This window comes from Vidua macroura, chromosome 1 (assembly GCF_024509145.1).
Source record: "Vidua macroura isolate BioBank_ID:100142 chromosome 1, ASM2450914v1, whole genome shotgun sequence".
Lineage (NCBI taxonomy): Eukaryota > Metazoa > Chordata > Aves > Passeriformes > Viduidae > Vidua > Vidua macroura.
Genome location: NC_071571.1, coordinates 112794188 through 113082545, shown reverse-complemented (window position 1 = coordinate 113082545; position 288358 = coordinate 112794188). Strand labels below are relative to the sequence as shown.

At 38.6% G+C, this 288358-nt stretch overlaps 2 protein-coding genes across 3 annotated transcripts; one reads left to right on the top strand and one right to left on the bottom strand.

Moving 5' to 3' along the window:
* Positions 1–74432: 74432 nt before the first annotated feature.
* Positions 74433–78233, bottom strand: PPDPFL (pancreatic progenitor cell differentiation and proliferation factor like). Its single transcript, XM_053981151.1, has 5 exons — positions 78151–78233; positions 77968–78064; positions 76933–77013; positions 76748–76847; positions 74433–75994 (listed from the first exon to the last, which is right to left on the bottom strand). Exons 2-5 carry the CDS (start codon positions 78020–78022, stop codon positions 75982–75984), a joined length of 249 nt encoding a protein of 82 aa, XP_053837126.1. The 5' UTR covers positions 78023–78064; positions 78151–78233; the 3' UTR covers positions 74433–75981.
* Positions 78234–140589: 62356 nt separating this feature from the next.
* On the top strand, positions 140590–287311 carry SNAI2 (snail family transcriptional repressor 2). Of its 2 annotated transcripts, XR_008440274.1 has the most exons (4): positions 140590–140798; positions 141357–141902; positions 142853–144128; positions 287298–287311. XR_008440274.1 is itself a non-coding variant. In XM_053996546.1 (3 exons), the coding sequence occupies exons 1-3, from the start codon at positions 140720–140722 to the stop codon at positions 143032–143034; spliced, it is 807 nt and encodes a 268-aa protein (XP_053852521.1). In that variant the 5' UTR covers positions 140590–140719; the 3' UTR covers positions 143035–144134. The 2 variants fall into 2 exon arrangements, 1 of the variants encoding a protein (XP_053852521.1); XM_053996546.1 differs by lacking the exon at positions 287298–287311 and having other exon boundaries at positions 142853–144134.
* Positions 287312–288358: the final 1047 nt, after the last annotated feature.

The window sequence follows — 288358 nt, the reverse complement described above, 5'->3', positions numbered from 1 at the left end:
TCATCACAACAGATGAAAACCTTGTTCAAGACTTGTTTGTATAAGTCAATCTATCATATAACAACTACACTTCAAGTCAGCAAAAATATTTATTGCCCAAAAGATGTAAAGACAAAAATATGTTTGTCTTCTGCAGATGAAGATAATCCCACAATCCTTCTCCACTATCCTGTAAATTAAATCTTTCCCATGAAACATATGAGACGCCTTGTGTGTCCTATTCCTCTCCCTTCTTTCAACTACAAATTTCTGATTCAGCCTCTGCAAAAATATGCCTGAGTGGTTTCTCCAATGGTCCATCCATCAATCAGTACCCTAAGACTTCTGGTCTTTACAATTGTCTCCATTATCAACTTTTGTTCAGGGTTGCTGTGTCTTTGACTATAATGTATTAATTTTCCTGCCTCTTAACCTGTCTTTTTTCATTCTGACTAGCCATAAATCAGATATTCTGACAAAAATCCTTACATTCTTCTTATCTTTGGACTAATTTAAAAAAAAATGTACACCATTCCATGAGGATTGACATTTTTTGTCAGTTGGTTGGAACACTATCATTATTTGTTGGCAAAACAGAAACAGTCAAAAAGATGTAATTAACATTTTTACTTTAGTCTTTAACCTCCAATTCATATGACTGATGTTTGTAAGATATCAAAGATTTTTTTTTGTACCCAATGAGTCTATTTACAGAAAGCAGTCATATTTTCCTACAAAATATGTAACTAAGTGGCAGTGGTCAATTGGGGTAGATTTTGAGTAGCTCCTAGCATGTCATTGCCAGATTGGATGTGAGTGACAACACTTCAGTTTCTAATGTGACAGACATCTACAGCTGGATCCACAGTGATTTTAGCAGATCAGTTTTAGCTTATTGTCCTGGTTTTGGCATGGTATTCCCCAGTTTAGTGCTCTCACTGCCTCCAGATGAAAGCACAAAAGGCAGAGATCACGGGTTGAAATAAGACCACTTTACTGGAAACAGCAATGGGTAAGAAAATAACAGCGGCAATACTAATATCTAAAGTGTACAAAGAGAGTGTGTTTTACATGAAAAACACTGACCAGACCTGGGACAATGAAACAATGACAGACAGACCCTCCACCACCACACTTTTCCAGCTCTGGAAAGGAATGCCCTTTCTTCCAAGAAGCAAGAGAGAGATTCCCCCACCCCTGGCAATGACCTAAGATGGTATGGAATAACGTTAGGTTGCTGGCCATGCCACAGGGTTACAGGCTCTGCTTTCTCATTGCTGCTGTGAAAAATTAACCATGCCCGTGGCTGAAAACAAGACACCTGTATGCAAGTACACTCTTTTATTCCTTCTTATTTATACTGCCTACCTGCTGGTTCACTCAAACTGGATTATAGAGACAGAAACCAGTTCACACAGGCAGGATTTACCATCCAAGTTCCTACAAGGTACTCCATGTCATGTCAATACTTCTTGAGGGTTATGTTGAATGCCTAAACAATTACTTGGACTTTTCCTGAAAATCTTTTGGGACGCTTGGTAGAGTGAACATACAAGGAAACCTGAAGCTTTTTTGCTTCAGCTTTTTTTAATGGTTATTCAGCTAGGAAAGACTACATATTGAAAACATTGAATTTTCATTATTGTTGGCATTATCAAGTCTGAACATGAACCTCAGTGTTCCTGAAGGAATAAGCATACTTGCCTTACTGAAACTGCCACATGCATTCTTCTGAGTAAAGCTAACTTCTCTTGAGTTAAGCTTTCCCAAGATTAACTGGGAAAGGATACCCAGAAACACATCTACAGCAGGACTGAAACAAAGAGTGCATAACTATACAGAAAATCTGAGAGTGGTCATCAGCTTCTCTGTGAAAGGAAAAATTGTTCACATAAACCAGTAGATTTCTATAAAACAAGTCAAATTTTGGTATTCTTAAAATCACATAACTGAAGTGCTACCTTGAAGATGTAAAGGAAGAGGAAGAACAGATGTATTCTATAAGGACACTTGGGGAATAACAGTTTGTTCTATTACACAGATACACGGCAAAATAGAGTGAATATTGTGTTCAGTTTTTGGCCTCTTACCACAAGATATTGAGGTGCTGGAGTGTGCCCAGAGAAGGGCAAATGTGGTAAAGGGTCTGGAGGACAAGTCTGATGAGAAGTGGCTAAGGGAGCTGGGCCTAGGACCCTATCATTCTCTACAACTACTTGAAAGGATGTTGTAAAAAGAGCTGAAGGTAGGTCTCCTCTCTCAGGTAACAAGTGATTGGATGAGAGGATATGGCCTCAAGCTATGCCAGAGGAGGTTTAGGTTGATCATTAGGAAAAATTTCTTCACCAAAAACGGTGTCAAGCACTGGAAAAGGCTACCCAGGGAAGTGAATGAGTCATCATCCCTGAAGGTGTGTAAAAACATGTGGATGTGGCACTTAGAGAAAAGATTTAGTATTGGACTAGGCAGTGCTGAATTTACAGTTGGACTTGATGATCTTAAAGGTCTTCTCCAGCTTAAAGGATTCTTTGCGATAAAGTACATGTGTAATGCTCAGTTCATAGTTGCCCATCCATTGATGAAATTATAGAGCCACTGTGAAGCTCGGAAAAAAATTGATGTTTTGCTTATTCAGTCACTTAATCTCAAGTAGCAAGGCATTTTTTGTCAGATATATCTTATCTGAAGAGAGGATGGGTACATGCACTAGAATTATAGTCTGGAGTGGAAATGCACTTTCACAGCACATCTCCACAGCCATTTAGCCATTAGCACATCAAGGTTCCACTGCACCTTGATGTGCACTGTGGTACAGGTGCAGTGGAACCCTTGAAAAGAAGAAACATTCTTGGTACCTGTTTGTGCTATAAATCTCTTCAACTAATTGTGCTGCACTGTTAACTAACACAGACTCTTCAGTAGCCAGCCTTGAGCAGAGACATATAATAACAGAACGTAATCATCACTGCTTACACAGTCAGGTGGCTTCTAGGGATCAATAAAGATTCCTGTCTGCAGATATGAACAGAAAGCTAGCTTAACCTAGGTCAAATCCCCTCAAACTCACAAAGATACGGAAGTCTTACAGGCAGCTGAAATATATTAAATTACAGCAGCTGAAATATATTAAATTACAGCAGCTGAATGGCAGTCCTGTTTCTAAGTTATTTGTAGAGTCGACACCTCAAAAGTACTACAGATGGTATTCATGTTCCAGTATACAACCCCTACATATTTGGAAGGAAAATACTGAACTAAGCTCTCAGTAACACCTGCAGTGCTTGCCACTCTAAGACAGCAGGCTCCTGGTGGCACTGCACACCTGTATTATGACAGCTGACAACGTCAGTCAATCAGCTTGCTTCCACGCACAAGAGTTTTGGGTAGAGGTTGAGGAAGACAAACTTGCAGCTGTGATTTACTGGATGGAGAGACAGTGAGGGCTGCACAGTGATGCTGCAGCTCTGGCACTGAGCATCAACTCTTTCAAGGAGCTCTTTTCTTCCAAGTTCTATGTATGGAACGGCTTGTTCCTAGTCCTAGCCTTTGGGTTTCTGATCTTCAGCATAAAACAGTTTACTTTGCAAATTATTTGAGAAGATGTGGTATGCCCAAATTTAATTTTGTGTGAATGCAGTATGGTCACAGCTGGCTTGAAACATTTGTCTCTGACAGCTGAGCCAAATTCAGCTTATCAATTTAAATTCAAATAATCAAAGAACAAGATAATTGCTCCCTTAGCTGTCCTTAGGTATCTTAACAGGGTACCAAAGTTCTATGTATTACAGAAAATGTAGAAGCCTTTAGACAGTTCAGAAACTGATCTAAAGTAATCTTTAGGAAACACCAGAAGGGGAAGAGCACTTTGTTCCCACTTGTGTATGCAAGGGGGGTCTCCTACTGTGCAAGCATTTGATTGCACAGGTAAAAGCTAGTTTGCTGAAACTAGCTTTATGAGCAATTTGAAAAGGAAGTGATCTACACTTTAAGGACAGAGAAAGGCCCTATATATCTGCCCTAAAACTGCTTACATGTACAGAAACTTGTAGGCTGCATTTTGTTTGCAGATGTTACTATGAATACGACATCAAGCAGCCCCTCTAGGTACATTGAGATGCTAAACCACCAAAGAAACTCACAGGAATGTACAGGGGTGGGATAACCTGCAGGGCATGGTGTAAAAAGAAAACTTCACTGCAAAATTAATGAAGAGACTTTCATTAAAATGTATAAGTATGCAGTCAAAGTAATAGCTCACATATACTGAAAATGGTCTCTAAAACAAGAGTGAAATAAATATGCTTTATCCCAAAAGGAAGAACAACATATAGAAAAGAGCCTGTTATTCTTTCCTTCTCCTCCCATCTTGGTCAGTTTTTAGTAATTGAGAAGCAATTGTATAAAACCTACAAACAAATCCCAGCCAGCACACTTTCTTTAAAGCCACATGCATATTCTGGTATTTGAAATAATTTCCTGGGATCCTGAGCTGAATAATATCAGGTAAAGGGAAAAAAAATTCTGATCTTCCACATTGTACAAGAAAACAAAAAACAAAAAAAAAACAAACAAACAAAAAAAAAACCCAACAGAAAACAAAAAAAAACAAAACCAAAAACAAAAACAAGAAAAAAAAAACACAAAAAAAAAAAAAAAAAAAAAAAAAAAAAAAAAAAAAACAAAACACAAAAATAAAACCACCAAAAAAAAAAAAAAGAACAAACCCCCAGAAATTCTGGAAAAAAATTTAGCATAATCCTTTTGAAAGACATGTCATAGGCACTTTTTTCTAAGCGTCTTTTTGGTGCATAAATCCTCAGCAGTGGCTCCACAGCATCAAAGGCAGCTGAGTGCAGTCTAGGCTGAAAATACCCTCTCCTCAGTATTCCCATAGGGCTGGCAGCTTCCTGCTCAGCATTCTCACTTCAGTAGGTTAGCTCCCGAGATTTCAGGAGCACTTACAGTGCTCTTCAGTTTCCCTACATATGAAATTCAGGTACTAGACTTTGCTGCTAGAAGTCAGCTATGAAGCACTTGCTGTTAAGCCTATTTCACACTTCCACTGCCCTAGCACAGCCAGTAGAGATGGGAAAGCAAAGCACTCTCCCTTGTTTGTCATCTGAGAGCATTTACATTGCAGAGCAGGTCAAGAAAAGATGTTACACCTTCCCTGACAGCATCAAGTACCATTGAATAGTCTCACTCAGCAGACCTCTGCAAGTTCTTTCCTTACAGCCTAGCAAACCCAAAGCCATCCACTTGATCCAGCAATGCAGCAGTTTGTCCCTGCTCCAGCTTTTGAGCAGGTTTTAACCCTCCAGCCTTCTGGCTGGATTTCAGCCAGCTCTTCAAAGTGAAGGACACCAAAATCCACAGTAAAACCATAAGGAGTGAGGTAACTACCTGAAACAAGCAGAGAAAGAAGCATCAAGATGGACATCCCAGGACTGGGATGGCAGAAAGATAAGGCTAGAGAATAGGAGGAAGTGTTGTAGGTAGACAAGGGAGTGTCTGATGGAATTTATAGGAACAAGCTGATTGCTTTCTCCCCTAATTCCATAATCAAAGAAGGCTGACTGGCTCATGTTAGGTTACTAAACAGAAACAGAATACTCCTGTACTCTATTAAAAAAGTCTCAATATTATAATCATCCTCTTTTTATATTTGCCCTTAAATTTCACCTTACTGCTCAGGTTTTATAAGTAAGATTTTTTATTATTATTATCATTGAAGGTTTCCTCTAACAGAGAGAAAAATATGTTGTATACTTCACAATATATAGCAGTACATTTCCTCCTATCTTATGTACTGCTCTCATAATGTATTTTTTTTCTCTCCAGTTGTTCTATGGGTTTTACAATTATATTCACTTCTTCTGTCTCAAGCAGTGGAACCTCAGTGACTGATGAAATAATCAAATTAGTAGCAGTAAGTCACAGTAGGTTTCAACTGTGTAGTTGTCAGGGAAAGAATTTGCTAGATGATTGCCCCTCGATGTTGAAAATAGTTATACCTGTAGTTGTGTGGAACCAGGACTGATTATAGAACATAAATTCTAATTCCTTCTGATGTATGAGTTTTTGAAATGCGTTTAGTTTTTTGGTTTTTGATCATAAATAATGTGTGTTTTGGTATTTTTTTCTTAATAGCTATATAATATATATTGAGATGGTGTGTTGCCCTTCAATTTAATTTTATTCAAATTTTAGACAGAAATTTCTGATTCTGGAGAAAAATAGGAAATACATTCAGGTCAGGAGTCTTTGTTACAGAGACTGAACCCCTGAACACTATTTTTATTCCCATAATAACTTCTAAAATAGACTGGGGAAAACCACAGTAACTTTAATGATTTATTGTATTTTCATAATAAAAATTATAATAGTACATCACAGCTTATTGTGTTATTTCTAACAGTAGAAACTATATGTTCTTTGAGAAAAGAAAAAAGTATTTCCTTTGGAAACAGCTGAGATGAAGAATCTTTTCTTTGAAAAAATGCCAAAGTAGCTCTGCTACAGCAGCAAGAGCATTTACTGACAGTAACTAGAGGCTCAGATCTGCAACATGTCCCCCAAATGTCAGCCTGTTTTCCCTTAGGAGAAGAATTAAAAGTAATTTTGGGAACAGCATGGGGAAAAAACAATCAAGATTTTTTTACAAAGTTCTACGCTAGTATCCTACAACACAGTATTTTAGAGCTTTGTAACAGAAAGTAGTTACAATCTGTTACTAACATTAACTCTTAAGGGTGGAAAGACTCAGAAAAAATGTGTTATTAAAACCAAGTATTTTGCTTTTACTTCTCATGATATAGAGCAGACTGCAGTCTTTAATTTTAAGTCTAATTAAGACTAATTAAATGTCTAATTTTAATTGTACATGAATTTCAGGCCAATGAGATTTGCTTTGTCAGCTTTAGGTGCTGAATTCAGTACAGTCACAAAGACGGCAGAGTAGCAACAGCAAGGCTGTGATAATTCCTTCTGATGCTGAAGAAATTGCAGCAAAATGAACTTTTCAGTTCAATCGATCCCCATCTCACATGCTTAGATGCTGCTAAGAGGACAAGGACTGACTGCCAATAATTTGACTGAAACTATCAACAGTAGTTAGAAGCAAATGGGAAATTCCCCAGCGATCCAAGATACAACAGCATTTGTAAGAAAAAAGCTGAAAAGCTCTGTTTCCCTCTAACTAACATAGCCACCACATAGGGGTCACTGCAACACCAACACAGAAGCAGAAAAACACTGTAAGATTCATTTTGAAAATGTGGGAACACGGCACCCTGACTCAAGTGTGTATATCTGAGTTCTGCAAATTTGTATACTTTTTTAAAAGTACTGATGATCAGTTTGATGAAGTCAAATTTTTTAACACATTATAGTGAAATATCATGCCTTTCACAAGACTTTGGCTATTCACCTATTCACCAGTCTTGCAGAAAATATATTGGTCACAATTCCTCAGATTTAACTTAACCTAAAAAAACCCTAAGAAAATGTTTAATAATTTGAAGTTTTATCTGCCTTTAAGCCAGCTGGTACATACATTCAAACTAAATATTAGTAATTGTCATGAATTTTCACCCAATTTTGTGATCATTATTTGGATGAAAAAAATAGGAACGCTAAGAGAGTTGACAATTATAGTGTGTTGCAAGCCACCTGAACCTATCAGATGAACAGTGTAGCCTCACTGGAGATCATGAATTACAATGGAGTGGTCCAGCAGAGCAAAGCACTTCCTACCAAGAACTTCCTGCAATCAATGAGTTTATTCTGGGTCTGCCAGTAGTCTAGTCCCTTAGATTAGAATGACAGAATGACAGAATGACAGACTCACAGAATAAGATGAGTTGGAAGAGACCCATCAGGTTCATTAAGTCCTGCTCTTGGCCCTGCACAGGATACTCCCCAAGAGTCACACCATATGTCCAAGAGCATTTTCCAAATGCTTCTTTAACTCTGTCAGTCTTGCTGCTGTGATCACTTCTCAGGGGAGCCTGTTCCAGTGCCCAGCCACTCCCTGGGTAAAGAACCTTTTTCTAATATCCAACCTAAACTTCCCCTGGCACAACTTGAGGTCATTCCCTCAGCTCCTGTCACTGGCCACCAGAGAGATCAGTGTCTGCCCCTCTTCTTCCCTTTACGAGGAAGTTGCAGTCTATGACAAGGTCTCCCCTCAGTCTCCTCCAGGCTGAACACACCAAGTGACCTCAGCCACTCCTCATGCAGCTTCCTCTCAAGGCCCTTCAACATCTTTCTTTCCCTCTTTTGGACACTCTCTAATAGTTTCATATCTTTCTTATATTGTGGTGCCCAAAGCACAGTATTCAAGGTGGGGCCACATCAGTTCAGAGCAGAGTGGGAGAAGGTGAATTCATGGAGACTATCTTCAGATGTGCTTTAAGAACCTGCTAAAAACTCTAGCAAACATGAGCCCTCCAAACACCTGTTTCTGTTACAAGCAGCACACTGCTGAGAGACACAGCTTTAATCTGCACCATAATGACCCTAACTTTCCTAAGCAACCATGCTTGCTTGTCGGTAATCCATGGGCAGTCATCTTAGGTTCCATCCCTCAAGTGTACTTTAATCACCCTACCATTATCCTCAAATGATGCGGATATAATAAACAATTCCTTTTTTTTTCCCATAGCAACTCTTCACCAAGATGAGCAATAGTATCTTCCACAAAGCATAGCCATTATGTCTTACATTAACATCATCATATGTTCTGAATTACCCCATCATATGCCACTGAGCATTTGATTTCTAATCCATATGTATTGTGATACCGTTATTAAAATATTTAGAGAGATGCCTCTGCCCGAATTAAGGTATAAAAAGGACCATATGCTGAATATACATAGCAAACTTTGTGTAAGCCAAAGCAACCTTTGCTTCACACCCTGCAGCAGGATTTATTTACAGCATAGAGCTTCTTAGGATCAATAGGACTTTGAACGATAATACGACATGTACATTGATAAAAGATACCAGTTAGACAAAAAATAGAGTATTAACTGAAACTAATGGTAATGGTGGATTAATTTTAAGGGTTTTACTTACATGCTGAGAATTCTTTAGAAGAGTTCTATTAGCACTAATGTCTTCACAATCACCTAAGAAAGTGTTTTCTTTCAAATAATAATAAAAAAAATGCTGAGGAATTGAATTTCATTTATTTAAACTTACTCTATTGAAAAGAGCAAAAAGTCTCACCTTTTAAACTCACAGAATAAAAGTAGATTCAAATAATCTCCTTAATAAATGTCATGAATATTGCAATATTTTCAACTGGGACATTGTAATTTAATGACCTTTCAGTCATGAATAACCAGAACACTTAGTACCTTACAATAGCTGCAGAGAAATTGAAAACATTCAAACATTAAAAAAAAAAAAAAGATTGTAGGGAATTCAGAAGTTCTTGTGACATCTTATTGGAAGTTCTATAGAATGATCTCATCTTGTACAAGAAAAATGAGTGAGACACATGCACAGTGGTTTAGAAATATATTTGGGCGTATGTATAGACAGCAATAAATAAAGGTTTCTACTATTTATGTCTTTTGCTATGATATTCCTCCTTGTTCCTCTTCTACTGTCTATTTACAGATTATTAATTTATGTAACTATAAGTTCAGTTTATATTTTCATTAACAAACACATCTATCTCCGTATATCACTATGCATCATTTCCTTTGATATGAAATACAGAATGCAATGTGATATAGTGCACCACAGTAAACAAGTAAAAGTTGCAAGTAATGACAATATATTTTGGACTCTTACCTCTGAGAGAAATGCAAACATGGAAGAAGCAGGTACAATGTTTGACGCCAAGGAAATTATTTTCATATTTAAAGATATTTTTATTCAAGGCACCCTATATTTTTCATTTTGGTTTCCACGAGGACTGAGTTACTGAACAGTTATTTGCAGGTGCTACTTAAACGATTTATAATTCATCAACCCCGATGACAGCAATATATAGGGCCAAATGTAAGAGAAAATGTAAAAAAAAAAAAAAAAAGGTATTGCTTTGAATAAGGCAGTGTCTGTCTGGGTATTTTCTCCAGAAATATATACTTAAATATGGTATTTAAATAAAAATCTTAAGCATTCAAACAAGGCATGCAGTGAAATCACATGAAATATTTTCCATGCCCAGCTGCCATTTGGAATAAATGACTATAGAGTCTAAAAATCTGAAAAATTCATAAGGCACATAATTTCTGCCCTTCAGCACTCTCTCTGTTTGTAACTGTGTCACAACTAGAGATGATATGAGAGTCCCTTTCAAATGGTGTGTAGGCTTTGGTGTAGAGGTTCATAGGAGTAAAGATCATTGTGGGCCCCTTACAAACCAATAATTCTAGCCAAGTCTAGTCTAGTCTACTTTTATCCTATGTATAATCTAAAGGATAAGTTCTTAGAACATTGTCAATAAAATAACTTTCCTAAATAATCATAAATATGTTGAGTCAGAGATAATAAATTTCATACAGTTACAACTGAAAAATTCCTAAAAAACCAAATACTTACCTTGTTATGATCAACTCCAAAATTTCCTGCAGATTAATAAAAGCGAGACAATAAAAAACATATGTTTGGAAAATGAGTTTATACAAAATGATTAAACATTACAATTATTTAGAATTTGGTAACCCTGCATGTGTTATAGTTGTGCCTCCTATTTACATTTTGTAAAGTAAAATGCATCTGCAGTTTCTAGAACTGAATGGTGAAAACTGCTTTCTTGAGAAGTTCAGTAATGACTCACATTGTTGCTTTTTCTTTTACCTTTTCCATCCATCTGTGACTGCTTATTTCTGTATCACAAAGGGGAAATCACTGTTGACCTCACTAAACAAACCTAATATCTTTACACACTTGATTCAGCTAAACTTCTACTATTATTGTTTGAAGAACAAAAGAAACAAAACCAAGCCAAACCACAAAGCTATTTCTTACTTTTTTAAAATATTCAGGTAAAAGACCTTAGGCAAAATCAATTCAGATATGAATATATGCATCAGTCTTCAAGAATTCCAACAGGATTCAATTTGTTTCCTGGTAAAAGCTGTAAAATCAAAGTTACAATTGGAATATAAGCATAAAATTCAAGTCCATCCAATAATTCCAACTGTGGCCTAGCTGGGTATCAGTGCTTTGGCTGCATGCAGAACCCAGAACCCTCTGTCAATGAATTCCTGGGTGGTGCAAGAGCTTCCCAAATCCTCTCAGCATTGAGGAGACAGCACATAAGACAAAGTCAACGACTAAGCCTTTAACCAACTTCACAACAAAAATTCTGTTACAGGAACTGACCAGGTGTGAATTATAGATGGCCCTGGAATTTTCCTAAGTAGGCCCTGCTGTGCCTAGACTGTTTGCTAGCCACCATCTGTATGCTTCAATACATCTGCAATTCGTGCATAATGTATTAATATGCATTTATTTAAAATGCAGCTACCTTGGATAAAGAATCTGGCAGGCTCATTGACTCCTTCAGGCAGTTCCTGATGCAAGACTGACCAAAATATACAGATAGTTGCAAATAGCCAGCAGAAAGGGTTTTTGTGCATTTGACAGAAATGGTCATATATTACAGACTTTTATACATAATTAATGTTACGTGTGATAAGAACGGGCAGGAGATCGTGCTCTTTTAAAATGCTTTTATTAAAAAGTGACCAGCTCGGGTAGGGGCCCAACGGGTCGCGCGCACGCCGCCGCTGCTTCCCGGAGTGTCACGGAGGAGAAGGAGTGTAGCTTTGTCCACTTTGCATGCAGGTAGAGCCAGGGATTCAGTCCTCATGGGAGCGGCAGGATCCCAAAGTCTGAGCTGTAGCTTGGGATCCTCATTCCAGCTGACAATTTTGAAGTTTAGAGTGAGAGATTAAAAAGGTTCCTGCGGACACTAGAACTAGTTGCTTACCCTTGGCAGTTGTTTAGGTCTTTCAATTTCATTGTGGCTGTTTTAGGGTTTTTTTGGTGCTGGATTTGGTGTGTTTCTTCATTTGCATACTGCCTCCAATGTCACTTCCTCCTCACAGTCCCAGGTGCCATTTTCTAGGAAGTAGCAGGGGTGAAACCTGACCCAACAGAGAGGGATTTCTAGCAGGGGATGAACAACAGGTAATTAACAGGGGATGAACAACAGGTAATTGATCCACAACAAGCCAACAATAGGCCTTTAAGAAATAAGCAATTTCTTATTCATAACAATGTGTATAATTTAAAACACTCAATATAAACATATCTATGACATGCTGGAGTCATCAAGGAGGACTGAAGGCCAGCTGAATTATAGGAAATAAGTGAAATAGGCTCACAAGTAATCTTAAACTGAAGCAGGTGAACACGCTGCTGCAGGGATACTTGCAGTGTAGGTTCATGCAACTAAACAGAAAACAACCATCTCATTCAAGAGACTGGTTTTCTGTCGGGAGTGCTATGCTCTGCCAAGGTGCCATTTCTTTTTTTAGAAAAAAAAAATATGGCTGTGAGAATTTCTACAAGTTTCCAGCACTTAAAAGACGATACCAAAAAAAAAAAATTAATATTAACAACAAATATGTCATCCTCTTTCAAAATACATTGCTAATAAGGAATAGTAAATTTTCTTTTCAGTGTGAGAGACCACAGTTCCACTACTGTGCAGAAGGATTGTTACTACTTTCAAAACCATGCTACAACAAAAACCTAATGACAGAAAATTAGGTTACTAAATTTGAACCCTTATATATATATATATATATGTATATACTACCAAAAAAAAAGGTGTATGCCTGGATTTTCCTCTACTTCAGGTATTAGATGGAAATATTAGTCATGTACGTGACTAATTTTTGACTAGTTTCTTTGACATGATTAAAAAGAAAAGAAAGGAAAACCCCACATGACTAACACTGATTAACACAATACCTTCCACCTCATATGATGAATCAGGAATGTCATATCAAAGGAAGAGAATTGCAATTAGATCTGAGTAGCTAGGCTCTGCTTAAAGGCCAAACACTTCTATAGAACTTGTTCACTCCTTTTGGTAAGAAGACTGGATATACATGACAACAGTACAAAAAGACAGGCACCATTAATACACCTAATTTTGCATCTGCAGCTGGAACGCTAAAACTGTTGCATGACCCTAGATAAATCATTCCTTCTCTAAAATTCAGGAAAAACAACATCTCTAAGGGCACTGATGCTTGAACGAGACAGTGCCACAAGGTGACTAGCTAATTTCCAATAACAAAGTTGAATTATCCTCTGCATTTTTACACAACTGTCTAAAAGTACTTAATACGTGACACATTAGGACTTTACATAACCATTATACTCCATAGACTCCAATACAACAGAAAAAAAATTTCATAACATTAATAACTTGAGCTATAAAAAGTCTCATTAAATTCAAAAGGATGAGTCATAATTACAAAATTACAATGCTGTATAAAAAAAAATTGTATCTTATGTTTATTTTAAAAGACACGAAAAACAAAACTGGCTATGCGGTGGCTCTAAAATATTAAACAAAAAAAAGTTCTCAGAAACTGACTTATTGAAATTCCTATTGTATTTCATATGAGCCTGATCTTGCAAAGACTTTTAATTAATTTACCTTAATACATATGAACAACTCCATCTGAGAAAAACAGACTACACAAAACTACTGAGCAAGCACATTGTGCATCATTTGCAGAATTACACTTTAAAGCTAATGAATACTGAAAACATACAAAGCAGTTAAAATATCACCATCTTCTTGTATTAATTCAGGCATAGACATCCACCTGTGCCTTGGTACAAATCAGAAAACCATCCACACTTCCATCTGACATTCTCTTTCCTTTTCTACTAGACAATTTTGCTCATATAAGAGCTCCCAGCTGAATCTGTGAAATAGTTACTCAAGAACAAGTCCCTGAATATTCACCAATCCAGCATTTGCAGTAAAATATGCTCCTATGATTAGGACAAAATATACAAAATATTCAATGTGTTTTTACATCTAAGTCTGTGTAAAAAATAACCCCTTTCTAAACTAAGCAAATATTTCAAAAATATTTGCATTGTTTTTCTTGAACTGCAACTGAACTGATGAGAAAAAAAAATAATAATTGACTGTGGATAATATTTTATGGAAAAAGCTTAACTAAATTGTGAATGGGTTCAATTGAATTGTAGCTTAGGGTAGTGATACAGAGTACTGTTTTAAGAATGGAAGCTATAGATTATAGAATCATAGAATGGCTTGAGTTGTAGGGATCCTAGCAGACAAAAGGTTCTAAGATTTGCTGACGAAGAAACTCTAAGGAGACAAATTTTATATTGCATTTTAGGACAGTCACCTCACAGTATTATGGAACGTTTTTCCATATAGGATATTGAATTGTTTTGTTTAAATACTGCATTAGGTTTAAGTACTTCCAACTGGGCAATATTTTCTTTATGTTGTTATCAGCTAGGTAGAAAATCAGCTCTTACATGAACAGATTTACCAAAAAAAAGATCTGCCTCCTTTACTACAAGGATCAGAAGTTTGTGTGAATGAATTCAAGCAGAAAATTCTGAAGCTGCTAGATATTTTCCAACTTATTTAGTTGTTTTTCTGTGTTTAATGTTTTGATTCTGTTTTCCATATTATATCAAAAAGAATAAGATATGTAGTGTCCATCTGGTTAAGAAGCATAAGCATTAATCATGCCGGAAAAAAAAAAAAAAAGCTTTGAAACACAAACACTTTTTCTTGTTAATATTAAAAGGATATACGCATATACATGTTATTAATCTTGCTTTTCAGTAATACACGGGGAAAAATATCACTATGTGTTAAGATTAGGGCCTGTATTACTTGTTTTGAAATGGCTAACAGAAGTTTCCTGTTTCTTTTTAGCCTGACCTATTCTGTGCATTCTTGCAGAATACTTTTTCTCTTAAACTATTCATCCTAGCCATGTTTCACTACAGTGACCCTGACTGTCTTTTGGTATTTGTTTATGCCTTCCAGTTGACTAGTGTAAATAGCAGAAAGGACTACAGCACTTACAGCTCCTCCTTCAGTTTTGCAGGTTCACAGAGGTTCCAGTTCTTAAAACAACATTTGTTTAAGCATTTATCTGCACTCACATTTTTGTGCAGAAATAAACAGACAGAAATCAAGATAAAATCCAAAGAAAGCATCTGAGATGGAATTGCCTGTATCAGAGAAGACTGTTATGTTCTAAAGTCTTCTGTTTATCATAAAGTATTTTTTTTTCTTATTAGAAGACTGAGTTCATAAGGCTGAGTTCCAACTCATAAGACTGAGTTCAAGCAATTATCGCTGCTTTAGGTTATATACTTGATTAACTGTCAGAAATAAAGGACTTTATTCAACAGGTAACAGCAAAAATATCTTTATATAATCAAGTTAGACTACTGGGCAATCAAATCAAGTTATTCAAAATGCAATTTCTGGAATTACTGAAAAAGTTTAGAGATAATAAGTTTCTTAAAAATTCTGAATTAATTTAAACATCCTACCTGCACTATATTATCTCTGAATTGTATCATACCTCTAGGAAAACACCTGATGGCATTGTTCCTTTAAGAGCCATTGTCATTAAAACCTTTCTGAGTTATCTTTGACTATTCTTTATTGTTTTATCCAAAGCAATAAATCATTTTTCCTCCTATATGATGTAACCAATGCTGTTTCTTTATTTCATTTAGTTCTGTAGATGAAAGAAACAACCAATGCCAGGCCTGTCAAATAATGCAAGACCTGCTGTCTATACATGTGTTTAAGAGAGAGGGACAGAGGGTAAGAGGGACCAAAATGAGTAAGATGATGAAGAAGTATTTCTGCAAACAGATGACAAGAAAAGTTTAAGAGCATACTTTTGAGACTAGGAAGAGGACATCTCATGCTGCATTCATTTTCTTATGTGTCACTTCTTGGATCTGAATTCAGTATCATGAATTCTAAAAATTTGTAAGGAATCAGTAAAACCAAAAAAGTTTCTTATTGCATCAAATAATAAAATATTGTTTACTGGAATCCTATTTTTCTATCTGCACAGCTCTGTAGTCTCATCTAAAACTTCTATTCACAAAGGCTTGACCTTTAAGGGCACTCTTACTATTTTCTTCATCAGTCATTGATTTTATGCCTCAATACTTGAAGTCTGCTCCTTTCACTGTACAGAGGGCCTTACTCACTCAGTTGTCCTGGTTGGACAGTCTACAGCAGACCCTCACTGTAATGTCACCTGTCCCTGCCCTGCCTTTAATCCTGACCCAAAAATTCTCAGTTGGCTTCTCACCCATTTCAATGTAGAGCTGATCCTTGACACAGAGGGAAACACCCCCCGTCATCTCCCCTGCCTGCCTTTCCTAGAGTCTGTATCATTCCATTCCCACACTCCAGTCACAGGAGCCATTTCATCGTCTCTCTCTTATGCCAATAACATTCTAGCCCTGCAGGCATTTGCACATCTCTATCTAATTTATCTTGTTTATCCTCCATGGAATATATCTTGTATAGACACATTTAACTTGGGTCCCCAGTGAAGCAAACTTACTGTCTGGAGTGGCTGAAATTCCTTTGTGCCACACTTCAGGTACGCTCTTGCTGACCTGTGATCCCTCTTCAGGCTGAGGGTATCTACTGCAGGTAGGTTATTTATGATCCCTGGTTTTGCTTCTTCTCTGATGTAACTGGGGTGAAAAATATAAATTGAAGTAATAAAAAAAAAAAAAAACCCTAATCAATCATACAACCATATAAACAAAAAGAAAAATGCTTTGCTAACAGATCATTATTTTCATATTTTTGAAACCAAAGTATTATGTTTTCAGACATCCACAATATGTGTGTTTAAAAAGCTGTGTTTTGCAGGTGCTGAGTAAAGTTAATTTAGAATTTGTATACAACATTGTCTTCTTGATTAAGTCTTCCTTTGCTGTGCAAGTTGGGAATATTTTTAATTGGGCCCACCTCTTACTCATTAGAAGCAGGCCATTAGAACCCATATTAAAGGCCAGAAAGAAGTTAAAAATACTGGTAATAAAGGGAGATGTTTTCTGTGCACAGATAATTGAAAAAATAGTGTGATAGCCTTTGGCGATTAGGCTGGATGTATACCAGAAGGCAGGAGAGCCCTGTGGTTCTCATTTACTTCATGTACAAGACAGAACACCAGCTTCTTTTTCTGAAAAATAGCTCTTCAGTGTAAACAGGAATAATCATTAAAAAAGCAGTGGTTCCTTCTTTTTCAGTTGGGGAAGGGAGAAGCTGGGTTTTTATTTGGGTTTTTTTTTGTTGTTGTTGTTTGTTTGGTTGGTTGGTTTTTTTGAGTGTGTGATTGTGGCGTCAGCCCATAACATTTTGAATATCCAAAGGCTTTCATTCTCTTGAGCAAGGTGCTAGTTTTAAATATAAGTATTATTCAGAACAGAAGTATATTCCAAGCACTTTGCCCAAGATCATGCGGGAATGCTAGGACAGAACAGATCATAAATCAGATTTCCCAGTTCTGTGCTTTGATCAAAGAATGTCTTTCCTCTCTTCAAATGTATCCCAAAAGTATATCTTGAAAACAGTGTAGGGACCAGTCAAAGAGATTCACAATTACAGCCCTTGCAAGAAAGACTTTGAAAGAATACCATGAAGATGTTTGCTCAACTACATATTTGACCTAGAAGTTAAGGAGTGCACATGCATTTGAAATTTAGTCCATGAAATTGTTCTAAATCACAGAACTGGTGAGTATTGTGGAAATCAGTTGGGGAGGGGGAAGTTCATGCCCTGTGGAAAACCCTGTGAAGCTCCAAGCATCACAAAGGGCAGTGCTTTCAGCCTCAGACTACTGCCACGCCTGGTGTGATTTATCTCACTAACAAAGATATCTAGAAGTCAAACATGCAAACCTGAGCTATGGTTCACAGCATGCACAGTTATGGAAGGAAACTCTATTTCATTTACCTTGTGTAAACCGACTTACAAGTCCAGAAAATAGTATAATGTACAAGTAATCTGCCCCAGACAGAAAGAGGATGGCTTCTTTTTTGTTCCCTACACAAGGGGGTATACATAAAGTCCAATTATTAAGCACTTATTTCCTAGAGTCCATGTACATGAAATAATGTGACAGCTCCTCTGCATCACTTCCACATTATGTACTTCTAAGAAACATTTCCCTCTACTCTGACCATGCCCTGTACAGGCATACAAAGTTCAAGTCCATGAAGTACTTGTTACTCATTCTCAAACTTACTGTCAGTACTGCTACTTTTCTTTTACTTTTTAGTTTTCTTCACATGCTGAAGATATTTTTGCCTGTGGAGGAGGAGAAATGGTAGCAGCATGGGTAGTTACCATTTATTTTTATCTTGGCTTTATTATCTCATGGGCTCGCAAAACATTCACAAGCAGCAAGACAATTATTCAAGTGGAAGGAAGGTGGATAGTGCATCATTACAGTATTTCCCAAGTTCCATTAAGCAAGTACAGACCAAACTGACTCTAGAAGTGCTTGTAAGTAATACCCTGCAAGTAAGAGCAGGAAGGAAGTCTAGTGTTTCAAACACTATCATGATTTCATGCTAGTCTACATTTAGACAGGTAGAAGGAGAGCCTTTAGCACAATCAATTCTTTTCTTGGTGCTGAAGCAAATATTAAAAGGTGTCAAAAGTCACAAAATGTTGGTTACTGCTTGGGTTAGTTTTTGCTAAATAGAAATTAATATATTGCTATTATATTGGACACTATTTTGTTTCAAGGCAAAATACATATCTAAGACTCTTTTAAGGAACAATGCTTCAAGAAGCCCTCTCAACCTACTATGGCTGTGCTGATCTGGATTTCTAGTTTTTTGCCTCCTCTTCTTTGGAAAAGTAAAAACATCTGCAGTGTTTGTTTTGCATTGATCAATCTCCTTTGCTGTTCTTCAGATTCTCCATTCTCTACTCAAATCCAGCAGAAAATGTCTCTTTTCTGTACCCTATTAAGCTTAAATATTACACATTGCAAAAAGAAGCATGTTTTTCATGTAATATTTTTTAAAAGTCTTCCATTTATTAGGTTGTGCCTCTGTGTACAGAATTCATAAGAGAATTGTAAAAGAATACAGACTGTTGAGCAAACCAAAATTGTTACTACACACTAAATAAAAGGAAAATTCAGTATCTAAAACTATCCCTTGAAAACTCTGCCCTATACACCTAAGAATCAATCATCAAAGCTTGAGTAACTCACCCCAGTCTTTTACAGTCATACTTTTCCTTTTTTGGTTTAGACTCATAACCAAGGATAAACCTGTCTTAAGTGATTCATGTACTTACTCATCTCTATTGACTATGAGGAATACCTTGGATAACTAGTGTAGTCTTACAGGTGTCACAGTTGGACCTCTGGCAGTGCACTTCAAAATGTGGGGACCTGCTTCAATAAAATTATAGATAACTTTGGAGAGAGGCCCAGAGCCCTTGGGCATTTACGGAAGGTTCACTGCACTCCAGTTACACATGAAAGTCTTGACATTCAGATGGCCTCAGCAGCTTGGCTCCACCAACACTGACATGGCTATACTTGCAGTCTGTACCCATTCCCCATGCCTCCCCGAGTTCACTCTGAGTTCTCTTTCTACCAATGCCTTCTAATTATAAAGAAAAAACAAGTATTGGCTTCCCAAGAAAGTTTTACGAAATTATTGTTTCACTGGAAAAAAAGCAGGACAAATCCATGTCAATTGGTACACATATCAAGCTGTCCATGATTTGGATAAGAACCTTATCACAGGCAGAAAAAAAGCTGATCAAGATACACAACTACACATCTCAGAACCACCTGATTGCCCATTCTACAGAGGTAGAAGCACTCACACTATATTTTAGAAATAGACAGCATTACAAAATCATATTCTTACTCATTAGTTTTTTATGAGCAAATGATCATGTCTTCTGAAAAGGATGCTTGGATAACCAGTAATTTTTCTCTTAATAAGCACAAGAAGTGAATTAAATAACATGAAGATTTAAATAATCAGATTTCAATACAGATGAATCATTTGCATAAATTTTATTTTGCCTCAAAAACACAGTTTGTCCCTAGAGGACAAAGAGCTACAGATAAATTGCTTTCAGCACGAGAAATTAAGCAGGATGATCAGCTTGCAGTGGCTAAAGAAAGTTTGCAAGCAGGCTGGTAAAACATTCAGGGTTGAGAAGTTTACGAACATAACTAACTTTGCATTCCTCATCATCCTTCATTAGCGAGATAATAAAATCAATAGCAATTTAAATCAAGGGTATACTTTACACAAAGTCTCCTTTTAGGATTAGTAGAAATAGAACACTGTGTAGCTAAAAATTCAGTTACCAGCTTTTTCCATATCTAAATCAGCATCCAGTGCATCTCATTCAAGGCTCCAACAGTTCATTCAAAGCTTAAAGGAAAAATGTGCTCGTCACTCATTTCTACTGGAGATGTCTAAGACTTCTGTTATAACAGGACTGTACATTATTTTCAGTCCCGTTAGTTTGTTCATGAAAGTAAATATAGGAATAATCCTCTAAGAGTCACTCTGAAATGGTCCAAGTCCTAGGCGAAGTCCCAGCTCCAGGCATAAGCAAGTAGGAAGATTGATATCCAGAGCAGTGGAGGGTGGAGAGCTCATGGGAATGCAGCTTTTTCCTCAGCTGCAGCAACAGATCAACAAGATCAGTCTGCTATCACACTGATGGGAGTGATCCTCCTGACTGCACTATGAAAACACCTGAATTCCACATTTATCTGCTGTGTGCTAGGGCACATTCCAGCATACCACAACTAATTGTGATGTCTCTTCACAAAGTTGTCACTTCATAGATTTAAACGGTAGTTAAGTATACCCCAATATTCATACTTTACACATCTCCAGCAATTTTTCATGAAGGTTTCTAAGCCAGTTTGGGAAGTTGAACATCCATTAATAATTCCAGCTGCACTAAGTGCAGTCCTGAAGCACATCTGACAACTGCCTGAAAATAAATCTAATTTGTGTGCTCTGAGACTGCCCCAGTCTCATGTAAAAAGTAAAGAGGAAAAAGTAGTAAAAATGACTAAAAGATCCCTTGCATCTGTGCACACCTTGTCTTGGCTAATAGTCTGATGTAGAGGCACCATAAGAAGTAGTCACTCAAGCATAATTCTGAAGATAAAGATCATTACTGTATTCTAACAAAATCCATCCATTATATTTGAAGGCACATAGAAACAATATTTTTTAATACCTGGTAATTTTTTCTTAGCAAAAGAATATTCTTTATAATTCATTCAGCTGGCAGAGAAATAGAGCCAGTTGACAGGGTAATTTTATAGCCCTTTCAATTAGAGATTGTCTTCTCAAATTTCTGAAAGCCTGGAACATGCCTAGAATTGATTTCTTCTACATAATTACTGGAAACAGTACTAAACACAAATTCGACTTTGGCTACCTCTCTTAAGCAGTACTGACTTGTAGCTTTCTTGGTAATGAGAGCTTGTTTGCTGCAGCAATAATCCACCCTGGATAGGCGTAGGTGCCTTTGAAATATGTAAGTCTCTGACTGAGCAGACATAGACAAGACTAGTACCTTGTTTGTCAAAGAACAACCTCATTTATATGAGGTAATAGGGGCTCCTCATACCAAACTGGCAGCTCATGCCTTGATACTGAGATAGATAGAAAGATAGAAAGATAGAAAGATAGATAGATAGATAGATAGATAGATAGATAGATAGATAGATACATACATACATACATAGATAAAAAAATATTTAAAAAAACAAACATCAGCATGGTTCATTAGGCTGCAGACTAAATACAGTTTATTTAAGGATGGGTTTAAGGACATCCATCACAAGAATAAATGACACTAATAACAGAAAGCTTCTGGAGTTACCATGTTAGCAGTCCCTTCAGGTAGCCTCATTGCCCTTACAACTCTCTGATCCTCTTCAACGCATTTTATCCTCAAAAAATCTCCATCTTGATGCTCTCTCTGATTTTTAGCTACCCTGTTTCCAATACTTTGTCCTCTCAAGTGCCACTTAAATCCTCTGACATTGAAGAGAAGCAAGATTATCAAGGCATCCAACAGAAAGAGCCTAAATAGAAGGCTACCTAAAAGGCTGCATTTACTATGCCTTTAATCAATTGGTTCAATTTAATCTCTCCTCTGAGTTCAGTTTATTAACAGAAAAGTAATTAAAAAGTCAACTCCTTTTTATAAGTAGATAGAACACTATTCTGTAATTATTTATCAAGAGTTAGTGTGGTCAACACAAAATTAAAAAGGAGGAAAATATCCATGGTTTCAATAAGATTCAAAGTTGCATTTTGCTTTGGTTTTATTACAGTGAAAATTGTGCTTATTTCCAAATATAGGGTATTCTGAATAGTTCTGTAATCACCAAAAAGTAAAGAAGTTTGATACACATACTTTTAGGAAACCACTCTTTAGACGCTTTCAAAAACTCTCTATAGACAAAATATATAAAAACCATTTAGTTTCCACCTATTAATATTACATGTGGTCCTCAGCAACAGGTATATCCAGCCTGGTAAACTTTTAAACTTTTTTTTTAAAGTTACTTAAACATATACAAACATATGACTGTTGTTTTCTTGAAAGTAAATAAAGACAAAATCACTAGATGAACATAAAAGCTACATCTATGTGCTTTCTCTCTATAGAAATAGCTTTTCACCCACATAACACTAACACCCACATAACCTGAAAACAGAGTTCATTGTCTTTCTATAGAAATTGACTCTGGCCCTACCACAAGCCAATAACTATGGGAATTTTGGAATTTCTTTTCATAACAAGGAATATTTTTAAATTTCCTGCCTCTTTTCCCATGACATATACTTTGACATAATTTATGGGGAACACTTAAGCTGTAAGATTATATCTTTACTATAGACCATGAAACCTAATACTTCAGTGTTTGATGACAAAAACATCATCAAAAAAGTTTCTGTTGATAAAACAGCAATTATACTTTTTCTTACTTTCATATTTCACTGTTTCTCTTTCTTGCCTATCTTGAATTTAAAAATACTTTTTTACACATTTTAATTCTTGCTGTGTTTCATAGTGTTTTTCACATGGTACCACTGTTTAGGCAGATTGCAGCCCAGGGAGACATAAGATCTAAAACTAGTTTTTCACTTCACAATTTACATGCTACACAAAATCCATCAGGTCCTCAAACTTTATTTTACCTCAGTATTTCTCTAGCGAATGAGACCAGTGTTACTCATATACCCCTGGAAAATGCTGACTGAATCACTTATTTGACATTTTCATAGTCCACTTATTTTATATCCCCTCTGCTCCCATAGTTTAATTGTTTTCCTATCTCATTTCTCTCCTCGGTTTTCCTTTTCTCTTAATCCTTCCTATTTTTCCTTACCTCAAAGAGATCACCCATTCATCTTTTCATGTATTTTCCCTCTGGTATAATAAGATATAAAACATTTTTTTATAATTTCCAATTTCTGTGCAGATTCCATAGCTGAAGGTCAACTTCAGTGTACAAATAATAGACTAACCAAAATTCTGTATTCTTTTTCCAATGCTCTCTTCTAGGTGTCTCTTAGCTTATGTGCAATTTGACTAAACAAAGCTCTTAACTCCTTTCCTCTTACCCCAGTCCAGCCCTCATATTTACCAGTGGAACAGTGTAAGTATATAGATCCTATTAACTGTTGTATTGCCTGTCAGGCATGTAAATCCAGGCATCTTTTGTTGATCCTGATAAATACTCATTTGCAGGATATGACTAAATCCTGCTGAGGTCTTTTTTGCATAAGACTACTAAGTACAACATTTTCTGCATTCCTATTCAGCCAGAATAGGTGCCTAAATCTTCATTGTATTTTATTCTGTTTCTTGAATCATCATTTCCTTTCGGCAGATAATCGTGTCCTACCATAGCTTTTTAAAATGCTTCTAAGGACTAACCTCTTCTTCATGCGTTGATTTGGCTATGTTGCCCTGATTCCCTTTGCAGGTAGCTCATTGTGCAGGAATTCCATAGTGCTCAATGTAACTTTCACCTCTAATATTTGCCATCAAATTTTAATCTTTTGCTTCTAACAATTCCTGTGCATTGAAATTCCTTGTTCACCTGTCAGATTACCCAATAAATATCTTTATTCTTCTTTCCCAGTTTCTCTTCAGATGTGGGTGTACAGATTCACGTGCATTCATGTAAACATACATGTGTGTGCAGAAATGTGTATGTGTGTGTATAGATATGCAGGTAGGTAAGCAAATATGTGCATGAACACATAAGTACGCATTTGGGCACATGTGTGCAAAATCCCACACACATATGCAAACATCAATACATGAAGGTAGATGTGGGTGGGTAAATAAATGTGGTTTATTCCTTAGTGGTGTCTTTTCCAACCTCCATTAACTCAGCTGTGCACATTTCCAAAAGCAATATTTCAGGCTACGCTTCAGTAACTACAACTGTCTAAGTGTGGCTGCAAATGACAGGTAAGTGAGTTCACTTGACACCCTTCACAGGCCACAAGGAAAGGAAAATAAAACTCAGCATAAAATGTTGGATGAATTTCTTAGATGATCAACTTAAAATCTGAAACTAATTATTTCTTTTTATTATTTAAGACTGAATGACTTCCAGAAATCCATTTTGAACAATATACTAAATCCATAAAGTTGAATGGAGCTTTCCAAGTTACTGTACTGGATAATGCAGTTACTGAATTGTCTCCTGAATTTGAAAATGACTGATTAAACTTTATAGGGAAATAATATGGAAACAAAATTTACTTTTCTGGGCATTTATAGTATTTCTTACACCAATATACCTAAGTTTTAATGTTTCGTTCCACATTCCTGAATTAACAAGTGCTTGTTCCAAATCATAAACTGCTGTTCACAGGAAAATTGAAGTCCTCTGTTGTTTCTTTGCTTCCTCTGCATTAAAATGGAAAATAGATTAGATTTGTAAACTTTTTCAAAATTAAAGTTTGGCATGTTTGTTTGGTTTTTCTAAGACAACACCAAATTTCTTTTTAAAATGGACATCACATTAAAAAGGGCAGGAGAAGAAAATCAGCTAGAAACAGGCAATCCTAATCCCAAAATTCTTTAGTTTTCATGTGTGAAACAGAACTCTTGTAGTATGCAATATTTCTCCATTATCAGCAGGAATAGGTTTGAATATACTGGCAAAAAACTTCTGAAAACACTCAATGTATTCTTTTTCTTTTACAGAAACAAGCAGAGCAAATGTGTTATTTACAAGTGAGGTATGTTATTTGCAGCTGTGAGAACAAAAAAGTTAAAATCACAAAGAGATATCCAAACTAGTAGGTTTTGGGATTCATCATGTCAAATCAGCCTTCCTCCTGGAAAGATATTTGCAACTAAATTCATCAGTGTCTCTGTTAGGTTCCCAGAAATGCTTCCCAGCTCTCACTTACAGCACACAGGTTCTCAAATCAAATTCTTTCTTAAGACTTATCCCAAGATTCAGAGTTTGGATTCAAGCCATCTATGTACAAAGAGAGAAGTTTTCAGACTATTCAGACTTCACATCATGGTTTATAAGAAAATACTAGGGATTTCCATAATTTTTTTAAATTCTATATCCAGATTTTTTCCCACTTGAACTCTCTAAACTTTTTATATCACCAGGCTAAAATCCTAAGTACAGATTTTCATAAAATTTGCAACATTTTCTGACTCCAAGTTACAAGAGAAGATATTTTTTATATGAGTTTTTCAAAATTACTTCAATATTTGAACATTTTACTTTTAATTTGAGAAGACTCACCACACTACTAAATTGTACCTACAGTCTGTAAGGGTGTGATTCTTACCACATATTTAAATAACCATTTTTATTCATTACCTTTTTAAACAACCACATATATAAAGGGGAGAAATTAATTTAATTTGCCTTATTTTGCATTCTATTATATGGCATCCTTAGTACACAAATTCAAATATAATTCATGAGATGCCACCCTCCTGACTAGAAAACTCTAGTGCCTACTAGTAACTAGCAATGAATTCACAATTCTTTGTCAGCCTTTCAATAAGCTTTGCACATCTCTTGTTTTTTAAGCAGAACAATATCTGCAGTCTAGTTCAAAACACTCTCAGAGCAGAAATAGATAAAGAAATACATATATATATTAGGATCACAGTCTCTGGGGTTCTTTCTCCACCTAAAGGGCACTTTGTTGTATTATATATTTCAGCACAAGGCAAACTTCAAAATTGCCCTTTCTTCTACCTGAAAAACACCAGCACTGTGGAAAGGCATACACTATCCAAGAGAAAGAAACAAGCCCTGGAGATTCAGCAAAAAATTATGGCTTCAGAAGCACTACTTTTATCTTTTACTGTTTCTATAGTCTTCAAAAAAAGTATAAAGACTTCATAAATGTCAAATTTCTGCCTTAAACCATTCTAGAGGCTGTGAAATTGAAGCTAAACAGCAATAGACCTTATTCTTGGTTCTGGGGCTTAAACTCATAGTAGTGAGAAGACAGTTTTATTTGTGTAGATTTACTTTTCATCAATTTGGACAAAGTCCAGTGCTATTTCCAAAGCCAGCTGGAGAGCAGCAAGAGGGCAGGCACCTTAGAACAACACCTTAATCCCACAGAATCATTGTGGTCAATCAGGTCAGTCATTCATGAAAAATGGGGGAGGTGAAGACTGGTTTGTGGTTTGAAGACAGCTTCTCCTGAAGATGGTGTATGTAACAAGAGCCACATTTCTGGTTCAGCTCTTAGACAGTCATTTATATTAAACATAAAAATGATCCTGCCCATATGGTTCAAAATATCTTTTTTGCTTCAAGCTTTAAAATCAGCACCCTGCAGTTCCAATAAATGGAAGAAGGTAAAGTACAATGTCATCTTTATTGTGTGCATTTCATAGTGCTGTGCTAGTCTACCAAGCATGGTGGAGGCACCTTCACAAATAAAAAGAGGCATTAAATTTATAGCACTGGAATTGCTATAGAAGTAAAGTAGTGGGCTTTTAATAAAAGCTTGAGAATTCTTGTACTATTTTAAAACTCAGCAAGCCTGGCATATATCCAAAAGCTGTAGAAGATCAATCTCAGTCAGATGCTTATGCAGTTACCAGCAGTATTCTCACCAACATGTCACTTAGGTACTTGTTATACATCATACCAGTTTTAATTAAATACCATTTAAATAAAACAATTGTCTAGGTTTTTTTTTACTAATTCCACAAAATAACCTATTAAAAAATAGAGGACACAATGCTATTATAATCACAAAATAAATTAACACACCTCAGCTTTTAGGAAGGACTAATGAGAAGTCAGTGAGGCAAACAGCAAATTAAAAGTGTATAAAACATTTACATCACAGCATTTTCAAGAACTATTCATGGGTATTATCTTCAAAGAGCTGTTTTAAGCAGCTGTCTCTACCCAGTCCTTTCTCTATGCCATGTACTATAGCACGCAGAATTCATGAGGAACACTTATTTGTTCCTCTTGCAAAGATGAGCATCTTCACATTGTCTAGGAGAAGACAATTGCACTCATAAGGAATTTTATCGCTTCCAGCATGGAGAAGAGATAAACATTTAGGGAAACTGTAGTCATTTGAGAGCTGACAAGTACACTGACATTGTAGCAAAAGGTCTAGATTCACACAGAGAAGAGCATTATACTGAAGATGGTATTTAAACAAGAGCTTAGCTGAATCCTCTGTCTGTAATTGAAGGCCAAAGTCCTTCAGGCTGTCTTGTAAGAAACTTCACCCTTCTGCTGCTATCCCCCTTGTAAAAGTAGTAAATTTGCCTCAGGTTCACATTTGAAAATCTGAATAAATTGCCATTGTCTTTATGTATCTACTTATCTGTTTACTTTCTAGCTTGCAAAAAAAAAGGAGTTATGCATATTATATTTAAAGCAGGAATCACTACATATGAAACAAAATTATTATTATTCTAGTTTCAGGAAAAATGTGTTTAGGATGCCGAACCCTCCTCCATTTTACTGTTCAGTTATAGGAAAAATGGTTGAGATCCTGGAATTTTGTAAACCAATTAACTGACTTTTTACAATACTGAGATTGCCAGTGATAGTTTCTAAAATTTTAAAAGCAAAATGTAGCTCATCCTTTATAAGGTTTGTGTGAAACAGTTTACACTGCTTGGAGGAACACATAATGGTTTATTAGAAGGTAGTACACTTAAAACACTAAAGGAACTTTACAAAAATTGAAGAAAGGTATAAGTAGATTAAAAGAAAATACAGGCCTAGGAAGAATTCATATCTGGATAAATTAATCTTGGGTAGAGAAGAGAAGCTGCTACTTCTGGCCACCTCCAGTTAAGATTCTATCACCAGCATTCAGAAATAAAGCTGGTAAGTCAGGTATGACAGGCAGTGGCTTCTCTGTTGCTCCCTTGGAAAGAATTTATCAGAATAACTTTCTTTGCAAATAAATAGGCTTCTGAACAATTCAACTGAATTTATTATCAGGGTCTAATTAGCTCTGCTCTGCTTATTAAGCCAAAGAAAAAGCCACCAATTTTTTTTAGTAGAAGTTTTATGCAGATGGCAGTTTAGCTGTTTCTAAAATGGAAAAGGAAAGAGGAACAATAGAAGTACAAGGTAATTAAAAACCCTTTTTACAATGGCCATCAATAAAGAGCAGCAAAATTGATTTGTTTAGAAAATTGAATAAATTCAACTTCTCAGGTCATCCAGCAGTAACAGGCAAAGGAATTATTTATAAAATATTTTGGCAATTGGACAAGAATAACACATATGTTCTACATTATTAGACTTATTCATGTGCTCTTTGTTCCAGCTGTCCACACAATAGCAGTCCAACGTAGGAGCACAATTAAGTTGAATCCACCCACATGTTAATAAATTACACCTCTGGAGTCTGAAGAGTCATTTTGAAGTCTGACTCAAAGGAGGCTTTTAGTTTTATTTGATAAAACTATAGTTATTGTAAATGGCTTCAAACTAAAAAAGGGTAGATTTAGATTGGATATTAGGAATACATTATTTACTATGAGGGTGGTGAGACCTTGGAACAGGCTGCCCAGAGAAGCTGTGAATTCTCTGTCCCTGGGAGTGTTCAAGGCCAGGTTGGATGCGGTTTAAGCAGCCTGGTCAAGTGGAAGGTGTCCCTGCCCATGGCAGGAAGTTGGAAGCAGATGATCTTTAAGGTCTACTCCAACTCAAACCATTCCATGATTCTATGATTTCTTCCTAAGAACAACCTGAATAAATCAATTCATAGAAATATTTCAAACAGTGTTGGCTTTTCTGATTCCCCCCCACTGCCAGAAAGAATTGTACATTTCCAGGATTAGCAACAAAAATTATTATATGCTTCCCATAATTGTAACAATGAAACAAAGCAGGATGTTTCACCTGAGAAGAGACAGAAGTGGGGGAAATATTATAGAGTAACTTTCTATGATATAGAGAAGTTCAGTGATGAATAGTTGTTTTCCATCTTTCATAACACAGGCATTAAAAACAATTAAAAATAGTATTGACACAGTTTAAAACAAAGGAAGGACTTTTCCTTACTGTACACAGTTAATCTGCATAGAGACTTTAACTTCATTAGCACTTCTCTGCAATACAATTGAGACAATCAAATATATTCTCTATCAGATCTCAGACAATGCACATGGTCACATATTATGTGAATGAAGAGCAGAATTTATCACTTTAAATGTGAAGTATTAAACTTCTGTGTCTACCAAAGCAGTTGAAATGCTACAGAAATTAAGAAATATTTTAATTTGAGAAAATAAGTCTGACAATAAAAATTACTTTCTTGAAGTGCATATTTAGATAATTTTGTTTCATTGCCAAATCACTTATTTGCTTTGTAAAACTATTAGCTTAAAACAAATTTAGGATTAATTTTTTCACTAATTTGTTATGCTTGAGAAATATCATTTGCCAAATTATAGTCATGCATTTTTTTACCTGAGCTTTCATTTGAAACATATTTTAAAAAATTAATTGCTTGCTATTTTGAGAAACAAAACCAAAGAAAATACTGAAAAACTTCACTGAATTTTTTGCTGTTTTTTCTTACTTTGCTCAGAAGACAACAACATGTCTTGATAAGCAAGAGCTTCCCAAGTATTTTGTCCGTCCACCCAGTTTACAGAAGATCATTTTCTCTTAGATTTGTTTTCCTGGCTTAAACTCAAACCTACATCCAAGGAAATGTGCAATCCATTCACAACTGAGTAGTTGCTTGTAACTGAGGAGGACATAGGTGTTGGCATCATTAGCTACCACAGCTAGCACAGAGCAAATCAGGAATGGCAAGCATGTTGACCATCAGTTTCAGAATTATTAACAACTATCTGCTGCAGACAGAAGTTTGTTTCATGATCTTGGCTGCTCTGTGACAGGAATAACGTATAACTAAATATTAAAAGAGATACTTATAAAAACTATCTTTATCTTGTGAAGGGATGTGTGGGCTGCAGTCTGCAGACAAGGACCAACATCCTCCTGGACACCTCTAAGAGTCTGAACTCCAGATGCTTTTGCTTAGACTTTAAAAAGCAGCTTTTCCACTGTGACTAGAAATCCAGAAAGAACTGTATTCTTTAATCAAAATTAGAATTTTTAACGACAGCCCTCCATTTTTTCCATGAAAAACGGACACAAATGCAACAAATTTCTCCTGCAAAGTACCAAGATTTTCTTATGCAAAGAAATTACGTACCTATGCCTCTTTCTAGACCACTGTCTCCTACATAGCATATCCATGAATGTTTCCCAAATCCAATTCCCAACATTCTCTAGGAAAACTAGTACGAAAAGCTAAGCTATGCCTCAGTTCTTCTGAACATGTACTTTTGATCTGATAGAATTTATTCTGTCACATAAAAAATGTTCCTAGCTCCAGTACCTTCCCTGAACATCTACCCCAGGGAACCTGCAAGGATTGGTTTAGAAGAAACCAAATAAAAACAACAAAACATCCACAAATTTTTTTTTGTTGAAGTTTTTGTTGAAGGTTTCAGAGACTACGCACAGATATCGTCAGTGATTATAGCAATATCTGAACCACTACTGCTATGTAAATATCTGCATTGCTAAGACACTTGCATTAAGTTACTAAAATTAATTTTAAAATAAGAATCAAAAGTCAGTAAGATTAAACATATTACATAGGAATATTTTTGTAAGAATAAAATAGCAGAAATATGCTACAGGTAGAAAGAGACAGCTCTTTAGTCTTTGGATCCCAGATTTATTATGCATAAATAATGTATTTTAAAATACTGAAAATGCTTTCTCATGGGGTAAAAACTATTCTCTCAAAATCTCATAACCAATCTATGAATATGGCTGGGAAAGAGACATACTTAAGTATTTAATAAAGGCCTAGCAATCAGCAAATACTTCTAGGCTGAGAATAAGCAACTTGCTAGATGAGGAAGTTTCATGTTCACATTAAATTTGTTTTCTATTTGCAAAATAAATTTTGTTATGCAACTGCAGCAAGAAAACGTTTTACCTTCCAAGTATTTCCTTTCTTTTTGTTATGACTAAGCAATCTGAAGCTTGTAAGAGAGAATAGCAGTCCTTTAAACACATTTACCACTTATTGTGAGAAAGTGCAAAAGTGACACCAGAGGTGGTTTCATGTTGAACTGATTGCCCATATTTTCTGTCTGCAGGTTTGTATGGGCAGGGGGAAGAGGAAGAAAGAGTCTACCAAGTATGGCAAGTTCTGTTTTCTTCTTTATATATAATTGTGCTTTGCCATTTTGCAGGGGATAAAAACTTGTCTGTTAGTGTAGAAACATTAACTGCATAAATTTTGTGGATTTTTTTTCATCAGCAGAGAAAAGACAGCAAAAGTCAGTATTTCACTACTATATTGAAACCTAGAAATGTGACACAGTGTATTCTTTACCAACAAAAGAGAAGAGGGTGCAATTAATACATGAAGACAAAAATGACAGCGATTCAAGTAGATAAAAATAACAGGAAAACTGTCTGAAGCATAAAAAAGCCTAGGTTTCCCTGAGAAATTGCAGAAGTTTCCACAGAAAGGTCTACCAAGCCATGAAATGGGAAGAAGAAAAAGGAGCAGTGTTAGGAGAGATATTTCTGGCTGCTTCAGGTGTCCTTCAGTGCTTACAAGCAAATTTAGAAGAGTAAATTTTATCAAGAACAATTTGTAGTGATCTCTGCATCACCAAAAACATTGTTTATAAAATTTGTTTTAAATTAAAACTAGTTTGGAATTCACTATCAGTTCTTGTGATTAAAATTTTCTAAAATTTATTTATTTTGCAATGTGAAAGAACGTAACTTTGGGCCAGGATGCAACTGTTATGAAAAAATTTTCTCAAAGATCCTATGATGTGTAATTACTACCGTTTAAGAACTACGTCATAAAAATCTAGGACAGAATGACTATACTCATCAGTATCCCATTACAGAAGTGGTATGAACATATTTGAAACTGCATGGAATAAGATTAAAAATCTTGAGGCAGCAAGCTTGACAAATTGTTTAAGCATAAAAAAAGTCAAAGTCTTAAAATTAAATTTGATACAGAAACATTGTAGGAATGTCTTGCATAAAACAGAGATTTCAGTTCTCCTTGGCATTCCTGCTGACCTGTTAATAGAGGCCCAGAGACCAAAAGAATTCTGCTGGAAAAGGAATATTCTTACTTGCTGTATCACTACTATCCCTATTCCTGTGAATGCAAAAGCATGCTGAGAGAAAGCTTTAAATTGCCTACTCCAAGCACAAAATAAAGATTTTATTTTGTTCTTCCAAACTGTAATTCATCTAACATCTAAAAAAGATGTTAGAGTTGAATGATACCTGTACAGCATATGAAACTTGGAATATCAAACAACTTAGAAAACCACAATGCTATCAGCCCTTGCCTTACAAATTGCACTTTCTGTAGGATAGAAAAACTCAACAAGTCCCCACTGTCTCTTTCACTGAAGGTATAAGCAGTTTTGCACAAGATTCATTTTGCTGAGGTCCAGGTCTAACCTGTTTTCAAACTACAGAGCCCTTTCTCTCACTGGACACCTGAGTTTTTGGGGCAGGACCCTGAAAACCCTGCAGTTTTGGAGTGGCTGTAGCTAGAATTATTTCTCCATAATTTGTGATGTCTCCAAAAAGGTTCTTAAAGAGTAAGAAAAAAAAAAAAGGAAAAAAAAGAAAAATAAAAAAAGAAAAAAGCAAGCCTAATAGTGTTGAACAAAGCCTGGAAATTCTCAAAGAAAACTGGCTCAGAAAAAAACAAGTTAAGACTTGTACACAGCTGTTTTCCTCATTGTGTGTTCAAAGGTGAGTTACTGCTTCCAGGCATCTCAGCAATTTTTTGAGTCACAGTGAACTGCAGTGTCCTCTGGCCCCTGGGCAGGTCTGAGTCACTGCTGAAAGCTCTCTCTCTGCTCCTGACTGCACTATTTGTTTAAGCATGCGCTGCAGACTCCCAGGTCAGTACAGTGATTCTTGCCTCTCTTATCTTTCCGTCTCAGCCATCTTCTCCTCACAGGTACTGATGCCTAAAAAAACACATAACACATATTTAGAAAAGCAGGTAAAAGAGATGCAAATTCTATCATAAATCTTGATGAAAACATCCAGTATGGTCCTCCATGTATACAGGTGTCAAGAACAATACTGAGCTACAATGCAAATTCCTGTCCAGAAGAAAGATTTTTCTTGCAAAACCATGATCTTGTCCAAATTCCTTCCTAGAGCTCTTCTCTTAGGTCATGTTCAGACCTACAAACTGTTCCAAATTGTCCAACAGAAGGAAACAGGGCAGCCTCAGGGGTGCCCAGCTCCATTGACCACAATTCTACTGAAAGGACTGGCAATGTCTCAGGCTTCTGGTAAGCAGTTGGACTGAAATAAGACGAGCAGCTTTCTAGCTTCAGGCCACTTAGAAAAGCTATAGGAAAAGAAGAAGCGAATTTTTTAGAAAGCAATTTGTAGACCGGCTGTTTACTGCTCTTCTCTGCCTGGATGGAAAATCCTTTTTTGGAGTAACTTAGAACAAAAGATCAGTACAAGTGTAAAACTTCTTGTCAGAGTTATTGCAGCAAATTATAACCTCCCCATTTTATTCCTCACTTTTCACTTGAGGCTTTATTGACTTTTTTTCTTCCGTGTCGAAAATTTCATCAGCTACTAGTATCTCCTTAGCCAGCCTTCAGTCTCAAAGTACCTGAGTTAATTTTTGAGATACTGAACTCTTTTCCAGATATGACATAAATTGTTCTCCAGCACCCAAATTCATAACCTGAGTAACTTTATTAATGTCAGTGGCATTATTCAAACGAAGTCTTGTCATATGCATTTTTCTTCTATTTCCATTTAAAGGGAAGTACAGTATTCATCTGTTTGTGCCATCTGTCCTTGGGACTCAATGAATCTAATTTTTTTAATGTCATACTCTGTGATGCAACTATTTGATGTATATGACAGTTCCTTGATCATCTTGATTTCAGCATTTTCTGTTCTACAATCTGCTCCATACCATTCCAAATGTTTAATTTGCCAAATAAGCTATTTGTCTAAGAGTCTTTTTTTCCTCTCTGTCATCTAGTCTTCCTTTTTTTTCCTTTGTTGTTTTCATTCTCTTTTCTTCCTTTCAAAAGGAGGCAACTAAAAATAAATTTAACTAGGTACCTTTTCTTATTTGACAACAAACACTTGTAGTCAAGAGACAGTCAGTTATAATTGTCTTTTGTTATGCATTAAATTTATTCAAGACTTTCTTTTATCAACCTGCTCTACAATTACTATACTTAAAATATCTGTGAATTCTTTATAATACTCTTTATAAATACATGTTCACATGTATACTCTTTATAATACTCTTTATAAAACAAGGGCTTAATACTGGAGCATTGGACCACAGTGTCACTGAAGGTAGAGGGTGATTTATGACTAGTTTTTAAAACTACCCCAAGAGACCAAGAAGAGTTAATTGCTTAGGAATTAGGGCATAATTTAAACAAGTCACAGAGATAAACAAGATGCAGGGAAAAGTCTCTAGATAATGGTCAGCAATTACAAGTATACATTCACTTTATTTTTTATTTTTAACCTGATCCTTCCTGAAAAGACAATGTTCTGCTAGATTTGCTAGATTGGACAAGAGGTAATGGTTTTATACAGAAAGAGTGTGGATTAAGATTCAATACTAGCAAAAGATGCTTTATTGACAGAGTGATGAGGCACTGGAATAGGTTGTCCTGTGGAGTTGTGGATGCCATGTACCTGGAAGTGTTCAAGGTCAGGCTGGATGGGGCTTTGAGCAACTTGGTCCAGTGGAAGGTGTCCCTGCCCATGGCAGGAAGCTGGAACTAGATGATCTTTAGGGGCCTTTCCAATCCAAACCATTCTATGATTCTGTAATACACTTCACTTTTTTTTTCCTTATAGCATCAAACATTAGAACATAACTGCAAAACCCAAACAAATATCCATTTAAAATTGTAGTGACCTTGTTCAGGAATGTTGTACTGCTGTGCACTAAGGAGCCATAATGTCAAAGTCTGCCTTGTGCTTCACACACTAGCCAGTTTTGTGATCTGAATCTACAAATGGTTTTCAGTACAAGTATTTGAAGATAGGTAGAGGTATATAATGAATTATTTCTATCTACTGTGCACCATGTGAGAGACATGCTATCCTCAATAAAAAACTACATTTGTAGTAATGACTGATCGAATGACATTTAAATCTTTTCAGTATTTTGACAGAGTGGCTGCTGTTTGTTTGTTTCTTTTGTGGCTGCTGTTGTGAAGGAACACAAAGGAAGCCTGTAGGAAACTGAGCTGGAGCAGTCTTTAGCCACAAGTCAGGAGGAAGTTGACCTATAAAGCTATTTAGTCTTTTTTGGCACCCTACCTATTGGGTTGTTCAAATCATAATATCTATATGGTGTTTAAAACTGCTTGGCAAGAAATTAGTCGTCTCAGATGACAGTACTTTATGATTTAATCTAAATACTTCCACAGAAGAATCAACAAGGATAAAGATGAAAAAGTAACTGTACAAATAACACTTTACTGAAAAGTTGGTAATTTATCCACTGATTAGCAATCATCCACTGTAACTCTGAGACCTTAAGAAAGCACCAGACCTATTTGGAAAGATTTTTCCAGTTCTTTCCTTCCTGCAGTAGCTTCTGGCAGTTTTTAGCTACTGCCTTTGCAACTTTCCTGAGTATACTGTTTGAAAAATAGGAAACTAAAGATGCTGCATTGTGGAAATTAAAAGTGAATGAGTTTTTATGCTTCTCAAACCACCAAAATTTTGAATGTCTACTACTTAAATAGCAGTAGACTCAAAAGTTTATACTGGTATTTTGCATCAAGGGAGCATCATGAGGTATAAAACCACAACCTGCAAAGGAAAATGCAACAATTATATGTCTTGATTTTTTTTTCAAATTATTTGTATTTCATTGCAGATAGTGATGTTCATGTTGATGAATATATCAAACTCACAAATATGAACACATATGCCCCTTTTGTAGCTGAATATAATTATTACCATTCTTTAGTATTTTCATGCAATTCTGTACTGCTAAAGTTGCATTAATGGTATTATATACATATATTGTTGCATACAGAATAGTGTACTAAGCAGATGACCTTGTAAAATCAGGATAATCCCCTAGAACACACAGAATTGCTATTTTCAATTGGGATGCCTTTCTTTCAAATTTATATGTTTAAATTCACTTAAATTTATCAGAATAGTCATCAATGTCATACTGCATTAAATGCTCAAAGATGTTCCCCTTAGTAAGAAAGGCATCTGGAATTTAGATGGCCATTTATGCCTGTTCCTTTTTCTTTGCCATCCATGCAGCCTCCATTTCTATTGACATATAGGGAAACTGTGTAAAGTAGCACCCTCTGCTTTCATTTCACACAGAAATTTTAGTCTGTTAATTTGGTTAGCACTAGTAATACTGCTAAACTTATGAGAATGTCCTTCTATGCATTAGTTTGGATCATTTGGTTGCAGAAACAGTGTAAAATATGTAAGAACTTTGCTGAAACATGGAAATATTTTCTTCAGGTCTATGGAACCAGATTTACTTTGTCTTTTTAAAAGAGTGATTCTATGCAGTATTTCATCATTAAAGGTAATCTGTTTCTGAGAATCTCTTGAAATTCTGAAGTATTATTGATATGGAAAGGAGGATTCAGAGTTCAAAACAGAAGAAAGACTAGAAAGAAAGTCTCACTGCTGAGGAATTTTTGCTTCCTGAGTATTCAGTAAAAAGTCCCAGTAGAGACTGCTTGGAACATGACTGGCAATTGCCTTTGATTTATGAACTGTTTCAAGGACAGATCAAGGTGCTGATGTTGGTGCTGGGTACCTCCATTGCATTTCAAGCACACATTGCTATAGTAGTGCCTTTATAAATAGGAGGAACTATCTGGCAGCTTAGAAAAGACAGAGAAAATTTTGATGCAGTAGGTAACCATTTAACTTGAAAATACTCTCCAGCCTCCAGTCTTGGAAATAAGCACCAGATGAATCCTGATTAAATTTTGGGATGAGACCCAGGAGGGTATTATCCTTCCTCTGAAGTCCATTCACCTTTCTCCTGTTTTTCCATTGTCCTGTTTTCTTTTGGATGAAGACACAAGCATCCAGCAGCATGTGTTCTCTGATAGGTCTCCTATCCTGAACAAGGGCATGAAACCAGAAGTCCAGGGAACAACCCAAAACTATCCTCTCCAACAGTTTGGATGCAGCACTTCTGTCAGCTACCAGTTTAGGAGTGGGACTGATCTTTAGCTTTATAAGTTTATCCAAAGCCCTTCTGCAACACAGATATAGTTGTGAAATTTTACAAGTGGTGATTAATAGAAGATTATTGAATAACTCTGGTTCGAATCAGAAAAAACCCTTATGTGGAGTACTTTCAGACATCTGCTTATCACCTGTATATCACTATCACAATTCCTCGATTGTGGCTGAAGGTTTGGCTAATGTTTTGTAAATGTGAGAAAACGGATAAGAGCAGAAAGAATCCATTTCAGGAGGTTTGGGGTGATTTTTGCACACCCATGCATTGCTGATTCCTTCTGTACTATCAGAATAGGAATTATATTATTTTTTTGTTGTTGCCTCCTTGCAGTTTCTGTTTACTTCTGCAAATATCTCTACCTACAAACAGTTGTGTTTTAGCAAGAACTTTCTAATAAATTAATCCAATGTTCAGAGCAACTGCAGAAGTTTCCTCAAAAAAAATTTGAAAAACATCTCTAGAAAACATACAGCACAACATTAGACATACTCAGGCAGAATTACAGCAATGGAAATGAAATGGTTTTGGTTTCAAACGTAGTCATGTGGCTGTTCTCCAGTTCCAAGACCAATCCAATGTGTCCCCTTAGAGTGGAGTGGAATCATCTGGGAATTACTCAGATAGTGAAACAGAGAGTATCGAGGAACAAAGTGTTCCTGTGTTTGTTTTACACTTCAGAAATGCCTATCACTGACAACAGCAGTGCCCAGGGAGTAGGAAAGATAGTGAAATATAGCTCTCTGTAGGCATTAGAAAAGCATAATTTTTTTTATGCTGACAAGCTATAGGTTTTGTGCCATTTCAATTAAAAATATGGAATAATGTTCCCTTAATGGTTCATAGCAAGACTGTAATTCCATTAAAGTTCCATGTATAAACTGAAATATTTGAGTAAAACTTGTATAATATTACTCTGATTCCAAAAGTAACATCTTCAACACACATTTTCATTGCACACCACTTTTTTTGGCTCAGATGGATCCAGCAAATGCAGAAATATTAAACACCCTCCTGAAATTAATATGATTTTATGTAAATGTTCCTTTATTGAAGGTAATTCAGCAAACACATTATTTTCTGCCAGAAACATTACTCATCTCATAGGAGGTATTTTCCTCCTGTCATGAACACTTGATATTCTGCTGCTGCTTCTCATTGAGACTTCATAAATAGGATTGATTTCTATTATGTCCTTGGGAAAACTTAACTGAAAGAAAGCCAGACTTCTTATTTTACCGGGCTAGGCTTTCTTTTTCATTATTTTTGATTAATTTATTTACAGCCATTGACTAAGAGTAGCATTTTGGAGCTTGGAAAATCTAATAGGTTTTTGTTAATAGAAATGTCCGCCTTTATTTCCTCTTGCACAAAGGTGAGCCATTGGCGAATTTGACACGTTACTCATTTAAAAAGAAATTACAGCTATTCACACTAGTTAGGTCAGACCCTCTAAAAAGAGCTCTCCCTTGATTATAACACATAAATTATGCAAATGTTCAACAAATAGAATTTTTAAAATAATGTAATTTCAGTTGACTATTCAGTTTTATCTTGGAATCACGTAAATACTTACGAACTTTTAAGAAAATGTAGTTACAATGAATCTGAATAAAATACATGTTATGAAAATTTTGAAATAAGGATTTTATTTGTTCTCAGATTGAATTGGTATTCCTATACCTAATGTCCAGATAATAGCAGAACAGGTCTAAACTGAAATGATAATCAATCTGGAGGGAACTTTTTGTAATGACCATTTTCAGAAATGTCTGAAAATGCCTACAGTTCTGCCACAGTCACAAAAACTGTGCTATTTTTTCCTTTCAGAGGGAGTGATGGGATTCTTACAGCTACTGAGCATGGCCTTGTGCAGTTTTCAATGCATGAACAATAGTAGTTTCTCTAAAGCCATCCTGATTTTTGCAGTGTATCTTAGTCCAGCTGTAGTGGATTGACCCTGGCTATGCACCAGGTGCCCACCAAAGCACCCCCCTTCTCAGCTGGACAGGGAAGAGAAAATAGAATGAAAGGTTCATGGGTCGAGATAAGGGCAAGGAGAGAACACTCACTAATTACCATCATGGATAAAGCAGACGTGACTCACAGAAATTAGTTTGATTTTTTGCCAATCAAATTAGAGTAGGGTAATGAGAAATAAAACCAAATCTTTTTGATTTTGTGAAAACACATTCTCCCACTCCTACCTTCTTCCCGGGCTTAACTTCACCACTGATCTTCTTTACCTCCTCTCTTCTAGGGTGCAGGGGGATGGGAAATGGAGGCTGAGGTCAATTAGTCACACAGTTAATTTCTGCTGCTTTTTATTTCCTTGGGGAAGGACTGCTCACACTCTTCCCTTGCTCCAGGATGGGATCCCTCACACAGAAGACAATTCTCATAACCTTCTCTAATGTGAGTCCTTCCCATGAGCTGTGTTTCCTCATTAACTAGCCCAAGGTGGGTCCTTTCCACGAGATGCAGTCCTTCAGGAACAAACTGCTCCAATGTGGGTCCCTGGGGTCACAAGTCCTGCCATCAATCCTGTCCAGCATGGGCTCTGTCCATGGGTCCACAGCTACTGCCAGAACTCTGTTCTGATGTAGGCTTCCCATGGAGTCACAGCTTCCTTCAGGCATTCACCTGTTCCAGTGTGGGGTCCTCCATGGACTGCCAGTGGATCTCTGCTACCCCATGGACTTCCATGAGCTGCTAGGGGACAGCTGCCCTCATAATGTTCTTCACCATGGGCTGCAGGGGAAGCTCAGCTCCGGAGTCTGGAAGGCCTCCTCCCACTTCTCCTTGGTGTGTGTAGGGCTGTTTCTCTTACATCTCTCACTCCTCTCCTGCTGTGGGTTTGGAGGCTTTCCCTTGTCCTTTTATCTACTATCCCAGAGGCACTACAACTGTTGCTTCTGGGTTTGTCCTCGGCCGGTGGTAAGTCTGTCTTGCAGCCAGCTGGCATTGACTCTGTTGGACATGGGGAAGTTTCTGGCATCCCCCCACTAGCAAAATCTGTCCAGGGAAATCCAATACATAGTGCAATGTTGCACTCAACTCTGAATCCTGTAAAATAATCTCAATCTCATCAGAATAAAACCAGGCTACTGACTTCACTGCCACTAGTCTTACCCAACAAAAAAGCGTGACTCTAAATCTTTACCATTAATGTCCCCTCTCCAGATATTTCCTGTCCACACGAATACAAAATATGATTAGCTTCATTGCATTTTTTTCTCAAGCATTCCCCCTTCTCTATTAGAACTTCAGGCAGATATACTATGCTAATCAACTCACGTGTAATTGTTTTCTTAGCCTAGAATCACCAAAGCACAGGACATGAAGAGAATACAAAGATAATTCTTGGTAGACAGAGTTACACTCTGTCTTATGCATGAACAAAATGCTAAGTATCTGCTGAGCACCCAGAACAATCACTGAACTGAGGCATATCTCAAAGAGGCAGGTTTCTTGTGTATTTTTTTACCTTTTGTGTTATACTGCCTTTTATTTTTCTCTTATACAAGTTTTTGCTCATTTTGGTATTTCACATTTTTTTGCAAATTCATGAGCAAGTTTATATTTTGCTGTTAGAATATTCTTCTTTTCTAGTTAGTTTTCCTTTGTCAGTTGGCATTGTTACAGACATACAGACTTTTAAAATTTTTGTTTCATTATAAACATAAAGCCTCCAATGCCAGCTTCTTTTCGAATTTCTATTTTATTCCACTAGTGTCTACTCTCATATGAAATACTTTTCTCCTGGCTCATCCTCTGTAATTCTGAGGAATATGAGAAATTCTATATATATAATAATTTAATTTGTTTGTGTATTCCTTTCTTTCAGCCTGTTCTAGTGCCAACTCATACTGTAAATTCTCATGACACATTTCTTTTTCTGTGATTTAGGATTTACTTGTCAGATTGTAATGAAGCACCATTTAACAAGTTTTTCCTTATCATCTTAGTATGTCATATACACACAGTAGTTGCCTAAAAGAAAGCAAAATCTTTTTTTCCTTACATCAGAATTTTCTATTGCCCTCTGTAGAAACTATGAAAATTGTGGTAGCCATGAAATCATGTAGGACTCCATCATGACCTGATTTTCATTCAGTCTAACAGGAATTTGTGTTTTCTGACTTCAGTTATCTGCAGTGTAGTCATCCTTATCTGAGCTAGTCATCGGAACGTCTAAAGTTCATTGAGAAAATTGCCAAACCTAAGTTCATCTCTGCATGTCATCTGCAATAACATGATATGAACATCAGGTTTGAAGTATCCTTGTTGTGACTGCACAGAGGATCCCCTAGCCTACATTGTGGACGTCTACATTATGTCTACAGAATTTCTTCTTATTTCTCATGTCTGAGATATTCCACTGCTGCTCTTTTCATCTAGTTGAGCCTTGCAGCAGACTGCAGAATCTCACTTTTTGTTTCCTCTCACAGTATTGAAATTTCTATTTGTGACACATGGCACCATTTCAGTGGCATCTGCCCCTCTGAAAGTGAGATAGTTCTAGTCTTCTCCGAACTGCTTCCTCCTGCAGAGACCACACTGACCCTGTCACTCTCAAGGGACAATGCATGGAAGCAACACAGGTAAGGTTTTTTACATCTCCACTCTGTTCTATCCTCTCACTGCCTCTGCCTATTCTGGGAAGTAATCGAGTCCACAATAAGAGTGGTAGCCTACTGAGGGATATGTAAAACAAGCCATTATACTTTTCTCATTTAAAACTAAGTGGACTTGCTAAAGTAATTTCCATCTTGACTTCATTTCAGACAGAAAAGCAAGTATGGGTGAAATGTTCCAGTTATCAGGCCCACTATGGATGCTGCAGTACCAGGTAACAGATGCACCTTCAGCTGATCAATATGCTGCTCTGTAGTTTTCTTTACATGAGCATCCCAGCCTTCAACTCCAGTATAGACATCTTGAATGAACAGTTCAAATGATTCTCCAGGGACTCTTTTCAGAGGCACAATAGAATAGACAACAGCACAAAACACTGGTCTTTTTCAGATATTATACTCTCTCTTTACATAATACATTCTGTGAGATCCAATCGTTATCTGTCAGGACCATCTATCTAGGAATATATTCCATAGCATTGATCTTTGGAGGATATATAGCTGGTGGGTTAATTACACAGTTAGATCATGTACTAATTAAAGTGACTCTGAAGCATTGACCTACTACTGGAAAACAAACAAACAAAAAAATATAGAAGGCAGAGATTTAATATCAGACCTGCTGGAAGCTTCAGACGTAATGAAGATCATAAAGAATGACTTCACTTGATGTTTTATGATATACTATGGTGGGAGAAGTAAATAGTCAAATAGTCTAGGAAGCCTCTCAGGCTGCAATAAAGGGAAAAATTATTAGCATTTTTATACTTAAGTAGAGGGGAAAACTGAAATCAATTGATAGATGGTTTGGCTTTGAAAGCTAAGCCTAATGAAATACATTTTGAAGAGGAACTGGTATACAAGTATAGAAGTAAGAGACAAAAAAAATGCCTACAGTGTGCAGGAAGATTGAGAATTCTTTGAAGCTTACAATGGATCTTTTATGAAGGAGGAATAAAGCTAACAACAGACTTCTATCTTCTAAATTTAACCCAAATAGCATAGGGATCCAAAATGAAAAGGAACATATCAGAGTCTTCCCCTACAGAAAGTGTTTACATTTTCAGTAGATCATTCTAGAGCAGGGATCACACTCATCTGTAGAGATAGGTGACTGAGCTTGTGTTGTTTTTTTTGGATGCAGAAGTTGTGGGTAGTATTTATATTAAAACATTATTTTGTTGGTATTTGAACCAGTCATAGACCTTTACAGCTTGTGTTGACAGTTATTTTCATGTACAAGTACACACTAAATAATCTGTAATTAGTAATTAACCTTTTCTTTCAAATTATAGTACTGCTCTGGAAAAAATCATATCTAGAGGGTACAAATAACATTTCAGCCATCAACTCTGTGTGCCGCATGCTGGACAGCTTTCCACAGCAACACTGACTTTCAGATGCAAAACGAAAACATTTGGTGGAGGAGAGCATGAGCAGTGTGGCACCTTCTGAGAAAGTGGTAGCAGGGGGTATAGCTTGATAGGTCACATTTAAGAACCAGTTTAATAACCAGGAACCACAAGATTTTTAATATTATCTAAACCAGACAAAGCTGCCTCCAGCACAGTCCTGGAATAAACATGAGCTTAGTTTTTGATATGTTGCAATACTTTTTTTTCCTTCCAGACATTCTTGTTGCAAGCTGGTAAATCTGACCTGCAAAGAAACAGCATTTTTGATCCTGAACGTGTGCACAGTGCATGCAGAATTTTTTGCATATTACCCACAAAAGCAACAACTCTTTTAAAGTTCAGCATTAGATCTCCCGTTTTGTGTGGGCTGCTTTACAATTCATGCTTTATTCATTTTGTGAAATCATTAAGGCTTTCATTAGTTAGAGAGCAGTTAATGAAAAGCAGTAGTTATACTGATGGTAAAATAAGAGAAAAAATCTTTTATCAAAACGTCTATTGCAAGCTCCAGCATGTTTTAGTTGTTGGTGAAACCTGATTTAAACCAACACATCACAGATGAGGACTTTAAGGAACTACCATCTTATATATTTCCTTCTATCACAAGTAACTAGCTGCTCAAAACAAAACAAAATTTTCAATTCCTTCAAGTTTTAGAGTGCCCATTTTCTCATCTGGGAATATATGACTAATATAAGGACTAATTTGAGACCTATTGCTTTATAAAATATTTTTATAAGAGTAGAAGATAAAGCAGAATCTTTTTAGAAGTGCATGGGAATAGGACAATTGACATAAGTTAGAATGTGGGAAATTCTAATCAAATATTAGGAGGTTTGCTTTGTACTATAAGTGTGGGATTGTCTTGATATAAGGAGACCCGTTTTGAGCAGGGAATTCAACTGGATGAACTCTGGAGTACTAATCTAAATTATGTTTCTGTAGTTCTAGCTCTGGTTCGGGAAAAAATTAACCCTATACTTTCATCTGTCTCATAAGATAAAGATCTTTATCTTGAGATAAATATTAGCTGTTAATAAGGTGGACTGAAATTAGTGGGAAGATGGGCATATATTTTAGTATTCTGAACAGGGATAGCTTCCTCCATCAAGTCTCAGATACACAGGAAATTAAACTACATTGTGATAAATTTTGTTTATGAAGAATGAGGAGTCAGCACACGTTATGTTTGTCTCTCTCTCCTTTTTCACACTTGTACAAAAAAAACATAAATAAAATTTCTTTATGTGGATCCTCATGAAGTCTTACAGTTGGAACAGTCCTACAGAAGGACACTTAAGTATATTCCCATATGGCTGCATTTCTTTTTTTTTTTTACTTATTTTTATTCTTAACTTGTTGCTACTATTCAGATGTAATACCAAAATGCCTAATTAACCTTTTGCATAATTAATAATTTTCAATTATGTTAAAACATCCTGATGTCTTTCAGGCTTCCTTTATTTTTTCCCTTTAAATTATTAAAACTGTTGTTCAGTTTCTTTATTCCTCTGCATTCCATCTCTCTTCTGATGGAGCCAACCCAACAGAAAAATGTTTAATTTCATAAATATGAAAATTTCTACATTCTAACAGAATAACAGGATTTGTTTTAGAAAAAAACACACTTTTTTCACAACGAAGCACATATTACCTTCGTTGACATTTTGAACTATATTTTTCCAGTTTCTCTCTGTGTGTGTAGAGTGAGATAAACAGTGGTGGAAAGAAAGATAGAAAATCTGGTATAAGATAATTCATGCCTTCTTTTTTTGTAACTACCATGTTTCCTCTGTAATATTTCTGCTACAGATGGCAAATGAACCCAAATATGGAAATGTCATTTATGGCACTAAAAATCTGCTTGTGGACCTATTCTAATTTCCATGTGTTCAAATTACTTCAAAATTACTAAGGAAAAACAAGCATGAGCTTATACTCAAAGAGAATCAGTACCAATCTTTCTGTTTACTGTTACCCTGAAATGGGGAGTGTGAGTGACCAGAGAGGGGATGGCAACATATCCCAGGAGGGGAAGGTTTTCACCCCCCACGACCAGAAACCCTGAGGCAGAATCAGATATGAAGGTCTAACATCATCGAGGGGACAGCAGGATTGCAAAGGAACTATGAAATCACATCATCTGCTTCCTAAATCTGGCCAGACTCGGCATCAAAGTCACAGCAGCACCAAGGCAAAGGGGTCATGCACAGATTCCTCTGATTTCCCTCGTAAAGTGAGTAGCTAAAGCAGCCATGCATGTGGGCTAGTGGGGGAGGCAGGGGATGGCAGTGGGGGGGACTCCACCTAGCTAATGTTAAACAACACTGAGGACAGTACTGTAGAATAATATACTTGTATTTGAAAGGAGTTTGCTCCTGCACTGATTTCCTACGTTTGCTACTGAGTCATGAGTAAATTTTCAAATGTTTTTAAACATGAAAATTACTCAGCAAGTTTGCTAATGATTCCAAACTGAGACATACAGTTGACACAACAGAAGAAAAGGAAGATATCTAGGCATTTTCTCTGGAAAATATAAGTGCCATTTACAGTTGTTTAATATTTTACACAATTTTGTATGCTTGTAGTTATTCAACAGAACAGAGTAATAGCAAATTATATTTTCTCAATGGCAGAATGAAAACATTCAAATAGTGCTATGTTGGGCCAAAACACTGTTATGTTTTAGTGCATCTTTACTTCAGCCAGAATACTGCCAACTCTTTCTCCGATTATTAAAAACACTGATTATTAACAGGCTAATATTTTTGTGTATTTTCTATACCTTTGCACACAGAATTCAATTTTAAATCCAAAACACATAGCCACCAGGCTCACCTGTTTTCTCCCTGTAATTATATTGCAGGAATGTCTAGACTGTGATGTCTGCCTACCTAGATACCAGAGATTAGATCCTGGCCCAGAGATTCCAGAATCCATGGAGATACTGATAAAATGTCTTATTATTTCTGGAGGTAGTGAGCAGAGTAGTGAATGGCAGGAGATTAGTCTAATTAGTACCAAGGATCATGGAACATGCTGGCAGCACAAATCTCAACTTTTAAGCCAGTCCAAGCAAGAGGTCAGCTGTGTCAGGGAAAACACACACATGTGCACACACATGTGCACCACCAGCCAGGGACTTCTGCATCCAGCTGTCGTTGCCAGGCACCAGTGAGGGGAGCCCCTAGAGATACAGACATGTATCTTCCCAGCAGTTTCTGTTATCACTCCCCTGTCCACTGCCAGTACCAATGTCCTGGCTCACCAGTGTCAGAGAGCTGGCCAGAGAGCCGTACCCAGCACCAGCCAAAGTGAGACCACATACTGTTGTATCACATGTCTCCTGTGTCACAAAGATCTGAGAAACCGGGATTTTCACTTTCTGCCCCTGGTGCTTTTTCTCTAATCCAGCCACACAAACCTTCCAAGATTTATGATATGAGGCTAAGACTGCTCTCTCAATCCATAATTCTTCCAGTCCTCTGCAGGTACCAAAGCCCCACAAGATTGTGTTGAATTAAGGCCTAATTTCCAGTCCATTTTAGAAATCATTAATGTTATTTACAGTGTTTCTTCTTCTCCGAAAGTACAGCATGCTCTGTTTTATTCGTTTTTAGTCTGTCTTCAATCTACGTTGTATTATTTCCATCTTTTAAAATATTTCTATTGTCTTTTTTCAAACACAAGCCCTCCATTCATAAAGAGTAATTTAAAAACTTTTGCCTGTAGTTTTTCTCCCTGTAGCTTCTCTATTTTCCTTAATAGAAATTGGTTATTGTGATTATCTGAGCTCTGATGAGCACACAGTGCCATTAAAATCAGCCTCCAAGTAATCTGTAGGGTTTTTTTGTAAGATCAATAAATAATTTCTAGAGATAAGTTAAATAAATTGTACCTGCCTAGCAAGATAAAAAATCAGAGTATGTGAGTAGGTGTTTGTATGTTTTATTTAAAGCAGTTTGTATCAGTTCCTAAATTTCAGCTTTAATATTCCGTTTGATGCTGTAGAACTCTTAACTAGTGTATTTATGTATTTGAAGCTTGTATTACGATCCAAATTCATCAAAATGTCAATCATTCGTTGTAACAGTCTGCTCCTTTTTCTTATCAGTTTCTGTATTATTAGGGTGTAGATGCAATCACATTTAATGCTGCTGGAGGTGTGTATGTGATCTGCCTTCCTTCCCCACAGATCTGACAGTTTCATGGTCACTGATAGAAAGCAGATGTAAGATTTAACTCTGATCTGTTGGCAAATCTGCACCGGCAAGCACTGACAGCCCAGGCAGTGTCTGACATTCTCATGCAGGAAAAAATAGCAGCTGCTTATCAATGATGTATTAGAGATGGGCACAAACCAACTGGTGTTCACAGTCACATGAAAAGGAGAAAACATTCATTGGCAAAGGGATCACTTTCCTCCTACTATGTATCTGGTCTACATCTCTACCTTCTGTGGTAACTGCTTCTTTTCAGCCTCAAGGTCATAGAGGTGACTGCCCAGAGTCAGCTACAACCATACTGTCAGTAGGGACACAACTTGAACATGAGCTGGTTTTCCTAACCTGGAGAGTCAGCTGGCTCCCTCAAAGCTGGAACTGAGCTGCCAGCCAGCAGTTTGGTGGTGTGAGGGATCAGCTGGCCTCAGCTAAAGTGGTGGTATCATCTGCCTGGTTTTGTTAGCTCTGTTCTCTTTGGTATATCTTACTGATTTCTAGGTTCTGTAAACATAACAGCTGGATTCCTTACCAGATGTCATTCCTGTTTATGCCATGGTAGCTTGGAGGATGAGAAATAAAATGTCCCCCCATGGAGCTAAAGCTTCCATAAACAAATACTACCAAATACATGCCAAAATGCTGTCGTAGCAAGGGGAGGGTTGAAATTCAAGACTGTGTCTGCTAAGTGCTTGTCAATTCAACAGTGAGTTAAAAACCTCTTAAAAATTAAAACTGGCCAGATGCATGAAATCTATAAATTTCTTAATTCCCACTTTTCAGATTTGAAGAAATGTTAATTTATTTGGGGTAAATATAGTCAGAGTAGCTCCATTTTTCTTAGAGAACAGGTGACAAGCTAACATCTTTGTCTCATCCTTCCCTTATCAACACCAAGATATAGAAATCCAGACTATTTATTACTGTGGTTAGGTTACTGTAGGCAAACATATGTGAAGAAAATAAAGATGTACCAAGTTTTGAGGGGATGTCTGCATAGAGGGGCACCAGAGGACCTGGCAAGGCATGAGGCTTTGGGGGAATGAACATTGCACAGGGCTCTGCAGGGTGTACACACATACATGTCAGATATCTTCAGGCAGGGTGCCCCAGACTGCCTCCAGTGATGCAGGGAAGGTGAAGGTCAAAGATCAGGTCTTCCGTTGGTTTTGCAGCTAGATCACAGAGATGCATCTGAACATCAGCCCTATCTTAAAAGACCTGAAATATTTTGCTACTCTTTTCCTAAACTGAATATTTAGTGTTATTTTCCATGTATAAACTATAAAAAGATTGAGAGACTCCATACAATAAGTAATGGAATGCTTCAAGTAAAGTACCACATAAATTAAATGTCTTATAAATATCAGTGCTACACTCATCAGTTTCATTGGCCCTCAATCTTCATTGGCCCTGCAAACTTGAAGAGAATAAATTATTTTATGTAGAAATGTAGGTCACAATGCGGTTAGCTGGAAGGCTTTATTTGTTGCGGGGAGCTGCAATGGAGAACCGCAGCTCACTCCCTAGCGCCGTATGGACAAAATGGCCCTGGGATTGGGGCATGGGATTTTATAGGGGGCAGGCCAAGGGGGGGCAGAAGCCTCCCTCGCCCAATGGGGGCAGGCTACGGGGAAGTGACATGGACCGGGGTAACCAACGGGGACACGACAGGGGCGGGCACGGGGCTCCGGGGTAAACGGGGTTGCGGGGATGGGGTAACAGACACAGAACTCTCTGGAGTGGACAGGGGGGTGGTTACAGGAGTGGCATGGGTAAGCTCCAATGTTAAGTAACCCGGAGCGGACCACCACAGGGGGAGGGGACAGGGGTGTACAAAGGGGTACACAGAACCGGCTAACTAACAAATATGAGAACCCCTAATCTGAACCCAAACCCGGGATGCAACAACAATGTAGCACAGTTAATTATTCCTCTGACCATCTTCCTCAGATGAAATTGGAGAAGCTTCTATTTGTAAGATTTTGGGATTCATCTCAGCATTTCTGTGATTCTTGTAATGTAATGGTAATCCAGTAGCACTCTAGACATTTTCCAAGCAGAAGTCCATACTCCAGGGACATTTTAGTCATAATATATTTTTCAAACAAATGGGCAGTTACCCAGACTATTAGGCTCTTGAATGTTTGTTTCTTGAGTGTGTGTTTCTTGAATGTTCATATTTGCTCAATATTTGAGGCACTGCCATAGAGCATAAGTGAAATGCTCAGCACCACTGTCAGTGTAGAGGTGTGTATCTCTCCAAAACAGATAGAGGACATCATCCTGAAGAGCTCTCCTGAAAGAGTCCTAACTTAGCAGAGACACCAAGGTGGCAAAAGTGCTGAGAGCTCTCTAGGGGATAAAGATTTCCAGTATTTACCTGTGAATTCCAAGTTAGAAAATAGTTTTCAAATTTGCAGAAGCTTGTTCATATTTGTTAGTGACTTTGTATGTGTGTTTGTGTGTTGGGGTGTGTGTGAAAGAGAATGTGAGAATGTGTGTGAGAGCCCACAAGCATTGAAGCAGTGAAAGGAACCATTTGTGATTAGGAAAAAAGAGAAATGCTATGGTCTGCTCTGCTGTACATTTCAGATATGCCAGAGATTCAAAATGTCATTGCCAAGAACAGTTTCCTCTGTTACAGACACGCAGTAAATGTGTGAAGTGGCCCCAAGGGCAAAGCTGATAAGTCTTAGTACAAACATGTTTGATCTGCAGGGTTTTCTTTTTTTTTTTTTTTCCTTTTTTTCCTTTTTTTTTTTTTTTTTGTTTTTGTTCAGTCCTGTAAAAAAGCTGTTAATCACAGCCATTTGCAGGCAAAATTGTGTTTTTAATGCAGAAGATATGACATCTTAAAAACGGGGATAAGACCAATGGAGGAAAGTTGTTTAAGGAAATGTACCTGTCAGCTGACACAGGAAAAAATCATGCAATAAGAGTTAAAGCTGAGCATTTCTGCTTTCTCGGGAAAAGGCAAGGGCCAAGTTTTGAACATCTCTAGGCAAAGCTTTATCCTTAATCTTTCTGTTAGGTGTTAGCAAGATCACAGAAAATATTAGCAGCATTAATAAACAGGACATACAACATAAAAGTGCTACAGTTTGATCACCAGTTTAAACTTCCTTTAACCCCAGGTTCACTGCACATTTCTTTGTTTGTTTGTCTTGCTAGTTCACACAGAGAAACAATGTTTCTGTCGTTCAGAGCACCAAATCTGTATTTCAAACATGAAAAGCTGCACTTTTAAGGAAAAACATAGCAAGACTTTCTAGCTGAATGAGATATAGATGTTGTGACATGCTATGTCATATCCCTGGACCATCCGAAAGATTGATCCTCATTACAGTTTTGCCCTCAGTAGGCACATTTAAATTCTTCTGTTTAATTTTTTGAGATTTTGCTTTGTTTTGTTTTTAATCATTAATACTTCTCCAATGTCCTGAGATTGCCAGGTGGTCCTTTCATCTTTTCCCAGGGATTTTTTTGATACTTTTTTCCAGGTAATCCAGTTACAGCTACCTAGGCAAAAAAACTGACCTTACTAAAAGTCACAATGTTTCATCTGCCCCCCTTCCAGCCATACTTTCAGCAAATAAAGTATGAGTTTTTCCTGGTTTGTCTTTTGGATTATTCCCATTCAAGAAACTTAATGCATCATGCTATACCTCAAAATCATTAGAGAAGGTCAAATGATCTGGTAGGCAGGAAGGTGATACTGGCTCATTAAATGCCATTTTTCTACCACTGGGTTAATTTCTCCTGACCAGCTGTCTGACTGATTCTATCTAGTTTCTGACTAGCTCTTCTGTGCCTTCCAAAGCTTGCTCTAGAAACTGTCCAATTAGTGAGCTACTACATAGTTTCTTTCTTCCTGGGCTGTGCAATTAATGTAACATTATTCTGGTTGATAACAGTTCCATCACCTTAGTAGAACTGTCTGAAATTTATTGCAGATGATGAGTTACACAGCAGACCTTCTTGGTTATCACCTTTTCAAGCATCAGCAGTTTCACTTTATCACAGAAGCACCACTTTTACTGGAATAAATATGCTTGCACAGCTATTCTGACCAGTAAATGCTGGGGATATGCATCAGCATCAGCAGTTTCACTTTATCACACAAGCACCACTTTTACTGGGATAAATACGCTTGCACAGCTACTCTGACCAGTAAATGCTGGGGATATGGGTAAAGCTCCTGGGAGTCACATACCTAAACCCAAATTTGACTAAAACAGCTCACAGACATGAAGGAAACTTTTATTTCTTATCTGAGTAACCTTCTAGTCCTCGGGTTCTGAAATTTACAGCTTCTTAAAATGTGTTCTGCATGTCTCCTATGTTAGTTTTTAGAGAGTAAACTGTTGTGGTTACTTAAACCAGAGCTAGGTTAAGACCCCAAAGGAAAATTGCATGTAGGAGTGCAGTCCTTGTCAATGGAATTAATGTGTACATATCTCTGCATGCAACACTTAACAAGTTAGAAAAGTATTTTAACAAACAATTCTCACACATTAGATTATAGTCAATCATGTATTCAAAGGCAAGTGTAATTCTGCCATGATGATTTTGAACAATGAATGCTTTTAAGCACTCAAATGTTAATAGCATTTTGCTTTTATTCATTTTACATCTGCTTATGGGATATATGCTTTCATACTTCACAGAAGCTGTTGTATCAATGTACATTTAATGAATATTTACTGCTGCACACAGCGGCTTGGAATTTTAGTTCCCATTATTTCTGGTAAGTGAAATAATTTTATACTATTGGGGAAGGCCTTGATCTGCAGACCTGCCCTTGAGAGGAAACATGGAGAAACCTCAGGTGATGATACAAACCTACTAGAGTGAATCAAATCTTAGATTGTTTTTTTCTAAAGGACTTTTAAAAGTAGCTTACAACCAGGCATTGTCAGGCAGTGTCTAGTTTTAAAAATGTCTAGGAAAGAATATTGCATAATCTCCTAAGAAGGAGTAGCCTATAGATTAGATACAGAACTGTCTTCTAGACACAGCACTTGAAATTTTAGTTCCTTACAATCTAGAATATACTCCACCTAGAGCAGAGCTTTGCTTTCTTATACATTTGCATCTGAAAGGTAAGACTTTGCTTAAAGGTATTAAACAAAAATATCCAATTTCCACTAAAAACTGAATTACAAGTTGTAATAGAGAAGGCACATGTGAATCGACAGGTGTTGAAGGATAAATAGTAAAATATCTTCCTATGAACTGCTACTCACCCACACTTGACAAAAATCGGACTTAATATGGGGGAAAAATAGAGAAAGACTTATGTGTACTTTTAATGTACTTTTCCATATCCAGATACCATGTGGGGTCAGGAGTTATGAATTATGAGGTATATGCCCAAGCCTGCTCTCAGCATAATAAAACAAGATGGGAGAGGATATGAGTAGGAGAGAAGGGAAAGGAACAGGAAGCCTTCACAGATGGCACTAGGCAGAGGCAGAGTTAATATCAGCAATTTCTAGTGAATTACAGCAACTTCAACATGGAGTTCTTTGTGTAAAGGAAGTTGCAGTACAGGTGGTGCCCCTATGTCTGTATTACTATTTGGTGGAGCAAATAGTAACACAGACACAGGGGAAGAGACGTGCATATTTATTGATGATCTGCATTCTTAGCCAATGGTCTCACACTTTGATTTTCAGTGTAGGTGAGTTTTATTATTCTGAGGAAAGTTTAGAAATAAGAAATTGTTTATGAGATTTATTTTAACACATTTTGTTACTCTAATGTGGTTTGACATTGCTACTAGAAAGCAGCACCCTTGGCCTGGTGGTTTATGATCTCAGTATTTTGAAAGAGTCATTAAGCTCATATAATTATCTTTTTCAAGCAAGCTAAGGTGAAAAGTAAGTATCTGCAGCTGAAAGCAGTCACTTTTTATTTCAATCAAACCTTTTACTGTGTGCTTACTTAACTTAAGCATTTGCAATCCTTTCACAGTCCTCTTAGAGCCTGATTGATTGTGATGTGGCTCCTGGATCAATACCTCTGTAGCATACCAAAGAGTTGCCAGAGCAAGCTGTGCAACTGCTTTATGGAAAGCAATCTGTCACTTCTCTCTGTCATGCAGATATGCTAATTCAGCTGTTTATCTGGATGCAAAGCATTTTCTCCAAGAGTGATATCTGTGTGTATACAAAGTGCTTTCATTGACATATTTTTTCTGAATACCTGAGTATTTACTGGACAAAGTGCATTCAACACCAAAATGGAAACCAGAAGTAGTGTATTTTAATATAGACTCCAGCTGATATAAAAAAGTTCTCCAGATTCAGGATACTATATTGTATCTTAGCTTGCACCTCAGATGCAGAATATCTATTTCAGCTATTAACCATATTAACCTAAGTTAATAACCATTGCTTGAAGGAGGAGCCTTGAAGAGACACTCCTTGTGGTTTCCTGCTTCGTGTAAGAGAGGGTTTTGTCTTGTTACCTCATGATAAAACATGTTTTTAGGAGTTTCAGTAAATAATAGTACCTTGTTCTCAAAAAAAGGAAAGAGAGAGCTGAACTTTTCTTATTACCTGTGGTAATCCATTAGTCCCTTAGAAGCTTTACAAGGCATTGTAAGAAGAGCTAATGAGCAGAGAAAAAGTCTGAAGTCATCTTCTTCACAGAGTACCTTACTAAGAAATGTTCTATTTCTCTTAAGGCTTGATCTTTCATATCCACCTGAACTGTCTCATAATCAAACCCAAGAAGGAGCAAATTAATGCAACTGTTAGAGATTTGATCTGCATTGTGCGGGATGGAATGTACCTCCTGCTAACCCTAAAGAAAACAGAATGATTTCTTAAAGGTCAACACCACATGCAAGTTAAATAATGTTTACTGTGGACTATCTTAGCAATGACTTCACAACAGAAGTTAAAGCTGAACAGGGCAGATGTATTGCAACAGCAGCCATGCCTACCAATTTTGTCTCAGTTTTTAACTACAATGAAATGCAAGGTTGTTATGTTACTGGCATTTTTAAAGGTTTTCTCTTTTGGGCCACTGTGTACACTGAAATGGATATCTGAAACATATTTTTAAATAAATGTATGGCATATAGCTATGGCAAATATTTTAGTACCCATTTCTTTGCTGTGGTAAAGCAAAAAATTAAAAGTACTAGTTTCGAATTCTGATGGACTAAAAGGTCTCTTTTGCAATGATGCCTACGTATTATAATTATGTGTATTCAAGAAAAATATCATTATTTTGCTCATCAGAATTATAAAAAACCCAGTAATCACCTGTTTTGCTTGCAGGACACAGTTTCAGAGAAAAGCTTCTAGTTGCCTAATGGCTAACAAGTGTTTAAATTAGATATTAAAACTTCCTACACAAAACTGGAACATAAAATTTCTTTATGAATGTAATACTGTTAGCGTAAATCAAATATAAGTTTAGACACACAGGAATAAAGACATGTTTAGAGCACCCACATACAATATTTATGTTAACATATTAAAATGTGTTTGGTTACAGCAACAGTAAATTTAAATCATTCCTGTAGCAGCATCAGCAACAGCAGCAGCAGATGCTTTCGACCAGAGGAAAAGCAAATATTCTCAACTGATGTTCAAATAGTGAATACAAGATCAAGGTAATTCTCAGGAATATACAAACCTGTTTGAACACCTGCACAAACATGTGTAAGGTTCAATTCAATTATAGTTTCTTTCAGAATTGGGGACAAGATTTTATGCTTGTATTGCTAACTGCACTTAATAGTCATGCAAAATAAGCTGAAAATTAGATTACTTAGAAAAACTCCATTCCAGTAACTGCTTAAAAAAGATGCTGTATAAAATGAACACATGCAAAAACATCAATTCATAGGGTTTTAATTTAATAAGAGTTATAAGAGCACTTGTATCTTATTGTACCTATATCATTAGTTCAGCAGTTCAAACAGAAGCCAAAGGTAGAGCTTAAAATTAGCATATAAAGCTTGGTAATAAACAAAGCTTGGTTCAGTATGTTTATTTCTTTAAACACTTACCCCTCAAAGAGTACAGCAGTTTTTCACCAGTCCAGATCAGCACTGGCAAAGCTAAATTTAGACTCTTAGAGTTTGATCATGAAATTATTGTTTAGAGCTACCTTGTTACTGAATCCTTCCTTTTTTTTTATCCTTAGTAAATGTTTCATTTTGAGAACACTTCTTTTTTGACAGTATTTATCTTTCTAGCTCTCATAAGGGGAAAAAAAACAAAGTATCTTCCCTGCTTTGGGTGATGCTAGATTCAAGAAGATTGCTGCTGCCAAGGATAGTTCTGGAATAAAAACCAAAAAAATTAATAATTAGGATTGGGTTAATTGTAAATAAACACTACAAGGGAACATGAGCATGTGAAAATATGTATAAAGCAAGAAACCACTTTAACTAACTGTATCCTACATCACATCAACCCAACTGAAAACATGTCAGGTGCCTATGTCTATGCTTGCTCTTAAAGATTTCATTTTGAAGTACTCAGGACTTACTAACAGCACAAGAAAGTTCTGACTAAACTTAATTTTCTTGATATTACGCAGCCTGAGGACAATTTTGCCTGTGGGGTGTGCAACTCCTAATGAGGCCAGCCAAAAACCTGTAGTCTCCCTACAGATCAAGACCGATTGTTAAAGTGTCTAGTGGTGAATGGTGTCTTTTTCTCCATGGGTAAAAAAAACAGAAAAGCACAGGAGCTCTTCCTAGGAAACACCTATCCAGAACATCTGAGCGCAGTCTTTATAACAAAAAGCCAAAGTATTTCAAATTCTGACCATTTGACAGTATACTCCTTTGAAGGGTAGGGGGTAACCACAGATCCCTCTGACAGTCCAGCTTCCTGGACTGTTACAGTTTCCTTTAACTCTGGCAATTGCTGAGAGGGGATGTAGAAGTCATCACCCTGAGTTGGACAGCAGTGCCTATCATCTTGCAGCTGAATGAAAGATGAGAGATTTGAACCCTTCCTGTGTCTTAGGTTGGAAGATGTAGCTGGAGGTGTGTATTCTACTACCATCTGTTAGAGGTGGGGCAGTTATCTTCTGTTAATTGGGAACGTTATCTCTTCCTAAACCAATCTTCCATCCAGGGAGATATCTGCTGTTAATGGGCTATAGAGTGTCACTGCATGACTGATAAAATTACATCATCCCATTGTGAGAAGCTCTGCGTAGAGGGAGGAGCCAAGCATTCCTACCTGGAGACAATCTGAGATTTTGGGACACCACAGTCTGACTTCTCCCACTGGATTCCCAGAGGAAGACCAGGCCCATCTACATCACCACTGGACCTTCAGAGGAAAACGATCCCTTCTACAGGATCATTGCTTCAACAGAACCACACCTGACACTCCAGGAGGACTGCAGCCACTGTTCAATCAGACTGCTACCAACACCCTGACCCACAGGGGTCATATTCTGACTCCGTCAGTGGGGGGTTTTTGTACTATTGCATTTGTATTTTTAATTTTCCTATTAAATAACTGTTATTCCTACTCTGATATCTTTGCCTGAGAGCCTCTTAATTTAAAAATTATAATAATTTAGAGGGAGAAGGTTTACATTCTCTATTTCAAGGGAGGCTTCTGCCTTCCTTAGCAGGCACCTATCTTTTCAAACCAAGACATCCTGCTCTATGCCCTGGTGCTCATGAGTCTCATAACAGTCCTGTCTGCCTGTGAAAAGAGAAACATAGGCAGATAATGAGAAAAATAAGTGTCCATTTTCCACCTTAAGGGGTAGGGGTTTTAGCTTTCATGACACAAAACTACGTGGATGGGATAAGACAAATTTAAGGTAAATTCAGTTCCTAATAGCTGATACGCCAGTGCTCCCAAAGCTCATTTAAGGAGCTAAGCATTTCTTTCCTACAGTTCATTACAATGCGTGAGTACTCTGCAGAAACAATTCCACCTTAATTTATAGAATGAGATGTTATTTGCATTACTTTTATTTAATCTTCAACAGTACTTTAATTGTTCTTTTCAGTTGCAAAGGTAGACTGCAAGAAAGAAGGAACAGAACACTAGTAAATCTTCAGGAGACCTCTAATTTGGCAAATCAATGACCAGCATGTATTTTTAGATCTGTGATTTTAAGTATTCAGGACCGAAAATGTAGACCTATGATTTATGGCTCTCTCAGTAGAGGTCTATCTGAAATTAGGGTAAATAATATTCTGGAAAAAAGTTAAATATGTTGTGGCAGGACCTAAATTCAGCCAAAGCCTTGAGATGAACGTGCCTGCTATTTTTCTTAAGGAGAATATGTCAAAAGGAACACAAGATAGAAAAGCTTTCTGAGCACAGCAAGTTTCTGATCAATTGGCAGATCAAAATGAAATGTTTTGGGAACACATACATCCCTCACAGCCAGTGTGACCTTGCAGGTTGCTCCAAACTTAATCTCTGTCCAGCAAATTCCAGTGGCATTTGGTGTTGCAGGAGGAAATAACATTCCCACAGGGTCCATAGGAAGCATCTGTCTTTTCTAATCCTTGGAATCGTGACTCTGAGTGTTCTCCACTCCATCTACAGTTTCCCTTCCATGTCCTCTCTTGCTTCTTCCTGCCCATCAACTTAGATGTTCACACATACACACTCTGGCATGCACTTTGCCATGGCTAATTCATTCACCTGTGGAGGAATTATGCTGTATATAAACCCAGTAATAGTGATTGCTTCTTCTGGAGAGAAGATTCCTAATAAAGGCTCCTGATCATTACACACATGATTGACTAGATGAATAAAGACATGCATAGTCATCATTGTATATTTAAATTTCCTTTAATTCAGTAATTTCATAGCTCAGTAATGATTCCACTGAGTTAAAATAAGCCAACAGTTCTGTTTTATTTAATCCTCTAAAGGTTTTACTTGCATATGGCAGTGAGATGTTTCTTTTCAGAAAGCCTGAAGAATATTGTGCAGTGATTGTGTACATACAGGGTGTGATAGAGCAAGATTATACCTTAATTAAGTGACGATTATTGTCTCAGAAGTTTCTGAAGGCAAAAAATAGTATGCACAGTTGATAACAAATAGTTTAAATACTTGCTGTTGCTTTAATTTAAGAGTTCACTGAGGGGAAGAGGGGTTTTAAAGCTGCTACTACGAAACAGCCCCAAATCCTAAATGCTTTGAAGGAGATGGTCTTCAAAACTTGCAAGAGTTACTTCTTTACATATTTCTAATATATATGTCTGTAATTTTAGGTTCTGCATGAATTACAAAGCTTCAGCTGAATCTGAGAATGTGATTTTCTGTTCTTTTTTTTTTTTTAATTCCTATGCAGTGGTCTACTAGTAATTTTATTTTTATAATCTAATAAATGTTGTGATATTAAAGCCTGTGGAAAATCAACTTCTTTCATTTCTTTTATGTATAATAATTACTCTTAGCGTCAGCTGATTGTAGCAGCCTCTGACAAAGAATAGGTGGTGGAGACATTCAGATTTAGAGATTTTGTGCAGGGCTGCATAGAACACTGAAGCCTGGAGTCTGGGTTAGTAGTCTGAAGCAAAATTTAAATGATTGTCAGATTTGTTTTTACAATATGCTTCGTTATCTCTAATGTGGGTACCCACAGCTTCTTACCTGAGATGGCAAATTGTGGTGAAAAAAAAAAAAGCAGTCATTTAATTAAAAACTTAGTTTGAAACTAGCTTAAAATAAATCAGTTTTTCTTTTTCTATCAATAAAGACTCTAATTCCAATTAACTTTAGAAAGAAAACCCAACACAATAGCAACTTATGAATAAATCATAAGGTCTGATCCTGCACATCTTGTTCTGGTGAAATTATCAGGAGTAGTTGTGTAAGTCCTAATAATTTGTGGGACAGGGCTTCCTTATATATGGGAGAAAAATATCAAAACCTATTTCTGGGAGCAGAAGTGCATCATACCTTTTTTTAGAAAAAATCCCACATTTTATCAATCTTCAGATTTTCAAATTTCCATAAAATAATGAGCTATTTATGGCTTCACATCATGAACACAAGAAAGCCACTGATCAAGGATGGACCCATTTGGTTTCTTCTTAAATCAGATTTTTGTCTAAGTAGTAAAAGAAAGAGGTGCTTTAGAAAGGCATCTGTTTCTCATTAGGAACAACACAAAACTTTTGGAAGTTTCCAACAACAGAAAATGAATGAAAGGGAAAGAAGGAAGGCTGAAACAAAGTTAGCTTCTCTTAGTGAAGTGATTATATCTTTTAAATTATTTCAGTAGTCAATTGAAAGGGAAATTGGAGAAAGGATGAAAGAGAAGTCATGTTTGACTAGTCTAAAGTATCATTTTTTTTGTCAGAATGCATTAAGTAATGATAGAAAGAGTTAATATTAGAGCTGAGAATCCTAACCAGTGAAAACTTGAGGAGAATGAATTTCCACAAAAAGGAAAAAAAATTGTTTCATCCAAAATTTTACTAAAATAAATGTTTTAGCATCTTTTGGACATATAGGGATAGCATGAATTCCATGTCACTTCATGTAGTTTTTTATATGAGAGCTTTCATACAATCTTCAAGTAGTCCTAAAAAATCTAGCTTAAAAAAATATCTCTACTATCAATTATAGAAAATATAATTTTTATCATAACCTGGGCTTAATCAGAATTATTAGCATCTGCAGACAGTTTAAAAATACACTGATCCCAAGTATTTGGCATCAGGTCTAAAGCATGTTTAATCCTCTTCAGTCTCTTCACAGATGAGAGCAAAGGCTGAGAATGTTACTTTCCATAGAAACAGCACGGGTCTACACAGCTCCACTCTCTTTTTTAGAGGCAAAAGTAGCTTCAGATCTAAAACAAGTTACCATGGACTAGTATCACTCAAATTCATAATCACTGGAAGTTTAGTCAAATCAAAACAGAATTTTTAAGGTAAATGATAATTTTGAGATAGTCAACAATTTAATCTCAGGATGTATGATAGAACTACACATTCTGAAAATTACAGTATTCTAATAAAACACTACCATAATCAAAACAACTATAAACATGTCAAATAAAACACTACAACTTTTTACTGCCTAGAGAAATGGAACCAGGAGGCAACAACAGTAGTCTAGCCTATATAAACAAGTTAATGTGATTTGTACTTTGGATCTGGTATAGACACACTCCATACTGACAATAACATCAAGACACATCCTGGAAGTCAGCTGTTCTGCCACTTTTGTAACTCTTTAATTCTTGAGTAAATGGTGATGTAGCCCTGAGGAGCTGCTTCACAGTTTAAGAGCAGTTGATATGCTTTCATATTCACTGAGTTTAAACAGTTTTTGTTTTGTCATCTTAAAAAGAAAACTATGCAAATAGCAATCATTATTGTTACTGTCCACAGTTAATCCATTTTTTCCTGGAGGCAGCTGGTTTGTGTAAAGCAGAAATGTGGAAGTTAGTTGTCTCCTCAGTCTCCTCCCTGTCAGGGCTGCTTCCCCTACTTTATTCCCAATGCCACCTCTAATTATTTTATAGGCAAGCAAGCCATTAATTTCCAGCAGCAATCTGTGAATTAGTAAAAAGATTTGTATTTCTTTTGTCTCATTAAATAAATTATTTCCTTTTGTTGCCCATTTTAATTGAACTAACTTCTCTTCCTTGTCTTGAAATCTTCCAAATACATCAATATTGCTGTCTTTTTTTTACTAATTTACCATTTATTGAAATAAGAACTATTATCTTATATTTATTTGTCTTTTTCAATTAACAACCTTTCTACCTACCAAGACTTTCAAGAGATGCTGTCCTTTTAGCTCTCTTTTCTTACTCAAACTTGTAGAATATCTAAAAAAAAAAAAAAGAAAGAAAGAAAAATTTTACTGCAAGGGTATGCAGAATATTTATCATTAATTTTGAAAATATGACCTCTCTGAATACTCAGACTATGCCCATGGGATTTTAGTTGAAAGTGAGTTCAAAGTATAAAAATTAAAATTTCCTCTTATTTTAGAATTGTGGTGTAGGTGGGCTCTGGTGCTGTGCCCATGTAAATGCCCACTGCACACTTAACTCCTTGAGGGCTTCGGGACATCTCCAGTCAGTCACATGCATAAGTGAGACAATAAATCATCTTGAGGCAGTGACCAACCTGAAAACTGACTGACCCATCATAATTAAACATTTGATTGATGTTTACAGCAGCCCTATGCTTGGTAGTTCTGAATGGTTACATCTATTGCCCCCACAGCACCTTCCCCTGTGCCTGGCCCTATTTGTTCTCCTAGATGTGCTGATTAACATCCATGGTGGGAGTGTCCCAAAGTGTCACATCCATGGTGTGTCCCATCCATGGAGCGTCCCAAAGTGTCATTACTGCCAAAGTGTGGGACTGTGCATGGATGAGACATTTGTAAAAGTCAGCAGAAACTGCTCCAGCAGAAATGGTCACAGCCCTTAAGAGGTGCTTTGTGTGTAGTTACTGTGTACTCACTGTTGGTTCCACTCATGCACTGGGATGGTCACATAGCATCATGGTTAGCTGACTTGTAAGAACAGAACAAAATTTTAATTTGAGGAGTTTCTCCAGATTCAGCTGAATGCTGCCCTGTGAGGATCCCCTTGACTGAACCACCTATCACCACTGGCCAGACATCAGTCATTCTGATTTAGAGATCTGGTTCTCCATGCAAGTGTTACCCTATTCCAAGATTCCAATAAATTATTATTTTTTCCTTTTAAAAAATACTTTGTTCAAATGTCTCTGCAACAGGGCCAGATTTGGAAGACAATATATTATATAAATAAATAAAATTGCATTTCCTACTTTTGCCATGTGTTTTGTCAGTTCTATTGCCTCCTAATGGCAGATTTCTCAGCCAGGAGGCAGGTTTGTCCCTTTTTACAGTGAATCTTTTTAATTCCTCTTGCAGGTGAGGTTTCATAGAAGATAATATTTTCAGGCTGCAGCAGAACATGCATGGGGTATGGAAATAGTTCTGCAGCAATTACAGTTAATTGCAGTTAATTCTTAACTGTGTTATGATGGATTTACCCTTCAGAAGGTTTTATCATTGGACTCCTAAGAGTGGAGACAATTGATTTTTATGAAAGAGCATGAGCTGATCCTCATGAGCAGTAGCAACATGGAGTGAACTCCTGGTTTCAGTGTGTCGAGACAGTGCAGAATTGCTTCAAATGCAGTTGCTCTACACCTTTCTCCTGTAAAAGAGCAAGATCTTCCCTCATAACATTAAGTAAGATATGGACCTCATAAACAGGCATGGATTTGTGGCACCGATTAGCTTTCTCCCTTGGACAGGTGAAGTGTTTGCTCCCATGTCATGTCTTTGTGTCCCCAGAGCACAATTCCCCTTTCTCTCTTGATGTCAGGCTGGACCACCACCTCTTTATAAAGTTAATATGAACACTGCTCTTTACTTACTGTTTTCAACCCTTCTCTGATGCTTCCAGGATACTCTGTGGCTCTCGTTTCACAAATCTCAACATCAGCAACACTGAGTTAGTACTTCTTAAATTTAAGTGCTGGGGCATATGGTGACCTGCCTCTTTCAGGCCTCCTTAGATAAGCTGCTTCACCAGTTTTCCTTTATTCAGTGACTAGCAAGACTAATATTTTTCTCTAGGGAAAAAAGGTACATGGAAAGAAATCTACTTACTCCTCTTTCAGCTGCTAATTGGAAAGGGGGAAATGCTTCTAGGGAAAATGAAGGTATCAATGCTTAGTGTTATCCTTATCCTTGGGAAAAAGTCTCAAATGATTTCTCAGAGGATTTGCTTCACTGTTGCTCCAAGTTCTCTTGATGATATGTCCCATTTTTAACAAAAAGATGGGCATTTTCTCTCCAAACATTTTCCCTTTTATATTTCTTGTTTAATGAGGCCTCACAGGTATGTAGTATATTTTCAGGATTACACTTCTCGTTTTTGGGTAGCTGTGAAGTCCATATCTACTTCAAAGGGTTTTCTGAAAAAGCTGCTTATGATTTTCTAATTTTTTATGACAACTGCTTCTTGCAAATATCAAATGAATAGAGATTGTTTAATCCTTCTCCATTTGTTTTGTTATACTGCCATGGCATTTTACTTTACTTGAAGCTGTTCTGCTAACTTCTTCATTTCTTGTGCTGTCATCTGGTATCCACTCACAACCACTGATGCAAGTCTGGTAAAAGGCATTTCCCTAAAAATGCTTTATCTTAAAAAATATTAATTTCCAAATTATTCTTGCTTTATGTTCACCATCAGTTCTGTCCACTAAACCTTGCAGGAGAGACCTGTGTCTCACTCAGCACATCTTTGGGCAAAACATAGTGGAACCAACAGTTAGGGTATCACATTCCTTCTGCTTATGTATAAACACAATGGAAGTAAGAAGGCAGGGCATCTAAACTTATTCAAGTCAATGTTTGGCAAAAGGTAATTCTTTGAACAAAGTTCTTCAGTCTAAGTTTTAAAGTGTCTTTTCCTATGCGGATTACTATTTAATAAAGTGATAGAGAAATTATGGTACAAACAAAACATCCCTCTGTGTTGAAAGTGGTTTCCATCCTGTTGCACCTGATTCAGAATTGCTAAAAATGAAGAAATATAGGAGTCACTTTGTGATTGTGTGTGATCTGAACTGACTTTTAAGAAAAGGGAGAACATTTAGCTTTTCTTGTACTAATAAATGACTAGTTTTCTCCTTCAGATGTGCATTGACTAATCTAATGTTTTATTCTTCACATTTTTCAGAAATATGATTTTTTATTGTTGTTCGGCTTTCATTTTATATCTTAAAAAGTGACTTTTACAAAATTGACTATTGAGTTCTTAAAGGCAACCCAGACATTGCATGTTAATTTTATGGAACTATGTGTGGTTAGTATGCTAAAAAAACTCAAGGGTAAAATTATCTCCCATCAAAGCAGAGTATTTCGCTGTCTCAAAAGTAATTTGATTTGCATAAAGAGTTCTCACCTAAACTCTGAGGAAAACTCAGAATTAGTTTTCACCTAAACTATGTTCATGGGCTCTTGGTTGAGATTTCAGTGAGAGAAGATTTCACTCCCATGTCTTCAAAAAGCTTAAGAAAGTGGTAGATGCAAAAATTAACTGCCATAAATCCTGATATAAAGCTGGCATAAAAATCCCAGAAAAAAAAAAAAAACACAGAAGTTCTAGAAAAATAGTGAAATGATGCCTCAAACCAGAACCATGGACATCAGGTACATTGCTTATTTAGCCATGATTCCTATGCCATGGACCATAGTTGAGTTCAATGTTCTTTCAGCCTGGAATTCAGAAATTTGACATGCAAATCACGCTCATTTAAAAAAATGAGTCCATAAATAATTAAGAAATATGGACTAAGTTAGACATTTGTGTGCATATTTTCATCTGTTAAAGGGCAATTAGAAATATAATTGATTTATATTATCACTGATAAATTATTTGTAAACCATATACTGAGTGGAAACTTGAGTAAATTGGACAACTATCATCTCATCTGGGAAAATTTAGATGGCTGTCTGAAAATCACATTATTCAGCTCATCAAGACAAATGAGGGCATGACATTACTAGAAGCAACATCTTCTGCAAAGGTTATAAAACCTTTTTTGTGTTTAAATAGCTATGTGGCATTTTCCACTGAAACAATACACAAATAAGCAATTAAAAGAAAATCATTCCAATTATTTTTTTTCCTCTAGACATATCACAAACATACTTCCTCCTTACTACCTATGCTGTCTGACTCCTGGCCTTAAGGAGTAGGCAGCAATTGCATTTTGCATAGCTCTGAGCACATTACTGATACCTAGTGTATAGCAGAAAATGTGAATGAGTGACCATAATCCGCTGTTGACAGAACACTTCTTGTCTGTCTATTTACTAAAAATCATGTCTGGGTACCAATATCCCACATATCTACTTTTGTCCCCTCTGGTCTATGCTGAATAAGTAATTTGTAATTCAGCTGCATAGAAAAATAGCAAACATCCTTTTTGCTAGGGCAAAATGTGCTCTGGAATCCTCTTAGGGTGGGAGATGGTTTGGCAATGGGAAGTTATTTAAATTGCTTGCTGTTCTTACTTCCATTTATAACACCTACAGTATTTGAAATTGGCATGTTGGCTCCTCAGTGATGTATTTTCATAAAAACTGGTCATGCCTGCAGCTTTTGTTAGCATACACACTCAGAAATCTATGTATGGAATTACAAGGGCTCAATAAACAAAATGGCTACTTCCAAATATACTACATACCTGCATTAATTCTAAAAGGAAAAGGAGAAGGCCTATATATAAAAAGAGTAGTGATATATTATGTCATTAATAATAAATGCACATGAGTATACTATGTCAAATAGTAAATCCCAGGGACTGCTATTCTACGTATTCATTTCACCTGTTGATTCTTTTTCCTATATGAAACACCATTTAAACCCAGCAGAAGAAACTCTTGGCTCCTAGACCCATCAATAAAAGCAACTCCCATTATCAAAGACTTCCAGCAAAATTCACCACCTTTGCAACTTGATTGATTTTTATTTTTGTTGAATTGTCCTAATTATGAGAACTGGACAAGAAGGAAGGGCATACCTGTCTCTGGTAAGCGTAAGGGCAAATATATGCTCAAGAATAAACATACCTTTAAGAACAAAAATGTAAAGTTCAAGACCTACTTTAAATGCATAATTACTGATATTAAGTTTTAAATCCAACTTTTAGACCCCATATGTTAGAAATCACTGATGTCAACTATTTCCATTCCTGCCCAGACAGAGTCTTAACTGGCAAGAATATAACAGCTATAACGTGGGAAACAATCACTTGAGTGATAACAGTCACTTGAGTTTGCAGAGAACTGTAAAAAGAAGAAACCTGAAGGCAGAGTGTTTTTATCCCACCTTCTCTGTTCCTGTTTCTCCCTTCTCAAACATTTCTGACCTTCCATATCTTTAAATACTGACTGTAAGTCTGGCATTCTGTTGAATTTTTAATGTACAATTCATGAAACAGCCCCTCACTGCCCCACAAATTGAGAACTCTTTGTGTCCTCATTTAATGTTTTGTAAGAAAGCAGGAATAATTAGACAATAATAAAGGAAATCTTGGCAAGTCTCAAAAGAAAATTCTCAAAAGAGAGATTTTGCTTATGTTTTTACTGCTCAAATTGTGCCTACTCTTTGAGATGACCCAAAAACTGTGGTTCAATAAACACTGAAAGTACAAAGAATTCTTTCTCTCCTTCACTCCCATGTGCCTTTACACACATTAATGTAGGAGGCTTATAAAACTGAAGCACCAGGGATGAGGGCTTTTATTTTGCTGAGGCATAATAATTTAATACAAGTGTAATGCACATAATGTGTTGACTTGCAAATGGGATAATCTAGGATCTTCAAATGCACACTTTCAATAAAGCAGTAATTTAAGAACACTTTTTTAAGCTAATGCATTCAGACAATGTATGCCTTCTCTATTATCTATTTATGAAGTTGCTTCTCCCTCATACTCTTGAAATAAATGTTGAATTGACTTTCTAACTAATTATAGAACAGTGTTAAACAAGTCACAGCACAGTAACTTCATCTGTAGTGTCCTGGGTGACTTATGTAAGACTAGAGGCACTTGGATTTCTTGGAAATAAGGATCTATTACTAAGACAAACTCCTCATCCTGTATTTGTAGTACACTCTTTCAGCAGACAAACATAAGCAGTGCTCTTTTTAGGTCACTCCTCCACATCAAGGTAATGTGAGTGAGTTTTATTAACTGAAATTTATTTTCAGCTGCACAGTCTTTTCAATCCTGAAAAGACACCATAAAATTGTCCTTTATCTCTTCACACTGAAAGTGCATCCTTCTCATCAACTAAATGGATACTAAAATAGCTGAAACCTCACTAAAAATATGTCCTTACCTACATTTTTCCATACATTGCATATTCATTCTTCAGATTGCAAATTATATAAATAAAAATTAACTTCAGTTAATAAATTTGATTATTACTAACTAAAGCATATAAAAATAATAATAATATTATATATAGCTGTGTGTCAGATATAAATTCTCAGGAGCTAAAAGCTAACAACATCTATTTCGCAGCATCCATTTGCCCAAGAATTTTCAGCTCATTAGAGGTTCCAGTTCCTACAGCTAAAATGTTCATCAGACTTAATAAATAAATGAATAAATAAATACTCCTGACTGTTTTACAGTAAAATAATGAACAACCTCCACTGGATCTGTGCCAAGATATTTGTCATGTTCCATGAGGACCTGCAGATTTTTTTTCTGATAATTTGCTGCAGCCAGTCAGGGTTTGGTTTATTCATCCTACTTTCCTGCTTTCAGCCTGCTTATTTGATAGCTCTGGTCTATTTAGAGACATCACTGTTAGCACTCTTTAGTGGAAGGAAGAGACAATTTAGCCCCCATATACAATTTACTGCAGCATTCAGTGTTGCTTTCTCAGAGATTAGTAAAATTCTTGCTGTCTCTGATTTGCAGGTAAATGTTAAATCTGGGTTATTCCTCACTCTACATTTTATAGAAGTCATTGTTATGAGCAGTCAAAATATTTTGACATATATTTTCTGTTCTTTCACTGAAATACTGCATATTTTTTTAAAAAATATGTTTTCCCTGAAATTCACAACAATTTGAATTAAATGCACACGTGGGATATGTCTCTAGGAGCTTTTGCTTGGCTGCAGCCTATCACCATGTGCCCCATAAAGACTTCATCCACTTCAATGTAACATGTGCATAAACCAGGGGGGACAGGGGAGAGGGACAACATTGCAACAAGGGAAGCAATTTCTGAGAAGATTAGCCCATAAAAGAGGTCTTGAACAAAACTCCCGTTAGCCACTGCAGGAACATATCCTGTCAACACATTTCAGGGATGCTATTTTTCAGCCTAAAAGTCAAGGTTTTATTGAGGTAAAATACTGTGCTGCAGTCCTGCTCCCTATTTTACAGCCACATTGTGGTTTCTTTCAATCCATTTTCCTTCCTTAGAGTTGGCTCAGTATAAATGATATGAGGGCCTGCTCCTTCTGAGCTTCTAATATGGCCTAGATTATTTCTTGGCCAGAGCAAAACACTTTTGCATTGGCAGGGGTAGGGGGGAGGTGGGCAGGCGTGTGTTGGCTTTTTTTTTTTTTCTTTAACCAGAGACAGAAAGATGTATGTCCTAAAGATAGGCTGATCCATTCTAGGCTTAAAAGGACTGCTGACTGCCCTGGCTGTCCCTTCTCTCTCATTTTCCTACTTCTGTGTAGGTTCTAAAATGAAATTTGTTCTTCTATTGGTTTTTTTGGTTTTTTTTTAATTAGTGCAGAGAAAACCAGGGGGAGAGGAGAGAAGAGTAAATGAGCATTGATAACAAACGCTGTGGGTCTTTGAATCATAATGATCCTTACATATAATTAGGGTTTTAGGTAGGTGTGAATGACTATTGCAACCATCCACCTTGTGATCTATATTGTTGCTTCGGTCTTTTTTTACTTCAAATCCATCATCAATGAGTTTACATTTATTTATTAGAAAAAGCACATTTGCTTTCTGTGTATTTTTAAATGCCACAGATGCTTTAATATCCAAAGGGAAGTGAAGGCACATTCATTTTCAGAATTAGTCATAAAGGCCTTATATAATTTTATAATGCCAAGCAGTTGATGCCTTTCAAGATTAATATCCAACACTATGTTGTAAAAATGCAGAATAAAAGTCAATCCTTACATGAGAGAGTTACAGCCTAAGCATATTTATCTCAGAAGGTCTGAGCTAACTGGTTTAGTTACTGGAGCTCTAGTTTGGTGGTGAATAGGTGTTTAAAAAGTATTTATATTATAAAGGTACCCCCTCCAGACAAAAAAATAGTTAAATTCACAGCACAGTGACAGACACACAGAGAAACAACTTCCCCACTAAATACATTAAACAGTAATGGCAAAAAATTAATGTAGGAAAAGAATTAAAACACCAAGTAGACCTAGCAGTGGAAGTAACAATTTATTTGCAAAATGCATTTCTGTTTGTTAGTCTTTTTCAACCATGTTAGAAAGAAATAAAAAGGAAGTAATACTTCATCAAGGAAAATATGTCTCTGGAAAGCACAAAATGTGAAGAAGAAGGAATTTTTTGTTGCAATGTTTTGTTTTTGTTTTTTTCAAGAATTGATTTTGTATTTTGCAGGCAGGCATTTTATTGTGACAGAATGTGAAGGTATTACTACATAAAACATACAGCTACCTTGCCTCTTACATTCAATACTCCTCTCAATCTCTTACTGCCATGCAGTAAGTGTAGCCACTAACACATCCTGTCAAGTGTGATGCTATAGTGGGTCCAGATTTCATCTGAACTTAAGTATATGGAAAGTCAGAGCTGGAGTCATGGCAGCATTAAATTAACCTGCTTAAAATATGTTAGGAAAATACCTATTTAAAAGAACATATTTCATTGTGTATTTTACCCCTATTTAATTTCCTTTAATTTCTGGACTATTATGAAACAGTGAAACTTAACTTTTATGGGTTCTTAGAAAGATGTCTTCTATCCAAACTAGATGTACTGTAAGAATCTTTCTTAGCTTCCAAAATTCTATTCAAAATATAAAGTGGCTTTTTTTCAAGATGAAGAAGCTACTCTCTATGTAATGTAATAAGGTGTAATAATGGAATTAAAACAAAAAAATGTACAGTTTATCAAAGAGATAAATACATTTTATCAAAGAGAGGAGTAAAAGTTATTTTAAAAATAAAAGTTATTATAAAATTAAATTTCAAAAATATCAATTTTAATTTTTGTGTTATTTCATACAAGTATTTAGTTGCGATAAGTAGAACTCTGTAAACATATTATTTTTTTGCGATATTAAGGAATTTACTCATTAAATTTCATTTCAAAGGGAATTGGGTGGCAGTTCAGGATCCAAGATTTCAAATTGGCTAACATTTTGATGCCATGTCAATACTGCACCAAAGTGCAGGAAATACTGCAGTTTTTCCTTCTCATTTGGCTCACTTAGCAATAGACTGTAAACTAGAGTCCAAAACATACTCTGGGAACCTGGCTTTTAGTTTTGACTCACAGAAGCAAAAAGCACATCTCCAGCTGCTTCCACCTATTGATCCACTTCTACATCTCAAAGTCAGTGGAGCTGGATATTAAACAAAATTATGCAACCTCTTCAGACAGATCCTTGAAGAGAAGGTGGAATCAGCACTTTAAAACTTTACTTGTTATTTAGGTTGTGCATTTCTGACTAGCACCTTATCTGCTGTTCACAGAGGAATTCAAGTTGGTACCAGTGGGAAAGATCTTTAAAGATGAAGGTGATCAACCACAAAAAAAATTTATTTTACTTTATTTTACTTTATTTTACTTTATTTTACTTTTAGACTCTCCATCCCTGACTACTTCAAAGTCAGGATGAAGTGGTTTTTCACTTTGTGCAAAAAAAGCAACAGAAAACAAAATGAAAGGGAAACAAAATCAGAATACCTTTCTTAAAAGCTACTTCCAGTATTGCTGGATTTCTCCTGGACATCCAGGCTTCAGTCTGTCCTGAAGATGATCCCCTTAGGGTGGCTGACATCAATCTGTAACTTGGCTCTCCTCTACAAACTGACAAAACAGTTTTATCTTGCACCCAGTGGTGTTACCTCAACTAAACAAGTAAAGTGAGATTATGTCTTCTGTATTACAGGTATAAATGCAATTTAATTTTGTTGATGCCAAAGATGTTTGAGTTTGAAGGAGACACAGTGGTTGACATAGCTAAGAAAAGCAACTTTTTGAGTCTACAGGCCCTTTTTTATTCCTTTTATGAGCTGCTCTAAGATAAAATCTCTGTCCAGATCATGTTCTGTCATTTTGACTACAAGCACTTTTATAATTTTCTTTTTTGAGAAAAAGTCAGTAGAGTGTCTCTGAGCAGACCATCAAGAACTCTAAGTGAGACCTGAATCTTCTCTTTTTTCATACAGCTGGGAAACAGCAATGTCTTTACCCGCAGTTTCTGAGAAGGATGGAAGTGGGAAAAAAAATGTTTTCCACAATTCCCTCCCAAAATACTGATCTGATTCTCTTCCTTAGTAGTGATAGCTCCTTTCTATTACAAAAACCTATCTTCCAGTGATTACAAAAAATATATTTCACATCTGCTACTGCCAGAACAGCTTAAAATGGCATATGACAGAGTGCATGACAAAAGAATTCTGACAGAATCCCTCCATCAATGAAGAGTCAGCCAGGGCAATGAACACGGTCATGGTCAAAATTTTCAGTCAGCATCTGTATGTGCAATAACCCGAGAAATGTTTTGCAAACAATATTAATCCTGGTAGAAATGTCTGAGTAAACCCTGCTTGGGTTTTCCTTCATAGAAGAGTTGAGAAGTGATAATAACAGAGAGCCTTCTTTCAAGAAGAAACAATGAACTATTATTTAAGATCATGAAAAAAAATGAAGAGGGATTTGCAATTATTTTCAAGCATCAGGATGTTGTAATATCACAAAGTAACCCTAACCAAAAAATTACAAGGATATTGCTTGCTCCTAAGAACTCAAAATTAGTTTGATTTGCTGTTAGATTTTCTCTTCATTCTTATATTGAAAACCTGTTGTATTTACCTTAGTCCATTTATCATTCTTGCTTCTGCAGAAAAAGCAAGTTTATTAAAAAAAATCCCATTTCACTGCAATAGCTACGGTCTTCAGAGTTAATCCTCACTATTGTCCATCCACAATTTGCAGTATTGCTTACCTCACAGGCAAGAAAACTCTAGGAAAGAAATGTAACTTTACATTTACAGTATTTCTTCCAAATTACAATTGGGGAAAAAAATTCATTATTATGAATTTCTCTCTCTAAATGTGCAGAACAGGCAGATTTCATCCTTCTTGAACCAAAACAAATGGTACAAGAATTTTCTTCTATTTTAACTTTCAAATGGGATAGTACTAGGACCAGGACACTATGACTTAACTTTCCTCTTAGGAAAGAAATGCAAGTCTGTCATTAAGTATCATTGCTATAGGTGTGCTTAAGGTAAAGAAAAAAAATCTTTCTCAAGGCCAGCTCTCCACTCCTAATTTGGTTATGATAGTTGGATCTAACTTGGTATTTACATGCTGGCACAATTCTTGTGTCTAATACTTACTTTTTTTCCAATGGATAACAATATACAGATTAACTTAAAATAGATCTCTACTTGTAGACCTTATAACAGCAAGAAGCAAGAAAGCGTTTATTTTCTATTCCAATTAATCATTGATCAAACATTTGTACATGTCTTGCCCAGACTGGCATATGAAATCATACTGTTTTCCTGTTTTCCTTATTCTAAATGATGTTTAAACTATACAATATAGCTTCCCCTTCCTATTTATCTCAGTTTCTCTTTAAATCAATTAAATTTTGGCTTTCCCCTCCTCTCAAAAGTGTATTGAATTGGCATTCAAGAAAACTAACATTTCCCTATTACTGAGATATAAAAATCTGCAGCCCTTCATTTGTAAGCACTTTCATGTCCCTTTTACCCATACCCTCTCAGGAGTTTTGTTATAGCAACATTAGATATTAATTAATGGAGCTGGCCCATTGCATACTTTGAAGAATTGGTACAAATCACTCTGAATTGACAGGGTGTTGCCCAAATGCTGAGCTGATCACAGTAGAAGAGGATGTGGATGGCATGAGAATACTTCTCTAGAGAAGAGATTTCTATCACATTGATGCCATTACAAAAACAAGTTGTTCATAGGGCCTAAGCAGATGAAAGCAAACAACATGCAGCCATCCTTCCCTTACCATTCCCTGAAAAATAACTGTGTTTTGGTTCAAGAGGTGTTTTGTGGGTTTTAACAGCTTATCAGCTCTTTAAGCCTGTTCTGCAACCCAAGTTTTGGCTCTATAAGGACAGAAGCAGCTTAAGTTTAATGAATATGGAAACTTGTCACTTCTTTTCCAGTGTTTCCTGAATCTGGTATTTCACATGTATAATAATAATAAGGCTATAGTATCTCTTTCTTCTGTGATTTCAAACATCTTCAAAGAGAGTCACAGTCACCTTCTTGCAACTATGGTGTTGTCTTTCTCTCTTCCTTTACAACATATTTTTTTAGAAAAAGGTGTAGCAGCTTTTTCCTAGCTTGCACTCATTTTCCAAGTCACATCAGAACTTGAGGTGACTAAAGAGAGAATGTGAAGCACATACAACATAGACTTTTGAGGAGGTGTTAAATTTTTCAAATACTTTCTTTTAAAAAAGAAAAATAAATACACATTCAAACAAGAAAACCCAAACCCACAGAGCAACTCCACCATAGGAAATATGGAACACCAGTTTGTTTTTGGAGGCCAAAAATAAGTCAGACAAAATATTGGTTAAATCTTTATTAATAAAAAATCTTAGTATAAAAAAAAAGGTCACTCTGTACACTTAGAGAACAGACAAAGATGAAACTATACAATAGCAGTAAAGTAAGACACAAGTCAATTTAAAGACCCTTGAAATCATGATTTCAGAATTGTGCTCTTCTCTTTTGTCATCTGCCATGTATTCATTGTCTCCGCCAAGACTGCAAACTGCCTGAAGCAGCCACTTGATATACCTTGGAGTTATGCATAACCATGACAACCATTAGCCTATAATAAAAAGATGTTGCCTACATTAATGTTTGCTAGTGTTAGTTCATCCAGTGATGGACAAATATCCAGCAGGTTTAATGATAGTACATCAAAAAGTTGCATAGATACTTGTCACAAATGTTATCATCCAGCCAAATACTTGTTATTTTCCATAATCCTTGACGCATTTCAGTCATGCCCAGTAGAATAAAAAAAGCATTATACTAATTAGCTTCATTTAATCTTCAGCATTGCAATGTTATAGTGCCTTTCAAGAGCATGACAAAGGTACACTTGGATAACAACAATAATGTGATTACTTTGAGGGGAATCCTTTGCCAGATATAGCCCTCATAACTGATCTGACAGACAGAAGAATATTGATAGAATTTGCCACTTAAGAAAAAGTAGATCTTTAAGCCACAACAAAGCAGGCAGAAGAAATCTAAAACAAACTAGAAGTATCAACTCTGATTAAGGTTGTTCTTCTCCTTGGAATAGGTCAGTTTCCATTAGGATTATTGTTTTTTTGTGCATCTCCTCTATTCTGTCCTCAAATACCAGCATACATAGGCAGGAATGAAAGTGGTACCTGGGTATTTGAAGCTGGGATCTATGCATTCTGCTTTATCAAAGAAATCAGATCAAACTGACTATTGCTTGTTCATATAATTGGGCTTTCTAAAAGCAAAGCTATTGACAAGCATTCTTGTAAACTTACAGCCTGTAACTGGTACACAAATACTGGATAAAAGACATGTGCCACACAACAGTCCTATTCTGGATTATAGATCTGAATCCTGTTTACATCAGTGTGATTGCCTATAGAGCTGGTATCTTAAAGGCAACTTAACTGAATCACCTATTTCAAAGTCATTCAATACACATCTTCCTCCTAAATCTATGATGTCTTATTTTTTCTGTCACCTTTCTCTAATTATTCAAGTAAGTCATCAGGATGGTTACTCCTAGAAACTTTCATTAGAGAGACATCACAAATTATGGCAAATCTGGAAAGAACACAGTAGGTCATGGATATGTCCATTAAGCAATATCATTTTAGCTACTGAAAAATATTTTGAAAATACACTTTTCCACTCTCCTAAAGGTTTTATTTTCTTCTTGCAGCTGAATTCAGACATTAGGAAGATCCCAAGCCTCTTGGAAAAACAATTCGGTACGTAGCATCTCAGTTAGAAAAGCCATCATGCTGTCTTTTTCAACTGTTGGTGCTGCAGAAATATATATAAAAAAGATGATAAATAGAATTTTCACTGTATTTACCTCAAAGATATTTATTTATCTGCCTAAGTGATGCTGTTGAGCAGGACGGGAAAAGGGAACTCCAGATCAGAAGGCAAAGAAAATGAGCTCTCTCTTTATTTCAAATGTACCGCTCTATATATAGAGAACATAGAGAAAACTAATTTCATTGGTCTTAGAGTAAAAACATGTCACACCATTGGTGTGCAGTGAATGACACACAGTAGCAGAACTTATCTATAAACAATGTGAATAACAAGATAGATTAGAGAATTATTTACATTCTTTCCCAACTCTTTCCCAGGCTCTTGCCTGGTTAGAAAACCTTTCTCTTTCTCTCTGACTGAGCTGAGAAAATCCACACCTAAGTATTTTTCAATGCATCCATATAAGCTTTTTAACACAAAATAAAATGGCCACACTGTATAAATGGTTCTGCAAGTTCTATAGGTAAATGATTAAATAAACATCACCATACGTGTGAAACAGTAATAGGCACTGCCACCTGCATAATGTGAAGTAGCATATGAGTTCATTTGTTAAAATGAAAACGAGGAAAGGTTGTATAGCATTAAACTTGATGTATCTTCTACTTAAATCATCAAAACAGCATCGCACCTCACCAGATGGTTTTAGCTGATTATGATTTGTTTACTAACACTGTTACCAAAAGGAAAGCAGAGCAAGTAAGTTAACCCCATCGTTTTAAAACCAGGACTCACCTGCTTGCTGAAAGTGTTTTTCTGCCAACAGTTGGTGGAGAGGGTTCACTATGGAAGAAGCTTTTTATCCACCAATATTTATCAATTAACTCTGGTAACCCTGCCAGAGGAGAAAAGCCCACGACATTAGATACCGGATGAATAACAGGAAAAACTGAAAAGTGTTTCAAAGAAGGGAACAATACCATGCAATGCTTTGTCCTGGTCTGTGATGTCCAAACAGCAGGAGGAGCTGGAAGAAACTCTGGATTCTGAGTTCAGTCTTGCTGTTCGTAGAAAACAGAGACACACGTAACAAAAAGAAATGCTTTGAGAGAGCGCACTCCTCTTTATCTGCAGGAGTTTTTCAGACATGCTGCTACCTCAGAGGAAACAATTTCCCTGAGCTACAGAGTGTAACTGTTCTACTACAGTTTTCATAAGAACTTTCATATCAGTTTCTCTCTCACTCTACTCACACTTCCCTTAAAAGCATACTTTGATCTGTCTGCATAACTTTCACTGAAATCACTGACAAAGCTTAAGATCATGGCCACACTGCTGTCAAGACAAATGTTCAAGTACATCCTTGAACATTTAAATCCACAACAACCAAATTGCCATGCCTTCCCTTGTGACACAACTAAATACTACACTCACATTAGTGTCCATTGTGGACCTAGGAATCCTAATACACCATGTGTACTCTCAAAGCAGTGATTATTTCACATATTTAGAAACAAAAAATGTGAATTGATTTGTATTGTGTCTAAATTTGCAAAGTAAATAGGAAGTAAATAGGAAGTACAGGTAGAAACCTAGACTTGCTAGGCTAGCAATTTTTCTAGGTCATGTTTTATAATTGAATATATACATATATATATATATATGATAACACTAATAAAAAATTCTATATAATTTTTTTAAAAAGGTACATTAATAACCAGAAGCAGATGGACATTAAAACTAAAGTTCTGTGATATGAAAAACTCTCCAAGAAATTAGAAGTTATTTAGGCAAAGACAACTCTTTGCTGCCAGCTCACCCAGACATCACCTGAAACACTTTCTGACACTTTTCCTGAGTGCCAACAACCCGGCCACTTTCTCGGGAGGGGCTCGGGGGGCTCAGCCTCCCTCCTCCAGAGGCGCTCCCCAGGCAGAGAGAAAGGAAGAGGGGAGAGAAGGGCGGGGGGTGTGTTTGGGGACAACAGGCAGCTCCCGGCCCCGCCGAGCACTCACTCCTGTAGTACTGGTTCTTGGCCAGGAGGCAGCCGGCGGAGGGGACGGAGGCCATGGCAGCGACTCGACGGGGAATCCGGCTTTCTCCGGGAGGAGCCTGCGGGGGGAAAGGATGCGCTGTGCCGGGGGAAAGGACTCGCCCGGCGCGGGGAGCGGAGCCGCTGCCCCGTCCCTGCGGCTCACCTGCGTGTCCCAGGGCGAGCGGCCGTCCAGAGGCAGAAACGGGGCCCCGCTCCGCAGCGAGCGCCGCCGGCGCCCAGGCGCCCTTTATGGGACGCGGCAGGCGGGTCCCCCCGCCCGAGGGCGGTGGCACAGGCGGGACGGGAGTGAGGGGACGGGAGGGGAAGGAGCCCTCGCCCTGCAGCCGCCCGGGACAGGGCGCGGCGATTCCGCGTCCCCGCAGTGGCCCCCTCGTCCCTGCTCCTGCCTGTCATGCCAAGCACAGCACAGCGCTGGAGTGCCTCAGGCGGGACTAGGGGCTGCTGCGTTAATTGTTCTCTTCCCTGTGGGGAATGGGAAGAGCGGGGTGAAGCTGACAGGTGCCTGTTTGGGTAAAGACTTTTGTTCAGGAACGCGAGCTTGGCTATGCATATACACTAATTTCTTTAGTGAAGCTAAAGGAATTACCTCCACTCTTACAGTAATGAGTAAAACCTGTGATCATGCAGTCTTGTTAAAATTAGAATGAAGTCCAAGATAGATCACAAAACTACTTTTACTTTCCCAAGATAAATGCACAGCTCCTTTTCATTGTTCTAATCATATTGCATGGCAAAACTAGTTCAACAGTGTGTGTGTCCTCACCTTTCAAAATTGTCAACAGAAAAAGCAGCAAACAGCTTTGGCTATTTGGTTTGCTCCTGCTCCACAACAAAATTTTTGTCTTTTTTTTTTTTTTTTTTTTTTTTTCCCCTAGCAGGAGCTATGAATAAGAACACAGAGGTGAAGTGTTGTGTGATACCGTGTTACTGTCACATCTGCTTGAATAGTGCATTCTATCTCAAATGATAAGGACATAGCTCATAATAGCTCCTAGTATATTTAGAAGAGTGTAAACCACTGCAGGGAAACCTCCTCTAAAACAATACCCACACATCATTTGTAACAGGCAAGCAGAGTGTATTTTCATAGGCCTTTTTACTGATGTGCTGTCACAGTCTTGACAATGTGGTGGTCTCTCCTGAGCAAAGATTGAAGGCTCATCACTGAGAAATCTGCAAGATAGACACAGGAAATTCTTTGCAGATGAGTTCATACCAAGCTCTAGCACGAGTTACCCCATACATTTATCCTGCTATATAAAAAAGCACTTGTAAGATAGTAGCACTCACTGTTGCAGCTTCTTGTTTATGGATACCTAAATGTATTAGCTTGTTAATACTATTAGCTATTTGTTCAGTGTATCAGTCACCTTGCTTCCTGCCTTAGTAATCAATTTTCATTTTCAGTCTTGTTCTATTTGAGGGCAATAAATTTCTGCAACACCTCATTTGTTTTTGTCACCATAAATGCCCTCACACTGAGCACTCTGTTGAATTGTCAGATCCATTCCTGAAAGAAAGGAAGCTTCTTCCCAAATAGCCATAGGAAATTGTTTTCTTGGGCTGTGAGGGTGGGCATTCCTAGTGATAGCACTGTGTCCTAGACAGAGCTAGTAAAATTATCATTTATTGTATCTGGTTTTGTCTTTCAGCTTTAAAATCCTGTTTTAATATACTCATTGGTTTGTAAAGGACATGATCAGAAAAGATTTTTAGACTCTAGCATGCCCATGGTATAGGCTTTGTATTTCACAAGGAAACAGACATAAGTATCTCTCTTGCAAACCTCACAAACATCCATCCATTTCAGAGCCATGCCAAAATACTCAGGAGCTGGGGAACACCAGGTCTGTAAAATTTTTAATTGCTTCACTGTTACATGTGTATAATTCACTGCTTCACTGCTGCATGTGGCTTGATCGTTTAGTATACATGGTCATTTACCACTTTTGGTTTGGAGTCCTGTTTCATGCACTGGAATAGAAAGGGCTTATTTAATGAGAAATTATCCATTATTCCTCTCACTCAATCTGTCATTATGTCCTATGTATTGTATTTTCTTCTAGTAAGAATACAGAATCCTCTGAATATAGAACTACAGGTTTCCCCAGTATTTTTTCTTGCATGGTCATTCTGGCAGATTGTTTCTAAAATACTGGCACAATTATTTTAAAGTACAAAAACAAGGTTATTTTTGCTACAAAACCAAGGCATGCTATTTTCTTCAGCTAACGAGGGAATTCTGAGATCCGAAAGCATTATTAATACCATGATCTAACCAACTGAGCTAATCTCAAAATTAATCTAATTATCCGTCCACAACAAATATTTCATTCCAATTTTTTACAGAAAGTATAAATCACTCTTTTTTTAAGGGAAATGTGTGTATCAGTTTGACCATATGGCTCTCCATGAGAAGACCAAACTTCCCTGAGTAGTATTTTGTAATGGATGTATTAACATTTTTAGAGAACTTTCAGAAACATTTCCTTCATGGGTCTGTTTGTAACCCTAATTATTCTCTATTTATCTCAACATTTTTTTTTTTTGCATACCTATTCAGTCAAATTTTGAAAGGAGTCTATAAAAGAAGCTTGCATTAAAGAAATTTCATAGTTCCACTATGCGAAGTAAAAAAACTTTGCCTTGCAAAATTTACTTATCAAAACCTGTTTAGTTTGTTAGCTGCTTCCGAGGACCAGTGCCATCATTTACCTTTTTTATTCATTTGTTTTACTCTTCAAATATTCCTGCAAGCCAAACAACTCATCAGGAATTCAGGGTCATATATCAAAAGCAAGAGGAGTTGAGGTATTGATGGCAGAGTGAGCATTATATAAATGCTGAGTGAGAGGTGGCAGGGGAATGGAAATTCATATTATATGTAGCCTGCAAAAGATATGTGAGGCCATAGAACTTCTGGGGAGAACCTGAGCACAGAAGGGACAAGAAAAATTTTTCTTCACCACTGCAGTGTGTGACACCACTGCAAATCATCAGCTCTGTAGTAATGACCACTCCCAGTAATGAACTGATTGTTTACTGGGAGTTGCAGCACTTTCTTTCATTGTCTTTATTTTTAATCTTTACTACAAATGTGAATATAAACTTGGGAAAAACCAAAATGAAACAACACATTTGATGAAGAGAAAAGGATTTCTTGTTCCTGACCAGTCAAGGTATTGGATAAGATAACACTGAAAGCAAAGTGTAACTACTGATCTCTAGAGTGCTTGGAGTACACCTCTGAATGATGCACATTGCCGGAAATGTCAATAAAAGCAGGGAAAACACATACTTTTACATACAAACTGCATGGCAAAATCACTCAGAAAGACTGTGCATTTCTACGTTGTTAATACATCTTTGTGCATTTACTGTTAAGTGACAGTTTTCAAAGGCTAAAATATACAAATTTCTCTTTATTCAGTCTAATTCATGTCCAATGCAGCACTACACTCACACAAAAACAAAGACATTTTAGCATTTGTCATTTTAGTTTTATCTTAGCACTTAACTGAATCCCATTCTTCTTTGGATCCATATGCCACAAGCTGCACAAACTTCTTCCAGCAGCCTACATCTTTTACATCTTTCTCAGGAGTATGAATACTCGGACATTCTGTTGCTTTGTTTCTCAAGTATTCTGAAGAAGAAGACTTAAGCTCCCAGTGTCACCAAATATAGGGATTATAAATTGTATTCCTACAAAATAGAATATGTAACTGGCTGGAATGTAACTGAATAAAGCAAAATTGAAACTTAGGAATGTTTATATTCCTTTTTAATATGTCCCTGGAAATTTATTATCCATAGAGATGAGAAGAGTTGGCTGGTTATTCAATTTCACAGCCATTACTGAGATGCAGGGCCAAATTGCGTATTTTCATATTCTTGTCTATTTTGGTTAAAACAAACATTTTATTGAATAGTATCCACTTTTTCAAATTGCTGTAAAGAGTACTGTGCATTTTGATATACACCCACAGACTCTTCTCTCATTCATTTCTGTACCTACTTTCTCTCTGTCCTTGCAGGTACAATGGACTCGGACTCACCAGTTTGAACACAACCTGCTAACCTCTGCAAAGGCATCCTAGAGGGTTGTAGTAGCCCATCATGCCTCACAGTGCATAGATGCTATTCCTCAGCACTGAGACATGCTGGCATCCTCATTTCTTGACTAGTTGTTCTCTCACCAGGCCAGATGCTCAGAATGGAGCAGCATGAGGTGCAAAAGGAATCAGGGAACTTGTGAATAAGAAGAGCATATTCATAATTTTGCAGCTGGAAAATTTCCCATTAACCTAGCAACAGAGCTGGCCCAGGACATCACAGAGCAGAACTGTTCCAAAATTAAGAAGCCAAAGTGTACTTGTACAGCTGTGTTAGAGTAAACTGTACATCCTGAAGGTGTGGCAGACTTACGTCTACATGGTGAGGTTGTGACAACAACACCTGAAGAAACATGAGAGCCTTAATTCACTCACAAATCCCTCCAGCCTGCAGAGGAGGAAGGCTAGATGTGTAGGACTTATCACACAAGGATGTCAGGTCAGATCCTCAGTTGATTATGCTTGTTGTTTCCTTCTCTCAAAATCTAACCAGTTGACCTCAGAAGTGCAAACACCATTAGGACTGATCAGGGACTCTGCCATTTTTTCTAGACTCTCACACACTTAATTTCATCTGAAATCATAGTTTAAATATTCTTAGTACCATTCTTTGGCTCTGAACTGTTACAAAATGGCCAACAGTCACACTGTTTTATACTGCAAAATAAGATGTTTACAACCAAAATGGTGAAGAATTCTCTCTTGCTTGTGTTAAAACCCAAGCTGCTTGGCAGTTTTTTGGGAAAAAGCCAGGGAAAGCCCTAAGCCATTCCAGGACATTTCTAATTATCTTAATAGAAAGGACAATCATGTTCTGTCTCCTGTCAAGGTTCCCTGGCATTAATTCAAGGGTTAGTTAATTTAATGTGACGTCACCGGTGCCTAGTGTAAGATCCAGAGTCCAATAAGCTGGCAGACAAATGACTTTGCTAAGCATCCATTTGAAAACCTACCATGTTTAACATTTGGGTGTGGATGGCTAATTAGGGTCCAGTTACTGCATTTCTTTAGGACTTATGTATCTAGTGCAGTGGCTGTTTCCATCTCCACAGATGCTGCTGGCGGGAAGTCTTTCTCTCAGGCTTCTGCAAAGCTGCCTCCACATGCACAGTGCCAAGTCTTTTAGCAAGGGCTAGAGCACAGTCCCATTCACACAACCAGGGAGGCCCTTCTGCCTTAAGTATGCAACATACCAGCAATTAAAAAAGGAGAAGAACAGGCACTGCCAATCTCTGTTTCTGTGACTATTTAGGAGCCAAAAAAAACCCCAAAAAACAGGAGAGAAAATAGCCAGACATGCAACTTCTTTGGGAGACCATTCTTCCCAGTCTCAATCCTAACTGACACCATTGCTGATCCTCTAAGCATGATATATTGATACTGCACTTCAATTTGCCTTATGAAAAAGGAAAGGTAGCCAAGCTGAGCACTTCACAAACAAAAGTGCCCAGTATCCCAGCAGAATTTGCTCCAAATATGAACTCATCTCACCAGCAATGAAGGCATAGTTGGCAGCATTTCCCGGAGCTGAGGAAAGAAGTAAGAGCTTCTTCATCCCATCAAACTATAAGGTGGATGCAAGTTGTTATTCTGTGTCAGGATATACTGTTTACATGCCACAAGGCTTAGGAATCTGAGGTCATATTCACTGCTACTGAACCACTAGAAGTACAGGTTTGAAACAGTATTAGTACAGTCCAAGAAACACAGAAGAGGTTGAAATGAAATGAAATGAAATGAAATGAAATGAAATGAAATGAAATGAAATGAAATGAAATATGGCAGGGGTCCTTTAATCCAGAGTTTCTTAATCTGTAGAATGTATTTTGCCAAGGCACTAGCAAGAAGACATAAACAAACCATCCTCACCACAGAGTTACATTGAGTGTGTCAGAGACACTAATTTACTCTAAATAAGACCAACTCAGTTGAGATGTGTTGCTCCAATCTTCTGCCTCTTCTGACACGATCGGCAGTGACAAGTGTTTGTCTGCTTCCTGTGATGCTGAATCATATCAAAATTGATGAGGAATCAGAGGAATTGCCACTGATGTTCTGCTGATGGGCAGAATCTCCTCCAGGTAAGTGGGAGTCTGACCACACTGGTGATGCTACAGGTACCTCTCCTTAGAGTGACTTGACTCAACTCTGAAAACAGCTGCTAGACACAAAACACCTAGTTCCTTGACTTTCATTTGTCTTATAGTTTAAATAATTCCCATACTTGCAGAAGTTTAGTAATTTTTTTTTCTGACAAATGAGAACTGAGGCCTACATGCAGCCTTGCAATTTCAGGAACACAAGTATACTTGTAGTATGATTTTATTGGCTAGATTCATAGTAGAATTTCCTAGCAAAAGCCAATATTGAAAAATCAAATTTTGACAAGGGTCTAAAGATTCGAGTTGATAATGCAGTCAAGTTTGATACAGTTTAATGAAGTTTTCACATTATTTTCATTTGGTCAGTGTTCTGTCTGCTTCTTATCACTAGATCTCTTGTCAAGGGTTGAGTTTTTCTACTTTCTGATTTATCAGTGAAAACAGTGATAGGCAGTTTTTCATTTGTCTTCATCCTACTGAAGTACAACAATTTTAAAATAGTTTTACAAGGGTCAGTCTCAGGTATGAGGAGTCTGATCAGACAGAAAGTGCATAGCCTATTTTCCTCACCCTACTTAGATGCATATTTTTTCCTCCCCTTTTCTTGCATTGCAGTTAACTGCAATTTTCTCAAGTGAATTCAAGTCCAACAGATCCTTTATACATTTTGAATGGAAAGTATTTCACACTCTGAATGCAAGTTGACTTTTGGCAGAATACTGGAATTAGCTAATTGAGAGGTACACTAAATAATTATGTAAGTGATCAGAGGTTATGATTACTGCTAATTTGTTCCCTCCATTCCTCCTCCTATCATGCATCTGTGACAATGCAATCCAGAGCCTTTGAAGAATTTTGTTGAGAAAAGCAAGTTATAGAAGACTGCAAAATTAAAGGCGATCACCAAAACTGCTTGTATATCAAAGCTACAAAAGGTATTGTAGAACACATCAAGCTTTATAATGAAACAGAGCAAGAAGATGAAACTGTTACCCCAATAAAACTGTAAACAATTAGTTGATGGTTAATAATTGAAAATGTTCTAGAGGATATGATACAAGACATGTGTCTGTCTTTTGCAAGAGTAAAAGGAGCTGTGAGAAGTGCTGGATTAATTTCACATACCACTGTCAGAACAAATGCAGAGAATAGATTGTTTGAACTCAATAAGAGAATTTCGAAATATCTAGGACTGGTTTATGCAAATCTGAAAATGTCACTTCCATTTGGTTCATCTCTTTTGCCTTCAATTAGACTTTCCAGCAACTTAGAACCTCCATATCAGTCAAGAGAGAAGAGCTTATAGTTGGCAACAAGCGTTCATATTCACTGCTTTGCCTTGGAGAAAATAAACTGCTGTTAGGAATTTAAGGTGGTTATCAATCCTGCAACCATGGTCTTAGGCTGTAATCACTTGTTAATGTAGCAGCTGCTGCTACCCTGAGAGACAACTGCTGCCACATGATATTTGACCAACCCACTTTAGGCCCTTTCAGGACTGCCAAAAAGGTACAGGCCTGCAGTTTGAGAAATAATTGTTGAAAAGAACAGTTCTCCATTCTACCTAGAGTTTTCTTATAAGTCACCTTTGGGAAAAAGTAGATCTGTGTGCTTGAAAAAACTTTGGTATTGGAGCTGGGTCATGCACAGCAAGGTTAAATCAGGCAAGCTGCCAGAACAAAGTCGTTTTGCTCAGCATTGGCTTCAACTCTCACACATCTGCTCTGTAATTCACCAGCTTGGTGCTGTCAGACTTTGGAAGGACCAGTGCCTGAACAGAATACAAGACAGCTATTTCTAAATACTTTTGAGGATCTGGGTTTGGGTACTGTTTGGTTTAACAGGTCTACCCCTGTAATTTCATCTGGGTGACTCAGGGATGCCAAACAACTGAAGTTATTTTCATGAATATTATTGGAGAGATTCATTCTCAAAACTCCACCCTTTTTAAAATTTTATTGCATAAAATCTTGAATTTTTTTTTAAAACATATTTTTTTTCTCCTAACTAGCTTGTTAAACAAAATATTCACAAATAAGTGCAGCTCAGATTCAATTGTTTAAATCTTAAGCATATTCTTTTATGCACAATTTACAATATTGAGAATTTCAAGCACATGCAGACAAAACGGTTCTGCATTAATCAAAAGAGGCACATAGAGCAGGGGCAGTTAGTCAGCAATAAATTAAAAGCCAACAAGAACAAGTCCTATCCTCAAACATTCACATTTTGCACATAATTACTGTGATTTTGTCTGTATATCACAGATAGAGTTTTCTATTTTTTGTCTGAAAGTATAGTACATAAAATAGAGGCATAAAATGGCATCTGAACCAAACAACATTTCTGAATATAAAAGCAGTGTTTCAGATACAATTCATTAACCTCATTCATTTTAATTGTTACCAAGTCCTTTTCTATTACACCATAATGACTTCTTTAATTTGCCAGAAGTACAAAAAAATGAGAAAAAAGGAAGATCAGAAAATCTTACTGCAGAATTTCAGTTTTCTCACAAAATATAGTCACAAAATATAGTTCTAATAGAAATTTGTATTAAAGTGGGAGAGATGTTATGGTTTTGAAATTGATGGGAACTTTGATAGTTCTGTAATGGATAGTGTTTTGTAAATTTTAAAGCACTCTCTTCTTTTCCTTGACTCATTTGTTTAGGGTTTCTCAAGTGAATTGTTTAAACTCAAGCACTTAATCCACATCAACACTTTCATTTATGTCACAGGTAAGTAAGCTTAGAAATTAGGAGTAAATAGTGTAGATTGTCCCTGTCACCCCCTCACTGCAAACACCGGAGCTCAAAACCAGGAGATTGAACTGGTGCAGGTGTCTGCCCAAGGAGCAGGGCTCACAAGAATCACCAGGGTGGCCCTGGCAGCACCTGAGAAGCACAAGAGGGCCTGTGAAGCAGCTGTGTTACCAGAGAGTGAGCACCTCTCCCTGTGGTTTCCCTGCTGTACTATTCCAGGTAGTAAATGAAATCTGGCTCACCTTGTTCTTTGCACTGGCAGCAGGCTTAGCTTGGAAAGGAGCATCTCTTGGCTACCTTAGGGCTCCAAATTCCACCTTCTGTAAATTTGCATCTTGCCAAAGGATCATTAAAGAAATTTTTCTCATTTTTGGTTTATAAGAGGAAAAAGGCATACTCTTAATACGTGCCTAAAAGGACTCACTTTTTAATTTTTTTATTATTATTTTTTATTGAATGGAAGATCTGAAAGCAAGTATTTGAACCTTATAAATTCTGTAATAAAGTTTGGAAATGCACCATTAGCACTGGCCTTTTATATATGCACATATCTGAGCTGTGTGAAAATCTGACAAAGGCAGATATTTACCTGTTCAGCTGTTTCTTTCATGGAGCTGAAGTTCTGCCAGACAAGCAGGCAGAATTAACCCCCGTCAGCACCGTTCCCAGGAGCACAGGATGGAGGCCCAGGCTGCAGCTCCTTGTCTGTGCCTGCAGTTCCCTTAGTTTGCCAGAGGCATGTTCCTTCTTTGCCAGGGATGAAGTCCTCAAGGCCATGATTGCAGTCATGCAAGCCCTTCTGTCTCCTTTGAAAGATGTCTCTTGCTCCTACACAGACCTACAGGACCTATAAATCACTGCCTGCTGCTGCCTTACAGCATCTACACTATGATCACTCTATTACAGCAAGCTACCACTTGTGACATTGTCAAAGGACAACAGAAGTGGTGAAAAGCTCCAGGTATCTCCAGATTCAAGAACAGCAAAACCCATCTCCCCAGGTGGTTTCTGGAGGCCATTCAGCTTTTGGATCTCCTTCACTGTGCTCTTCAAATGTTGTGCCAACACCAAATGAATGTCTGATTATCTGATGCACTAAAAGCATGGCAGATGCACCATCAAACTCAGTTTTGCCAAGTCTTAATAGCTCTGGATGTGCATCATGTGCCCCTCCTGGTGCTAATTTTTGATTCCATCTCAGAAACTGCTCAGTGCTGGAGAGGTATCACACCTGCTTCTCTTTCCATTTTCCAAGTCTAGAAATATATGGGCATTTTTTTCTTGAAAGCCATTTCTGCCAGACTCCTTTAGATCCATGGCACAGCAGTCTGGTGTTAGTAAATCTGTTGTGGCTGTGGATGCAATGAAAGTCTGCAGGCCACTACCATCTGTTATTTTCCTGTCTGGTGAAAGTCTACACCATCCTGGACATCTTTGCTGTATTCAGAGGGGATAGCACACTCAGCTGTGCTATGTAGGATGTGATTATGACATTTTTGCCTGCTCAGTGTCCCCTGGGCAAGGCCAGTGCTTAACACACTCTCGTGAGCCGAGAACCCAGAGGCAATGTATACACACAAGACTGAGCCATGCACACATCTACTACAGATAGAAAATCTGAAAATGAGCATTACGTACTCTATTATCCTTATTTTTCTTGTTTTCAGGTCTGCATACATAAAAAAAAAGGCAGTGTATGCATTTAGTGTAACATATTACATTTTTTTGACCAAATCTTCGTCTGTAACAGGTGACAATAGCATTTTTTCAAGTTTTTTAATACAGTTTGACAGGTAAGACTACGAAAACAGTAGCTCATTATTTTATATTTATGAACCAAGCTGAGATTCTATAATATCCTGTCCTGATGTGATCTATTGTTGTACTCTTATTTCCAGGCACTTTTATCTGACTGCTGCTGGAAATTCTACCCATAGGTACTGATGCGTTGCCTCTGAATACAATCACATATTGTTGCCTGTTCTCTCAGTTTGATTTATTTTGGGTGATAAATGAACATCTTGAGGCAGTCATCAGACTTTAATTTGACTGAACAGATCGTAACTGAAAATCACAATTTTCCTAGAGCACTGTTGAAGAGCAGCCAGTCATTTCACATTACCCATACATTGTTGGCTGTTTATTGGTTCTCTGCAACATGCACTAGAATCCTTGTTGCAGTATTTACAGCACTATTCACATATTTTACTATCAATGTTTTATAAGCTACCAGCAGCAGGAAAAAAAATTTACTTACAGAGCATGTGATACTGGCAAGAGTATAGAAATGCAGCACAGTTGCCTATACACATCCAAAAATACACTAAGTTGCCTCACATACTATGAAGGCTAAAAATTCCTTTATAGCTGCATATTATAACTTTTTAACTTCTTTTTTTTTACTTCCTGAAATCCTCTGCAGAGCCTCAGGTGTGAGAAACGCTATACTTTCCCTTGCAAGGCTTTTTTAACACAGTTTTCTATAGGTCATGTTCTGCTGTTACATGTAAAACTGTTCTTGACAAAGGATTCATTTCTGATTTATAAGACTGGAAATCTCTTCCTCTCTTTCCTCCCCTCATTGCTGTCTTTGCTTTCCCTTGCCTTTTTTCAACTTTACATTGAGTTTAAGGACTAGTAAATAAACTCATTCAAGTTTCTGTACAACATCATCCACAGGATATTGTCCTCTGCTGAGCCCAGAGACTTCTCTCTGGCTGAATAATATCTTCCAGGAAACACCTGATCTCATTTTGAAGGCAGCAAAAGAGGGAGACCCTGCCACTTCTTTGCCAGCCTGCCTGCATTTTCCTGTAATCTCAGTTTTCCAATTTATAGACAATGGCATCCAGAATGGTATCTTTTGCTACTTTTGGTCACTGTTAATTAACACACTCTTCATGTGTAAAGCACACAAAGAGTTCTAGTAAAGCTGATACACAAGATGGGAGCTTTTCTTATTCTAGCAATTGCATCAACTAGAGCAGCAGCTGATTTTAACAGAATTTATTTACTTTAAAAGAGCAAAATTTTCTGGCCGAGTTCTGATACAACAGAATAAGCATGGTCAGCTTTCATGAGAAAAACTTTCCAAGGGCTAGAATCTCTTAGCTATTTTCCTAGGAACCCCATCAGAGTGCTCTTCCTCCGCTGTAAGCCCAGTACCACTACAGACTCTACATTCTGAGAATTATGGGCTTCACCACTGACTTCTGTGCTGGGACAGGGCACTAGGGTTCCATGGCAACAGGAAGGAGCTTAGGCTGTACTTTTTTTCTGTACCTCTAATACTCAGCACAGCAAGGCATCTTTTGTGCCATTTGATTCATCTCGTAAAGGATTCATGCGAACTTAGCACTTCTGTATGGCAATCCCTCTGTACCACTGTAACTCCAAGATAGCCTCTCTATTGGAAGTTTAAAACTTACACTGTCCTCACAAAGGTTTTGAACCCTCAAAGCTACATATTTTGAAATTTAATCCTTTGTACCTACTTGGTACTGGTTTTACTAATGTGAAATAAAAAGCAAGACTTTGTTGTAACATTGAAATCCCTTGCTAGGCCCACCCTATTACGTAGCTGATGCTTTAGATAATTTTCTGTTGAACTATTTATGCACCATTTTTTCTGATAAGCATATTTATTTTTGCTACAGATACAAGGCCAGCATTTTCTACCACTTTGGATAGGAAATATGTTTTTATACCAATGTTTGGATTTCTTTAGTTATTGTCTTTGCACTTCATTCAGAAGAGAGTTCTGGAACACAGTTTCACCTGTCAAAATCCATACATTTCCTGCTAAATTAATTTAAAACTATACAAAGGATAGAAAAAACAATTGTATGAGCTGCTGCCACAAGCAGAGAGATCTTAAGGGGAAACCATTTGTTGCCATGCCTTGCTTTGAAACCATGCTAGGGTGCTGTTGAGAAGTATTTTTCACTGCTCATGCTTCCTTAAGTCAGAAAACAAGATAAAAAACATGGTGATGATAAAACTAGTTACAGACTCTGTGCTGAGCCTCTTTAAGGAACTAACTTTCAAAGACACATGTGGAAGAAAATACCTGCTAAATTATGTTGTAGCATTAATCTTTTGTGTAGTTTGACCTATACATCCTATTTATTCAGAGTCTCAGTGCAATCCATTCTATAGTTGTCTTATGTTTTATGGAGTGGCTGAAAACATATGATTGTAATTATGAGAAAATCTATTTGGAAGGTGAAAGGACTTACATTTTAAATAGCTTATAACTTCTTGTGTAAAATACCTTTTTTTTTTTTTTTATTTTGAGCAAAACTTCAAATGCTGGTCTTCTTGCATCAAGGACTGCTGTTGGCAGTCCCTGGCATCAATTCAGTTAGAAACTAAACTGGTGAGGAAGTTCAGAATATTGCTCCATCTTTCAAAAATGTACTTTTCAGCTGTAACCTCTCCTGCCTCTCTTCCCAGTATCAGGTGAATGAGATACATTGCTCTGGAAGAACCAGAGCAAATATATATTAGATTTTCTGGAAGCACAGCATGCCAAGTTACACACTGCACTGCTCAAAGTCCACTAGAATTCTGAGAAACAGGAAACAGCAGTAACTTTACCCTGAAAATCCTAGGCTTTTTTGTTACCCTGAAACAAAGTTCTACTATCTGCCCAGTCTTCTGTGAGTCATCTCTACATAGTGCTCTTTAAGGAAAACTTGACTTGACCAAAACACAGTGTCCAGTGAATATCAAACTAATAATGAATACATGTTCCATGAGCTATTGTAAATTCTTATGTAATTCACTGGCAGTGAAATATTCCGCCCCACAAACTAAGCATGAGATGGGCTGAAAGGCTTAGAGGTGTTTCAAGCCCTGGCTTTGCAAGGCAGGCGGGATGACCTTCCCATTCTGTGGGACACACTCAGGACTAAAGTCCTGCCTAGGCAGGAGTGTCAGCCCAGAGTGAAAGGCCAGCTCAAGGCCTATCTGAATACTCATCCATACTGGCAAAACTTTGCACTTCAGACTGAGCTGTACACAAGGTTGTACTTAGGCTGGCAGATTAGAGGACAGTTTTCAACTTGGATGCTGGTGATGCTCATCTGGAGAGGGAAGTTCATGTGGTCCCTCTGTTAAAACTGCCATTTTCTGCACTCCAAACCATGTCTGCCCATCTCTTGGCTTTTTTTATTTATGTTCCTTTTAATTAAACCCTGTCAGTATTATTCAAGTATGGTAAATCAAGACAACCAGTCAGTAAAGTCAAGCCCTAAAAGAATATTATCCTGTTTCTGCTGAAGCACATGTAGGATGAGTAACAGGAATAAATTGGTTCATCCTATTTTATATTTTCAGCCAAGGTATTCAGCTGCCTTGATATGAAATGGCTCAAAAGTAAATTTTATTCATTTAAGATATGTAACAGTGGAGTTGCATTCAAAAGATCTGTGTCAGCAGCTCCTTGTTTCAAACCTTCATATTAAAAAACATGATGAATGTTATTTTATGCCTGTAGGTTCAAGCCAAGCAATTTATGGTGTTTAAAAATGAATACAGATTGAAAAGCCTTTGATAATGCAAAGCTCAGCACTCTGGATTTCCTTTTGCGCCTTTATATGCACTGCCAAAATATTTGCTAACCAGCTGTAACCTTTAGCCCAGTTTCACTGGCTACTAAAATAGACTGTTGTGCTGTAGATGTGTTCCTCTGCTTTTAATTTGCTGTTCACGTATACTACAGCATGTAGTAACCAAGAGCCTTTTGTAGGGCAAAGGTAACCCAAAGGAATACAATGAAAACAGCAAGAGGAAAACATCGAAAGTTGAATCCTATGTGCAAGCAACATCCTCTGACATTTAGGCAGACCCAAGTTCAGATTTCTGAACCAAACACTCATGATCATGAGTCATAGCTAAAGCATTTTCTATCCAATCTCTTTTTTTTTTTCTTTGCTGAAAACTCTCTATATTCTGATTTAATGTATAAGCAAGGAATTTTAATGTGCATTAAGCTAACATGCTTTGGGACCTTACCACAACTATGAGGAAAATGAATTAATCTGATTTTGCCTTCTTTAATGCAGCTTAGAGCAGTTTAAATTTTCATGAAAATAGGCCAAATAAGCTCGGATATTTTTCTTGGTATTTATTAATAATAATATACAGACCAAATGCTAATTCAACTAAAATCCTCTTGATCAGGGGTTAAGTGAAAAAAAAAAAAAAGGCTTCAGGGAAAAATCTTATAACTGCAATTTGCAATAAGCAGCACCTTTTGTCTAAGGGTTTTATAAATATTAAAAGCCAGAATGCAATATATCATTGTAGTCTTGACTAAAAGGAATATTTACCCTCAAACAAAGAGTCAAGGTCACAGTCACAATTTCAGAATTCAGGACTATTCCCTGACTCTACAGCCATGTCCCGAAAGACCAGTAAGAAAAGGAGCCATTGCAGACTGGACAAGGTTGCCCAAAGGTAGCAATTACAGGCTACATCAGGCTGCAGAATAAATGATCTGCACCATCCTGATTAGCCTGCAGATTGGGAAGGCATTAAGCATCATTGTAGTGCAAATTCCTAATTACATTCTGCCTTATGCAAGGCTCTTTGTGGCTGGAAGCTACAGTTTAGGGTTTTTTCTCTATTTTAGACTTCTTAACATGTTTTTCACAGGAAACCAATGGGATATGTCTCAAAAATATATTGTTTTAAGAATGTACATTCTGGGATTCCTAGCTACGTGAAGAATACCAAACGTCTGTGGATTTTAATGATTTAACCAAGTTTATTGTTATTGAATTTAAAGCTGAGAAAGAGCACATCTTTGCTGCTGGAAACACAGGGAGAGTTCTGTCCTTAAATTATTTTCTGTGGTACAAAAATTCTCCCATTTCGATTATCCCTAGGTGTCTGTGTAAGTCTTTTTAAAATACTGTATTGTAGCAACAAAATTTTCTCTTAATGTAATCTCTCTGTATTTATGTATTCTAACACATACACTCCACCTTAAAACTAGATGCTGAAAAGTCACACATACATATATATATATAATTCAATTATTCATAAATACAAGTGACATTTAAGAAATTTACCATAAGACTGAAATCAGCAAGTTGCCAGAGGAAAGCAACGTACTTTACAGAAAATGAAAAGAAAACCTCACTCTTCTTCCTCAGCCTTCTGCCCAGATGTCAAAGAGAAGAAAGATGTATTTAAAGCCAAACTTTCATAAGGAATGTTTTTCTTACATATAGAGATGCCAATCTTCTGCATTCATAAAACATACATGTTTTGAGGGGAAAAAAAAATCTACTCTTTGACTTATAGAACAGTATAATTTGCAAATGTTTGAATGGTTATATTTAAAGCACTGAAATGGACTGCTTCTGTGTACAGCAGGTGTTTTTCTGGTATCTGTTACGTGTCTATCAATACAAAGTTGTTTTTAGACTTGTTCAAGAACAAAAGAACAGAATCCATAGGGTAAAGACACGATACACTTGAGCGTTATCTCCAATTTCTTCAATTTCTTTAATAAGCTTTAGAATCCTACTGCAAATCATGAGTCTTGTTTTCATTATCATGTCATGTATTCAAAAATTGATGTATGCATAGAAGTAAAAGAGATACTGTAAGGATTCTGAAGGAAATGTCTATGCCTGTGCATGTCTCACAATTCTACCTAGCTCATTACTTGATTTTTATTTTATTCAGTTGGTGGTGATGAGGATTCTTTGGCAGAATAATGTGTTTGCTGTTTTAATGTGGATGGAAGCATAAAAGCTAGAAAATTAATTGTTCGGACAAAACCTGCTGACTCAACCACTCAGCAGTATTTCTTGTTCTTCAAATTATCTTGTATCAGCACATAGTTTTATGACTCATATAAACTATAAAGGATGAAGATTAAGATTAAGATTCAATTAGAGAAGGTATTAAACCTAAATTTGTGTACTTTTCTAATTTTTTAGTTTACGTTTAATATTAAGGAAGGGTGAAGTCTCAAATTTCAATCACATATGAAAGACTGAACGGTTACCCTCCACTGAGGAAACTGAGAATGGTTAGAAACACAGTGAAAAAAACAGAAAAGAAGAAAGGTAAAATGTCAGGTAAAAGAGAAACATGTTTATATTAAATTCAACTTTTATCTATGTGGGCACATCTACATGGGGACATCAGTGTGCTAGGTTATGTCATGTTCCACTTTCTCCATACTGTACATTAGGACTGAAATCATTTGTCCCACACTTAATATCAAGTCAACTGCATCACACAAAAGTATTTCTGGGGCTAACATATGAAATCAGACTTTTAAGAAGTGAGGGAGTATATGAAATTAGAGGGCATTACCTTTCCTGGACAGAGACCCTCATTCTTATCCTGGAGGCTTTGTTTTTTATGAACCCACTTTTGCATGGACTCACTAACTAAAAGAACCTCATCTCCAAGATCTAGAGCTTCTTCTTAGGACTCGGGGTGATTTGCCTTACCTTTGCACAAGGGCTCTGCAGCTAACAGGCCCCCTAGGCACCAGGCTGTCTCCATGTACAGCCTTGTGTTGGTGCTGTGTCTCTTCTGCATCATATTGCATTATATTACATCATATTTCATCATCTGAGCTCCTGGCAGGTCACCCAAGGCACATGGTGGTCTTATTTCCATACTGTTACCCACAGCATGCACATAATTGGGTCAGGAAAACAGGGAGATGTATTTTAATTAGTCAGCCTGTTGTTCCTTCATTCCTGATGTTCTGCACATGCCCCTGCACAGACAGTTCTTATGAAGCAGCTCATCACTGCCATGCCTGTCTCCTGACTTGGCTCACACTACCTTCCCATACAAGCAGTCCTTTAGTTCTAAAAAAGGCAGCCCTGGAAGGGTGTGAGCTTGCTCTGGTTGTGTTATGAGTTAACACACAGACCAGCAGGCTCAATGACCCTGTCCTGCTAGTGTGATCCATCACATGTGGCTACTACATGTCCACTCTGTGGCCAGGGCAGAGGGAGAACAGAGTATTTGTTGTGCTTGTGTTGGGGGATCATAGCTAAAAGTAACCACAGGGAAAGGTGGTGGGGACATATCAGCAAGGTTTAAATGAACACTTTAGCTTTTTTGTTCAGGAACTTGTAAAGATAGATAACTCATTACATGACTTTAACTGGACCGGCCTCCCAACTTTGCCAGATTTGGGAAAAGAGTGTGGCCCATGTCACAGTCTCCATATGTAGAGCACTCTCCTAAGAGTGTTCTGCACTTCTGCAGCACAAAGAGAAAGGGAATAAAAACCTCTTTTTTTAATCTCAATCAAGCAACAACAGGAAAAGAAGCAGGGTCTTGCACTGCAGCCAGAGATAAACTCTCTAATGGAAAGATCATTGAGTAATGAAGACTGCCCAGGGAGCTACAGTATCTGCCTCACTGGGGTTTTTTTGAACAGGACATAACACAGCCATCTGTCAGAGATGATTTATATAGAGCTTTTTCTGCCTTGGAGCAGGGCATAGTCTGACCGACCTTTTTGGATCCCTTCCAGACCAGTTTTCCCTTGCATTCCCCATGCTAAGATGCTTGTGTAGATATGAAGGATGCTTTTACACATCATATTTCTTTAGTACTCAGGGGGAACACCCGTTACCTCTTATAATTTATCTATTTCCTGAAACCACCTACATTTCATTAGGTGTAATTACAGTTTAATGCCCATTTATTCATCCTTTATGTACAGTATCCATATATATATATATATATATATATAAATTCATCTGTAACTCTGAAATACTGGAACATAGTCTCCTTTACCTTTCCCTTTAATCTGAAGTTCACAGCTCTGCCAGAGTCTAGGATTAGGACTCTGCCCAGATCTGTCCAAACTGTAAAGGTGAAGGATAGAGCTGATCATCTACAGAGATGATTGTTTAGCATGTTGTTATTTGAAGCTGGCAATTAAAGCCAGGCTGAAATATTAGAAAAAGCTGTGGCACAGGCAAACAAGAAAAAAGCAATGCATAAGCAGCTTTCTGTAATGGCTGGCTGATCACTGCCACATGATGGAGTGCAGCATCTTTGGCGATGACCCTGTTTTTCTCATCCACAACCATGTAGAACTCAGTGATTCAATAGGTCATCTTAAATTGTTTGCCCTAACTGCACAGTGAGATAGGCAAAGGCAGATTATTTCAAACTAGTAATGTCTAATGTTGTCAAAGATATCTTGAAAGCAAAAGTAAATTTTGTATTAATGCATAGTGCCTTAGGCACCATGTCCAATTCATTACCTTCTTCAAAGAGTTTTTTAATGGAAATTATCAGTTTCTATTGACTGATTAATAATCCAGTCTCTGCTTTTCTCTTTTGTTCACAAATTAGCTTGTGTTAGACATTTAATACATTCTCCTTTATGTTATGCAGAACATCTTTTGAAAAACCAGTAAGAATCAGATTTTGCAGGCTATGCCAGTGCTATTTTATAAGCAGGATATCCCAGCCAATTCTTCTTATGCCATTGAAAAAGTTCTAACATGCTGACAAATTAATTGATGACTCTATAAGTGTGTTTTCTGCTCAAAATCTTGTCACTGCCATGCACATGAATTATCTTTATATACTTTCTATTAAGACACATACCCAAGTAAGTAATTCTTCACCATAAGCCAGTCCCAACTCATTTTTTTAAAGCATGCAGATGATCTGTGAGCTATTTCATAGGAGAACATGCTAGGAATATTATTTTAACAGTAACTGCAACCCACTAATACCAACGGCTTATGAAACATCTAGTGTAGACCTCCCCAGTATTTACATTATTAAAATAGGTACAAAAATTAAAATGTATACATGCCTTTGTATACAAAGTATACATAGGCATGTGCCTATGTATACTTAGAATTTAGGAAAGTCTTTTATTATGCTTTTCTTCTAGAAAATCCCAGAAAGAGTTGGGCTAATTGGTGTGTAATGATTAATAGCCCTAGCTGAGTTATTAACTTCAGTCCTTACCAAAATACTATTGGTTTACCTTTTTCCCCATTATCTCATCTGACTATAATGAGACCTTTTCATTTTCTCATCCTTGATATAGAGCGGAGCTGCAGAGGTCAGGAACAATTTTCCCCTACCAGCTTTCTCCTACTGTCGACCAAAGAAACTTAGAGCCAGAGCATGTTCATTACAGTTTGCTCTTGCTCCTTCTCCTGCCCAAGTTTGTATCAGGTCCTTAGCTGCTCTTCTCAAAGGCTCATGATATTTGATGTTAGTGGAAGAAAAGAGAGAGCCTGTTTCATATGCATGACCCATTAAAGAAGGCATGTCATTTAAGGTGAGCTGGCAAGTAGAGTGAGATCACTGACTGCACAGCAATAAACACATTGAACCGGGTCTGGTTTCTGGGAAAGGTCATAGTATGCTTTCTAACCATGGCATGTAGATATACTTTCTGCTTTCCAGAGCAGTCTGCCTCACACTGACCTGTGGACAGAAACCCTGGTCTATGCCAGCCCTAACACCGCACACCCACAGGAATTATGTGGGAAAAATTACTTGCACTGAACTGAAGTTCTGCCAGGAAGCATGCTAACAAATTTTTATTTGTTTCAGCAACATGCTGCAATTATGTGATGATTATTGAGCTAGTTTCTTTTTTCTGTGTCATTAACTGGAATAGTTATAGAGTCAGTTTCTACACAAGGTGCAAATCCTAAAAGTCACAAAAAATTATGTGCTCACAGCATGTAAAAGAAGGGGCTATTTGTCAACCACAGTGACAAAAGCAACTCTGCTGCTACCATTTTCCCTCATGGAAAGCACTCCCTCTGGATCCATACCAATACCATGGTAGGATGTGTACCTAAGGGACAGAAACATGGTTAACAGGAACCCAGACTCTTTCAGTCTGCAATATCTGATATCTTTCCATTTACTTGTCCATGTACAAACACAAAGAAAGACACTGGCATATTCCTAGGACCCACCAATCAGGCAATTTACTTAGATATTGTTGTGAATGAGTGTCTGGTCTTCAAATACTACAGTTCCTTTTCCCAACTGGACATTTTCCAGAATGTATGGTGCATGTATTTCAACAGATACTTTCTGCTTTAATAATGTTTTAACAAAATGAAATATTGCTGACAATTTTTATTACTGTAAGTGCTCTTGGGTAATAAGCTCATTAATAAAATTTTGTAATTGATTTACTGGTTTAAAATAGAGAATCAATACATTTCATTAACAGATTAATTAATGGCTTCATATCTACTTCTTATATAAACTTAACAGAAAAGGGCTTTGATCCCTTACTACATCCACATGGAGAATCTGAGGCTGTGGGTATTATAAAAGTTAAGTTACTGCTCTCGTAAGTACCAGCCCATGGTTACTTAAAAATTTAATGCCATGTAAAGGCTTTTGTGCCTGCCATAGTCTTTCCTGTCTTGTCCTCACTGTGCTCCACACAGAAATTTACCAAACACTGGTAAACACTTTCAGGCAGAGGCAGCATCCTGTCCTGCCTCTGGAGTGGTAGGGGCATTGCCAGCACATGCACGAAATGTTAGCCCAGGGGTGTTCACTGCTATCATTATTCAGTGTAAGGTCACTGTAATACTGCAGAATTTGCTTTCTGTATTTGTACTGCTTACTATAATTTAAAACTAATAACAATCTGTGCACTTGGTGTTGTAGTACTGATTTTGATTTTTCAGCCTTTTCACATGAGAAATTGCAGCTGAAATTCACCAAGAGTTTGCATTTACCATAATTTGCATAATGCCAGTAATGTTAAGGTTTCTTGCCTTTCAACATGCAAGAAAAAGACTGAACTGCATTCCCTTCTCATTAAGGAAAAAACTGAACTACATTTCTCTCTCATCTAACCATTTCGGCTTTCCAAAATGTTTTTCCCATTCAATTTCTATCTAAATTTTTAACAAGCCCAAAATAGTTGGGAAAAGAAAATTTAAGAAATTAAATAACTTTTTTCTGTTATTTCAATCTGAGCCTTGTAGTGTATCTATCAGTTTTGAAATTATTAACCTCCAAAACATAGACTTTCAACACAACATGTCAAGGCATTTGCACTCTTATTAGCATTAACAAAATGTTCATCACCAACTCCCTGATCTTCGAGCTGATAAAACTTGTACTTATGTTTTTTTGTGCTTCTTTGGTTTTATTTATCAGAGCTTTGGTAATTGGCTGATTTACCTGCTCAGTTCTGAAAGGGCAGAGATTATTCACCAGGGTTGCTTGGAAAATATCCATTAACAGAAGGGACAGAAAAGAATCTCAGGTCCCTGGATACATAGGACAGTTGTCTCTAATATGTTAAGTTTAAAAAAAAAAAAAACCTGAACAATCTAAATCACCTTGGGAAGATTAAGGGTGACAAAGAACAGCTGTTCTTTTTATGATGAACCAGCCTCAACATAAAAAAAAGTTACAACAGAAGTGAGTCTTGGGAGGAGAAAAGCATTGTGATGCAGATATTAAGCTTGATGGCGGGTGTGACCTACAGCGAACTTTATCCTGTTTTAGTGCATCACTCATATGACATTTATAATCACTCTAGTATTTTAAGGACACTGAGTTGTGATTATATTTAGGGTTGAGTTTCTTATTTAAAAAAAATAAAGAAAGCTTAATATCAAGCAAAGACAGCATCTAGTACTGACCCCTACATGCTGAAATAGTAGAGCTTTTTATTGTGCTGACTTGAGCAATATGAGGCTGAAATTAAGAAATAACAAACATAACTCTTTAAGCGTTTATTTTATAGCACAGCTGTCTATTGCAAAATGTTGTTTGGTCAAAAAACAAAGTGCTTATTTTGATTATGTTTCTGGTGGAAAATTATTAGACTTATTCGCTCTCAAAACATAATGCTTCCTCTGTACAGTTCCATCTAGAATCTTAAATTCTATGCCATAGAGGGAAATTTGGAAGTGGTGTTGTTACAGCAGACATTATCAAGTTAAGCATTTGAACATAAATTGGGAGAAAAAAAGCATTTTAGCTTGATGATTTTGGTATTTCCAAATCAAAATTCTCTGGAAATAGTTTTATCTCCTGAGAGAAAATTAAAATTTTATTATTTAGAATGAAAACACTACAGAATGTGAGAATTTACCCCCAGGGTAAAATCTGGTGTTCCAGCCAGCTCAGCAGCCATTCACTGTCCCCTGGAGTGTAAGTGCCCCAGAGCCCTCACCCTCCAGCATGAAGCCCCCAGAGAGGCAAGCAGAAATCTCATTAGCCATGAATGCTACAACACTATTTTAATAACAGATTTAAATACAAGAGACCTTATACCTCATCAACAGTACAGCTTGCTTGAAAATACAGAATAAAATTTTTCAAGAAGAAAGAAAAAGAAAGAAAGAAAGAAAAAGAAAGAAAGAAAGAAAGAAAGAAAGAAAGAAAGAAAGAAAGAAAGAAAGAAAGAAAGAAAGAAAGAAAGAAAGAAAGAAAGAAAGAAAGAAAGAAAGAAAGAAAGAAAGAAAGAAAGAAAGAAAGAAAGAAAGAAAGAAAGAAAGAAAGAAAGAGGAAGAGAGAGAAAGAGAAAGAGAAAGAGAAAGAGAAAGAGAAAGAGAGAAAGAGAGAAAGAGAAAAGAGAAAGAGAAAGAGACCAAGAGAAAGAGAAAGAGAAAGAGAAGAGGAGGAGAAGAGAAGGAAGGAAAAAAAGCAGAAACCATTTCTCCACTTATCACATTGAACAATTAAACTGCTTATGCTACACACACATCTGTAAACAAGGTAAAATCCTGTCCTGGGTATTTACAGTCAAGCTCTCTTTGAACTCATCTGACATTTGCCAAAGTGCAAAATCTTTTTTGTTATTTCAATTCAATATCTATATTGATCCTGTATTATGAGCAATTCATTCTTTTTACACCACTACTCAACTTTCAAACAAGTTAAAAATCATTCCAAATCAGAAAATATAATCCAAACTTGGAAAGAAACAAAGAAAAGGTGGATTTAAAGGCATAGATCAACCTATTGAATCCCACTTCCACTACTGAAAACTAAGGGCAATCTTCCACTTTCTCGGCTTTTGTTCTCTCTGATTTTCAAGTGAAGGAAATGAAACATTGCCTGGTCTCATTTAGATAATATCTGGACCTTTAAGCTAGCCAATGTATTTTCACACTCTTTTGCTTACCCACATTTTGCTCACTGCAATGTAAGAAAGATCTAAAGCTATTAGAAAGCATCCAAAGCAGAGCTACAGAGATGGTGAAGGGTCTGGAGAGGAAGCCATAAGAGGAGTGGCTGAGGTCACTTAACCCATTCAGTCTGGAGAAGAGGAGACTGAAGGGGGACCTCATTGCAGAATACAACTTCCTCATGAGGGCAAGAGGAGGGGCAGACAGTGATGTCTTTCTTGTGACCAGCAACAGTATTCAAGGGAATGGTCTGAAGCTATATCAGAAGAGGTTTAGGTTGGATACTAGGAAAACGTTCTTAGATCACACAGAGCATGGTTGGGCACTGGAACAGGTTTCCCAAGGAAACGATCACAAAACTTGCCAGAGTTTAAGATTTTAGACCACATTTTTAAGCCCATGGTGTGATTCTTGGGGCTGTCCTGTGCATGGCCAGAGCTATACTTTGATGATCCTTGTGGGTCACTCCCAGCTCAGAATATTCTATGATTCTAAGATGTGCTGATAACCTTAGAGTCTAGTTGCATATATTTGCTGGCTGACATGGTGCATTTAGCAAAAGCTAACAAACTCCCTTCTGTTGTGCTCATCTAACTCAGTTCTATGCCTCTAGAAAAATACATGGTTTATCAAATTGTCCCCAAAAGAGTATGTTTTCTTAAGTTTTCTTCCAGGCAAATGCAGCATGTTTTGTTCCTGAAAAGGGATATACAAATCTATATATTTTTAAATGTTTGGAGGCTATTTTGTTGAGGTATCCTGGAATGTGCAAAGGGGATCTGTAAACAGTGCACTTAAAAGTATAAAGTGGTGATTTATCGATCAACTCACACAGAAGGTGGTGGCTGGGATTTCATAGGCTTCTAGCTAGACATTAGCATGTTCTCCACCCCAACAAGATACTCAAAAGCATCCAAATTATCAAAAAAGATATTTTGCCAGTGAGGAGAGGATCAGTCAGTGGGAAAGGAGAGTCACAGAGCTGGAAACCAGCTCCTGACTGATGCTGAGCTGCTGTCATACACCATTTTCTTCATTACTGACACAGCAATAGCATTGACAGTCAGATGAATCCTCATTACCTGCTTCCCTTGAAGATTTTATACCCTATTGGGCCAATATTTTTCTCATCAAAATGTTGGGCTCCTCATTTGCCATGTCGCAAAATTTCTTAAAGACTTGGCAGACTTTGTGAGAATTTTGTTTCAACTTGGCAACTTTCTCAGCAGTCTGAATCAAGGCTGTGTATCCAAAACATATCAGAGGTGGGCTGTCAATTCTTGAAACGTTGACAGCTGAAGGTCTCACACCCAGTTTGTTATAAAGAGAACTGCAGACAGAGGAGGTTATATTAAGCAGAACCACCATCACAGTACAAATCTAGATGTATCAGTCTTCATGTTTGCTCTAGAAATAGCAAAAGGTGACAGCTACTGATGCGAAACAAGGCACTGGTCATATATTTGAACTTTTTTTTTTTTTTTCATATCAACCAAGATCCTCCCTGAGATCTGTGTTATGATCATGTATCAAACACATGTCAAGCTCCACAACCATTGGTTAACTTATAAGCCATAAAATTATATGTTTTGATTAAAAACTTATAGCCATCATCATTTGGCTAATGGCATAGTCTTTTAATTTCATTCCTGCAATAGAATAATGATGAGCAATTTACTGCTTTTGAATACACACGGTAATAGCATGGGCATTTATTTATTGTACTCATTATCATCTAGGAAACCTAATCAAATCCTCCTATATGAGAAAAGTACAAAAGTTTATAGCACCATTATTAAACAACTTTGAAACAAATGGGTGTGACGGATATAGGGCATAAAGACATCATCACCCAACCACACCTGGCCTCATGCCCAGAAATCTTAGGACAGTGAGTGATACCAAGGTGTCATTGTGGTCAAAACTTGCCATGCTAAAGAAATAACTGCTTTCTCTTGTCAGAGATTTTCATGCAGATCACCTGCCTTTTTTTTTTTTCCCACTAAATTACACTGTCCTGTGTATCTATTATGCTGAGAAACAGCAAGATGCTCAGCCATGTTTAGCACCAGGCTTATAGGGAACCCTCTACTGATTTTTCCTGATTGCTTTTTTTGGTTGTCTTAGGTAAAAACCTCCTCTGTTACTGAAGGGAGCTAGACAAACATAAAATAAAGCGAATGAACAAGTTCTAAAAAAGGTTATTTGGGAAAAGGGAGACTTGAGCTTCCTTTCATGGGTAGTTCAAGGCAGATTTAGGACTGCCCTGCATAAAAGACATTCTCAGGAAATGCTGAAAGATTTTAACTTCACATACTATGTATCCATACTCCTGAAACACACATAGTTCTTCCACAGTCTCCCAGATGAAAAAATATAATTAATTTAGAATGGATGGTCAGGGTACCACAGATAAAGCTTGAAAGAAGTATCATTTCAAACTGAGAGAGAAAATGTAGAAAGGAAATTATAATTTCCTCAGTCAAACAAAAAAAAACAGATGATGCCTAGAAAATGCTTTACTTTGTTTACATAGAGACTAAAGGACAAGATATAGCCTATCAGTTTCTGTCCCAGTTTAATTTCAACTGAAGAATCATAAAAATGTGTTAATAATGAGAAATTCTGGGAAGAATCTGATCTGGCAAAATGTAATTTCCAAACAGTTTAACCCCAGTACTACTTTGTTGATTCCATTATGTCACCGCAGATTTACCTTTGACACAAAGCATACAATAATGGATGTCTTATATTAAGTGGGATGTTTCATTTTTAATGAAGAGAGGTTGCTTGTTGCTTGAGGATTGCAACTGGATTTATCCCCCAGGGTATTGCACTGAAGTCAGCAGAAAAACAGCGTAAAGAAAGACCATCCTATATCTTTGTAAAATTTATTTCATGTTTAAAAAGTGAAACTAATAGCAGTCCTATTGCACCACAATTAATTTAATGAATTACATTTTTTCTCATTCACATGTTGTACATTGCTTGTCTTCTTAAATGATATATTTTTGTGATAGATATATGTATTCATGTAATATGTATCACAAAGCACCTCTCTGTGGAGGTCCTGTGGACTGCTTGGAGTGCTTGAGAAAAGCAGTTCATGCAAACATGGAACAGTGCCTCAGAGAGCATCAGATAAAGAGGGTAATTTAGTATTCCAATGTTCCTTCCCATTCCTGCTCCAGGGCACCCACCCTGTTGTGTTTGTTTCTGTTCATCTCACTTTTGCCATTTCTGGTGAGATGCCGCAAGCAGTCGCACGTAGTAGGAAGAGCCTAGGAAGAACCATCAATAGCATTCTCTTCAGCATATAAACACAATGTAGAGCTTGTTTTCAGGTAAGAAAGGATAACAGACCTCATGCACTAGCATTATTTTCACTATATCTTGTATGCTGATTATCACAGGACCTGGGGCCTGTTTGACCTGGAATGAAGACTCAGAAAAAAAAAAATCACAACAAAACAGGAAAGAGTTCAGGAGGGGATGTATTATTTTTCAGGGTATAATAGTTTTATCTATTAAGATTTACCTCTTAGTCAGACCTGTGTCTGTGTACTTAAATGGGAAGAAAGGGAGCTCAGCATCAAAGTAACATACTGCCCAGCCACCAAAACTTTTGAACCTTCTTACAAGACTGCACAAAAAAAAAAAAAAAAAAAAAAAAAGAGAACAGTGTACAAACATGCCTGTGAGGTTTAAGTTACCACAGTGTAACCAGAGTGTATGTAGCTACATATTTCTAAAGATTGCTTTGGTATCATATCTATAAATCCTCACAAATCCATTTCTGCAGGGGCAAAGGTCATTTTTGAAGGAGAATTTTATACTATGTTACAGAAAATTCATGTTCTGTTGTCATAAAAGTTTCAGGTTCGTTCTGAGTCTTGCTATTTTCCCTTAAATTGAGTTTAGATTGAAAACTACTGTGTTCTCCAACTGTGAGAAATATAACAGCCTTCAGTGACTGCTTGGCTGTACAACATAACCAAGAGCGTAATTTGTTCACTGGCTCTAGTTTGCAAGATTCAATTAACAGTCAAAATGCTCAACTTCTATTAGGAACTCACAAAATCTCACTTTTTTGAAGGACTACATTGCAAGGACTTTCTTCAGAATCAAAGTAAGGTAGGGAAAAACTTATTTCCTGAAAAAAACTCTTGTGTCTTGACTCTTCAGACCCCTAGCACAGTTCACGTTGCTAAAGGAAAAGCTGCCTCTCTCACTGATATTTTTGGGGATAAGAATATAGAATAAAAATTCTACTGTTCAACAAAATTTCTTTTGTTGAATAAAAAAAAAATAAAAGGAAAAAAAGCCTGCTGTAATTTGTGCCTAAATTCAAAGCATCTATCTGTTTGATGTAAGTCTATATTTATCTGGCATCTTACCCTACCCCAGAATTTTCTCCCTGTTTCAGAGAGAATCAGACAGGAATATCCTTTTCCAGCAGATAACATTACAAAGCAGACCTGTATCACCTCCTTAATCTAGCAGATGTCAAATTTCCTATAAAGGAAACTCAAAGGTCTATGTATGTTTGCTAGAAATGACCACAAACTTGGAGGAGTTATCACTGATACCAGGTTATAACACAGAAAATCAGATGTGTTTTTCATTAAAGCAGTAAACAGAGAAAATGAAGAGACTTAAATGAATCACCAGGTGGTCATGACAGGTCTTCCTTGTGTGACAGCATAAGCACTTTAGTTGAGCTCAGAAGAGCTCTTCTGAAGCCATTGTCTCTACTTGGTTCACTGTACTTGCACGTTGTGAAGATGATTTCTTTAGCTAAAGATAAGCCAGAAAAGATGCTCCGCAAGCAAACATAAAATCTCCTGCTGCTTATTAAGTCTATGGGATGAAACTAGAAAAACTACAAAAGAAAAAAATACATTTTTTTTAAAGATATGGTATTGCTATCCTATTAGGTTTATGCATTTATTTTACTATGAGAGGTGATAGGGAATCTAAATATCCTTAGAGATACTTAACTGTACAAATAATTAGCAATCTAATTGAGATAAAACTGCTTTGAGCAGGATTTTGAACTAGGTGACCTCCAGAGCGCCCCTCAGATCTAAATATCCTAGTTACAGGGTTATGAGGTGAAGTTTAGTATTAGGAGTGACTGGCAAGGAGGACTGTAAATATGCTCAAGTGATTTTGTAGTTGAAATAACCCTTGATAAACAAGTGTGAACAGCAGGCTGGTAATCCTTTGGCGTGGACTGAGTTCAACAGCATGTGCGTCTCTGCTTGTGTGCCTCTGCCCTGGTTTTGCTTTGAGCATACCCCAGTAGTGAGGTAAAGGAAATAAATTTACTCCTTTTGCTTTAGCCATGGGTTTGTGGTTGTCCCAGCTGCTTGCCTGTGCCAACTCACACAATAAGTATAGTAAAAATTTTAGATACGGAAAATTATTAGGATGTAGTAAAGGTCAAGACTGATAGAAGATAGAAATTTGAGAAGCCAAGACCAGAGAATGTCAAAGAAATAATTAGGAACAGCAGTACATTACACTTTTTATGAAATTAGCATCCAAATTTTACTGGACTTATGCCAAGATGAAACTATTCAAAAATTTGAAGTCTGTCCATTCTCACCTTAAACCTTAGCAGACTAATTTGTAAAATTCTAGTCAATCTTTATTAATATCTATCATTATTATGGATTCAAGATCTGTTTTAGAACAGCAAATTATTTTTTCTTGGTGATATTTTAAAAGACACTTTTAATTACAAAAAAAATTCAACATACTCAAATATGTTCATTGATTTTGTTGTGCCTTCACTTAAGCCAATATACTTGATGTCCTATGACTCCACATTTATCTCACCTACACTATGAATATATTTATTTGAAAATCAGCAATTTTTTCATGAATATAAAACACAGAAAACAGTAGTTATGAAGGGCAGCTGAGAGAGCTAGGTTTGTTTAACATGGAGAAAAGGAGTCTCAGAGGAGAAATCCTATCAGTCACTACAACTACCTGAAAGGAGGTTGTGGCCAAGCAGGTGTCAGTCTCTGTACAAGCAACAAGCGATAAGACAAGAGGAACCAATCTCAAGTTGTGCCAGGGGAGATTTAGTTTGGGTATTAGGAGAAATTTCTTCAGCAAACATGTTGTCAAGCATTGGAAGAGACTGCCCAGGGAAGTGACTGAGCCCTGAAGATATTTAAAAGACATGTGGAGCTGGGGCTTAGGGACATGGTTTAGTGGCAGACCTGGAGGTGTTAGGTGTACAGTTGGACCTGATCTGAAGGGTCTTTCCAAACATAAATGATTTTATAGTTCTGTACAGGTTCATTTGATGGAAAGGTTTTGAACACCTCATTAACATAAACCATGCTAAATGTTCCTGATAATCTCAAAGAAGATAAGTAATAATTTTATTATAATTATTAACTTTGACTATTTCTTGGGAGTATCCAACATTTTTGTGGTATGGAAATGTAATAGCACCTGTCCTGACAAAACAGAAGTTATTCAAAACCAAATCTGATAATAAACTGGTAAGGAAATCTATACTAGTTTCAACATATTAATATCAAGTAATTCTTCCAACAACATTAAAATTAAATGAAGTTAAATTAAATATGAGAACAGGTTAATTAATCTTTGGTGTGCAATTGTGAAATTTCACAAAGCATCCAACCAGCCAAAAACATCTACACTGAACTCTCAGGTTACACAGATGCTCAGCTGACATCTAATGCATGTAATAGATTCAGCCTTAATTACTAACTGCACAAATGTTCACACAGGGAGACAGATCTTCAGACACCCAGATTTCCAGGGAAAAAAATGAGGGCAAGGAAAATATCACCTGACCGTTTCCATGATGAAAATTATATGCAATGCACTATTTCTTTATGCCACTCATTAATTTCTAATTGAAAAGGTTTTTCTCCATTTTGAAGTGCCTACAAGTTTTTTCTGGGGTCCTTTCTTTTGTAAAACTTGCCTTTGTAAAAATCTTCAAAACCAAACCTCTTCATAATATCCAGTGTCAATGCATATTTAAATTAGGCGCTTGTGTACTCCTTCTCTACTGTAATGCAACAGAAGTTCTTTGCTGCAATTCAAGTCCATCTCATCTCTGCAACAGATGTGATTTATATAGGTTACAAATTCAAAATGCAGTTAGGCACAAAAAGATGTAAAAGTGTTTATGAATCTAATGAAAACCCCACATTCCTGAAAGAAGTTACTTACTTTATTAGAAGAACTGTAAGCTTATTGAGTATGAAGAGGGGTTTCCATGTTTTTTGTTTTCCACATTTTCCAATCATTCATCTTCCTCAGTGTATGTCTGCCTATTAACACAGCACATAATCTATAATGTTACCAACCTTAACTACAAAGGCCTTGACAGAGTAACTGTCAGAGTAACTACACAGACAAAGGTGATGTCTTGTATATGGGGAAAAAAAAAAATTGCCAGAATTTCAATGGAGAACTCCTTTACAAGAGTTTCCAAGACACAGGAGTTACACAAAGAGGATAGAAAAGGGAGCTCTGGTTCAAAGGAAATTGTTATCTGAACAAGAAAATAAAGCTATGGAAAGGCCTTCTGCAGCCACATGCACAAGTACATTTGTGCTCAGCCTACCAGGTTACTGCTGATTAAATTCTCACTGGAAGTTTTAGAAACTTAAAGAATTGAAGAAAGTCCAGTCCTGTGGCATTGCAAGAGGTAGTACAAAAGCAAACTTTCAAAGGATGTTTCCAAGGAGGTCCCTAGCACAAATAAAATTAATGTGCTTCCTTCCATGCAAGAACAGAAGCTACTGCAGAGACCTGTGTCCTGTGACTCAATGGCAAAACTGAAAGAAGGGTCTGAAACACTAAACTTACTTTTCTTAAAAAAAAAATATTTTACCTTTTAAACCCAGCTCCCCACCCCCAACTGCAATATCAAAATGTTGTCTTTCAGCTTAACTCTTGGAAGAAGATTTTTTGGAAGAAAGTCTCAAACAAACGTGATCACAGCCTGGGGCAAGGAGACCCATAGAGTGTAAGGCTGGATTTTCCTCACATTCAATGGCAAAATTAGGAAAGGAACAACCAAAGTGATAGGCTCTGCCTCTCTCTTAATGGTTTTAATGAACAGCCAGAAAACATTCTTCTCACACACCAGCTCAAAGTGCTGCTTTGTGACACATGGATGTTAATTGTTACTTTGATGGGATAAGTACGTAAAGCAGTTGTTTTAGAAAATTATTTATTGCCTGATTTTTTACTCTTCATGTGAATATTTTCTGAGAAATTTTTACTTCAACACTTATTTACTGTTACTTCTATTCATCATAATTTTGTGAAGCACTAAAACTTCACTAAACACACCAACCCTTTCTTGCATATCAACCAAAAATTAATAAAAACATGCCAAAGGCAACTGCTTTTTAACTTCCATCCAGTTTCTCATTACCATTCCCCTTCTCATCTCTTTCTTCATTTGGATGCTTGGATCAGAGAGAGACTTGCTCCAAGGCTTACTTCATAGGTAACAGGCACTTGTTCATTTTAATGACTGTCACTTTCTCAACATGAATACAAGAAAAGCTTTACTCTTTAATTCAAATAATGGTCCAAGCATTATGAAAATAAGTTACATGTAAAGTATTTCATGCTGGGCATGTAATGGACTTGAGAACATCAATTGTTTTCAGTCCTGCTCACAATTTCTTCTGGCTGTCTGTTGGAAGATGTGATAGTCAGGGAACACATGGTCATCTAGTGAAAAGGTGCAGATGAAAATGCAGAAGCGCTAGGCCTGGATAAGGCTAAAACCAACATTTTTTGACATTTCTCACAAAACTGGAACTTCTTGGGCCTGTGGCAAAGGCAATGCCCCAGTGAAATCAACATCCCTGTCAGTTCTACTTTGAGTAGTTTCTCCTGATTCTTAAGGCTCTGGGGACTTCCCAACTTTCATAGTCTTTCCTCTGTGACAGACCCTCCTGGCTCAGTTATCAAGACCCAGAGCTCCTGTTTTGCCTCATCAGATAGCATCTCGTCAAAGATCAAATTCAGACTAACATTACGTTCAAAGTGCATCTCTTGCCCTCTCAGTGTTTCCAGTGTGTATTTGTCTTAGCCTGTATTTGTATTTGCATTAGGAGGTAGAATTAAGGGGGGAAAGAAGGTTTTGTTTTAACATTCACCACTGCATAAGATCTGTAGTGTCACAAAATGCTAGCTTAACATCAGCAAACACATGTAAAATGCCACTGAATATTCTTGTTCTGCTATTACAGGATACTGTTATGCTAGCAGTGACCTTTCACGGATTAGTATCAAATTAGTGTGGTGTTCTGAGCTGAATCACTGCTTGAGATTTGGAACCTAATAGAAAATGATGGAAATCAAATAATCCTGAGCTTCTATCCTGGATTAACTGCAAGAAGCCAAATGCGCTTCCTGTTTTCATCCAAAAAAAATGTTACAGTCAGAGAGCTAGCCAGTTCCTTGGGAAGTAGGTAGGAGTTTGGTGTTTCTTGCTCCAAAACTGGAGCAAGAAACATATCCCTTGGCCCAGTCTTCCAGGATGAGATTGTCCTAAGGCTTCTACTATCAAAGTGCCAGTGCCGGTGGCCCATGCCAGGTTCTTACTGTCCAAGCCAAACTTCACATTGGAACAGTAAGTCCCCAACCTGTCCTCAGCAGAGCACAGAGACTGGGTTTACACTCTGCCCCTAGGGCTTAGCTTGCTAGCAACCCAGCATCAGTAGGAAGAAAAAAAAAAAAAACAGCCAAAGATTCACAGCTGTCCTAAAGATTCTCTTCAAGGTCTCTTCTTTCCCCCACTTTCTTTTTTGCTTTGCATTGAAAGCTACCAAATTTTTAATTCTCCCTCACAAGACAGTTAGCAAGTAATATTTGAAAATTACACAGGGGAAGAAAACAGCAAACCAAACATAATTCTTTGATAAAGAGTTGACCTGTGGACATATTAAGAACAAGAGCAAAGGAAGTGGAATAGCTGTCTGTATTTTGCCCAGCTTTTAACCAAACAGGTTATCAAGCAAGGTTTTGACAGCATCTAAAAGAAGAGACATTTAAGGCACCACCAAATCTGGCCAAATTATGATCATAAAAATGTAGCTTTGCATGCAGAGCAGGACAGACAATAACCTGAGCAGGAATATTGCCACTTTCTTAGCAGAAATTCACTTTTTATCACCCATTGCACACCACCAAATTTCACTGTAAACAACTCTGAAAGGCAAGTTTAATTTCATTACTAGTTTCATTTCATATTCCTTATAAGTTCACGTACAAAGATTATCAAGAAATGTAATGCACAACCTCATCTTTTTCATATGATTACAGTTGTTTTTCTCAGTTTGACCTCGAATTCTACACTTCTATACATTCTATTTCTCCTTGTCAAGATATTTCCAAAGGGCTAAAGACAGACAGCAGAGACATAAAGCATGAAGTAAATTATAGGTTATTTTAATCTGGTCTCTCTGATGATTAAAATATGATCTCTACAGAAGTGACATAATTTTTTGATGCCACAGAACCATCCCTTTATTCACACTGTGTTTCACTGTTTATTTTCAGTGAGTTTAGGAGGTTTGTACTCTGTGTATCTGGATAAAACTCTCAAGCTGCTTGTACACTCATATTTTTGCAAGAATCACTGCTGGAAGACCCTGCACCTGGCATGTTTTGCAGGTATTTATTGAAATTTCTCTCTGTTAACCCTTCTAAATAGATTTGATTAACCCAGCAGACATAATGCATAACATTTTATAATTTTAAAATATTTTCCATTATTATTTCAACCCATTTGTTATGCCACCTTATCCCTGCCCAAATGGTTGATGCATCTCTGGCACAAATTCTGATCAGAGGTGCTTGTCCCACTGTGCTATTCTTCCATTTTCCCACAGCAAGGCCATGCAGGACACTGTGTCCCAGAGAACAACCCCATCCTGCAGATGGCCACACTTCTCCATGGCAGTGAGGAGCCACAGGATTGGAGAGGGGGATTGCCAGGCAATGTGGAGATTGGGTGCTGCTCTTTTATCAATCTTAAACAAGAAATAACCCCATATCTGGAACTGACACCCAAGGAAGGAGAGAAGATAAGGCGAGTCTCTCTCTGCAGCCTCATCATCCAGAATTAGCAGGAATGTGTGAAGAGTATGGGACTTCCCAAGCCTCAGCCAGGGAGAGCTATTAGAGCTGATCTGGCAGCTGTTCTGAATGAGTGGTTTGGTCACTTAAAGAAACACAGTGAAAGATCTTGGCAAAATCAAAGTTTAATATGAATCAGTGAAAATACAACTTTACAGAGTTCCATGGCAAGGTTTTACTCTATTACTTACAACACAGGGTAAAGCATACAAAGGAAGATCAAATTAGAAGCAGTTTGGAATGATCTACATGGATGCCAGGAATGTAATGGGGTAAAGGGTGCAAAGGATATGGATGTAGATAAGGGTGAAAAGGGGCTTAGCAGTACTTAATCATTGAGTACTTTAACATTTATAAAGTGATTAAATGGGGTTTGCTATAATTATAGCAATGATTTAACTATAGATTGGAGATAATAACATTCATTCCATAACCAATTAACGCACACACAAAGGTAAAATTATATATACACCTATTTTGCACCTATGTGTGTAAGAGTACCTATTAAAAATTACCCTTGGGTTCAGTGAAATACATCAAATCCCTTTGTTTTTCCCAATAGATAAGGATTGCTATACAGAACTGCCTCTCCTTTGTTCCACACCTTGGTTGGGCATCCGATGTTTCCGATTATTCCCACCTCTATCATGCAAGATCTCCTGCAACGATCTGGGAGCGAGTGCCTCACAGCTCAACTGGTAAGGTCCAGGAATGCTTCAGTGCTCAGACAGTTTGGTCAAGGCTTAGCAGGAGCTTCTGTGGTCAGATCCAAGGAGAATCGCATCTGCAGGTGTGGGATATGGTCATTGCTTGCTGGAGAAGCCTGGAGAGAAAGACACATGCAGTGAGCAGTCGTGTGCATGCCCAGAGGCCGTCAGGATATACAGCCAGGAATCTGGTTTCTCATGTTGCCTTCTAGCCTATCCTTTTAATATTTCTTGCCTAGAGCTTAATTTCTCCTTTTTCCTTCCTGATTTTCATTTTTCCTGATTTTCTGGTCTTGACCCTTTGTTTACTAGCTTTCTACTCTTTCTTGAAACTGAAAAATATCCTTGAATCTCTCTCAGCCTTTCTTTTCAGCAATTCTCATCTTCCTTACAGACACAATAGAAAATAACTCAGCCTCTGTTTTTCAATGTAGGGTTTGTGAATCATATTTTTCTATTAAAAACATTTTTCAAGCCATTCAGAAATGTGAGCATTTCAAACCTGGAAGGACACGTAAAGCAAATACATGAACTCTGAAATTCTCAATCACTGCTTGCATTTTAATGTTTCATGATCTGCAGTATCATGCACAGTATTTTTCAAAGTTATGTGTAATGAAGGTGACCTTTTCACTTCTCAGAAAAAAACCCTAAATAATTAATTATCTGTCTGGTGCTAACATCAATAAACATAGTTATAATTCTCGAGCTTTCTGACAGCAGTGGGGGGAAACATCACATTTGGGTCTCATGAACTTTGCTGAAGCTGGCATTCTTTGGATTTACAGTGCTCTCTTGTGGCCAGATCAGGCGTCTACAAGACAATAATTTTCTTCCTTAATATCTGTAGGATTTTTGGCCAGTACAGTCATTCTTAAGGTGTCACAAAATATTACAAATGTCAAAATCTGCCAAAACAGATGTTTTAGAGAAGTGTTTTCTCTCTTCTTTTTTTTTTTTTTCCCCACCGGGAAAATTACTTAAGTTGTTAATTTATCAAAAACAGCCTCCAAATACTTAACTACCTGAAAACCATGTAGAGAAAAGAAAAAGATTACTCCTGACACTGAAATAATAATTTAATATGACCTTCTCTTTAACCAATATTAATTTTTATCATGGATTTTTTAAAGTCTATCATTCACAGGTTTTCACAGTATTACAGCATGGTTTGAGTTGGTCCAATCAAAGTCCAGTCCAATTGGCCCTTCAGCAGTTTCAGGGGTGGGGCATCCACAGTGTCTCTGAGAAACCTCCTTCAGTGCCTCACCGTCCTCACAGTAAATAATTTCTTCCTTGTATCTAGTCTAAACATAATTTCTTTTAGTTTAAAGCCATTATCCCATATCCTGTCACTACGTGTCCTTATGTAAAGTCCTTCTCCATCTTTCTTGTAGTACCTTTAGGTGCTGGAAGGCTGCTATAAGGTCTCCCTGGAGCCTTCTCTTCTTCAGTCTGAATAATTCCAAGTCTTTCAGCCTGGTTTCATAGTAGAACTGCTCCAGCCCTCGGATCATTTTCATGGCTCTGAGTTCCCTCAGGATCCACAGATGTGTCTCATCAGCTCCCATGGACTTCCACACCTTCAGGCTCCTTACATGGTTTCAAACCTGATCTCCTACCATGGAACCCAATATATTCTCCCAGCCTCTGCCTTAACCTTTTGTGATTTGGGCAATGTGGCTGGAGCATTTGCTGATGAAGACTGAGGCAAAAAGTCTTGGAGTACCTCAGTCTTCTCCATATGCCAGGTAATCAAATTTGATATTTCCTTTTGGAGAGGGACTATATTTTCCCTAGTCTTCCTTTTTTCACCAACATAGCTATAGAATCTTTTCTTGTTGCATTCAACATCCCTGGACAGATTTAGCTCTATCAGGGCTTTAGCTTTCCTAACCTGATCCCTGGCTGCTAGGACAATTCCTTTGCATTCCTCCCAGACTATCCCCTGTAGGCTTCCTTTTTTTGTCTGATTTTGTCCTGGAGCTCCTTTTTCATCTACACAGAACTCCTGTCATTTTGCCTGACTTCTTATTCATTGGGATGCATACTCCTGAGCTTAATCCTAGAATATCATCCAGCTTTCTTGAGTTCCTCTTCTATCCAGGGCTTTATCCTATGGTACTCTACCAGGCAGATCCCTGAAGAGGCAAAGTATGCTTTCTTGAAGTCCAGGTTTTATCACCTGGTCTATCACTTTTCAGATATATCACTGTCTCCTTGAGAATTATTATTACTATTTAAAAAAATCCAAGACCTAGAGCTGAGGAAAATCATTCATCCTGCCAGTGTGTGCTCAGCCCAGACCTACCTCCATGCTCCTCCATTTCAAGGAGGTTTCCAGACCTGCATTTCCTCGAGCAGTCAGGTGGGATACAAGAATGGATGAGAGGCAGGCCCAGCAGGGCTGAAGGCATATTGGTACCACAGAACCACACTCTGGTGACACTCATGCCCTCATGGTGAGGCACAGCAGGGCTGGGCTCCACCCTGCGGTAGAGGCTGCTGTCATCACAGCACCGTCCAGCTCTTCACAGTGCTCCCCTTTGGAGCTGTCTGATTAACACTCTCATTAATCTCAGATGCAGAGAAAGGTGAGAAATAAATTGCCATTGTGCTTCAGAGCACACCCAAATCAAATGAATTGGTGGGAAATACCTTCTCCGTTTCTCTGCAATGGGGCAATACCTTTAGGGAGAAAATGCTACAGCCTGCAGAAGGGTGGTATCTCACCTGGTCTTCATTTCTGCCTAACTAAATATGCACCACAAAATCTTCCACTTGTACATAATATTATCAAGGGTGCCTCAAATTCTCAAAATCTTTCAAACTTGTCGACTCACAGGCATTCACAGGGAAGAGACAAAATATTATTGGTGATATTCAATTATTAATTTGAATAGCGAAATAATTTAATTATAGAGTCATAACTCAAGAATAGTCTCTCAATTAGGCTATTATTTTGTATTTACCAAATTCAACATCATCCATAAGCTAGGAAAAAATATACACAGGGAAGTAATGAAGGAAGCCCAGAATCAAGAGGAGAAAAAACTGAACTGAACACCTAGTTATTACTAATTAGCATCTCCCACTGATTTGGGCATTTTACTTTAAAAAATATCTACTTTTATTTCACAAGTTTTATTAGTGCTGTAAAGATAATTGCTCAAAGGAAACATAAAATGCAATATATCAAGTGCAATATTTAAGCCTGTTTCATATCCAGCTTTCAAAGAGAAAATTCAAGGACAAATTTTTTCTCTTCCTCATGTTGTTCTCTTCATGCTAAATTTGGATTGTCCTCCAAATATTTTCAGAATTTGTATATAACCTTGACATTCTTCCTTTCTCTTATTGTATAGGTAATTTTTAGCATGACTGTTGAATATTTGGTGAATAATTACCTTGGAAAATAAAGAAACAGAAAACTAACCCATAAGAAGATTTTCATTTTTAAAGACACTAGTCAAATTTCTAAATATAAATCAGAGGGTAAGAGTTAAAATTCTTTCTTGAGATGATAATATCTTTGGAGTACCAAACTCCCACTTTTAAAGAGCAGATGTACTTGTTTCAAAGACGCTTTAACCTTCTATCAGCTTTCATAATTAAAAACCATGCTACAGAGTGTTAAGTGAAGAATATAGAACTATTTTGTTTAATAATTTATTGGTCAGCATTTCATAGCATCATTAAAATATTTCTTGCTATGTTACATGCTAAATATGTTTACATGTACTAGATAACTTCAAACATCTTGAAATCTGAAGATACAATTCTTAGTTCAGTACGGAGGACTATCCACATAAACACCAGAAAGTGGATGGATGAAGCAGTTGGGATTTTTTATCTCAATCTCCTTATTTTTCAAGCTTCTGGCAAGCCATAATTCCTTTTTATCAAAAAGATACAAGAATTATGCAATCACTTTTTATGTGTGTGTACATATACATATACATATACATATACATATACATACATAATATGTGAGTTTGCATATCCCGTAATTTTTGCTTATAGTATACACAACTAAATTTGACGGATAGAACAAGTCGTAATGTGGTGAGTTTCTCAAATATAAAGAGAAAAAATTCAGCCAGTTGGATGAGAATGGCTTTCTTAGTACCTTTATTGAGACTATGCAGTTTGATCTCTCAAAAACACGTCCAGAAATCTACTGCGAAGAGGAATGGAAATGCAACCATGGAAATGCTGTAGTTGGAACTCACTGCTTGTTTGACACAAGCAGAAGAAAAGGAAGTAATTCTTCACCATTTCTGCTTTCCATTATGCTGGTTGTTTCTCCCTAGAGGCATCATATTTGTAAACTATTGTCACGTCTGTGCCATTCATACACCCATTCATGGAACAGAGCAGTGAATCAATTAGAATTATGAGGTGTTTTTAAAGTAAGCCTCACCAAAACTTGTTTTACTGTATAAGCATGGTGAAATGTCAATGTTTCATCAGATGAGCCACAGAAAAGGCTCTTCTGTGAACATCTACACTCAAGTCTTTCAATACAGTGCTGTGTTACATAGTCTTTTGGTGTGGCTGAGCAGCTGCTCCTGTCACGTGCTGAAGCAGATGTGAACTTTAATACAGTGAATCATCTTTTTGCCTCTGGCTTTGCAGAGGGCCTGTTCAGGTTTCTTAGCTCATTGTTAAAAACAAAATTGGTGGATAGCTTTCAAAGAACACTTTACGAAAGGCAGGAACATATCAACACTGGTATTAATATGAGATAGCATTAAGGTGTCTCCTTAGCATTTCAAACAAGAAAAATTCAGAAATATGCAGTTTGGCTTTCTGAGCTAGAAGACCAATACAATACGTGGGGTTTTTTGCTTTAGTTTTGTGGTGAGGTTTTTTTGTTGGTTAGTTGGTTGGTTGGTTGGTTGGTTAGTTTTTGGTTGGGTTTTTTTTTTTTTTTTTTTAGTTTTGTTTGGGTGGTTTTTTTTGGTTTTGTTCTGTTTTGTATGGGGAATCTGTTTATTTGGGTTTTGGTTTTATTTTTGGGTTTTTTTTGAAAGCAAGGCAACCAGAAAGAAATACATTAAATTGCAGTGCAAGAAATCCTGAGGTATCAGAACCTCAGGGTTGGTGCAGTGTGTTAAGTACACTGCTGATAGAATTGTGCACAGCTGTGATGCCACTACACACAACCTGAAGATTTCATTGGAAAAACTCTATAAAATATTACAAAATTCATACAATACTCTAATGAACAAGGAAGGAGAGTCTTAAGCTCCACATAGTGTGATCACAAGATGTGCTTTAAGCCAATCTAAGTCGCCCTAAAATCCTCTCTAGAGCTCCTGGCAGAAATCATGAGTGGGAACAGACAGCAAGTGCTACTTCACTTCCACTACTACCAAAGTATTGGAGCCTCAAAAACAACCTGCATCTATGCTCAAAAAGCACAAATGGGCAAGGCCTCTTCCTGTGAATTGTACATACTTCTATCTTGTGGAAGAGGATCACTCTTAAAACAGAAAAAGCTTTTCAGAGTTATATGGCATTTCCTCAATCTTATCCAGAGGTGTACTGGTAGACCTCACTAAAGATTGGCAACAAACCTAAATTTCTGTGTATCACAATGAAAGTATAGAACAAAATTTGGAGGAGTACAAAATAATAGTTAAGAAAATATATTGAGCTTTAAATTACAGTTTCTGGCAGCTTAAGGTAGAGAAGCCACAGTTTCACTACACTACAACTATAGCATACCTATGTACAGCTATAGTTATAGCTTTTTTTTTCCTATACAGCTTTTTTTTCTTTCCTTCAGAATATTGGATAATGTTGCAGCAATAATATAAACTGATGAACATTTCCACTGTCATATGTGTTGGTTTTTTATATTAGAAGGATTTCCGCTTGTTTTTTTTCTCAAAGCAGAAAGTCACAGAGGTAGATAGTGAGCATATCTAAGTTTTAGTAATCTCTCTGTATTGTAAACAATGGCAGAACTTTATGAGTGAATTATGGATTTAAATCATATTGATATTGTTGAGTATCTTAAAAGGCTTTATTTTTTCACTATTCTTTTTCTGGTTTAATAGCAGAATATTTGTTCTAAATTTTATATATAAATATGTGACTGGTAAATGTGATTGATTTGTCTCTCTTATTTAAAGGAAGCTTAAAATGTAAAAAAATTTATCTCAATAAACAAAAATTCAAGATGGCCAATAGAACAGGCAGATATGAAAATACTACACTCTTAAAAATATAAACATTTGTTTTAGATCACTTCAAGGTTTCATTCTAGAATTAGAGGCTTCCAAACAGAAAGTTACTTTTCTATAGTGAACACATGGAAATGATGACAATGTGAATGAAAAAGAAAAATTCATCACTTCTGTATATCAATGCTAACAGATAAAGTATTTTATGAGTCATAAGTCTCTTCAGACATATCAAACTGTACTAAAGATTAATTGATTTTCCAAAGTTTAGGCAGAAGTTGCTCTATATCAGAATCACAAGATAGTCATATGCTGGCAGATACAGTCATATCTTGCTTTCATAACATTAAATGCAGGATTCCAAACAGGGGAAAGATGAGTTGCAACAACATACTCTTTGTTCATGGTCTTACTGCTTATGAGATACTGTTTTCAGGAGAAAAATATTCTTCTTTGGCTTTTTTTTCTTCTTAGACATAACAGAGAGACACACATGAGTCTTTGTTGGAACTTTTAGGGAGCAATTTTGGATTTTCTCTGAGCTTAGAATAAATAAATCCAAAAGAACTGCCAGTCACAGACACAGTGGCTATATTTTACAAAATTCATCCAATACACCCCTCTGCTACAGCAGTTTAGATATAGTATCCTTTCCTTCTTTTATTACTCTCCTAGGTTTAAAAAAGGGTGGATTTCCCAAGTGTGATGAGTTATCACAGTCCCACAGACATTACATGATTTGGAATTCATCCACTCCTGAGTACTCTGGGAGTACAAAATTCATTTCATGAAATGTAAAAGCTGGGAAGCACAGTTTCTCTGAAGTCAAACTATTAACAACGTGATATGCATTCCTTCTTTTTCCTTAGAGAATTTCACATATAAGGGCTGGTAAGAAAAGCCTTACTGCCAAAATAAACATAAGCTTATTTCAGTTTAGCTATACTTGTGGAAGGGAAACTTACAGATGTGCTTAATTTCTTTACCTTTGTCATTCTCTCTCTTTCTGAAGACACAAATTAGAAGGTAATCTTTCTGAACACAGTTATTTTATTGCAACATTCATTTCCTACTTTTTTTCAGTAGTGTATACCTATGGATTTTTTTAACATTGTAATTTAAATTATTCCATTTAATGTCATAGGACACAAGCCTCTTTAAATTTCTTAACCTACACCTTCCTTTTCATTTACAATTTGTAATTGTTACATCCTTCTACATTGCTACATTTTTCAAACATTATCTCCCCCGCCCCGTCTTCTTAATGGTTTTGTCTACTGTTTTCATTTGACATTGTGTCCCCTATCTTGTTATACTATCTTTTCCTTTAATTTCATTTGTATTCTCTCCAGTGTGATTTTACCCACCTCAGTTTGTATTGTTGTGTCACCCTATCTTTTTCAGTCTGTTTTCACTTCCCTTCAGATTTTCATGTGTTTCAGTTGCATTATCTAAACATTCTGGTGAGGAGAGAGAATACCGATTTCAAAGTGTATTTTTTGCCATTACGCTAATATTTTCATTGGATTTTAAGACAAAATATCAACACTTTCATGTAAATTTCAAACCTGATACAATCTAAAGCATACCATTGAAATTTATGGGGTTAGTAGTGGTCTTAGCAAAAGGTACACTTTATAGACTTGGATAAAAATAGGGCACTACTTTGTAACAAAAGAGCATGTACGTAAGTCTGTATATGCAAAGAGAGTTTATTACATAGCTGTTCATTGGACATTTATGAAAAAGCCATTTTCCCTTCACCAACTGTGTATCAGCACCCTAAGGGAAAAAAACAGCCCTTGAGAAGGAAATTAAGCATAAGGATTTCTGCAGGCTTAGAGATGCTACCTCCTTCTCCTTGCATTCTGGCTGTCTTCTCTTGGCCTCATTTCTGTGCAGGTCAATGCAAAGCTGTAGGTGTTACATCCTAATTACCATTAAATTGTTTCCTTTTTTCAAGCATTGCTGACGTGGCAAGATTATAGGAAGGATTTTTGAGATGTCTGTAAAGCATTTTCTTTTGGCATAGAGGTGTTATTAATGGCATAATAAGTAACATATGATAGCATACATGTGCTGCATACCAATTTAGGTGAAAGCATTACTCATGAAACCTTGAGACACAATAATGGATGAAGAATAAGAAGCCACATAACACAAATATTTTTAAGGCAGACTTGAAAGGTAACAGTTTCAAAGATGATTAAAAAAATGAATTTTCTAACTGTAAAAGAAGTAAAAGATGTTTTTTTCCCTTGTAGTCTCCCTCCAAACCCTCCCCATACAATCTTCTTTGACTTTAGGCTGTTTTGCCAGTATTGTCCCCCACGTATCTATGTCACAGTCTGTAAGAGGCAGAAATAGTGTAATTTGGCCAGGCCATGCAGGGCTGGAGGTACTTTTCTCATCTTCTTCTCCATGAAAGAGTGGCTTTCAGGAGGAAATCCCAAACTCAGTATCATAAACTGTAGGTTGAGAGAGTCCCCTTAATTCAAGGTCAGTTCTCTCTGATCGCCCAATCATATATCTACACATGAACACCTCTAGGAGGCAGTTTACCACAACATATTTGTATTTCAGCAGAGTGGGTGGCTGCTGGATTTTGCTGTGTCTGATTATGTTTGGTGATCAATTCTGTAGACCTTCAGCTTAATTTTCAAGGAGCTCTGGAAAGCATCAGTAATTTATTATTGGAGGTGGATGTGATTTGGTTCAGTGTTAGGTTCAGTGTTGCCTAGCAGACCATATTTTTATATCTTGATTACAACATTGTGTTTGTTAAGCAAGTCTGTATAACCTTTTCTTCTTCTGTACCCATGTTGTGCTTGCAGAAAGGACATGTAGGAAGTGTAGTGACTTCTTTATTCCTGGATTTCTGTGCTCCATTAAATTAGACAGATAAACTAAAATTCTATGACTAGGAGATCACTTTTAAAGATGTAGCTTGATTCCACTAAAACTGTTTTAACTAAGCCTATTTCAGTACATGCTGACATTGCCAATATCTGATTCTTCAGCAAAGTACTGAGTCTAGCCCCAGTATTTGCATTTAGAGAGGACTTAAGGACCATAAATTTGCATCTGACTCTGTGAATACTGATTATATGATTCACCCAAGTTACTTCATTTCTGGAAACCATGCAATCTTTCATTGAAAGGAGGATGACAGGCTGCTTTATGTCTTTCCCTGCCATGATTCTGTCTTTGTAGACTCATTAATAATCTTAAAACTAATTCTCATCTATATGCAGCTAACAAATGCACCTACATCAAAGTCATGCTTTAGAGCACGACTGCTGATGAGCTCTGAGGGAAGTAGTATCCAGACGAGAATGTTGAATGTAACACCATATATTATATTTTCTGTAGTGCTCTGAAACAAAAATATCTGACCATGACTAATTCATTTTCAAAGCCAGCATTGACCTATCAGACAGATTCTTCTTTTCTTTAAAAGTAATATTTTAAGTGATCAAAAAGAGTCTATCACTGTGACAGACACAAAAGGCCTGAAGTGATAAAGGAAATGCATTTGCCAATCAAGGCATGGAGAAAGACCAAAACTTAAGTTTCAGATGACAAAAGGCAATGACTTGTCACATGTCACTCTCCATGAAAGTCCCTTTGATAACACAAGGATACTAAATTATCCCATTTGTTACGCCTAGTGTTTTTATATGGATTTACTTCAGGTTTAAAACTTAGAAGAAACAAAACCACCCTCATACATTGAGAAGCTGAATGCAAATAAGAAAAAGGCCTTAATTAAGTTAATCTTAAATGTTTCTCTCTAACAATGCACATGGTTGACTGTCAACCAACCTGTTGCTTTCTGACTTTCTTATAAACCTTCACTTAGACCAGAAACAGCTGTGGGGATTCTTCAGCTCTAATTGACCAGTGCCAATCCATTCCAAATCAAATGGCAAGATTTGGATTTTTTGTGAAGCATGGGAAAAAACACCAGAAATTAAATACTATCAATCATAGAATTATGGAACCATGGAATTGTAGAAAGGTTCTGGGTTGGAAAAGACCTTAAAGATCATCTAATTCCAACTCCACTGCCATGAGTAAGGAACATTCCACTACTCTGTAACTCAGAACTCCACCCAATCTGATCTTGAGCACCTCCAGGGACAGGGAGTCTACAACCTTTCTGAACAACCTGCTCCAGTGCCTCAACACCCTTACAGTAAAGAATTTCTTCCAAATTACTAATCCTGAACCTACCCTACTTCACCTTAGAGCCATTGCCCCCTGCCCTATCACTACATGACCTTCTGAAAAGTTCCCCTCCAGCTCTCTTCCAGGCCCCCTTTAGGTGCTGGACAGCTGCTGTAAGGTCTTCCCAAAGTCTTCTCTCCAGGATGAACAGCCCTAACTCCCACAGCTTGTCTTCATAGGAGAGTTGTTCCAAGCCTCTTCAAGGCTTGGACTTGCCTATCCTCTGGACTTGCTCCAGAATGTCAACATCTTTCTTGTGTTCAGGGCCTCAGAGCTGGACACACAATTCCAGGTGGGATCTCACAAAGGCAGAGTAGAAGGGCAGGACCACCTCCTTTGTCCTAGTAGTCACATTTCTTTTGATGTAGCCCAGGACACAGTTGGCTTTCTGGGCTGTAAGCACATGCCTACAGGTCATGTCCAGCCTCACATCCAACAACACCTCTCAGTCCTTCTCCTCTGGGCTGCTCGAAATCATTCTCACCCAGCCCATATTTGTGCTTGGGATTGTCCTGACCCAGGTGCAGGACTTTGCACTTGGCTTTTTTGAACTTCATGAGGTTTGTACAGGCCCAGATCTCAAGTCTGTCAATGGATGGCATCTCTTCCCTCCAGATTCATTACAAGCTAGGTAGAAATAGTGCACAATATCAGTGTCCCGATTCTGGCTGGGATAGAGTTAATATGATGCTTATTATCTGGTACAGTGCTGTGTTTTGGGTTTAATATGAGAATCATTTTGCTTTAGCTAAGGAGTGCTAATCATGTTGCTAAGGAGTGCTTACCCTAAGCCAAGGACTTTTCAGTTTCCCATGTTCTTCCCAAGAAATTCTATGGTGCATCACTTGTGTTTTGTTCCTCTCTTTCTTCTTTTCATTATTTTTATTAGTTTTCTATTTCACTTCATTTCAAGTAAAGTGAGTAAGCAGCTGTGTGGGACTCAGTTGCTGGCTGGGGTTAAACCACAGCAGTCCAAAAAGGCAGCCTCACTCCTCACGCCCCCTCCTCCACCACTCCCTGCCCCTCTCCCCTGTGGGACAGGGAGGAGAATCAGAAAATGTTAAAACCTGTGGGTTTGTTTAAGAACAGTTTGATACAATTGCTCACCACTCACTAAGCAACACCCCTTCTATCCACTAGCAGAGATGAGCCACTAACAGCCAGCCCCCTCCCAGTTTATACACTGAGTATACCATTCTACAGCACAGAATATCCCTTTGGTTCAGGTCAGCTGTTCTGGCTGTGCTCCCTCCTGACTTCTTGTGCACCTGCTCGCTGGCAGAGCATGAGAAAATGCAAAACTGAAAAGTCCTTGGCTTAGGGTAAGCACTACTTAGCAACTGCTAAAACATCAGTGTGTTATCAACATTATTCTCATCCTCATTCCAAAGCACAGCACTGTACCAGCTGCTAAGAAGAAATTGACTCTGTCCCAGCTGAAACCAGGACAACGAGAATATGGAATATATTTGTCAGACATAGCAGGACACAGCAAGAAAATTTCATGTTATTACAATTTATTACTCCAGCCCAGAGTCCAAGTCCCTAGTGTAGGAGTTTAGGCTGTAATAAAAAAGCTAGGAAGATGCAGTGGTGTGGGCCATGGAGCCCCTCAGTCAGTTCCTGAGGAGTTCCTGTGTTAACATAAGATTCTTAAAATTTTCCTTCCCTACTTAAAATGCCAGACCCAATGAACCGGAACAGCTCTTTCCTCTGATGGATTCCCGAGTTTACCTCTGATCCCGTAGGCTCCAGATACAGGCCATAACAGTCTTGCAAACTATCTCCACAGTTGCTTTCTGAGCAGGAGAGGATAAAATCTGTTCTTCTTCTGCTCTCCACAAATGATTGACATGAAATATCTGCAAGAAGAACACCAGAAGTCACTTTCTTCAGCTGCTTCTTTCCTAACCCCTCCACACACATACCCCAAAGTGGGTTTTTGTGCAGGGAAGGTGTGATCAAGAGAGCAAGAGGTAATAAGACATGGAGTGAAAGTATTTTTTAGCTGAATCATGCCCTTAAACATTCAGCCTACACATTAATCATTGAGTGACATCAAGGAGTCACTTCAAAATTGGATCTGACTAGTGCACTTAATTTACCTACTGCACCAAACAGCTGTTCAGCTTCTGTTGAATTTGAAAGCAAATGTAATTAGTGTGTGTTCAGTGATGCTTCCTCATTACATTGCCAGCCCATATCATTGGAACAGTTAATTACTGAAGAGACAAAGGCTTGACTTACCTGATATAGTACATGATTATTCATCATTGATTCATTTTTTCTTCTTCACTGGTAATTTTGTTAACATCCCTGACAGTGCTTGAGAGTGAATCCCCTTGATCTTTAGTGCTATTATGTCTTCTCAAATGCTACTCAAATTCTCCAGGTAGCTTAATTCTCTAGATTTTATTGAGACATGAGGTATCTCATGAGTTGACACTGCATGTAACTGGAGAAATAACATGATTACATGGATCAAATGTGCTATTCAGTAACTGTCCATCACACCTGTCTTTACACTTGGGGACTTTTCCCAAGTGCATGCAGACCAAAGGCCTGCTGATTGAGCCACCTTCTTTCAAGGATGGCTTTAAAATAATGCTGAGGAAAAGAAAGATTATTCCATAGTTACTCTTGTTTTTAATAGACCTGCTCCACTCCTATGCAGATTGTTTGTTTTCTGTTTTTTGGTTTTGTTTGTTTTGTTTGTTTTGTTTGTTTTGGTTTTTTGGTTTTTTTGTTTGTTTTTTTTTTTCTTGCTGGCATTGCTTGTGGCTTTTTTACATGGCCCCAGTACTCCACTCCATCACTAAAATGGAGTTAGCTGACTTTCCCTCCCTGCCTACCAGATGTCACAGGCTCCTCTCAGATGCAGCTCCTTTTCTCAAAAGGAAGGTATGTCTGCATAAAATGTGATGGCTGTACATTTATTGGTGACCTCTAGGCTGGTGAAGGACAAGTTTCTCAATGCAGCTGCCAGTCCTGGGGATTTCTGCAGTGCCTGTGCAGATCAGCTTGGCTGTGCTGGCATGATAATACACCATACTCCTCAGAAAGGCCAGATTTATTCATTTACTGCACACGTTTGATATTATTGCCAGGCATATGCAAAATAGCCCTAAGGTGTCCTGCTGCATCCCTCTCCCATCACATTGCAGATAAACCTGGCTACTCTGGCAAAGGAAGGTCACCTAAATTGTTAAAGCAGATTTTAGCAATTTACACAGCACTGCACATTCATTTTTCATCTTTGCATATGTGAAAATTTGTTACCATTCACAGAAGAATAAAATGTAAAGAACCAAGGAAATGTATAAAAAAAAAAGGTGTAAGACTATTTAGGATAAAGAAGCTATGGAAAGTTCCTAACAGTGATGCTGAAAGAAAAAGTAATTTTTTTTTTTAAAGTGAGATGTTCACTCAGGAATATCTGAGGAATCTGGAGGAACTGAAATACTGCTCCTAAAGCAATTCAGGTAGCAAAAGACCTGTCCACAGCATTATGCTGACACTTAGAGGTCAGTAAAGTAGAATTTAAAGGACTTCTCTGCCACCTGAAAGAGACTTCATATTTTTCAAAGGCTTTGCATGATCTGAGAGATCAATAGCCTAACATTTATTTAGTTTGCTCATTCTTTCTTCTCATGGGCATGCTTCTCTTTTTTTTATCTGATTCTACTGCATGAAAATTTCTTATCATTGTACATTTCACAAAGAATCCCAACAGAAATGCTGCAAGTGCAGTCTACAAACAATGAACTGTACAGCAATATCTGATCTGCACATCAAACTCATATGGTAGCTGGGAGATGCATAGAACAGCAGATATTTGGTTTTATATGCTATACCACTCAGTCTGACTTTCAGTGGACTTTAAAGCTGTCTCAGTATTAGTTCATTTTATTAGGATTTTGTTTCTGTTTTGATTTTTTTGTTGTTGTTGTTTTTTAAGCTGCCTTAGACCATATGGTTATTTTTGGGTACATCATTTCATCCCATAAGAAAAAATTATTGAGTGAGTAAAATCACCCTCTGGAATGTAGGTAATTTGACAGTCACTGCTGGTGGGGGCACAGATCAAGTCAAATTTAAGGCAAATTTGCTTTTCACCTCCTGAAGGATCAGCATCTACAAACTGTTCAAGTCACTAAAAAAGCATAAACCTCCCTTCAAATCCATCTATTCTGCATGGGGATGAATAAATTGTGAATTAGGCAGTTTCAAAATAGGTAATTGCCTGAAGTGAGCAATTTCTAGCAGCTGGTGTAGCCAGTTGTCGTGGTTTGACATGGAAGTGAATTTTTTTTAGGAAGTTGGGTCGAACTAATCAGTGGTCAGGTTTAGATATTGGCACTTAGAGTGACTACTGAAAGTATAGACACGCTTCTGAGAACACAGGGGGTTAAAAGTAAGAACTTTTAGGAGAATTGTTTCTTTTAGTTCCGGTTGTCAGAGAGTACAGACGCTCTCTTGCTCAGTTACGGGCTGGGTGGGGGAGGGGAAGCTACGCGGTCTTGTCTAGGTAGGCTGAGGAGCTGAGGGTCTAGAACTGAGCTAGCTCTTGGACGGAAGGGTAGAGAGGAGCGGAGATGTTTTTGTTCTCCCCTCTCTTAAGAGGGAAAGAGACAGAGAGCTTGGTGGCACCTAGAAATTTACTGGTAGAGGAGAAGAAGAAAGGAGGAGGGATGTCTAGTGTGGGAAGCAGCGGAACACTGGACTGAGATATCAGCTGTCTAAGGAGTCTAAACATTTAACTCTTTCTAAGAAATGAAGGCTTTTTAAAAGTATTACTCTTTCTTAATTTGTAGTAGAAGAGAGATAGTCCGGGATTTGAGATGTTAGAAGAAAAAATATTTAAGTGAGAGGAGATGATGAAGTAGCTTTTAGCTAGACTTTTCTTGTTAGTTATAGACTGAACTAAAATCTCTTGTAATAGAGACTGTATTTTAAGAGGATGCAGTGGTGACCTAGAGAGACCTGTTTCAGCTTCGAACAGCACAAGAATAGCGAGAAACGAAAAAAGCTGAAGAAAGAATGGTGATACCCTCTGTCTTCAGGAAGAAGATGACTCCTGTTTTTAGACTCCTCGGCCCCAGGGGAAAATGGGGGGGACTGTAGTCCCAGGATGAGAAACTGAACTGTTATATTTTTAAGTCTGTGGCAAAGCATCCTTAAAGGAGCCCTATGAGCAGTCTGTCCATGCACGGTGGTGAGAGCACTGTGACATGGAATAGAGAGTGTCACACTGGCAAATTTTTTTTTCCGGGCGGTTGCCATGTGTGACAAGGAAACACAGGAGAGCAGCTGTGTTTCCTGGGGGGTCTGTGGTGCAAGACAGACTTCTCTCTCCCTTGATAGTTTAAGTATAGATTACCTGAAGGGTAGTAATTTGATCAAGAATCCCGGGTGATGTTTCATAGCTGGGTGTTTTTAGAATTGGGGAGAAGAGGGGTGGTTTAAAAAGTCTTCATCCTGGATTTAGTTTATGCGTTTTCTGTATTAGTAGTAGTTTAATAAAGTTTTTTTCCTTTGTTATTAAGCTTAAGCCTGCTCTACTCTGTTCCTAATAACATCTCACAGCATTTATTTAGAAAAAGTACATTTTCATAGGGACGCTGGCATTGCGCCAGTGTCCAACCATGACACCAGTGTTATTACCCACATAAATATTGGCTAATGTATTAAGAGTAATTCATAAGAAAACAAAACTGCAAGAAAGGAGAGAAAAAGTGAAAAGCAATCCTCTTAGAGGCCCTGAAGGCCCTCTTTTTTCTATATTTTGTGTTTATCAATGCTCTAAACTGAATTCTGCAATGCACATTTTCTTTGTTGATCTGTAAAATTTCAGCAAAGCATTTCATAGTTATTTCAAGTCATGAATTATGCAATAGCACATGACAGGAGCAATTCATTCATATCTCAGGAGGCAGAGGAACTAAAACCTCAGCTTTAGCTTGAGAAGGTTTTTTTTGGGGGGGGGCTTGTTTTGAGTTTTTTTTTGTCCAGTGCACAATCTCTTAAAATAGTACCTCAGAGACAGAATCACAGAGTCACAAGGTTGAAAGAGACCTTCAAGATCACCGAGTCCAACCCATGCCCTAAACACCTCAACTAAACCATGGCACTGAGTGCCACATCCAGTCTTTTTTTAAACACATCCAGGGATGGTGACTCCACAACCTCCCCTGGCAGACCATTCCAGTACTTTATCACTCTTTCTGTGAAAAACATTTTCCTAATATCCAACCTATATTTCCCTTGATGCAGCTTGAGACTGTGTCCTCTGGTTCTGCCTGGAGAAAGAGACCAGTCAATTGCTGCCTGAAGAAAGAGACCAGCTCCCACCTGACTACAACTACCCTTCAGGAAGTTGTAGAGAGTGATAAGGTCACCTCTGAGTCTCCTTTTCTCCAGGCTAAACAACACCAGCTCCTTCAAACATTCCTCACAGGGCTTGTGTTCCAAGCTCCTCACCAGCCTTGTTGCCCTCCTCTGGACATGCTCAAGCATCTCAACATCCTTCCCAAACTGAGGGCCCCAGAACTGGACACAAGAAAGATGTTAACCTGTTGGAGCAAGTCCAGAGGACAAGCACAAAAAATCATTCATAACTTTACACTTATTCTGCCAAGGGATAAGAACATGTGCACAAAAGGTTCAAGAGCAGAATGGCGGAAGGGAGAAGCACACAATAACACAGCACCACCTCTTGCTTCTGGGGGCAGGAGAGAATTGACACAACCCTGAAGGAATTTCAGGCTGCACGTTCATGCTACATCTCTCTCCTCCTCTGTCTGTTCCCTCCTCATCTCCATCTGAATTTTCTTCTAGATTCCTTCCGCTCCAAGGCACTACTAACATCCTTATTAATGTTGTCTGTGCTTTAAAGCATTAGTCCTGAGAACTTCGTAGAAGATAGGCGAATGTCTTAAGCCCCATTTTAGAAATGAGAAACATCAGCTGATACACAAACAACAGGAATCTGCTGCAGAACAGGAACCGGTTTCTCAGGTTGATCAAACATGAAACTTTTCTCAAGAGGAAGTGAATCCAGCCTTAACTACAGAGTTACCTTTCATCTTGAAAACCTGCTGTTTGGACTCCTGTTCTATCATGAGTGAAAAAGATGTAAGCTAATCTTTAAAGTTTTAAGGACTCTTCCAAGTTTCAAACACCTCTCCACTTGAAATGCAGGTTATCACATACAGAGTGGTCCTACAAAATGTTTGCTTTCTTTAGTGAAGTATATCAGCCAGAGAATGACTGCTAGTTGTGATTTTGCAACAGGCCACCTCCTCTTGCAAGTCTTTACTACTTCCACTTCAAAAGATGTAAGTTGGTCATACTGGTTACTCATTCTGCTTCCTGGTGATGCTTATAACATGGGACTCATCATTTTCCTCTTATCACCTCCCTCTATCACATCTGCCATGAAGAGCAGTGAGACATCTGGGATCAATAGTAGTTGTTCCCCAGATGTCATGAATATCTATCTTTTTTAAGTCATTTACCAAGTACCTAGGGGTTTCTCAGTAGCTATAAGGATAAGAGGCTAGGAAGATACCAGTGGGTAAGAGGCTAGGACTAAACTGATACAAAATAAACTGAAATAGATGCTTCATAATAGTGGATGAAGCTGCAACAAGGTTTTAAAGCAAAAGGGTAGCAATGGAAAAATGCATAACCTGAATTTTAGAAATTCACTGGCTGATTTAGAAGTTTTGAAATTACATCTAAGAAAATTACAGCATAATTTGAGTAAAATGCATCAATCAATATTTTTTCTTATTTTTTTTTTCCCTGAACAGATATTGTCAGGACATAATACACAGTACAGTGCATATAACTTGTTAGGAAGAAAAGAAGTGATAAAGAAATGTGTGTATGAGACACTAGAGAGAAATTTGTCCTGTTTAATATACTCCCATTCAACAGCTTGACAAATATTTCCTTCAATGTAGAATCAGCCTGATTTCAGGAATATGAACTATGTCTGGATTAGCAGATGAAACAGAGGTAAAGCACAGGACTGCAAATAGTTAAACAGCTTCATTTTTAACATTTTCCTAGCATGGTTTTGGAGAGTAGGCATTAGCATTCTCTCAGCTAAGGTCCAGACATCCTTCAGCATTTCATAAGGCTGTTTCTAATACACAGTTTAGCTGTAGCCACCCTACTTTAGGCCAGTTAACACATGAAGACATGAGTCAGCTGCAAGCCTAAGCCTCAAGGCAGTCTCCAATCTCTTCCACGTAGAAACATATATATAAGTATCTGTACATACACAATTCATCCATGGCAATGCAGTTTCTCAGTGCTCTTATCTATCTTATTCATAAACCCTACTGGCAGTGGTTAGTCCAGGGAAGATCTACCATTTTGTCTTTTATAGCAGTGGAGCTAAAAGATGCAATTCACTAAAAATTAAAATATGAACAAGAATTGGAGGAAAAGGCACCACCCATAACACAGACACTCCACAGACACTCCACAAGTCAAAATGCAAATCCTCAGTAGCCTCTGTGGGGAAGGCTGCTGAGATGCTGACGAGACTTCACCACCAAGTCACAACTCTGGGGATGAATGAGCAGTATTAAACAGAACAGGACTGCAGAGAAACACTGGTTTCATATCCCCAAAAAGAATAAATAAATAAATAAATAAATACTTTCATCACAAAATTTAGATTGCTGCAATTTTCATGCAGTATAAGAGGCATAAAAATGATCTCCCTAGAGCCAGTCATTCATTGTGCACTTCATACCACCTTGCAGAGCCGAATACTGATGAAACACTGATCTGGCTTGATTCTAGACAGGAAGAACAGGAAAAATACATGAGCACTGACCTATTGCAGAAGAAATATTCAGGACCATGGAAAAGTATGCTAGAGAGACATATCATCAGAAATTCATTCGGCCATACCAATACATCTTTAATTGAACTTTGAGATCAGTGATATATCCAGTTCTAGGCAATGTGCAGAGACAGCGGCAGCTTACTCCCACCACAGCCAAGAGGAAGCAAAATGTGAGGGGGAAGAAGTGTGGCCAAGTGCTGGTAATATGCTATGAAACACTTCTGAAACCAGTTGTTAACACAGAAATTAAACAAACTAACAAAGTAAGCTACTATTACCTGAAATGTACGATAGTTGATGCAAAGGGGGTACCATTGCTACAAACATTAGTAAAGCAAACCAGCAGTTAGGTGAAATGCTGTGTCTGACTGTCCATACCATGAAAGGGAAAGATAACAGTCCTTTGGTGCCCTCTCTAGCAGCCTAACAGAGATGTGCTGTAAGGAGAACAACTCCTCCAGCACATACTGTAGTCGGGTAAAGGCTCTCACAAGAGCTAGTAAGAAACTCAAACTACAGACATCCCTCACATCTGGTGGAGTTGCTGAGGAAGGAAGTGGGAAGAAAAGAAAGGCCAGACACCCTCAAACTCATGAAAACCAGAGTTGGCAACTGTGGTTTTTTTTTCATTTTTGCAGTCTTTAGCATTTTTTATGATGGTGGAAAGCCCTCAAAAATGTCTTGGATATTTGGGAAACCTCCCATCAGGGAACACAGCCCTGCAAAGAAGTCACTGTGTGTTAATCCTTAAGATATACTGCTTGATTTGTCTGGAACTAAAAAAGTCTCTGGTTGCAATGTTGAAAATAGGTTCTGGCATGCTGAATCACCCAGTCCCTTGCAATCTGTACTACGTCTTTTGCCAGGTACTGCTGAAGGGAAAAAAAAAAAAAATAAAAAAGGCTCCAGACATCAGCCTGCCCTCAAAGCTAGTGCAGCGATAACAGATAAAGACAAAACAGGACTTTCAGACACCAGGCCTGCAGCTGGCAACAATTATTGTCTAAAAAGATAGCAGAGGATGTCTTTATCAAGCTTAACAGAGCCAGGAGCAGAGTACTAGTCTAAACGCAAAGAAGCTGGTTCTCAGGAGAAGAGAGATCTGCACTGCCAGAAATCTCTGGGGCCCTGGGAACTTCCAAATGATCCTTGAGAAAGATGAAGTTCTTAAAGTCAGTGTAAGAAGTTATAAGAATAGCCAAGTGCAGCATCTGCCTGCAATCCAGTGTATAAGCAAGAGATGAAGTTAGAGAGGGAATGAAGAATAGGCAATACAGGTGGTGAACCAGCCTTGTAGCACTACTGCTGTTTTAAGCAGCAGGGATTGCAGAAGGTGCTTAGGCCTCAGGATGAAGCAGAAAAGTGACACTGCAGCAAATCTAGCAGCTCTCATCTTCTGTTTAAACAGCAAAATGATCATTTTCTACTGAAACAGAAATACTAACTATGCTGCAGAGGACAGCCCCAAAAATCACATCATGTTCTTGAGGACACTGACCAAACACTTCTTGAATTCTGTCAGGCTTGGGACTGAGAGCACTTCCCTGGGGAACCTGTTACAGTGCCCAACCACCCTCCAAGCGAAGAACATTTTAATACTATCTAACCTAAACCTCCCCCGACATGACTTCAGGCCATTCAGACCCTCAGGTCCTGTCACTGGTCACCACAGAGAAGAGATCAGTGTCTGCCACTCTGCTTCCCCTGGTGAGGATGTTGTAGACTGTAATGTGGTGTGCACAATACATGACAAATAAGTGTTTAGAGAAGGCCCTGTGCAGACCTTGGAGCAGCCTTCCAGTGCCTAAAGGGAGACTCCAAGAAAGAGAGGGATTTTTAGAGGGTTTTATAGTGATAGGACAAGGGAGAAATGGCCTCAAACTAAAAGAGGGTAGGTTTAGATTAGCTATTAGGAAGAAATTTTTAATATAACTGGAAGAGGTTGCCTAAAGAGGTTGTGGATACCCCCTCCCCAGGAATATTCAAGGGCAGGCTGGATGGGGATCTGAGCAACCTGGTCTAGTGAAATGTGTTCATGACAGGAGGGTTGGAACTAGATGATTTTTAAGATCCAATACAAATCATTCTATGATCTCTGTTGGGTGCTCACACACACTCAGAGACATGCATTTTCCAGAGCAGGAAATCTCATGTGATGCCTTCGTGTCTCACTTTGCTGCAGGCAGTGAACAATAACGATGAAAAGCTACACAAGTAATAGACGACTGTAGGAAAAAAAAAAAAAAAAATGGGGACACGATTTCGCCATCTGGTTGCCGCTGCTGGCGCCCTGTCCTTCCCTTCCCAGAGCCCCCACAGTGAGCAGGGCGGTGATCCATCCCGGCGCCGGCAGCATCCCCATTTCCCGGGCTGGCCACACGGTGGGGCGGCCGGCCCGGCGCTGGCTCCGCGGAGCATCCCCAGCCCGGCAGCGACTGTGCCCAGCAGGTGGCTCTTTCCAACCACATAACGCCGTGCGAGCCCTTGCTTCGCCCCCTGAGTCCCCAGGACAGCGTTCTCAAACCTTTTGTTCCTCGTATGAGCAGTGCGGCGGTGTACTGGAGGGTCGGCGTTGCTTTCCAGAGTGCCATGGCCTGGGCTGGGATGTAACACAGTTTTGGGTAACCAATAATTGTTAGAGCACTGTGCACATAAACAGGGTTGTATTCACTGGACCGGAATCGCATCTCAGTTCTGCTTGAGTAAATCTGAAATAGGTCAGCTGCAGCCAGTGGAGATATTACAGATGGGAATGACAGGGGAATTTGGCCCATTGTTAAAATATCTTCATGTAGAAACAATGTAGGAAAATTGAACTATGACCAGGTTCCTTCATTATGGGCTAATTTGACTCTAAAATGACCCCTCTTAAGTCGGTGAAGCTACACAGGTGTGAAGGAAGAGTGGCACACAGACACCAGGACTGTTTGAACTGCTTGATCCAAAAGGAACCATTTTGCATCTATTAATGACTGCAAGTTTATATTATTTTCATATAGATATATTTAAAATATAGACAGGCATAGATCTTTAAGAGACACACTTTGAAGGGCCTTGACTTATGGGAAAGTTCAGACTGAACCAGACTTTTGCTGTTGAATCACAATCTCTTAAATATGCCTAAACTCTGGCATAGTTATTGATTTTAGAAAAAAAAATATTTACTGGTGCAAAACATTCAAAATGTCGAGATTTTTTACTTGACTGGGGAAAATCTTCTAAATGCACAGATTTATTATGACTTTATTGAACTTAGGGCCTAAAAGACTGGAGCTTGACACAACTTCATAACTATCTTTCATTAAATTTGCTGCCATTTCTGCTGAGAGTTCAGGTCAGTATTCGGAAAGAAGATCAAAATGTGAAAGAAAAGGTATTCTTAGAATTTGTTTCAAAATGTATTAAGGCATATATGTTGGGGTGATGGAAGTGAAAACCCTTGCCTAATTGTTTTCCCTCTACTCTGTTAATTTTGGGTTTATTTTTCTCTGGCATCCAATCTAATCACATCTGAAGTACTGCTCAGTTTCTAGTGCTACTAAAGTTTTCCTACTTCTGAAAGTCACACCATGTCTTTATTTTCCAGGATATATCAGCTGGCACTAAGAGGGAAATATGAAAGCATAGGGTAACACTGAAGCTGAATTGATATGTTCAACATTCAACTGACTATTGAAAACCCACCTTTCTTTTTCCCATATTAACCATTTCACACTTTCCTTTGAAATGTAGGAGGCTTATGAATTACAAGTGCTATTCTGTAGGTGTGAGTTACTTGAGCTTCTACCTCTTCCAGAATGAAGTCGTCACCTGCATCAATAAACCTCCAGAGCTATTTTTGGTAAGCTCCACTGGGCTCAGTGCCTCCTGGGGGTTCTTCCAAACCTCACCGTGCTGCCTTCCATGGACTCCGTGGCAGTCCAAATGATTAAGAGTACTGCCTGAGAAATATGGGAACAGTGATCCAACATAACTCATTTAATATTCTGAAACTATTTTTCTTGATTCTGCTGTGGTTCATCCAGATATTTAACATTTTCTAATACACACTCTTACTAGTATTGATGCTTGGTAGGGACACTAATGCTGTCATGAGAAGAACTAAGCTACTGATGACTTAGTTTGGGCTCTTCTTCCCTCTTTGATAATAAACATAATTCTGGCATCCTTCCATTTCCAGAAAACAAAGTAACAAAGTTACTGCCCTTCTCAGAAAGCCTGACAAGGAAAGGGATTTGATGGAGGTGTTTGAAATGGGGAGACTAAAGTGAAGCTCACAGTTTGTTATCTGTGCACAAGAACAAGTGACCTGATGTTAAAAAAAAAAAAAAAAAAAAAAAAAAAAGCCATTTCTGCTGTAGGGTTGGAGCTCTGGTCCTAATCATTTAGTTGCTGCAAAGCACATGCCAAGGTTTCAGGCAGCAGAATTGCTTGGATCATTTCCTATGCACTTTGCAGAGTGGCAATTAGCAGCACAGTGGCATTAACAAGACAGCTTTACGTGAGCTTTCAAAGTAGAAACATAAAGAATCCCTAAAAGACCAGCTACTTGTAAAATGTGAGAAGGAAGCTGTAGGCCTGATTTTTCGGAGGTGGGTGCAAGGCTTTGCCCGCAGGGAGCGTGACCATCAATCAGAGTCACCCGCCACTCTGCACACCTCCCTGGCTCCTCCAAGGAGGGGAAACCTCCTGTATTCTGCACTCGACCTTTGTGTTGCCTTTCCTGCATGGGGATGGATGCCACACGTCTCCAAGTGCCCTCTCATCCACATTTGCCGTAAACACCCAGAACACCTGTTTGCTCTGACTCACCCACTCCTCATGCAGACTCTCCCTTTTTTTGACAGCAGACCTCACTCAGGTAGTATGTGCTGCTAATATCCTTTCAGGACCAAGTAATAACATGCCTTCTATCCAATTCCTAGCATCCTTCAATCAGCTCAGCCAGTGGGCTAACTGCTTAAGCTCTTGTGATTTATATAAGTGCAATTAATTTAAACTGCATCACTCCGGTGCTATGCTGGTGAAAATGCCCCGAGAGGGAGAACCTCACTGGTGAATCAGACCCTTTACTTTTAACAAACACACAAAAGAACAGATCTCGAGCCAGTGAAAATCTGCATGGCTCCATTCATTTCAACACACAAACTTAAACCAGCTCAAGGTCTGAATCACAGCTCATGTAACAGACTATTTAGATACAGACTAATGCCTCACATCCTGAAATGCAATGCTTTCCCAGAGCTGGCAGGGGACAGGGACTTGTTAGATGGAACAGAGCTGAGAGAGGAGCAGGACCGCAAATGAAACCTTTAAAAAATGCTTTGTGGATTTCTCCATTTCTGTGGAGATGAGGAAAGTAACGGATTGTGTCTCTGCAAGCACTGCTCTCTCTTCTGGAAAAACCACCTCTGTTCCTTTTGCCCCAGCTGCAAAGCAAGTAACCTGCGAAGTCCCTTTCTTTGCCACTTTCCCTTTCCTCCCATAGCCTGGGTATGTTTCCTGCCACTTGGAAATTCATATGGCACCTTTCACCAACAGACACAAGAGTTAGATGATGAACAAATGAATTTTTTTAATCAGTTCTTGAAAATGGCTAACTTTCCCTGCACTTGTTTTGGTATTCCCCAAGATTAAGAAGTCGTGCAGCTTGACAAAGCACTTTGCTCTTGCATGTCTTAACACACCCACTGGGCTTTTTTTTTTCTTTTCCTTCACATCTATTCCAACACCTGCTGCAAAAACGGGCTGGGGTGGTCTCTGTAAAACACCCTCCACGCCTCCTCCCAAGAGCAGAGAGAGCTCCAGCGTCACACCAGCACAGCATGCCGGTATGTGCCCAGGCAGGTGGAGGTAATACACAACGAGGGGGGGAGGAGGAGTGGGGAGGGCAGACCAAGAGTCAATCAGAGTGTAATTTGTGTTAGAAATTTACCAGTGTTCAGCTGTGCATATTTCCAAAATGCAAATATTTTAAAATTAAAAAACCAATCTGTGACTAAATATCTCCTCTAAATCAATCTAGATAACCAGAACACTCTGTGGCACATTTAAGAAACTTTCATCTTAAATGAAATACATAACATAGATTATACCTTCATAGGAAATCAAGAGGTCCTAAAATATACTAATGGAGAAGGGCATTTAAGAGACATTTAGATTACCCAGTCTATAATTTTGGGGGGTTTGCTTATCTATGCATCTTTTAACTGCTTTGGATAATTAGGAAAATTTCCTTGGCAGTGTCCTAAGAGGGTAGGCAAAGGAGTGACATAACTACTCCCAAGGAAGGAAAAGCCAAGGTTTTGCATTCTGCAGATTTTTAAAGTAAAAGAGAAAATATACTTCATATGAGCAGTCTAAAGCAGTATGCATATTATATAAAGATTATCACCCTCCTCTGAAATATAATCCTCCCAGGGCTTCTCCCTCTCCTTGAACTCACTTGCAGTATCTGTCCAGTCCTTCTGCCTGAAAGGGTGCAGGTTAGGGAGGCAGGCTGCTCGTCTCCAGCCTCTCCTAAGCACAATTCAAAGGTAGCAGGCACACATTCAGTTCAAAGCCTTCCATTAGGTCTGCCGGCCAACTTGTTATCTTGTAGTGTTGTGTATGTGTGTGTGTGTGTGTGTGTGTTCACCCCTTCTGCTCTTAGTGAACAGTTTGTCCCACTGTAATTCTGATATCAAACATCTGGAAACCAGATTCGTTTAAAAGAAAAACAAAAAGAGAAAGAAGAATAAAAAAGAAGAAAGGGGAAAAAAGGGGAAAGAGGAGAAAGAAAAGGGGGGAAATGGGCGAGGAAAGGTGGGAGGAAGAAGAAAAAGAAGTTTCAGTGCCTATAACTTAGCCAGGTCTCTGTCAAAAAGGAAAAAAAATATATATATATATTTCAGCTGAATCAGTAAACTGACCTTTATTTTCAAGAATTTTGAGCAATACATTTTTGTAGACTGCAATTCTACAGAGCCACATCCCCCCACTTCGGAGCAGGGTAACGCGCTCTGCTTAGAGCTCTCTCCCCCGTTCACAGCTGTCTCCAGCGGGAGGAGCTGAAACCTGAACCAAACCCTCCGAGTGGGATTGGATCCCTGAGCCAGCAGCCCCAGAGCCCTCCCAGAAAAACAGCCTCTTTGGAAAAGTGCTTGAGAACATCCCGAAGCGATTGGAGGAGCGGAAAACCCTTCCCCCCTGCACCTGACTCGTGGGTATTTACAGCACTTTTCAAGGCGCCTCGGCACTGCCACTGCACAAGCGGGAGTGGATGGGCTGCGCGGGGCCGGCAGCGCCGTAGGGACCAGGAGCGGGACCGATGCGCCCGCAGTGACACCGCGTGTGCCTGCGCTGCGCCACCCGGGACCGCTACAGCCACCCGCAAGGACAGAGAGTCTGCGAGAAGCACAAAGCCTGCATCCAAAATGCCACGTTCCTTCCTGGTCAAGAAGCATTTCAATTCATCCAAGAAGCCGAATTACAGCGAGCTGGACACTCATACAGGTAACAAAACGAAATCGGGTGCCACCGCGTCGCTTCCGAGGCTGCGGTCGTTGCGTGGCAGTACTGAGGAGGGGTGGGATTGCTCTGCAGGCTGGAGGGGACGGGTTAGCTCATTGCTTGCTCTATTTTCTCCTGCTTACAAGGAGGGAGTTTTGAGAAATATGTCAGTGCTGACCAGAATGAATCGTGAAAGTTTGCTCGTCTCAAGTTACTTAGAAAGCGTTTGGAGTTTTCCTGTTCTGTATCTGTTGGTGGTGGAATTGAAACTTTTATTCAAATCCTTCAGGAAGTTTCACTGCTTCATTGTGTCAGGCTGTACAGATTTAGAAGCAGCATGCCGCCTTGAAGGGACTCTCCAGCTGCAATTTGCCTGTTCAAGGGCACTGTCTTTACCCACCAGAATATATGTATGAAACAGTATTTCCTGAATCCTCCTTATATTCAGATTGCCCTACTGAGTGTTTCATTTGTGCAGCTTTTAATGCTCAAAGTGTTAATTTTGCTGCTTTTTGAAATACGTTTTGGTTCTCTTACCTTAAAATGTTCTTCTCTCTCCAGTGATTATATCCCCATACCTGTACGAAAGCTATCCAGTCCCTATCATACCACAGCCAGAGATCCTGAGCTCAGTAGCTTACAATCCCATTACTGTGTGGACTACAACTGGGCTGCTACCGTCTCCATTACCCAATGACCTCTCTCCACTTTCTGGATACCCCTCATCTTTGGGAAGAGTCAGCCCACCTCCACCTTCTGACACCTCCTCCAAAGATCACAGCGGTTCAGAAAGCCCCATTAGCGATGAAGAAGAGAGAATCCAGTCAAAGCTTTCAGACCCTCATGCAATTGAAGCCGAAAAGTTCCAGTGCAGTTTGTGCAACAAGACCTATTCGACTTTCTCTGGGTTGGCCAAACACAAGCAGCTGCACTGTGATGCCCAGTCTAGGAAATCGTTCAGCTGCAAGTACTGTGACAAGGAGTATGTCAGCCTGGGAGCGCTTAAGATGCACATCAGGACCCACACGCTACCTTGTGTCTGCAAGATCTGCGGCAAGGCTTTCTCTAGACCCTGGCTACTTCAAGGACACATTAGAACTCACACTGGTAAGAGCAAGCGTTACGTTTGCAGTTTCTTGTTGCTATAACATCGGGATGCCTTTTTGCTGTTTTTCTCCACAGGTGGAAAAACCAGCATCATTTCTCAACTAACCTTGAAATGCATCCATAGAATTTCAAAGGAATCATTAAAAGGCTAAATTCTCCCTCTTGAAGGGAGAGGAGGAAGGTGGGAGTGGGGGGGTTTAGCATGATCCCGTAACTGCAGGCCAGATACTGGCATAAATCAGCATTGCTTCCTTGATAATTTTAGGATGTTTTAGACAATTTCCACTAGCTGAAGCTTTTGCTTTAAGTGTTTTATGTTAACTTGCAGGCTTTGGAAATTGCTAACTTTGAGAAGGCTCCAGCTGACTCTGAAATCAGGGAGCAAAAAACAGGCAATGCATGAGGGGCTGCTTTCTGACTCCTTAAGCAGCTGGCAAGTTTTGCATGCACTACCTCAAGTCCTTAAGAATTAGAAACCCATCATCAGCAACATGGTTGGGTTTATTCTATTGAGGCAAAAATGGGTTTTGAGTATAACACTGGGTACAGTGTAATGTCTGTACAGCTGTTTGCTGCTTTTCAGACAAAGCCCTTGTTCCCCAGTAATTCACACAGCACTAAGCAGAAAATGTTGGATTGAGCCCAGTCTAAAGGTACTGCATGCACCTGTAGATGCAGACGGTATCAGCAGCTTGTTTTCAGAGACTGCACTTCACAACATATTCTCAATAGACTGGGGTTCTGCAAAAGAGCCAGCAGTGCTGAAAGCTTATGTATCTGTGGCCTGATTTCCTTTTTATTAGACATTTTTTTCTTATAACAAGTAATTTCTCTTTGTTCTTTTTTTCTTAGGATAAAAGCAGGTTTTACCTGTCCCAAACATGTATCTTTTATTTTTTTTTTCTTTTGTTAAAGATTTATCTTATTTTCTCTTAATGTTTCCTTTGTAGGAGAGAAGCCATTTTCCTGTCCTCACTGCAACAGAGCTTTCGCAGACAGATCCAATCTGAGGGCTCATCTGCAGACCCACTCAGATGTGAAGAAATACCAGTGCAAAAATTGCTCCAAAACTTTCTCCAGAATGTCTCTTCTGCACAAACATGAGGAATCTGGCTGCTGTGTAGCACACTGAGTCATGCAGTCAATGTTTACCTGGACTTGATGCATTTCTCCACTTCTGTTCCAAATGATAAGTGGAAATCCAAAGGCATTTTCTCATCTATTTTTCAGCCAAAAATAAAAAAAAAAAGCCAAACCAAAAAACAAAGAAACCAAACCAACACACCACCAAACAAGCAAACAAATAAACAAGCGGAAGAACTTAGAATGTCAGTAGAAATGAGCTTTAAGTAGTTTCTGTTCTGCCATACATTTGCATTCTTAAGTGTGAATTCTGAAATAGGGGGAAAGATGCCATGCATGACATTTCAAGTAGATCTAAAGGAAGAAGCATTATCAGCTTTCTTTATAGATGAAGCCAAATGTAGGTCATCTTTTCTTGCTTAGAAAAGGCTTCAAAGTTAACAATACATTCCTGCCAAGCCATTTCAACCAAAGAAACAGTATTTTAAGTGGAAATTTTAATGAAAATACTACCCAAGTGAATTTTGCTAGACACCATTTATCTCAGGTGCCTTAAAAAGTATTCCAAGTTTACCTTAGTAAATGTTTAATATTATTCATTGCTGTGTTTTTTTTTTTATTTTATTAGAAGCCAAGGCCTTCATTAATGACATGAAATGCTTTAAAACTGCATAACTAAAAGAGGGAAAAAAGTATAAGAGAATGTACGAAAAAATTAAAAGCCACAAATTAACCGCATGTGCCTTAGAAAATAAATTTAAAAAAGACAATACTGTAGCTTCAAACATTCCTGGTGCATGCTTGACCATCCTTTAATATGGAATAGTTCCACTAAACTTCATTTTTGTTTTAAAAAACGGGAATAAGTGCAAGAGAGGGGATCCACGGGAGTTTTACAATTATTTTTTTTAAATGCACAAAGGAAATGCAATATTTTCAGCATTACCCCTCCAAGTGCCTTTTTTATTGATGATTTTGTAAAATATGTCGACATAATGTAAATATTTTTATTTTTATATGATTGAATGTGTTATGAATGAAAGCAAATTGTTGCCCATAGCAGCATCTATAGATAACTTGAAGAAAGTGTGAAGTGAAATTGATGTTGTTTTCTAGCCACTTTTTTACAATAAACATTTTTAAGTAAGATTTCTGTTGTTTGTTCTACTTAAACAACTGTGTACTCACTTTGGATCATAGAAAAATGTGAATGGCTCTACGTGACCAAATGAAGATAAAAGTGAAGTTCAGATGTGAAGTTCTAAACATTAGAAAGGAATATATACATTGCATTTTAAAAGATTTTAAACCTTACAGTGCATTTTTCTAATCAGTGCTTGAAAACACTTGCTTTTCTCCTACTTACAACACTATGACAGCATTGTGAGATATATTTTATCAAAAACATTTAAGAGCAATGCATTTCTCTTGCACTGTAACAGATGAAAGGGGGCTATTAGAGAGGCCTTATAGTACTTTCCCCGAGACTTTCACATCAGGGAATGTGGGCTTGATCCAAAGTTCATTAAAGTCAGTGGAGCCTTATGGGAGTTCAGCACTGTTTGCATGATGCTCTTTTAAAGTAGTAGTCAAGTCACAGTATAATATACTTTATATGGCAATTTCAAGATGATTAAATATATTTTATTGAAATTTATTAGATATCAGAACTGTCAAATGAATGCATTACAACTGTATATCAGCTAATATTTCACAGGAAAGAAATTATTCCGTAATAAAAAGTAGAAATCTTTTTTCTTTAGGTGATTTGACTAAGTACTCCAAGATCTGAACTACATGAAAGTATTACAACTTCAAGTCACATCTCATCATTACTGACTGGTGTGAAACAACACCATTTTCAACTTTTAGCAAAGTACAGCACTAGAAAACAGGCAAGCAGCAGCTGGCACGCAGTCTGAAGACCCTATGTCTACACTAGGGTACCAACCAGAACAAGTAATAGCAAAAATAAAATTCCAACAATTCACCAAGAATGTTACTGATGTGTAAATGCAAGGTGAACATTTCTTGAAAAAAAAATATTTTTCAACAAAATGATGCAATAGACCATATATGCCTTCTGTCTTCTTCAGCCCAGTTCTGGAGGAGGCCTTCAGCAGGACTGCACTGAAATAATGCAGGCAATAGGGGGAAGTTTTGCACTTTTTCTGCATGGAAAGCATGATACTGAAAAATGAAGCTGAAGTGAAGCTTTCATATTCTCCTAGCACTATAACAGTGATTCCCTAGGAGCTGCTAGGTTGGTTTTTTTTTTTTCAGGAAATAGCTGGTGAGTTCAAGAAAGATAGGGTTAGTGGGAATTTGTGAGGTAAAATTTCAAAATGAACACATGAAGGCATCAAATACCCTTGAAAAGTTTCATGTGGTTTCTCTATTGATTTGCACTTCCATGTCATTCGCTTTGAAGTTTGTAGGCTCCAGCAGCTCTTTGTGCAGCTCCTTCTTCCCAGAACAAAGTTTACTGGAGTATGAGTAAAGCTCTGAAAGTCAACAGCTGTTTGTACTGTTCTAGGTTTGCTCTCCTGTGCTGTGCCACAAAGATGTTTCCATTGTTTTAATTCACACTTTAAATTCTCTACGCCCATAGTAAATTAAATAGTATAAGAGCTTGACTTCTTGAGTGAGTGGAAATGCTACTGCTGTCCTCAAGGGAAATCAGATGAAAACTTCATCAAAATACGGTATGCTAAACCAAACACAAGTGGAACTGGTCTGATTTGGAGATGACAATTAAGATATGCTACTTTGCATGCCTGTAACACCTGTACTCATAAAACACAAAGATGGGAAAGGCTAGAAGCTCTTTTGGCTCATCTTGGTAATTGAAACAGAACACTCTATCACAGATCCCAGCTCTCTGTCCAGTTGCAGCATAAACTTCCCAAGCAGCTAAATATCTCTGCTTTTCCTGTGTGACTGCTTTCTATTATTCCCTGTTAAGACTTTCTCCAAAACATATTCCATTAATAGTTTTACCTCATTACCTTAGAAATGCCCTTCTGCACCTGCACAAGCTATTTATCAATGTAAATTGAATTCTGTTCTGAGCTTCTGGTTGATGACTCCTTTGACTTTCTCAACAGACAATGAAGAAGCTCCCTCCAAGGTCAATCTGTCCATTGAATCTCTTTGCTCATTGCAACATTTTTCACAACACATCTCTTATTCTATATCCAAATAGCTTTTTAAATTTTTAAAATCTTTCTTAGGAAAACATGGTCCCTGTAGTCAGAATATCTTGACTGTTTATTTTCTGAAATTTGTCACTTTTTTTACTTTTTGAACAATATGTGCTCCAGGTCCTTCCTTTACAATGTTCAGTCAATCTGCTTTCAATGTTCTTTCAGTGTTCAGAGAAGAGCTAAACCACCTCAGCACTTGTGAAGTTACAAGTTAAATATATTAATTTCTCAAGGCTGAAGGCAATAATTGATTCACTTTGGTTTCCCTGTCTTTCTTCCCTTGCTTCTGTTTGGGCATGCTTTTCACTTCAGAGGCTGCAGAATGAAGGGAGATGTGCATGAAATGAATAGAACAAAGTATATTTTTAGGCTCAAAGAACTACAATTTTCCTACCATGTAATGCAGAGTTAGGAAAAGCATGTTATACACTCACCAAAGGGTTAAAAGAAGTGCCTCTCAGATTAAGGCACCATGAAATCCTTCTTCTGTATTTCGCTCTATTATTTGGATTATTATAGTTCCTGTTGTCATTAAGCAAACTCAGGGCCTATTACTGTAAGCCCTATAAAATCATATAAAAATGAAACACCATAAAGATCCCATAATTTCAATTAAAAAGAAAACAATGGGAAACCTGGTAATTTAATTGTGATATCTTCTGCTACAGCTGATTTCCACTGCCACTAAATAAATCAATATTTAATTTGAAAACTTATTTTTATTTTTGAATAAGACGTTGTCAGTTATGAGTATTGTTGCTCTGGAAATAATGGGCTTTACTAGCTGTCCCAAGTGTTGGGTTTTGTCTCTTTAAAGTAGGTCCTCTAAAAGTTTGATTATATTAATTATAACTCTGGATCACAGAAATATAAGGAATAGAAGGTGAGAAGTGCACTCCAACCTGCATATATTATAGTATCAAATGATAACTGCAAAAAATAAGAACAGATTGTTCAAGTGAATCACGGATCATGGAATGACTGAGGTGGGAAATAACCTTTGCATATTGACTAGTCCCACTCCTCTGCTCAAAGCAGGGTCAGGAGAGCAGATTACACAGACTGTGTTCAGGTGGGGTTTTGATATCTGAAAGAATGGAGATTCCATGACCTCTCCAGACAACCTGTGCCAGTGTTCAGTCACACTTACAGTACCAAAGGGGTTTTCCTTTCATTTAAATGGAATTTTCTGTACTTCAGATAGTGTGCACTGCCTCTTGTCCTGTCACTGGGCAGCATTAAGAGTCTGACTGTATTCTTCACTCCATCACATGAGGAATTTATACACAGTAATAATTACTTGAGGTTTTTTTCTTTTCAAGCTGTCTCAGTGACTCCAATAGGAGAGGTGCTCCCATCTCTTAATTCCCACTGTCATCCTTCACCGGAATCTGTTATTCTCATGTCAGCATTGTACTGGTGAGCCCAGAACTGGACCTAGTGCTGCAGATGGGCTGCACCAGTGCTGAGTAGAGGTGGAAATACCATTCAGTTTCTCATGGGAGGCTGACAGGATGCATAAAATTTGTGGGAATTTTAGCCAAAGCAGTAGAAAAGAAACAAAAATGATGCTTGCATCAACAGAAATAAATTCTCTGATGCTTTTTCCCAGAAACTTGCATTTATTTTAAATATATACAAAGTCCTCAGGAATCTTGAAGTTTGAGGAGTGTGGGACTGTGTTTTCCAGGGACAGCAAGAATTGCCCTGTCCCTTTGCAGACTGCAACATAAGGGTGCCTCAGCCAAACCAGAGAAGAGATTAAAAAAAAAAATTAACAAGTGCATAATGGTGCTGTTTTTACATGTTTGGCAGTTTGGTCACCTTGTTTCTCTTCACTTACCTTTCCAATACTTCAAGAATGCCATCCAAAGCAATGTTTTTTTTTCTTATTCTGAAGCACTGATTATTTTGGGTACAAAAACATAAGGGCTCATTCATGGTCCTCCTTCTTTTGTTTTTTCCACATCTCTGCAAGACAAAAGTTATGCAACAGTTGGTTTTTGTTACATCTGCCACCTCTATCCCTTTTACCTGGGTATTGAATATTCCCATCTCTTGTTTGTGTACCTCTTTCTGCTACTGTCCAGTGCATACACTAAGTAGCAGCAAGGATGAAGGTCACAGGCAGCCCTTCCTAAGAAGGAATAAAAGACCTTTTATATCTTTCAGTTATACAATCTTTTTTTTTTTTTCAAAAGAAGACATGGAAAACAGGAATCACATGAATACCAGCTCAAATTCACGTTTCCAATATTTTTAGTAGCCTTCACTCTGTAAACTTGGAAAAGCAATGGAGGCACATGCTGATATTCACACCTTTTTTCACACAAATAGACATAGAGCTGCACATTCAAACACACAAATCCTTTCACTTCAGCCCTGGTTTAGGGGATCTTCAGAAAATCCCTCAAAGAGGTCCCTCATTTTGTTGCTAGAGCACCCCTCAAAAAATTGGAGTTAAATGCAAACACAAGGGTGCTGTCTAGCAGGACAAAGTCAAAGGAGGGTGTTCTTCAAGCTTTTTGTCCCTCCACTCAGCATGGGAATGACTGAAAATGACACACATTCTGGATTAGAATAATTTCCTAGAAGCTTATCTTTATTTTACTTATCCTATAAAACAGAGCCTTTTGCCAAACCAAAGGGAACTGCAGAAACCCATTCTTCACATTGCAAAGCCCCTAAATTCTCCTTACTTCTCATATTTTAGCATGTTCCATTACTGCTTTCTTTGCCTTGCATAGGAATCATCTCCTTCCCAGATGTGTCTAACAGGGAGTCAGAGTCAGGGGATCATGGATCTTTTAATGCTAGAGATATGTGGGCATTGCTGTGGCTTCTGCACAGTCCTAGACTTGTGTCTGAACAACAAATGTTCCATGCTGGGCCATCAAATGGCAGCAGTCCCTGACCATCACCTCTCCACACCTTTTCAAAGGCATGACCTGGGAATGCAGGAGCTTGGTCTCACAGATGCCTCTCAGAGAAGTGCCCACATCTCTCTGAGTCCAGTGGGCTCGCAGTACAAGCTCTGAACATCTGAGTACCATCAGACATCTGCTAAGTCGCTAATAAGAAGCAGTTAAAGTATAAAGTTGCACTGCAATTAGCTCAGATTTTGCACATGTCCCTAAACCAAAGAAAATTCTTTTGAATGTAACCTGCCTTCTCATGTGGGCTGGCAGATCATCCACAGCTGACAATGAATAAAGAGTTAGAAGAATGAAAAGTGACAGTTATTAAGTAACTTTAGTAAAAATTGAATGAAAAACAATCAGCAACTCAGAGTAATATTGTGCATAAAAGACTAATAAAAATCCCCCCATCTCAGTTAAAGCTTCATTGTATTTGGCATTAAGTCATTAATTTTTTACATTTTTAAGCATTATAAAAAGATATTTTGTAAGACAGTTCACCAAGATTTATAGCAAAGTATTCACTATTCATCTGTAATACATGAAACCAGGCCAGGTTGCTATGTCCTAAGGAAATTGAAAAAAGAATCTTGTGACTTGTGACGGACATTTCGTGGTGTTTGTAAAACAGCTTGGCATCTCAGCCCAGATCCTAACTAGTTCTGACTAAACAAGGCCAACACTCAAAAACAGTCAGGATTTTTTGACAGCTCTCACTTAATGACAGAAAAATAATATTTTATTTGGAAAATGGCTTTCTGCTCCTAGATAGTTTCAAAAAATTGTTCCTACCCCTCTTCTCTCTCCCCACTTTTCCAGCTATTGGCAGAAAAAAAAATAGTTGCAATTGCTGATAATTTCATTTCACAGGGACCTTTTCTCAGAGGTTTGAAAGTCATGGCTGCAGTTTGGTGGTCACAGCAGATTACTGAGAGCTGCTCCTGAATATTTGAACCTAAATGCTTTGTTGATCCACAGACAAATATGCCAGCTTGTCACACTGGCAGGATAACAGGGGTTCTGGGAAAAAAGATTAGACAAAAAAGGTCTCAGGGACTGTTGAAATTTCAGCCTTCAATTAATAGGAGGATATGGCAGTTAGTAGATATTTACTAGCAAGTAGGTATCAATTACAAATAACCTTCCAGGTCACTCTTCTGTACCAGGAAAAACTCAAAAATTCAACTCTGCTTAGCTTTGAGAAGAAATTTTGACTCAATTTAAGACTCATCTGATAAATCAGGTATGTCTCATCTTTGCTCTTATTGCCACAACATATAGTCAGAACTGAGGGTGTAGATTTTTTTTAATTACACATGTGGAAACTACTAAGAACAGGAACATCCAAAATCATTATAAACTATATATATATTTGTATTTATATAAAAACAAGTAAAATTAAATATGCAGTACTGAAGTTGAGGAAATATTTTACAAAACAGCCCTGCCACAATGTTGGTAAGTCTTTAAGTTAGCCTAAAACTTTTAACCAAAAAAAAAAAAAAAAATTCATTGTTTTTCATCTTTTAAAAGCAAGTATCTCAAATATATGATTCTTTTCCAGTTTAAAAAAAAAAAAAAAAAGAAAAAAAAAAGAGTATACTTCCTTTTCATCAAAATGACATAGATCCCTGAAGGAGACTGAGTTATTTTGACAATCCTGACAGAAAGCTCCTAAAGTTTTTATGTCAATGTGTGCCATTCTGGCGGAAGCAATTCTATGCATGGGGCATCCTGGGATTGTCCCATACAGTGGGTTTCTCACCTTGAACTTTGCATTTGCCCCTGTCAAAAGGTTTTGAATCTACATGGACATTTGTTGGCAGAAATTGAATAATTCTTTGCTGCAGTGCCATCCCACGTACTGCATCACATGTATTTGTTTTGCTATACAGTGCTAAGAAGGGAGCACAGCCAGAAGTCTGCAAGCCTAGGTATCTTGTTCTTCCTAAAAACACTGACCTATTTAGAGCTTTATTGATCCTTTCTTGTAGAAAAACCCTTTTTTCTTCCTCTATAGTTGCCCAGGCTAAAGAAGAACCAGAATTTTCTGTGATGCATTCTTGCCTTTTCCTGCACTGCTACAGTTTCTATGTCAGACTGTGCTAAAAATGATGAGGTTGCAATTCTGAGTTTCTGTGGTAAGTTTATAGCCTTTTTAACATCTTTCTCCTTGGTCTTTGTTATATATTAATGGAAAGAATACACAATATGGACTTATTATTTAGGCCAAGTACAAGTGATTTTTGAAAGTATAATTCCTCACCATTTTCAGATAACTTGCAGACATGATATTAAATCTGAGCTCCTGTATGTTTGAGAAATTTTTGTGTTCATCTTTGTGTCCTGGTTTCAGCTGGGAGATAATTAATTTCCTTCTTAGTAGTTGTTAAAGTGCTCTGTTCTGGATCTATTATGAGAATAATGTTGATAACACACTGTTGTCGTTGCTAAGTAGTGCTTACTTTATAAGGACTTTTCAACCTCCCATGCTCTGCCAGCAGGCAGTTGCACAAAAAGACAGGAGGGAGCACAGCCAGGACAACTTACCTGAACTGGCCAAAGGGATGATCCTTACCACAGAACAGCATGCCCAGTATATAAATGGGGCCATTGGCTGGGAAGTGCCAATCATAGCTCAGGAAGTGGCTGGACATTGGTAAGCAGGTGGTGAACAATTTTATCATGTGTCAGTTATTTCTCTTGGGTTTTATTCCTCTCTCTATCTTTCTCCCTTTATTTTTCACCATGTTTTTAACTCTGTTTGAATTATCAAACTGTTCTTGACCCACCAAGAGTACTACCTTTTTCTGATTCTCTTCCCCATCCCACCAGGCTTGCAGGGAAATGAGAAAACAGTTGGTGTGGTACTTAGTTGCTGCCTGGGGTTAGATCATGACACTTTGATAAATGCCTTTCCACCTTGTTTCTGTCTCCCTGTTTAAAATTAAAAGCAAAAATTTCACAAGAGGTCTCTGGAAGACAACCTAAAATTATGGCTCTATTCTTTGCACTTTAAACTGATATGTTTAAGAAGGGAACTGCTGCATGTACAATGCTTGCTGCTTTGACACTGTGAGAAGGAGTGTTATAGTTCTTAAAGTAAATGCCTGCTTGCTTCTTAGGTCACTAATGGAGAGAAAGGATCTGTTCTGCAGCATTTGTAAAAACACAAATATGTTGCCATCATATGAGTGATTATTGTCCCCCCACCCTTTTAAACAGGAAACAGTTTTTAGGACTTCCAGTTCAGATAATCTTCTCTTACTCACATTGCTTCATTCCTAAACATAAGAGAGTTTTTGTCTGAGAAAGATCTTGGAATCTGGCATTGTACTTTTTTTAGGAGCCCATAACAAAAATTGCAGTCTGTATTACCTACACAGATGAACACTATAGTACAGTATCCATGCAGTCCCTCATTTTGAAAGAAAGAAAACATATTTTGAAGGGGTACCATGTAAAGTCAAGCCATGCATTTGTATTGCTCCTTCACTGACAGGTTATGACCAAGTCAAGCTCTCTAGGAGCAGGACTCTCCTCCCTTGAAACAGAGCCACTCTTACGAATGAGTTGTCCTTTAGCCTTATTTTCATGTTCTTTAAATCTCTGGTAGTGGTGCCCAACACATTGCCAGGAGCCATCATGGTCTGATCTGGTGCAGCTGGGAAAAAAAGCAAGCCAGTGTTTCATGAAGTATCTAAAAACAATCCTTCCCTCCAGGAGATTTTGCTGATGTAACCATGCAGCAAACTCCACCAGCATATACACAGCTCATAACGACAAAGTGTCCAGCAGTGCTTCTCCTGGTTGCCCAAGCACAAGAGCAACTTGCAAGCTAATATCACACCACTAGACTTCAGCTTTTGTCAGTACAGAAGTGTTGGAGGAAAAAAGAAAAAAGAGAGAGAAGAAAGCATAAAAACATTAGTGCTACAGTCTTGGAAAAAGTTCCTGACACAGATCTGATCTGAACTTAAGGATAGTACAGCTTACACACCTTGCTCCCAGGATTTGGCCTAAATTACAGCCCAGACATTAATGCTTAAGTGGTAGGATTTTGATGTGTCTTGTGATGGGAATTAGGGTCAGAAAATGTTCATTTAATGGCAGAAGAAGGGCTGGAAACAGGTCGACTCAGTAATTTTACAGCAAATATACAAGAGTTAATCCTTTTGCTTTCATTTTATTTATTCTTTGCCTGGTTTTAGTGAGGATGAATAATGTCCATGTCTTGTAACACCTCGGTAATAGTTCAGCAGGATTGCTGTGACCTTTCCTGGTTGGACCAGTACTGATTAGCTGCAGATTTCGATGTATGATCAGGTGACAAGCCAGGATTGCAGAGTCTGAACTCTTGCAGTTGCTGTTGAAGAATGTAAAATGACAATTTCTGCTGCTCTTTGAAGGGCAAACTAATAAGTTTTTGGAAATGTAAAGTTGAAGTGAAATGCATTTCTTTAATTACTCCTGATTTAGATTTTGCATGTTACTACATTATGCATGGACTATGCTGAGCTAGGAATGCTGCATTATGGTTTTAGCTATTTGAACCTGCCAGTAACTTATGCCAAAGATGAACCTTTCAAGGTAATCTAAAATGTAGACTTCTTAACTGATGTGAATGGCAGCCTTCCTATTTTAAATTACAAGTGGTAAAAAGAGAGTTACATTGTCAATCAGACAGCAAATGGTGCTGCACTGGCCTTTCTAGAAAAACAAGCAATGGGTAATAAATTACTTTATGGTAGGGTTGAATTAAAAACAAAAAATCCTTATCAGTACAATATGTTTTCTGGTTCACCTAAACTCATCTGTTTTAATATTTTCCAGCTATGTTACATTTCCCATTTCTTTCAAGTTAAACGAGTCCTTTTAGACATATATGTGCATGCATACATACAAATGTGAGTGCATATATACAGACATATATGGAACCATTTTCTGTACATAAGCAGAGAATGTAAATGATAATCTATTTTTGAGCAGTATAATTAATATGAGGCACATTCCCATTTTCTCTATTCCAAAACCTTACTTTTCGCTTAAAAAAGAAAAACTTACAAAGCTCTCTTGTTCCTATAGTTACCCTGAAAAAAAAAAAAACCAGACTTTTGACAGCAATCAAGTGTAACCAGTAGACTTGCAGTCACCTTCAAGCAGCTGAAAAACAGACTGCAATGGCAGACAATTCTCAAAGATCAATATTGCCACTGCTTCATTCAGAAAGGCTTCAATGGGGATAGTCACCAAAGACATGACAAATATCAGAGGAACCTGTTCTCTGGCTGACCAAAGCATGGAATGAAAGCATGGGTGAACACCATAGTGAAGATCTTCACCATTTAATGTGACCTTTTATCTTAGTGTTGCAGGCAACAGCTTACTGGATTACATTTGTAAAAACAGAAGACTTTCACTGAGAGTAGCATGTCTTTGGAAGGTTTCTGAGACTCTCAGCACTGAAAATATAATGTTGTTTCCACCTTCCATTTCCATTCAGTTCCTGCTTCTGAACCACATAAAATGCATGGCTCAGTGAACCAACCTGTGCACTGGCTTTCAGAGCCAATATGCTAGCACATAGTTCCCATATTAGTCAAGAAATCTTCCTTATATTTATGGAATACAGGCGGTTTTTGTTCTTTACTCAGACTTTTCCCTGACTCTTTAATGGCAGCACATGACTGCAATGTCCCTGTGTAGGTTTACCACGCACCTGCATTATCCTCTTTCTCTAGATGAAATTAAGTTGGGACACAGCTGAGGTTTTGGGGTTGGGTTTCTCCTATATATTCAGCGAGCCTCAGCAGAGCAAAGTAAAGAGCCAGGTATCTTCCTGTGCACATTAATATATCACGTGTGCTCAGGAAATCTGATGCATTCAGGAAACACTGGTCTTACCAGGTGTGAGCAATACAGTTGTGCAGAGCACTCACAGCATCACATCAGACCTATTCCCAACCTGCACTGAAGCAAGAATTCACATGAAACTATGACATTTTACATTTTCTAAACACTTTGAAACCTTCTGGAAAATCAAGATCAATATAAAAATCCGACCTCTATATAGATGCTCTGACAAAGGGGAATCTGAGGCATGCAGCTCTGCAGTCCACCTTTTAAGAGAGATAACTCTGAGAGATAAGACTCTTCTTACACACACAGAGGATAATCACCACAAATTCAATCCTTCTTCATCCACACCTCAGCCCAGGAGCTGTGAATTATAACCTCTCACCCCACATGGCACACAATCAGTATTCAGCTGCCAAGTGCAGAGCTAGTTTTATGCTGGAGTTTTCAAAGCACCAGGTTCCAGTGAATAGCCACAGTCTTCTCTTTTCTAGCTCCCCAATAAGTAGTGCCTGCAGAACATGCCAGACAAATGCTGGAAAGGTCAGGGGGTAGGTAAGGGCTAACAGGAAAGCCAACTCTCATGGCTCTAGCCACAGGACAGGGTGGATGCATTTCTCTGTGTACCCCATTGTCCTAGTCTCTAGGTGCACATCTGGTTACACTTGCACTGTGTGTCAGGGCAAAACATTACTGAGCAATCTCACTTTCCTACAGAGGAAATCCTGGGCATATAAACAAGGTGCATTTCATTAGATTTCCTCTCCTACAGTAGGGGAAAACAACCACTGTAACATGGGAAGTTGCTTCAGACTCTAGCTGGAGCCATTGTATCCCAAATTTTACTTTATATCTACTTTCTATAGGCCAAAGGTCAAAAATATTTCTGTCAAGAAAGCATTTTCCAAAGGCAGTGTGGAAACGGTGTGGTTTGCAACATGTTACATGTGTTTCAGAGAAAGGACAGTAGGAGATCTGCATCTGTCCCTGTGGCTTGTCCTACCATTCCATAGGTAGCTGTCATTCTGCAAATTTTATGTGGAAAACTCACAGGACATGAGACCGGAAGAGAATTGCAGGCAGTGACTTAACAGCAAAATCTTTCCACCTCTCTACTGTTTTTTTTTTTAAAGGGTTTCAGAAGCTTTCAGGAAGAAAATCACACTTAAATGCTGGTGTACCTAAAAGCTAGCCTTGTGCATGCTGACTTGAACAGCAAATTTGGAAGTTGCCTTCAAGGAGGTCAAGCTCTAAATTCAAATTTAAACCCTCCTATTAGGCATAATACAGGCTTAAATCCATCTCCCTGGACTGTGCCTGGATTGATGCACATGAGTCAGAGTCCAACCTCCTCTTTTTCCTTTTTGGACCTTGCAGAAGTGGTTGGACCACTTGAAGGGGAAAAACTGATTCAAATTTGACCAGATGGGTGATGTCTAATCCAGGAAGTTCCCAGGACTAACCAGATACAAATGCTCACAGCAGGGCATGAATTGGTGCAAGAGGATGACTTCTTTCTAGACACCTGTGAATATTGTCTTATACCTCCTGACCTTTTATTGCAGGCAGCTGCAAAGACATAATTTGAATGCAAGACTGGCACTGGAACAGGTTACTCAGAGAGGCTGTGGAATGTTCATCCTTGGAGACATTAAAAACCTGGCTGGATAGAGTCCTGGGAAACCTTCTCCAGCTGACCATGCTTGAACAGAAGGCCTCAATAAAACAATCTCCAGATATGCCTTCCAACACCAAGAAGTCTGCAATTCTATGGTTAAAAAATAAGTCATAAATAAGAAAGTTGGGGGGGGGGGGATTATATTTTCATGTGAACAAAAAATTCCTAGAGAAAAATTAAATTCCTTTGAATCAGATTTATGAAATGTATTTATTGTTCCAGCCATGGCACTTCAAATTCAGTTATGGTCTTAATTCAAGTTACTGAACTCTTCTAAATTCTAGCCTTGTTTTCACTCTATTGAGGTACAACAGAATTGATGGGTGTGTGTGGCAGCAGTGTGACTGGATGTGAAATCATGTGCTTTCCCCTCACATGAAGAGGCATTTCAGCAATGACTAATCATGTATTTTCTCATTTGCCAGCTATTCACAGAGGTTTTAATTTGCAAGGCAAGATTTCTTGTTCTCTTTGTTGTCATAGTGGTGAAGTCCCTAATAAGTGACATTTACTGAGGGGACTAGGTGCAGATTTGTCTGAGATGTGTAGGAGATGGGCTATTCCATACGTTATCAACCTGACTTCAAGAAGTCTCAGAAATAAGTCTCCCAAGTGAAATTTATTGAAGTCCTGAATTGTTTTCCCCTGAAGCATTTAGTTCAGTAGATCTTTATCAATCTATACCTGTACATACATGAAAATCCATACACAAGGACACATGTTTACAACAAATTGCTGAGACTCTCCACATCTGAAGTTGTTTCTGCATATTCATGAATGCACCTAAGGGCTGAAATATCTTTTCTCTGTGACATATTTTACCCCAATAATTTATACAGAATATCATTTTAAAAAAATGACTTTTGTACAGACATTTATTTCATGGTTGCCTGAAATGTTCTTGGTGTATTTAATTACAACAGATGCTATTTTATTTTGGTAAATTATAAAATATTACAGAATCTTTCAGGAGAAGTGTATGAGAAGATTGGAAATCCCACAAACTACTGCATTTTTTTCTTTCTATTGCTCATTGACATGTTTCTTATCATCCCACCCTCCAGGTCCCAGAAAAATCATAATATTAGGCAAAATTACTAAATAAGCATTGGAAATAGACAGCAAGCTGGATGTTGAAATACAGGTTCCTATTATTAAAAATATATTCTCATGTCTTATATATTTCTGGTTATGATTTATTTATGGTAAAAACCATTACAAGAGATGAATTAAGTTTCTTATCCTGATTTGGGTAAATTAGGCAAATTCACTACTCATCTTTTATTTTAATTTGGTACACAATCTATTTAAGCCTGTGTCAGTAGAGCAGCAAAACATCCCCGTTCTGTCTTTTATTGATTTACAAATTTGCTGCATGTATCAGTTATTCCTTCAGGTCTTTTGTCTCATAAAGAGAGCTTCCTCAACCAAAGTGGAAAATATTTGTCATCAAAATGAACTTGAGTATTTATAATTACTTATACCTTATTTTTCCGTGGGCATCCAAAGCACAACAAGCTCTACACCATCACTGACAATCATCTCTAAAACATGATATTCTAACCATACACATTTAATAAAACAGTGTATTCAATTAAACCAAAGAAATTATACTGTTCTTAGCAATATCACTTGTTCCACCAGTGTAAAGAATAAAAAGTTTATATCCTATTTGGTATTTTATTAATGGCAGTGAAAAGACAAGCTATATATTTCCTCTAGTTTCCCTCCTTCCAGAGCTCCTCCTTCAGGCCAATTTGTTCTTTGTCTAACATCTTCCCTAGTTTGGAATCCAAAGTTGTAAAATAGGCAGGAGCAAAATCTGGAAGATGGAGTAGTGTTTCAGATGCAGCACAGAGTAGGAATTGAATCTGAACTGTACAGACTCTGCCTCTGCGTGTGTCATGCAGGGGTTAATTGACAACTGTTTAGACAGGGCAAGTGAATGTGCAGCTCAAGCAGCTAAACACAACTGAAAAAGACTGGTTCTGATCTTTCTCCTAGGTTCTGTTTCACATTCTGAACTTTCAAATAAAAAATTTCTGGGCTGTTAAATGGATCATTATTAAGACGTTAAAGTTATCATCTTAATTTTTTTTAATGAAGTCTCACATGCCCTTTGTTCATTAGACATCTGTAACAATGATGGAACACTCACAGTCACCAGAGCTTAGAAAGCAGCTTAAGCAAGTATGTGTTTAACTTTCTGCCACTGTTGAAATCACTGCAGTGTAAAATGTACCTGATTTACAAGAGTTTGAGTTGGGCTTTGCTTCACTTTTGGTGCCCAGACACATGGCTTTCTACAGTCATAGTGTGAGGACTTTCCATTGTGGGACTTTTCCAGTGTTTGTGTCATATAAAGTGGTGCTAGAGGAATAAAGAGAATTAGAAAAACTTCCTGCTTTGGATTTCTCCTTTCACTGGGAAATCTCTTCCAGAAAAAAAACAATGCACCAGTATTTTACAGATCAAAATCCTTTTTGATCCGAAAAAGTTAGTTGCAGGATTTGTCATAATCAAAGTTTCTCATAACCTCCTATTGCTGAAGAAGGAAAAATTACTCCTAATAATAAAATTATTTAAAAATAAAACCCTGATTATATACATTTGGTCTCGTTCCACTACATGCCAATGTTTTCTGTAAATTCAAATAGCCTGACATTTATATTAAGCTTAAAAAATCATTGATCCAGTTCTGCAGAGCAACACATCAGAGTCCCACTGATCATTTCTGTCTCTCAAGAGCAGGCTCTGGATAAATTAGCACCACTATTAATCATAATAATACATCTATGTCTTGGTTCTGAGATTCTTGAGATGTTTTCCAGAAACTGCAAACTGGCATGATGTTAGCCAAAAAAACATTAAAGCATGGATCTTAACTCTCCAGTGAATCCTTCAGAAACTAAATAGCTCTCACAGCATAATATTTCTGACAGGAAATATACACTTGAGATGTTTTAAGCCTGAAATGTCACATACACAACAGAGCTTAAGCCTGAGAAGCCTCCCCTGTTTCTGAGATCAGAACAGTAGTATTATCATTAAGAGGATAAAATGCCACTTCCTTGCTTCCCATAGCCCAATCCAAATGAAATGTGAGTCACTTAATGAACTTCATCTAAGCCTAATGGAACAATTTCAGCCTGTCCTGGACAACTATCCTGCCCAATCCCCTCATACACATTATTTCTGCTCTCTTGGTTTTCATATCCGCCTCTGCCCAATCACTTGTGGCAGGTTCTACTGGTAAAGCAAATGCTTTGCTGCTGTTTTTCCTCTTAGAATTACAGATCACTGAAGAAGTAGCTTAAAACATTTCCACTGGAGAAAAATGTGATGAAATTGTTAAAGTTTCAGCAGCCTTGAAACACTAGTAGACTATTGGCATGAGGATTATTCCCAGACGTGATCTTTCCCTTGGAACCTGGTGTCGCAGTTTGCAATATTTGTTCACTTCATGCCTCCTCGGTATAGCCTGTCTCTCTGGCTGATTTTCTTCCTTTCTTTATCTGAAGCTGGCATTTTTTCCACTCTCAATAATTAAGCTGTCTCGATGCTAGAGACATGCCTATTTTATCACATGTATGTCTCGTACACAGTTGAAAAAGGAGAACTCCAAGGGAGAAGGCGGCTGGCGTCTCTGCTGTTGAAACAGTTTCAATCTGGCCTGAATACTTTGCCTGCAGTGCTGCAACCCACAAGGGGGTCTTAACCTCTGAAACCTGCTGACTCAAGAGTAATTGGCCAGCATGATGCCACTGTGACCATCAAGTGGAACAAATAAAATTACCCACCATTTCAGTGCCATGATTGTCCTCTCCCACTGCGTGATTCCATGAATCCCCCCGAGGACTGACCTGCTTATAATAAACAAATTGTTTTCTGGGCTCCTTTTCCATTGCCTGTAGGGGAGTAACAAGAAGACAGAGCCAAGCTGTGTTAACTATATTTAATGGTCTTTTTTCTTTTCCTTAAATTGCATCAGATGGTGAAGATGACTAGATATAGTATGATCTTTTAAAATTATATCCTCAAGAAGCAAACAATTAGAGAACAGCATCTCTACAAGGCAAGTCAAGTTTACACAGTGATAGAAAGTTGTAAATTTGAAGAATTCAAGAGGATTACACATATCCAAGTCGGATGACTTAATTCCTCTTCCTGAGAACGACAGCTTAAAAGCAGGGATTCTCTTACTCTATACACAATTTTGTAATTTGTTTGCACGAAAGCAAGCTGTTTACACTGTGCTACATAGAGGTCGTTGCCAAAACTTACTATCTCCTATAACAGTGTAAAACCAGAATATCTCTCATGATGGCAGTGGGCTTAATCAGATACATACCAGCGTAACCAAGAACTAAATTTGGTTTTACACCCCTGTCTAAAAGAAGCTCTCTAAAGATCAGAGGGGGAGAGCTAGGGGGAGGGCTGAATAGTGGGGAAGGAGGTAGTTCTTGTTCTCTTGGTTTTCTTTCTTTATGACCGTGTAACAGCATCCCCAATATCTGGACTAATGTGGAGGAGATAATATGGCCTGGTAAATGCATCAGCAGGGCAAGTAGTGTGAAACTTTATTTTAGTGTTTTCAGTAACTGCCTGAGCTGATAATGGCCCTAATGTGGCCACAATTGACTGCAGAAGTGCAGATTTAGTCCCAGTACCATAAAGTTTTGTACTAACACTGTGTGAAATTGTAGTTATTTTGAGTTTTCAGCCTTCCATTGAACAAGAGCAAAACTTGGAGCATGAAGATGTATGTGAACTGCTTCTTTAGGCAAGCAGGTAGAGGAGCCCAATGACTTTTGCAGAATCAAATCATGATGCAGAATAAGCTGAGGAGACAGGGAAGTACAGTGAGCTACTCTGCCGTGACTAACAATAACCATCTTAAAAAACTGTTGATGTATTTCTGAAAACACAGTTTGCTGTTTGCTGCCAGCAATTTCATTTAGACCGAATTTACTTAAATTACATGCCTAAATGTAGGCAGACTATTAAGCACATTGTTAAAACAAGGTCTTGAAAAACCAAGAAAAACTAATACTTTATCTTCCCTGCAGTTTTTAAATTGCTATTTTTGATCACTTTATTTCACTGCTAAATCCACTTTACTTAGCTTGTTAAGGTATTTTGAGGGGTGTTTTACACACAGTTTCAGTTTTCTTTCTGATTTTTGAAACCAATACAGTAAGAGTATTTTAAAAAAACAGCAAGAGTGCTTATCTAGTTATTTCCATCCAAAGTAATCTCCAAGTCTGAACAGACCATTTAATATGGAAGGTTCTTTATATTTGGAAGGAGTCTGAACCCTGTTTCAAATTTAGCATGCATCCTCCTGTTCATTTTATTTCCCAGATAAAGAGTAGATCAAGTCTGCAATGCTTCCATCATACAGAAGTTTTCTCCTTATCTACATACAGTTTCTTTCTCCCTAGCTCCACTTTTACTGCTGCAAACCTTTATATGTCAAGCAAAGGAGAGAATAAAACCAGAGAAATTTGTATTTGGGACCCTAAAACTGCCAAGATGGGAAGGACATATTGGTTGTGCTTTTCACCAGTCTTCTTCTCTCAGTTATATTCTGTTCCATTACTCCTCCTGGCTATTCTAAATCCTACTTTCAAGTGGTTTATAGTCACAGTTATGAAGCACATTTGTCTACATCTCTTCTGTAAGGGAATAACAAGTATTGACTGGTGGATCTACTTGTCTTATACATGAAGCATCATTCTCAGTCAGACTGTATAACAGATAGACAAAACATGTGATACAAAAATTCCTTTCTATAAATAAACCCATGGAAAAATAGTCCTCATCACTGTGAGGTATTTGATTCACAGTGGAGAACTTTTTGGGATTGGAGGAATGCATCACCTCACAGAAAGGATTTGAGACCTCAGGGCTAAAATGCACCTGAGTCTCACAATCAAAAATTGTTCAGTGCCTAGACATGTGTAACTTATGTTATGGTGCAATCATATGCTTAAGCCCCCATGTGTGAAAAATTTTCCAAGTATTTTCATAGCCAGTAGGCAGCTCATGCATTCGCCATATCACACACACAATATGTAGATCATATGCTACTCACAGAAGTCTTTTGTCATTCACAGAGTTCTTTGGCTCTCTGCTCCAGAGGTTTTGGAGGTCTGTTACCTGTCACAGAAGCCACAATCTTCCGACTGCATAGCATAAAATTGCATACACAAACATATTGAATACTAACGCACTAATAACTCCTCTCTATCCAGAACTAGGTGAAATTGGAAGTTTATCATTAAATCAGGGCAGTGAAGAATAATTTCCTTTTTTCAGAGGTCTTTGCTGGTGGCATTGTTTGTGGAATGGTATCTGGTCAAGTATCATTGAACAGGGGGCATTTTTCCTTTTTTTCCCTACAGTTTTCTCTTGAAGTTGGTTGTATTAGCTCAGTCTTTCAGTGATCTTTGCTGATACCTAGACCATTTGGGCAGACTTAAGCAAGCTGCCCAGCAAGGAACTGCTTGAATGCCAGCATCAGAAGGATGCTGGCTCCTGACACACCAAGCTCCCTGAGCAGTCTGCCAGAACAGTCAGCTTGGGCAGAGACAGATATGTTGAAATCTGGAAGAGGAGACATTTGCACAGTTGGTTTTAATGCCCTAGGAACTATAGGAGGCTATAGACTTTACTAGGAAAGAGAGAAAACAGATACAAATATGAAGAGCAATCTCTGGTGGATAGCTCTGCTTCTCTGTGAAATGTAATCCCCAAATACTCTGGCAAGAAGATAGATCATTATACCATAACGACAAGCACTAGTCGCAGGTCTCAGTTTTTCAAAGAAACGAAGTTTAAAAATAGACTTCCGAAACCTTAAGGCCTGGAACCTTGTGCAGACATTAAGATTTGTCTGCAGCTCCTCGCCTTAACTCCTACATTTTCCCATCTGCAAACCACTGAATAAGACAGACCTGCACTTTATAGTTCTCAGTGAAGCAATATGTCACCTCTATTTATACTACTGTGATCTTAGGAAAGAAGGAAATCCTGTCAGGAGTAATCTCAGATTCCTTCAGTTATCATAAATTAAACTGCCCACTTCTGTCTCATAGCATGAAATTTTTACTGTAGTGTATGTACTTGTGCCTATTTGTACATGCTTTTTATAGTTTTTGTTGTATTTTTCAGTAAAATCCTAATGGCAAATTACCATAGTAATTCTCTAAATGTCAGTTAGCATCTACTGAGACATAAACTCACAAAAACCTTGACTAACTCTTGCTGATAAACATATCCTTGATGTAATTATTGGCTTAAATCACAGGAAGTGTAGCTTTGTGTCTGCAGTAGTCAAATAGCATCTGGAAGCTCTGAGAATCTTTTTGCAACCTTGCTATAGGAGTCTTTGCGAATTTGGGGAATGTAAATGTAAGCTTTCTGAGCCGATGTATCCCCTTCTGTGAGACAATTACATATACTCTACCCACAGTTTCTAAAGAGGACTATGCAGCCTCCAGTCACAAAGACGAGCAGAGTTTATTGCAGCTCCAGCTAGAGCACATTAGGAGCCCACAGTTAATATCGTACAGCAGGGACAAGATTCTAATGACATTTTACCTTGCAAAATGTGACAAAATATTTTCTGGTTTTCATCATTTTCTGTATCTCATACTGAAGTCCTGTTGTCTTTTTTAAGGTCACTGATGTTTGGTATAATTTTGTAAGACAGACAAATTAGTAGTAATAACAAATACATTAATTCTGCCTTACTTGACTAGTCCAGATTCTCAGAGATTTTTTTGTTTTTCAAACACAGTTAAGTCATCTTTATTAAAAATAGAACAGGTTTATACTTTCTATGAGGATACCATGAATCAGATTCTAGGAGTGATGCTGTGTAATTATAGGGATTTCTTGTACAGATTTTGTGGTGTCAAAACATGATGTGGTTTCAGAAACTGAAGGCAAACAAAAGGCTTGTCTGTATTTTGATCCACTCTGAATACAACTCTGCAGCAAACTTAGGGCCAACAGAAAAAGGATAAGAGTCATGATGATTAATGTGACAAGAAAATGAAGAGGTCAACTAAAGGCATTGCCATCATCCATAGTCTTTGTCACGACAGGTGATTTGTGGGGTTAAATACACTGCAGAGGGAAGCAAAATATAAACATTGAAAAATCTTTGCCAGTGCAACCTTGGGAAAGAGGGCAATGAATTTTGATGCTAAAATGGCATGTGGGTTTGATGCTGTGTGAGGACCACAAGCCGTTCAAGCACCTGGAATCTGCTCTTAGTCCATCCATTCACCTGTCTCTAGACATGGCCAGTGACTAAATGCTTCAAAGGAATGAAAATAAATAAACAGTGTAGAGGCCAAGATATACATCAAGGGAGAAAAGGAAATGGGAATTCCTACCCAGCCAATGTAAATATGGTATAAAACAATCATACAACAAACAGAAATCACACATCCCCTTGGGAATATCACTTACAAACTTCCACTTTTAAATCCTGAATTGTCTTTTCTGTAAACATGAAAAACTCTTCTTTCTTTTCTGTTCACTACCTGTTTGAAAGGTCATTCCAGGATATCGCCCCCAAAATATTTAGATACCTCTGAAATCCAGTCCCCAAGCCCTGGCTGTGGCATTGAGCAGCAGTGCAGATGTATAGCTAGAATAAGGCCTGTAGATAATTCACACTGTTTGTTCAGCATGTTAAAAATAGAATATGTAGGTAAGTTAAGAGTTCACAGACCTTCCCATGGCCTTTGTCTCCTTTGCAGCATTCATGTCCAGAACTGCCCTGAGTCCATGGGAAAGGTGCTGCCAGAGGAACACAAAAACCTTGATTGAAGTGGTTGCAGCCTTTTGGACCTGGATGGATTTCAACTCCTATCTTGGGTAGGTTCAGAAAATAGTCGAGACATTACTTAGTTCAGCTGCAGTGCACTCTGGGGAGATATGTAGGGGAGACTGTTTTACATCTTCCTCTCTGGGCAGCTGTGAAGTCACACAAGGTGATAGGCACAAGTGTTATGCCATTGTGATGAAGGTCACTCTTAGTTGCATCTTGCAGCTATGCAATTTTTCTTGCAGGATCTTCATTCCTCATATATTTGGGTGTTTGTTTGGCTTTTGGGGCAGATTTTTGTATTTTAGGGGGAGGGGGGGAGTTTGGTTGGTTTATTGTTGGTTTTGGGTTTTTTTTTTACCCAGTGTTTTATCTTTGATTTGTAAATGCTTCAATGTAAAACTAGCAATACTGTAAGAGAGTTTCATTTATCACAGGGCTTTGGTGATATGAGCATTTTGTGACTAATAACACTTAAGGGAAATTGATAATACAGCTGCTGTTATTGCAAGCCTGGGATAATAGAAGTGCTATCATTTTAAAAATTAATATTGCAGAAATAATGGTAGAATTGAGAGGCAGTTAAAGGGACAGTCTCATCACACTTTAATCACAAGGAGATTCTTGAAGTATTTTTATAGAATTATAGAATCATAGAATGGTTTGTGTTGGAAGAGGTCTTATAGATCATCTATTTTGTACCCTCCTGTCACTGGCAGAGACATCTCCCACTAGACCAGGTTGTTCAAAGCTCCATCCAACTTGTCCTTGAACACTGCCAGAAATGGGGTGTCCACAACCTCTCTGGAAAACCTGTTCCAGTGCCTCACCACCCTCACAATAAAGAATTTCTTCTCTGTACCTAATCTAAAAAATTCCCCTCTTTCACTTTGAATCCATTATTCCTTGTCCTGTCACTACAGTTTGAATTACTAAAAACCAAAGTATTTCATGAAAATAATTATATTGAATAGACATTGCAAAATATTAAATGGAAAACAAACATTGTGTCTCTATTTGCAGGATGAAATTAAGTATTTCTCCACAGTGTAATTTTTTAACAAGACCAGCACAAAAACAGTTTGACTGGAGGCTATATTTTGGGGTTTTGGGGACTCAAGGTCTAGAACTTGGAATATATTACCTCAGAAAACATTACATAGGCAACATAAACAAAGATTAAATATTAATTGAACGCATTTCTGATCTGGTAGTGAGTGGCGGGTGGTGCTTTTCCTTAAGACTACTGAGGAAACTGGGAGCTACAAATTAATAATCCCCAATAATGGAGTACAAATCTTACTGGGCATATAAAGAAATGGGCCCTGTTACTGGGATTTTTAAAACATCATTTTCTACATGAAACAAAGAAATTCTGAAAAAGGAGAGAGGGAGGTGGTGAGAAGTATAAAAAGTTACTCATCTGTGGCACCTGCACATCTTGCTAATTCGTCTGTGGTGGTTTGCATGTTTGGGATTGTTCAGAATGGTTAATTTACCACTATGAATTCCCATCTTTTCAGTTGGCTGTACAGGGGGCCTCTCAAAATTCAAACCCAGTGATGACCTTTTGCCAAACAAACACAGCGATTTTAAAGGCTCACTCTGCTTATTTTAAGTGCTATAAAACATGCTTTACAGAATATAAAGTGCCTTTAGTAACTGAAATTAAAGGCTTCTTTAGATTTTGATCCATTCCTTCTGGTGCACTTGTTTCCACAGATACATTTCCACTTTTCTCTACAAGAAATACAGCCTAATTTCTTTCACATACTCCAGGCAATAAAGAAATAAACCAAAATAAAGCCTGATACTGCAATGCAATGAGAACCTTCCAGGAGTGGATGTGGCATCCACCTCCTTTGTTTCACACAGCTGTGTACTTCATATATTGGCAAGATGGATGGAGGCAGTGTCACTGGAGGCAATTCACACCTTTTGTCAGAGAAGGCAAAAAGAGACCATTTACATCATTTTCACAAGGATGGTTTGGAAAATGCTTTCCCATAAGCTGGAAGGACCTTCAAAGCCTTGCTTTCAAGCACTGATGTTCCTTACTGTGAAGGATATCTTGCAATTCACTAATAGCAATATTCTTAGTTGGTCATTTCCAGATGCTTGACTGTGGTGGAATTCTCAGGGCAGATGTGCATTTGAGATTAATTTATTCATTTTTGTTGCCTTAGAGGACACAGTGATAACATATTACCTCACTACAATAAAATAGCACAGATATGGGAAAGTCATCTAGTCCCTCTCGCTGACAGTGCAGGCTTGCCCTCTGCAGCGTGCTCCCTAGTGCTTTGTCCAGTCTATTTTTAAATGGCCTAAGTGATGAGAATTTCTGCAGAGAAGAGTTCACAGGCAAGCCTCTTTTCTCTAACAAAGCTTTGGATAGATAAAGAATAATAGTAGTAGTTCTATTTATTAAGCTTTCTCTCTTTCACCCAGCAAAGTCCTTGGGGTGCTAAGCAGACACCTCAAAACTATTGTTCCAACCTAGCTCAGCAAAGTTTTGAAGAGATCAGTAAACAAAAAAACAACACTAAAGCAAAAGAGCCCTTTCAGACATGCCACTAAAGGGGTCTCATAGTAAGGATTGTTGCAGAAAACCCTCTCAGCAGAACCCCAAACTGTCCAAGCTCTATGGCCAAATTCATGGAGCTTTGTCAGTGCTTAGGAGAAGATTCAACGCTCTTGAGGCTTCTCAGTGCTCACAAATCTAGACCTGCACTAAAGGAAACTTAAAAAGACCATATTTCCGAGCAAGACTATCGAGGAAAAAGAAAAACAATAAAGACTTGTCATTTTGCTTTCCTCATTTGCATTAAATTCATAAAGTCAGTGTTACAATTTCAATTATATTGAAAATCTTCTTTTTGTATCTGTTTTGTATCTGCTAAATCCTGATGTACTAGTAGCTACAGTCATTTGCCTTGTAATATTAAATGTGAGGAATGGAACCAAAAGCTTCACTACCATCAAATTCAAACAAATGTCTTCAGGAAAAAGCATTAAACAAAAGCTAAGTCAAGTGCCTGTCTTTTCCATCCGTGTTTATCAATGCTAAAACCCTACTGGTTGCTACTTGCACCAGAAGACTATTGGAACTTCTGTAGGGAAAAAAAAAAAAAGGTTATATTTCTTTTTGACAGAACCATTAAGGAAATCTGTAATGTTTCAATCTGTGGTCAGTGCTCTGTTTTGCTTGGCTCACTAGACCCTCAGCCTCAGCTGGCATTTCCTAAATTAACAGCACATTCACTCCCCACATTAAGACAGTCAGACAAATGGTTCAGCCTAAACTAAGCAGTTTGACACTCATGTGCTTCAGCAAAGCTGAACAGCATCTCATGACGCTTACATGATTAGATGATATCATAATCATATGATAAAAAGCCATTAGGCCAGGACCAAAATATAAAACATAGGTCATTATGTTAGATGTAAAAAAGCATACCCATTTAACAGAAAAAAAAAAAAAAAAAAAAAAAAAAAAAAAAAAAAAAGAGTTCTGACACCAGGGAACATCTGGCTAATATTTACATCTCCTGTTTAATTTGGATGCTTCAGTTTAGTTTTCAAGATGGCAGTGTATAGAAACAAATTAAGCCAATCACTCTATCCGCAGTTTAGAAAACCAAGATTTGTTTATAGTTTCTCATATTAATACCTCATCCACTTGGCCAAAATGCCTCGTGAAAAATATACCTCAAACACACAATTCCCCTTTAGTAACAAAGACGTAATTCAGCATAATTCTTTGTTGATGGGATGAAAAAGGGAGTCATGTAAACTTGGGGTATTGAGATGAACAGATAAAGTTGAGCCATAGGAAATGAAACAGTCTTCAGTCCTGTAGGGTTAAACTGAAGTCCAACACGAAAGTCAACAGAATTAGCATTTTGGGCTCCATCCTACTTTCCTTTAAATCAATGGGATTTTGTCACTGACACCAGTCAGAGTACCATCACAGACATGTACAGTGTTTAAAGAACACGAACTGGATACAAGCTTGCTGGATGAGCCCTGTGCCTGGGAATCTGTGATGAGTTTGATAAAATGGTTATTTCCATTTCCAAGAACAGTTAAAAACAAGAAGCAATTCATCAGTGCATATGTAGAATTTCATAAAATATTATCTCTTAGAGGAAAACTGGCCAAGTGACAATATTCTTATGTCATAGCTAATTAGGTAAGCTTCAGAACATTCAAGTTAATAAAAGGAGATACTGATTTCAAAATACTAGGGAGAATCCAAGGCCCGAAGTCAAAAATTTTTGTTACAAACCTAGGACAGGCTCAGAAATTATTTCATCAGGCTTCCCTATTTGTGGATATACAAGGGATCTACCAGGCCAAAATCTATTCAACATTATTGAGTATTCTTGGAGTTTGGAGGTTATAAATAATAATATTAACATGAGTGACCTACAGTATCCAAACCCCAAATCTAGATAAACAGTCCCAGTGGTCTGAGCTGTTTCTAGTCTGCTCTTTCTAGAGACAGAAGAAAAGCCCAAGCAATCTTGACAAATTTTTCTCATGTCTGTTTAGACTGCCATGACAAAAACACAGCATAGACACTCAAAAATCAGTGCTAAATTATCCAGCTTTATTCTAGCAAACAATTCACCCACAACTGCAAGGAGCTTAGGGCTGGAAGCAAACCCAGCTGTTACTCAGAGTGCCAGCAACATAACCCTGATGTCAGGTTTGTATTGCCCAGCAAGCCCATGGCCCGAGCTTGCACAACAGAGAGCTGAGGGGAGCCCTGTGTGTCTGAGTGTGTCTATGTGTCTGAGTGTGTCTGTGTGTCTGCTGCTGCCTGACTCACTGGAGGGGGTGGCAGAGGCAGGGCAGGGGGGGGCAGAAGCAACATCAGAAAAAGCAATGAGAGCAGCAGACTGGTGCAGCTAAGGCATCAGCACATGGTAGTCAACATGCTGGAGGAAGCAATGGGTTAGTTGCCCCCAGGGACCACTTCCAAAGGGCATTGTGGTTAAGATGGTATCACATTTTTCTCCCTCCATCTTCTGCTATCCCAGAAGACACTGCTCTTCAAAGCACTTCCCATGTCCTCCTGGCACACCTCTGTGTATCCAGCGCACACATTCAATCTGTGCTATAAAAACACTTCTTGCAACATAGCCCTCAGCTATTTCCAATACTTTGAACTGAATAACCAAGCTTGACATGGTAATTATGTCTTGGGGTCACAGAGATACCCCACGGCCCAGAGCAAACCCAAGTTTTCTCTCTGAGTTGCAGGGGTGCAAAGTCCAGCTACTCATACTGGTAATTAAGCATGCCTGGGACTGGCCTCTGGCTCTGAGGCCAACTGGCAAGGAAGAGCACCCCCATCCCACTAGAAGAGGGGGGCTGTGCCCAGCTGGCCAACTGGGAATGGTGTCAGGACCATGATGACCTCTGGATCATCTCTGGCAAATGTCTGACAGTTCTGGTGGGCACCACTCAAAGGCAGGGACCAGCCTCATAAGGCAGTAGTGCCGCCAATCCACTATTTTTAATCCAAACATCTCATTTACTAGTAAAGCTATAGTTCACCAGACCCTCCTGCCCTGAGGACAGCTGACCCTGAGCAGGCTGGGGGCCAGAGGACAATCCATGGCCATCTTTTGTTTTTAGAGGGATAAATATAGCCATAAGGGCTATATGCTGTGTGGGTATGGGCATGTGCTGCCTTAAGCCCTGCTTTTCCAAGGAAGAAGCGATATGTGCCTCCCAGCAGTACTGACAGGGAACCTATTTCTTCATTCATAAAAAGTGACAGTTCAGATTTATTTGAACAGGGGGTCACCTGTGTGCCACCTCAGTCACTTTGGTGAGCATGCACCGCATTTTGCCCTTCGAAAGGTGATGGAATGTCACAGCCAGATGCAGCAGGAAGTGGGCATAGAAGGTGGTAGGGAGGGAGAACTGCTGTGCCTAGGTTAATGGTGATTCTCTTCTCTGCAGCTCTGCAGCTAAAAAAAAATTTCATATAACACTGAGTGTGGGCACTAGAAATATTTCTTGCTCAGTGAGCCATGAGACAGAGGTACAAGAGCAGGTAAACATGCTTTCTTACACTCAGTCAGACCTGAAGTTTCTTATGCATTGATTTATACTTTCTACAGAACCAATGCAGGAGAGTAACAGATGAAGAGTGTGCCAGCTTATAGTTGTGAGGAACCATTCCTCGCAACCCAACCCTCAAAAGTAACCCTTTCGTGAGGTAAAAAAATATCTTCCATTTCCTACTGCAGCTGGTTTAGCAATGCTTTGCCAATTTGCTGTTTGATATTCTCCTTTGTTAAGGTATTTAGCATGCCTTTGCAAATTTGAGTGGCCAAAAGTTTGTCTTCCATATAAAAATGTTCCCTTCTTTTCCTTCATTTTTTTCCTCCTCTGATTTGATAGATAAGAGAAATGGAGTGACAGAAATAGGAAGTTCAGGTCTATCCCTTCCAAATTGCTCAGTCTGTGCTTCCAAAAATGCTCAGGGAAAATGAATGGGAACTTGCAGGCAGGATATAAAGCTTTCAGAGTGTTGCAGAAGCCATGCAGTCATTTAAAAGGCCAGCTTAGAAAACAGTGTGCTGCTTCCTTTGACATCCTCCCAAGAATGTCTGCATCAGCCAGCTTGCTTAAAGTGGCAAAAGTCATTACAGATAAACACAGTGGATTGTTTATTTTGGAAAGGGACTGGGGCATAACTCCTCTGAAGTAAAGCACAGGGCGGTTCTTTCTTTACCTGCTGCGGGATCCAGCAGAGAGGCAAGGTGCTGCATGCTTTGTGCTCAAATGACTAACAAGACCTTTGTCTAGGCTTGAACTCTCATACCTGTTTTCAGTTCCTGACATACCTCGGATCCCCCCTACCGCCCGCTGAGCCCACGTTGGTGCACTCCGATGGTGAGCCTCTGGATGCAGAATGCCGCTGGCATCCACGGGGAAGACAAAGCCCCTCAGAAAGGAAAGCAGCCTCGGGCCACTCTAATTACAAGTCCCTGCACTGCTTGACGGTACTCAGCTGACATGCCTGAACTGTGCAAAGACCTTCAAGTGAACTGTTATACAAAGCTCAATGTATCACATGGTTGCGAAGCAGCTGCTAAGTCTCACTGTAAATGAGGCACAGAGATGATAAGTCACATACTCTCATATACAATGTGCTTAAGGAAACCCCCACCCTACGGGTTATACTGCCTTAGGCTAGGATGAAACTTGGGAGGTGAAGGGGAGGGAGTGGGATGTGGGAAAGAGTTTTATGTGAAGACATCTTAGTCTACGTTAAGGATGTGTTTACTCCTAGTAGCTTTGGCAAGTTAATCATAACATGCATTTAAGTTCTTTCAATAACATCCCCCAAAGTGGATTTTTTCTAAATGTCACTTCCCTGTTTAAACCAGCATACAACTGTATATCCAGATAAATCTTCCACAGCAGACACAGAAAGCAATAGTTGCTAACATTTTGGTTCTCCTTTGCTCACTTTGCCTGGATACATACAAGCCTGAAATGTATGTTCTCAGTTCAGACTGCAGCACTATAAAGGACATGCATCTGATTGCACAGATATGAAACACAGCAAGAGTGACATGATTAAGAACAAAAATCTGGCAAAACAGAGAAGGCAGATGATATAACCCACAGCAATATATACATTGGCTGTGATCATCTTAAAAACAATGGAATACTGTAGTGAAGGCTAAATGGCTGCAGAGTGGTGCCTTTAACACATCCAGGAAGGGGTTTCCCATAATCCTGGGACTGTAGTCATTTCTGAAATCCCAGATCAATAGAAATGCAGGGTTGGGAGGGACCTGGGTAAACCATCCAGCTTGTTGTGCTGAGATGGGTGCTGCAGTCAGAGTCAGTGTGATGCTGAAATGGGAACTCAAATGCCTCGGAGGTACTACTTCAGGCTCTCTACACTGTCAGTAGGTGGCTCATCTTTTCAAGGTTTTCCATCCATCCATAATGAAAAGTAAAAAATATACCTACCTAAGTAAAAAAAAAAAAAAAAAAAAAAAAAAAAAAAAAAAAAACACCCCAAAAAAAAAAAAAAAACCACCCAAAAACATTCTGTATATCATGAAAGTATTGATGAAAATATTGCAAACCAATAATGCAAAAGTAAATTTAATTCTCTTTTGAAGACATCTGGAAAAAAAATCATTAAGCTTATCTAACTGGCATGTGTATGTTTTTGGACAAGCATACCCATTCTAGCCTTCCACACATTCTTCAACTAATCTTCAAGCAGAAGTTTTGAAGCAAAATTTCCCCCATGTAAAAGATGAGCTCATAAAAGTTATTTTGCAATCAAAAAGTGATAGCCCATTACCAAATATATATGGTTCCCTAAATTGTGTTACAAAAACCCTTGAAGCAATGTAAAAAAACTCATAAAGAGATGATTGTATGAAAGTATAGCAAGGAGCAGGTGATCAGAGGTTACAGGAGCAGACTATGAGAAATAGGCAGCCCTAATTGTGCTTGCAAATCTCACTGCTCTCTATGTATTTATTAGAGAAGAAAGATCCATAAGACTAAAAGCAAATCTGGGGGCATGAGAATGACAGCAGGTGATTCACACTCTAGACATTATGAAGGAAAAGACTTCATCATTAAAACTGAAGCCAGAGCTTTGTCTCCTTTACAGAAGGTCTCAAACCATACTTGGCTTTCTTGGCACTATCTGATTAATCAACCATTTGCTTAGGTGATTTGATCCTGCTCTCATTCAAGGCAGATGCGTCTCCCTTCAACTTCAAAGAGAGCATGATGACACCTTCATGAACTGTGTTTCAATCTGGCTAACAGAGGGCTGCACTTAAAACATTTTCTAATACAGATACTACAGAAAGCAGAATGAGGTCCAAACTATGTTAAAAATTCACTTTCAACAAATAAAAAAAAAAAGGTTACAACATCCCAAAGTTGGACAAACAGGTTTAAAACTAGCACAGATGGCCTAATGTGCCTTTTATCCCTTATCACAGACATTTATATTACATGTCAAAATACTGCAGAATACAGTGATAGTCAATGTTGGAACTCTCTGTCTGGGTCATGCAGATTCATCACCAACTGAAACAAAGTGTATTTTCTCCTGGAGTGGGTCACTGTTCTCCTCAATCATCTCATGCTTTTGTTGTGTTTATTTTCAGCACAGAGTTTAATCTTAAAGATGCCATTTAAAAAAGAATTTTTCCTGATACTAGCAACATATGGAAGCAGCTGTTTGCTGTTCTTGTTCATAAAATGAGTTACATCTTCCTTTAAACAAGACAGCTTTTTATTTTGCTGTTAAACCTGCATTTGAATCAGAACAAAATGATAATAAACATGTCTAGAAAGGTCTCCAGCTCAAAAAAAGTTACTGTCCATGAACTTTGCCACCCTTTGCTTCTTATTTTCTAGCACAGGACATTTGTCTGATTTGGAGAATAGCTATAACATGCAAAACATGAGCTACATTTTGGCACTCATTTCTTAATTATTGCTATTATTGCCATAAAAAAAAATCTTGTGGTTGAAAATATCCTAAAAAAAGTTAGTGGTTAGTGTCTGATATGTTACACATTGCCTTAGTACATAAGAGCAAAAATAAAACAGATAATGGTCTGTACAGGATGTTCAAAACATAGACTATATCTATATCACTAAATAAATCAAGGCCGGGGAGTGAACTTGATCACTGAGCTGCCTGTGCCAACTACCACTTTTCAGTAATAATGTCCAGACATGACTAATGGGACAGCACATATGGTAGGGAGCACTTCCCAGCAAGTAATGTGGGTAAGACTACAACAGTTTAGAGCCTGTGCTGTCCTCTGATACTACCTGCACAGGCTTTGTGCATCCAAAGATTTCTCCACGCCTTTGCACCAAGGTGTGCAAAATAACTCCACAGTTTTCACCCTGTGAAACCTTGGTGCTTTCTGGTAGAAAGAGAGTCCTCACCTTACTGAACATACCTGAAGAAAATCACTTAAAGTAACAGTTAGACCTTAGCTCCACCCAGAAACCATATGCTCAGAGGAGACACAGCACCACATGCTCTGTGACAGCGACAAGAGAACAGTCCCTGTTCATGACAGGTTTATCAGCATAAACACAGCTATAATATCTCGGATTCTTTAAGATCTTTTGGGCATGCCTACTTGGAGAGAAGGGCATTATGTCAAACAGTACGTGGAAGGAAAATGTGATGAATAACCCTGATGCCTAAACATAAATAGTATGTCGTTTAATGAGCTCTAGCAGATCCTGCTGTGGGATGTGGTGCTGTCTCTTTACAAAAGAAAGTAGTCTGCAGTTCATGTGGAGGGAAGGAATAGTCAGCTAAACGGGGAGTGAAGTACACTCTAAGGACCTCTAAAACGAAAAATATGGAAAAAGACGTAGAGAAAGGTGGCCCTAAGACAATGACCAAGAAAAAGACAATGAAAGGAGTTGAAATATGTGAGTCAATGAGGAGTTTCAAGCAGGGTCAAAAAGGTGAGAGCTGAAAGTCCACCTGGGCATGAACTCCAATGAAGCACCTTAGGGATGCGTTCAGGATCATGGGGGGTATGTGCAATGATTTAGGTATCACTGAAAAGCCAAGTCTCCAGCAGTGTTGTGTCTAGCATTTTTGTAATACTTGCTAATAAACTAGGTAAAAGAACACCTTTTGTGGAGCTGATAGGTTAAAAAGTGCAAAGTTTAAGGCTGAATTGAGGATGCAATATTTTTGTGCTCCGTTGCTCTGGATAAACTGTAACTCTGTCCAGCTTCTGATTTCTCATAGACAGGGCAAAAGTAGACTATTAGGAGGACATGAAAAGGAGGGAGGTCTTATGCTAGTTCAAGCTTGGAAACCCCTTTTGATTACTGACTCTTTTGTCAGTGATATGCTATACAGGTGCTATATTTCCTGGGGGTTCTATAATGCTTAGGGGAAAGGAAGTGGTCACACAACATTTTAAGTAGGTAAAATGTGAAAGAAGGTAAATAATTGAGGAGTCTATCCAGATCAGATGAAAAGTTAATACAAACATATTTGAAAAGAATTTTTAACAAAAATTTTACCTCATCTTAGCTGCAATTTCATTCACAAACAAGTAATTAAACATATAAATGGATTGATACTAAATGATGACAGCCAACTCTTAGCTATAAACAAAACTTTTCTCCTCATACCTCTTATTTGTTTATTGAAATGCTTTCCTAGCCCCTTTAACTTGCCTCCTTCCAATAGATTAATCCGTTAAATGCAACAACCTAGAAATGAGAAACATTAATCTGCCAATTCCTTCCTTGCTTTTGACCTGCAGTCCAGCTGGGAAATGCTAGACATGCACTTGGCTGAGCTTCTTATTGTTGTTCATGGTTAGTTTTAGGACAGACGGACTGAAAATTTGCAGTAACTGGACTGGGTTCTGTGACCCAGGAAGTCCCTTTGAGTTCCATCTGTAGGTATTAACCTACAACAAATAAATATCTCCTTTCCCTTAGCTAACCTGTGTTGAAAATAAATCACAAATAACTGTACTGGATGTCATAAAAACAGCAACAGAAGAGAATTAGACACCTTGTTTTTATGCCTCCTGAACACATAGCAAGAGTTTGGCCATAGGCCTTTGGCACTTGGCTCTGGCAGATCTTCCTCTGGTGGTTTCAGATGCTGTCTTTTCTCACCTGTCCTGTTATTTCTTTGTTGGAACTTAGCACTCTCAAAGAAGATTCAGCAGAAGGGAACGTCTGCCTATCAGTCTCTGCAATACACAGTCTAGGTTTACCTCACCTTCCCTAATATGTTCCTTGCTAATGTGCTGGGAAGGTCAGAGGGTGATAATGATGTTTTCATATTTGCAGTTCTATAGGGAAAATTCCATAGTTACAAGTATATCAGAAACACAAAAATAAGTTAATGCTGTCTGGGAAATAAACACACCCACTAGGTCACTGATGGCCTTTGTGCTGTAAGAGATAAACTTAAAAATTTAAATGCCTCGTTTGCTTAGCTTTACAAAAACTTCAGATAAAAATGGCAGTAATGGCTTGTTACACACAGAGTTGGTTTTTTGTGTTTTGTTGGATTTTTTTAAGTAACTACTTGAAATTCTTTTGGACAACTGTACCCCTGTTTTTCAGAAACAAAACCAGAAGACAAATTCAGACATGCAAATAAAGTAAATTATCCTAACATAAATTAGGAAACTCATTAGTTCTTGCATTTCTGGAGCTTAGGTAACTTTTGCAGAGCAGATTATTTTTTAGAAATCAGAGAATGTAGGACATAAAAGGAACCTTAGTACTTTACCTAATGGATCCCTGCACTGAAAATACCTGCATTTTTTCTGACCCTTACTTATTTTATTAATGAATTCATTAAAACCTCTTGGAAGTTCCTTGGTACCTTGTTCAAATACTTATTTTAATCACTGTGGTAAAAGGATTTTTTTGTGGGATTTTTCCAATATCTAACCTAAACCTCCTTCATTTCAAATTAAAGCAATAATTTTTTTCTGTCAGTGGACTTGGAGAATAATTGATCACTGTCTACTTTACAACAACCTTCTACATACTTGAAGACTGTTATCATGTCCCTCTCAGGCTCTTCTGTTGTAGACTAAACAAATCCAATTCCTTCAATCTTTCCTCACAGGTCATGTTTTCTAAGCCGCTTATCATTCCTGTTTCTCTCCTCTGGACACTCGCCAATTTGTCTGCAACTCCCTGAAAGAGTGGTACCCAAAGTTGGGTCGAGTTCCTAGCTCAGAACCCAAAGCACCAAGTAGGATGGAGCCCCTACCTCTGCCTGACACACAGCCTTTCTTTTAATTCACCACAGAATGAAGTGGCTGTTCAAGAAAAGATGTGCTCTTGAGTCATCTTTGCTCTGCAGTCCATAGTCACCCTCACCCCCTTCTCTGCAGCTCTGCTGTGTAGCCAGTTACTCCCTGCTCTGTGTTTGTGTGTGATTGTCCCTCCCTGGAAACAGTGCTTCACACTAATATTCATTGACACTAGTTTCAGATCATTCTTCCAATTTTTCACAATTACTTTCAATATCTGTTATGCCTTAGAAAGCAGCACCTACGATCTCCTTCATTCTCAGGACAGTGAAGATTTTGTTGTGACAGTCTGTACACTCATCCAAAACACTGACCAGAATGGATTTACCCACTACACATTTTAATAATAACTATTCCCACCTGTTTCCAAACACTGACTTTCAGCCACTTTCTAACACTTTCATTTAGGCCATTTTCCTTTAATTTGCTTGTGAGAAAACTGTATGAGGATGAGTCAAAATGCAAGATTAACATATATATCATATGTACTCCATCCCTATATTTATAGGGAGAGCTACCTTGTCAAAAAAAAAAAAAATAGAATGCCTTGACATTCTTTTTCCTGATAAATTCTTATCGTTTTTTTTCCTTATCATCCCTAAGTAATTATAAATTGACTATTTTGTAAATTGCTTCAGTATCTTTCCCTGTATTGATATGAGGCCAGCTGGACTTAATTTTTCAAGTCTTCTTTCTCTCTATGTTTAAAAGGCAGACACTATATTTCTTTCTCCTCTGCTTTTTCAGAGCATCATTTGTTTATTAGTATCCCCAAAAGGTACTCAGTAATGTTGCAGTGGCTGCTTTACTTGTTCTGTTACCTGTTCCTTCTTAGTGAGAAAAAAAAGGAACAGATACTACATGAATTACATGTTTTGAATTATGCTTTCAACCAATAAAATGTAGGCATTTTATCCCTTTTATGAACAATAATACCAAGTGAAACAATGAAAAAATGTCTCTTTAAGATATGACAATAGATCTTTCTCAGAACTGTGAGCAAAAATTTCCATAGGCAGCATTTTTCATAAGAAAACTATGATTTATTGATCTAAATAATTCCTAAAATTTTTATCACATTCTCCAGACTAACAATTGGACTATGAGGTCTAAACATCCAGTCTCTAGGTTTCTTTAGATGTGCCTTAATCTGTGGTCTATTAACTATATTAGTATTCTAGTTAATTAAGCAATACAGCTGTTTTAGTTCCTACAATTAAATTTTGTAGCGGACAAAGGGACAGTGGAAAGTTTCTGAACTCTTCAGCATCCTATAGCAAAATCTGGTTCAATTTAATCACATTTATTAATCTTCACTACTTGCACTCTGTAAGTGCCAGAAGCCTTTGTTAAGGACCTCAGGCTTATTATTTTATGTACTTCAAGTTCTTGTTGAATACCTCTTTTCTTTGCCCTCGAGTATCAGTGTAGCCCCTGAGTGAACTTAGTCTTGTTTTAATTTTGCCATTTTCTCCCTCAGTTACATTGGTAAAATGTCAAATTCTGTTTTTTCTGGCAAACACAAATCCTCTGAAAAGGCAGAGAAGACGAATACTTCTGCCAGTCTCTTAAACTCTGCAAAAAGATAATTGGAAGGTGAATGAGACAATAAAAAATATTCATGCATTTATTCTCCAGATGCAAAAGTTTAAATTCAACTAAAAGGAAGTGCCTTAGCTCTGAGACCTGTCCCCTTGCCCTGTGAGCATGCAAAACTCTGGTCAAAGCCATTCAGTTGGGCAGGGACATATGAGACTGAGCAACACGTGTCATTACCAGTGATCCTACATATTGCCCTTCACAGTGGTCTATTTGCTTCCAATTGCATTGGGGAGAGAGAGAGATCCCTAGTAGGATGCTTCCATGAAAAATGTTAATATAAAGAAATGTGGACAAAATCTTACCAGCATGATCACCTAGAGGACAAGGAACTTTTCAGTCGAAAATTACTTCTACCTACCTCTTGAAGAACCACACTTTTAAAGTTCTTCTATAACATACCTCAGAAATTATCTCCACAATAGAAAAGCTGCATTTAAAAAGTTTCAGAGCTGTTATAGAGGACAAAAATGTTAAGACAGCTTTATTTCACGACTGTTTCAGCATTTTTTAGCTGATGAGCACCATAAATTCTTAAATAGCAGTGCTTAATTTTGTGAGAAATTAGGTACCTGTCCAGAAATGAGTTTCATAAACACCTTCAAGGAACTAGGCCTTTATGTCCAAACACAGATAAAATATGCCATCTAAATAGACAATATGCACTAACTGGAGTTTTTCTCTGTTTAGGTGGGACACCATTACTGACTTTCTTCTTTCCAGCTGAAAGCTTTCAGGAAAGCTTTGTATCTAAGCATGAATCTTCTTCATCAAAGTAAACAGAAGATGTGACTATAGTCATGGGCTTGGTACCACTTGATTATGTTTCCATTCTTAAAAGTCACAAAACTCAGGCATCAAGACGGCTTCCAACTCTTGAGCTGAAACCCAAATGGGACATTTAAAGATAGGTCAGATACCATTATATTTGACTAAATTTAAAAGCTTCTGTGACAGCTGTCTACTGTCAATGCTTTTTCTTTAAAAGTAATGGTGAGAGACTATAGTATCTCTCTTAACAATGTTAAATCATTGAATATATATTCAACTTCCAAAGTTTCTGTCCTCCAGCAATGTCTACAGCCTAAGGGTTTAACCTAAACTCATCTCCTGTTAAAACATGCAAATCTAGACAAAAAAAGATCACATAACCTCTTCACTGTTGGTAGAGCTAATTTGTCCTCTGTTTTTGCTGTAAATTCAAAGGTACTAGAAATCCCAATCTACCTTTCTGTGTTACCAACCTAATATTTGATTTGGCAATATTTAAAGCTCATTCACCCAATGATCTTACCAGTTCTGTGTTCTATAGCAGAGCATGAATTACAGAACAATAATTCACACTTAGAAAACCCACTCGTCCTTGAACTTTTGGCATGGTGCCTCAAAGTTTGCTACCTTTCAAGTATGGAACAGTGACTTGCATGTTGCTGTGTCTTGCTATTTATTGTGAGTTTTTTTTACAACTGGAACTGCAAGTGTTCCAAGCTGAAGAATTTCAATTACCTGAATTGGCATATTTACTGTAAAGCGTAATTCACTTAGGAAAATCCTAATTTGTACTTAATAGCTCCCTTCTTCATACACATACAGGACATAGATTCAGGCTACAATCTAGAAATAAAAACTTGTCAGTCAGTCTTTATGAGTCATAATCTAACCTTTCACATAGGCTTTAAAATATCTGTTGCAGCTTCTGAGAGGAAAATACTGAAGGGAGAATTTTAGGAAATTTTACTGAGAGAAAACTCTAAATAGATTTTTACTCTTATCTAGGAAAAAAGAACATAAAACAATCATTGTATGTTAGCAAAGGCAGTCTATTTCAGCACACAGGAATAATAATTTAAAATTACTCTATCAAATCTTTCTGTTCTTTCTTTACAAAATCAGTCATGCCAAAATACTTATATATATATATATATGTAATAAGGGGGGAGGAGGGTTCCTCTAGGTATTCCTCTAGGTATTTTAAATTTTATTTTTAAAGATTTCAAAGCTTTTCTCCTTACACAGGCATGTATAAAGGACTTATACTGAACAAAAGGTAGCCTTGAGCACAATGCTGAAATGTACTTAAAGATAAAATTTTGATGTCAAGTGCTTAAACTCAGTACCTCAGCACAAAATGGGCTAAGACTGAGCCCATTGCAGGCTTTGTAACAGTCAAGGCCACAGAAAAAGTAGTCATCTTTTTCCAACATCCAATGCCTAGGCATCAGATTATTAAGTAGTAACATGTGCAACCTACATGGAGAAATTTCTAGAGAAATAATCTAGAGTTGGTTACTTTGAATTATCATATTAAAAAAAAAAAGGCAAAAATTTCTTTCTATTTAAGATTTGTAATATTTACCCAGATCTAACAGACTGCAACCACATTTGATTTAACTGAAGTTTGTCATAAGTGGAATTTTTGGTTCCAATGGTTACTGGTGCTACTGAGATAAGCCCTCAGAAATTATAACACCAAAAAGCATGTGATACTCGGAGGTAGCAGGTACCTATGGTTGTACAAATGATGGTTAGCAATAAGTACCAGGTGTCTATTGAGTCTCATTCCATCCAGCTGAGCTCAGAGTGTGCTTTTCTTAGCAGTCTTCTGAGCCAAGTAAGAGATGTAAGTAGAAGCTGAGAGCACCTCCTCTCAAGTTAGTGATTTCCTGGTGCTATATGTCTGGGACAAAAGGCAGATTCAAATTATAATTTCTCCCTTCCTGCTCTCAAGGCAACAAGACAGTCGGGCAGTGGGTGACTGGTGCCCACATACTCCTCCTGCTGGCTCCTTGCCTCCTCCTCCCCCACTCAGCCCTCTAGCATCAGAGGTAAAATGTAGCAGGTTTCAGTTCTGGGGTTTTTGAGCTCTCTCAGATCTGCAACATGAAACATCACGTCTGCCTGATGCTCATGTACTGTTCTCCATGAGACTGGGTTAGAACAAAAGTCTATTATTTCATTTTGAGACTCGTGTCTTAGATCATCAGGAGATTGTGACATGCTTCAAGGTTTGACAAAACAAAGAATCAATTTGTTAGAAAAACAGAAGGGAGCCCTTCAGTAGAAGTCTCTCCCTTTCATTTTAAAACACAGCAAATAGGCCTTCTTTCTGATAACCCTTGGTTGGCAATGGCAATGCAAAACTCATTAGGGTCACGAGGCACAATGAATTCTGCCCTTGTGGTTCGACGTGTTTCCTTTAGAAAGCTCCACAGAGCGTTGATCCTTCAGCCAATTCCCCTTATTCTTCAGGCCATAAAATTATTCCATTGCCTTCTAACAACTTCAAAACATTGTAAAGATGAAAAATAATGTTTTGTACTGCCCAGTGCCCCTTCAAAAGCAGTGAATTTGATAGAGAAAGCTCTTAGGAGCTAACAGACCACACCTAAAGTACAGAGGAAAGCAAACCAAGAGCTCTTGCCCACAGCTTCTCCTTAGTCTGATACATTACAATAATAAAAAGCAAAACCCTTCCTAACCTCATTTTAGCAGTCAATTTAAGTAGCCCAATAATCAGTTGCATTTCAAGGAAACTTTTTAACATTGGTTGTTTATGGGTTTTTTCCATCTCTGTCCTCAGCAGCATTCACAAAGTTCTCTCTAATGTATTCATTTATTGGGTTTTCTCTTTGGCATCTCTACTGATCTGTTAATGAAGCTGCAAATGAAAACCAGACTTTAAACTGTTCGGTACCAGAATTAAAAACTTTGCCACATTTTGCTTTCTGTTGCTTTGTTACCCATGTGATAATTTTCTTATACAACCTAATATGAATCAATCTTTACAGAAAAAGCTCATGACCTAGTGAAGCAAATGCTTTAGCAAAAGTTCACTTGTAACTCCTAGGGTCTCTTCCTTGCTTAAGACAGAGCATTGTGTCTTATAAAAACTCAGAAGAATGGTCCAATAAACTGGTTTCTGCTGCAGACTTCCCTTCAGTGGAAAGTATTCATTCGGTGGCCATGGTCAAGTTAGAGATTACAAAGACCTGACTACAGGGAGGTGTGATCCCTTGAGATCCAAGGGGGAAAAAAAATTCTTATACTGTATAGCATCTGGAATGGGAAGGACAAGGTGAGTAGCAGATAGCGGCTTCTTCACAGCTGCGTGTGTGTCTGAAGGCTGGTTCTGCCCTGCAAATCACCCACTTAAATAGACTTTCTCTCTCCCACAGTCCCACTGATGACAGCCAGGACTCTGGGGAAAAAGCATTCACTTTTTCCAAGCACTCTTTTTTGTGCTCTTCTTTAACTGTGGAAGGCGTTTGGCTCTTCCCAATTGCTCATCCAAAGATATTTTCTAAGAAACATTTCAGAAGTACAGGCTATTTCACATTTCTACTGCTCCAGCAGCAAGTGCAAGATATCCGTATATGGACAAACACATATATGAATATATATATATATATATATATATATATATATATATATGTATGTATGTACATCTATGCACATAGATATCTACTAGACTTCAACACTAGGTTATCCTATTCAATAAACAAAAGGATATCACAGAGTTTTGCCCATGGCAGTAGGAATGAGATTGGAAGTTTCCTCAGGACAAGCAAGAAATAAAGTCTCTTCTTGGGGCCATTGGCAGCCCCTTGACATATCTACATTACCATCATGTTTTTGTTGTAGCACAAGATCCTATGATCCTATCCTGGCACTGAAGTTCCTATAAGAAACTGCAATGCTGTGTTCATGTTCTATAATGTTTAAAATTGTAGAATCAATGAATTCATGGCTTGGGGAGAAGTCAAAGCAGAAACCAAAGACATACTTTAATTAAGCAACAATATCATTACTTAGAGGTAGTTCCTGGAAACCCTTCCATCTTTCAAGAAAAAATGTCTGGAAAAAAATGTCTGGGAAAAAAATATTTGGGCTCTTTAATTATTTTATATGTGATTCTGTAAAGCAATTATAATATTCAGAAACACAGTTACCTAATCATGCAAAACTTACCAAACTATTATGATACAGAAACCGACGTCATTAATTGTCTCACAAGTCACTGGTTCAGACCCTGTCTGCCTAGGATCTCATGCTTCATGGTAGCATACATGTAGAAAATTAGTTTTGCACTTAGAAAATAGGGCATTCAGAAGATCTTGTGATTACAAATAGACAAAGAACTAAAAATGCTAAATGTTTATGTAGGAAAAGAAAAGGGTTACGTTTCAGAGGAAAAAAAAATCATAGCACAGTCCAACTTTATCAGATATGTATTCACATTTTCTGTTATTAATTCAATTTCCTAAACAGTGGTTAGCATGTACTTTCAAGTTATCTAGTTTAAAATTAGAATATACAGTGCTACCAGTGAGAAATGCAAAGTAATAATCAATAACAATATAACAAGAAATATATCCTAATGTTTTCACCACCATATAGCTGATCATATGACCAAAATGGGATCTTTTTCCTCCTCTGAAGTGTCAGGTTCAACGTACTTATTTCAGGCAATACATGAAAAACACTTTTGGGAAACAATCAAGGTTTTGTGCTCCTTACTGAACTTAATAATAGTATTTCAGGTAAAAAGTTCATGTTTTACTGTGCCTGAGTGTGGTATGCAATGAGTTTCAATGAGGAACTTTCTACAGGTTTTTAGTTTTTCCTGAGTTTTGTTGTCCTTCCCAGTAGGAAGAGAAGTACACGTTGGGAGCCTGGCAGAGTTGCATGTTTCTTCTAGAAAGGAGGAGGTGCTTGCCATATAAAACCAGGAGGTTTTCCCCAAATGTGTAATTGTGATCACAACATTCAAACCCTTGGAAATAAGAGGACACATTCCCCTAGGCTGTGAATGAGCAGAGAGGACATACAGACCAGTATGAAAGTAAGGAGTGAGGTCTGATGCAGACTGAGGAAGGGGTATAAACATTAGTAAAAGAGCACAAACCCCAGGGAAAAGGCTGGAAGATGAAAAAAGCTACTAGAATATATGAAGGCAGTAAGTTTAGCATTGCAAGAGAGTAGAGTGACATTGTCAGCAAAACCCTGCTCAGTGACAGCAAGAATCCAGAAAATGCAGGAAATTCGTGGATCCACAAAGACAGCAGGACAGTGGGGAAATTTGATATTTTTACACATCTACACTAGAAGAAATCTTAATATTTGCAAAAAAAAAAAAAAAATAGCTACAGGTGTACATGAAGGAGGCAGGAGAGTAGACAGAAGAGGTAAATATTCAAAGAGTCCACTTACCGCTATGAGTAACTAGAAGTTTTTCTAGAAGTGATAGCAATAGAAAAGATGTCAGTTCTGTGAATAGTTTCTGACATATTCAGCCACACCAAAGCGAACACAGAATAAAACAACAAAAAAAGAAACAAGATCGGACTGTATTATGCCCCTCTCCAAACCTCAGATGAAGATAAAAGTGCAGCATTATTTATTTTTTAACACAGGAACAAGATGCCAGTCCTTCAGTAGCAGTAATGTAGCATTAACCTAAACTACAAGATTCTTGTATCTTGGTACATGCATAAAACACAGGCTCCTGGCTGTGCATAGTCAATGAGTTAAGAGGTAGAAAATATGCATTTCTGCAGCCATGCAGCCTCAGTTTCCTGAGAGGCATCTAGCCTGGACTATAGCTGTAGGGAAGATAATACACTTCAGCTAGTTTACTGCTTTGCTCCAGGATGGTAATTCATGCAATTGCAATTCAAGCTAAGGTAGAAAAACATAAACCAAGTACCATACAAATTAATTTTTCTTCTGAAAAAGGCATGATAAAACATGGGCTTTTCCTTACATTGAAAGTGAACAGGAGTTTATGCTGTAGTTATGTGCTGTGTATAATAGTAGTGATCAATTTTCCTTGGTAAATTTTAAGATATTTTGTTATCTCTAAAAGGCAAGTTTTATCCCATCAGGTTGCAATGCAGAAGAGCAAATAAATACAGAAAGAGTTAATTGGGAAGTGCCTCCTGTGCCCATAGATACTGTCTGCTCTGATAGCAAAGGCTTTGCAGAGAAAGAAGCCAGAGTAACCTACTGGAACAGGAAGAAGCTGGTAGCAATTAATGGGGAAGTTTGTTTCTGCTCTGCAGAAAGGCAATTGTCTAGTTAATCCCTTTCCTGTGGGGACTAACAATGACCTGTGCCCAGCAACACTAGGCTGTTGTGTGACACTTTGCCTTCTGTGGGTTGAGAGACAGCCAAAAACTTCGCACAGCTCAGCTCACAGCCGTACTATTTTAAGACTTCCTCCTCCATAGAATTCCTTTGGTCCTGCTCATTAGATGCCCACTTAAAATATATTTAGGGCAAGGGCAGTTCCATGTTTGCTACTACATACTATGCTTTTTCTTCTGCTGCTTTTTTCCACTGCCATGGTTCAGGTCAAGGGCTGAATTTCTACCTGTATGAAATAAGTAGCAGGTACTAGAGATGCTATGTTTTGTTATAGGATAATGAACACTAACTCCAAACCACAGAGAAAGCTGAAAAGTCACATCAGATTCTGTAGTTCAGCAAGCATTTGGACTTCTTTTGACAGTTTTCCGTATTTCACACTTAGTCATTCATGCCACCAAGCTTAAATTATATGAATTAAAAACTGTTTGGCAATCTTCCATTGTGTGGAACTCTGTGGCAGGGCTTCACTTAAGAAGCTTACTGTCGGACCAGTGCCATGATATGCAGACATGCCTGACAGCTGAATTCAGGCTTTTTCATGTTGTGGCTTATATTTTAATTACTTTGAAAAGTACTGTACTAAAAAGGAAATGCCAGATAGACTGTATCATGGCAGCCAGGGGAATATTGCAAAGCATCAGAACCTTCTGAGGTGAAACAACAATTAATGGGGGGTATGTTGGGTGGAGGAAAGGTTCAGGGATTATAACAAATTCAGTAATTAAAAAAAAGTGTAAACAGCCCCTACTGCATGATCATTGCATTAGACAATATTGTTTTACCAGAAACCCAGAGGCAAAATTTCTATAATAATTTCCATATCATAAATGATTAGGCAAATTGCTAGCAATTTCTTCAAAGACCAAAACTTAAAAATTCACCATAAGAGATTAAAAAACTTTATGACTCTCCTTTCTAAATACTAAATGTTAGGACTACACCACAACCAGTCAGTTACAAACTGATACCTTTTTCACTCAGCAAAACACTAATTCAGCATTTTTAAAACAGAGTGAGGAAAATCTTGACCGGCTCCATGTAGAGAAAAGCAATGAGGAAGAATGAAGAGCTGACTGAAAACATTGCACAGACAAGACAGATGATACTCACAGGAAGGTACTCTTGTTTGGAAAGCTGAATATACAGAAAACTAATTGTAATATCCTTTCCTTTCTACTCAGCTAATAGCTTTACAAATGAACCATGCTTATTTCTCCATCAGATGCTTTGCTTTGACCTGTATGAGAAGAGTATTCCATTATTTCCACCATTTATACCACCCAACATTGTAAAAAACAAAATTCAGCATGAGTTTCACAGGTTATGACCCATTCACGGCCCTTGATCTGGGTGAGGAACTCCTATTGATCTCAGGGAGAAATGCGAGAACTAGAAAGCCCTCAAAAATAAACTGCAGACCAATCCTGCAGCAGGAAATGGACTAGATCAATGAATATGTCTGTTCCATCTTTAATTTCTATGATTAAAGTATGTGATCAAAGGCAACACAAGGCTCTAAGTATTACCACATTCAAAGAAGGAACCATGTCCAAGGACTAACACATTTCAGTAAGTGAGAGGCAAATGCCTTAGAAATTCCTCCAGTCAACGGCTGCAGTTCGCTTGAATTTTGCCAGGTTATTCTTCTATATAGAGGAATTTCCTCTATGTAGAGGAAATCAAAGTTTGTTGTATAGACCTTCTAATACTTGACAGAGACTTTATCAGGTCTCTCTCCACCAATGCTATTTTTAGAAAAGGGGAATATAATTTGTATCTCTCTGAAAAGAATTCTACTAAAGTTGAATCCAGACAAAGGTACTTACTGTTTTAATTATCACTTGCAAAAAAATCTGATATAATGAAAGTTCAAAGTAAAATAAAGGCTCTTACGGGGCGGAAACAGATATATTATTCACGTAAGAAACACATATGATTAGATCCTGGTTGTTCAGTTGGAAATGTGTGAAGCAATGAGCTATGTGGGAACGACTGTCTACCTGCATCTTTTCCACTAACTTTTCAACAGTCTAGAGGATCAAGGCCTGGCTTGAGTTCTGAGGCAGCACCGTGACATAGTGCACCCTTCAGCAGACTCCTGTGCCTGGATGTCAGAAAGCAAAGAGTGATTCAGGACACCTACAAGGGCTTCCAGATCCTCAATCTTGCACAATCCTTGAAGTCAAGATTACATTCAGGCTATGTTGCAGAGGAATATGGTTTTATCAGTGCCTCATTTATCCCACTTTTTTGTTGGGGGTTTTCTGCAAGGCGGATCATGATCTTGAAGCCAGACTCTAGAATGAACATTTAAAACCATTTAGGCATGTTTATAGATCCAAATGAATCTTAGAGGTCTGCAGTTTTGCATTTCTGTGGAATTTGCAGGTAGCTTGTGTTGCTGGTACTTCCTCATACTGCCACAAACTATTACTTGGAGTGTTCACAGAAAGGAAAAGGATCAGAAAAAGGAAGGGTTGGTGTTGCATGGATGTTGTCCTTCTACTTTCAGATGTCACCGTGAAGTTTACCTCCACAGAAGCCCACCAAATATTTGCACTTTCTTGTCTCAAGATTCTAGAGGCCTATTTAAATCCACAGGTTTCTATCAGCACATGCAGCAATATAGAATCACTGACACAAAAATCCCATTTATGCCAAAATGAGAATAAATTCCTGGCAGGATGTGCATTTTTTCCATACCTAGAATTTCTGTCTGTGTTTCCAAGAGTGCATGTTCCCTTTTACCTTCCTAACTCTTTCCCTTACACTTCGTCACTTGCTAACACATGGCATGGCATATACCCTTTTGCAAGGAAGAGTGTAACAAAAGCATATTCATAATAATACATTTCTATTAACAAAATATTCATGTCTGCTAATGCCATAAATATGCTAGTAATTGTTGAACTAAGGCCCAGAAGCATAAGAATATTACTATGAAATTTATGCTTTTGGGGTCATTCTGGCATGACTATTTTATTAAGACATGCAAATGAAGGTTTCAACAAAAATTAGTGGAAGGAGAAATCTGTTCCAAAAATTTACAGAGGCAAGGTCTTTGTTGTGCTCTTGTTTTAGAGTCCTTTTGGCTATCCATATAGTGTCCATGTTACAGTTCATGCAAATTTTGTACAAAAATCCTTCCTCATTATAAAATGTTCAGGATAATCACCCAATCAGCTAGCATAAATTGTGCAAAAAGCCACACTCAAACAGAAGGAATGACAGGATAACCCTCTGTTTCATAGGGTTCCTCTTCTCCTTCTTCCTCCTTCTCCTCCCTTCTTTCAATTTCCACACACTTTTCAGCAAATGACTGAATTGTCTCCACTGGCTTTCCTCCTGCCATGGTTTTATTATGCTTACAATCATTTTGTGTTCTAGTGCTTGATTATACACACAGACTCAGATTGAATACATTGATAACGATCACCCTTAAAGGTATAACTAGGCACAAAGCAAATTGTTTTTTCATGCACATTTTAATAGCTGCTTCATTTTATATGGCACATTCTTGGCTCCTGAAGGCAATCAGAGAAGGGCTCTTACTCTGAGGAGGGAGCGCACACTGTAGCGTCACGCAGAACACTTCAGCGAGTGAACAAGTTCTAACAATAGCATGGCAGAGCCAGGGCTGTTAAAAACGGCTTCTAATTTTACTCAGCTAGAACAATACTGTTCAGATCTTTATTTTTATCCTTCTTTACTCTGGGGACAAGGTGTTAACTCATTGGAAGGGTATGGACCTTCAAGTTCGCACCGCAAAACAACCACAAGACAATTGCTCTTTCTGTTTGTCTCTCTTTACCATGATTTACTCAAATCTTCAATTAACTAAACAGAGAAGTGGCAATCATGTCACTGTGAGACACTGGAGACTTGCAGTCAATAATCCCCAGGAAGCAGACAGACAACTTTGGCAACAAAGTTCAAACACAAGATTGCATGTCATTTTCCAAACAGATATTTCAGATTCTTCAGGATGCTGTTTCTGGATATATTTTGGCTTTAGCTTCACTGATTTTTAAAATCTTCACCATTTCTATTACCCAAATAAAAATATCATGCTTATTAGACATCTTTTCCTTTGAGGAGTTTAAATACAATTTCACTTTTGTTTATTCCTGCAGATCCAGGCCAACCCTTTTCAAATGTATTGTGCAGACTTGGCCTGACCATTTTCATCTATTTATAAAACAGAGAAAGTAATCAGAAATTCTAGAAATGTAAGAAAAGACTCTGTATAAGATAGCTTACAAAACCAAGACTTTTTTTTGCAAGAGAAAAATATACCACTCTACCTCTACTGTCAGTTCTAGGGGACACTGGTGATAGAAAAGCATTGATGATACAGCAAAATGTAATGGTGAAGTAAAGTATCACTGTAGTTCAACTATGGAAAGAATTTTAACAAGGAAAATGAAAATATCTTGACAATGAAGCTGGTTTTGGAAAAAAATAAAAAGGTAATTTTAGGGTTTTTTTAACTAAAAGTTGAACATTTAGAAATTAAAATGAATGGTTATAAGAAAATATTTTAAATACTAAAATTGAATATTTCTTTGGTGCAAACTTTTATAATTGTCAGGTGACACTTCTTAGATGTCAATTTTTTGTTCTCAGATCACATGGGGAGTAATCCCCTTTTCCTGTTGAACTTTTTAAACTGAAATAACACTCAGAAAATAAATATTACAAAACTAAATCTTGTGGAATTAAAAAAAACTATTTTGATTCTGTTTCAGCCATTTCCATATGAGTATCATGATATAAATTTAGTTGTGTTTTAACTCCTATTTCCTTGAGTTTCTGAGCTATTGTCCTTGTGTGTGAACTTCTCTGTTAGCTTCCAGTTTGCCTCTACCTCTCTTTGCATGGAAGACAGGCAGATGTGTGGTCTGTATTAGCTCTGGGGTTTTCCAGGTGTTAATTCTGATTTATCATGTTTTGCAGGAACGACTTGTTTATTAGTGTCTTTCTCTTCATTGCAGAAATGGTCTAATTTGGTCAGTCAGTGAAAGCAGACTGGAAGAAAATTTAATAGAGCAATCTCACAGTATTTTGTGTCCTTCAGGTCATGTATGTCTCATTCTTGGTAACTGCTGCCAATTTCCTAGAGGGAAACTAAGTACATGCAGTATGACAAAGTAGACACCCTTTTTCACAGATCTCAATCTGATACGTAATAGGGATATAACTTCCTTCCATTGTGCAGCTTCTTATGATGACAAATCAGTTGCTTTTTATTGTTTCTACAATCCTTTGTCAGCCTCTCCTGTACTCTCTCCCCACTGGAGCCATACGGCTGGAAGGCTATCTCTGATTAGGGAAGTGTTTCTTTTCCTTCTCTTTCTTGCCCATGTGATCCAAGGAAATTGAAATTACTTACAACTACAACAAAACAAGTGGTCTTCTTTGGAGACCTTTTTTTTTCAATATTTATTACTCTAGTCAAATGACCAGCCATGAAAAGAAGTAGTATGTAAAAGGTTTAAAGCAATTGGAAGAAGAGCTAAGAAAAAGGGTCAGTGCAAATATCCAGGTTTTACAGACCTCTTCCAGCCCTGCCAAATCATCTAAAAATGTGTGAATGGGCCTGGTTGAATGAAGGATATTAGAGTGCAAATAAAAAGTTCTCTATTTTTTCTTATAACAAGTCTTCAGTCTCCATTGTTCTAAAGGTACAGCAGTTCTGCCCTAAGCCTTTCTGTGTCATTCATTGTCAGGCTTATTCAATAAGCCTAAGGTCATGACACCTCACAGATCAGGCTTAAAATGAGGCTGGAAAGTCCAAATCTAGCATCCTGCTTGTCTGTTCTAACAGAGAAGGTGAAAATTAAATGGGCATGGAAACTGAATTTCCTCTCATCCCTAGAAGTTTGCTACAGGCAGGCTAGATGTAGCTATATTGCTGCGAACCATGCTCTTTCTGTTATGTGGTTGAAGGCTTGAATCAAGAGGTCTGTCGCTACAGCAGTTTTCAGAAATAGTAACCTACTTTGAGAATAAATATACTTTTTTATAAAGTTTCAGGAAAATTGGAAGGAATTTTGCACTGTGTTTTGATTTGGCACATGACCATTACACTGTAGGGAAGCTGTAGTGGATGGACACTGAAGTCCATCTTCTGCAGACAGAAGTTGAAAGACTGACTAGAAATGATTACACAGATTGGCTGAAGCTCTAATGAAGGATTTAGAAGAGGAGCCAAACAGATATGTAATATTCACTGAATGGCATCTACAGCTACTTGCTGTAATGATTTTCCAACCATAACATGTCAAAGTTCAGAAGAGGAAAAACATTCATAACCAGCATCCAAAATGATGGAAAGTTCATACTTTTCTGTCTCCATTTTCCTGAGTCAATATCATCCCTGTACTTCTGCTTTCTCAATTAAGATGACTGCCATGAGATGGGAGCATTTCATGTATTGGTGATATAAATCAGGAGGATGGCAATCAACAGAGGCGTGAAGAGATGAAATGGTTGCTAGTTTAGAGCTAGATTTGAGATATGATTCTAATTCATCTTACACAGTGGATTATAGGTGAGTGTGTTGTTTAAATCAACACAATGTGCTGGCATTTAGATTCTAAAACTAAAAATTGTGGCTCAGAGTTAATTCATAAAATCCTCAACCTATTGACTTCTGAGCTCCTCCTGAGGTGCATTTGCCTAACAAGAATTTTAATATGTTGTAAAATGAAAGAAGGGCCAGATGAGCTCCAAAAGTCTGATTTTTTTTCACTGCTGTTTTTCTACTATGGTTGTTTTTCTTAACCCAGTAATTCTAAAAATAGGCTAAGGTTTAGTCTTTATATTACAATTTGTTTATGAGAAAATGATGTCTGATTGACATTTGAGCCACAAGAAATAATAAAATCTCATTCAGTAGAACTTTGAAATGAAAAAAACCCACAGGCCCCACTCCTTTTTCATAACTTGATTATCTGTAAACATCTTTATTCTTTTTTTTCTCTTAGTGTAATTTTTACTTTTCCCACCCAGGCAGATTACTTTCCATAGCCCAGTATGGCATTACTTCTTCCAAAAAAAATGTAGGTTTGAAAAATGAGACATTGTCATTACAAATTTATCAAGAACAATGTTCCAGGGAGCATCTGCAAATTTGATGCAGGGCAAAATGGTCATTTCCTCTCATAAACATAGAAGAAATTGCTATATCCTGAATCTGTTCTTTGAAAATTCACTCCTTTTCACTGATGTTTTCTAGATAGTAAAATTACACCTCAGTCTGCCAATGTCAGGATATATCATTGCATCTGTCAATGGCATTAGAAGGCAATGTGAATATCCAGAGCGGTCAGCAGAAAACCATCTGCAACTCGATAGCAGTGGCACGGCAGAGAACAAGGAACTGCCTACGGACCCAAAAACACTGTTAGTGAAATCCCATTTATTGCCTCCAGTAGTCTTGTCTTCTCCCCTCTCTGCTTCACATGTAGTAGCTACTCCAACAAATGCATTAAAACAATATTGGTCTCAAAATCAGTCTGGGAAGAGAATCAGACCTTAGTCTCCAAAAGTAGGTCAAGGACTCTGTTTGTCAATACAGGAAAATGTTGGAGCTGGCAGGCCATAAGCAGCAAACGGGCACAACCAGCCAGTGATACCAGCCTGTGGCACACAGCCATTCCCCAAAAGAAAGGTACTTTCAGAGTCTGGGCCCCAGAAAAGGAAATTAGCAGCCATATCTCTGGACACTCAAAATAAATCTTCTTCATTAGATTTCACTTTATATGCACTTGATTTTTCACTGGAGTTAAATTTCCATTACTTTATTTTCCTTGCAGACTGAGGAAGAAAATACAAATTGAGTATTTTGGCACTTTAAAAGAAGAAGTAGTGAATATGCTGCCTGAAGGAGCTCAGGGGGTTGATTTCTGTTCCCTCCAGCAGGTATAAGAAAAACAAAATAATGGAAGCTTGACTCAAGTAAGTGAATAAATTAATTTACAAGGGATAAGCTAATTTCTGTCTTGGTGGACTGCCCGCAATTATGAATGTTTATTAACTAGTCTGTCTAGCTTTTGGAGGGGAAGAGTGCAGGAATACCTGGAGCAATGCAGCTCAAACAGAATTATCAGTCAAAATTTTGAAAAAAGAAGTCCAAGCAGAATGCCAAACAGACACTGCAAAACTTCCAGTGCTACTGGTGGGCTTAACATTACCTGAAGTGAGCAAGCCTTGCATGCACAGTGGGCCTATTGACTGCTCAGGAACCACTAGCATGAGTAAGGGGATATCAGGAATGACTGGGTGCTCTGTCCTGCTGAGATAAAAAACAGGTGGTCAAAGCCCAATCCAGCAGCAGACGAAAGCATGTGAGTACACTTACTGACTTCAAAGGCACAGCCCACATGTTTAATGTTAAGGATGTGCTAAAGTCTTTTGCTAAACTGGAGCTCGTGAGATTTCAGAGATCTTCACTCCCAATGACTTTGGGGTTAGCTGAAGTAGCCTGTTAAGTCTATATTTCCCCAAAGAATAGCTTCAAGATTTTCTCCTGCTGTTTTGGTAAAAAAAAAGTAAGGATATCTTAGAAAATGTTTTCCTTTAGAAAGTCATCCAATCAGTCTTAGGAGGGAACTTTCCCACCAACAGTCTTTTAAAAAAATCAGGGAAAAAACCCAAACACTACAATTTTTATTTCTGTGTTGCCAATATGTCACAGATAGGTTCATTAATGTCCATATCTCATATGCTGAGGCTTAGAGAATGCTGGAATCAGCAATGAAACAAACAGCTATAGCAGACATAGCTTTTTTATCTCTTCAAGATATTTTTAAGTAGTTCACAATTTGCATAAGCTCCATACACACAGTGCTGTGCACAACACAGGTTGTATTTGGGTGCACAACATCTTTTGTACATGCAAGCCACACAGTTGCACAAAACAGAAGATAGATGCCCAAAATAAATATCCCAATTACAGACCAGCCTTGGCAGGAATACCAACAGCTGTAAACAGTTACACTTAGCACATTTTAATGCAAATCTTGGTATTCCCTTTTTCAAGGTATAGGAATGTAGGATGAAAAGGGAAATCCTGGAGCTATGTATCTATCTCCTGCAAACTTAGAAAATGTAGTCCCATCCTGAGTTGATTGAGCTTCTTACTGAGCTAGACACAACTTTTTTTTACCCCTCCTATTCCTTATTAGTAAGAATTCATTCTAATTTCCCAGTCTGAATGAATTCATGTTCAGTTTTTGGACAGTTACTTTTGAACAGTCCTTTACCTTAATCAGCTCTTCTGACTTCCTCAGGCTTCCTGCTTTCATGTGTGTGTATACTGAGAAAAATTCATTTCTCTCCCCTCTCAATCTTTTTCTCTTTATGAACTAATTGGATTCATATTTCTTCATCTGTGCAGGCAGAGCCCTTAGACAGGTGTGGTGCTCAGACTGCATCACCCGAGGAACAATTCAAGCTGGCAGAGTGATTTAGTGACACGCCTGTGAGTCAACAGTTCTGCCCAGCTTTCCCTGTGCCGAAAGTTGGTAGTCATCCGGCTCATGCTCTTTCCAGCAGTCATTGGCTCCTGGCTGTTTAAAGCACTACATTTTAACTAGTGGAAAAAATAGCCCTGTAAGACAAAGATTTCATCTAAAAAGAGAATCCAACTTTTAGAAATTGGATTATAATTTATTTTAACAATGTAATTTCTGCTCTGCAGCATGAACAGAGCACTTCACAGTGTTTCCCTGGGCTGTCATCAGAGAGTAGTCTCCTGCTGCAGCCAGAACTTTGCACTATGCACACTGTTCTACGTATGCCTTTCATGTTTGGCCACTGAGTTATGTTTCCTGGCTCATCTCTAGAAGACCGACATTTTCATTTAAGCTTTCATGCCTACCCTAAATCCAACAGTATGATTGCTTGGCCCCCTGCACTCAGGATCATGTGTTGCACATCACAGTCACTACTCACCAAACAAAAAGTAACATCCTGTGGTCTTTTATTATGAGATTAATGCTGGAGCATGAGTCATTTTGCTGTTCCTAGCACATTTGTTTCAGCTGCCTGAAGTGTCTCATGAGGGATGGAAAGGTACTGTAAGCATACTTGGGGATTTTGTCTTCTGTTCCAGGGTCCCAGATGCTTTATATTCACAATAGGATATACTGCATATGTGTCTGTCAGCCCTCAAAATTCTCATGAGCCTTACTCTTTCCTTCATGATCAATGTAGTTTCAACTACTACACTGGATAGGTGTTTTGATGTATTTAGTATCAGCTTATTAACACATTGCTTTCTAATGGATTTGGTGAGATCACATGTTCATGTTCTCCCAAAGGTAAATTAATTGGATTTCTCTATTCCAAAATCTCAGTAATTTCATCCGTTCCAGTACTAAGATACCTCTTTCCCTCTGTATCAGAGCTCTGGTGACAATTGCTGTAGTCTGCTTCCTTTACTTCTTACAACCCATCTTCTAAAACCCCACAAGCTATGCCCATGCAACATCTTACCTTGCTCTTCAGTTCTAAGAGGTGCCTAAATTCATCTTGTGCCCACATGCATAAGCATCTTTATTCCTCCAGTGCCAGAGACAAGCATTTGAAAGTCTAGCCCTCCAGGAACACTGGCCAGCCTTCAACACTAGAGTCCAAGTCCTCCCTCCATCTACTGCCGGGTGTACTCAAAAATTAATCAATATACAAAGCTTGAACAAGGGCATCATCACCATGCTTTGTTCATGTGCAAGCCAGTCAGACAGACACATCTGCTTTTCACTTTCACCTGCCCAATCAGCTTTATCCCCAGTCTGGGTTGGCACAGAAGAAAAACCAAACAGCTTTGCACTATCAGAAACAATCTTGTTGACTCTTTTTTGTTTTCTCCTGAAGACTTCTTACTTTTATACACATGATATATATTTAATGTCCCCTAATTAAAAAAAAAAATACTTGTAATAATTTACTGCAGACATTTAAGGGAGAGGGAAACAGACTGTTGACACTAAGGCATCCCTTGGATGGTTTTTGCTTTGGGCATAATTTTGTGGTGCATGGTCCAAAGGAACAATCACATTTGCTTAGAGATGTGTCTATATAGACATAGTCACCATAGTTCCAGGCCTGCTTTGCTTTATAGTACTTAAAGCCTGATATATCACTTACATTTTTCTTTACTCCTTCAAATGCCTGTTTGTTGGTATCTCACCATACGCCCACTATGTGCTAACTGTCTCAAGAGTTCACAGACTTCTGATAAGCATGTGCAGAATCTAGAAAGATAAGTTAGGCATCCCTATAAATCACTGAACTTCTTTCCACCCTTTAGTTCCTAAACACTCTACATTTTTCAGAGTGCAGCTGGAGTCTCTCAAAAGTCAACAGATGTCTAGGATCAGAAGCATGAGTTTTCTGACTGGTTCTGTGCTTGTTTCAACAGGTGTATTGTTACCTCCTCACTGCAGGACTGACAGTTTCCTCTGCCCAGTATTCCCGGAAGCTAAAGAAATTCTCTATATCCTCACTGTCTACATATCCAATGTGCTTCTATCTTCAGCACACCATGAAGCAGCCTCTATCTTCTCCAATATATGCTTTGTTTGGCTTTGCATGCTGGGTGAAAGCCAGGGTGATTGTTCTTCCTTTTTCACATTGAGAATGTTTTGCTGTTGCACAGTGCAACAGTCTATGAAGATTTGTAGTTCCCTAACTTTCTACATGGGAAGTCCCACGTGTCATTCTTGTGTGACTGAAGCCAATTGAAATTTTAATTTTTCTGATTATGATTACTGCCATGAGCATTACTGACAAGCCATGAGCATTCACACATATATAGTGTGTGAACAGGGTTCTTGCTCTAGCTCAGGGCTACTAATCTCTCCAGTGTCTTGTTTCATGAGTTTCTTGATGACCTATGACTACCTATGGACTCAGGCTATTTTCATTGTAAGCCACTTGCACCTGGCCACATTTTTGCAGTCTAATTTACTGTAAAAACAGGCATTGCATTGGGCCTGGCCATATAATATAGCTGAAATTAGAAAGAAAGATTTCTATCCATCAAAGGAAATAGAAGAGAACCTAAAGAGTTTTACAGCATGCACCAATGAAATTACAAGCCAGACCATGCAAAATACCAGGGGATCCCAGGCTGTGGTCTAAGTTGCATGTTAGTCTAACAGCAAGGTTGCAAGATTCATTTTCCCAAAAAAGCAGGGTGGCTGTGTATGGACTATTTATTCAGAGAGATCCTTGCTTTGTGCCATCACCTAACTCATATGCAGAGATAATATGGAAAATGTTTGTTGATATTGTGCAAACAACTGAACTGCTTGATCATCAGCCACTGCTCAAGGCTTGACCTTGCATGTGTGTGTGTGTGTGTGACTGGTACAGATGTAGCCTACAGCACTTAGAGAAATGTGTTCATCCATGTAGCCTTGTTGCCAGCAGAATAAACTTTTGTCTTTTTAGGCATATTACTTCATTTCTGTTCAGGTTGCATCTAGGTTTCTCTCTACTTCATTGTTTGAGGACCCAGTGTTTTACAGACATCACTTTAATGATTTGAATTCTGGATATCCCTTATGGCATCTGTGACTTATTTTATCCCGCTGTTTCATTTCTAGTTCCTTTCCTTGACTTTTTACAGAGAATACAAACTCTTCTGTGATGCACAGGATAGTTTATTTGGAAACTCATCAGTCCCAACACCTCTCCCTTTTGTATTTTTTACTGTAAGTCAACACTGCTTTGCTTGATTTCAAGACCTAGTCTCTACTTTATTACCAACCTTAGGATACCCCAGTAGGCAATAATACAAAAAAGACCATGTTCTTTAAGTGGTCCTTTTTTAACAAGGCTGGTTTCAAAGATGCTGCTCTTGCAACCCAACAGGTGGGCAAAGGCTGATTCCCTCATGCTCCTCTCAAGCTCTTCTTCCTTACAGCCTGTAGTCGTTAGACTGGGTATTAGGGAGAAATTATTTACAGCAAGAGTGTTCAAACTCTGGAACAGGCTTTCTAGGGAGGTGGTTGATGTCTCAAGTCTATCAGTGTTTAACAGGCATTTGGACAATGTTCTTAATGACATATTTCAGCTTTTGGTCAGCCCTGAAGTGCTCAGGCAGCTGGACCAGATCATCATTGTACATCCCTTCCAACTGAAATATTCTATTCTATTCTATTCTATTCTATTCTATTCTATTCTATTCTATTCTCTTCCCTTTTTGCAGGTTCAGCGTAGGTTGCTGCAGGAAGGAAGCCACCACTTTAGCTATTCTCTCACTGCTTTCCTCTGGTAAGCCCTCTGGTAAGAGTAAGCCAAAAAGGCCCTAGCTATTTTTTCACCCCAGGTTCCGAGCTGCCTCAGGTAACCTGCAAAGAGGAAAGGGATCCTTGCTCTACTCCACTCAGATATAGTTCAAGTCACAATCTAGAAACAGTTCCTTAGGTACCAGCCTTTAAACAATATCACAAAATGTCCACTGCTGAAGAAAGACATCTGCATTCTCTGGATTATGTAAAACAAACATCTGGCAGCCATGGCTTCCTCTTAGTTTTGCTGTAGTACATAGTAAATGGAAGTCTCAGCTCCAACAACTGTCATTTGGCTTCGGCAAGCACTATGACTCCCCTTTTGTGAGAAATGAAGAATAATCTGGCCAAATCCCAGTTTCAGAGCTAGCAAACACAAAGGTCCAGTCCCTCATGCTGTTGATAAAAGCTGGCTTCCCACTTCCAGGGATTAACAAACTATGCAGACATTCTTAGGAACGGAAAAATCAGCAAACTTCTGCTTTGCAAGCTCCATCAGAAATGAGTAAAGCTGGTCCCCATTTCACTGCCATAACCAGCAATTTTAAAAGCCTTGGATCAACAGTGATATTAATATCAAGCAAACTTTTGATTCTCTTCTTTTGAATATTGATGCATCTCAAGTGAAGTGGAGTCTTCAGCAAAGTCTGGCCTAAATTATTTCTAAGTAAATAAATACTCAAACATCCTATAATAATAAGCTAAATCCAGAGAGCTAGCACCCAATAAAAGCAATGAAAAGGACATCAGTGTCTACAAGAGCTTTATGGGGTCCCAACACTCTCAGGGAAGAATATGGTCCTGGTTCACTCTGCATTCCCATAATCATTCCCATACCAGAAGTCCCTGCTGAGGCTGTAACAATGCACACTGTATATACTGCCCTGCCATTGTCTCTTTTGCCTTTGCCTAGGGAAAATACACTGATTCTGGTGACAGTAAAGGCTCTGTGGCCACAGAGCTGAAAACTAGATTTTTCTCCAACACAAACAAAACTAAGTTAAAAGGGAGAGAAAACACACAGGGGAACAATGTCTGTATCTCAGTAGAGCTATATCCTTTCTCACCTCAACTGTGCTCTAAGAGATGAAAACATGGGTAACACAGGCAATAACTACAGAGCCCTTTTTAAAAGAGAGGGCTGCAGAGACCTGCTGAAAGTTTCTTTCCCGCTTTATGTGTAAAACCCCAAAATGAAACATATATCTTTACTTTCCAAAAGAGAACTATCTTATCTGTCTTATTACCTCAGGTTCCTTCAAGCCTCAAGAGGAAAAAGCTTTTTGGCTTCATAATTAGCAGCATTCAAACAGAAAGTGGAAGAACCCATCTTCTACTAAAACAGTTGTCTCTGCTGATCACTAGATTTTTCCACCTTTGTGGATTTTTCCCATAAATCCAGGTACTCCCTGTAGTATCGAGCTAGTAAGACTACAGTAAGAGTCACAAGATTTGATTTTTCTGCCTCCCCCAAAGTACACATCCACCTCCCCCCAGTAGACTTCAAGAAATATATTTATTATTTGGTCATATTTATATGCCTACACAGCTAATGATAGCAGAATGAACAGAACTGTGGTCAGATCTGCTACTAGCAAAGAGCAGAATAAGTGACATGCAGTAGCTGAGGTAGTTAGTACAGTGATTAGTGCAGGTAGAACAGGGTTTGCTTATTATACAAGTTTGCCTTTGACATTTTTCAGTGCACAGTCTGTCTCTTAAGATCAAAATGTGGTGACCTACTGCAACAATGACAATAAAGACCCTGTTACCACTGTTGAATCAGTGGCCTTTGCACTGCATGTACAGTATAAAATACATGCATAAGCCTGGCAGCTGCTAAACTCATTGATATATAACACCAGTCCCAAAATAGTGATATTTCACTTCTGGAGCTTTATAAATTGTTAAAGAAATTAAATCTGCCTTTGGGAAATAATGTTTCTCTATGTATCATCGAATCCATTCCCTTCCTCCTCCCCTCCCTCTGAGATTAAAACAAATAGTGCTGAAGCTATAAATCATCCCTATTGGCACTGGAAAGCCCTTAGAGATGTTCTTTTTGTGCCATTTCAGTAGACAGAAAGTCTAATGTACAGAGAGGTGATGTTGCTTCTTTCTTTTTTTTTTTTTTTTTTTTTTTGTAAGTAGAAAGTCAGAAAAACATGTCCCTCCTTGATCTCTTCAATGTACATCAATATTTCTTCAGTCATATTAAAGTCGTTGCGCATGGTCCAAGTGGTATCAATGAAAATCACTGGGAAATGGAGCATGCCTGGGAATTTTTGCTATAATTTTCTTATGTAGAGAGGTGCATCTTGAAACACCATTTAAACACTGTAGGCAATGCCAGTAGTGGGACTGAGTCAGTCACTCTGTCCTGAAATAAATACGGTTTTGAAAACTCATTTGCAGAAATTCAACCTCCATTGCTTGTTTTTCACTAAACACAGTCTCTCAATCTATAACTGGATAAGTAATGATCCAAGAACTGGATTTGTATGATGAAAATTCAAGTTGAGAATTTCAGTAGTTTATTTAAAATTACTTTTCTCCTATTATTCCTGAGGGTAAACTACTTTCCTAGACATTGGTCCTGTTTTTTTGCAAATGTTGATCTAGCATTTCTGAAACATCCACCCACTTCCATTTTTCAGTAACACGAACAGTCTTTTTTCACCCACCCATCATTTCTTTAGTCTCATTTCCTTTGCTTTCACTTGAAGAAACAGGGAAAATGGAAAGATTTTTAGAGCTTCTGAGCTTGGTAAACATGAGCTTTACATTAGAATTTTCATCAGTTACAGCAAATTCATAACCAAAAAGAGACAGCCTTCCCCCCCCCCCTTCTTTTCCCCCTCATTGCCAGAGGAAAAACAAACAACCTCCCAAAAAACCTAGGACAAAACTAACATTTTCTAGTAAAAGATCAGAAAGCTCATTAACCGAGGGAAACAAGTAAGTAAAATAACTGTGTAGGCTTCACCTTTTTCACCTTTAACTGTGCACGGTACAATCAAAGCAGAATTCCCAGTCATGCTGTGCTCCTTTCCACTGCAATTGCTCTCCTCAGCAGAGAGTCACCTTTAGAGGGAATGCTAAAGCATGAATGGTGTAGATCCACCTCAGCACATCACCACAGCATTTGAAACACCCTTAGGCACCCTCAGGCACAGACACAAGTATATAATATTAGCTGATAGGAGTCTGAGTCCTTGAATTCTGCTTGCTTAATTGAGCATGTGGAGAGCCCGTCAGTAACCATGACATTATTGTATGTGTGTAGCCAAGAGCATGGAAGTATTTTTGCAGCACTGGAACTTAAGAGAGGGGAAAATATCCTGCTTTATCACAGCAAATTGTATCACTTTGATCTTAGGCATATTCAGGCCTTTGTAAGCTTTCTCTACTAATCTCTGGTTTAGTAGGCATGAGCTGGATTCCTATTCCTACATCAGCTGAGGTAAGCACAGTCTGTGCAGAGCAGGCCTAAGAGCCTGTGAGACCCCAGGAAAGGGTGGGGGAGCTCTGCAGTCACATACATATTTTATTCTCCAACAGAGCATTTTTCACTAAGGCTCTGTCCATACACAGGCACATTCCAAGCCTGTCCTTTTCTCTGAACAACTCCCTTCCCGCCTTCTGACACAAGTACCTGGAAATAATTTTTGCTGAGAAGTTTAAGCCTTGGTTTACTCTGTGCTTGCCCCAGTATTGAATCAGCATCTGCTGCCATCATATAATACAGGTACAGACCTCATCCCAGCAAGGCTGATCGTATCACATCATCTGGCCTGGCATTTGTCTGTCACGCTGGGGCAGGGAATGTGATACCAAGCTGACAAAAAGCAGCACACGGCCCTGCCTGGAGAGCCCCTTTGTTCATCTAAGCCTCCCCTGCTGCTTTTGTAACTCCAAATGGATTTCTGATTCCCTATCTCCTGGCCTTTTCAAGCCAAATGGTTTGGTGAGATCACAAGGCAGCAGGTGCTGCTCCGCTCAACATTTGCACCTTCCAATCCAAACACACCTCTCCCCACCGACCCTTAAAATCAATCAAAGGGACTTATCAGTTTGTTTTAAGCTTTGATGTTTGTCTGGGGTTTGTTTATCTAGCAGTTTATTCCTGGGAGTATGTTCTTGACATCTTGGAGTAGGTGGTAATTAGCAACAAGGAAGAAGGGCTGAGATAAGAAGTGGAATTTGAAAGTGGTGATACTTCGTGAGGCAGCTGTGCCACATCCCCTCCTGCTTTCACCTCGACCACTGAGGCAAACCAGAGACAGCAAAGGGGCGAACAGCAGCCACCCTGTTCCTTCAAAAAACACTGCCTGGCTGTGTTGTGCTGCCTGGTGTGTTCCTCTGTGGAGAAGGAGCATATAAGGGGGCCTCTTTGGCCCCCTCGCCACGTTGCTGCCTCCTCTGCTTTACATGCACTCCTGAGGCTGCCTCTGAAGATCCCTTTTTTTGGTCTGAACAAACTTTCTACCTGTTGGCTTTGTTGCAAATTCTTTTAAGTAATTTGCTTAAAAGAAGGCATGAGGATCAGGTCTTGCTGTCATGTGACAACCTACACTTCTCCTGTTTTCTACTAAGCAGCATATAGACCAAAGATGACTCAATTGCTTTTTTTAATAGGAAGAATAAATACTGCTATATCTCTGCATTTATGGTACTTGCTATAACCACATGCAGGGGCTTATGCTGGGTAAACAAGCACACACATAGCCACACATTCCACAGACTGCCTGGTGCATTCACAGTGATATGGGCTAACTCCAGTCAGCAGCTAAGCCCCACGCAGCCACTTGCTCACTCCTCCCACCCTCCATGGGACAGGGAGGAAAATCAAGCTAAAAAAGGTAAAACTCACAAGTTAAGAACAGTTTAATTATTAGAATATTATAATAATAATGACAAGTAGAGAGAGGAAGGAGTAAAACCTAAGAGAAAGAAGTGATGTGCAATGCAATCACTCACCCCCCACTCACTGATGCCCATCTTGTTCCTCAACGAGTGGCTCCTAGTCAATACCCTCCAGTTATCAGAGTGGTCATTACATTCTGTGGGATGGAATATCCCTTTGGCCAGTTCAGGTCAGCTGTCCTGGCCGTGCTCCCTCCTGGCTTCTTATGCACCTGCTCGAAGGCAGAACATGAGACCTGAAAAGTCCTTGATTTAGAGTAAGCACTACTTAGCAACAACCAAAACATCAGTGTGTTATCAACATTTTTCTCATTCTAAATCAAAGACACAGCACTGCATCATCTTCTAAGAAAATTAACTCTATTTCAGCCCAAACCAGGACATATACACACATACAGAGAAGCAAAGAGTCATGAGAGGCCAGAGCAAACAATTTTGCTCTGAAAAGCCTTGGACTTAGCAAGTTTAAATTATGAAGCCAGGCCTGGACCTGGATTATCAGATAGCCTCTATCTTTATAACCTTCCCAACAGAATTCCATACAGTAATGTAAGCCTTGGGTACATAACATGGAAGCAAAAGCACAGTAACTTAGTCACCCACTGCATAGCCTGCAAAAGGATAGGGTAGCCCATACTGCACACATTGCATTCTCAGGAGAGGAAGGGACTCTTGCAATCATGATGCTCCTCAAGTGTCCTAGCAGGCACAAAAAGACACTTATTCTCTGTCCTGGCTTGTGGAGCAAATCCAGAGTTCAGAGAGTAGTAAAAAGCAGGAGGTTTTTAGAAGCTAGCTGAAATAAAAGGCCCCTGGTCTGAGCTGGGCCACGAAGTTGCTTTCACAGGTCAGTGAGTGAAACCTAATGGGTAAAGAGAACCCTACTACGTTTTGGGACAACCCCAGTTATGATTTATCTTATAAGCAGGCAAGACCAGGATTTCATTTAGAACAATCAGATCACGATCAACTCCCACTTGCACTCTTCTATTTACAGGGTGGGGACCACTACTTTGAAGTCCACATTTTTATTATGTTTATTACATTTCTCAAGGCTCTATAACACTTATGTTTCTTAAAAAAAATATGAGAAAGGTTTTTTGATTCGAGTTTGGTTTTGTATTTTTTCTTTGGTACATTGGTTAGTTCTGGATGTTTCGTGTGTTGATTTTTTTTTTCCCCCCCAAGAAAAAATTACACACTGAAATTAACCTGAATAACCATATGAGTGAAAATCCTCTGCCTTTCTCAAGAACAGGCTCTGAGCAAACTATTTCACCCAGCTGTACTCTGGAGGATCCCTGTGGGAGGGAAGCTCACTTGGCAAGGCACTCTCTGTTCAAGTAGTAGATGACTTCACTCTCATTATGCACATAATCTTTTCCTACACAGTGTACATCAAACCAAAATTATACTGCATGTGTTAAGCTTGTAAGTGCGCCATTTTATAATGATCACATTGCTTGTGTCCCAAGGACATTATAAAGGGGGTAATTCTGCCACTGCTTATTATTCTATGTGTTGCCCATAAGCAGCTGGGCTATAGCTTCATACACTAAGAAGAGAGTATTTAACAAAAAACAGCAACAGGCTCAGCTTTGAGGTTGCCCTTAAATTAAATGTCTTTTATGACAATTCTTGCTTTATAACAGTATCTCCATTTACAAGTGACAAGTCACCGTTCCTAAATACCATGTATAATCACAGTTTGTATTGAAATGGTGCCTCCAAAGCACTGCAAATACCTGTCACTAGATATTGTGTTAGAACCATTTGTTTCTAATGGAGCTGTCTTTTCCTGTTGGCACTGATTTATCTTACAGACATCAGAATATTAACAGATGTCATCCTTTCACACGTGTAGGAAGATAGTGTGACAATGGGGAGTTCATGATCCTGAGACTATTAAGTGCTTGTGTTTACTATATTAGACATCAAACACTGTAAAAAAATAAACAACAATAAAAAAATCAAAACAACCCTTAGTAACATCATGTATTTGCATTCTGTCTATCCTTTATAGCTTATGAACATAGACTTTCAGGTCTGTTTTGTTCTATATGAAACTCAGCAACATAGTCCACTTTCTGTTCCAATGTTTAGTGTCAACAGAAGTTTAGGATCTAGTTCTGGTCCCACTGAAGTCATGGGAATCTTATACTTGATGTTAATGGAAATTGGATCAGGCCAGTAACTGGAGACACTGAAAAGAATCCCAGATGCTGCATAACAAATGAACTATCCACTGAGGTAGTCCCTCTGCTCTGGGAAACTGCCACTGGGAATTGCTGCTACCTTTCCGTGGAAAGGCTAAAAAAAAAAAAAAAAAAACAAAAAAAACGGATGTCAGAGCTACAGTTTTAGTGACACAGAAAATTCTAAAAGCTCTCAACAAATAGGACCCCGCCAAATGAAAGAGTTGTTTGGGCTTTGACTGGGGAATAGAGACATTTGAAAAGAGCAAATCATGCTGCTAATTTTTCCTTTAATAGAGCAAGTTAGCATGGTTTGAACCTGGTTGCCTGAACAATTGTAAGACAGAATTCTTCAGCTCTTCACATGTCAAATTTAAAGCAAAACAAAACAAGTTAGTAATTTTATTTTCTTTTTTTTTTTCCATGACTCAGATCCTATATTAGTTGCCTAGCAGTTTCCATGCCAGATCAGTTGTGAAAGTTGCAAATGTACTTTGCATGTTTTTTTTTTGACTTCTTCCAAAACTTTTTAAAGGGAGCAGCCATTCTGTTGTAGTGTGTGTCATTTACCTCCTATTAACACTGAAAAGGTGCATCCACCACGGATCTAGTCATGGCATTGATATGCAGAGGCAGAACCACAGTTGAAAAAGAGGATGTAGTGATTCAACCTTTCTTGCAAAATTACTCAAAGAGGAAATTACATGCTCTGAAATGACATACCTCACTGTAACCTGTTGTGACCATGCCTGCCTGCCACACCATACTATATGTTTCTCTTTAATATTAGACAGACATGCCAAGAACAATTCAGGTATAAACCAGCAAAAAGGCAGAGAGCTTCCTCTTCGTCTGCCATATTTTAAACAGCTGACAGCTTCCAAAATCTTGCTGCTGCTATGATCCAGTTTGGTGTCACTGTCACACCCAGGGGAAGTTTATGTGAGTAAGAGTGTATGAAACAAATGCAAAATGCACATAAAAGTTAGCAGAAAACAAAAAGGGACTGTGAAAAGTAAAGAAGTGTGCCTAGTGTGAATGATTTACTTTTCTTCATTCATAATTGTCACCAAATAGAATAGTAATGAATCCTTTGCTAGAAACAAACAAAAAAAAAATCTACTGGCAGTGACAGGAGGTTTTCACATCAGAGTATGGACACCTGTGATATTCTAATCCTACAAAACAATAAAATGATTTTGTAATTAAGGCATGTCTACTCCTAGTCATCTGCTACTTTCCACTACAACTTGCATAAGTTGCTTTCCTTTCTTGGTTTTTAAAAGAAACCTTCTACCTTGCTCATTGTGACAATGAGTAGAAATCAACATTAAGTTAGCACAGAACAAATGAGCTCCTGAGTCAATCCACCCATGCAAGAGAGACTTCTAAAAGGTATATGTTAGTCTTGTATTAATGCACTTTTGCAGTTCAGGAAAAGTAGCTGGGTTATGACTAGGACTCTTTGGTTATCTAATGCTCTGCACAGCATACAGAATATGGACTTCAGCCATGTTTCCTGAGAATAGTGTAGCAATACATTTATCTTTGCATGTTTGGGGGGGCATCAATGGAACATTGACATTCTGTTGCATCACAAGAAGCATGAGATTTCCCTACTCAAATATCTCAAAAAACTAGCAGCACAAACCACACTTGGAAGTTTCCTATTCCCCTTCTGCTCACTGCAAAAGAAAGCACATTATGACCAGATTTTTTGCATGGACAGTGAGTTTTGCTTGACTTGGTTTGAGCTTTGATTGACTTGGGTGAATCTGACTGGTTTCATCAAGGCTTTCAATAAGTACTCAATACTTATTGAAATAATACTGATTCTGGGACAGATAAAAGAATAATAAAAATGTTAATTAAGGATAAATGCTTATTTACAAATTCTCATGAATCTCCACAAAGTACTTCACATAATCATTGCAGGATTACACTCCCCGATCATTGAGTGCAACCTTTGACCTGTTTGTCAAATAGACCATAGCGCTAAGTGCCATGTCCAGTCATTTCTTGAACAGCTCCAGGGGTGTTGACCTCACCACCTCCCTGGACAGTCCATTCCAATGCTTAACAACTCTTTCCATATAGAAATTCTTCCTGGTGTCCTACCTGAACCTCCCCTGGTACAACTTGAGGCCATTTCCTCTTGTCCTCTCACTTGTTGCCTGAGAGAAGAGACCAACCCCCACTTTGTCTACAGCCTCCTCAGTGGTTGTAGAGAGTGATCAACCTGGTCACTCTGGAGCCTCCTCTTCTCCAGGATAAACACCCCCAGGTCCTCATTCAACTCAATTGTATAGACCTTCACCAGCTTCTCTGGACATGCTTGAGGTTTGGCCTCAGCTGTGCTGACTACAGTGGGACAATCCCTGCCCTGGTCCTGCTGGCCACACTATTTTTTGATACTATTTTTGATACTTCTCATTATCACATCAAGATTTTTCATTGATGATTTATTGTGAAAGGTTTGAGAAAGTTATTCAGTCTCTTTCTACATCAGATCCCTGAAATATGGCTTTGCTCCTCCATTTTGTACATGGTTTGTTTTGTTTAAACTCCAGTTTCTCCCAAAGGCATATCTTTTCCATACTCGGCAGCATGTTAGGATTTACATTGGGCCACAGATCCACATACTTCTGTAACAGCAACAATAATGAGTCCTCAGGTATTCTTAAAGAGACTTAAAGATAAACTTTCAGCTAGAGGAAAAGTTCCTATCTTTTGTTCTAAGGAAAAAAAAAAAAGAAAATAGAAAAATGTCCCTAGAACTGCCCTACTAACTCCAAGTGAATCTTCGCACTCAGTTAGGTTTAAGATGAACTGGATGTTTACACAAGCAAAAGGCATCTCACCAGAATTTTTCTGGGGAATAAGGACTTTGTGATATCTTAGTATCTCTGAAAAGTCATTAGGAGGCTGAAGCAACATGCTTTCTTAGCAAAGTCCTAGTATAAACTGTGGCAGGGGGAACTGATATGAGGGTTCTTGTAAATGTCTCATGAAAGGCTTATACCAAAGGCCTCTCAGAAATGTGCCCTTTCAAAGAGGACAGTAACCATGAAAATACAGAAGAGCTTATGATTTTATGTTTTCCTCATAGTTTTGCAGCATTCTGGTGTTTTATAGCACTAACAAACTATGACATTTGGCTTTCTCATGAGATTTTCCTAACTTGTGGGGATACCACAAAAGTACCAGATGACATGATAATCTGGCAGCATATATCGCTCGCTTAGGCATTAAAAAGGCCAATAAAAATCATAAAATAACTAACATACTGAGTTACTCAATTATATAAGTGGTTCAGCCAAATTTCATTTTTCCTCCTCTTTCCTTTCTGTCTGTCTCCCATTTTGACCTCATAGCAGAGAGCCCTAGTAGGAGTTCAAGAAGAAGGGCCAGTCTTGCTCACACAGGCAGAAAACTTAATTTGGGGATCATTTTTAGCCAACTAACTATGATGACGGCCAGTACCCACTAACAGTGTAAGACTGATGAACAGATAATCTGCTTGCCACAAAGAAAAGGCTAACCAATCTACACTGCTCCTCTCTCTCTCTATTACTCTTCAGTTTGGCACTAGAATCTCTAGCCACAGACATAGAAATTGTTCTGTAATGACAGGCATCACCAAATATAAACAGCTGGTAACCCTAAAATTAGACCTCCTGGCTGTCTCTTGGTTTGGGGATATGTTTTATTATATCTTCCAACTTGCAAGCAAATTTTAAAGTTAACTTAACCCATTACAAGACCCTTTTATCTAATGGTTGAGCCTACTACTTTATGTACACTCTATTCATTCTTATGAAGAGTTTTGCCAGCACAAAAAATAATTTAGCTAAAGCTAATTGAAAATTTTCCATACAAAATACATTCTGGCATATAACTAGAGCTCTTGAATTAGCACAATTTTTACATTTGAAGTTTCTCCTATCTTCAGAAAACCTCAGCTGCCAGGTGACTAGACAGAATAAAATAACCATTCAGCAATAAAATGAACCTGAAATAATTTTCAATTTCCAGCCACAAGGCCTTCTAGCCAAGGACTCAAACAACATACTACTTGTGGCAAGAAGGAAGAGATACGATGATCCTACTCCTCAAATGCATGCTAGTGAAGAAACCTGATATACAGCAAAAAGCTCAGGCATAAAATACTTTAATCCCACATATTGTAATGCATCACTTCAAATTAAACCTCTATTTCTCAGTCTAAAATTTTCAGCTGTTTAGATTGCCATTAAATGTTGAAACATCCTCTGGGGAATAATCAATAAAAGTAAACACAATTAGCTGTAGTTCTCGCACCTACCTAGAAACCAACTGCTAGCTTCAAAGTTAGATATGCATGTCTGAACACTGGTCACTCATCTTTAATAAATATATATTTAGGGGCAGATTTTTTGCACCTGTTTGATGCCTTTTTTGATTTCTGAGCTTTAAATTAGTTGAAAGAGTTAAATAACAAATTTATGTGAGTTTTTAAAAATTTTATGCAAACACTTCTTTAACAGGACAAAATTCATTCTTTCTTCTCATACTATCATCCTTACTGGAGTCATATAACAATCACAGTAGTACTGCCAGATTCTATTAACAAGTTTCATTTATTTTTCTTGCATAGACTGGATGTAAAGCTGAGACTCTCCCTACAAGAAGTGAGCAAAATGAAATTTTCTATATTTAGTTTAAAAGTTAAAAATGACTGAAGGTTAAGATATTTGCTTTGACATTCACAAATGGGTGGAACTGCGACACTCTAGTAAAACTGTTAATTGGGGAAAAATGTAGGTGGGAATCACACTTGCACTTTGGTCACAGGGAAATCTGGCAGGCTCAGGGAGCCTTGCACCAAGTGCAGAATGAAACGGCACCTCATGAGTCATGCACTGAAATCACTTCTAACTGGGAGCAGCACACATCTGGCAGCCATGCATGGGAGATGGTGGGATACCTTCTCTTTCTCTCTCCTCTAAGCCTACCAGAAATCCCATAACTCAATTCTGATTCCCAGGACTGTTAGTACTACCAGTATTATACAGGCAAGGGGAGTGTGTCTTGAAATTTCAGTTCAGTGGTTTTTCCAGAGGTGGTGGTTGGCCAAGCCCATTCTGCAGAGCTGTGGGAACATCACGCAGGACCTTGCATGGCTCCCAAAACATGACAGCTTCCAGCACCTTCTCCTCATGGGCATTCATCTGACATTTTCCTCAGGTTTTCAAGGAAGCAGGCTTTTATTCCTTGGCACCACAAAAGGTGGGAAATGGCCTGCTTCATGACTCTGTCAGTCTGTTAACACACCTTAATAACGTCAAAGGTATAATTTAATAGTGATCATACACAGCATCATTAAAAGAGATCAGAGCTCCTTTTGTTCACTTCATTTTCTGCAGCCTCTTTATCTATTTGAGTTTGTAGCTTAGAAACTCATCAGTATTTCTTAGAAAATATTATGCCTCAAAGGCCACCATTTCCATAAATGTTAAAATATCACATTCTGGGAACACAATGAGAATACTGAAATAGTTTACAAAAACATGACTGACTTGTTTTTTACACATTACTGATTTGGTTTTTATGCCTATTTAATCTGCTTGAAAGTACATCAGTCTTTGAAACCTTCATGGTTATTTTGTCAGCTTCTCTTTCTCCCTCAGCTTTCTAAAATAAAAGGTAAATATACTATTTAGTGCACTTCTACAGAAGCAAACGAGGGCCTATTTCTGTTGCATTATACAATAGAATTTGTGGTAGTCTGGTGAGTCCTAGCATATCTCCAGGCATACAAAACACTGATATTTAGTTAAATGGAAGCCATGAGTGTATGACAGGTACACAGACTACTTTTCTAATGTCACAGGAAATAGTCCAGTCACACAATACCAAAGCAGAGCCTGTTGTAAAGCTTTCAATTCAGTGTTTGGAGATTTGTTTGGTTTGGGGTTTTTTTCTTAAACAAAAACAAAAAGAAAAAAAAAAAAACACCAAGAAAAAAAACAAAAAAAAATTCCTTGAAACCAAAACTATTTGTGTGAGTTTTCACTAGATTGGTTTTAGGAAAACTTTCTCAGAGTGGTGATCATTTTTTGGTCAAAATATAAAGGTGGGGTTGGCAGAGAGTGGGGAGAGACAAACAAATAACTGGGAACAACTGTGGAAACTCTGTCCCAAGTCACCCTTTTGGTTAGGTCATCTACCAGAGTGTGGGAAAACTTGAGTTCATATTTCTGTTCTATATGCTTCAGAATAAGTTCTTGTTCTTATGTTTCTTAATTCTCAGATAAGTGTTAAGTCCATTATGTGAACTGTGCCACAGGAGCACTCTCTGGCATGCTAATAGCTAATTTGTTCTTTGTACAAAATCAATTTTTATTGGAATATAGGATTTAAACTGAGACTTCTACATCAGTGTCTTTTCTAGTAACTTGTCACTATCCTGGAGAAGGATTCTGTAGCAAACAAAAATTTCAAGGACTAGATTTCAAGTCCATGGATGCTTCAGGTTCATGTTTCAGAATGCCAAAAGGGATGTGTTGCAAATATTTTAAGGGAATAATAGAACCACCAACCATGTAGTTTTACTTCAGGAATGTAAGACCTAATAGATGCAAGATAATTCAAGGAAGAGTTTAACTTGGTTGTAGAAGACTTTTGAACACAACCCTTTGCTATTTGCTGCCTGGTTGCATTCAGGATCAATTTTGGTTTACCTTTATAGTATATATAAAATATTGCTGAAATATGACATGTAAGAGGAGTTCAGTCCAACTTACTCCTTGATAACTACTCAGGCAGTAGAACCAACCGAGAAGAGTGTCTGCTTCTCAGCCAAATTATGCCCCACTTCCACAAAAAGGCACACTGCTTGGGCACATGTTCCTCCTCTCACTGTGTAATTCTGTGCCTTTTTGTCCTACAAACTACATAAATAAGTGTTCCTTGTTGATCCCTTTGTAAGGGTCTTAGAACTATGGATAGGCAAGTCTATCGAAGGGCTCAGAATAAAGTTTAGAACCAGCCAGTGACCAAAACAAATAATAGTTTTGCTCATCTCAGATGTACTGAGGAAATACTTTGGTGGTAGCTGTATCCTCTAATTGTGACATAATTCTCTTGCCACAAAAAATAACTTATTAACGTAAAGAAATTCACTTGACACAGCAAGTACAATGCTTGAAAGAAACAACTCACTTAACTATCATTTTCATGTCTTTGTCCAGAACAGTGATGTCTAAACCCACACATGATAAAAAAAAAAATTCAAGCTGGCTCTGATGAGGAAGATGGACTTCTGTGTATCTGTGTATCTTCTGTCTACAGAGTCATAGGCAGTTTTTGCTAAAGATATTTGAAACAGATCTCAACAGATCTCAAAATTGGCTTATTCAGGCAAGGAAACCTCTTTTTTTTTATTCTAACAATCACAACAATAGTGACTGATTTTTTTTTTTTTTTTTTTTTTTTTTTTTTTTTTTTTTTTTTTTTTTTTTTTTTTGTTGCTGTGATATCACCATTATGGGAGGATTTCTTTTTTGTTTGTCCTGTTTTTAAATTGAACATGTTATATCAGAAGGAGACATTGGAAAGAATTTCAAAGCACAGTAATATTTTAACTGAAATTATACTCATTAAAAGGAAATTTTACTGTATGTAAAAGAATTCATGAATAGTCATGTGTGTGTGTATATATTTATATATATTGCAGCATTCTAGAAATTTATCTGTATTGGAGGAAGAAGAAAGCTAGAAAAGTTCATTCTCACTCAACACAACATCTTTTTAGAAGGGAAGGAAAGGAAAAAGACCTCTGAAATATGTCTTCTACCAAGTGCAATAATGACAGATGTCTAGAAATAGACGTGACAACTCGTACAGTGTAGCAACATGAAGGCAAAGGCCCCCGAGCAACAAGTGCAATTGATTAGAAAATGAGAACATTGCAAGAAGCCTGCACAGGAGATGAAAAGGCAGAGGAGTTCAATGCACGTTCACAGACTTTGTACAAGAATATACATGTAACTCACAAACAGGTTGTACCACAAGGAGCAGCAAGTGCTGACTGCAAAGTATATCATCCTGTCGGATACCTGAAGACAATGGGACCTCACTAAGGGACAGGCCACATCTTGCACATGTCCCCCAGTTTTATGCTGGTTTTGTTGGCTTTTCTTCACTAGGTCCTTATAGATCAGCTGTCAGGGATGGGGTAGTGTGGTGGTCTTAGTGATAATCAGGGTCTAATATCAGACTTAGACTTTATTTTGTTCACCCTTCCTTATCTAGATTCTTTGAGCAATATAAGCATAAATCTTGTTTCTGTTAGACCAGGCTAAATTTCTATTCTCTTAGGCAATTCTAGGACTTGGGCCACAGCATTAGCTGATGGTGCCAAACTTGTTTCAGTCTTGGAAGATTTAGTGAACAGTTTTTATCTCCTATTTTGTCCCATTTTTATACAGCACCACTTTATTAGGAATTTTGGAGTACAAAAGTTTTAAGGGAAGGCTGTCCTCCTACATTAGTCATGACAACACTTCTCAACAGCATGAGCAACCTGCCAAGCCCATTACACAGCCTGTGAGTGCAAAGCAGAGACGACACAGCTCACTCAGAGTGCCAAAGGGAAGGGCAGCTCTAGGAACAGCAGCAGAGGTGACCTGGCAGTGCTTTCACAGGCATTTCCCTGCTCACTATTGCTCGAGTCAGATCAAGTATGCTAATGGACATCAGGGACATCCGCATGGCTGGTCTCAGATGCATCCACTGCTTTGCCTCTGCCTTGCCTGCAGCTGACTTCTTCGGGACCTACTTGTGGTTCAAGTCAGTTATGCCTTCACATGCTCATAAACTACTATTCATTCCCTGCACAAGAGACCTGCAGCCTTTATCTGGCAGAGGGGCTGATACCGCTTAACGTAATTGTATGCAAAACCAGAGCACCTGCACAGCCAGCCTTAAGTTTAGGGATATGAAACATCATTTTGGAAGGTATCCTGTATGAAGAAACCCATGCAACATTTCTAAATTCCCACATGAGGTTAAACCACTTGATTTCTATCCTAGTGAGCAGCTTCTATCAGTTTTTAATAGTTTATCTCTATGTTAAGAATAGACATGATAAGAACATCAAAACAAAAATATATCTTCACAACAGTTATCATTGGTCAAAAAAGTTCTGGATTTTTTTTTTTTTAAGAAACTGCCTTTTAACAGAAGAAAAAGCTGTAAGCTTTGTAAAAAAAACTGTATGGTGTTTGGTTGGAGTTTTTTTCACAAAGGAGAAAAACATCCAAAATATCTATAGGAAGATATTCTAGATGTACATATATATTGAGTGTTATGGGAGAAAGTAATATTTTGATCAGGACTGACAACACCTTCTTCTTTTCTTTTCTTTTCTTTTCTTTTCTTTTCTTTTCTTTTCTTTTCTTTTCTTTTCTTTTCTTTTCTTTTCTTTTCTTCAGAAAAATCATACCCTTCTAATTAAGCTGTCTGGTGAACTGAGAATCTATATGGAAGTGGAAATGGAAATACTAATTGTTAGACTTGAACACAGTGCTGCCTAGAAGGTGATATAATGACAGTGTAATTACTTTCTACATCTTCTATTATGCTTTGCATTAACTAAGAACTCAGCTACAACTCTGATTTATTTTTATTGGTTTGTTTCAAAAGCATTTTCAGATTTTTAAACTGCAGACACATAGGTAGATGCAGGTCCAGATATCCCTACTGTGTTAAGTGATGCCTTCAGCCAGCTGAAAACTCTTTTTGATCTCTCTGATAATACCAGGAAAGCACTGATCTGAAAAGGCAGATTACCACCAAGGATTAGGCAGTACAATAGCATGCTGAGAATGCAAGAGGATGATGAGGTTTAGCAAACAAGCTTGGAACATATTTGAACTCAACATCGAACCCCAGTCCAAGCCATGCGGAAATCAGAAGAAAAATGAAAGAGTAAATTGAAAAATTTGAAAAATTAATTTATAAGAGAGGGTGAAATTGTCCAGTTAATAGGTTCTAACTAAAATCACAACAGAGCTAACTGAGAGAGCACATCCTGCACAGAAGTCTCTACTTAGGCTGAATGGACACAGAGACTCAGCTACACTCTAATTTTCTTGAGACAATCCTTTAAGGCATGTGGCTGGAGCAGGTCACTCTGCTGTTTCTGCTGTCCTCAGGCAGTATAACACAGTGAAGACAGGATTTTACAAAGCCCTTTTTTTTCCAAGAAGAGATTTTTTTTTTCAGGACTAGCCACAGTAAATAGAGTGGTTATTTGGTATGTGAGATAAGTATTGGCCAATGTCATTTGAACACACTAGTTTTCTTTCAGCATTTTGTCACTTGACCAGTTAAATGAGAAGGTTAAAACACTGTTACACAACATGCATCCACCCTACTGTGTGTCAGAAATGTGAGGAATGTTTGCAAGAAAGAGCAGCTGGCGTGCAATTCCTGTCACCAAACCCCAAAGTCAAAATGGCTAACATTTCCTGGATCTGCTTAGCTCACCTACAGATAAACAGTTTGCAGTCAGTGTGTGCAATCAGGAGCAGAGTCATTAAAACTGAAGCAGGTCTTGGGCAAGATCCAGTTTGCATGTTACATATTCATAAAAAGCTGTGTTAGAATGGCTTCCAACAGTGCAAACGTCAATGGAGCCTGCTGGAGCAAGCCTTAGGTATGCCATCTATGTGTCTGATTGCCTAGAGTTCAGAGGAACTTGCTGAATGCATTACCAAAGGGAATGAAAAAGCTTGCATAGGGGGAGCTGGCCAGGTCCAATCTCTGGATGCTTAAAAGTACATGTTGGTGTCAAAGGGTTTTACACCTTTAGTTTTTTTAGCTCATTTTTTGTTTGCATAATCCTTGAGAATCTCAAACAGAAATACTTCATTTTGTTGTTCTTTCAAAGAACACATATTAATTTATGTTATAACAAAAATGTTCATTAAGCCTTGCCTAATAGCACTGATTATTTGTTTATTTTCACTCTGTGAAGCCTATTTAATTGTGTGTACACATACCTATAATTACCACTTTGAAATGCAAATACACAGTTACTAAGGTTAACCGTTCTCATTTTTCAAGCAGCTAACACCCCTTTTTTATAAATGTTAATCATATCATAAGCTCCATGGAAAACAGCACATTTTAAGCCCTCCTCACATTGCAAAGGCTGTCTCCTGAACCAAATTATCCTCTCTGTCACTGCCATAGCTTCCTTTAGTTTATTACCAGCCAAAGCCCCTGATGAAGGCAATGAGATCCCTCAGCTGAAGTACCTGCCAGATTACAGCTGACCCAATTCTGGAACTCCTCTAAGTGATGGGAACAAAAATGGATATATTTTCTGTCTTCAGCAATGTCTCATCAAGCCTCCAACTCCACTTGTGCCTTACTCTTGGTAAGACCTGGGCTGGTACAGAACCATTTGTTACTCTTGATTATGTATCAGATAGTTTATTGCTGTCAAGTTGAACCGACAGGTTGTGCTCACGCTTCTCTCTGGAATGAGATTTTCTTCTTGAAGGGAGGATTTGGGAATTTGACTAAGCAGCATGATGAGCAGAAGCTATCACAAAACAATAAGTTATCACATAACTTACTTCCTAACTGTCAAACCCACAAAGTGCTTTCAAAATGACGATACCAACCCATCTTCCACACCTTTCCCCCCAAGCCCCAACCCTTCTGCAATTACAGACATCAGTGGTTACCCATGGAAGATTCTCTTTCAGCAGTATTTATGTGAACAAATATTTGCTTGTCCCCCTGTTCACAGAAAGTGCATTAAAGAGGCATGTCAGTTAGTGTGGGCTGTCTTTGAACACATATTATGAATACTGTTTTGCAGGATTTGCCCAGCAGTAGATGAGAACAAGTAATGAGGAAACTAGGAACATGGGTAATGAGGCCAGAAGGTGTGGAAGCTTTCCAGGAGCTGGGTGAAGAAAAACTTGCCTTACCAATTTATAGCCACAAACCTTTCTCAGGCTTTATTTGTACTCCTTAATGGTCACTCTCAAGAAACAGCATTTAGCAGAGTGAACATAGGCACATAAACTTCCATATAACTCTTGCCATTCCATAAATAGGGTATGTAAGAGTGGGGAATTATTAGGGATTGATCTATCTTATTTATTTAAATGGAGGGGGGGGATGGGGTGGGAACTGTGTCTTTGGAATCAGGTTGAATACTTGCAACTGTAATCTCACAGAGCCTCAAAGAGCTTCTTTCCCCGCATGCAACCAGTTTTTTAGTTGTATAAAACATATAGAGATAAATAATGGGTTGAATTGCAAAAGGGTTCTCCATATCTCTTAGTGGGCAGCAGGGTTAAACTACCCAAATAATAATTTCAATCAGTGAATGGACAGATGATATCCCAGTTCGGCTTCATGACCTATCAAATGGTACTTTAGTAGAAATACCAGCAAAGCAGCACACAAATAACATACATATCTTGTAGATTACATAATTTATTTGGAAATGTTTTCGTACAGTTAAATAAACTTCAGAAAACTACAGTGGAGCCTTCATATAAATTAGCTGTAGTGCATAAAATCCCATGAGCTATGAAATGTTAAAAAAAAGGAAAAAAAAAATATTAAATACATAGTGTTGCTGAGCAACATAGCTCCCTCTTAAACAACTTTCCCTTGTATGAAGTGCTTCAGAAAGGGACTACTGTGGAGTCTGTGTAAGTACTTGCCCTATGGGTAGTACGATTTTGTTACAATCCTTCGAAAAACAGCTACACAGACTGTTACTGAATTCAATTATAAGGAGTCTCCAGGGTTATTCCATTACCTCTGTCTTTGGTTCATGGTCTCAAATCAAAACTTAAGCTATTCTCTTTTGATTTCATTCATTAAAAAATAATAATTTATATAAACTTTCAACATGGAAATGGCTCAAAAGCTTTGCAATCTCAACTGAAAACCATAGGGAAGTCTCTAACTTTACAAGATTCTGCTAATGGCAGGATAGATTTCCCACAGCCCTACCTGGATTTGTGCTGGCTGCTCAAGCTCTTGGAAAGTGCAGAGCAGAAGGTCAGCTCCTGATGGGCCCTGCTCTAGAGTGGGTCTGGGTTGATGCCAGATGGCCGGCCTTGAGCTGCTGAGTGAGCACAGGCCCCAGGAGGACCAGCCCTTCCCCTGCCTTGCAGCATCCCTCCTGGTGAGCTCAGAACATCAAGCTGCCCCTGACTAGTAAAAAAAAAGAACAAGTAGTTTCTCACAAATCAGAAATCTCACTTGCTATTCTCACTATCACCAGGGTGCTTAGGAAGGTCGCATTGCATGGCTCGGTGCTGACTTCAGTTCCCGTACATCTGCATTTCCTGTACATATATCTACATACATCTGCAATGTTTGTAATGGCAAGGAAAGGGTTAACCCAGGGAGCAGGTGGAAAGCAGCCCAGCTGCAAAAAAGATTAAAAAGTTGGTAGGAGAACCCAGTCTGAAAGGTAATAAAGGTAATAAGGCCAGCAGGCAGTCCAGGAAAGGAGGGTATGAGCCTGGGGGAAACTGCCAGGGCCACCCTGGGGTGGGGGAGCCAGTGGGCTGCTGCATTGAGGTAAGGCAGGTGTCTCCTGGTAGCAGCAGATGTGGCTTTGATCTGTGGGCATACCTGGGTGGGGAGAGGTTTCCACAGGGTGGGAACACATTCTGGGGAGCTGACCTGTTTGCAAGGTTTGGTTCAGCTAGATTTCAGCTCTCTTAAGTTTCTCCAGGAGCTCACACAAGGAATAGTTTACCTGATCAGAGTAAGGTTGTTATTTACAGACTGATTTTTAAAGGTCTTTAGGCCTCTCCTGCCCATAAAAGTAGGAACTGAGTACTTAGATACCTCTTTAAAAACTGGGTCTTGCTAAAACTCCTCCCTCGGACTAGATCAGAGCCAAGCTTTCTCCTGAAGTTTGAAATGCTATAAATGAACCTTCTATATTATTGCCTTATGCTTTCGACTTCAAGCACCTCATCCAGACAGAAAGTAATGAAAGACCTGAAGAAAGTCAAGGGTTGGAAAGGAACAAAGCAGTCCTGTGGCTCTGGGTCCTGTTCCCAAAGCTATCGCTCACTCACTGTGTGGCCTTGAGGAAGCCGCCAACAGGCCAATCCAGCTCCCAATAAAGTCACTGGGAATTTTCCCATAAGCTCCAGTGAGTGCTAGACCAGGCCCTTAAACTCCTGACAATCCACTCATTACCCCTTGCAAAGCAGGAACAATAATATCCTGGTCTCAAAGGGTAGTAAGGGGACTAATTTATTAATGTTCATAAAACTTTTTCAGATCTACAGATGGAAGGCATTATGTCAGCACAAGTTTTTCTTAATTATCATTCTCATGGTATTTCCAATTGTCTCACTAAAGCCAAGGAGTTCCAAAAATCTTGTGAGAAAGTTTCTTCTCTAAAAATTGGACCCCGTTTCTGGGGGATGGAAACAGATATATTCAGATGGCATTGGAATGCAGGAATATTTTTTGAAATAGGGCTCTGAATCCTTGAGGGTTTTGCATGAATCCTGAAAGCAGAGGAGTGTACAATGCTCTAGGAAGGACAGTCCCTGAATTTCATGAAAAAAACATGCTAGAGCTTTAGTCTAGCAAGCAACAAGCTGAGACCAAAATGTTCAAATTTGACTCTCAAGTCTTGCTGCTGGAGGGAATTCTTTAATCTCTGTTCCTGCTTTTTCAGAGCACTTTCTGAGGAAGGACAGTCTCTGGTTCAGGTTCTTTGTCCAGAGAAGGAAATGAGTTGTTTCCCCACACCCCACATCCCTATTGCCTGCTATGAGTTAATCAGGCATCGGGTCAGGCACAGAAAAGCAACGCGGTCAGGCCAGTAGGCAGCAAATAGGGAATTTCACTGGAGAGAGGTCTGCATGGGTGAGTAATAACGTATCATTTGGGAAAAGGAAGAAACACACTTCAAATATCACACACATATTCACTCACATGTATGCATGTATCTGTGTGCATATATATATACTTATATATTTATGTATAACCCACAACACTCCCTACAACTATTCCACTTCATGTCCCCTGGCCTGACTTTTGCATCTGTATGCTGTATGCATGTGACTTTAGACATCCTCACTGCTAAAGGTCAACACTGGGGAAAATCCACAGGTGTAAAGTTCAGCTAAAAAGACTGTGACAGAAATACTGTAGAAATCAGTATCACAAATACAGCATTTCCCTTTTCCCTGTCATCTCACTCCTTACATATAACCTCACCCTTACAGGTAGAGAGTTTGCTGTGCTGCTCTGGGAAAGCAGGTAAATGTTAATGTTCTGATGGATCCACCTCTTTCATTTCAGGCATTATGTCAAAACTGGTCAAAGAAAGGAAATTAACCTTCTCCCTCCCTCCCCTGACTGTGCACACACGCACAGACACACGCATGCAGAGCCACAGCCAAGGCCTTCGGCAAGCCAGCTGATAGCAATCAGTATTTTGAGAAGTGATAGCTCATCTGTAGATTCAGCATTCTTTTGCAGCAGAAGGTATTATGCAAACTAGCCCCATTAGAAAAGCAAACATCAAAGCAAAACATGTTTTCGAAGAGACAAATGCATAAACCATGTGGTACCTGACACTAAAACAGAAATAGGATAATTACCCTTTCTCTCAATGGAAAGCATAGCTGCAGAGGATAAAAAAGGTGCCTCATACACTGTGCCCTGTAGTTTCCTGTACTGTGCATGAAAGGGAGAGCAGCCAGCCAGGAACATGCACCGGGGGAGAGCCTTAAAGGGTTGATCCCATCCTCCTCAGTGAAGGACAGAACATGAGCCAGACTGCAGCTGATTGTAGAATGGCACAGCTAGCCCTGCTCTCGGCACCAGCTGGAATGCAAGGTGCCACTCCAGCCTTAGGGGAAGGGGAAAAAAAAAAAGAGTGCAGCTAAGGTTACACAATTACCTGTCTTGACAGTGTGCAACTTATAAAAAACTATGCATACCACCCTGACCATAAGTAGCCACAAAGTATGCTTCATGGGTCCTCTGACTGAAGTCTAAACAGAGGAAGCTCTCTGTAGGCAGATTTTTGCCTAGCAGGGGATGTTGTTGCTCAGTCACTGCTACAACAAGGGAAAGAAAACCCTTCATGGGCAGAATGGAAGATGGGAGGTGTGAAATGAGGCTTGGATGATGCCTGTCACAGTGCTGGTAAAATAACACAGCTAGGTACTACTAATTCATCTAAATGAAGAGCCAAGGAAATTAGAGACTATCAGGACTTCTGCAAAAGTTGAACAAGCTTTCTTTAGGGAGGAAATGTTTGCCAAAGTTCCCAGGACAAGTTAGAAGTACATACACGTGCTCTCTCTTTCTTTCACGTCAGCCCCCCTCTTTTTCTCCTTCAGAGCCATTTCTCCAGCACGGAGATCAACTATCAGGCAAGGAGAAAGAGAGAGTGTGAGATGGCTGACCTTGTCCTCCAGTGCCGAGGGCCTGTGGGTTTGGGCCAGGAACAGGAATTCCCTGTACAGACACTGAGTCTGCTAGAGGAGACAGGAGAGCCTGCTCCACAGAAGAGCACTTTGTTCACTGCCACCAAGGAAAACTTACACAACAGACACACACACAACCATGGAAATGTGAATATTTTAAAAGTGTGTTTTTTCCTAGAATACACAGTGCTCTTATTTCCTTAGGGGGGCAGTAAAAATTGGGCTAGAGCATATTGCCAAATGCATAAGAGTTAGTGAGGATATTAGTCCTGCATGCTGTAGTTACAGAGAGCAGGGCACCAGAGCAAGGTATGCATAGATTAACAATTCAGAATGAGTTACTGATAAATGAAACATCTACCAATCACATTTAGCAGATAGGGTTAGGGGTTTTTCAGTCTTCTCTGATCCCTTAGTACCTTTTCTATCAATTCATCATTTCTTGGAACCTGCAAAGAGTTAAAATCTTTTTCCTTTTGTGCCTCCAAAGTATATGTGTCTCAGTGTTTGCATGTGTACACAATTTCTACACTCAAAATCTGTGGTAGATATTGATACCAGAGAGTGTTCTTGTGCAGCTGCTTTGTGCTGCATCACTAGCACAGGGTAGCCCTTAAAATGGCCAAAGCAGGACCACATGAATATGGATAAGACAGAGAGTTAAGACTAGTCTTTGCGTCGGGAAGCCTAGCCTAATTTCAGTGCTTCCTGAGGTATCTTATTAAACTGTTTGTAAAGAAATTCCTCTTGTTCCAGCCATCTAAAAAGTAGATGCCACAACAGACAACCAGGCTTCCTATAGATTTAACCAAATGGTGATTCACCTTATCTTCATTTATTCCATTTGTCTTCAGAGTTACTCCATATATTTCTTTCTTTGTCCTGCCTAAATAGTGAGCCCAGATGGATGGTTTAGACTTGATAGCTAACTTCTAGATAGCTAATGTTAACTCATCTCCCTCTTCCTAGTTCATACTTCCCTATCTCACTGGGGTCATATGAGAAAACATCAATTAAAGATTATGAGTTGCTGCTTTTCTAATCAGAAGACACATAAATAGAGCTTAGTGGTGTATTTGTAACTGTGTACATCCTGTTCTTTTCTATGCAGTCAAGGCTGCAACTCTAACCAGCAGCAACACACAACCCAGCCTCTGTGGATGTACGTCTGGACGTGGAACCATGCAAATGCCCCAAGGACCATACACTGGAGGAGCCCAGCACTCAAGGCTGTGGAAATGGAAGATGGCTGGAGGAAGATTTGATGGGGGCAGCAGGCAGGTATTCCTATTTCACCCCTAACACCAAGTCTGTGCCAAATACACTGTGCCACTGTTTACTCGTGGTCTTCTAACTTAAATTGGGGAGCTGGCCTAGAAAATAGTCACCACAGGAAACAGAGTCAGCTTTATATCACCTCCCACACCAAGGTAGGAGCTTTTGGGTGAGAACCTCAGCTGTGGTCCGTAGGATACATGGATACATTACTCAGGGCTTACCAGTAAAACTTCATTTTTGAGAACCACTGCAACACTGTGGTGCATATATATGCACAGACAGAGAGACTCTGTATATTGATCATGGTTTCATCTTCATTCTGTCCTGATTTAACTCCATCAATAACAGATTTACTCAAAAATTAAAGTCATCTAAAATCCTGTACAGTACATTTTAAAAGTCTGTGACTAGATGATAGTCAAAGAAAATATATGCTGAGAGGAGACAGAAACCCTAGAATCCTATAAAGAGTGTTGCATTGGAGAAGCACTTTGTTTATGTTACAGGTATCTTGCCATTCTTCTTGTGCCACAGCTGACTGGGAACCTTATGTATCTCCACCAATAATATAAATAATTGCACAGCTTAGTGTTGCATCCCCCACACAAGTGAAACTTAACTTTGTAGATACCTGAGCTCTTAGCTCCTAAGAAGTGTTACTATGATATTCTTGAACTGATTTGACTCTTACCCACTACTTCTCCCAATTACAGTCCTTGTCTTAAACTTCTCATGCACCACTAAAAGTACTGTGGTGGGTTGGCCCTGGCTGCCCACCAAAGCTGCTCTATCACTCATCTCCTCAGCTGGACAGGGAAGAGAAAACACAATGAAAGGCTTGTGGGACGAGACAAGGATACGGTGAGTTCACACAGAAATTACCATCATGGGCAAAACTGACTCAACTTGGGGAAATCCTTTGCATTTGTTACAATCAAATCAGAGTAGGATAATGAGAAGTAAAACCAAATCTTAAAAATACCTTCCAACAACTCTTCTTTTATCCCCAGGCTTAATTTTACTTCCAATTTTTCTCTACCTCCTGCCCCCAGCAGATGAGGGGAATGGGGAATGGGGGCTGCAGTCAATTCATCACACATTGTCTCTGCTTATTCTTCCTCCTCAGGAGGAGGACTTCTTGTACTCTTCCCATGTTCCAGCATAGGTCCCTTCCATAGGGTGCAGTCCTTCAGGAGCAGACTGCTTCAGCATGCCCCCCCCCACCCCATGGCATCACAAGTCCTGCCAGCAAACCTGCTCTAGTGTGGGCTCTTCACAGGGCCACAGGTTCTGCCAGAACCTGCTCTTTCACAGACTTCCCACAAGGTCACAGCCTCCTTTGGACATCCTCCTCCTCCAGTGTGGGTTCCTCCATAAGCTGCAGGTGGATATTTGCTCCATTGTGGACCTCCATGTACTACAGAAGGAAAGTCTTCCTCACCATGGTCTTCACCGTGGGCTGCAGGGGAATCTCTGCTTTGGAACCTGAGGCATCTCTTCCTCCTCCTTCTTCCCCACAGCTTTATATCCTGGGCATGAAGTCATATGGTCTAGAACATCCCTTTGGTCAGCTGGCATCACCTGCCCCAGCTGTGTCTCCTTCCAACCTCCCATGCACCCATCCTCCCCACCAGCATGGCATTACAAAAAGCAGAAAAGGCCTTGGCTCTGTGCAAAACATCTCTATATCAACTCCACGTTCAGCACAAATCCAAAATGTATCCCCATACCAGCCACTCTACCCCAGCCAAAACAACACAACAGGGCATTGTAGTATGTGGTTGATCAGGGAATGCCAAGAGCCCATTAGCTGTAGATGGGGGTGAGGGAGGGGCATGCTTTCAGTAGTTATCTTGATGGCTCCATCAGCCATGAGGTCCTTCAGAGGCAAGGGAGTTGCTGAAGTGGGAGAGGAGAACTGAAGAAATTTTCCAGTCATCTGGAAAAAACTGCAGAGGTTTTCAGTGTGTAGGAAACTGAGGAAAATGCATTAGATATCATACAAAGGAGGAAGAAGTCAGTGCACTTCTGAAAGGCAGTGGAAGAGTGAATGCCTGAGGTCAGGAAAGCCAAGTCAAAGACTTGAGGAAACAGATAGTGTGGTTCAAAGCATTTTTGAACCTAACAAATATTAATTTTGTTTCAAGGAAAATACTTATTTTCCAAGTTAGTCCCTATTTTAATTGGATCAATTCACATGTTTATAACTACAATAATCTTAAGGTATGTGATTTGTAAATATCAAATACGATGAAATCTAGCATACTGCATACTTTTTTCTTTTTTATAATATAATCCAAGTTTATTGGCTTTTGTATATAGTCTGCAATTCAGATGTATACATAAAATTGTTTTTCTTTTGTAGATTAGTATCATTGCAAATTATTACAGATGTTTCATCCTAACATAATTTATACTGTGATGGTCAAGATATTATTGTAATATCCACACACTGAACAGTGAAAGGAGCACACACAAGTTTTTATCAAAATTAGACAAGTTCCAAAGGCCTGTGGAACCCTTCGCCTAGAGGTAAGCTGGCATGGATTGTAAAACATATTTTAGAGTGTGGGGTAATATTTAGCATTTGTAAAAAGTTATGCTTTCATTTCTGCTAATGCCAAAGCTCAAAATGTGTTTCAAATTCCACAAGTATACCAGGTACTTGGAGGTGAAAGCCTACTGTTTTGGTTTACCTTTTTAGATGCCTTTTGCATTTGCCAATAATGCACTTGGTTCACAAATAGACAAACACAAACAGAGAAGTGGAAAAAACATAACTTGCCATTTTAGAGATCTGGTTGAAGTACATTACAAGTGCTGGAAGAAGTGAAGTGTTAATCATGCATGAATTCATAACCATTCAGAGTAGCATTCCTGGTGGCAAATGGTTGCTAAATAGCATTTTCCTGAGCATCACCAGCATATGTAATTAATGTTGTTTGCTAGGCATCATTCCTCCACTTTGGGCAGTGACCAGAAGACCCTAATGTGCAGTTAGAGAAAATGCCCTTTCAGTGTTTTCCCCTTGGCACATACACAGAGAATTCAACTAGTGGCTGTGGAGGAACCTCAAGTCTGCCACATAGGTGGTCTGCTGCCTGCTGAAGAAGTCTGATACCTTTATATTTGGGACATAATTTTTCTGTCACACTATGCTCACTGCTCAGAATTTTCAAGCTCACACTTTAAATCAAGCCTGAGGTTTCTCCAATGCGCAGTTTGAAAAAGTCCTGAGGAACTATTTTTAGCACTGCCACAGAAAGGGTCAGAGAATCCTCACAGAGGTGGGGGTTATTCTCTGTATAGGTATGGCAGCTACCTGATTTCTAGGTGACTATAGGTAACAAATTTCCTGTATATTCTGACAGAAAGTCTCTGTTCCTCCAGTCTGAACTCTGCTTCAGTCATTGCAGAGCTCAATGCTGTGTCTCTGCCAAGAAAGTAGAACAGAAAAAAAATCCCCAAACAGTAAGTGGGCCTGAATCTCATACCAGGATACTCAGGTTGCAGAGTACATGTGTGTGAATGCATGTGTGTCTGTACAGACTGACAAGTATGCATGCACACAGGCAAGTACGTATACTGCACACAAAAAATATGTGGCATCTGGGGTGCACAGAAACAAGTTTTTGTATTTCACCCAGAAAGCAGCAATTCCTGTTTGAAGAGTGTCTCTTCTGGGAGACAGATACCCCCTCAAACAAATAGAAAGAAAAACTGGGGAAAAAAAAAAAAAAAAAAAAAAAAAAGGCCAACCAGCAAGAGAATAACAGCATATCCCAAACATAGTCTGAAACATAGTCTGAAGAAGAAACAGTCATGCTGCTGGTTGGCAGAGAAAATAAATTAATTTTGATACACAGAAATGAAGTCCTAACAATTCCCTCCTGGAAAAATGCAATCCTTAGCTCAGCATCTCTGTCCTTGGATCTTGTGGAAGTGACTTCAGCAGATTCAGCTCATAAAACTTACATGTCTGCATTGCCTATGGTGATTGTTGGAAAATAGCAATATTTTAAGGAAGACTATTTGTATTTTGTAAGAACTCAAAATACTTGTAGTGCCAAAACAACTGATGATTCTCTAATTATGCATGAAACAGATTTTGTTTGCTTTGTTGACTTTGAACAAGTGTACAATAGAAGTTAATTCAATAAAACTGACTTGTTGCATTTGACTATGCCATTGTTTCTTAGGACAGCTTTTGAGCACTTTTTCAAGTTAAATGACTATGTAAAGTAGAAGTTCAATTTTCTTCTGTTTCCTCTGCTCTCTCCAATTGTTTTTTGTCAGCTTTTAAAGGTGCTATCCATATAAGAATAGATCAGTTGTTCAAGATCTGCATTATGATATGCAAATATGCATATCATTACAGACTGCATTTACATTATATGTTAAGCTTGAAAGAAAGGAAAGTTGTATCTAGTTGGACATGGAGTAATCCAGAGCAACAGAATTGTGTCAATGCTTCAACAAAGCCACACTCATATATAACACAGAAATTAAGAGATGCACACAGAGAGAAAGATTTGCATCACAGAAAGTAAATGCATCTTATATTAACCCCAAGGAAGGTGAATTTACTATTAATCATGCCATAAGTCTGATTTCAGTTGAACAGCTTAATCCTTATATTAAGGAGAAGAGAAGGTACCTAGCACTGAAATTCAGGTCTAAAACAAGTCTGTATTCAAGGATCACAAAGAAAGGAAGATCTACCAAGGAGAAATATCCATGTGGAAAGATACTTTTCTGAAACTTGCCACCAGAGCATCTAGAAATGGAACGTGAGAGAACACTCTCAGAAGCAGCTGAACAACAAAATGCTCAAGAATATATTTACTCTGGTTCCACCTTGTTGTTACAGATAAATTAGATCCATAGCAGATAGCCAAATGAAGTACAACAATTCTGTCATACACAGAAAAGCTGAGGCTGCCTTCCTGTTTGTGGGCCTGTATTCCAGAATATGCAGGTGGAAAACATCTCTCTGCCCTCCTATTTTAGGTAATGTCTTTACAAAACCAAGGTGTGACATTGATACAATTCAGACAATTCCACAAATGTTTCCCCAGGAGAAGCCATCTGATGGCCTGTGTTTGTAGGAATTTGCCTTCTTTAGTCCAGGATTGCTTCAGGTGACCTAAGAGAGTATAAAAGTAATGTATACTTGGATGTATACAATGCATGTTTGGTTTGAATTACTAAGATTTCTCCGAAATGGAGTTTTTTACTCTCCCAAAAGAAGGTGCCAAATCCCATTTGAGTAGAAGTAATATCATAAATTGTAATATAATGTCCAGTGGAAATAAACAAATTACTTCAAGGACCAAATATTCAGATTTATTTCAAAAAGCAGGCCTGTAAAAATGAATTACAGCTAATGTACCTGACAATTTGCATTTGCATATGTGTAGTTTGAGGAAATAATTTAAAAAAACAAGTATTCTGTGGGAAAAAAAAAACCCACATTATTGCCTATACCAGTTAAACACACACAATGGCACTTATTTTATTTTCCAGTTTACCAGATAGGAACATGGCATATAGCTTATCAATTTCAGTATTAAAGGCTCTTGCTTGTGATATTTAAAAGGGGAGGGAAGAATTAAGCATTTATGAGCATGGATTTAGCTGTTTGTGTCAGATACTTGTGATTCTTTTTAGACACATTTTTCCTCTGACACAGTCAGAGGAAAACATAGTCACCATCCAGCTATATTACAGCATGAAAACCCTTGCAGATTGTTCAAGAGAAAAATATCTAACATAATGCATCTTGATAATCTCATTCAGCTAAAGGCTCTGATTAAAAGAAACCCTTTAATGACCACCAAATGCCATATTCAAGCCCATTCACTTTCTCCATCAAGTGGCACTATACTTAGCACTAAGTGTGAGCATAACTGTTTTTCTGAATCTGAACCATGAAGAAAAAGGTTTTCTGTTATTAACAAATTGCTTTATTTGAAAATATTCATCACTTAAAATTCCTCTACATATTTACAGTCTTGTTTTCTAAGTTCTTCAAGACTCTCAGGTAACCACTAGTAAGCATATATTACAAATGCTATGCTTTTGTCAGTCCAACCTGGATATATGTTGTTAAAGCACCCAGCTGCAGAGCTTTGGCTCTTAACTCAGGCACTAAAACTTGAGCTGTGCACTTTGGGTCCCTGACCTGATGTGTCAAATGAGAGGGCAGCTGACACACAGACTGGGACCATTCTTAGACTCAGGGAATGCTGCTGTGGTCCCACATATTTGGATACATTGCCCTGTGGTGTGTAACCCCCTAGTTAGTGTGTTTTACAAACCCTCCCAGTCTCAAGAGCCTGATCCACCAATGTTGTGAGATTTTAAAACAGCCACCTAAAGGCTTTGGCTTCAGCTTTATGGCAGCTTATGCTTCATAGCTCCATTCAAAGCCTTCCTGTCAGTCTAAAGGAGGCTGACACCTTGAGTGCTCTCCACTCCTGTCAATAGCTGTCAAAGTTAAGGGCACTTGAGGATTCCTAGCTGCAAATCAAAGTGATGCTTTAACAAAGAACTGTGTTGAAGCAGCAAACATTTTCCTTCTGGGAGTAAAATCTGGCCTTCAGATCATCTAATTTTTAAAATTAGCTTAAATCAATGAAAAAAAAAAGGGAACCTATTTATTTATTTGATGCAGGCCTGCATATTAAAGCAATGCTGAGTGAATAATTGCAAACTGCAGAACTGTCCTCCCGTTGGTCTCATGCTACCAAGGTTCCTTTCTACCACATATGTATGATAACTGGCACTTCATGTGCTATGTCAGGGCTAACTCACTGACACTGTGTATTTTTTTACTACTATAATTTCCCTCAAAATCATTTTGTGGGGAAAAAATGGTGAAGAAAATCTGCAGGGTTGTATTTTCAGTTGAAATTATAGAATTTCTTGGCTACCAGTACAGCACCACTTGGATTACACTATCATTGAGTTGCTGCTGGAGTCTTCAACTTGCATGAAGAAGCAGAGAAGCTCCATTACTTTCAGGAGTTTGAGCACATCTGTGCTACACACAAGTATAAGGGTGGGACAGGAATTCAATCAAAAAATAGTAATTAAAATGTCCTTCTAAATGAGGAAAGTATAATTATTTTTGCTGCCAATATCTTGAGTTTTTAAGATAAAACAAAAATCTATTAAATTCCATTTGATTTTTTTTGAAAGAAGAAAAAGAAAGCAGAAAGAAGGAAAAGAAAGGAGAAAGACAAATTAAAATGGCATCAGTGGAAGAATAGCCAACTGGGATAATTATTTCCTTTATGGAAAAACAGTGGTTTAGATTTCCCTTTGGAGTCCTCTTTGTAAAACACAATTTTCAGGAACTACAAGGAGAACATAGACCCCCCCAAAAAAGTAATTTGAAAGTATTTCTGTTCAGTGTGAAATACTCGTATTTGTGCTAAATAAAAGCTTGCCTCTGTTTTTGATACAATGTCCAAAAAGAATTCCCAATAGGAAGCAATATTGCTGTAACTGATTTTTTTCACTGACATGTCAGAGCTTTTTTCCCCACCAGCCATGCCCTGTATTGAGTTCATCAGTTCTTAAGAGTACAGCTCTTCAGTGCATTATTTTCTTGCCTCAAAAGAAAGGAAAAAAAAAAAAAAAAAAAAAAAAAAAAAAAAAAAAAAAGGTAAAAAAGAGATCAGTTGCCATTTAGAAAATGAACAGACTTCATTTAACAGATAAAAATTATCTGGTAACAATTGCACTTATTTGAATAAGTCAAAATGTAGCTCTTTGCTCAGTCCGAGTTAGAGAAGGATTGTATTTAATGTATTTGATGTGAACAATCTGTATAGCATGCATCTGTAGATGTAGAGTTTTAAATTTCTCAGACAGAGAAATATCTCCACTGCTTCTTCCCATATGGAAGCTCCTTTTCCTCCCAGTAGCTGGTGGGACCAGGCCAGCCAAGACAAACACACCTTGCTGGCTTTTACAGCCTCATCTGTGGCTTCGTCACATATTTAGTGAGTCACAGTCCTTGATGAGCATGTAACAATGTAGATGCCATGGATCCACATACTAACAGAGCCTTAATTCCTTTCCTTACCCTCATCTGCAGAGGTTTCAGTCCCAAAATACCCTCTGGGACTGTCAACACCACTTCTCAGTAACAAGAGCCTGTGTCTAAAGAGCATCTCTGTTTGCAGCAATTAAATGTATTTCAGATATTCGCATGTGCTGTGGTTACCCCATAACAAAAACATACTGGACTACGAAGAGATTTAACTTTTCTGAGTCACTGTCACCTTGCCACCCATTTCATTTTAGAAATAACAGCAGTCACACACCACTTCATGGATGAGTGGATCCAAGCTGAACAGAATTCCTTGGGGAACACTGAAAAGGTGCATCCAGAGTGAAGCTTCAGGGACACAGACCAAAGGCTGATAAATATTTTCCACAATGCTGGGTGCATTGGGGAAAAGAAGAAAAAACAACAGCAGCCTTTGTATCCTTGACCCTTTGCCTACTGTGCATTTTGGACAATCATATGCATGCAATCGGAGCCTAACGAGAGCCTGCATGACTTGCCAAAGCTAAAGTTTGACCTCAATCAAAAAGTGATTTCTGCTGAGATGAAGGAGGATTAGGAAAAATGTATTTCAATTTCTCATCAGGCCAGTGCTAACCAAGCTGAGGAAGTTATCTTGCCCCTGTAGAATCAGTATTTTATTAAAGAAACCCTGTGCTGAAGTTCTGAATTACACAAACAAGCACTGTGCCAGAAAAGCTTTCAGTGGCACGTTCACACCAGATTCTTTCCCACTATATTAGGGGATACTGCAGCTGGTTACATCTGCACTGAACTGACTCTATAGTTGATTTCTGGCTGAATCCCAGGGGAGATTCTACAAGCTTGATAACAGTTTGGTAGTTGGGGTTTCTTTTAAGAAAAAAAAAAAAAAAAAAAAACCAAGATATCTTCATATTTAACTGTCTAAATGTTTCACATGACTCAAAACTTCGCAAAGTTTCATCAGCTCCAACTATTTCGCAGTGCATTCTCCACATATTATTCAAATATACTATTTCAGTTGGAAATATAACCCTGCCCTTGTACAAGCATCACTCTGCAGAAGATGCTAGACATTCATCTCATTACTATAACATTGTACATAAAATAACACACCTAATACAACTGCTACCAGCTTAATTAACAAGATTACAAGCAGATAGTTGGAATGGAAGCAAACAGTGTTGCATTTTTCTTCAGATGCCTGCATCCACTGAAAACTCTTCAGCTTAAGAGCAGGAAATAACTTCTCAGGTGCACAGTCAGATTGCAGATCTTAACCCTTCCACTTCTCCCCACCAAAAAAGTCAGCCTGTGCTACAAAAATGGGAACAAGATGTTTATGGCATGAACTCAGTTAACTTGTGGAGTGCTAAGACATAGTGTACATTCAGGGGTTGGGCACCATTAACGTTAATGAAAGGCTAGGATGTACATCCACAAGTTTTTACAGATGATGCATGAATGGATATGTATCATACTTCCTAAGGGCACTAAATCAGCAAAACGGCAAACCCAAAATTAAACAGCTCTTGCTTGAACACAACACATTGAACATCTTGTTTCTTTGAGCAAATGGGTTTGTGTGAGGGAAATCAAAATTTAGGACACCACATGTGTAGAATGAATACACAGATAAGCCAAAGAAAGAGCTCTACTTGTGATCCTGTGTAACAAAATATTACACTTAGCATTTGCAGCTTGCTGGAGTTTGGGCTTTTCTTTATTTCCTCCTTTTCTTGGGGGGGTTGGAGGGTGGATATAAGAGCCCAGAGGAAAATAACAAAAACAAAAAGAGAAAAAAAATCATAAAAGCATTTCAAAAGGAAAACATGGCATTCAAATACAGCAGGCCCAACAAAAGAAATACCATACAGTGTAGTCATATACCAGCATTAAGTGATTCAAGAGTGCCCCTCCTGACTGTTACTCTCACACTGCTCTAACAATGGGCTGGCATGAGGGAAGAGGAGAATATATTTCAGTTTTCTATTCTTTTTTAGTGGGCCACAAGTCTGTCTTCAGCTACAATGTTGAAGTTCTTCCATGGCGTCTTGGTTTGTACAGACACCTGTAAATAACATTTCTGTTGAGGCAGATAAACTATTTTAAAAAACCAGCACCAGTAGTTTTCTTACATTATATTGTTCAAAACAACATTCTTGAACTCAAAAGACAGGAAAGCAATTCAATCTACTTTATTTCTGACGTAAGGAAGGGGTGTTTGCCAGTAGGTGGTTCAGGAGGTGCCTTGAAGTCCCCCAGCCTTTGGTGCCGCACATTTGAGCTGTCACTTTCCCTTCACAGGAGCAGCTCTGCCTCCACCAGAGAGGGAAAGGGGGCAGAGCTGTGGGTCTGCAGCTGTCTCTGGCTCAGCCTCAGACACCACCTCATTAGAGACCTGCTGCAGTGGCTAAGAGGGAGGTCAGGGAAAGAGGATCATCTCAGAACTGCTGTCATCTCCAGAAAGGTGGGTCTCTTACATGATACCACATGTAAATCTGGAAAACAGGAGATCTGATCAGGACCCATGTTCACCCAGGCTGTTTCTTTGACTCTGTCATGGACAATACTGATTTGCCCACCAAGTGTCTCTTTTATTTCTCAAGCCTCAGCAACTTAGGGAGGCAGGTTTTACTTGGGAACAGGCCAGGCCTGTACAAATTATACACTATACTCTATCATGTGTAGACATTTTTGTATTCCTCATCCCATCACCACAGACTCAGTAAAGTTGGGCTTATTATTCAAAAATTTCCCTGAGGTCTGAATTTATTGAGAATTTTCTTTCTATACTTAACTGCAATGCCTCTTTTAAAGCTTGTATATTACAGGATTTCTCAGTATGATCTTTGCATTCCAGTTACCCCAGCACAAGCTGTGACAACCCACAAAAAAAGAATTCATTTTCCTACCTTAGCTTACATACCTGTTGGTGCTAGTTGACATGGTATGGTAGCAGTACAAAATGCAATGGAGGTTTTACCATAAAAAATAAGGTCAATATAAATATGTTTATCTATAGCATAGTAGATATTATTAATTCATTACATACCCTGTATACTGCTACAAATATTAGATAACTCTTATCTCTGAGAAAATTTTATTGAAAAATCTGTATGTAAGTTTTTTACGTAGGGTGCTGGTGGCATTTCTGTGGCTTCATCAAAAGAATGCATTAAGACTACAACATAATATATTCCACCTCATTTTCAGCGGGAATATTTGTAGGGAGAAGACTGTGATTGTCTCAGTTCTTTTAATGGAATTAAAATCCATTGTTTCCAAATGGAAAAACAATATTGTCTTAATTTCCCTTGTGATGGCTATTTTATATAATAGAAGAGAAGCATTATTACTAGTATCACTGTTATTAAATGGAAAAAAAAAATGCCGCTGTTCTATGGATGGTTTTCTACCCTGGAGAACAACAAAGAAGCAGAGTGGTCAGAGAAGAGTTTGAAACATATGTACATTTATTTCCATTCTTTGGGCTTAACTGAACCCTGGAATTAGGATGTATGGTTTAGTCCAACTGGGAGAGCTGTGCATCATCACAAGCAGCTGACTTTACTCACGTTACTTAGAAGGGGTTAACATCTGTGTTCTGAGAGAGATTCTCCAGTTCCATTAATTAAAAGGGGCTTTGTAAGCAAGCAGCTATTGGTTTAAAATGCCAGATTACCCTTGTAGTTGACAATGAGATAAGATAGTCATAGACCAGAGCTAGTTTTCATTTTCATTTCCTCATTTTATTAGGTTTGAAACAGTAAGAGTGGGCTGCAGTGATTAGTACAAACAGGAGAGCCACACTTAAAAGCTGTCAGGGTTTTTGTGTGTCTGTTTAAGTTCCCCAGGCTAAGAAACAAGTCTATCCTTGCATGTTTACAATGCCTGCTAAGCATAACTGACAAGGATTTCCAGACCCAACTCTAAGGGCAGAGCTCTCGTCCAAGTCTTGGACAACTTACGTCAGATTTTTGTAATCTGCTCTGCTCTGCTATAACAGCCATAAAAGGGTCTCCTTTGAGATAATCAAAATGCTGCTGCTAACCTTTTCTTTCCTACTACCTTTGGTGTAAGCCCTTCCCCTTTTTCGTCGTATACAACACAAATTTCTTGGCCTTATCTTCAAAGCCCATCAAAATTTTGCCCCACCTTACCTTTCCTGCTAAGTCCCAAATAGAGGTTAACTCCCACCTCACTTCACAACACTCCCCTTTGTGCTCTGTCCCGCTCACAAGCAAAGTTTCTCATCAAGTGTACCTCCTGACATATAACCTTCCCCCTCCCAGGCCTGCAGCTCAATGAACAAAGCAGGACTGAGCTGTATTAAACAGCCCTGGCTAGTGGTTTCAGGGCTCCTCCAAAACCAAGCAACCATGCCCTAGACCCTGCTCTAAGATGCTGCTCAGGTGCTGCAGCTTTGCTCCTTCCAGCAGCAGACTTGCACTTGCCTGAAATGCTTGTGCAACTGGAGCCTCGTGTTCAGTAGGTAACAGGATCTCCAGCACTGTGAGCAATATCAGGTCAGGTTTATTACAGTGCAGTGAGGTCTGGGGATTTAGAGACTAGTGTGCAGAAGAATTTATTCTCTTACTTTTCTATAATTTAGGTCAGAGTGTAACCTCGGTTATCCAGGGAGATTTCCCAACATGTACATTTATTATTGTTTGGCATCAGGCTCAGCAGTCTGATCCTCAGCTGTCAGAGATCCCCCATCAATGTAATTTTTTCCATTGCCGGGCAGTGCAGTTGACTGGCACACAACGTGCAGCTTGTAAAATACGAGCACATTGCTTCACACCGTGCATGTGCTCCTGAGCAAACTCCCAGCAAGATACCACATACAGTGTTTGCAGAAAATTGTTGACACTTCCCCTAAATGTTCTGGCTGCTAGTGTGGGCTTGCATATCTATCCACCTAATACTCAGGTTTGACAGCAATGTGAATTCAGCATGTCAGGGAAGGTGGTACTTAAAGATACTGGCACGAGCAAGGCAGGTGGAGTCTAGAAGCTTTTCCACTGCCAACAATAGCTGCCCTTTTTAAACAGTCTCCACTTTTTCCCCCTTTTCTTTCCTTTTTTTTTTTTTTTTTTTTTTTGTATGTGTGGTGTGCATGCATACCCTGAAGATTTGGTTCACTGCAAATGCTTCCAGGAAAGTAATACTTCTGTCTACAATCCAATTGACTTGTATAAGAGTTGGGCATTGGTTTTTCAAACCTGATTACGTTTTTCATCAGATTCACATGAGTATCCAGGCAGCCACTTCAGTGGGGTATCCAAAGCCTCATTATGGAAATATCTTTCTGACTACATCCTTCAGTCAAAAAGAAGCAGGGTGCCAATGCTGGATGGAGATCCTCCACCCTAGCTTGCATTGTTCAAGATTAAAACTGAGATGAAATTTATAAGCACAAATTGCAATCATGTATTTTATGCAACTTTACATTATTTCCAAAATAATTGCACTTTTGGGTTTCCTATGCATGTCATTCATACATGATCAACACCTTGGCTCGCCAAAGCAAGAACTACATCTGGCCCTAAAGCTATGTGAAAAAATAGGTATTCTTTATGAACTCCTGTATATGAGTAAATAGAAGCCAAATGATCTATTAATTCACTTCCTGATCATATTTGTTATGTATTCATGGGAAGGACACATGCAGGTTCAGTGACTTAGAAAAGGAAAAACTTACAATGCTGTCTACAGTTATTAATTCTCCCAAATCATGATTCATCTTGTCAGAGGACTTCATGAGGACACCTGGCTTCACCATGGCTTTTCTTCTCTATTTTTGTTTGCTTTCTTTGTTTTTTTTTCCCTGTCAACAGGCATTTGCCCTGAATCTATTTGGATTATAAATACCCAGTGAGCTAAAAACTGAAATGGAAAGTTGATGCTACACGATACCACCAAAATGAATCTCACCAAAAGCAAACATGACACATGTCTAGTCCCAAAGAGAAAAAAATTAATTGTGCATTTCAATCAGTGGCACAATTGAAACACAGCCTTTCTGCCTCACAATTTTCCTATCAAACAAACCCCAGAGATTCCCACTCTATTTGTAATGTTTTTAACACCAATACCCCTCAATTGCATGGATGATTACTCATGTTCTCCCAGCATTCAAAGGGGATAGATGTATACTTGGAGCTGTAGTCTCGCAAAAGGTACCTGAAGCAAAGGACCAGTCATAAAGCTGCATCTTGCTGGCCATGTTTGTCAAGCTGAACAGCTTGATGCATCTTGATGGTATTCTCAATGGCATTTCTGCACTTCTAGATGCCTCCATAGTACCTGAAGGCTGGTTTTGCCTGTACTTGGATTTCACAACTGAGCCTGTAAGCTCCACAGTGAGGTATCCTGCTTTGTGAGCTGCCCAGCAGCACATCCATGCTTTTAGTCTGGGACAGCAAGCCAAAAGGCAATCACCTGTATACATACACACATGCACATGGTGTGTGAGTGAGGAAGATGCAAGTACCTAAACACTCCTAAAGTTGCCTTATTCTTTTGCTACTAGAATGAATCAGGTTTTGCATAGAAGATGGGACCTTTTAAACACTGTGCAGTGGCAGACAAATCATACCAAATAGCACAATACTTTCCATTATACACTAATCACCACATTTAAAATTGTTATCATCAGATTATGTGCATGCATGATTCACAGCCCACTCCCTGTCTCCAAAGAATCGTTTTTTAAGCAGGCTGCCACGCGCCTACTGCACCTGATTGTTTCATCGGCACATTCCAGCTAACAAAGGCAGACGAGCCAGGGCAGAGCCCAGGACACTGATACACTTGTTCTATCCCCACAGGTGTAGCAGCCTTCTGTTTTGAAAGCTTCTGGGTGTAGGCGTTAGGGCTGCATTCTTTCTTTAATTTGTACTCGCTTCTTTTGGAGTCAGATGGAATGGCAGCCAAGTGAGGAGTGCACAGAAGGAGCAAAAACCCATGTTCAAAAAGCCCTGCAAGGACAAGGACCGTTACGGCAGGTCCTGAGGCCTTGTTCTCAAACAGAGAAAATACAGAAAATAAAAGCTCCTTCCTATCCTCATGTATTTTTCCTCAATGTTTTTGGCAGAAAACATGTATTCTGTATAACATACAACAAAAGGCAGCTCCATGTGAATTCATATTTTATGTAAAATTACTGATACAAGCCACTATTTACACTGTAGTATAGGTGCACATTTCATATATTTTATGTGCAATTACTTGAACCAACTATTATTTATATGGTACCACTCTTTTATTGTCAAACAAGCAGAGGGGAGGCCACATTCTCCTCCCAGTTTACACTGTCTGGGGCCAGAACAGACCATTGTACCCCTCCAGTCTGACCCTTTGCACTCTCACACACTAATTTCCTCAGTTGCACAGTACAATTCACAAGTCCCACTACCAAAAAGCCAACAGTTTTCTAGATTAAAGCTTGAGCAAGGTGTTGAATTGTCAGCATAAAAACTGAAGTCACTTATGTGATTTGAAGACAGTTGTGTCAGAGGTAACACGTTACCTTCTGAAAGGAGGGGACAGGTCACTCAACACCTCACACAGACACTACCACATCTGCTGAGCTGTCCTGGCCCACAAGATTTCTTATAATGAATCTAGTGACAACCACCTGTTCACCAGGATTTTTATGGAGCTTTACCAGTTTCATATAGATTAAGGTACTCTGTCTGCATTGCATTGGAGATCTCAGCCAGCCAATTAAGAGATTAATTTAACTCACTGATGCTTACAAAACTTCTGTGTGCAAACTGGCGTTTGTATGAAAATTTGATATGGACAGGAACAATTTTCATGGTCAGTAAAAGGAAGAGTAAGATATTTGTGAATCAGACATTCATAACTCCAGCTCATAGCTCAGTGGTCTGTGTTTAAATCCCCACAGACAGAGCTAAGAAATTACCTTTTTCTTTATTAGATAAAGTATTCTGGAAGGTGGATTTCTTGAAGCTCCACCTGTTTTTAAAGCCAGCTTCAGATAAACTCAGAATTCTGCAATTTTTGGGGGAAAAAAAAAAAAAAAAAAAAAAAGCTCACAAATATCTTTTTTCTTTTCTTTTTTTTTTTCCTACCAACCCAGAGTTCTGTTATCTTATACTTATTTTGATAAGCTACCTTCAGCTTTTTTGTCTGCACATGCAAGGCAACAAATCCAGTCCCATTTCCAATGCAAGTTTAGACAACGTGGTTAAATTAACAGCTTGAACATTAGAAAAGAGATTAGGATAATTAATGCCAAGATGATAGAAGTAGGAATGTTTTGTACTGTAGGTAGGGCCACTATTTGGGAGGCCAAAAGAGGAGTTTTACCACCAGCTTGCAACAGGTTCTAACAGTGGAACATGAAAACTGGAATCACATTCCCCTGAAATGTTAGTCATATTTTCAAAAACGTGCCACAATCTGGTCTTCCAAACTCAAGTGGAGGCACCCGAAACAGGCCCTATTTCCCCCATTTTAACAAGAAGATTCATTATATGGCCACGATTTCTAGAAAATTAAACATTTCTTTGGATTACTTTGTGTGCTTGAGTTCAGAGTCGGCCAAAGAAACACAGGTTTGACACCTTAAAGAAGAGAATAGCTGCTATCTATCTAAAGCCCAGAAATTAATTTGGGGGGGGGGGGGGTTTGTAATTAAGAAACATTTTATTTCTTTGCTCCGGGGCCTGTTCAATGCCCTCCCTTAAGACACTGAGATCATAAAATAATTAAGAGCATATTTCTTGACCTGGAATAATTATTTATTGTCAAACTGCCAGGTTCTTTGTACAGAATTCACTACATAAAATTACACTGGGAATGAATGACACTGGTTATACAGACCCAGTCAAATTTCAGGAAAATAGTTTCAAAGCCAAGGGGAAAGGAAGATGTTTGATTCATGTCTAAACGATTTACAATGTGCTAAACCCCAGTGATATAAGATGGACAAGAATTTGAACATTTTAAGAGATACTTTCGCAAGGAACAAATATAAGCTTTGAAAAGTTCATTCTCAGAGTTCTACATCTTTCCTAGAGAATTTAGCTGTACAGGCTTCTTCCTAAAATCCAATGAAATCACAATTCACAGACTCAAAATAGTGTGTGATTTGTAGACAAGTGCACTGACATTTCTCCATAAAATCCTCATGGGGTTCTAGATATTTCAGAATCCCATGAGAAAAGACAGATTTTTCCAGAGAGACATTTTAGTTCTTCCAAAAAGGAAGCAAACTATGAGTTGTTTTTTTTTTTTTAATTAAAATAGTGAGTTTGGTCATCCTCTGTTTTAAGGTACAGTTTGCTGTTAGTATGTCTGCAACCATCTTTGATTGATGCAAGAAAAATGGATTTTAGAAAGACGGGTGTGAAACAGAGAAGCAAGAATGTAGAAAGGTAGCTACGTGGTTAAAATGGTAAGTAGAAATGGTCTGATTTTGGTAATTGTTGAGAACTTAGGGTCCTGTTGTTCCCATTCACATCACTGGAGATTTGATATGCTAAAAACATTTGATTTACATTTTCATAGCTGTCTTACCTTGGCACCAGAAGACAGGTTATCAAAACCTTCTGTTGTATTGCCCAACCTGAGAGGACATAAAAAGACTCATGTTCAGACGACACAAGGCTCAACACTCCCCCAAACTATAGCTCTCTTAATGTCCAGGATTAGAGCTGCTCACTCTAAACTGGGATACCCAGAAGCATTCATTTCATTTGAAACCCAGACTTTCAGTTCCCTAGTCTCTGCACTCCTGTGTGAACATGGAGCAGAAAACAAGTCAGTGACTGAAAAAGCTGCTCCCTGAATCACCAGAGCTGAGGCCACCAGAAACACATTCAGAGTTTTTCTCCCATCTCTTCTCAGGAGAAATTGCTGGAAAATCAGTTGATCAGGGCCATTACATCCCAAAGCAACATTAGATTCACTTGATCTGCAAACTGCTCTGTCCTCAGCAATTTGTGGCTTTCTGTGTACCCTTACACCTCCAGCTTGAATCCATCAAAAAAAAAAAAAAAATATTCCTCCCCCAAAACACACATCCTTTTGTTTACTTTTACCTACCCTCCTGCCTGTTCAGCTGTACACAGCTCTATTATGTGGTCTCTGTGTTTTCCAGGCAGATTTTCCTCATCTGAGCAATCTCTCAAGTGAAGGTTATTTGAAGAAATGAGGATGTTATAGCCCACCCACTCTAAGCTCCCTATCTGTCTTCTGAGAGCTGGCCCTTACGAAAAGCCAAGAGCCTATCTTTGGACTGCAGAAGTCTAGAGGGATTCCTTTGCTAACATGAATAGATGTAGAGGCTTTCAAAGTAATAATTTAGATATACAGTCAAATAAAACCTAGATATCTTAGAAAAACAGACTTTAGAAGACTTCTTTTCTTGCCACAGAACATGAGCTAACCGCAGAACTAATTTTTATGATCTCTGTGAATCTGAAACATAGTTCTGGGAATTCCCAGAGTTCTTAAGTCCAACCATACCAAATTATAACATTTTCATTTGTGTCCATATACAGAGAAGTTCTCCTGGGCCTTGTAGATTTGTCTGCCCAAACAGGTACTTCCCTGAGATGCCCTAATGGCCACAGCTAACTGATATTTCACTGGACAGTAATTTTGATTTCTCCATTAAACTCACTCATATCACTGTAGCAAAGCTTATACTTCCAGATGTTAGGGTTGTTGCTGAAAGAAACATTGACAGGGGAAGGTTTTACATATTGATATAGTGAACACCTACAAGCAGGATCATGCCAAGTGATGTTTGGAGGCGGAGGCTGAGAGATGGAGGGGGTCTTTTTGTACTGAAGGCATTGCTGAATATCAAATGGCAGGTATCAGAGTGACAGCTTTTGTTTTCATAGCCTATTGAAAAGTTAACAAAGTAAAGAAGATATAATCATTCAGGTAAAGCAGGATACGAAGCAGGCCAGGGCTTGCACTAAAAATGCATAAAGTTATTTCACTAAAAGACAGAGGCACTTGCCCATGGCAGGTGCAAAACTTAGGCATTGCTCTGATTGCCTCAAGAAAGGAAAAAACCTGCAGAAAATGTTGGGACATGTTCTAAGCCTCCTCAACAGCCGTTCTTTTTTTTTTTCTGTTCTTTTTTTTTTTTTTTTTTTCCATGTTGAATACTTATTGTCTGCCAGCAAAGGCTGTGGTTTTCAGGACTCCAAGCAATTGGGGAGGGAGAGCACACACAAAAATCTTAGGTGGTTTAGAGAAGTCTCTGAATCAGGAGATTTCTTTTCATGACGAGGATGATATGGCAGAACTTTAAAGTATGTGTCTGCTGTTAACCAGAGAAAAGATAATATTTGAGGCTGACTCACATCTGTCTGACTCTGCTCATGGGTTAAAGGAAAAATGTCAACCTCACATCAGCTGCCACTTGAAAATTCTGAGTGTTTGGTTTCCTTGGTTTCCCCTTGATGTTAGGTGTCCAAGTCCTTCTGCTTTTGAGATATATGTGCCCCATTGCTCTCAGCGTGTATCATTATTGACACCTTACAGCACGCCAAGGTTTGCTCCAGGGTCCCTCTCACCTTCTGGTGGTCAGAAAGGCCCCCTGCCCAGGGCAGGCAGAGTAGGCACAGCCAGACCCTGCCTGTGGCACCGCTGTGACCCAGGAGCACCTGCAGCAGGGCCCTGGCAGCAGCTCTGCTCTGCACAGCTCCTGTACCGAGCGAAGGGCTCATTGTGTCCCACAGGACACTGGCACCCCCGTGGCATTACAAAGAAAGGACCCAGAGTTTGGGGCTGCATGTCGCCACGTGACATGCTGCTCACCCCCCCTGCAGTAGCCGAGGCCAGCTCTCAATATGTGCTCAGCAGAGACCACAGCCACACCACAAGGGCATTCTGTGCTCAGATCCATGACTATAAAGCAAGGGCAAAAGGACACACTGGAAGCAGTGGAAGATTTTGCAAAGCAAAATCCTTAAGATTTGATGAATCATCAAGTGAAGAACCTCTCAAAGCTGCCAGAAAACACAGAAACAGACAAAGGAACTCTTTTGATATCAGAATAGCCAAGAGATGCCAATTTGTTCAGCCAAACCTATCACTCTGTGATAGCACATGGATATCTGTTTTCCTAGCTGCCTGCTTTTGAAATGGTTAGAGACTCCCACTGAAAACATGAGGTGGTGTGGATGAAGTTTAAAGAAAATTACTAATTTGGACAGGAAATTGAAGGTACTTAAAAACAAGATCAACTCCTCACTATCACTGAGGGGTGGGGGGGGGGAATGGAAGAAGCCAAATTTATGCTATACCTTATTGCTCAAGCTCAGCAGTACCTGGAAGACTCAGAAGCAGGCACTGACCTGCATGCATTTTTCCAGTCCCAGCCCTTGGTGATATGAGTAAGAGACAGGAAAACAGAGGAAGCTTTGAAAACACAGGCTCAAAGGACAGAAGTGCACAAGTGAATTGTTTTCATCAGCAGCTGCCGCACACCAGGAGCTGTACAATCTAGCAAAATTCCTTGCAAAACCAAAGGCAGAGGCACTTAAGCCAGGAAGAAAAATCCCTTCTGGATGTAGTTTTGTTTATTTGTTTGTTTGTGTGACTGATCCCCACGCACACAAACACACACCTGTCTCTCTCCTTTCCTCCTTCATGTGCACAGTCAGGAGCTGTGTGTGTAGGAGAGCCTTTCAGTAACCCACCTCCTTCTGTCCCAGCAGCTCCTTGCTCTCCCTGGCAGTCACTGAAGCAAACGGATCACTGGGCACTTCCCCAGGGAGAGGAATTTGGTGCCTACAGGTAGAGAGGGTGGGCAGGGAAGAGGCAAAGAGGCAAGGTTTCCTGTTAGCCTGTCACTCACCAGCCTTCCAGGCACACTCCTTTCCTCACAAGGCAGGCCACAGCACACTGGATCTTTCCACATCAAACCCAAATTCTTCTTGACTTTTAACTCCCTGCCATCCTTTTACCCTCCTTTGCCATTCCCAGTTCCTCTCCACTCCAGGTGTGTGTTTTGAAATATCTTACTGATCAGTCTCACTCTGTGGGACAGAGAAGCCACAGGGCCATAGGAGAAAGAGATCAAAAATACCACTTTTCTTTCAGAAAAGCTCTACAGCCTGCAAGCTTGTAGCTACTAGATGGGTAGAAAGCAATTGTGGGGGCTACTTGGACCCAGGCTGCCTGTCACAATCCAAGGGATGTAGGTGAGAATTGTGTTTCAGCATAGCACAGGGAGCAGCCTGTAGCTAGGAAGAGCTTGGGCAAGTAAAATGGAAATTCAGGAGTGCAGCCCACTGTCATGCATATTCAAGGTAATGGAGTCACTGCATTGATGTAGATCTACTCCATGTGAGACTCAGTGCTCTTAAAGGCATTTAAATACAACTTTCAGTCTCTGTGGGGTTTCAAACTCCAGCGCTTTCAGATTCAAATTTAAACAGAGTTACAAACCTTGCAGAGTCACAACTCAATTTGGCCAATCTTATTGGAATAAGCATTTGAAACAGGAAAATTTCTAATAAATTGTGTCAGTGACTATGTTCACAGAAGTTGACCAGCAGTATGAGAAAAAGCATTAATAAATTACCAAAAAAAGATATATAATAAAAAACAACACGGAAGAATACTAGTCAAAATGAGAGAAAGAATTTAAAATTATGAAAATAAACTGGCTGAGAATAGGACATCAGTAAAAACACTGCTGGCAGTGGAGAGACAAATGTGTCCATAATTCTAAAAGTCTCCTATCACCTTTGTACAGAACTCTCTACAGAGTTTACGTTATAAGCATAAATAAGATGAGATGTCAGTGAGGCCTGCTCCAAGTAAGGAAGATGTGAACTTTTGCTGATAGCAGGGGATTTTTACAGCAAAAAGAAGGATAGTTTGGCAGAGGAGACATGAGAAAATACTGGGCTCAGAATCACAGTGTGCTCCAAGACCTTCTCAGAGCAGGATTTCTGTCCAGATTCCCAGCCTGCCTGTCCACGCTCAGTCACTTGAGCCAAGGATTATTTTATGTCAATAAGCTCAGTCTTTTTCCAGGGAATAGGAAATTCATCCAGTGTGGATGAATTCACTGATATATGAAAGGAACAGCTCCAGAGAAAATAATTTTAATTACTCAGTAGAAGAGGCAGTGCAGGCAAACAGTAGAAAGTAAAAAACTCAAGGGAAAATGAAAAGCTGATTCCAAAAGAATAAGCCCAAAAGAGAAGTGTGTATCTGATGTGTCATCAGTGTACTTTGCAATTCTCTGAAATGGAGGGATGTGTCATGTTAACATGTTGCTGCCTTCCTCTGGGATAAAGTGCATACCACATGTCAGGAATCTCCATCCTCTCGCAAAGGACTGATACCTGCAGAGACTACACATTCCACCTGACTAAAAACAGATTATCTTATTGCATTTTTAAGATTAACCATTATTTTTGAGCTTTTTTTTAAAGATGGCAGCCAGTTGTTGACTATTATATGCTGAGAAGGAAATCACACCAAAAAAAAATAGGAAAAATATTCCACATTTCAAGTTATAGATAGCCATCATATCACCCAGATCCTGGGCCAGTAGGAAGTAGCAGGTATTCTGAGCAGTATTTAAAAGAAAAAATAGACCTTCTCAGGCTATTGTTCAAAAGCAACTTGATAGGACTGAATTTTCCTATGAAGAGCTGCTCTGACAAGCTTTTTATGACTGAAAGGAGCAGGTTACTCCTGAAATTTCCCCTACTTAGTGCTCAAATCTGAGGAGAGGCTTTTGCAGGAAGCCTCCTCTACTGTGCTGAGTAAGCAACCTTAGCACTGGTTTAGCTTTGAAGCCACACTCTAACTGAAGGCCAAACCAGACTGTCATCTAGACAGTGCTCCCCTGATTTTCTTACCTCTGCTATATTGCAGGGGTGAAATGCCACCAACTGGACTAAAAAAAATATTAACAATTGTTTTGTAATTATTTTGGCAGCACATTCACTGTAATTACAAGGAAATTGCATTTAAGCATTTATGGGCCTAATTTTCTGTTATATTAATGCAATTGTTTTGCAACTGTTAATCTTTAGCGCAAATATTTAATACCAAGGCAGAACAAATTTTTACAGAGCTTTATGGAGCTGATTTGTTGCATGTATCATAATGAGATCGGGCTGTTATAAAATGAAGGAATTCTTTATTAAACAGTCAGCTTTGCTGATCTTAATTGCAAGCTGCATCTCTACACGGCACCTGTACATTCTGATGTGTTGTCATAACCCTCAGAGCTATGTAAACAAGCAAGTCCTGTCGTGTTGCTGGCTGACTCCTGCAATCACAGAGACAAAGTGATCTCCAAGGAGTCAGGTATACCTGCATACATTTAGGAAAAAAAATAATAAAAGATAAGAAATAAAGTAAAAAAGGAAGGAGCAGTAGTTAAGAATTAGGACATTTAAAAAAAAAAAATATCTTTTTAATGAGGAAGAAGGTAGATCATTTAAAAACTCCAAAGGAATAGATTATCTCAGAAACTCAAAGGGAATACAAGTGCATCTGGACAGCTGAATTCCTGATTCCAAACTGAGTTTCCACAGGTGCCAGGGGATTCTGGTTTCCACCAGAGGTAAAACTAGCACCTCTAGAAAAAAGCCCACTTCAGCATCTATGATTTTAATCGTGATTTGAAACTGGGGCTCTTCTATTTTCTCAAGGCAAATTTTGAAACCTGCCACACTTCAGTAACAGTTCCTCTAGTTCATCCACAGGTTTTTAGAAGAAAGATTTATAAGTCAGTGCTGTGCTGGTAGGAGTATGAGCAGACAGATTCCTAGCTGGCATAAATCAGCATTGTTCCACCACGGTAGATTGTGCAACATTGATTTACACCGGCTATGAAATTAGCCCACAGTGCTCTGCCATGAAAAAAAAGATAACTCCCGGCAGCAGCAAGGAGGGGAAACCTTCAAGCTAGCCTGATATTTATCTGTCTGGACCAGACAGATTTTGATCACTGTCACACTACCTTTTCATTTATCCATCTAGGGGTCCCTGGCTCCAGAGGTGAAATTTGCAGAAGAGACTAAAATTAGACTGAACTTCTTACACAGTGGGACCAGTGTGAAGCTGAAGCTAAGTAGTTTACAAAATCTTGGCAGAGTCTACTCATTCCCAAGTTACAATATGCAACAGGCGGTTTCTGACAGAATATGATGCACCCAGAGAAAAAGTATGCTCCCAGGGAAAAGGTGGAATTTCAGGTAAGAGACTGAGTCTGGTGGAGTGTCTGTAAGGGGATGGCTAAATAAAAAACAAATCAAAACATTTTGTATGGTCATCTCTTCCAGTTGGACAGTTCACGGTCTCACGCTTTGACCATTCACATCTGACAAACAGGTAACATGTCTGTGACATTCTCTCAATCCCTTTTATATTGGCTTTGAGCTTCAGACATGCACAAAACTTCAGGAAATAAATATTCTGTATTTTACTGTACCTTTATCTGCAACATTTAATAATCTAAAATTCACTTGGCAGAATTAAAATATTGAGGCAAGCATCAAAGTTATAACTCTTTTTGGCTCTAATGTATGCACAGTGGTGTGTGCTTCCATTTGATCAAACCATCTGCAACAACCAGGAGAAACAACTTGCTTGTAAGTTCAGACTTTGCTTTGAAATAGCCAAAGATTTGCCAGAAAGCAGTCTGTGGAATCTTAAACACTTTGAGAGACACTGACAGATAAACCCTTTCAAATAGTAGTTACTCAAGCCTTGCAATATCTGTCCACAGTACATTTTCCTGTGATGCACCATGTGATTAGACAGGAGTTTCTGCACATTGTTTTTTTATTGATGTAAATCAGAAATTATGCCTTCACCACTCTCATCTCAGACTTTCTCAATACCTTTTTCCTTGGGTGAAAATTCTTTAGCAAATGCACAAAAACCAGTGTTAGCACACACTGCCTTTTTTTTTTTTTCTCCCCTCGCTCCCCCGATTTTCACCTTTCTTCAGCTTTTGCTTTGTTTTCACCCAAAAGGCAAAGCAAAATACAAACCAAGAGTTTCCTGCCTGGAGACACAGGCGAGGAAAGGAGGCTCCGGCCACATTTCCAAGCCCCTGCCTCCCTGGAAGCCCTGTCTGAGCGCTGCTGCGCAGCTGTGCACACCTGCAAGGTGCTGTGAGCACAGCTCGGGAGGTGCACATGTTAATGTGAGTGCCCCCCTGTGGTACCTTACCGGCAGCTGAGCCTCGGGAAAGAAAAGCCACTTGTTACCCTGCAATAACCTGTTCTTGCAGAAAGCATCAGGTTTCACGGCAGGTTGGCTCCCCTGTGCTGTAGGAGCAAAACAATTAGAATAAGCTGTTGGAGTCACCCCTGCTAAAGCCAATCTGGAAATGCTCCTAGGAGCATGGGAACAAAGCGGTGAAGCTCTTCACAGTGTTGAAGCAGTATTGAACAATGTCATTAAGGGCTGGGCTCAGCCGCAGTTGTGAGTTATTATGGTTTGTTTATTGTTAGCATTGCCTGGCCAGGCCTTTGAGGCAGAAGAGCTTAGTGTGTGAATGGCAGCATTTGAGTGAGAGTCACCACCACCAATCACTTTTGATCCCAATAAAGCTGTGCTCTTCAAAGCTGGATGACAGGGAAAGAGGGCCCAAATGTGAAAACAGCTTCTAGGCAAGGGAGGCATCAAGATTCCTCAATCGGCTCTAATACCCTGAGTTAAGCTTGGACAGTTGTTGCTGCTGCTCTAACTGAATGTAATGGCAGCAGAACCAAGCTGGAGTGAAGCACCTCCAGGAGAGCTGGGCCACGTGCTGGAACACCGCTTCCCTTTCCCCAGAGTGGTGAGGGGCCACCACATGGCCTTCCCCAATGGAAGGCTGCATTAGCCCTGGGCAAAACTCCACCAGTCCTTCCCCTGAGGCTGACTGGAGCAGAAAGGGAGGAAACTTGAACCCTTTCAAGGCCTGTGACTTTTTGCCCTTATTTCTGTCACCTGCTATAGAAAATATACTCAGTCCCTGTTCTTTGAGAAAAGGATAACTGCTCAAGTTTGGATCAACACTCTCCCTTCCTAATCTTTCCACTCACTTGAATTGAGGGTGACTCTGGGTTCTGGTTCACACCTTGGGAAGCTGCAAAGGACCAATCAGCTCTCTCCTTTCCCTGGGACCTCTTGATGACAATGTTCCTAATGTCACTTGTTCAACTGCTGACTTTTTCTTTGCTACCAGTAGTGCTTTAATCCATGTTTCCAATCAGGAATTACAACAAATAGGTTGAATGTTCTCAGCTGTGTGTAATAACTCTATTTTCTCTTGCTTTGTCAATAATTGCAGGGGATGGGGGGAGGCATGGTTCTACACGTAGTGAAATGCAGAAAATAATTGGGGGGATTTTAGCCTACACTAATAGAAAATTTAACTTTTGTTCTTGATCTCAATTGTTTTCTGAGAATCATGTCTGAGGCACTGAGCTTTCACTACTTTTAATGACAGTCTTCTTGAAAAGCACCCCACCTTTTCCATATCTTCCTTTGGATAGGTAGATATGGAATGATAGGTTGATACTGTGTCAAATTCAGAACCCAGGTTTGAAAATGTTGCCCATACCTATTTACTCATCCTTGTAATTAGATAACAGTGATGGGAGGAGTTCATCTGTCTTTTACAGGATTCAAGTAAGAGCATGTCCACTACCTTACTCTGGAAATTACTCAGATGAAAAGACTTGCTTTTCAAATGTTTTTCTTGACAATCAGATGACTTAAAAAGCTTGTTCCCTTTGTAATTCAAAAGACATTTCATTTTCTTTTCTTAGCCTTTTTGAGAAGCATCTCAGCATTTGTAGGAAATATTTGACCAATAAGTCTGAATAATGAACTCCCCAGAACAAGTTTCCAGACATTGCCTTGCCAAAGAATCTCAAGTATTATTTGTAGAGGTTCCTTTTATTGTCTCTTGTGTCAGCTATCACTCTACCCTTCCTAGAATTTTATCTTTTCTGATCCCAGAAAGGCCTGTGAAAGGGAAACTCAGTTACTGTCTATTTTGATGCATATATTAGGATGTGGAGATTCCCTCAGAAACTGAATGCAACTACTTCATTATTGCTTCATTGCTAGAAAGCTCTCAGATGTCAAGCAAGGTATTTTCTGTCACTACTAGACTAACATCACTTTGAACAAGTGACCTAGAATGGTATCCCATCATCAGTCCACTGAGTCATCCCATTCCCATAAATGCAGTTTCACTTAACAAAATGGCATTTGCAGAGTAGTTAATCCAGTTTATGTTTTAATCCCTTTTGGTATTTAAAAGGAAAAAAAATCAGCTAAATATCAAGCAGTACAGAACAATATTCTCCTGCTAAGAATTTGAGGACAGGGAGAGGAGAGGAGAGGAGAGGAGAGGAGAGGAGAGGAGAGGAGAGGAGAGGAGAGGAGAGGAGAGGAGAGGAGAGGAGAGGAGAGGAGAGGAGAGGAGAGGAGAGGAGAGGAGAGGAGAGGAGAGGAGAGGAGAGGAGAGGAGAGGAGAGGAGAGGAGAGGAGAGGAGAGGAGAGGAGAGGAGAGGAGAGGAGAGGAGAGGAGAGGAGAGGAGAGGAGAGGAGAGGAGAGGAGAGGAGAGGAGAGGAGAGGAGAGGAGAGGAGAGGAGAGGAGAGGAGAGGAGAGGAGAGGAGAGGAGAGGAGAGGAGAGGAGAGGAGAGGAGAGGAGAGGAGAGGAGAGGAGAGAGGACTTACTGTGATTTAGGCCCCCAGGATGACAGAAATCTTTAACTGTTTTTACATCATTTTTTCTTAAAGATATTAAAATTATAGTGTCAGATCATTCCACAGTTTAATGTCTTTAGCCAAAATCTGTCTTATATGACAAAGAAGATCACAAACAAGATTTCTTCTTGTAAAAACCAATATGGCCCCCTTTAGGGCACTATACCCATGTATTTCTGGAGCTGCCAAGAAAACATCTAAACCATCTTTCTGCCTTGCCAACAGTGATTTGAAAAAACATAGAGAAGAGGGACATAGATGCTCAAGCACTGGGTCCAGAACTGGGAGGTTTTGGAGGGGTGGGTGAAGGTGTAATAGTTCAATAAGATGTGCAAGAGAGGAAGAAGAAAATCAGTCTTGAAGGATTCTGAGCATGATCCAGATATTGGCAGGGCAATGCAAGACCAGTTTGCAGCATAAGCAAACACAAAAATATGTTTTCATGAACAGGTGAAAATGCAAATAATATTTTACAGTGTATAAGTTAGAAAACACAGTAGGCAAGGTTATCTCTGTGAGACATCTATCTACCCACTATACCAAGTCCACTTCATAGACCTGTTTTCTTGCATTATGATAAGAAGCTCTCACCCCCCTCCCCAAACAATTATATGCTTCCCAGGAAAATAAAGGTCATTCTTCAACACTATCCAGATTTTTCAAGATTTTTTTTCAATTCTGCATCAGAAGTGTCTGTGATGTTTTGTCTGCCACTATGCTACCTGCATATCTGTAACAAAACCTGCCTTGCCCTACTCAGAGAAGGTTTAAAATATTCTTGAGCAACTCTAACTGTATAAAATAGCAAAAGGGAACCATTAAATGCCAGCCACCATTCCTACCCTTGTATGCTGGAGGGAAGTGTTGTCATAACGTCTTAGAAATGTTGGTTGGAGGGAAAACCTCTGGCGGTTCTCTACACCAGCCAGAGGCTGTGGCCAGCACTGTGTCAGGTCAGATGGCATTTTGCTAGATGAGTCTTGAAAATTGCTACAGGTGGCAATTTTACCACCGCTTCAGATACTATGCTCCAGAGCCACACTACCTGCTGATGAATAAACTTTCCAAAGTTTTTGGTCTAAACCTCCCTAGTTACAACTTGCAATTATCTCCCTTGGAAAGACTATTTGCTTACGTAGCTAGTCTAGCTGTCTAGTAACTAGTAAGTAGCTGTCTGAAAAGAGTTTGGGTCTTTTGATATCTCAATCATTTTCTTTTCAGTAATTATGAGCCCACATTTGATAAGCTCCTCTTCTTCTCTATCAAATCAAACAAGCCCATGTCTTCCTTATCAGGCCATGTGCTCCAAAACCCTATGTATGTTTGTGGCTTGCCACTGCACCTTACTCAGTGTCTCAGTATCTCTCTCTAACTGAAGAAACCAAATCTGGCACAGTATTTCAGATGAAGCCTCACCAATGCCAAGCAGAGATAGTTTCAGCAATCTGTTGTCCAAGCTCATCCTAGTGGCATGTGGTTTCCCTTACTGCAAGCACTCTGCTGGCTTGAAGGCAGTTTGGCTGTTTCCCAGCCACTCAGTTCCCATCTGCACTGATGCAGAGGGTTACCACACTCCAGATGCACAATTTTGTAGCTCATGTTGCCCAGATCTAAAGTTTCTCTTGGCCCTTGCAGATCTGCTACACGGTGTGTCAATGACTTCTCCTGATGCACCACCCTCCATGGATCTTCAGAGGGTGCATTTAGTCAAATCATCCAGATCGCTGATGGAGATATTAAATTAGTAGTCCTAGTATCAGCCCCTTGGGTGCTGATAGTTGTTGGCCACCAAGCTGTCCTCAGGACATCAATTACCATTCTTGGAGCCTGCCAATCCTGCTAATTTTCAGCTTTCTAATAATTCATCCACTCCATATTGACCGAAACTACTATTTTAAATGCTGTGGAGGTGGTCTCAAAAGCCTTTTTACATACATTCTGTTCCCTTTTCTTTCATCCATAGTCATTTCATCATAGAATACAATCAGGTTGGTGAAGCATAATATCCTTACTATTTCCATGTCTGCTGCTTCTCCTTATTTTCTTGCTTCTCATGTGTCTGGAAATGGAGTCTGGGAGGTTGTACTACATGGTTTATCCAGACACTGAAGCAGAACTAAATGGTCGTTCCCCAGATCATCCTCTTGCTCTTTTAAAGCTGAATTTACTGTTAATCTTTGCTCAGCTATTGGGAACCATCCTCAGTCAGCAGGATTTTTCACTGAGGACAGGTAGCAATCTTGATATCCTGTCTGCATCCTCAACACCTTTCAGTACATCCAACCAGCTTCTCCCTTAAGATTTTGCTCCCCTGCTGTTGACTGCCCCTCCCACTCCAATTTATGCCAGTATGCACAGAGGTCTGGGTGAGGGCACTTCCTTTGAAGGATGAGATTTTAAATTTATTGAGGGCTTCAGCATATCCCATGCCATGAAGTATGGGAACCTCGACAACTTCTTATTTGGTGTGGTGTTGCCTCTCAGCATCAATCCTTGTGTGGTTGCTCAGTCCTTCAGAATTTGAGACGAAAATTATCACAGAGGTGGTCTTTCAGCCCTGCATACAGCTTAGAATGTAACAGCCAGTAGCCACTATCTACAAAATCCCAAAAAATAAGGCAACACATGTCAGGTGGAGCTGGAGGGATCACACAACTGTCCCATTCTGCACATTACTAAATGTACAGGTCTATTCAAAGGGAAATTTCCAAAGGAATAAAGCAAATTAGGCTGCCACTTTCCCCTTTGAAAATCAGTAGGTATTGCCATTTTCAGCTACTAGTGTAGGTGTTTAATTTAGAAAATTAGCTTCTTGTGTGCTAAAGGAGCAAAAGGCTTACAGGAGGCAAGGCAGAATATCTAAATGGTAAGTGCCTAATCTGACAAAGCTAGGAGTCGGGGTGGGAAGGGGTGAGTACCGTCTAAATGTTCTTTATATGCTCTTCAAAAGCCCAATCCAGTATTTGTACAAAAAATGCAGTATTCCTACTTCGCTCTAGTTTCAAATGTCATATTCTCTCACTTATAAGCTAAACTTCTTTTACGAAGTAGTCGAATACAATCTATTGCTCCACAACGGTCTTTTTCCACAAGTGAGAAAATAGAAGCATACTGAATGTGCTAGTCCCTAGATAATTTTTTTAAGGAGGTCTAAGTAAAGGAATGATAGATAAAAGCTGGATGTTCCCAGCATATTGAAAAAAAAAAAAATCCTGTTTATTTGTCGTTTTTGGAAAGGAGAACATGACAAGCACGTTTGATGTGGAAGAAAAGTTTGTTTATAGATGCTGGAAAAATTATTCAAGGACAGTTCAATCATATAAAAAATGACCCCTGCATTACTGCCAAGGTCAATGAGACCTAGAGCAACCTGCCACAAAATTGTAGTTTTGTCTGCTTGTTTGGGCCATTTCATCCCTTTTCTCCATTTCCCTTTGGTGCTTTGGAAACAAATAACCCTCCCCCACTTCCAGTGTACTTGGCACTCTACCCAAAATGCCTAAAAATCTCTCAGAAGGATAATATAGACCTTATGAGGTCATTTTTTCCCACTCATTCTTTGGAGAGCGGTTGAAGTGATGATATTGTACTGCATCAAGTGACAGATGCTATCATTTTTTTTGCTAGTTCTCTCTCCAACTCATTTGCTAACTTCCACAAAGTCTAAGTACTTCAGCTGTTTATGCTTTGTACAATCATAATTAGTGGTATCCTGCCTTGGGTTTATCTGCTGCTATCCTCTTGAGAAAATCTGTTCCCCGTCTAAAGGCTCTGAGATCTTACACCTGTATAAAATGCCACTCTTGAGAACATGAGGTATTATACAGTCTTTATGGTTAATATTCTCATGAAAGCACTTTTATTGCAATGCAGTTCTGGTCTTTCCTCTCCCTCTAGCTCAAGGAAATTTGAAGCTGCTTCTTGAAAAATTCACAGGCCACATAAAACTACCAGTGACTTCAACTGGAGCCAGTTAAATATGTCAGAGGGATAAAATACTGATAAGACAGGGAAAGAATAGGACTGCGTTTTCATTTGTACATTAATCACACATTTCTCATCACTCACCTTTTCTGAATTCTTGATTAACACCAAATGACCTTAATTATATGGTACTTTTTGTTATCTAGGAAATGAAATACAAATAAGACTTTGTAACAAAAGCAAAGACGACACCAAAAGTAATAATCACAATGCAAAGACAAGCATCTAAACCACCTTCACTAAACTCCAAAGAGACACTGCAATTTTATCTATGTTGCAGACTTTGGGAATTAGTAGGTGAAAATCAGGGAGAATCACCACACAGAGAGCAAAAAGACAAGAGCATGTTATTTCTCTTTCTCCATGTCCTTAGGAACTATGAATGTAAGACTTAAGGTGGTAGTCTACAGCAGATTTTCATTTTCAGAGCACAAAAATCTCTTCTGTTACTGTTACATTTGTCCAGTTATTTACTCTTCTTAACACAAGAGTTCTCACCAAGGGAAAAAATGGCATACAAAAGAAGCGTGTGCATGAATTTGAGCATGTGAGAATTTAGCAATAGCTCTGGCTTCCCCCTTAGCACTGACCACTTCAGCGAATTTTGAGTCACAGCTGCATTGCACTCCCTTGCCCTTGCAGCCCAAAAGATCATATTGCTTCAGCCTGTACCTGCATGGATGTATACCTGTGAACACATATGGACACTTAGTGCATGCACCAGAGGCACACGTACCTTTTGTGCAAGCAATTTACCCCTAGAATGACTGGACAGAGATAGGATATGGCTAAAAGTCATCTAAATGAAGTAACAGGAAAACCCAGTTTTTCACATGGAGGAGATGGCACAGTGTGAGTTTTCATGTCATTAGTAAAACATTAAGAAATCTTACCTCATTTCCTCAATTAGTCTTTTCCCATTGTGCCTATAGCCCAAAAGGTTTACTTATTTGAGCTTGAAAGGGTGGAGTGTTTTGGCAGCCACATTAAGTTGCTTTTAATTGAGGGGTTTGGCTGTCTGCTTACATTTCTTTACTATACCTAATGTTGTGAATGTTATATACCTAATGTTGTGAATGTTATATAATAACTTTGGTACAAATATTTTTTCTTGGTTTCTATGTTCAATGAAATCCAGACCAAAGTGCCACTGAGACATTGAAAGTCCTACAAAAATGTAAATTAGTCTACTATCCATATGAGAATTTATAAGCTCTGCAAACTTCTAGGTTTTTGTGGGGACTTATAAGTGTAGAAATGATCAGATTCTGGATTGGCATTCACCAGTTTTGAATTATTGGAAACACTGTCTTTCCCCTCATCAGAAAAAATGCCAAAAGCTTGTACAAATCAGGAGGGCATAAGAAGGCCTGATGTTGGTTGAAATAAAATGTTCATAATAAAAACCCAATAAAAAATTTTACAAAAGTGATTTGGTTTTTTGGTAGATGAACTAAAATTGTATTATGCGACAAGTTCACAAAAAATCATTACTATCAATTCTTCCATTCAAAAAAAATTTAAAACATTATTATAACATTTTGCAGAACCAACCACTTACGCATTTTTAAAGGATCACAAAACAAGAACTCATAAGCTTTTACAAATGCTCCAGGGACATCTATTGAACATTTACATTCTCTACTCTGAAGAGAGACAACAATGCTTAGGGCTAGCTGTGTCTTTGAAAGACATCAGAAGCCATTCAATGCAAATTTCTGGAATTAGGTTAGTGCAAAGCCAGATTCATAGTTTACATCCACCTAAGGCAGATATGAGAAAAGAGCACTGAGCTCCAGAGCCCACACAGACAGGAAAGCCCGGCCCTGGAGCTATGGTGTATGTGGTAGCAACTGTGTGCTATCTTAGCAGTAAAGGCTCTCTTTGTACACAGCTAGGGTGTCTTGAAAGAATATAACCTAGTACAAATGCAATGCATTTCTTCAAACTCATCCTGCACCTTATAGAAACTGCTTTAGCCTCAGCAAAACTACAAATGGAAATTGCAGTAGTCGCCACCAAGTTTTATAAACAGTTTGCACTACATGTGCAAACTGTGAGTCTCACGTTTTGCTCAGTGAGTCCTCCTCACTGAGCAAAAAGCTACCAATTATGGTAGCTACCAATTATGATATGAAATACCAGATAAAGTTTCTCTAATTCTCTAATATTCTTCTTACTGTTATAATATTTATTTATGGATTTTATTTGATTTTGGACTTTTACTTCTCCAGAGGTAAATATGAAAATTTCAGAGGGACTTTTCAGTTAGAGAGAAGGGTGTAAGGGGAGTGGTCCTGGAAAAGAGAAATGTGGAAGGGACAGATGGTTCTCGTAGGCTTCCTGTCTTCCTATGACAACACAGCTGGGCTATACCAAGTCTTATGTCCAATTCTTTTACCTAATACAAGGGCACAGACATATAGAGGTGTGCAGGTACTGTGGAGGAGAGGATATAGAATGGGAATTAATGACCTAACCTTACACATCCTGGCTTTCCCATCGAGTAATGCCATACCTGCCCCTAAACAAACTCATTGCTCTTTTCCTGCCTTGTCTAACTTTGTTTGTCTGCCTCTAAAAGTCTAACTTTTTTTGTCTTCCTCTTCTGTGCTCCTGGGGCTTTCCTTTTTGTTCCCCCACTTGCTCACACCTCACTGGTTTTATAAAGAATTTACTCTATTACCTTCTCGTGTCCTCAGTCTTTCTTCTAATGACACAGCCTTAGCCAGTATGGTTTCTTACACCCTTTCTACAGTCCTGCTTTGCACAGCTGCTTTTTCTCTTATCTTTCCCCAGCTGCCTATGTCTCTGCCAGTATCCATCCTGGGATTTTCCCCTCTGCCCTCTGTCCAGCTATGCCACAACTTTTCCTCTACACAGTAGCTGAGTGTATACAATAATACAGCACACCATTGGTAATCCCAGGGTGGGTTGCATGGGGGTGCTTGCAGAACATGTGCTGGTGATTTTGTAAATTAAATGAATGGTTTCCTAGAAATAATCACCAGCAATGTGCTCTACCAGCAGTACTTGAACCAATGCCTCCAGCCTACTATCACCCCTTTCTTTCCATCTTCTTAGTTCAAGGGATAAGTTGCACATGGATTTTTTTCTGAAGTGATCAGCACTGTGTACAAGCAGAGGCTGTTAAGAGATAATACTTCTGTCCCTGAATCTCTTCCCAGCTGCTCCTTGCTCTTGTTCCTGTCTTCATAAATTCACTTCTAAATCTCATATCCTTCACTTTTACCAGACTAAAGTTTTCAAAACAAGTCTTGGCATATCTGGACTATTTCCTTGCTATATATAGACCAAAATAAAATGGCCAGCCACGGTGTGACCTAGTGAGAACATATGGAATGCCTCACAGACTTTAGAAACAACTAGCTGTGGAAAAGTGTAATTAACTCATAGGAAGGCTACTGTGACATGAAGGAAGAATTTCTACCATATTCTGCTACTGGATCTGACCTGGTCTTATGGAAAACTATACTGTGGTGCAGGGAACTTTTGAAACTTTTGGAAACTTTTACAAATATATATATATATATATATATATATATATATATACACGCGTGCACATATATATAAAACATAAAGGACAAAAGTGTTAAAGGTGCTGGATTTGATCCAAGTATTTAGACAAATCTTGTGGAGAATGGGGGAGTATCACATTTTTCATAATGTTTCTGTTTAAATTAGCAATTCAAGTCTACCAAAATTCAAAGTATCGGAATGCTGAGACTGAGTTCTGAAAGCAGAATTTTCTCTTTTCGGTACTGAATCAGATTTGAGTCAATTTGTCTCTATATGAAATAATTGTTTAAAAACCTTTTCTATTGCAACCAAAAAGTTTAGTAAAATAGTCACATTATTGTCATTTAAAATATGCTTTTCTGGTCACATTGCAAAATAATGACTGAAAGATAGGATGGGATGGGATGGGATGGGATGGGATGGGATAGGATAGGATAGGATAGGATAGGATAGGACAGGACAGGACAGGACAGGACAGGACAGAACAGGACAGGACAGATAAATCTCAACTCCCAGATGCTCTAGGATGGGTGGCTTCACATACTGGCTCTAATCAAAGGCTTGGCCCAAATGATGGAAGTATGGGAGACAGTACAAAAAATTGGAAGATCTTTGAAAAGCACTTTGAAGTGCAGTTTTTTAATTCCAGTACCACTGCCATGTATATGGGAATATTCAGAAATGCTGCTAAATTTTGGCATGGGGTAAGACATGCCAAAATATAGGAGAAATATAGGAGAAAATATAAGGATTGAACAATGGAGCAGCCACTGAAAAAATTATGCAGCTGATAAAAAGCAAACTAAGCAAAGCCGACTACTGCTCCACACATTCTCAGCTGTGATACATTAATGCACAGCAAATTGGTATGAAATGTGTGAGAAGAAACATGATATAAAGAGGGTTTTATGAATTAGGAGAGATCAGTGACAAAATTTATTCTATTAATTTCACCAGCATCCCTAAATACTCTGAGCAGACCCTCAGCTAGCTTGCATCAGCTGAGGTTCTGCCACCAGATTTTGGATATTGGGCATTTCTTAGTTATATTTAGTCTAAGGTTATTTCCTATTTTTTGTTAATAATCAGCCACAGCCCACTGGCTACAGGCCACTGATAGGTGAAAAGTCAACAGACATTTCACTCTGTTTGTCCTGTTTCAGACTAAGGTTTGTAGGCCGCACCTTGCAGAAACGTTATTATGGGAGTTATTAAAAATCTATTTTTGCTGAAAACAATGCAAACGGAAGGAAGTGAGCCTGTCAGGAGACTTATTTCCTATTCAAGCCGACAGGTAGTTGGAGAATGGCCATCTGGAGTTTAAAAATTGCCAGTCTCAGATTGCTCTCAGATTTGTCCCTTCCTGCATTAACACATTCACTCTGGATAGCACAGTGATGTTGTCATGGCACAACAAACAAGAAGCAAATTTCGGGGAGGGGGAAGGAATTGAAGGAAGTTAGTTAGCCATGAGAAAAATTGTTTGCTCTTGCAGTCCTAATAGCCAAGAGGCAAACACTTGGACACGATCCACTCATCTGGAAACACTTTTGTGTCATGGGAGCACCAAGGTACCAAGCACAAGAGCCACGGGGCAGGGGTTCGGCTGCCGGCACGGCTCCATCCCCACAGTCTCCCTGCTCCCTGGCTCCCACAGCCAGATAGGCAAGTGTCCCAGCTCACACTGCTCTTGGCAAAACAGATCCTTCCTTCTGCCTGCGGTTCCAGGGTGCTAAATCCTAATTTCCTGAAAACAGGAAAACTCTCCACCTAAAGCCAGCTCTCATCCTGAGTCCTGCTGCTCCTTCTGCAAGGAATTGCATATGACCCCATCCCTCTGGTTAAGTGGGTCTAACAAAATCACAAGCAATCGATGTGAAAAGCAAGCAAAAGCTTTAGGAGAGGAAGACTCAGCAGCTCCCCAGCACCTCCCCCCACCACTGACCATTCCTTTTGCACTTCACTGTGTTGACAGGATTATCCTGCAGTTTTAGACTCTAAGTGACATAGGACTTCTGAGCTGAAGTCCATTTTCCTCATCAGTGAGTGAATAGGAAATTGCGTGCATGACTGGTTTGCTTGGCTTGTTGCAGTCCCTTGCGCTGGCTCCAGCAAAATTTGTTTTCACCTTCAGCATGCTTAAATTCTTGGCTAAGAAAACATCACTCGCCAAGGGTCTATCACCAGAGTGTGGTTTGGCAAATGCATCTGTTGCAAAATACTGCTTGACCTAAAAAAAGCTTTTATATAATAGTAAGTCTTGCACGTGGATCCAAGCAATCCCAGGCACAAATACAGACTGGGGAGAGAACAGATTGAGAGTAGCCCTGAGGAGAAGGACTTGAGGTGTTGGTCATGAGTAGCTCACCACGACCCATCAGTGTGCACATGCAAGCCTAGAAAGCCAGCCATCTCCTGGGCTGCATCAAAGAAAGCATGTCCAGCAGGTCAAGGGAGGAGATTCTGTCCCTCTGCTCCACTCTCATGGAATACTGCACCCAGCTCTGGGGCCCCCAAAATAAGAAGATCGTGGACCTGCTGGAGTGAGTCCAGAAGAAGGGCACTAATTTGGTCACAAAGCTGGAGTAATTCTTCTAGAAAGACAGGGTGAGAGAGAGTTCAGATTGTTCAGCCTGGAGAAGAGAAGGCTCTGGCAGACCTTACAGCAGCCTTTCAGTACTTAAAGTGGGCCTACAAGAAAGATGGAGAGGGACTTTTTATAAGACAATGTAGTGATAGGACAAGGGGAAGTGGCTTCAAACTGAAATAATGACTATGAGGGTGGTGAGACACTGGAACAGGTTGCCCAGAGAGGCTGTGGATGTGCCATCCCTGGAAGCGTTCAGGGCCAGGCTGGATGGGGCTCTGAGAAATCTGATCAAGTGGAAAGTGTCCCTATCCATGGTAAAGGGGTTGGAACTGGATGAACTTTAAGGTCCCTTCCAACCCAAACCATTCTGTAATTCTATGGTGGGAGCCCCCTTTATAATCTCATATTCATTCATATTCATATTCATTTCTTATCTCTCCCCTTCATATTAATTTTATACCTCAGTACTTTTTAGTATATACATACACAGAGTTTGATCAGTAGAAGCTATAAAAGAGGGGGAAAAAAGAGTTAGAACTTTTTGGAAGCATTTCCATTCAGGGGATTGACAATTATGAAGGTTTTATTCCACTTTTTTAAATTGTAATATTTTGGAGGAAGATTACGAAATTCATACACTTAACAGAAACTATTGTAAGCATTCTGTATACATGGGGAAAAACAAATCTCTATTTGAAGGTGACAACTAGCTTCAAAAGAAAGAGCTTCCTTTCTCCACCAAATTTTCAGGCCCCATTTCAGGACCCTGCTGAATCAGGGCTCTCATGTGCTGAACTAGGGCAGCTGGCATTATTGAATATTAATGTGGTAAGGTAATCCCTCAGCGATCCATGACACTTATGTTTTTGGTTTTACTTAAGTTGTAATTTTCAAAGTTGGACAAGCTTGGAGGAAAAAACCACCTGGCAAACAAACAAACTTTAAAAAATTTTCCAAGTTCACTGGATTTGCAAGGCTAGGCATACTGCAGCTTGATTAGTAGTCAATGAAGGAGAAACAATTACACATCAGAAAGTAACATTCAAGAGCTCATGAAATGTGGCCCCAATGTGTTTCTTTCTTTCTTTTTTTTTTTTTTTTTATTTTTTTTTTAATATGTGAAGGGATCAGCTGCTATGGTGATAGGCAAATAAAGTAAATAATTCCAACAAATATTCCATGAATTGGAGTTGTGAAATCTGTGAACAACGTTATGTTCTCCTTCCATCCTCTTGGAGTAAAGAGCTGGTCAAATGTACTGCTTTGAGCCTAAACTTGCCTGTTGCTCCCTTATTTTCCTCATAACTGTTTTAACAAACACCACCAGCTGAAACAGACAAGGTGATGCAAGGTGAGAGGCTGACCTCAAAATTAACTTGGAGCATGCTAGAAGCCGAGATTTCTTGTAACATCATAGAAATATGCATGATGTTAACTGAGATACAGTTCCTTACTCCACAAACTGCACTAGGAGCAAGCTATATGCTACCTAAAGAGACAGACTCATATGCAAAGCATGTACTCCTTCTAATCTTTATTTAACCATGTAAAAATGCAGTCATCAGGTGGACCTTAGGCTAACCATCTGATTATAAAATCCATTTTCTTCCTGTATTTGCAGTACAGAAATCCCATGCTGAATGTTCCTTTCCGTTTCCTTGCTGTATTTTGTATGGACAGTTTTTACCTGATTTATTTCAAACTTTGTTTATAGTTTTTATTTCTTTAAGAAGTTGTTTTTCACCCAGATGAATGCTCATATTCACTCTTTGAATGGCATGTTTTATACTCAGCCTTGAATCCTGGACAAACTATATACTCAAGATCTACTAAAATATTATATCCTTGTGGAGATAGTAAATTCCCTTGACCTTTTTCTGTAAAGACAGGTAAGTACCATAATCATTTGCCTCAATTACACCTGCTATGCCATTTTCACTTTGATTTTGAAAGTTGAATTTATTCTTTTTAATCATTATTAAGAACATATGTATTTCCTGCCAAGGCAGTCTTATAAAAACACTAGAGGCATATGAGAAAAATTTCTCTGAGGCCTCAGGCACATTGATCTGTCCTGAGAATGTGAAGTGAGGAGAGATTGATGCATGGACTACCTGTTCTGGAATTTGGTAGTGCTGGATTGGATTTTCCATGGTTTCCCTCTGTCTTAATTTTACTGAAATTACACATCAGTATGCATCCATGCACACACACAAATGTGTACACACACACACACACACAAAGAGACAAAAAATGTTCCTTCAGAGCCATGAGGGTAATGTTAGACAAGATCTGGCTGCAGTTTAGTCACAGGCGGAAAAGTGAATTTCCACACCTTCATATACATTTTTGAGAGTATAATTTCTGTTTTAGCTATATGGCTATAGCCATTTGTAACTTAAACGTTACATATGGTCAATGTCCCCTCCAAAGCAAACTAGGTGAAAGGAATGAGTAGTTACCACTGGAATTATAATTGTCAGTGAAGCATAGAGCCAGGATAGGCAACTCCGAAGAGATTCTTTGATTTAGAATTTAAAAAAAAAAAATTTTAAAAAAAAATTTAAAAACCCGAAAAGTAATTTAAAATATCATTCTATTTATTTATCTTTCTCTGTTACCTCCCAGAAGACTCACTGAAGGCCACTGATATTTTTCCAGTGATGTGGATGAAGACATTATGTAAAGGGCGACACAAAAGCCTTTCAAAGTAAAGTCACTACTGTCTCAAAAGTTCATCTTCTGTTTCTGAAATTCAGACAGTGGGACTGTAGCCACTTGTGGCTATTTCTAGAAAATTAAGAACATGAATATCTCTTTTTCCTCTAGCAATATGAATTACTAAGACCAGAAGGTAGACATTTATGAGACATTAGGCTGACGTCCTGCAATACACCAGTCTTTGAATTTAACCCAGAAATTCTTGCAAACCCATAACTCCAAGCTGACTTCAATCATCCTGTTAAAAAGGTGTCCAGTTTTAATTTAAATATTTCAAAGGATGGAGAATCTATGAAATCCCCATGGTAGTTTGTTACAACAGATAATTACCCTCACCTCTAAAAACAAATTACTTATTTCATGTCTGTATTAACATAGCTTCATCTTCCAACTAGATCTCTGATTTTCCCATATCTTCCAGAATTAAAAAGCATTTATCTATGTAGGTAATGATAGAGTGTGATTAAAATTTTGCTGTAAAAGGACAGTATATGGAACATTTTTTATCTTAGTATTAAAGGCTTCCCCTTTCCAGTTACACTGTAAAGAAAGAGTAAACACTGAGTGAAATTACTGTAAAACAGGAAAGATCAAACTTTTCCTTCAAGCCACTTTACTTGAACAGGCAGAAACAAAGCAATTAATCCATAAGGATCTGTATTAAAATAAACAGCTTTATTACGCCCTACTTTTCACTTTATTTCCACATGCCCCAGTGTTTTGCAATACAGATTTGATTTAGATTGGACAGTCAGTCTTGGCTCCACATTTTCAGTATTTAAGTCAGACTCCCAATATCACTTAAATGGGATATTTAGGCCAACAGCAACTTAGCTTGACTTCCTTACTTCAAATGAGACAGACTACCACACTAGGTACCTGGAAAAGTTCTGGTGTCTACTGTTGGAGTCTGTATCATTTCTTTGAAGCCAGATGGAATCCTAGGGGACCATTTCAGCGCTGCCTTGTACCCTCTATCACTCAGTTGGGTGGGGCTGCCCAGTACAAATGCTGGCCCACAGGCAATGACTTTATGCAGTGGGCAAGGAAGCAAAAGGGACTGTGCCTTTAGCAAATCAGATTTTTGCCTGACTAGCCATTTATAATAAGATTGGCGAAAGGCATTCAATTTTTCAGCTTAAATGCTCTTTGCAACCATCATTGTAAAAACACATGTTTTGTAGTCTGCAATCTTTTTTGGCACAACTGAAACGTTTTGCACAGCTTACTGATTTATTGTCTAGATGATCTTTTCTTTAGCCTTAGCAGTTCACGATGTCTCTTGTGACATTGCTCTTGACAACCTGATACCTGAGTAGAATTCATTCCTCTTTAGCCACTACCAAAAGGTAACCATTTCAGTGATAATTTAATGGTTCCTAATATATACATAAGCCACACAGACCAGATCAAGTGACATTCACATGAAATGTTAGCCCCAAAACTAGGTCCCTAAATCCCTGTGTAATTACAGCTATCAATATATTTAGTGCACATGTATCCACCATCCCTTTCAGTGTTCACTTTGATCCTTTGGATGCAGATTTGCAGCTCCTGTGCTGTGAAGACCAAGCTCAGATACCATGTGCAGGAATTCTAAGGTGTTTGGCTGAACAGGACAGGGTGGATTTCTCTTGATGAGATTTTTGTTGAATTTAAAGAGCACACACACTGCCCAAATATAAAATATTTTTTTTTTCTCACTGGTATTTGTATAGCCTAAATTTATTGCAGACTAATTCCTTTTTATTCTTAGTTAAGTTTGCCTTTGTTACCAGTGCCAGATTTGCCAGTTAATACACAAAAACATCACAGCCTTACAGACTGCAGCTTAAGAACAGATCTTTGTGCTTCCTTTTGTCATTAAGTTCAATTATCAACAAAATGCAGCCAGTAAATTATGAAGAGACTCAGGAAATGTTCAGTTCTAAAATTATTAATTCTTTTTCATTCCCTTTGCAGCATTTTTTGGGAAGTCGACTTCCTAAAAATTTGCATGATCTTCTCTTCAGGTAATCAAACATCTAGAGACAGGTAGACTGGATCCAAAAATGAAAGGTGTCGCTCATTTGCACAGCTTGTTTCCATCTACCATTCCTCAACACACTGGCATTTCTTCCTGCAGTACAATCTGATGACCCATTGCATTTTCAGTTTCCCATCTCTTCTGTCAAGACAGGAATAAAATCCTTTCTCTCTGCTTCTCTGAGAGAAAGGTGAATGCTCTGCCTGATATCTCCCTATTGACAACCACGTTTGTAACAATAATTGAGGGGGCAGGAGAGAAACCTGTGGTCCTGCCTTGATCCCTCACATGCCAAGCTACAGCCTGGAATTTTTACAGCTCTGTCCTGAAACTCTGACAAGAAGGGTTTACAACAGAAATCTTGCCAGACCCTTAACTGTAGCGACGCCACTATAATATTTATAAGTACATTATACTCTTTCTAAACATATGCACTTATTACTTTTGTCTCTGCTTCTGCCTCTCTTCTGGGGGACTTTTCTGTATAAACAAAACAGATTCTCTTGCTTATACTTAGAAAATCTAATTGCTCTGTGTCTCTAGCTGTTATACAAATGCCCAAACAGCCAAGAGATTCTTTTAATGCATTTGCACAGCAGTAAGTCTCTACAAAAAACATAAACTTCCTTTTCCACTTTGCTCTTCTTTTCTTTCATAAATCTGCCCATTTCACTTGTGTTTGGATAAGATTCTTCTTTAGCAAAAAAAAAAAAAAAAATGCAAGTCTGAGGTGGATAGGCCATCAGTTATACAGACCAGCCTTACAAGAGCTGACAATTCTGTCCCTTTAAGTAAACAGAGGAACAGAAAAGATACATAAACAAAAAGACCTCTTGCAGGGCTGGCAGCTTGTCTGCTCCAGCAAAAGCAGGTTCCCAGGGAAAGTGATTGCCAAATAGTAATAGGGAGTGACAGGGATTTCCTAGATTTTCCATGAACATCTCAAAGCAGTTTGTTCCTGGGCACAGATATGCCCATTTCTGCTGATGAGTTAGACAGATGTGGCCTGCAGGTGAGAAACTGCTCAGAAGTAGCTAACCCAAAAGAACACATGTTCCTCTCCACAAGGCTTTAGCAGGATTCATAGTCACCAGAGCTTTTAATGAACACAGACCTGGATGTCCTTACCTGCTGCTGGGTTTCAGGTTTGCAAATCAAAGTCAAACTGAGGAGTAACCTGACAGCAGCCTTGACTGAGCTTAAAACAAAAGGAAATAGCATTCAATTCTGAAAGAGTCGAATTCTACTGAAATAATTTCTCTTGTGAGAGTTTAGCTGTGTTTTAAACAGCACCTAAGATGGGTCTAGACCAACTCTAAAACACTAAGAAATCACATATAGGTATGCATATGTAGCCTGATTCTAGTCAGGAGCACTAGGTAAGTTTTCCACTTCAGCTGCCTTTTTACCTTTACTAAGAAATATTTCAGTTGTATCTGTTTGAAGGCATAGATAATTCAGAAATTAAACCACTTTGAATTATAGTATGCATATAGCATGTAAAAAGGAAGTATTGGAGGGGGGGGCGGGGGAAGACTTAAGTAAAAAAGTAATACCTAGAGCCCATTATACACAGAAATTGTATAAGTCAGTTAAATTACTCCTGTGCGAGATTTTCTGGAAAACAGCTTCTCTGGTCTCTCTGATGCTGATGCAGTCTCTCTTATCAGAAGAAATGTACACTGGTCAGCATCTTTCTTCTACAGTTCTTCTGCAGTCATAAACAAGTCGTAAGAAATGAAACAACTGTTTTAAAAAAGCTACTTTCACATAACAAAAACTCTCTAAAATATTCTTTCCTATTACACTTTATTCTTTCTTAGCATTTGTTTTCTCAAAAAAAAAAAGATTTAGTTTTTAGTGAGTAAGCTCTTCTGTCTACACATATGACATATGTGATACGGCTGCAGAAAAATGGGGAAAGGGTAGACTCAAGTTATCCCTAAATTATATGATGTGTTGTCTGAATGACTGATCTGATCATAACAGTAAGAAAATGATGTGAGGTCGGATGAATGTCTATGTTTCTAACAGTGATCATTTTAAGGATATGAAAACAAAGTTACCTGTGGGGGAGAAAAAACATTATGGAAGACCAATTATAATTCATATGTAGGAGGAATTGTATTAAGATTGTTCTTAAAAATATATGTGTTTCCTCTCAAAATATTTGCATTAAATTCTGGGGATTAACCTAAGCAGAACCTCCCACAAAACACCGCAGAACTCAGTCACTAATGCTGAAACCTAGCACTGATAGTAGGCCTGAGTTTTATTATCTGAAAATATGTCTGATCATTCATGATTCTTTGAATTTGAGGAACTTAAAAAATAATTAACCCCTGCACTGAAATGATATGGCACAGAGATAAAAGTCTAATAAATTCTTTTATTTTCCCTTTGGTTTTGGCATAAATTGTGTCAGAACACTTTAGCCTTGAATGAACTTTATCCTGACAACTGAAATTGTAAAGCCAGGAAGTTAAGAGACTATTAAGAAAAATGAGACCAAGGGGGCAAAAAAACATACAAATAGGTTTGATGACAAGGAACAAATTTCATTAAGAAGAAACCCACATGAGGAAAACCAGTTTTTACTTTGCTGTTTTAATGGACAAAGTCAGCAATATAAAACAACCAGGTCATCCATCTATTCCTGCAGGAAAACCACTGGAGCCTTCAATATCATAGTGTCAGCTGCTTTTCTATAGCCTGACCTCATGAGCTAAGAAGCATGAACTCTGCTAAAAAAGATTCCTTTGGGCTCAGTACGTCTGCCTCCTGTTTTTCAGTTTGCTCTACGTGTGTGTGTGGGGGTATTGTGACACCTGCAGTCTGATAGGGCTGTTATTGCTCTAACTAGCAAACTAATTTAGGCACCCAGGTTATTTTTTTTTTTAGTCATGCTTAAGTGGCTGATTTTAGCCTTTGAAAACAGGAAACAAGTGCTGTAATTGTAAAGAAGTAATCTGGTAATCAACCCATTAAGGACAAGAAATCAAGAGTGGGTTTTGAGGGTGGTTCGCTTTTTTCTGGGTTGTTTTTGGGTTTGGTTTTTTATTGTTTTTGTTGTTTTGGGGGTTTTTTGAGCCAGAAGCTTAAAATTGGACACAACTCAGACACTACTTTCCTTAACTAACCCCTAATTGTGCTTAGAGCAGTAAGGAAATGGAGGAGGAGGAAGACTTAAATTGACTGAACCAGAAAATAATAAAAGAAAAACAATATTATTCTCTGGAGAAATTAGTGTCATAATGAAAAATCAGTTTATTCTCAGTTAGAATAAATTTGGAAAGAAAGAAAACACAAGAAGATAATTTTCAAAGGAACTGCTCTCATAAAAAATTGATGAGTGTATCATGGGGCTAGCTTTTAAAAGGAAGCAATAATTTAAAGACCATTCTTTTTCCCAGAACCCTTGCTTCAAATTTGTAACAAAATAGTCAAGGGCAGAGCTGTTTAGAAAAGCAGCTAGATTCACCTGAAAGTGATTTGGGCAGGTTTTGTTTCCCTTCCTTTTGGTAATATATTGTGATTAACAGCTAATATACATAAAGAGAGCTAAGTTGCTACATCAAGCTTAGAAAATCAGAGTGGCCAACCAGAGAGAATGCTAAATTGAAAGAAGAATCATTTTGCTTTCCCACTGCCCAAGATATAATCAAAAGCTCTGCATCTACAGATCATGAGTCAAATCTTGACCTCAGCTACACCACAAGCGAAGGACAGGTACTACACGTGCATAGCTAATTAACAGCTTTGTTTCTAGGTTTTAGAAGACCAAGCAAAGTTCCAGTAAATTTCACTCCTGAAAAACTAAATCCAACATTTTTGAGAAACAACAGGACAACAGATATATGCAGCCAACTATCTAAATCTGTGACTTGGCTTGTCAACGATGACATTAGGCAGGGTTCCTGGGCAATGTAGAGGCACAACCATCTTCTGGTTTTTTGCTTCTGAACCTGTAACTGAAAGTTTTGAATTTGGGTCTGCCTTCCATGCTTATTTGCTGAAGATGATGGCCAGAAGCTGCTTCTGACCTCCTGCCTACGTTCCGTCACTACTCACCTGAGCCGTGGCACTTTCGCACACAGTGTCTTCTCAGTTAGTCAACAGGAATTTCCCCCCACACCACTGACAGAAGAACAAACCACATGAAAATGGAACGAGTCCTAAGACACTGAATATTTCCCCTCCCCATCCTGGATGTTTACAAGCATTCTTTGCTGTCAAAACAATATTCGTACAAACCAGTGATTGTGCTGGGGTATTTCAGTCTAAGCATGTGGCTAGATATATAGAGAAGCACTCAGAAAACAACTTTCTTAAACAAATAAACAGCTGAGCTCTTGAACTTTATCCTCACAGTAATCTCTGTCATCATTAATCACACTCAGTGTTTGACATAGCAGCCTAAATGAGTGGGGCATGGAGAGCAGGAGAGTAGGGTAGAAAAAAGTCATAACCTTCTGGTTAATCTGAGAACCATTTTCTTAAACCTGGAATATAGGATGGGTCAGATCCATCTGCTCAGGAGCGTTGATCTTGTGAGGAGACAGACCCAATAGCTTTGGCATAACTGATACTAGAAGTACAGAGATGGCATTCACAGTTAATTGCTAAAAGCCCAAAAGTCCCTTGCAAGAAGCCTGCATAGACCAGCACAGCTTCTGTATAGTAGCTTTTCAGAGTCTGTTTCTGTTTAGAAAATTATAAAAACACAATCCAACTTGTAAGAACGAGAGTTTCTGCTTTAAGAAGATGCTTAAGGAAAAGGATTGCTTCAGAAGTCTTGAAGAGGACTCAGATAAGGACCACAAACTACTGTTTCAAGCAGTACCCTTGATTTTCCTACAAAAGTTTTCTCACCTATAGTCACAAATCCAGGTGGAGAATCTGAGGTATTCCCTGTTGTCAACATGTATTATTCTCCTATGACACCAGAACATTTTTGATTTATATACAAGTTACTGGAGTCATTCACGTTATTTTCTTTGGGAAGGGGGAAGAAGAGAAGATAGCTGCTGGAGAGATTGAGTGGAAAAAAGAGATGTGGGCAAAAAAAAAAGGATTATTTTTGCTGCTAGCAAAACTTGCTTTTTCCCCCCTTATTGTCAAATAGTGCTATTCAGCTGATGAAAACCAGATGGACCCTCAGACGTTTGATGAAGCAATAAGGTCCACATGCTGAATGCTAACATGAAGCAAAGGTGCTAATTACTGGCTTGTAGGTTAAAAAAAATGGCTCCACCTGCACACTATAACTTCTGAACCTTCATTTGCTAGGAACAGGAAAACAATAATGTAAACAACCTGTCCCACTCATTGTTCTTTTATGAGAGAAAATTTGAATTTTAAGGCAGATTATGACCCTGAGAGAAAGAAAAAAACTATGCAACCAGATTTGCCCACTGAACTGATTGAAAAATCAAACCATTTCTAGGTAGAGAGAGTAGCCAATGCATAGTCTGGACCAGCTGTGTTCCTTAGTATTGCCTCAGCCTGGCCACAAATAGATCCTGAAAACCTTTAACCTCCTGTAAAAAAAATTAAGGGAGTCCTACAGCCTTAGCAGACAGGTCTGATTCCCAACTGCAGCAAGTGAGCCATGGAGACCAACATGAGACCAGAGAGTTCTGTCCCTGCTAACATGCTGCTGCTGATGGAGCTTGCTTTGCTGCTGGTATGCAGGAATTGATTGACTTGTTTGCTTCCACAAATAACACAGGCTTACCAAGGAAGCTACAGAAGCTCGGAAGGTGACAGCCCTTCCCCCTCCATGCTTAGTGTTATGTCTCATGATGCACTATAGAATAATTAAACCTTGAATGGAATCATGTGCTGTTGCCTGCCTTCCTTACCCTGGCCTTTTCTCACACTGTCAAATTTCCTCTTTTCAACAACATTGCCTTGCCTCTCTTAAATTTTATTTCAGGACAGACTTCCACCTTCCTTCATCATTTATTCTTTTTGTCCTCAGAAGTCCCTGCACTACAGGGACCTACCTGTGGCTGTAGCAGGGACATAGGTGAAGGCATAGGACCAGCTGGGTGTAGATACATCTCTCCCTTCAGGGCAGTGTTTGGAAGAAAGGTATCCTTGCCTCTGGCCAGCTAGCAGTCAGCAGCACTGAAGTGTTGCGCTTCTGCTTCTGACACACTTTGGTTCAGCAGCTTTATGTGGAGGGGAGCATGGCAGAGAAAACAAGTTCATAGTGTGACACTGTCTAAAATCAGCAGAGCAATCCTCTCCTTGTCATCTTGTACCCAGCTTCCTGTTTTGATGCACCGTTCCCTGACTACTATTTAATCCCAGTTTGGCTCTAAAAATATGACAAAATACATTTTTGGCAATGGGTTTCTGAGATTCCAAAAATGGGATTCTGAGATTCTGAAAAAATTCCTTTTTGGGAAGATGCCAAAATCTAATAAAACTCTTCAGGAGAAATGTTTTCTAACTATAGCTACTGTGACCACTTGTTGCATTGAAGCACTGATGTTTGGAAATAACCTGTTATGGGAGAAATTGATACACACTTCTCTATAAATGACTTATTAGTACTGTTGTCACCAAAAAGACTACCACCCTGTGGAATAGCACGACCCTGGGACAAGGGACAAGACTAGACATAAGAGACAAGCTGAAACAGCTCTTGAATATAATTCAGAGAATGGTGACCTTTCACAAATGCAACTACAAAAATAGGAGTCTTGGAAGTAACAAGTGCTACTAAGTAATTTCCCAGACACCACTAACTTGGAGATAAGCCTGAGGAATAGTATGGAGTAAATCTCTCTGGAGTCTGTGATACACAGATCTGCTGAAACTACAGATACACAGATCTGTGATACACAGATCCTCTGAAACTAGAGTAAGGTCTAAGATCTTAAGGAAGGTAAAATTAAACAATTGCAGCAGTATTTGTGATACAACCCTAATAATTTGGGGAATATGAAAATATATGGTGTTAGAACAATATTTCATAGTTTCTGGTTGCACTAGAAGTTTCATCTGCTTAGTGTTATTTTCAGCTTGAAGGTGATGCTGGAGAGTGTCTTCCTTTTATTTGATAAATACTTGGGTTTTAAAGAGATGCCACTCTAAGTAGAATTTCCTCTGATATTCCTGAATGTATGGAAAAGATCATTCTGCTGAATCAAAGTAGGAAGTAGAAATGGACATGCCCTGGGTGCAGCATACAGCTCCCTTGGTGTCAAAAATCCCAAAAGGCATAAGTGGACTCAAGATCAGCAGTTTCTTCATTTCATAGGTTTGCAAAGTCCACTGCATATTCTAACGTTTGCTGAAATCCAAGGAGTATTTTATAATCAATTAGCAAGGTCTCAGAGGATTTCTCAGAAGCATAGAAGTGATCAGTGGATCCCAGATTAGGAGGTGTTCTGTTAGAAACTTTGGAAAACAAATGTTTCCTGTGCTTGTTTCCTCATGTTCCAAACCATGCATAGGTCATACAGTGAATAAAATCTAAATACAGCCAATACATATGATTCTTACTTTAGTTCTATTAGAAAATGCTAGAAAACCGATTTGCATTAATTTTCACTTCACACACAGACTGTTTCCTTGTAACACATTCTCTCTGCTAGATCACCTCTAATAGAAATATGCTTACATGGCAATAGCTATTTTCTTACAGATTCACAAATATTCTACTGAGATAGCCATAGTTTAATATTTTTTTCTTTTTTCACAAAAATCATACTACTGATTCCTACAACAAAATGAGACATGAGCTTCAAATAAAACAAGAGGTTAACAATAATTTGGATAATTTCCATGTTAAAATGGTTGGAGCTACTACACTCAGATTACAGATCACATAAGATTGTAAAATGCATGATTTTTTTTAAACACATCACAAACTGACTAATTAAATCTTTGAACTACTGACAGATATTATAGGAAAGATGTCTCTGAGGGGAGATAAAAGAAGACTGAGAAGGACAATGGTGTCCATCTTTAAAAAAGAGGCAGAAGAGGAAAGGGGAAATTTTTACACTACAACCCCAGGACACCAGAGAAATACTAAACAAATAATCAACAAACCATCTGTAAATACCTAGAAAATAAACAATGTGATAAGCATAAGCCAGTTTACATTTGCCAGAACAAACTGTGCAAAACCAAAGTAATTCCTACAACCACATAACAGAACTTGTGGATAGTCATAGTTGTAATATAGCTGATCTTAAGAAATGTGCCAGACTGCATGACATGATGTGCTCTGGAGAAAATTATGGAAGCACAGAGTAGGTGAAAGAGAAATACAATTCTCTTTTTGGGAGGAAACAACCAATGGCTAAAGGGCTTTTCCTATATCCAGTATTCTCAGTATTTTCACTATCCATAAAAGATAAAAAAGTATTTATCAAATATGAAAACCAACTTATTCATCAGATTTGAAGAGGACACAAATAAGACAATCTCTAAATGCACTAGAGGATATAAAAGACACCATAATCCTCCTACATTCATTTTATCAGAAGGGCACACTTTACATGGGGCAGAGGACTATTTATTGCCTCTTTACAGGAATAAACCACTGCATGAATAGCTAGAGGAGTATTTAGACAGAAAAGAACTAGGTGTTATATAGTGGATCACAGGGTGAATGATGCAGTGTTTCAAATGACACATTGGAAAAAGAAGATAAAGAAGATAAGCACTCTGCAGGAGACTAGATTCTCCTTCTTCCTCTTTCAGAGTTTGAGAGACTTCAGCTCTGACAGGAGAACTGTATATTAAAAGCCTACAAATATGCTTTAGAGGAAAAATTGGAAGATTTGAGGTTACTTGATTACTAAAAAGAGGATGGAGGGGACGTCATAATTGTCTCAAATATATAAAAGAAAGTTGCAAATACGACGTACTTGTTTTCTATGCCCTTGGTGTTTAGGACTAGGTTAATAGAAAGACTTAGGTTTCGTATTAACAAAGGTTTCCTAAGAGTATGAATGGTGAAGATCCAGAGAATCTTCTATCTTGAAAAGATCCAAAATGAAACACTTCTAAGAAGTGATCAAACCTGTAAGACATAATACAATTATGGCTGGTTCTGTCTTTCCATGTTCATCACTTTGAAGTCTGTTCTTGTGTTCTTGTGAAATCATTTCCACAGAAAGCTGATGGCCTCTGAGGTCACAGTCTTCAGACTCCTATCAAAGTGCATCTCTATAGTACAGTTCTCAACTCAAAGTTTAATGGCAAGGGCAGACAGCAGTCCTCAGAAGAATTTGAGGTTTGGCAGTGGCCAGTTAGCTGAAAAAGCTTGGACATACTGGCACAGGCCCTACCCTGAAATCTGAACTCATTTTACATCCCACCATTTTTTTTACATTCCACCAGGATCTCACTGAAATATGGAGGGAAAAAAAAAAAAAAAAAAAAAAGGGAGGGGGGAGGGAACACAACGTACCTGCTTCTCTCCCTGCTTTTTCTTTATTTAAACTCATGGAAACCAGGAAATTCTCCCCAGATTTGCCAGCAGTACCGCAGTACTTTTTTTTTTTTTCTTTTTTTCTTTTTTTTTTTTCTTCACACAGCTAAGGTGGACTAAATTTAAGCCCACAAGATGTATAATTATCACCCTGAAATGCACTGCCTGGAACATATTATTGCTGTATGAAATTGTATTATTGCTGTCATGAAATGGAAATTATACACAATTATACACAATGATTGAACCATCCCTCAACCCCAGATTTGCTGGACATTATCAGCAGGGCTGTGACATCAAGGGCAGCCAGTCCAACACCTCCAAGCGAGTTCAGCACTCCGAAACCATGTTACACCACTGAGTACTTATTACCAATAAAAAAAATGTTATATACATTTTTAGCCCAGATGATTTTTCAGCCAGTCTTTTGTGTGCTGAAGAGGTCTATGTGACACAGTGAGGCTTACTTGGAGAGCTTGAAGACAACATGTTTTACCTCACAGCTTTGGTTCTGCACTTCAGGAGCTGCTCTACAGCAGTGCTGCTGGAGCAAAAGGTCACATGGAATAAACCCACTGCAAACAATCATCTCTGCAGATGGAGAATGAATCCTAACACTGCTTTGGAAGTTGTGGGTATCAAACAGCAGCTGTACTCAAAGGAGAAGAAAGAACACCTGAGTGCTTCTGCTGCAGCCCCAACCAGAGCAAGCCCCAGCAGGCAGGCAGTGGTCATGTCTGTCTCTGTAACACCTACCCTGGTCCAACAGAGACACTCTGAGCAGGGCTCCAGCTCACCTACAACAAGCAGACATCACCATGCATTAGGATCTGGCTAAGTTTTAGACTCATGACACATTTTGGCAGGTTGGCATTTGGTGGTTCAAATGCACCTGCTTGCAATTAGCTACAATAAATTCCATATAAAACATCTCATTGCTTGGATCAGGGTGCCTTGTTCACATGCTCATTTTTTAACCCTTTCAGTATCCTAGCTTTATTAAACGTTAGCCACAGAGGCTTCCTATAGCTTTTATTGACCTTTTCTTCACCAGAGCTTCCCTCTTAAAAATTCAATTTAAGGACCCTTTTTGAGGGACCCTATTGAGGACAAAAGAAAGCCCATTAACAGCAGTGAAAGAGACTGAATTGGGCTGTATGAAGACAACTAAAGTAAACAAAACCCACTGAACATTCTCTGTGATGCTGAGCAGAAATAGATTAACTCCTAATATGGAGTTAATACTCTCCCAAAACACACAATAGCATTTCCTTGTACTCCTAATTATGACAATAAAACAACTGTGTTTGGAGAGGAAATGAAGAAACACCAGAAATCACCTGGTCACCCAATACATGTGCATTATTGAGCTATAAACTTCCATTTTTGGATACCACCACCACATTCTGCTGCTACAGTGATATTTTTTATGTCTCACAATATGAACTTTAAGAGGGACAGCCTGCCTGGTTTATGTACTATTGTGGGACATTGAGATTTTTACTGGAAAGAAATAATGAACTATCAAACAAGCATGCTCTAATTGTGCTAATAAATAGTCACAAAATCCTGTTAACTCCAAAAGCCTGGGGCAAAATGTATTTACTCCAGGAAAATAAGAAGTAAATTAATTTAGGATAGGATGCACCTGGAGGAAGTTTAGACCTAACCGTTGGCCCAAACCAAATGTGAAGGATGTCTGGATCCAGTTCCATATTCATATTCCATCTTGCTTCTACCTCTATAACATGATGGAATGGGAAAAGCCATACTGCAGATCCAAGAATATACAACATTTCAAGGATTAATATAAACCCTTTTCCTCCTTCAATGAGACATACAACATCCTTGTAGTCAACATTGTGTAAACTGGATGCATACATAAGCATATGAAATTTAACTCCATCCATCCATGTTCTATTTCTTTTGGTAACACTGAGTTCACATCCTTAACTGCATTATTCTCCAAAATGAACAAAGAGTAATGCTCACCAACACCACAGCCTGATAGGTAAAAACAGGTACAGATTAAAGACTGACTACTGGCCTTTTAAAAAATTCTTTGACCCTGATTAAAAGTGGAAAGGAAGGTTTTTATCACCAAAAAAATTTATAATGCTGGTCTCCCATTCTTTTTATTTTTTATTCAGGACTTCAGTTAAACTGAAAATATAGCTGCCATTTAGGCTGAATGGGCAATTGGAATTCAGTATGTTGACAATGAAATCAACTGCTGCTTATAAAACCATGGGATTAAACACAAACTATATTGCAACAGGTTTTTTGGGTTTTTTTTTTCTTCTTTTTTTTTTCTTCGTTTTTCTTTTGCTTGGGTTTTGTTTGAGGTTTTTTGTTTGTTTGGGTGTTTTTGGTTTTTTTGATCACTGAGGTCAAAATATTGTGGCATGTTTATCCTCCCCTACTCTAGCTGGCAACCCTTCTGCTTCCTTTCTCCAACTGGAGGGGAAGGTGAGAGGCTGCTTCGCATTGTCTGGCAGGGGACGTTCGTCTCATGGGAGAGAAGATGCCTTCCTACTGACTACAAAAAAAGTCTCTGTAGACAGGATATACAGCACACTCCATGCAAACTTCATTTTGATGTAATTAAGTGATATCCACAAGGCAACATCACTTTATGTGTTACTAAGTTTGCTCTGGCATACTCCAGGGGCTGAACCCATCTGGGGCCAGAGAGCAAGGAAAAGGCTCAAGATTGCAGACTTCCGAATGCAAAACCACCTGGCCATGTTTTAGATGCTTAATCCAAATTGTCACATATAAATGCACATGCTGTTTCAGGCCATGTAGAGCTCACAACCATCAGTGTTAGAAAAGCTATCTGATACACTTAAAGAGGCACTGATTGCTCTATAAAGGAATAGAGGCACCCCAGAGGAGGGCCACAGAGTTGAAAATACAACTGGAGCACCTCCTCTATGGAGGTGAAAGCTGAGAAATTTGTGACTGTTCAGCCTGGAGAAGAGAAGGCTGCATGGAGACCTCACAACAGCCTTCCAGTACCTGAACGGGGCCTACTGGGAAGCTGGAGAGCAACTTTTCATCAGAAACTGTAGTGACAGGACAAGGAACAATGGGTACAAACTGAAAGAGGGGAAATTCACATTTGATATTAAGAGAAAAGTCTTGACTGTGAGGGTGGTAAACCACTGGTTATTCAGAGAGGTTGTGGATGCCTCAGCCCTGGCAGTGTTCAAGGCCAGGTTGGATAAGGCTTTGAGCAACCTGGTCTGAGGGAATCTGTCCCTGCCCATGGTCCCTTAAGGTCCCTTCCAACACTTAACATTCTATGGTTATATAAATGAAAAAAACATAGAGGTCTCTGACAATCTTATATAGTTAGTAATAGGGTTAATCCAGAAAACATTTCTGACACTTCAGAAAAATCTCAATCAAGCAAAAAACCCCGAAGTGTCATAACTGCAATGTACCAGAGGAAGAGAATGGGAAAAATTGCTGTCCACAGCTTTAATCAATTCAAATGTCTATATTAAAACAATACAACAGAAGTAATTTTTCATATCTAGTCCACAGAAGCCAGATGCACTTAAGAGTGTGTGTACATATACACATAAAATCCCCATCAAAATTGGTGGGAGTTGTGCAGCCTCACAAAAGGGGCACAGTCTTCTTACTTGAAGCACTTCAACCATGAAAATTCCAGAGAATTTGTCTTGTCACTAGTCTCTTGGGATACATCTGTCTCACATTCAGTAGTTCAGGTAAAGCAGTAAAAAAAAAGGGAACAGAAAAGCTTTGTAAGGTTTTATTAAAGACTTTTATGTAGAGCAGGGTTCAAGAAGATATTTGCTACTCCACCAAAGATTTATGCCACCAAAAGCCAACTTGGGCCTTTAATATAAACCAAATCCCCCTATATTTAGTTGAGCATGGAGAATAGAGTATCACATTAAAGTGAATCCAATAGCTGAAAGGATGGAATCTATAACTTATATTTCTCTCTCTATAATTCTTGTTGACTTGACATAGCACCACTCTCTCCAAACATATTCTTATTTCCCCAAAGCTTGAAATTCTAGGGAGAGCTGTAACAACATCTCAGTCCAACAACTTTGTGATTGCTCCCTTTTCATAAAACAATTTCCCTGGGTTCTGTGCTTCCTTGACAGCTCTTTCTCATTACTTTCCCTACCTCATTACTCAATAACCTATCCTATATTGTGCTTGAACGCAGTGTTCTCTCCCTCCCATTTCTCAGGAGGAGACCATGACTCATTTTTATACTCCCTCCCCAAGAACTAGGAGTTCCCCAGGTGCATTTCATAAGGGAGAAAGCAAATGGTTGCTTAGGCAAAAATATGTTTCAGGTGAATGCACATTGAGGCAACAGACAAGCAACATGGAGGAACCAGATTTACCTTTCCCATTGTTTACTTATTCCCAAGTCTAATTCCCTTCATAGGCTGTTTCACCAATTCCTACAACTGCTCTTGTTTTACACTGTTGGCCTCTGCCTTCCTATATCCTCTTCCCTCTTAATTTTAACATGCTTAGGAAAAGCAAATCACCCCAAAGAAATTCCTAGGGGAAAGTCCTTATGCAGCTACGCAGTACATAAAGAGGAGCTTGTTTGCTCAGCTTATTGATGAGCAGAAACTTTGCCAAGCTGTAAAGAGCAGGACTGTTACTACTTGATTATGGACAGCTGCTTCACACTGTTATAAAAGGCAGTTTTGCTGCATGTTTGAATTTTGGCTGTTTTTTTCATAACTATTCTGTAAGTGCTTGTGAAAGCCTCCAAAGCAACAGCTTAACAAATACTATTTACCATCCTTCTTTTCCTATGGGAGTCATTGTTATGTTATTCTTACAGGTGTTTTCCTTACAGCAGCCTTAGTATGCAAAGTGGGGATTGGTGATTCCACTGCATCATTTTCATTCTCCTTTTACTTGTACTGTGATGTCAAGATTGTTCTGCTTTTTCCTGCCTGGTGTCTTCTCTGATCTAACTTTCACTGCTAATAAGAGTCTTTCCACTCAATTCCTAGTGTATCATAGAGGGATTTATTTTCAAAGGTGCCGAATTTCCTGTTGCCTGTTATAGTGGATCTTCCCAGAAATCACTGTGATCAGATAGCACAGTGTGACTGTGTTCCCCTATCAAATTTCCTTGGCACTAGAAAAGAGTGATGGAGTGCCAACATAAGCAAAAGTACATGGGCAATTTCTTAGCTGGTATCACCAAACAAGTTCATTCCCCCACACAAGATTCTTACAGAAGTTGAAATTCTAAGACACGGGATTTCTGCTGCAAACCGAGCAAATTTGATCTCCATTATTTCATCTGAAAGTGGCAGAAATATGAATTTTTCCAGGCCTCACATACGAGAGACACAAGACTCCGTGGAAGTGTAAAAGAGGAAACCAGGAAATCAAAAGGAAAAGGAAAGGAGGAGAGCAAGCCCTTTGCAAGAACAGCTGGAGAAAGAAAAACCCTTCAAGTGCTATGCTGGCTGCCTCCATCACTCTCCTCAGAGTCCGTGCAGGTGCTGGGTCTGCTTGTGGATTGTGACCTGCTGGCTGATGGCATGAGTGATGAATTACAGGCTGCAGCTGGTGCTGGCCAGTGACCTCCAGGTGGGAACCCTGCCCAAGTCAGGGGTCCTTCAGTGACCTCAGAATGCAGTGCAGATGCACGTGGCATAAGGAGATGGATGAAATATATCTCACCAGAGGTGTGAGGTATGATGTGTTCCCACGCACAGACAGTGCCACTCTGTTCAACCCTAGGCTGAATATGGTGCTTTCCTTCAGCAGGTTTATAAAGTACATCAGGAAGTAGGTCAGTACTATTCCTTTTATTTTGCAGACTGAGAAAATTTGGTACAGGTGAAATAAATTACTAAGAACACCCAGGAAATGTCTGGCACAGCCAGGAATGGAAGACAGTTCTACTCTGGTGCCTACATGTGGCTGTGCTACAAGATTATCCATTCTGGCCTGTCATATGTAAGAACAGACATTTTACAAGCAACCTTTCCTAACATGATTTTTTTTTTCTATTATTATTCCTCTTAAAATAATCCTGCCATTAAAACACAAGTGAATTCACAGGCATAAAACTCCATTTAAATAACATTATATTGACAGAACCTGACACAAAGCCTGGAAATTCAGAGTTATGGTTGGCATTCCCTGCTGAATTTGAGTCACTATGTCTTTTATTTTCCACATGAGCATTAGTGTCAGCCTTAAGTGTGGATTTCCTGACTCTTTCAGCCTGTGTCATAACCTTCACTTTATTTAAACACAGAATTTTTCCTGCAAGTATCTACTGAATAGGTCACCAGAATTACAATGTCATTTTACTGCTTCTAAAGTAGGACTTGGCAAATAAACTAAGAAACAACATAAATCTTGATCCAAAGGCCTAACCAAACCCGGTCCTAATTTTTCTGACTTTACAAAGAAGAAAAAAGATAGCTGTGGGGATCTTTAAAAATAAAAAAAATAACATATTTTGTCTTTTTCTGTCCAGGACTAGAAGGAGAAATTAAAACACTAACAATAAGTCTTCTCGCATTGCCTTGCTCTGTTGTTGCAAAGCAGGGAATGTAGGCACTTCAGCCATTTGCTCATATATTTCAGCAAATGCTCTTTACCAGAAGAAGTGCCAGGACTCCCACCAGTGCCCTGAATTTTTGGCTATGATGAACCAGTCGGGTCACTGCAGTTCCTAGTGCATGCAGAAGGGACATGTAGAGTCAATATGAGCAGTGGCGTAATTTGCATGGGGGAGGAATACGTGCATTCTACTGTCATCACGCCTTGCTCTCCCTGCTACTCGACAGGCACACGTCCAGACACAGGGCATCGTTTGGCATGTGCCTGGGTGATCTGCTGGGTACATCTACGCAAGCAGACCTGCCCATGAGAACAGGGCTAAAGAACATGGTCATGCTCCCTGTCATCTGTGTCTGATGGAGAAGGGATGAACGACAGTGAGGACCAGCAAAAAGTATCTGCCTCGGGAGTCCTCCAGCTCCATCTCTGATGGACCTGGGAAAGAAGGCCAGGCTGCAGGTTGGATATTTGGTCCTGCAAAGCCAAATCTGAACTCATGAATAGAAATGATCCGCTCACCAGCCCTTAGACAGACCACAAGTATTATCTCTACTGCTTTGTCTTTAAATCTCCCTCATGCCAAATCCCCTAATTCGGGCATTTGGTATATATTCTACCAATTAAAACTACACATGTGCTCGGGCTGCTCAGCTGCACCTGTACAGGCCTGAATGCATCAACAGCGCTTTGCTACTTAGAGTTCCAGTGAGCCCTGGCCCAAATCTGCACTAACCCAGCATACAAGCTTCCCTCTCTGTGCTAGCCAATAATCTGGTGCTATTTCAGTTTATCAGAATTTTTCTTATTGCCTAATACCCAGCTTCTTAAAAACATGGCTCTAGTAAGTTACTGAGTGGAAGAAAACTGGGAAGATTGTAACTTTGTCTCAGACATAGCCTGGTATTTTAAAATAAAATACTAGATAAAAACTATTTCTATCACTTACGCAATTTCTAAAGTCTGTCTGAGAAACTACAGGAGAGGGTCCAGTTCATTCTCTTTAAGATAGAAAATAAGACAAGTCCTTATCACATATTTTACATAGAAGCTCACTATATACTGTGGCTCATTTAAGGCTTGATAGTGAAGTTGCAAAACTGAGATCAAAGTAGTTTTCAAAAACATAATCTTCTTCTTTTAAGTAGAATCTGTAGATTATGCAGTGTTTCCTGGGTACGCATAAACAACCGGCTTCATGAAACCTCATCATTTAGTAGTCTTGAGACAATGGTATATTCTTACAAAATTTGTCTGTGACAACTCGTTATTATAGCAGAAAACTAAACTAACACGTCCTTAGGCCTAATCACTGAAAGGTCTATTCTCAGTTTAGGATCACATTCTGCCTAACACATAGAGAAAAAAAAAATCTGTAAGGCCAAAGAGAAAAACACATCCCAGACTAAGGACAGTATAGACTTGGACTTCTGCATGTCTTCAACACATCCCATTAGGCCCATTTGTGGGTCTATTAACATGATCCAAAACTCAAAGAGGCCAAACACTTTGTGTCTCAATTGTTCTGGCACTAGAGCTGTCCCTGTGGTTTGCAGCCACACTTGTCTCCCCAGTGCCAGAAATGTGCAGCGCAGAGCTGGCCCAGCACCGCTGACAACTGTGAGAAGTTTGAGGGAATGAGCAGCCAAAGCCATGCATGAAGCTCACTTTTGCAAGATCTCAAGACTTTCTTCTGGACCAAGCTGGGGATCTCAGTGCCTAACTCCCATTATTTAGGGAGAAGGCAGGAATCTGATTTCCCCGTGCATATAACCTCTTCTCCAGGACAGCTAACATAGGAACTTATCAACTTCACATGTATGTCAATACTTAAGCACAACTTTGAAAACTCTTTTCTTCTGCAGTGTCCTTTTCTTTTTAATAAAAATAAATGTTGTATTGTGTTGTTTAAGTTGTTCCATTTCCTTAAACAGTTTGGTCCTGTACCCCCAAGCAAATGGTTCTGCCCTCCCTTACCTCCTCCCACTTGAGTGTCAATCCTGTTCTTCCTCCACCCCTACCCCTGGAAATCTACTGAGTCATTCTCCTAACACCACCCTGGCGTCTGCCTGTCACTCAACAGTCCTTCCCCTCTGTCCAGAAAGTTCCATCAAGGGCATCAAGTGATAGGTTGGGCATTGGGGCCCCCTCCCCTCAATCCTTCCATTGGTGCCTGTTCCTGCCTGTTCTCCCTGTTGCCACTCCTCTGTACCTCCCCACTGGTCAGTGAGAAGACCACGCCCCTGTTCCCTCCCCAGTTTAAACGTTGCTGCACAGCTCAGTTCTATGCTCTTGTTGGCTGTTCTTCTCTCGGTTAAGGAGCTCATCAGCGCACTCTTAATAAACCTGGACCGTGAACCCCAGCGAGAGTCAGCTCTTTTCTTCTGCTATCATCACCTAAGTCTTCTCAGCGGTCTATGGCCGAACCCAAAGCCACCCTCCTAACCCCCTGAGGAACTGGAAGGTGGCTCCCACTGTCCGCAGAGCCAAAGCAAGCTGGGAAGTCTCCGAGCACTCAGCCGGAGTGGGCACAGTGACAAATAAACATTTAAAAAGGGATAAGATTGTCATTTCCAGGATTGCTTTTGCAGTATCAATATATAACTATATACAGAATCAAGCAGAACACTGAATTCCTTACGCTGAGGTCTCAAAGATGGAACAAGGAGAGGGAAAAAACCAAAGCTCATCTCATTTTCCCACTGGAACAATGCAGAGAGCTGCATGAGTACCTTCCCACATTGCACAGCTGTGGCTTCCACTTGAACACAGCAGGAGCAAACAGGGGGATTGTGGCAGGAGCTGGCCTGGCTTCCTCACCTTGAAATACTACTGTCCTGAAACATCATATTTGGGGTCAGTCAGGCGTACAGGACAGGGAGCCACTATCTGAGAAGCAGGTAACATCTGCCAGTTGTCAAACCACCTGCGGGAGTGGATGGGAATGAAGTCCAGCGGTGCAGCCCCAGACCCAGTGCCAAGTGCCCCAAGCACCCACACAGCTGGACAGCTCTCCTCCCACATCAAGAGACCCATTGGTACCTGGTCATGGAGACTCCAAGCCATAGGCTCTCATCTGGGAAAAGAAAAAGTGTCAGAAGGTTTTCAATCTGAAGGATAGTATTTTCCTCAATACGTAACGTTGCAAAATCCAGTTTCATGCTTTTGCGATTAGTAACTCAATTGCAGTGCTTGTTCCTAAAATTACATCGGAAAGACTTCAGGACACCATGCAAAAACATGTGTATTAGAACACAGAGGCTGTTCCCAAAAGGTAAAAAAAAAAAAAAAATCAATTTTTTCTCAAATCCAGAAACTTTGACATCACATGTATGCATAAGAGATTAAGTGAAATGCCAAAAGTAACAGTTTCAATTGGATTTCATTACTCTGTGATGAGGTTGTCCTCTGTTATTTTTGGTATAGCTCTTAATGAGCTGAGCAACTATACGGTCTAATAAAGATTTGCTTAAGGTCTTTTTTCAATTTATAAAATGTATTTTTAAATAAATCACAATTTATTCTGACTAAGGAGTAACATAAAAGACTCGGTTACAAAGCAGAAGTTTCCTTTTGTGTTCATGTACATAAGAGGGTTATGTTGGTGATCTCCCTAGCATTCCCTTTTTCCCCCCCCGTTTTTTTTTTTCTCTGGATTTCCATCAAGCACGCACTCTTCTTTTAATGGTCTGGAACTAGAAGTTTCATGGGGTGGAGTTGAAAAAAATTGCAGAGAGGAAAAATAATTTCACACTTAATACCTGATAGGGTGGGTCATTTTTGCAGAATGGAATATAATTTTTTTTAATTTCTTCACTGAATAAAATACATTTGTCCCATGTTCCTTACACCTCATTGAGACATGAATGTCTCCTTTATTCACATACTCTGAAGAAAGATGTCTTCACTTTGGAAAAGACTATGGTTAGTCAAATAAGAAGGAGATTCTCCGAGTATGAAATTGCTTAACAAAAATGGCGTATTTCATAACAGAAATGAAAAATCAAAAAGACCTCTCCATGTCTCTGCATGAATTCTTTGTCTAAATGAGTGCCACATGTCATGGCTTCTCATGGAGAGAGGGGAATTTTTCTTTCTGAATCTCACATATGGTACACAGTCTGAATCAGATGGAGATAAAAATGCAAGCAAACTGTGCACAGTTTTGTCATGTAGTCTCTTTGGATACTAATGCTTCTTGTTTATCAGAAAAAGTAATTAAAAGAAAAAAAAAGCAAAATAAACCCAGTTTAAGGCAACTTATCCCACTCTTTTCAGTGGGATTATCAGTGGTAAAAACTAATCTTGTTAAAGCACCATTTATTTTCCCCTTCA

Excerpts from the sequence above, each read along its gene's own strand:
- PPDPFL (XM_053981151.1), bottom strand. The coding sequence starts at position 78,022 with ATGGCCTCCGTCCCCTCCGCCGGCTGCCTCCTGGCCAAGAACCAGTAC. Across the intron at positions 77,014-77,967 it reads CAAGAACCAGTACTACAGGA|CAAGACTGAACTCAGAATCC; the intron begins GTGAGTGCTCGG and ends TTCTACGAACAG. Across the intron at positions 76,848-76,932 it reads CCAGGACAAAGCATTGCATG|GGTTACCAGAGTTAATTGAT; the intron begins GTATTGTTCCCT and ends CTCCTCTGGCAG.
- SNAI2 (XM_053996546.1), top strand. The coding sequence starts at position 140,720 with ATGCCACGTTCCTTCCTGGTCAAGAAGCATTTCAATTCATCCAAGAAG. Across the intron at positions 140,799-141,356 it reads CGAGCTGGACACTCATACAG|TGATTATATCCCCATACCTG; the intron begins GTAACAAAACGA and ends TTCTCTCTCCAG. Across the intron at positions 141,903-142,852 it reads ACACATTAGAACTCACACTG|GAGAGAAGCCATTTTCCTGT; the intron begins GTAAGAGCAAGC and ends TTTCCTTTGTAG.